The sequence below is a fragment of the Sturnus vulgaris genome, chromosome 25 (assembly GCF_052056855.1).
Source record: "Sturnus vulgaris isolate bStuVul1 chromosome 25, bStuVul1.hap1, whole genome shotgun sequence".
Taxonomy (NCBI): Eukaryota; Metazoa; Chordata; class Aves; order Passeriformes; family Sturnidae; genus Sturnus; species Sturnus vulgaris.
In genome coordinates, this window is record NC_142267.1 from 2,718,391 (window position 1) to 3,001,268 (window position 282,878).

General features: G+C 45.6%; 7 protein-coding genes and 2 long non-coding RNA genes across 16 annotated transcripts; 4 read left to right on the forward strand and 5 right to left on the reverse strand.

Moving 5' to 3' along the window:
- The first annotated feature begins 4,463 nt into the window (after nt 1-4,463).
- Nucleotides 4,464-69,326, forward strand: PLCH2 (phospholipase C eta 2). The gene is made up of 22 exons (XM_088178734.1): nt 4,464-4,904; nt 39,989-40,135; nt 40,482-40,725; nt 41,237-41,366; nt 42,378-42,548; nt 44,371-44,464; nt 47,997-48,200; nt 49,242-49,362; nt 50,588-50,759; nt 51,022-51,129; nt 52,298-52,456; nt 53,196-53,288; nt 53,753-53,853; nt 54,180-54,277; nt 54,603-54,785; nt 55,137-55,244; nt 55,386-55,510; nt 55,907-55,991; nt 56,458-56,604; nt 57,498-57,577; nt 61,729-62,782; nt 66,333-69,326. Exons 1-22 carry the CDS (start codon nt 4,793-4,795, stop codon nt 68,063-68,065), a joined length of 5,469 nt encoding a protein of 1,822 aa, XP_088034860.1. The 5' UTR covers nt 4,464-4,792; the 3' UTR covers nt 68,066-69,326.
- Nucleotides 69,327-71,167: 1,841 nt separating this feature from the next.
- On the forward strand, nt 71,168-82,408 carry LOC106857701 (putative glutamate receptor). 2 transcript variants are annotated; one of them, XM_088178733.1, is made up of 11 exons: nt 71,168-71,304; nt 72,480-72,588; nt 74,187-74,218; nt 75,264-75,323; nt 76,033-76,212; nt 76,999-77,225; nt 77,488-77,585; nt 78,080-78,297; nt 78,779-79,004; nt 79,464-79,711; nt 80,699-82,408. In XM_088178733.1, exons 2-11 carry the CDS (start codon nt 72,516-72,518, stop codon nt 80,798-80,800), a joined length of 1,464 nt encoding a protein of 487 aa, XP_088034859.1. In that variant the 5' UTR covers nt 71,168-71,304; nt 72,480-72,515; the 3' UTR covers nt 80,801-82,408. The 2 variants fall into 2 exon arrangements, with proteins under 2 accessions (XP_088034859.1, XP_088034858.1); XM_088178732.1 differs by having other exon boundaries at nt 71,169-71,304; nt 72,477-72,588.
- Nucleotides 82,280-100,070, reverse strand: PANK4 (pantothenate kinase 4 (inactive)). 4 transcript variants are annotated; one of them, XM_088178731.1, is made up of 20 exons: nt 99,842-99,981; nt 97,937-98,044; nt 97,167-97,249; nt 96,505-96,713; nt 94,862-95,045; nt 94,259-94,351; nt 92,948-93,101; nt 92,066-92,247; nt 90,602-90,683; nt 89,390-89,490; nt 88,595-88,750; nt 87,665-87,777; nt 87,071-87,158; nt 86,645-86,796; nt 86,133-86,188; nt 85,576-85,625; nt 84,309-84,416; nt 84,051-84,151; nt 83,518-83,586; nt 82,280-82,791 (listed from the first exon to the last, which is right to left on the reverse strand). In XM_088178731.1, the coding sequence occupies exons 5-20, from the start codon at nt 95,024-95,026 to the stop codon at nt 82,578-82,580; spliced, it is 1,884 nt and encodes a 627-aa protein (XP_088034857.1). In that variant the 5' UTR covers nt 95,027-95,045; nt 96,505-96,713; nt 97,167-97,249; nt 97,937-98,044; nt 99,842-99,981; the 3' UTR covers nt 82,280-82,577. The 4 variants fall into 4 exon arrangements, with proteins under 4 accessions (XP_088034857.1, XP_014739439.2, XP_014739438.2 ...); XM_014883953.2 differs by lacking the exon at nt 97,937-98,044 and having other exon boundaries at nt 99,842-100,070; XM_088178729.1 differs by lacking the exon at nt 82,280-82,791 and having other exon boundaries at nt 82,823-83,586.
- On the forward strand, nt 99,881-100,956 carry LOC148221242 (uncharacterized). The gene is made up of 2 exons (XR_015808415.1): nt 99,881-100,010; nt 100,875-100,956. It is a non-coding gene; the product is annotated as an uncharacterized LOC148221242 (long non-coding RNA).
- A 353-nt stretch (nt 100,957-101,309) lies between these two features.
- LOC148221243 (uncharacterized) lies at nt 101,310-102,870 on the reverse strand. Its single transcript, XR_015808414.1, has 3 exons — nt 102,798-102,870; nt 102,555-102,686; nt 101,310-102,445 (listed from the first exon to the last, which is right to left on the reverse strand). It is a non-coding gene; the product is annotated as an uncharacterized LOC148221243 (long non-coding RNA).
- A 5,669-nt stretch (nt 102,871-108,539) lies between these two features.
- HES5 (hes family bHLH transcription factor 5) lies at nt 108,540-110,408 on the reverse strand. The gene is made up of 3 exons (XM_014883948.2): nt 110,255-110,408; nt 109,792-109,975; nt 108,540-109,596 (listed from the first exon to the last, which is right to left on the reverse strand). Exons 1-3 carry the CDS (start codon nt 110,318-110,320, stop codon nt 109,331-109,333), a joined length of 516 nt encoding a protein of 171 aa, XP_014739434.2. The 5' UTR covers nt 110,321-110,408; the 3' UTR covers nt 108,540-109,330.
- A 5,180-nt stretch (nt 110,409-115,588) lies between these two features.
- On the forward strand, nt 115,589-122,346 carry LOC106857668 (transcription factor HES-5-like). 2 transcript variants are annotated; one of them, XM_014883900.2, is made up of 5 exons: nt 115,589-115,671; nt 120,062-120,210; nt 120,468-120,798; nt 120,942-121,122; nt 121,251-122,346. In XM_014883900.2, the coding sequence occupies exons 3-5, from the start codon at nt 120,736-120,738 to the stop codon at nt 121,490-121,492; spliced, it is 486 nt and encodes a 161-aa protein (XP_014739386.1). In that variant the 5' UTR covers nt 115,589-115,671; nt 120,062-120,210; nt 120,468-120,735; the 3' UTR covers nt 121,493-122,346. The 2 variants fall into 2 exon arrangements, with proteins under 2 accessions (XP_014739386.1, XP_088034741.1); XM_088178615.1 differs by having other exon boundaries at nt 120,062-120,798.
- Nucleotides 122,347-127,369: 5,023 nt separating this feature from the next.
- MMEL1 (membrane metalloendopeptidase like 1) lies at nt 127,370-154,098 on the reverse strand. Of its 3 annotated transcripts, none has more exons than XM_088178641.1 (23): nt 153,958-154,098; nt 148,806-148,969; nt 142,331-142,390; nt 141,569-141,730; nt 141,093-141,173; nt 140,517-140,612; nt 140,157-140,275; nt 139,453-139,518; nt 137,129-137,263; nt 136,432-136,521; nt 136,059-136,195; nt 135,505-135,598; nt 135,092-135,220; nt 134,722-134,820; nt 134,266-134,349; nt 133,904-134,007; nt 133,163-133,221; nt 131,144-131,263; nt 130,019-130,152; nt 129,588-129,653; nt 128,512-128,607; nt 128,165-128,241; nt 127,370-127,810 (listed from the first exon to the last, which is right to left on the reverse strand). In XM_088178641.1, exons 2-23 carry the CDS (start codon nt 148,957-148,959, stop codon nt 127,711-127,713), a joined length of 2,262 nt encoding a protein of 753 aa, XP_088034767.1. In that variant the 5' UTR covers nt 148,960-148,969; nt 153,958-154,098; the 3' UTR covers nt 127,370-127,710. The 3 variants fall into 3 exon arrangements, with proteins under 3 accessions (XP_088034767.1, XP_014739463.1, XP_088034766.1); XM_014883977.2 differs by lacking the exon at nt 153,958-154,098 and adding an exon at nt 149,105-149,336; XM_088178640.1 differs by lacking the exon at nt 153,958-154,098 and adding an exon at nt 149,143-149,275.
- A 4,498-nt stretch (nt 154,099-158,596) lies between these two features.
- On the reverse strand, nt 158,597-174,165 carry TTC34 (tetratricopeptide repeat domain 34). The gene is made up of 7 exons (XM_014883896.2): nt 172,637-174,165; nt 172,302-172,527; nt 170,516-170,708; nt 168,941-169,107; nt 168,199-168,466; nt 167,551-167,765; nt 158,597-162,706 (listed from the first exon to the last, which is right to left on the reverse strand). Exons 1-7 carry the CDS (start codon nt 174,163-174,165, stop codon nt 162,188-162,190), a joined length of 3,117 nt encoding a protein of 1,038 aa, XP_014739382.2. The 3' UTR covers nt 158,597-162,187.
- Between the last annotated feature and the right edge of the window lie 108,713 nt (nt 174,166-282,878).

Genomic DNA, 282,878 nt, shown 5'->3' on the forward strand with positions numbered 1-282,878 from the left:
AAGTTGCCACCTTTTCTCTAATTCCCCCAGTATAAATTATTCCTTAATATCCGGGAGATTCATCAGTGCAGCAATAAGCTGCTGTACAGAATTAGAACAGTTTGATTAAAGACGTTGTTCTTAAAAGAAATTCCAGCTCATTTACATGGAATTGAAGAAAAAAAAATTAAAAACCCCCAGACTTCTGGGGAGTGACCAAGACTGCCAGCACAATTGACAGCATGAACATTATTAGAATTATAGATCTGATTACAAGTGGCATTGGAGCCCATAGTCTATCTCTCCTCAGTATGACTCACAAATTCCCAAGTGCAGCAGAACCTTTTCCACCAGTCCTCACTTTTCATCTGTCTCCTAACAAGGAGATCTTCCTCCCCTCATTTCTTCTCTGAGGCTTTTTGTTTTTTGTGGTCTAGAGTATGAAACTTTTATTTTCAAAGTTCTTTTGAGCCAAGCTATTGGATGAGATTTAGGGCTTTGCTTAATTAGTTCCTTTCGCCTCCTAATAGAAATTGCCAGTTCTCCCTTGCTAATACAAAATGCAAATGTTCTTCAGAAGCAAGAGGCTGTTGTGTTTCCATTGTCACTTCAGACAGGTCTGGGAACTGGCTGGTGACAAGGAATGATGGTGAAACCGAGAGGGGTTTTGGCAATTCAGGATAAATAGGGCAGGAGATTACAAACAAGTCTATTCCTATAGATAGAAATTGTTACAAATTTCACATTTTGTTTCATAAAGTGAATGTTAAAGTCGTATGACGTGGTCCATACAAACCTGAAAGAAATAATTTGGATTAATAAGAAGTCTGCTTACTTGCATAAGGAATATTCAGTTACATCATTCAACAAAAATGCAGGGCTCCTGCATGTGCAGCTCCAGCTCAGGCTGTAAGGGGCGGGTGAGGAAAAGCTGACAAATGTTAAGTGTTCCTTTTACGTGGGATGACTCCGTTCTGGGTGAAGGTGAACACAGCAGCCTGCCAGAATGGTGTTCTGATGTCTCTTGACTGCCTTTTCTTCACTTTCTCCTTTTTAACCGAGTTGTTTGCCGTGGGACTCTATGGCACGCCGGAGTGTTGAGAGTGTTCTCCGTCCCTTGGGAAGAAGAATGCGGGATCACACCCTAAGGTGTGGGCTCACCCCTTGTTCCACGGGGCTGGAGCAGCCTCCTCTCCTCCGGAGCAGCCCTGGCTGTGCACCGGCGTGCCTGGGCGTGCAGGTTATCTCCGTGCAATTCCCCGCTGAATGGAGCTGCATTCCTTCAGATGAGCAGCGTGTCAGAGGCAACCACACTGCAGCTTAAAAGCAAATCCCAGTTCTCACATTTAAATGCTTTAAAGTATTATTTTTTTCCTCTCATTTGATGGCACTTTGATCTTTTATCCATTGATCTGCTTCCTGATCAAACTCTTCAGGTTTAAGTGATGACTTGGTTTTTCTGTGTTTCATCCATGGTATCAGTGTATCTGTCCTGGGAGGATATCAGAGCTTGTCTGAGTTCTGTGGATGCCACACAAAACCTCCCTGAACAAAAGCAGGTCTTGTGGAATTAAGCTTTAAATGCTACAGTGATATAAAAATGGCTAGAGAATTGTTAATGGTGTACACAGCTTTTATTGTCTGTAAGTGATACGGATCCTGCCTCTAGGGTTTTAAGTCCTTTTGTCCAAGGGAATACAGAACCTCACACAATAATCTTAGGTAGGGCTCTTAGCCTGAGCAGACAGTTTAAATCTTGTTCTCGTGGTCTGAACAGATACAGTTGCTCTCTTTTGGCTGTTTGATGTCTTCTGTCAATGAGCAGTGCTGTTCTCAGAGCTGCCGTGGTTCCTGCTGTAACAGAGGTGAGGTATTTCCAGCCAGTGCAACTGATATTTTCCATCACACAACCTTCACAACAAATTTTCCAGGAAAGCCAACTGAGCTTCTTTCACTTACTTTAATAGGAAATCTGGCCCCTGAATGTTGTTCTGAGATACCAATCTGTATTTTTAGAGATTCATTGTGTACTTTTCTATTGGCTGCTTAGGATTTATGAGGATTGGTTTGGGAAGAGGGGCTCAGCTTCTATTCTTTACCAACACAGGTATGCTGAAGAGAGGGAGGGGAGGAAGGGAACTTTGAGGATCTGTAGGAAGCTGAAAAAGGTGGGACTGAGTGCAGGAAGAAATCTTTTGCATGGAAAGTGAAGACATTCAGAGATCAGCTGCCTCAAAGTAGCTTCACTTTCAGATCATAACAAAGCATAAAGAACATGAATTTGACATAACTCGAGACAATAAAATATTTAACGAGCCACATCAATGTAAAGCTCATCTGCTTTCACTGGAATGATGCTGCTCTGGCACCAGCAGGAACACCCGTGCCCATTCAGTCTTCCTTGCCCTCATGGATATGTTCTTTGGTGTCTAATGAGTCACAGTGATTGAACTTCCTACAAAGGAAATGGCCTTTCAAAAAAGCCCTGAGGCAAAGAGGTGAGAGAGTCTGCAGAGTAACTACCCACCAGTTCATCTTTCTGCAAAGGAAATGGGCTGATCTTGTCTTGATGTTAAAACAGTTTCATCTGTCCTGTGAGCCTATGATTCCCGGATTAATCCCAAGGTTAAACATTAAGTGCACAGGTACCAGAAATGGCACTTTGTGGATAGTGGCTATAAAATTGTGGTCAGGAGTTGCCCAGATGACCCAAACAGATGATAACTGAGGCAGTGCCTGTCATCTGCAGAAGTACCTGCCCAGAGCAGCTCCAGAAATGCTGTTGGGTGCAGTTTTGGCTTTTTCTCTGAACAAGTTGGTTTAAATCCTGACACGCCTTCTAACATCTACTTTGGGTTCCATTCTAAATAAAACAAGTCAGCTCTGTGTCTGTAAGTGTATTTTCGGTATCAGTTCAAGGATTAACCTAAAGAAAAAGCCATTTATTTTGGGATGTACAAAATGAATACATAAAATGTATTAAATTAATAAATGGAAAGATATTAATTGATTTTTCTCAGTCTCAAGCAGAATGTTTGCTCTGTATTCTTTTACCTGATTATGTATATGTCAGGAAATGATGAAGGGATACAATTACAGGGACAGATGACAGCATGTATGACAATGAATATTTAGGGGACACAGGATGTATCTTTGATAATCTATTATCTTCCCCTCCTCTCAATCCAGTCAGCTTTTGAAATCTGCCCTAAGTTTATACTTTGGGTTTTGATTACACCAGTTGTGCTCTGTAATAAAGATATTCTTTACCAAATGAATGTCACTCTCTGAGATGCCCATAACTATTGCAGAGCCACAGGGTGCCCTGTGAGATATTTCCCATTTAAATGTGGAAACAAATGATTGTAATGATGCTGATTTTTTACAGGATAAATATTGCCAAGCACTGCTGTCCCTTGGATGAAGCTGCCATGCATTTGGCTCCACATAAGGGTGTTACTTCACTGCCTGATGCTCCCTCTGAACAGAGGAGTTTTTAACAGCGCGAGAATGGAGAAGGTGGGGCTTGGTGAAAAGATAATGGCAGGGAGGAAGTGACTTCCCAAAGGAGCTGAATGAGGGACCAAAGACAAGGACAGAGGTACAGCTTCACACAGGCAGATGCTCTAGCAGGGAATTATTTTACTCATCTTTTGCTACAAATGTCTCAACCCCCCTCCTCTATTTCTAATCACTTTAATTAATAGTGAGCTTCATTGCCCTCTCTCTTTAATATAATGTCAAACTGGATCTGTGCTTTCACAACAAAACATGTTAGGGCAATGTTTCAGAGCTCAACTTGTAATTAGAAACTGAAGGAGACTCCCAGAGATTCAAACAGTTACCAGCACTTAGTAGGATCCCAGGTTTCTGTCTGGTGTGATTGCTGTTTTGGAGGGAGCCTTCTTTGACCTTCTTTCTCTGAGGAAGGTATTATCCACTGAAAGTTTTGGAAAGGTGAGTCCTCTGTATCCAGTGAGCAGAAAATGGGTAAGAAAAGGGAAAGGGAATGCCAGACAGTGACAGAGATACAGGATGGAGACAGCTGACAGCAGGTAAGAGGAGCAAAGAGCTTTAAAGGTTAAAGATGGAAGTGAATGAAAAAGCCATCATCAGGCAAAGTCCTTTGGGAATGTACCCAATACAATCACTTGTTGTGCACAATGACTGAGTTAAGTGTATGTGTACATATTATATCTGTGTGTTTGTGTGTATAAAATAATTGAACCCCAGCATGAGCACTTTGGCTCCTGGAGAAGTTGCTGCTGGCAAAAGTGGAGCTTTGGCTGTCTGTGGAAAATCCTGGGGTGAGTGAAGGAAGCGTTGGTGCCTGGTGTCTGCTGAGGTCAGTCCATTGTACATCACCTAAGTATGTTCCTGTAGTAAATATCTCACAGTTAAAGTGACTTCCACTATTTAAAAAAACTGTCTTCTCCAGGGTAGCCACATGCAAGAAACGCTGGGAAGATACCTGGAATGTTTGTAACTCCTGTGCTCCTGGGAAGGGCCCTCACATCCATCCTGTCAAGACTGAGCTCCATGGTTCTTTCTCCACACTGATACTGCAAATTCTGTTCTTCAATGAGTGGAATATGTGTCAAAAGAATTAAACCAGGACAGTCTCCTGAATGTGGAATTCCAGAGAAGGCACTCACTGGTTCTTCCAAAGCAAGCAAAGCAGCAACATCCTGAAATTGCTGCTTTTTCTCAGATATTTTCATTGCTTGACTGAAACTTTCTACAGATATCTGCACTGAAGTGCTTTGTTTGACTTGGAGCAAGCACTGTTGCTAGGCTGCTCTGAAAGTTTGAGATGGCTCTGACTTCTCCAAAATCTGTAGCAGGGGATTTGACACAAAGAGAAGAATCCATTCTCCAGGAGGGAAACTGCTGCCATTTCCTCTCTGCAAACATCCTCACAGTAGGTGAGTGGAAGGGGCCATCCTTACATCTCATAGTTTGGTATTGAAAATGCACTCTCTTATTTTTCTCCAAATTTATTGTATTGATATTTCATATGAGACTGCTAGTTTTCCTTAAATTTGAGGGAACTGTGCTTGTAGATTTCTCAGTCCCTTTTTCCTGTGTAGTTGGTATTGTGACTAGAGTTTGGGTAAAATGTACTAAAACAATCCCCAAAAAACCACTGCCCTGTGCACTGAGGATAACTTTAAATCGATCTTTCTTCTGTCCTTGCTTGTACAGTCTGTGAGTTTTCAGTCATGTGAAGGGAACTTCATGTGTAGAATTCGTAAAACTTGTGAAAAATGTAAATTAGTATCCTGGGATGAGACTGACAAGAGATTGCAACTTTTTTCCTTGATTCTTTCCAGTGCTTCTGGAAAATCTTTCTTGAAGTTGATGAGACTGGGATTTATAGTGCCTCAGGTTGTGGCTCTGTGCCATGCAGTTGTCTGAACTGAGCTGGGAGATGCAGAGCTCAAAGAATAACTCTTGTTGGTTGTTGCTCTTTTTTTTTCAGTGTTGACAGCTCGCACAGGGAAAATGAGCTCTTCTCTTAGGAAGCTCTGGAGATTACAGATGTGATTGTGCACATCAAGTGTAGACTGGAGATTGGGTAGGAGGGAGGGAATTGTGCAACTGATGTCTGTGGCAGATGAGTTTGTGCTATGGGAGACATCTGAGGGAGGAGGGGCTGGGTTTTTTGCATTTAAAATAAATAAAAAAAGAGAAAAGATTATTTAACTTATTATTTAAATCAAAACTTCATTTATTCAACACAGGACTCATTTGCTTGAAATGCATTTAATTTACTGCCTACAATCATGAAGTAGAGAGCAGTGAAAGTTTTGACTGGGTTTTCACAAGACCTAATTTTGTAATTTTGGATAAATACCAGCAATTGTGAGATCAATTTTGCTTTCTGTTGGCTTACAATTTGTACTGATAAGTATATTTTTTATTAGCTGAATATATTTATGTTGTAGGTGTATTAAAAATAGCCTGTCAATGAAATAATCAATCCATGTTTGATTTTCATTATCCTAGTTCTTCTCTTTCTCACACATTTACTGATGTTACTTTTCCAAGTGGAGCCATCAAGCTGTTTCCATTGTTTAAGTGTGCTTCTTTCCTTATACCGGTTTGCAAGGAGTTTGGAAAAGTAAAGTGCAGAAATTTAGATGTGAAATGGGTGTATTGCATCATTTGTGTGTTCTGGCACTACAGAAGTGAGGTGATCTATTCCAGTTATTGCTATATCACACGAACTGACTGTTAGGGAACTTGTTTTTTATTTGGAGGGTGATGATTCCTGGATGTGCATCACATATTCCTTTCATTTGTACATGAAGCTCTGTCAGTGTGCAAACCTAGGACAGAGTGCAAAGAAAAGGCAGAAATAGCTGGAGGGAGAGAAAGTCTGCATTGTGCCCGGGCAGCACTTCCAGCATTCCAATGCAAGTGGGTCTGGACCGAAACAAAAGCTGGTCTGGGCTCAGGAATCCCTTTGCAGGCTGGTTCAGAGCACCCACTTGAGCCTGGCCTTGACTCCCTCATTAACTCTTTCCATGGCTCTGATCTGGTTTTGCCCCTGCACTGTGACAGACTGAGGCACCTGCACAGATGTGACAGAGACACTGCTGAGCTGCTGCCTGGAGCAGCCTGTGCCTTCAGAAATAACATTTCAGCTTTGGCAGGCCCAGGCTGCCAAATGCAACACTTCTCTTTTTGTATTTGGCAGAAAACTTAGGGAAGGACAGAGCTGGAGAATTGAACCAATAACTCCCATGAAGTTAATTAAGTGCCCCTCAACTGATCATTTGGCCCCACAGTGTCATAGTTACCTGCAATCTCCTTCTGTGCTTGCTCATCTTCAGAGGCTTGGAACTCTTGGCACTCTTGTGCAGCTTTCTGATGTTTCATCAACTGAGACACTTTTCAAAACCTGTTGCTTTTTTGCAGAAAAAATCTCCACTTTTCTGTATAGGCTGTACATAGATGAGGAAGCAGATTGCTATGTAAAAAGGAAATCTGAGTGGACTGAAATTAACTTTTACATAATTTGATTATATATAATGTCATTAGTCCTTATTACAGCAGCATTGGGAGAGTCCAAAATCAAGAAGGTATATGGCAAATTCAGTAATCCTCTATTTTTCAAATATGCTCTGGCATGTCTAGACTCACTTTTCTCTTGTAATCTGATGAAAGAGTGTTGTGCATAGACATGCAAAATCCTGTTTGCTGAGATATGTGGTACATCAGATTAGCCTGGAGAAGCACTTAAGCTGGCCTTCAGCTGGGGCTCCAACCTCTGCCTGGCTGTGAGCAGCTGCTGTCATGACAGGGCTTGGGCTGGGGCATCTCCAGAGGTCCCTTCCAACCCAAAGCACTCCGTGGCACAAGCTGAGCTGAAGAACAGACACTCAGGTGATATTTTGTGAATTGGCACCAGCTGTCTGACAGGAACTCCAGTTAAAGTTAGATTTCTGTGAAACTGCCCATCAGCTAAAAATAAAATGTGACCTGATGCTGCCGTTCTGCTTGTTCTGCATGTACAAGGGAATGAAGGAAGAATGAGACCTGGTTTAGGTTTGGGTTTTGTTGGTGCAGTTTGAATCCAGCCTGAACAGACACATTGTTATCCCTTTAATGACTGAACTCAAACATGTCATTCTCTTCAATTTGGTATGACACAGACGGTGCTACAAAATCGTGACACCAAATTTTGAAGGTTTTGCACAGTCTCAGCTGACAGTTATGTTTTCAACACCTTTTTTCCTTCCTGAATGGAGGACAAGGCTGTAGTGTAATGAGCACTGAGAGCTGCTGTTTTGCTGCAGAGGCAGAAATGCACAAGTGAGGTTTGCAGAATGCACAATTGTTTCCTTTGTTGGCAGCATCAGCTTATACACATTTATGTTAATGAGTCCACACAGACTGTTGTAATGAAGATATGAATCTAAGGACACAATACCGGACTGCTCAGCAGATCCAGATTTTAGTTCTGATTCTGTCTTCTTGTTTGGCTCTTTTTGTAACTTCACTTCATCCTTATGTTATCTCTTATTCTTATTATAAATGGGAACTGCTGCTCCTGTACAACAGACACTTGTCACTCATGTTTGGGTCTTTTTTATATGTTCTGGAATACAAATAATAATAATGTCCAACCTCAGCAATTCAGAACTGAAGTAACTCTGGTAAGATCTAGAGAGTGATAATAGTGGGTGCTGATATCAGCTGCTTGGGAACTGTTCTGCAACATGCAATCTGTAGATCACAGAGGAGTCTGAACCCTGCAGGTTTTTAATCTTGGGTGATGGTGGCCTGGAGTAGATCTGAGGACTGACAGAACAGTGAAACTGAATCAATTTTCAGTTTGTGAAAAAGGCTGATTTTGGATGTCCAGGCTCGTGTAGAATTCTTTAATACTGTTCAAGTCTTAGAAGGAAAATTGTTTGAAAGCATTCAGTCTTTGAGCATTTTTATATCACATTAAGAGATGACAAAATGATAAGAAATTGTCCCATTCTGTGAAGCAGAGTGCATTGTAAAGGATAAGGAAGTGTCTTGAGGTCACTGCAGGCAGAAGTGACCTTGGCTGGGGCTCAGCACCCAAGGGCAGCTCTCAGCTCTGTCCATTCATTCACACTCCATAAATGATCTCCTGCACATGATGGAGGGCAGCGATTTGGGAATCATGTAAGGCACAACATACCTGGAGGATGTCTGGCTCCTTGCTGCCAGCAAAGGGCTGAGCAGGAGGCTCAGGCTTAGGAGTCCAGAATGAACCACTGGAGCCCAGGACCTTGAACTTCATTATGACTGTGCTTAAGTATCTTATCTTTCAGCTGATGTGACTCAGATTTCTTTTTCCTATCTTTGAGGAATGTATATTTGTTGCCTCAATGATTTTAATTTGAATCAAGTGATCTTTTCAAGCCTTGCCATTTAGCCCAAATAGATTCAACAGGTAATAAAAATGTCTAAGGCTTTCTAGATCAACTTTTTTCTTAGGTGTTTTTTGTTTTTGTTTTGGGTTTGGTTTTTTTTTGGTGGGATTTTTGTTTGCCTGTTTTTTTGGTAAAGTGCATTCTAATGTAGTTTTTGGAGGCTCTGTGCCAAGATGCCTAAAGATGTTTAGTCTTCTAACTCCTATTCAGGTTCAGACATTCCTGCTGCAATCTCTTGGAAGGAACCTAAATGCCAATGAATTGACACCTACTATGGAGCAGGGAGTTATCTGCTTTGTCTCCAGCTCACAGCCTCTGCCCTTGGTAGTGATTTTTGTTTTAGAATCAGGAAATACTAATAACCACCTGTCTTTGTTAAGATAAATGTTGAGAAGGTTGTAAATCTGACACGAAAAGCAGCCGGTGCCACAAAGGTGCTTCTGACAGAGCTCTGCTTTGTTGGTCCTTCTCCATGGTCTGTAGGAATATTGCAGTGTGGCCTCACCTTTCTTTGCTCTGTGCTAGTGAATCATGAGGCTGTAATAAAAAGGGGAGCGTTACCTGGATACTCAATTTATGGCAGCTCTGCTTCTCCTGTAAAAGTTAACTGAGGAAAACGAGATAAAAGGCGCTGACTGAACTCTGTTACAGAATCAGTGTTTTTTTTTTTCTGGATTAGAAACTGAATCACCTGAATGTTGCCATCTGTTTCTTCTTTCTTCTCCTCTGCCCCCTCAAGTGTTCCTTCCCTATCTCATGTATCTGCTGCTGCCTGCAAAGACTTTGGCCGTGTGTAGTGGAAAATGGGACCAATCCAGCAGAATAAACAGCACCGTGCGCCCCCCGTTCCCGGCTCATGCAATAATGGGCTGTATCGCTATTGCCATCTACTGGGTGAGCGTGTGCTCGTGGTCACACAGCCTCCATCCTGCCAGAACCCGGGGCTGGGAAGTTTCAGCTGCCTCAGAACCAGCTCAGTGCCGCTGTTCCTGGAGTTTTTGTACCTGGCATCCCTTGAGGGTTATTAACCAGGGTAACTACGGCTTGTAAGCACTGCTCTTTGCAAGGCAGGATAAAAGTTCTTGATAGATGTGCCTGGTAGCAGGGAAGTTACCCTGGTTTGATCCTAATAACAGTGAAATAGGTAAAAATCATGCTCAGTAAGATGTTTAGAATAAGTACAGTATGTTTAGAGGTAGTAAAGCAACTTTGGACTGATTGAACCAGTGCTGGAGCAATTTTAAAAAAGGTCTTTATAATGCTGCGAGAGGAAAAACATGTTCCTTTCGTTCATTCATATGAGTGCTCAGCCTGTGTGTTGTCAGAGATGGGAGGGGAGGAAATGCAGTATTCCTTAACAAAGTGCAACGATATTGGCATTATCTGTGGGAAGTTCTGGAGATGCTGCCATTAGCTGTGAATAAGCCTGTCAATCAAAGCAACTCAGGAGGATGCTGCTCTGGGAGGCTCTGTAAACAAGAGCTGAATATCTCTCTCTTACACTTTCTCAAATTATTTGTATCTGCTGATAGCTCTGGTAAACTTAATCTCCCTGAAAGCCACTGAATGCAGGCACAGCCAAGTGACTACTAGCCTGTGTGTCTTAACAGCATGACTGGCTTTGGTTTGCATTTGGAGTTTGGCAAATCATTTTTTTAAAATCCAAGCAGTCCCTGACTGTGATACTGTGAACCTCCCTGGCTTTTGGTATTCCTCACTTCCCCAAACATTTCAATGCCCTTCATCTCCAAGCAGTGTTCTATTTATCTTCACATCAGAATCTTATCTGTCAGTTTGATCTGAGGTTAAATGCTTCATCAGAGAGAGGAATGCTTTGTTTCTAGAGAGAACAAATGACTCCAGTTGTCTTCTGAAGCAAACCATAGTGGTTTTCTACAGTTATCAAACTATGAGGAACCACTTGATGCGTGGCTGCTGCCATCTCCCAGGCAAATCCAGGATCCTTCAGCTGCATTGCTGGCTCTGTAGAGAAGAAAAGAGAATATTCTTGAACTCATGATCTCAGAAGTACAAACAATGAGTTAAACCTGTGTAGCCACTGTGAAGACAAGCTGTTCTATTATGGCTCTTTTATGCTGAAAATTCTCTGCACAAAACAGAATAACTGAATAGTTTAGAGAAGAGTGAGTGAGATTATTTTTGACAATATCAGAACTACTGATATTTCCCTGAAGTAATATTTTCCCTGCTGAAATGCTGAAGTTTCAGGCAATTGCCTCAGTGAAGAAGACAAAAGATTTTAAACCTGTTTAGAGACTATTCTAATCCCCTTAACTGGTGTCTCTCTTACCGAACTGAGAGGGGGGATGGTGATTCCCAGTAGGCCAGCAGGATTTGTGATTGGATCCAGGGAAGAAAAAGCTTGAGTTTGTGTCACAATGAATGAACTGTGTGTTGACATATGCAGGTACTTAGAATGTGTGGGACCATCAGTGAAAGTCAGAGGAAAGTCATTCCAGGAAAGTGTGCTCCAGTACCAGGCAAGTCTTTGGAACAGTGACAGATGCAGGAGCTGGCCTGCTGTCAAGATAAAGCTCAAAAATCAAGAAATGAAGCTTAATGAAGGTTCAAAATGCTCATTTGCTAGAATTAAATATGAAAATAGAAATATGTTAGAAGCATTAGCATTCAGATCCATGATTACAGAACAGGTTTTGTCCTCATTTACCAGCAGAAAAAGGAATAGATGGACTACAAAGTGCTGTTTGAAGTAGGGGGGAAAAAGGGTTTGTGCTTAATCCTGCATGCTGTTCTCTGGAGGAAAATTGTTAGTGAGGAAAATCTAGTTAATTTGATTCGTTTTTCTCATAGACCTCTAAGTAAAAATTTGCATCAGAGAGGTTTTACTGTGGGCAGGGATTAAAAAGTTAAAACTCTCTCAAGAGATGCAAATATCTACAAGGTTTTATACATACATACATACATACATTCATATGTTTTATGTATATCATAGTTCTCCCAGGAAAACACTAAACTTGGGGAAACCTTTGCAGACCTGTTTGAGTGTGGATGTTACTAAATTGTGTTTCTTTTTTAGAACAGGTGGTTGAGAAAGTGAAGCAAGATCATTTGTTCTTACCTGACTGAGAATCCACTGCAGAGAATGAACAGGATTCTGCTCTGTTACCTTGAAAGTGTTTGGAGATGAATGTGGTACACACAGGTGCATCCACATTTCATTCTTCTAGCAGCAGTGGGTTTGGTTTTGCTGCAAATAATTCTGTTCAGTTTTGGATGTTCAGGGTTAGAGGTGTTAAATGCTCTGCCTGAAGAATCAGCATTAGTCGGTGGAGAATAAATCCCTATTAGAGACTTCTGTAAGTTTTAGAAGCCGTAGGAACTGGGAAACAAAACTTTAAAAAGTTCTGAGAATTTGTGCCTCTTAGTCCCTCTGGCGTAATTGAACAGGGGCAGCTCTTGTAGTTGTAGGAAATCATGGTTGTGGTGGTGTCTGACTGCAGTTCCCAGTTAACCAGTGGAGAAGACAAGCAGAGGAAATCTTCAAAGAAGGAACATGAGCATTAAACAGCTGTCAGAGAGAATCCCCTGTTGCCTTAGAGGAGCAGATATTTCAGTGTCAACTGACACGAGATACACCAGGAAGGAGCTGTCAGTCAGCGAAGAGTTAATTGCTCCAGCAAAAAGTAGTTTAGATAAAATCCTACCACTCCTCTCTCCCCCAATTCTTCGGTGTTGTGTGGAGGAAAGGAGCTTGTGCATCACAAAACGAGCAGAGATTCCTCAGTGCCTGAGCTAATAAACGAGATGAAATTCAAACTGCGGTCTCACACGGACACAGAGAGAGACTTGCAGAAGAGGGAGCAAGACGGAGGGAAAATGCAGAGTATTTTTACTTCCTAACATAGGCAATTGAGAAAAACACTCTTATCTCTACAAGATGATGGATTTAGGAAGCCCATCGCAGAAACACAGTAGGTGGATTTATTCTTTTTACTACATCCACTCGAATTTTTGCTAGAAGATAAATTGTTGTTGTGCTCGTGGGCTCAGTTGTTGTTCAGCAATACTTTCATAACATCCCATTACTCTTCCTTTTCCTCACTTGCTCAGGGATATTCAGCCATTTGACCCTGTTCGTTAGAGGATAATATTTTTTAGTTGTTATCAGCTCACTATCATTTCAAAAGATCTTTTATCTTTAAGAAGGCATGTTTTATTAATTACGGCCATAGTATCTAGATAAATACAAAGACTGCTAAGTAATTGAAAATCCATTCCACTTACAGCAAATAAAACATGTATTGCTTCGGAGAAATGATAACGCTTAGGACAGAGCAATTCCCAATTCTCTGAATGAATTGTTTACTCCAGAGCAGTTTCAGTAGCTGTAGACACTGCATTTGAGTGTGCCTTGCAAAGTTTACTGATGGAGGAAGGGAAGGTTGGCTTTTAAACAACAGAAACTCCACCACCATGCACTGTGCTAAACTCTGCCCATCATTTCTTAATGTCATTACTCACTGCCGTGTGTATGGAATGATTTCTGCTGCTGCACAGTGCTGATGTTCCTGTGTTCTCTCAGTGGTTATACAGGAGTTCTGCTGGTGTAGATTATGCTGACCAGGTTTGATTGTGCAGTCATCTCCTCTTCACCTGTGGTACACAGTTCATTAAAGCCATTCCCTTGTGGAGTTCTCAGATGGTTCTGCAGTGCTGTGTGTTCCTGGGGCTCTGTACACGCATTTGTCAGCTGCATGTCTCATGGCAAAGTGTGTTTGTGCAGAGGGGGCTGTTCTCAGATCTGTATCTGCATCTCTAATGATAGTTGTAACACTTCAGGTACCCTGGGTGATGAGCCATTTGGAGGAGATAATTAATCATGTAAATGACTGACAAGTAAATTACAGCCAGCCCTGAATGCATCTTACTGTTAGAAGCACCTGCAGGCATTCAGGTGCTGCACAAGCCAGGTCCTCAGTTCTATTCTGCATTTTCCTCTCTCTGCGGGCTTTATATAACCTTCCCCACTCATCTCACATGCATTTGCACAGTCCTACTGAGATGATTAATCCTCAGCTGGAAGAGCTTTTTTTAATAGTACAAGTACCAGATATTAGATTCAAGCTTCTTACAGACAGTGTAGGGATAAAGTCTGGATTCTGTGCACAGCTTATTGTGGTTGTGACGTCCTGTAAACGTGGCTGCGATATCAGAGAGGCTTTGCCAATAACTATCACCAGAAAATCTCGGAATTCTTCGCTGTCTGGTTCAGAGCCTGATTGGTTTTCCTCCCTGAATCCAGGTAACTGGACAGGCTGTGCTCTGAGCAGTTTGCTGTTTGCTTCTCAAAGTTGTGAACTGACTGCAAGTACCACACAGGATGTGCAGATTTCCTACCTTGGCCAGAATAATGTTTAAAGTAATAATAAAAGTTAAAATTGTGAGGGAGTTGTGAAGATTCCCTGCTTCCTTTTTGTTGTGAAAGGTGCAGCACAAGTAGGTAATGTAAGGACAAGAGACAATGCAGTGACAGACTGTGCCATTCATTTTTATAGCAGAGAAATTGCTGTTCTATCAGTCTCCAGCACCTGAACAGATGATACTTATCTCGATGGATGAGAAGCACTTGCTTGTGAGAAGTGAGGCTCGGTCAAGTCTCTGGAAGGCACCACCTGGATTGGCACAGCTTTTTGTGTCTTGTAGCTCATGCAGTGCACTGTGCGCTGAATTCTCACGCCCTTCTAGCGGGTGGGGATATTTGCAGGTCTGTTTACATGTCGGTGAGGATGGAACACCGGTGGTTGTGCTGCTCTCAGTCTCCCCTCCTGCCCTGGGCAGTGGCCCGGATCGCAGTGTGCGGATGCCAGCGCGGGGGGCCGAGCTCTGGGTGCGGCGGAGCGCGCTCCGTGCGCCCGCAGCGCAGCCCGGCGGCGGCGAGCGACAACCGCGGCCGGGGAGAGGCGGCTGTCCCCTCCCGAGAGCCCCTTCCGAGGCCACACCGAGCGCTCCTCCCAGCTGGGGCTTCTCAACACATGGTGATGTTTCCAGCTTGAGGTCCAGCAGCGCTTGGTGCTAAATTGCAGCTCTGGAGCATGTGATGCGCAAGATTATGATAAACTTAGAAACTTCTTCAGCAGCTCTTCTTCACTTTTTTATTATTTGCAGGCTTTGTATTTTCAAATGGCATCAGTTCCCCTGACTGAGAACTCTGCTAGTGAGAATTAAAAACTTATTTCTGGTGAGAATTATCAATTCACTTGTGACCTTCACTCCCAGTTCAGACTGACACAAGATAGTGAAGACCTTTGATACCCATGTGCTTCTGGCAAGTTTTTCATTTGGTATTTCGTTCTTTCCTCGTGTTTCTGGGCCAGCTTTCATGCCATGCCCCTGCTGTTCAGCTATTCATGTTCATAAGAGGCTAGTCCTAGCCCTCTTAAAAAATAAAACCCAGCTGAGGTCAAGCCTGGCAGTACAGCTTTGATGCTTGCTGCTGTAGCAGAGAATTCAAAGTTTAGACCCCCACAGTTCTCTCCCCTCAGAGCAGTCTCTTCATTTATTCATACATTATTAACTGGTGATTTGAGTACCAGATGCGTATGGGGGGGCATCCATAATTTATTACAAGGATGAACAAACTGTGGCCTGTGGACAGTGAGGACAGGCTGAGTTCCCTGTGCTGGTGGGGGCAGGGGTTTTCCTTAAAGAGAGACAGGAGGGTTTCATGCACTGTGGCCTTTGGGCACCTGGGAGTAAAATCAGCTTTGAGTGAAAATTCTGATCCTGGAAATTTCCCGGGGCTGTGCCTGAGAGGGCAGAGCAAACATAAAGTGGGCACAGGGTATCACTAAGAACAGAGAAGCTGCTTCTTGCAGGTTAATTTTTTTGCTGCTCAGACTGGCTAATCAGATAAACTGACTTCTGTGCTTTCATTTAATCAGTGGCAAATAGCTAAAAGGGGTGACTGTAATTGTAATTTAGTGGTGACAGGCAGAGATATGTGCAGAGAATTGACTTGCAGCAAGTTCCTGTGCTAAGGCAGGACCTGCAGAACCTCTGTGCTGTTTGGAGGACAGCCCTGGGGTGTGACAAGGCCTAGACTTGTGTCTCTTGAACCCTCTAATTTGGGCTGCTGGATTTTGGGTCAGGTTTATGTGATTTTTCAGTCTCCAGTCAGGAAATACTTAAAAAGGTCATCTTTTAACTGCAAGGCTTAGGTCCAGAAAAATTTTATACTAAGCATCTTAACTAGAAGTGGCTTGAGCAACTTGAATGAAATCACTTTGGCTCTGTGGAGTTTCCCAAATGGGAAATGCTTTGTGGAATAGAATTTTTTAGATTTGTTTCTCATGTTAGATTAAAAAGAAAAGAGTATTTCACTGAAGGTTCAAATAAACCTATTTTTTCAGTTTTAGAACAAAATGTGCAGATTTTTGCATTGTTTTAAACCATCTCATCTCAATTTATGTATATCTAATCTATACTACATACTACCAGGTACATCTAATCTATAATATATATATAAGTAACATATACTATATACTATCTCATGTGCTTTTTAAGCCAGTAACTATTTTGATGAACCAAAACCTGTTGATTCAAAATACATGACTTATTTTGGAACTTTCCTTTGTAGAAATCCTGAAAGAAAACCTTTCCATTTCCTTTCACAATTCTCTGCTGCAACACTGCCCACTGATGCTTGCAATACCTGAAAGAAATCTAAGCAAATATAGTTGTCATAAGACATGAACTGTGACTTGTAATAGGAGTAGAATAAATATAATTGCTAAAAGAAGAAAAGGGACTTTTGGAACAAACACTTCCAGTCCCATATGTTTTAATTCCTCCTGTGCCAGTCTGCATTTGTGTCATGGCTGAGTTTTTGCTTCCTTCACGAGGTGATCCAAAGGAAGACTTTGGCACCCTTAGTGGTTCTTGGAAAGAAACTTGAGTTTTATTCTTCAGTTTCTTCCATTTCTAACTTAAAGCCCATCTGTGAGAGCCCAATATCCTGCGTTAGGATTTTTCAGCACAGGTCTGTTATAATATTCTGATATTTTTGTGCAAACAAATGGCAATGGTGGCACTGAAGGAACTGAGGCACAGTTCTTTCACTCTTGGGTTTTATCAATAAACAGCAAAGATCAAAATGCCACTTTTAGTGGTGTTCTCATGGCAGTGTGTGTGTTAAAACCAACACGTCTGTCCAATTCAGCTCTGGAACTGGAGCAATGCTGGCTCTATCCACACACAATATGTGGCACAGCAGCTCCCTGCAGCAGGCTCTGCGAGCAATGATTACACCCCACACCGGAGAAGGACACAACACATTCCCTGAGCAGGGCATTACCCCGTACCTGAGCACCAAAAAAAACCCAAAAAAACCTCGGCTGAGGGGAGAAAATGGGGGAGCAGGAATTGCAGCCCCCCAGAGGCTTTGTGAGAGCCCAGCAGGAGTGACCTGGAACAGGGAACGAGGCTGTGACTGCACGGAGCGGCTCGGGCAGGAGATGCCGTGGAGCTGCCTGGGGATGGCAGGGCACATGAATGCAATTACTTTTCACTAGAAAATGGACTAGGTATTTTGTAATAGTGTCTGACTGACAGCTGGGAGAAGGGGGATGAAAGGCAAGGTACCTGAACTAGCTTGCAGGTATGAAACAGAGCTCAGGATTTTAGCTGTGTAACGCAGTTTAAATTCCACATCTCTCTGCATCTTGCAGAGAAACCTAATTTTTTTAAATCTCCACAGGCTTCTCGGAGACAGAAGATGCTAATTTTAGAAATGTGGCAGCTCGTCTTCTTCCCCACCCCCTTCCATTTGCTGCCAGAATGCTTAACAATCCAGTAAACAAGCTGTAGGAAAAAGGGGAATAACCTCAAGAGCCGAGGTTGGTGTTGGCCTCTTGTCCGTGGCATTTTTGGGGAAGGATTTGCCCCCTGCCCGTGGGTCTTGAGTTTGAAACCGATTTAAAAATAGAAGAGTAACAGTTGAACTGACGGTTTGAAAGAAGTATTTAAAGGTGCAGTAATCGTGGCTGGCAGCCCCTTTGCTGACCTGATTAATTCTGCACCAGTACTCAGGATAGTCTAAATTAAAGCATTGCATAAGGAGAGTGCTGGGAAGAAAAGGAACAAGTCCGAAAATTTCACTTAGAACTTGGATATCTCATTTTTGGTTTCTCTACACACCGAATACCTGACACAGAAACCTCACGTATCTGCTATGGGAGTTTGTTCTAATTACCAAATACAAAGTACACTACAAAAAGATCTGACTTGAGATACCTTTTTACTGTGCAAAAAGGTGAGTCAGTTCCTCTTAATGAGTGCCCAGAGTCCTAATTAGTGCAGATAGTGAACAATAATTTCCACACTCTATACAGATCTTCTTGTATTAATGCATCTTCATCTTCTGCTTCAATCTTGTGTGGGCAAACAAAGTTTGGACAATGTTTATCCAAACCCAAATGTATTACAGTTGCAACCATCTAATTATCAGGCCTTAGAGTGCAAATTGTTTTGTCCTAATTTTGGCAACAGGTGGAGTGATCTGAGTGTGTTAGGTAGAATTTTCATGATGAAACTTTTTAAATTAAGAACTTCTGATGCAAAGTACCCCAAATTCCTATTATGCAAGTCTTTTATTGTACCTGCTCTTCTGAGCACTTGAAGATGTGTGTAGATAAATATATAGGAAAATGTTTAAAATTAGGCATTAACTGCTGCTTCACAGCATCTGTATGACTAAAAGTTTTGTGTTAGACCTACATAAGACACATGTGTGTGTCCAGTCTAGAAAATCTGCTATTTTTAAAGTAGGAAATGTGAGGCACTGAAGTGTTCATTACATTCGGAACACGTGGATAATAAATCTGCTTAAATTTAACATGCATCATAATTTCAAACACCCTCGAGTGTCTGGAAAGTTTAACAAAGCATGAATGCCTCATCTACTTTGTGCCTGCACAGAGCAATGCATTTATCTTTTCCAATTTATTTGGGACAATGGAGCAGAGTGCAGCACAGCTGTTTTCTATGGATGCAAGCATATGTGTCTTCTATTACTAATTAGTAATCAATTCCACCCCACTGTGCGTTTTTCATGGCTCAACTGTCTGAGAACTGTGTCTGTGCTCAGAAATCCATGTCACAGTTGTGACTGAATGAATTGCAAGTTTTGATTTTGGGAGAGAATTAGCTCAGGAGATTTTGTCATATGTGTCAGAGTGCTGTCTGCTGAAAAATGAAATGATTAATTTATTTCTTTGCTCCATTCCTGTCTTGGTTATCTCATATCTTGTCCCCAGCACACACCGAAGATGTGATTTACCCTGAAGCAGGTTATTATCTGTTAATAGGGACAATCCATGTAGTTTAGGCAGCCATGATTCTCTTCTGGTTTGTGCTTGTTTTTGCCTTTTCCACAGCTCTCCCACAGTGCTGACATTGGATTCTCAGAGGCAGCAGAGCTTTGCAGACAATGGGCTGCAGGGTGGAAATGTGTCAGAAGCAGTAACAGGACCAGGAGCAGGGAGCTGTGAGCAGCTCCCTCCACTACTAACAGCAGAAAAATGGAATAAAGCAACTGTGCTGGGCTGCTCTCAAGCAAGAATATTAATGCATTTCTATTTTTAAGGGGAGAAAAAAAGATTGCATGGAGAAACAAAGGGATCTGAGGTAATTTAACATTGATCTTTGTGAGCTGTGTCTCTGTTGCTTGGATGCCTCTGGGGTAACCAGACTCACTGGAGTAACTGAGGTTTAGCACCTCACTGGAGGAGTTGACAAAACTAACTCGAAAAGACAGGGAAAGTATTGTAAGGGAGGAACTACAGTCCCAGGGAAGGGAAATGATCTGCAGGATTATACTTCAAACACAACTCCTTCCTAGGACACCGGGAAGATCTGCCTGCCCTAAGGTGTCCAGTTCCCAAGGGCAGGAGGGTGTTTGCCTGACAGCTCTGGCTGTGCAGAATTCCTACATTTGGGAAGCAGCTCTGGCTGCAGGAGAGGCACTGCCAGAGCCACGCACCCACTCTGCAAGGCAGCTTCCACTGGAGCCTGTGGGCTGCTTGTAGTTTGTCAGATATTTAATGATACCACAATGAGAGCAATTGTGCAGCAAGATATAACACAAAGTTTGACTTTTCAGTTATAAAGCTTGGAGGGACAAAGAGGAGCAGCAAGCCAAGGGATCTTTATATTTTCGTTTTAGTGATCTGCAGAGAAGTAGCAGGAATTCCAGCAGCAAAAACATCTGTCTGTGTGCAGCTGTCACTGCAGCACCTCCAGATTTTATCACTTGCACACAGTACAAACTACTTACTGAAGTGTTTTTGTTTAAACAAAGCTGGCCAGCCAATTATCATTCCCTCATTCTCAGATTGTTAGTCAGAAGTTTGAAAACATGTTGAAAACTTGTTTATAAAGCACCGCAGGAAATAGAAGTGCTGCAGAGAGGATTATGGTGTGTGTGAGGCTGGGGTTGTGCTGCTGTGGACTGTTCTTGTCACTGAAGTGGTTGAGAACTCAGCATTAGTTCAGTCTGGTTGGTAACTGAGCTTTACTTCTAAAGGCTTTCTAAGACCCTAAGATCTATTTGAAACTGTTTTTGCTTTCTTTCATTACTGCTTTTCCCCCTTCTCTGCTAGACATGAGCATCTTCCCATCTTATGTAACACAGAGTTTCTTGGAAGAATGTGTGTTCCCTGAAAACCTCAAACAGCCAAGATGATTTATGGGTCTATAAGAAAATAGGCCACCTAAACACTTCAGCTCTTCTAATCTCCAAATCAGAAAAAGATCTAAGGCTGAAATAATAAAGATTGTAAATGTTGTTTATTCCGAAACGGAGTGGTGAAAAAGTCAGGTTAAACCAGCTTGGTTCAAACAACTTTCTCAGTGTTCTCTTTCCTTCTGGTGTTCAACAGAAATTTTGGAGAAGGGGGCTGAAAGGGAGAGCCAAAGGAATGGTTGTTCTCTCTGTGTTATAAACAGGCTGGTGAGCCCAGGGAGGTGAGCTGGTCAGGAGCAGAGGTTTCAGGAGCAGGTACAATTTAGCTGTGAAGTTTTGGTTGCTGTCCTGCTGTTGGACACATGTGACAGGGTGTGAGCCTGAAGGACATTACCTTCGTTCCTGTGCCTGAGGAGAAGCAGAAGGCAATGGACAGCACACAGTACCACAGTGTCTGATTTTATTATAGAAAGAGTCACAAAATTTATTTATACAAAGCATCTTCTTGGTATTTACAGCACATTCCATGCCAGTCATTTTGCCCTCTATTTGAGTTGACAATAGAGAAGTTATTACTTGCAAGCTGTGAGAGTTTTGATAGCAGCCTTCAAGTCAATTGTTGTTTAAGTTGAACAGACTGTTGGTGGTTGTTTTTATTGTTTCTATCCCACAAAGATAATTTTATTTGGAGAAATCTATCTTGTACACAGTATGCTGGGCCTCTTCACCTTTTCTCTGCAGAAAGTACATGGGAAGATATCCAGGGGACCCAGGGAGAATTTCCAATTACAAAGACAGAACTATTGCTGCACTAGATTGTGCAATCCCATGGCATCATCTGATGCAGGGCTGGAAATTGATCATCCTACTGGATGTTGAATTTATTGTTGACTCAGGATTAAATGTATGGAAGGATCTTACAGTTTTCTAATCTGATAGTGTTCATCTTGGTTACTGTCCTAAACATTTTGCAATAAAACCTTAATTTGAAACTTCCCAACTCTTCTTATGTTAAAAGAATGGTGATTTTGTTCTATGTCTTGCCACCTGCTGTTCTCTTCTGTGGTAAAGTACATTGGTAACTATGGGAACAAAAACTTAAGAACAGACACCCACATGTGTTGAAGTTGATTTATAGAAGGTCTTGAAGTGATGCCACGGATTGTGAGAGATGGAGCTCTCTGGATGGAGTTTGATGGCTTTCAACGAGGGCTCAGTGTTCAACTTTCAGAAGTTATTTAGAATGTCCCTGGCGTTGTGGATGTTCCATTCTCCATTTAACCATGGTGTAATGTGGTGGTGCTGCATTTCCCAGCTGGCTCATTCTGTCCCCAGCAGTGCTAACACTCCTCCCCTGTGCTGGGCAACAAGATCTCTGTTATTTCTGTCAGGAAATAGATCTTAGAATGTGATAAAATGTGGCAGCTGGAGCCTTGGGATGAAGGATGTATGTGTAGGTGAATGTGTAGTCAAATTATAATATAGCCTTATAATGTGTGCCACTGTGACCTGACAAAGCTGTGCTATCAGTTGAAGCTTGGGTGGTTTGTGCTGTTTCTGTGGAACTGCCCTGTTGCTTTCCCAGGCAGCCAGGATGGTGCTGTGGCTGTGGCAGAGGTCTGGGATAGCTCAGGATCCTGTATGGACGGTGCAGCCACACAGCAAGGGCAGATCTTTGTCAGGTCAGGGCTCAGCTCTTCTAAGCAGGCTCAGCTGCTGGGTGGCATCACTCTGGGCTTCTTCTGCCTGTCTTGGAAAGTCCTGGCCCCTTTTAGTCCCTTCTTAGGACTTAAATCTTTGTGATGTGACAGCACCACACTACAAGTCACTCTTCTGCTCTGGTTGGTAGAGCTGGAGAGCTGGGGATGGAGGCTGAAGGAATTAGGGCATGCTATGCTTTGTGTAATATGGAACTGACAATGGTGTAGGTTTGCTCCATGCCAGCACTGTGCTCTCCAAACTGGAGTGCTGGTGACCTTTCCCAGTCACAGATGAACTTCGGGTGTGAATCAGAGTCCACAAAAGCCAGATAAAAGTTCGTCACTGATTTCAAGAGTCAGCAGATTGTCTTTGCACAGAAGAATTTCCTGGTTTAGACCAGACGTTACTTGGAATAAGACAATCTTTTAATGTAAAATGCTTTGGTCTCGGTGATAGCACAGTCTGTGTTCTCTTTATTTCAAAAATTTTGCATGTGTTGTGAAGGCATTCAAATGTTTCTCTGACGTTTGTTCTGTGACCCTGTTCTAACTGCACAGCAAGAAACTCCCAGAGAAACAAAACATTTCATTTTGTGAAATTGATATCATACAGTAATTAGGTACTGGTTCTGAATCTCTAATGGTCTCGGGAGTGTATTTTTCTTCTAAAGAAAGCATAACCTGGTGAAGCAACAAGCTTTGCTCAATTTGATGGGGTAATTAGTGAATTAGTTGATCATCCTTAGCTGATATCTTTAAATTTGCTCTGTCTGTTGATCAGGTTGTGAGGAATAGGTGGTGGTGAATGGGAGGTTTGTCTCTAGGCACTGAATTGAGCCTACCCTGCAGTGTGAAGATTTCCTGCCCTGTGATTCCCCAGAGAAGTTGTCTGACAGGCATTTTCTGGGCCTCAGCACTTGCCCATCTTCTCCCTTCTGATATGAGACAGAGATTTCTTGATAACCTGCACTTGCCAACAGGAAATAAGAACAGAAAAGAGAGTCGCTTTTAGGATAAACCTGGCACATTCTCCGCAGTGTTTGCCCTGATAAGCCTGTGTTAAAGCACAGTGGCTGCAAGAGGAATTTCCCAAATGTAATGTGGTGTAAATACATGAGGCCCCAGAGGCTCCTGCAGTAAGTGCTCCTCAAGTGCTCCTGGACGGGTTGCTCAGGAGATGAGACCTCAGGGGACACAGCTAGTGCTGAAAACCACTAAGCAAATAGGATAATGTTTTATTGAAAGTCAACTTGAGCCAAATCCCAGAGTCATTCCTTAGATGGCAAGGACCATGGGATTCATGCCCTAAATGAAAACTGTAGAGGGTTGTGTCGGATCTTACAAAGATCTTGATCTTTCTGCAACACTGACTGGTACCTAAAATGCAAAGATGATGTAGGGTGGAAACAGCAGGACAATCGAGCTGAGCATATGAACAAGAGCCAACATTCCCAGTGTGGAGAGCCTGAGTGGGGTGGGAGAAAGGACTCTGTGAGCATCACACAGCACCTCGTGTGCTGGAGTGGGTCAGGGTGGGGAGGTACAAGGCAAGAGGGCAACATCAAACAGCACAAACAGATTGACTTCAGTTCCTGCAGTCAGGTGGGGAGAGGATCCAGAGCAGCACAGCCTGATGAACCTGTGTGAGGTCTCTGCCTGCAGGGCTCCATGGCAGATCACGCTGGGATCCTGCTTATCCTGCCCCCCAGCATCAGTTTCCTTTCCTAAAGGGGAGACTAACTTTTTTCTAATCCGTTATCACTCCTGTTTAATTAGATTTCAAGTCCTCAAAGGAACAAATTGTTTTATCCTGTGTATTTCAGTGGCATGTAGGAGGGGCAGGAACTATTCCTGGTTGGAATTTTTAGGCATCACCCTCATACAAAGATGCTGAAATTTTTCTCCAGGATTTAGACAGAATTCAAAGGTCTGTGTCTGTCTTCTCCTGTGTTATGCTTTGGGACACAGACTACAATAATGTGCATTGTTTCCTAGCCATATTCCATTAATTCTTCATTAATATTTCCTTGCAAGTTAAGAAGGTGGGAAAATATCATCTTTGCTAAGAAAAGGAATTAGAAAGAAATCCAAAGAGAACAGCTTGCCTATTTTTATCAGTAGCTGTAGACTTGCTTTCTAAACTTAAGCAAGTCTGGGAGGATCCCATAACAATGTGTAGGATGCTGAATGGACACCGGGGAGGCATTAACATAAAAAAGAGGCTGAGTTTTTTCCCTTCTTAAATGAAGTAGCACCTCAGTGACGTTTGCTGCCTACTGCAACACATCCCAGAGGAAATAAAAGTGAATTATCCTCTGTGCTTCTTTGCTGACATCCACAAGTTTTTCCTTCAGCTCTTTTCTGAAGGAGTAAAGCAGAATTCATCCCCTGCTGGAGAGCAGGGAGGCAAGGAGTTAACAAACAGTTATCCCAGGTGGCTGAACACTTGAGTTGCAGGGAAAGGCTGGGAACATTCATTGAGCTCCTGCGCTGGTTTCTACCTGGCAGCAGCTCCTGATGCTCTCCTGCACAGGGAACAGAGGATGAGGCTGCTCTGAGCACAGGCAGCACACATCCCTGCGAGCCCGCGGATGCTGCAGTGAAAGCAGCGGGCAATGCTCGTTCCCTCGTTCTTTAGAAGAGTCTTTTGAAAGATCAGGGATGTGCATATGGTCCTTGCTGCTTCCTCTGGTGTTTTTACTTGAATCTCTCACTGGAATATGGATGATGCAAGCACAATTAAATGCCTCAGCCCAGAAAAAGGTAAGGGGAAAATGTTTATTTTAACCACCTTTCTGAGGGAAATTAGTTTTACTGTAAAGTGTAGTTTACACAGCTTCCTTGGACACTTCTTTTCTGTTATTCAAACTTAAATGCTTTAAACAAATACAGCAGGTTCTTAAGGGAGCTTTTGCTGTACCTTTGCCTCCTACTATCACTAAAGCTTAAATAATAAATGTATCTCTAATGGCTGTTTCCTCTTGTATAAAGTGTGCAACGAAGGAGTGAACCAGGTATGTTCATGTTCCTTTTCTGCTTGCTTAACTAGCTGCTGTCACCATAAGAAAGGCTTTCTATTTTTAACCAGAGACCTTCTGCTACCCACATTAGAAGAGAGAAAAGAGACTCCAGTACTGTTGTGAGTCAGCTGTATTGTTTTAATTTTTTAAAACAGGTGATTTGCTACTCATTAGATGTAGTTTCTTTACACCCATCCAACAGGAAGAGTGCACAGAATCAGTTTGGGTTGAAGTTGTCCCTGATGGGATTAAACCAGGGGTAAAGTCAGGGAAGTGCCTTGAGCTGGGAAAACTGTGCTGCAGTGTCCTGCATGCTGAACTTGGAGCTCATCCCTCCTGTACTGATGGCTGCTGGAGGAATCTATGAACTCAACACCAATTCTCAAAAGCCCAGTTTTTATTTTTAAAAGCTTTATTTCCTCGTGGATTTACTCAGGAAAAGCCCGGAGAGAGGAACCCTTCCCTGAGCTGTATTTTAATTGACTCCAGTGCCCAGTTGCTTGTCTCTGTGCATTCTGTATTTTATGCCTGTTAGGCATGTGGTTTTACAGGAGTTATGCAACAAGTACAGAAGGATGTCTTGGGTTCTGTGTGCTCAGAAAAGCTGCTCTGGACACTGTTCTCACACCTTGGTGTCTTTGGGAAGGCAGAGCAGTATCCCTCACTCCCTGTGTTTAGTGCCACGTTCCTCAATTCCTTTTGAAGGAAGTACTCCTTAAACTTCTCTCTTCTTTCCTAAAAAAATTTTCAGATGAAAACTCTACCAAAGTGTAAAAATGCTTGGCTCTAACTTGGTGTTTGTGTGTCAGAACCAAACCTCGTACCCGTGAGCTCTGGTTTGGCTTTGCCATGTCTTTGTTATTAAAATAGCAAAAATAAGCTCCAGCATTGCCATTCACTGAGAAAAGGACAACAGGTAACTCAGGTGTGGCTGTACCTGTGCAGTCACTCATCACTGCAGCAAATAATGCTCCAGTAACTGAAGAAGGATGTGCATGTAAAAATTACAACGAATTGACTTTAAAAGGTCCCACTCTAGAGCAGAACTGTAATTAAAAAAAGAAGAGGGTGACCATAGAAAATCACACAGGAAAAGCTTCTAATGTACCTAAAAATGACCATTGTTTTTTCCATAGTTTTATGACCATTTTGGAAATAGTTTTATTTATTGATGAATTTAATATCAAATCCAAGAATACTTCCAGTCTGTGACAGATTTAATGAATCTGAGGTGTATGCAAACAATTCAGGTAAATAATGAGAGAGTGTCCATGTGCATCACAACAACAGACAAATGTTAACCAGTATTTCCTTGGAGATTTGTTAAGAATGAAGCAGAGATGAAGAAATGCATTTGGGCATTGTCAATATTTATTAAAAAGCAAAAGAGCAGATTTAAAAACTTGGCATAAAAATTTATTTACCTGTACCATATTGCTGGCATAGAGGCTGGGGATTTGGGAGCATGGAAGCTTTAACTGAGCAATGTGCTCAATAGCAAGAAACTATTTCCTATATGCAAGGAAAGAAAGTGGTTCCTTGTGCCAAGGAAAGAAAGTGGTTTTCTTAAATCTTCAGAACCTGTAAATCCTCAAGTTTTGGATTGAGTTGGCTGGAGTGGTACATTTCTCATATAATCATGGAATGGTTTGGGTTGGAAGGACCTAAAATATTGTCTTGTTTCATCCTCCTGCCATGGCAGGGACACCTTCCACTGTCCCAGGTTGCTCCTGGCCTTGGACACTTCCAGGGATCCAGGGGCAGCCACAGCTGCTCTGGGCACCCTGTGCCAGGGCCTGCCCACCCTCACAGGGAACAATTCCTTCCCAATATCCCATCTCACCCTGCCCACTGGCATTGGAGAACCTTAACATACTTTTAATGATTGCATGTTCTAACAGAAGCGTTTCAGGACTGAAAACCAGAATAGTTTGGTTCTGCAAATGTCATGATGGGACATCCTAAGTATTCCTGATCCAGTTATTGTTCTCTGAAACCTGATATACCAGTGTGCATTTGTACTTTAAACAGACAAGGTCCTCAGGGAAGGTGTGATGGAACAGGAATTGTGTCACCCAAAGTCCTTTTGGCTTCTTCCTACTGGGTTCAGCTTCTGAAAACAGGAATGAGAGAGGGGGGCTCTCACCTGAGGATCTCCCTGCAGATCATCCAGGTAGCAGTTACCAGGTTTGTTCCTTGCTTGCACTGGGAAACTGCTGAGGCTGAGATTGAATCTGTGTTTGTGATGAAACCACCTCGGTGTTTCTGCCAGGTGGTGTCGTTCTAAACCAGCGAGTGGAAACACCTGGAGAACAAATGGGGTACCTGAAAAGAGCAGAGGTTCCACGGGCAGGGGGGTGCATGAAGGCTTTTTAAAGGGTTCCACTTTCTTGCTGTCATCTGTAGCATTAAAAAGAAATGAGATTCTCCTCCCACTTAGGTATAAAACCAGTTATGATGCAACTGAAGCCAGTAATTCCCAAGTCTATAGAAGCCTCCAGAAGCCTTCATATGATGGTCTATTCAAATATTCATAGAGGCACCAACATCCAGGCTCTCAAGGCTTTGGTGTTCCAGTGACCTGCCACTCTCCTTTTTTAAGGGGTTCTAGCTGATTAGTGGCTGAGGAGTTATTGATTGTGATCCAAATTATTCTTTGCTCCCAGTAATTCTGAAATGTTCAGCTATCACTAAAATAACAACTGATATTGTCAGTGCTATTGGGAGAAGAATGGGCCATGTCCTGAGAGAAGCATCTTGTCTGGGAAAATCCTTCAAAAATGTGGCAGCTGACAAACATCTTCCAGTGGAACAGCTCATGAGATGTGACTGCAGAATTTCATCCTCCAGACTGCTACAGGCTCCCAGGAGCAGCATTTGCACAATGTCTCTCACTGGGGAAGATCAATACTCAGGTGTTCTCTGGTTCTCCAGCATCATGGCTCCTGATTTTCCTCATACTGAAGTTGTTGTTTCTGCTGGTCTAATCCTCAATTAGAGATGGTTTCCAGATGTCTCATCTTCAACTTGATTAAAAAAAAAAAAAAAAGAGGTAGAGAAACATTGCAAAGAAAATGTCACATTAATGCTAAGTGGACAACTTCAAATTAACTGGTACCATACGTGCAGTTTGCTGTGATTCATATCCCTTCTGTCCCTGACAGTTATTTGTGGGGAATGTGAATCGAGTCCAGCTAAATGGGAAAACTTCCCCACTTCAGGGAATTACAGAGGGATAATCAATATTGGCCTCTGCAGGATAATCAATACTGGCCTCTGCAGGTTTAAAGACATTAAGTGGCAGAGAGCAACTAAATTTTCTGGCGTGATGTGATCTGACATGGAGTGAATGTGGACCTGCCAGTACTAAACAAAGTCCAGAACCGCTGTTAAATGTGGATCTCTGTAAAATACTTTTCTGAAAGCCCATTTTTCCAGCTCAGCCAGCGAGCTGACACTTTCATCAGCCTTCAAATGCCTGCTTATCTTCTGGCTCTACGCCCTGGGGAGAAATGAATCTGTCAGGATGCTTTGTTTCAAACCGAGCTGGATATTGGAGGCCATAGCAAAAGATAGAAATACATTTCCTGTAAGAGCCCAGGAGCAATTACTTTACTTCCTGTACATTTACCTGAGCCCTACTGAATCCAGGACCAAATGAAATTGGGCAATCAGCTATGAAACTGCAGCCACTGTGCTGTGGGCTCCAGCTCAGTACCCTGCACTCTCTGGGCTGCTTTCTGCTGCTAGTCTTCCCCTCAGGGATTACAGCAGGTGGTTCCTGCTCAAAGGAAACCACAATTATGGTCATCTTTCAAGCTTCCAGAAAGACCTGCCATTGGTTTCTCAGATTTACAGATGCTGGGTTCTGTCGAGTGATAAGTTTTTGATAAGTTAAGGAAAATTTAAAGAACAGTCTCAGAAGGCTGTCTCTTGGATGTCACAGAAGCTGAGAAAAGCACTGAATGAAGACAGACTGAGTTATTCCTAGAGCCACTGCAGCTCCTTTTTTCTCCATCTTTCATGAAACTGGTCTATATTTGAAGAAATAGGGAGTCTGTCACATATTTCAAAATGTACATGGCACAAAAGGAAGTTCTAGAAGAGTTCTGAATTTATACAGATAGAATACATTAAAATTCATCCCAAATACAGAAGTAAAATTTGTGAGTTAAAATCACTTTGTGGTGATGCATTTCAGTATCAGGTGTCTTTTCTGAACATCTTTCAACCTGTCTTGCATTCCTGTGCCCATTTTGCCTTGGATTCTTGAATTCTTAGAGGGGTTTTCCTAGAAGGAGTAATCATATTGATGAATTGCTTTCCTCTCAACTTGCCTTAATCTCCCTCTCTGTGTTTATGGCCCACGGCCCTGAACAGATGGTCAAGCACTGAAAGACCTTTAAAAGTAAAGGGTTTATGATCTTACTTCAATTAAGTGTGTAGGGACATTTTCTTATAGGAGTTGGTGGTTGGAGACAAGGTGACCTTAGAGCACCATTTGTAGTCTTAAAAATCTTCATTTTATGCTGACATTTTTTCTGCAACTGACAAAATTTGTTTATAACAGCTTTGCAATAAAAAGACTTCAACAGCTCAAATCACAAAGCCTGTTCTCAATTAAAATAATTGCATCATTTTTTTCCAGATGAGGCTGAGAGAACTAAACATCATGGCATGAGGCAGAGTAATTGTCATTAAATTAGTGCTGTTGTTGCTAATGGGTCCCCATTCCAGAAACACTCCTTCAAGTGAATGAAACAATTTAAGGGATTTCACAACTGGTTCATTTTAATAATGGGGCTTTCTAAACAGTTTTGGGGAGCCCTGGGAACGTTCATGGTTGTGGTTGCCTAAAGCAGCTGTCCCAGGGCTCGCCCACTGTGAATTCCAGCATGGAAAGGAGCACCAGGGAAATGTGATGTTCCAGCCTTGTCAATGGATGGATACTGAAGACAGGTGTGTTTCAGACAAGCTAAATAACCTGCTGAACATGCTCTGAGCCTGTGCACAAATGTTCTTCTTGGAGGTTTGGTTGGTGGGTGAGGCACAGAGGCCATGGAATAACCTGAATTCCACTCGGTCCAGGCAAGATGTGCAGTGTTAATCTGGAGGGGGGATTACTGTGCTTAGAGGTGCTGTCCAGATGGTCGGGCAGGCTCTGCCTGTGCCCATGACAGAGGTCGGCAGGGTGGAGCTGGGCTAGAATTAGGGAAAAGGCAGCTTAGGCACAGTTGGGATGAGGCTGTGGCCCAGCAGGTGCTCTGGCCTCTCTGAGCCAAAACCATCTGAAAGCGATTGGTTTAGTCAATTCTTAATAGAACTGATACAGAAGTTTTTAGTTGAAAGACAAAAATATAAAATGTAACAGTGAATGTCTTCTCCATCAGCATCTGCTGCCCAAATCCCTCTTCTTGGTAAGTGCCCACACTAAAAACGTGGGCAGCTGTTGCATACAGACACAGCTGTGAAAAAGCAGAGGTAACACAAAGGCAAATGACTCCAGCAGAGAGAAGAGAAACTGCAGCTGAGCTGACTGGTCTGGCTGTCCAGTTCATGCTGCTTTAGACTTCTTGGAAGCAGCATTTCTGGGGAAAAGGGAAGAAACATAAATCCCATGTTTAGAAGTAGTGAATGAGCATCATTCACCTTTGGTTCATCAAGTCCAGTCATCTCCTGCTGCTTGTGTTTGTGCCCATGTATGTGGGGTTTTGAACTTTAACCATAACTGAGAGTATTCCTGACTTGTATTTAGTGATGTGCACTTCACTGAGATGTATTTGCTTTTGGTATTTCAGAAACATCTTTGCATTTAGTGCTTCAGAAGGTGTTAGCAGACTGATTAACTCCTATGAAGATCTTGGGCTGGGGTAGCTAAGATGTAGCTGTAAATGGAGTTTCTGCAGTTTTTACAGGGCTTTTTGACTGTGGTCAAAAAGAGAGCTGAAAGTGCAAAGGGGAGGGTAAAAGTAGGTGAGAGAGAGGTGTGCCAGAAGGCACTGATCTCTCCTGTTTCCTTCTTGTATTTTAGGACTGTGTTGTTGATTGGCAATTACTTTCTTGTGATTCTACAGCCATTAGGAGCAAGATTTCCCTGGGTGGGAAGTGGGAATTGGGAATATCTGTATCAAAGATCTTCTGTGTATCACTGAGCTGCCCACGAGTGGCTCAGTGTTTTAGAATCAGCCTCTTGTGATGAGGTCAGTTTGTTAATCTGGTAAACTGGGTCTGTAGAGTGTCCATGCAAAGGTAAAGAGAGTGCATGGCTGGGAAGTCACAGGTCTAATCCTGGTGGATTTGCAGGTCAAATACACTGCCAGCTCTGTAACATTTAATGTCTTTGGCAGTCAGAATATTGAAATTTCTAGTTTTGGCTTTTCTACTTTGAGGGCTGCAGCTGTTTCCCTATGTATTACATAACTGTTCACACTTTTTCCATCCCTCAGCAGTCAAGTGAATCCCTCCATCCTGAAGGATTGCATTAATGATAAACCCATTTGTCTCAGGAGCATCTCCATCCTGTTCCCTTTTCTCCATCTTCCAAGCCATATGTGTGTTGAGCTCCTGTGTCTTCCTCAAGATGTTTCTGTGGGTTGGAGTCTGGCTCCTCTGGCACTCTCAAAGTGAATTTCTTCCTCTGCAAGACTTTGACATTACAGCATTGTTCAAGTGTTCCGAGTTCCATTTTTAGCTAAGCCACAGGCCAGCCTGGAGACTCATTGTTGGTTTTAAAATCTATTTCATGGCATGAAAAGCCTTTGTTACACTCAGACAATAATAAGTTCCTGAAGTGCTGTGGAAAGAAGTCTTTAATCTCTGTGTTGTGTCAGGTGAGCAAGATTTCTCTGAGGATGTCAAGTGAGGCAAGAATAGAAACCCATTTCAGTAGGCTTAGATCCTAAGTCCTCAGCTCAGTGTGCTTAAGAGTTGGGAGAGGGATTGTGTCCAGTTTAACCCTTCATTATTCCCTGTTACTTTTCCATGCTGTTGTCCAGTATCCAGCATAATAAATGGAGGAGCCTTCTGAAAGATGTTATTTTTCTGTTTCCATGATGATTTTCTTAGGAGGCTGAAGGGGTGTATGGATAGTGTCGACTGAAATAATTTAAATTAACCTCTATGTGCTCTTAGGACTAAAAATCTAACTTTAACGTGAATATTGTAAAAGTTCTTTGCCAGTGCTATAAATCATTGGCATTTCTCTCTACTCAAACAAAACGAAATCCACATTTGAAGTCCTGCTTATGCAGAATTCTGATTCTGAACCAGTATCTTGAGCAATGCAGCACTGGGAATTACATTTCACCCTTCTCCTCCCTTCCCCTTGTCCCCAGGTTGATCACACTTAAATGAATGCAGACTCTAGGATGTCCTGGCAGAACTGATATTTGAATTTTGTAGGAAGTACCTTCAGCATTTTGTTCCAGCCACTGATTTTGTTGCATGTACAGCCTGGAAAACTGCAAGAGGGGAAAAAAGGAGCTAAACAGCTGCAATGCTTTGGGTTTATGCAGAAGTTTGCCTTAACTCTGTCTTCTCGTAATTGAGAACCTCAGAGTTTAGTTCTCTCTCCTTCCCTGTGAGGTACAGCACCGACATTCTCACCATTTAAGGTGTTCTTTCTAAAGCATGGACATTACACAAAGATGTCATGGGTTTATTTGAGGAATTCAGAGAAACAGGTGATAGAGAAGGCAACAAAACTCACAGATCTCAGATCTCAGCTCTCATCCTGGCCCAGGCATCATGTGAAGAAAGGATTAGGATCTTTAGAACAAAGTTTCCATTGTTCTTCCCTTCAGGGCAGAGTTTTCTGTGGGATGCATATATCCTTCTGAGAATTTTGCAGGAGAAGCTGCTCTTTCCCTGATGACAGTTTGCAGTCATCTCACTAAATTGCTCTTGAAAGATGCCTTAGGAGGGTGGAAGGCTGTGGTTGAAATGTTTGAATAAATAGTGGCAAGAGTGTACATAGCATCACTGCCTCCCATGGTGCAGACCCAGTTTGGTTCTAGTTTGGAATTAATCTGTGGTTAAACTCTGAGTCAAGCCCAATATAAGAACTCTGGGCATAGGTGGTGAAATAAACAACTTGTAATTGAGAGTGAATCATCTCCAGAATTAACTACTCCAAAGCTTTTTTCAAACTGTGAAAGGAAGAGTAGGAAGCACTTAATAAATGTGTTTTTAAACGGGCAATTTGTGTTTAGCTCATCAGGGTAGAAGCATATGAGGCTCCTTGTACAGATCACAGATGGCAAGCGAGGTTGTCTATAGTACTTAAAACTTAATGTAGCTTAAGTGGTTGTGATAACCTAAGTGACAGATTTCTGTATTTGGAGTTCAATGGGTGCATTTCAAATGGAATGAGGTAGTGACTTAGTGCTTTTTAAAAATTAATCCTCACCTGCTTTTACCTGTCAGTCTTGGAGCCCCCTCAGTGCTCCTGGTTCTGTTTCAGCAGTTCTGGGCACAGGAGCTGCCTGGTTGTGCCCTAAGCAAGATCTTCTATGGCTGTGTCAGCTTGCAAAGACATCCCTAAATAGATTGTGAGATGGAAAGATACTGGGGAAGAAGGAGAAGAAGGAAGAGGAGGAGGAGGAGAAGAAGATGAAAAAGAAAAGCAGAAGGAGGAGAAGAAGATGAAGAAGAAAAGCAGAAGAAGGAGGAGAAGAATGCACTTTGTTGAAACCTTTTTTTTTTTTTTTCCAGCTGTAACATGTCACCTAAATCCCTTGACTGGATAGGGCAGGGGCACGGCTTTAGGATTAGTGTGCATGATGGATTTAGGATTTGAAGCAAACATGTGTTGCTGTGTTTCCATCGTATCGAGTTTTTGCTGCCTAGAGAGAAATGTTCTTTCTTTTATCAGAAATGTCCATTAAAATAGTGAGGAGAACCTTCAGAGAAGAGAAGAAGACTGCCACTATGACATTTTGAAGAGCTGTATGAGAAGAAAATGTGATTATTCTCTTTTTTTCCAGCCCTGGGAAGAGACTGAAGAGCTTATGCACCTGAACAGATCCACAGTGAAAGGCAAGGGTGGCTCAGGAGGGCAGAGAGGGGAATGGATTGTGCTGTTAACTGTGCATTATTTACTGCAGGGGATGGTGTTGGTTGGTTTTGAAGAGCAGGTGGAGGCCTGGAAAGAGTGGGACCTGCAAATCTGTTTGTAACCAAAGAAAGGAAAGGGTTTTCTCTTTGTGGGAATCGCTGTCAGGAGGAGGAAGCAGTGGAGGAGCCAACAACTATAAATTGCTGTAATGTCTTGATGATGCTGAACAGTTGGGAAAATAGCAAAGGAAAAAGAGAATCAGCAGGTGGGAAAGAATATCATCAGGAGGCCTTGCTGTCCAGAAATGGCTTCATCTACATGCCAAATTGCCTCATGGTCCATCATGTGTCTTCTTTAAAATCTTGAACTGAAGCCCACCCAATCCTCCAACGTAGTCACAGGTACATCACAATAAAAAGGATTTTATTGGGATTTTAATCTGGGCTGTGAAAGAGGCCTAAATTAGCTGAGAAACTGTTCTGAAACAACCTGAAAAATACTTGAAAAATACCACTGGATCTTGGAAATCAATGGCTCTTTTCTATTTTTCTGGTAGCATTTTTATTCTATTACATGGAAAATGTGTACTACAGAATTTTGATACCTCCTAAGGCCATCAGTGCTTGTTTTCAGTCCAGCTCAGATATGGATATCTCAAAATCTCCCTTGCTTCAAAACAAGTTCTCAGTGGCCCGTCTGGCTGAAGATTTTTTCTGGGTTGGTGGCAGCATCGTCGCTTCTCCGAGATGGAAAATCGGCCACTTTGGTAAGACCCTGAATCCCTGCATTGGATGAAATGGTGACATCTTTAAATCTTTCATGTTGAAATCTTAGTTAATGGCAGCATCTCTGCCAAATCTTTGTGTGGCAGCAGTGTGGGGAGCAGAAAAGAAGGAAGGATTTGAGGCAGCCCTGGTCGGATGTTATGTTGCTTGGTTGGTAATGCAAGCCCCCACTTATAATTTCATGATTGGTTTATGTTCTTCAGGATAAACTAGAGCAAAATTGTACATTTTCACACGTGCTGACCTTTTAAATATTTTGTTGCATAGACTCTGTCTCCTTCTCTTTACCCATGGCAAGACAGGTTTGCCATCTGCCAGTATCGTACACCTTAAATTTAATCTCTTACATTTTATTGGTAGTTTAGAGTTTTAAAAATGAGCATTTGGAAGTATCTCTGCTGTCTTCATTCACACCAGGTCACTGGACTGTTTAGAGGTTGTTTTCTGAATACTGATACACAAAACTCTCAAGGTTCACTGTCTCTATGAGGAGGATCCCCTTTGGGTGCTCACAGCAGCCTTTCATTTAAATAGCTAATAAACCCAGAAAACCTAATTAGAGATGGCCAAAGAAAACAGATGTTCTAGTAAAAGCACTTTAATAACCATCATCTTGAGCCACTTCTGCATGTCCAGTGAGGAAATCTGCAGCCTTGACCAGAACCACCTGTTCCCTTGGAGAACTTTTTTGTCCTATTGTCTGTCAGTCTCATTGACTAAAGACTATTTTTTAGCAAGGAAGTTGGACACAGAAAGCTGTGCTAGGAATAAGATGGTTGGTTTAAAAGGTGAGAGGGACCTGTTCATTAGGCTGGAGGGATGCAAAATGAAAGATTAATGAGTTTGGATATGATGTGGTTTTTAACTGGATCCAGTGCAGTGATGTGAGTGAGCCTGGTGTACCTGGGCCAGGAGCACCACAGACAGTTCTAGGCAGGATTGGCAAAATATCTTCTGGACTGTTCAGCTGGACAGAATTCCCAACACACTCTGCTGGATACATTATGTATTTGGGTATATTACATATTTTATATAATTATATTGATATATTGATTTTAAAAAGGATTTTATGCCGCCTGTCTAGAAAGAAAGTGTAACTCCTGGCAGGAATAGCTGGAGCCAGTCAGCTCTTTGGTTTACATATTGATGAGCCACTTATAGCTGTGAAACCATTTCCAGTGAGACTTTAAAAAAATGGGGCAGTCATTATGTCTTCAATGGATTGGCAGTGCTGAATGTGTGACAAGTGTGGGAGTCCTCTGTTTGTGTGTGGGAAAGCTGTTTTGGTTTGGTGATATTTTAAGGGAACAACTTGCCCTTCTGGTGCACGTGTACTGGGGGGTTTCTCTGGGCTCACAAACATCTTCTGGAGGCCCTCGAGAGAAATAAGCTGCTGAAATCTGTTTTCCTCTCCTGATGTTGTTTAGGAGGGTGGTTGTTGTGAGGCACACGATTAGGATTCATCCCTCCAGGATCTGCTCATGGGGCAGAACTCAGCAGAGGGGTTTGATGCTCCCTGCTCACTGTCCCCAAGCCTGGCTGGGGCAAAGGTGTGTGACACAACCTGGGGCTGCCTTGAACCCAGGGACATGAATCTTTTGTCAAAGCTGCTCCATGTACAAAAATACTCAATGACTCAATCTCCTGACTTCTTTTCATCCCCACATGCTAAAATACTCCCACTCCTTCACACATTTATATCAAACTCAGAGACTCCTAAAAGACAATAATGCCACCGAACCATAAATAATTAATTCGCAGACACTAGAACATCTTTCTAACAATAGGCATGAAATTGGTCTCCTTTTCCCCCCTTGTTTCAGGACAAATTGTGAGGTTTATGGTTTGTGTAGTTTTGCTATTTACTGTTACTTTAACACTTTGTATAGTAAATGTAAATGTTATTAAGAAGCATGAAAAATCACTGTGAGTCTTTTTGCTGCATCAGCCCGGTGTGGAACTGGGTGTTCCATGTTTCCATTCCCTGCTCTGCTCTGACAGTGCTCTGTGCCTCAGTACAGAGATCCATCTTCTCTCCACAATTTTTTTTTGTCCAGATGCAAATTGAGGCAACTCATTAGATCAGAAGAGAGCTGAACATAAGCTGACTTCTGTAAAAAAGGAACTAATGAAGTGCAAAACAGAAAATCTGTAATTCAGCCTTAATTGAAGATAGTTAAGAGTAATTTCTTCAAAAACCTGATTCATTGCAAGACTGGGAGATTTTGATGTGAAGTATAGAAATGAATCCTTAAAGAAGGAATGTGAACAATGGCAAGGAGAAGCAGTTCTACTTCTCAGCAGTGTGCCCTTTTCACTTGCATGCTGTGAAAGACTTCAGAAAAAATCTGTATCATTTTCTGTTTGATATAAGTACCGCTAGGATTTATTTTTTTCCTTCCAGTCTCCGTAGTGCTCTAAACTTTCAGTCCCACAGGGGAGGGGTGTGTGTGAGTGCCACACACAGGGACAGGTGTGGAGGTGTCCCTGCTCCATCTCCTGGCCCTCCTGGTGTCCCCAGACCCCACCTCTGTGTTCCCTTTGGGGTTTTCCTTCCCACTGCATTGCCAGGATCCAGAAAAGCTGCTGCTCTGACACAGGATGGAAGAGATTTCTTGTGCCCTCCTTTGCCTGTGTCACCAGCCCCAAAAAGATGGCAACACTGAAATACTGGGGCTGGTCATGGATCAGCCAAGCTCAGTCCAGGTGAGCTGCAACTGCAGCAGGCAGATATGAGGTGATCAGGGTGACTTTGGGTGAGAAATCCTGCAACAAAATAAACAGCAGCATTAAAAAGCAATCCAAGGATGCATATTAAAATTTTAACAGCAGGGAACATATTCCTACTTCATGTAAAAGTGTTTTGCAAAGAGTGTGTGCTTTTATTTTGGTGCTTCTTCTTATGTTCTGCTTTGTAACAGGTGTGATCTTTGATAGTTTTCCCATTTCTACTCTTCTTTTTTCTTCCAATAAGACTATTTACTGCTATAATTCCTAAAGAGGAAGTTGGAAATTTAATATGATTTGAAGTGTGTGTGATTAGTGATCAGAGAAATTCTTTTATTAGCTATTTTGACTGATTTTTTTTCAAAAACCCGATAAAACTTATGAAATTAAAATAAGTTCAAGCTTCCCATAATTCTTTTCTCAGTAAATCTGAGAAATACTTATCTTCTTCTGAATTGGAATGAAAGCAGATATTGAGAAGATTGAGTGTCTGGGACAGGGTTGGGCTGAGTTTGGATCTGGTGTTGCAGTGGATTCCAGTGATGTTTCTGGCTCAGCATTTGCCTTGGGGGCTGATACCTGCTGAATATTAATATTGATTTTCTCTAGAGGCATCTGTGACTGAAGCCAAGGGACCAGCTTTAAGTAAAATGTTGCACAAGGGATTATCTTGTTCTCAATTCCACACCTTCTCTCCATGAATATTTTATGAACATGGACAATGAACTCTACACAATTGTGCCTTTAAATTAAAATTTCCTTTTACTATACAGGTCTGCTTTCAAGTGAATCTATTTTGATGAACCTTTTTCAGAGTAAATTAATTGACTTTTTCTGAACATGAGCTCTAAGGCACAGGGACATCAAAGCTTTTTCCTATTTCTTTTTACTTACCTTGCTTTTGCTTTTGCCTGAGAGGTGGACTTGAATCACCCCAAAGAGCTATGTTGGTGTTGATGAATTTTGGAAGACATGAAATGAGTGTTCTCATTTGGACACTATTTCATCTTTAATCCTGACTGATAAAGGACACCTGACCTCAGTATCTCCTTGCATTTATTTATGAGCTAGAATGTGTATTGCATGTATTAATTTTCATTCTTCAATCAAGAATCTCAATAGTAATTTTCAGTTCTCATCTCTAGCTCTGAAAAAAATGTGCTGAACACGGTATTAGTTTTAATTTTACTTAAACAGATCAGGCAGAAAGAGGAAAATCAGGTCACAGGCTCTGCTCTGTCATCAGGGGAAATAAATGGGAGACTTGGCAGAAAATGTGAGTCTGCATTTATTCCTGGGACAGAGCCAGCTGCTCACAGTTGGACTGAAGTTGTTGAGCTTGGTCCTTGCAGCAGCTGGGTTTCAGAACAAGGCCCTAACCTGGCTCCCAGGGCCTTCCAGGGCCAGAGCCTGCTTTGGCAGCAGCTCCTCAGGAAGGGCAGGATCCCTGCAGAGGCAGAGCAGACCTTGGAAGGAGCTTCTCCCAACACTCGTGGCTTTTAAGGACACTGCCTGCACTGTCTGGGATGATGCCAAACCCACAGGAATGGAACAGGTCCTGAGACCCAGAGGCAAAGTATGACACAGGTGAGAGGCCTCCTGCTAGGAAAATGTGGGTTTAGGGGATTTGGAAGATGAAAAATCTGTGAGATTCTTGCTAAGCAAATCTATAGGATCAGTGCTTAATCCATAGAAGCAGTGGGAGCTTCCTGGCCAAGGATTTCAGTTTCCAGGTGAAATTTCATCTTGTGTCCAGCACAAGGTTTACATCTTGCAGGAGCTCAGATTTGAGATGGTCATGAGAAAGGTACATACCTTGCAGTGGTTCCAACATATGAACATTTCATATAAACTAATAAGGGAATGAAAACTTTCACATTTACAGGTAAGTCCACAGACACCAACAATCTTTCTACCTTTTTGATCTCAATACCTGACCTCTTATACCAGACACTACAGGAAACCTTGTCCTTTGACTCGAACTGTTCATTTGGCAGCTGCTTGATGTGTTTCCTTGCTGTAAAGGCAATTCCAAAGGGAGCAGGGTCTGACTCACTGCTCTCCCTTCATTCCTCTCCTCAGTGGAAAGATGTATGAGCTCCATGCAGGCAGGCACCCAGATGATCAAACTCCGTGGTGGCTCCAAGGGACTCGTCCGCTTTTACTACTTGGATGACCACAGGTCGTGCATTCGCTGGAGACCCTCTCGGAAGAATGAGAAAGCCAAAAGTGAGTGTCAGCCACAGACCCTCCCCTCTGACCCCTCCCGGGGCCTTGTTCTCTTGTAAGCAAACAAGAATGAAGGGTCTGGCTCAATGAGAGGTGTTGTACTTGGCTTTAAAGGGCAGTAAATGATTTATGATGGGTAATTAATGAAGTTGAAGTTGCTGCAGGTGGCTGTGCAGGTTGCAGGGGCGTGGTGTGCTGTAAATGAGCTGGAGGCAACCCCTGCGTGAGCTGGGGCTTTGCAGTGTGAGATTTGGGCTCTCCCTGTCTGGGATTTCTCCGTGGGATGAATGCACCTGCCCAGCCCAGGGCACTCTCCCATTAAGGAGCTGCACTTGTGTCCCTGCAGTTTCCATCGACTCCATCCAGGAGGTGTGTGAGGGGAAGCAGTCAGAGATCTTCCAGCGCTACGCCGACGGCAGCTTCGATCCCAACTGCTGCTTCAGCATCTACTATGGGGACCACATGGAATCCCTGGACCTGGTGTCCTCCAGTGCTGAGGAAGCACGGACCTGGATCACAGGGCTGAAGTACCTGATGGCAGGGATCAGTGACGAGGACAGCCTCTCCAGACGCCAAAGGACCAGAGACCAATATCCTTCCTGTGCTGCCTGGGAGCTTTCCCAGCAGTGGAGAGCCATGGATAAGCTCAGGATTCCTTGCAGTATTTGCTTTGCTGCAAGTAAGCACTAGGTTCAAAGCAGTTCCCGTTGTATTCCCTGTTTCCAGAGCCAGAGTTCCTGAAGAGGATTGTTCTGGGCAAGATTTGGAGATGAGTGACTGCAGTGGACTGCAAAACACACAAGCATATTCTTCAATCTCACTCCCAGTGTAAAACCATCCATTTAATTTGGTGATGTAACACTGAGATTCGCTCAGAAATTTTTCTTCTGTGCTGTCAAATAGGCACAGAGCACCTGTGGCATGTTGAGCACAGCAAGTTAGGAAGCTGTTACTGAACTAATATGAGGAGGGTTAGATATTAGCTTGACCTTTCATTCCCAGTCTCATTTGCAGCGTTTCCTAATGTGAAAAAAATAATATATCCATGATGTTCAGTAATATCCTTCAATATTCCCTGCAGTTCCTTAACTCCTGTTCAATGTGGTTGAAGCAGACATTTGATGAGGCAGATAAAAATGGGGATGGCAGTCTGAGTATTAGTGAAGTGCTCCAGCTCATGCACAAACTGAATGTGAACCTACCCCGACAGAAAGTCAAGCAAATGTTTAAGGTAAGAAAAAAAACCGTTTTCCTGAAAAAGCAAGGATTTAACACAAAACCCAGTAGGAGAGATTGCAAATACTTCAGCAGCTGCTTTGTTTCCACTCTGCCGAGAGATACTACACAGTCCATTTGGTAAATTGGAAAGAGCTCCAGAAACACGTCACAGATAAATTGTTATGCACAGAAAAAGGCAACACACCAGGTACCTTCTGGTGTTACATAACATAAAACACACAGTACCAAGACTGCTCTTTTGCTATACCTTTTTGATCAGAAACTCAGTCATGTTTCCTCCTCCGATTATGTTCCCTCTAACAAATTTTATCTAATAAAGTATCCAATATCCTATGATAGCTGGTACTAATAAAATACCCAGCATGCAAACTTCTGTATCTGTCAGATTTTTGCACTGCTAAGAGCTGTTTGTTTGACATTGTTTTCTGTTGACCTTGGCCCAGTTTAGTGAGCAACAATGGAGATGTGTAGCTTTTGTTATCACAAAGTCCCTGCAGGGACCAGCAAGCCTTTATGTGAAATCTCTGATGATTTTTTTCTTTACTTGCAAAAATAGTATTCTTTCATATCTTACTAGTTTATGGCCATGGATTTAACAGATATCCTCTCAAATCCTGGATATAAAATTAATTTTGAGATGACTTGGGCTCCAATGATCTTCTGAAGATGTGAGTGGGTAATTCTGCCAGACACACACTTGTTGTTGGAGGGTACCTTGTCTTTACTTGATTGCCATAGACAGAAGAAATCCTTCAGCAGGATTCCCCGTGGAACAATTAAAACCTTCAAAATTGCTTTTTGGCTCCTGCACTGCTGTATCCATGGGAGAGGTTCAAAGCTGTGCAGAGGATTCCTGTGACAAGGCTGATAGATCAGCCCGTTCTAGCAGCCACCTCAGGCAGCTCCAACCTGCATTTAATTCCAGTGCTTCACTCTCATGCAGGGGTTTGCTAATTTAAAATGGGTGCAGGCAGTTGGGTTCCTGACTGTCTCGTTGCTGCAGGAGGCTGACACAGATGACAACCAGGGCACGCTGGACTTTGAGGAGTTCTGTGCCTTCTACAAGATGATGTCGACGCGGCGCGATCTGTACCTGCTGATGCTCACCTACAGCAACCACAAGGACTACCTGGACACAGACGACCTGAAACGCTTCTTGGAGACTGAGCAGAAGGTAGGCCCAAGCCAGGAGCAGAATTCCAGCTGCATGCATTCCTGCTTGCCATGAGGGAATTAATTTCCTTTCATAAGGAATGAGGACTTTGATGCTGTGCATGCTAGAAATGGACAGAAGTCTCTTGATTTTCATCTCTAGGCTGGCAGGACTATTTCTTGAATCTTCTTGCTCTCACTACTTTTTTTTTTTTCCTGTAGGTTCTTTTGGTGTGTCTCTAAATATAATCTCTAGAATTGCTTTCTTTTTTTCATGTGTTCCCCTTGAGCAATCCCATCAGCATCTGTCTGTTCCCAGTATTCAGTACCTTGGGGCAAAGCTGGTGCTCCTGGCTCTGCTTGTGACCTAGTGCACAGCCCATGATGAAACTCTGAATTACTTTGTCACACTATCTCAGTGTGTAAACTGGAAGGTTATCTTGCAAAGAGCAGTTGAGAGGATGATTAATGTATAGGAGAATTTTTAAAACACACTGTAGTACCTAAGAAATTTTCTCTGAGTGATTTAACTCCAGTCCTGCAGGAACAAATGCATTGTCTTATCTCTGCCCTTTTCCTCTCGTGGCCTCCTCTGAAGCTTCATGCTTGTAATTCATAAATGTCCAGAGTTTCAGTCATTGTCCATGAAAGGAATGAATAAAAAAGCCACCTCTCTGACAGTTATCTTCTTAGATAAGTGGGGTGTGTTTCCATTTCATTGGTCAATTGATCTTCCAGATGGTGAGGGGAAAATGAACACTCAGCACAGGACTCAAATCAACTCAGCTAATTACTGACATGGGCAAATCCTGCCTGGGGAGCTTCTTTCCCTTGCCACACTTTCTCATACAACATGGACAGGGAAAACATCTTTACTCCATTCCAGGAAAACCTGGTGTTCCAGAGCTTTATGTTTTGCACCCAGTATCATCAATGTTCAAATCCAGAGTTAGAGGTTTTTGTCTTCTTCTTTTACTTTTATTTATTAGGTTTTAAATTAACCCCCAGAAAAGGCATTGATCTGATGTGCTGGTGGTTTCATTTTCCCCCAGGCAAAGATTCTGTGTTGCCAAATTGATTGTCACTTTATTGCACTCTGATGACAAGGGCTGTGTTTTCATGCCATGTACAGTACCTAATAGAAAGGATTTGCTGGACCACTCAGGACAGGAATGTTAAATAATATCAGGATAATAGAGAATACATCAAGAGTTAATAGCAGGAGTATTAGTTGTGTTAAAATTAAGTAAAACATTGTATTATGTAAAAAAAGTTACAGCTCAACATTAGTGGCCCTGGTTTCATAAATGACATTTACAGATATATATTTCCCTTTGTACCCTTTTCTTTTTCAGCTGAGAATGCAAAGCAACCTTGAAGTTAGCAGATTTCCTGAGAACATTATGTCCAGATTCTCTGTTTCCCTGTTACTAACAGATTTTTCTGTCTGCTGCATAAAGATGAGCCATTTTCTTGTTTTATTTTAAAGGGAAAAACCCTTTGATAATGCAAACTAATCCTCTAATCCTACAAGAGAAGAAATCCCATTGGTTTGTGACAAAGCTCGTTCTATTTGGATGCTCTGTGGTGCCTAACAACAGATCTGACCTACAAAGCAGAACTCTGTCATCAGGCAGCTGCCAATAGCACAGAAACTTTTCACAGAGCACTTCCCTTCTGATCTGACCTGACACTGATTGGCAGGAGTGAGAATCCCACTGCAGAACTGGAAATCCTGACTCCCACTATGGATAATCTGCCCAGTTGTTGGACTGGAGACAGAGGAGGGAGCTCAGAGAAGCTGTGATTAACTATTAAACACTGCATTTTTGCTGCTTTTACAGATGACAAATGTGACTAAAGAACATTGCCTGGAAATCATCAGCAAGTTTGAGCCATGCCCAGAGAACAAGAAGGAGGGAGCCCTGGGAATTGATGGTAAGCTGGCTGGTGCAGCTTTTGTGGGGAAAAGGGAAGTGTCTCAATGCTCAGGAGAGTATTGCTGCTGCTTGCAGAATATATAGCTGGAGAATTTAGTCATGGTGTATAGAGCATGTTTCCAGTCTTTTTGATTTTTTTTTTTTTTTAATATCTACCATTTACTGAGGAACCTAAAGGGAAATCAGATCTCTTTGGAGGGGTTTTGAAAGGTGCATATCACAATGAAGCATCAGTCATTGAAAGTCAGCTGGAACTGAAGGTGTCTCTATTTGTGCTTTTGGAAAATACAGTTGAATTTAGTTGCATCATTCCTGCAGGTATTTTTGGAAATCATTTAAGTCTTAATATAAGAAGAGTGATGTGATCCAGAGTAAATGTCTGAGTGGGATGACAGATGAAGTTGGTCCTGCCTTCCTGACCTTTGCTGCTGAAACCTTCTCTCTAAATATATCAGTGCTGTACCACCAGGCTGGTAGCTGTTATTTTGGGGGCTGACTGTAAGTCCTTTCCCCTAAATAGTAAATCTTCAGCCAGATCTTATCTTGTTGACTCCAAGAAGGGAGTACATTCCTCAGGAATTATGTTCTGTGCAAAAGTTCTTGGACCTTTAGAAAATCAGTCTTGTCCATTTCTGTGGGTGTGTTGTCATCCTGAAAAGTGGCAGAACAGAAGTTGTTTTGTTTCCTGCAGGAAGAAGTGGGTAGTTTCTGGTACAGTGTGTAAGGTGGTTGCTTAGGATGGGTCAAGGTCTGTTCTACTTCCAGACTAAATTTTCAATTTATTTTAAAGCTTATGCTAATGCCAGTGAGAGAGCAGATGATACTATTTTCATTTTCTGGTTTATAGAGACAGTTGCAGTCACATAAATAATGGATAAGCAAGTTCATTATCTTGCCTTCCTCATACCTGCAAAAGTAAGAGTAGGCCTTTCAAACTGTTCTAAGTCTCCATAGAGAAAAACAATAAGGAAAAAGAATCTATACAATTGCTTTACCTCAGAATAGATGATAAAACATTAGAGACTTTATAGGTTAGGATAAGAGAGAGTCCAGCATGCTGACATTCTGCTGGTGTCTGCTACAGAGCTCCTGATCAGGGGGAAGCAGAAGGTGAGGTCCTTTGGAGACAATTGGAAAATGCTTTGTGACCTTAACCCCTCCAGTAACTGGCTGGAGGTGGAGCAGAACAGAACTGACCTAATCTAGAGCTTAATTAATGCAGGAGATTCCTGCTAACATCCAACCAGAGGTGACTGAGGAGCTGACAGGGGCACATTGCTGGGCTGGTGCTGACAAAGGAGGAAGAGCTGCTTAAAAATCATAAATCTGTGTCTGCATGGACATCATGTATGAGCACGTGTGTGCACACACACAGGAGTTATTCCTCTCTTGTCTTTGTGTGGAGTTGAGACTTTAGATGTCTCCTGTCTCCCAGAAAACAAGTCCAGTGTTGCCCTGGGGGCTGAAATGCACCAGCCATGGAAGCTGAAGCTGCCTGTGTATTCCTCAAATTGGTACAGCCCAGCCAGGAGCATCCTGCCCACACTTGGCTGCACTTCAATAGTAGTGAAATCACAGTACAGTGTTCTTTGTCCTTTCCTACTCATTCATGTGCCTGTACTGCCTCGTGTCCTCAGCTGTGCTGGCTTTTGTCATGGAGCACCTTGGACTGGCCTGTGACAATGGGCTCATTCACATCTTGCAAAGAAACCCTTTACCTTTGCTGACCAAAGTGACACCAGAGCACGTGGGACACACTGCTGACAGGACCCTTCCTTCATTCCTGCTTCTTCCTTGTAGCACTGATAAATCCAATTAGTGTGAACTCATTACTACCATCATGACATCACATTTTAACAAGAGCTTAAAGCAAACAATGGTGGTGTTGCAGCAGCTGCCCTCCCAGTGCTGGGTGGAATTAATCTTGCAGCAGCTGATTGGTTTGCTGGAAGAACTGATTACCTGCCACGAGTGGTTGGCTGTGTGTTTGCTGACACACTCTGTGCTCTATCCATTTTCCACAGTGGCTGCTCTGCCTTGGTTCATCTTTTGTTTTCAGCCTGGCTCTATCACTGATTTGCTCATTGATCATGGTATGTGCTCCAAGAGACTTCAATATTCAGCTGGGCTGAGTTGAATTCCCTGGCACTGTGTCCCAGTGTATTGTTCCAAAGGTTTTGGCTGCTATTTGTGTTTATCAGCTCTTTTCCTTTAATAAAACTTACAGCACAAAATGTATAGCCTACAAGGACCATCATAAAGGTGGAATTTTATCTTGTCACAGTCAAAGTGTGTTAAGATCTTTGGAAGTTTGGCTTTTTGGATTTTTACACGAGCACTGATTCATTTATGGAATGAATGAAATGTCAGGAGAATTAGAAATCTTGAAGCAGAAACCTATTGACCAAAGGCATCATCACTGTCAGCAAAGCCAAGATCTGAATGGGAATCTGAGTCTTTCCTTGGTGGTGAAAGAAAAACCTTTGGGAGAGATTTGAAGTGGAAGTTACAGTGTTTCAGAGAGTGTCTGTGACGTGCACAAATTTCTGCTGGAGGTCTGAGAGCAGCAATTGCACACAAAGATAAAATCATAACTTGCTAAAACTTTGCTTCTGAGGAAGAGTAGTGATTGCAATACACACAGGGCCCAGGTGATGATGTCTGCAGGATTTACAAACATCTCACTGCTCCTGAAAAAAAAATTCTTCTGGTAGCCTCACTGAAAGCCCCACAGAAAACTGGTATTTCAGTGTCAATTCTGGAGTGAAATTTAGTCTCTGAAGTGACATTAGTGCAGTACTGCAGAGCTCCCCACTCCACAGGCAGGTTTGTGTGTCATATCCAAATTACAGAGTGTAGCCTGTACAAACCAATGTGTGCTGTCATTATTCTGGTATTTTTGGGAAAATACTGAGAGGAGAGGAGAGGAGAGGAGAGGAGAGGAGAGGAGAGGAGAGGAGAGGAGAGGAGAGGAGAGGAGAGGAGAGGAGAGGAGAGGAGAGGAGAGGAGAGGAGAGGAGAGGAGAGGAGAGGAGAGGAGAGGAGAGGAGAGGAGAGGAGAGGAGAGGAGAGGAGAGGAGAGGAGAGGAGAGGAGAGGAGAGGAGAGGAGAGGAGAGGAGAGGAGAGGAGAGAGGATCTCCTGTTGGGCCATCAAAACCTGTCTCTATGCAGCTCAATACTGCAGATCTTACAAGATTTCACTGAGGAGCAGCTCCAGGATATGACTGCAGATCTCTGGAGGCTTTTATATGCCATGTGACCCAATGTCCTAGCAGAATCTTTTGACACAAGTTATAAGCCTAAGAGGTTTGGATTAAGTAGACATATTTTTCTCAGGAAAGGCAGAGCAGGAAAATGTACAAAGCAATGAGAAAAGCACTTGGTCATGGTGACAATTTGGGTGTAGTGGTGTTATTTGTTTATCTTAAATGTGCTGGTGAATATAGGGATGCATTTTAGGCTGGTTTTAGGAGGATTACAGCAACAAAAAGGATGGAACTGTGTCATTTACAGTGTTGTTTGTTGACAGGTTTCACCAATTACATGCGGAGTCCATCGGGGGACATATTCAACCCAGAACATTACCAAGTGAACCAGGACATGAGCTACCCTCTGAGTCACTATTTCATTACCTCTTCACACAACACCTACCTCATGGGAGATCAGCTGATGTCCCAGTCCAGGGTGGACATGTATGCATGGGTGCTGCAGTCTGGCTGTCGCTGTGTGGAAGGTAAAGAGCAAAAAGGAGCTGCCAGTGGGCTCTGTAGTCTTGTTTCTCCTCTCTGAAGAAAGATTTCTGACTTCTGCAGGAGACATGGTAATTGGGGAGAGGAAAAAGCCTGGGAAAATGGTGTCTTCCTTTCATAAAATACAACAAAATATTGTTGTGATAGAATGGACAAATTTTCTTGAGCGTGGAAATAAGACAGACCTTTGAGGCGTGGTGTTGCTGGTAGTGAGGAAATGAAATTGTAGAACTCCTGTTGCAGAGAGGATGCTGATGTTGGGCAGAATGCACTGGTGCTTGTCCTGCCTAGCCAAGTGTGTGACAACCAGACTGGCAAATATGGCAGAGTTCCTGCCACACTTAAGAGGAAAGTGGATATTTCTGCTCAGGGAAGTATTCTGTGAAATGGTGACAGTCTCTGCAGTGACCAGGAAGCCTTTTTATGCAATCCCTTTTGATCCCTGCAGCCTTTCTGAGACATTGCCTGTTTCATAATCATCTTTAATGTTCTGACCAGCAAAGTGTTTTCACAGTTTTTCAGAAGGCAAATATGGTTTGCTCAGGTTGGATTGTGGATGTGCCATTGGCTTCAGAGGAGTAAAACATTTCATGGAAATATGATAATAGACAAGTATAAAGTCAGGCAAAATGGAGGATGACCAGGTCTTGGCCTGGCCTATGGTGTGAGCAGCTTGGCTGAGTCTCTGCTTTCCTTTTCAGCTTCAGCAGGAGCACAACGACAGCAATGCTCTGCTCTGTCATCCCTCTCCCTGTCATAAACTCCTCTGCACTTGTTCAAAGAGTTTCTTTGCTTGGGGCTTTCTCAAACAGTGGGAACAGTCACCTGGTCCCAGCACAAGTCAAGGCCAGGAAGTTCCTTCCCAGGAAGGATGTTCAGCACAGTTTGGGTGGGAAGGAACCTGTGCCCTGCTCTGGGACACGGCTGCCTGGGCTGCTGAAGGGAATTTCAGGGTGTTATGGTCTCCCCCAGATGTTGGCCCAGGTGTTCTGCTCATTGTTCCTGTCATTGTTTCTGTCCTGCAGTTGACTGCTGGGATGGGCCGGATGGGGAACCAATTGTCCACCATGGATACACCTTGACTTCCAAAATCCTCTTCAAAGATGTGATTGAAACTATCAACAAATATGCCTTTATCAAGAATGAGTATGTATCCAGCCTGCCAACCTTTGAGTCTCAGGGCTATGAATGAGAGTGTTCCCTGACATCCTTGTACAGGGAGTGAAAATCTGACCTGTTCCAGAATTCCAGACAGAATTTGGAGTTGTTTTCTGGGGGGAAATCCTTCAGATCCTTCAGAAAGAAACACCAAGGTGAAGCTGAGTAGGGACATTCTGCACAGAGGTGTGGAGCTGGCTTTTTTGAGCTTGCACAACACCTGAGGAACAAAAGGTTTTGCCAGTGAATGTTTTTAGTGAAGGGCTGACAGTTGAACCACTTTGTCTCTCTGGATGTGCACTCTGCCAAGGCTACACCTGTGTGCTCCAGGGATAAGAAACGAGGCAGAGAATAAAGAATCCAAAGAGACAGTAGCCTGATTGTGGACAAAGCAGAGTGTTCATCAGAAAGAGCTTCTTTTCCCTAGAGGTACATTGCTCAGAAAATCAATATTATTCATGGGAAGTTTCATATACCTTGGCAGGTACTGTTCTCCTCCTCCACAAACAGTCAAAATGTGTGTGCCAACCTTTGTTTTATTTAAATAGAAATTACTTTATGGCTGTAAAAATTTTCCAGTAGCTCCCCCAAAGCAGCACATCTGCCTTTACAAATAGAGCTGAACTTGTACTAAATTTTCAGACCAGGTAAACTTCTTGTGAGCCTGAGATTTTTTGCGGTTTGCCTGAAGTCATGGTAAACAAATCAAAGGCAATGCTTCTGAAACTGTTCAGTTTTTTTAAACCTTTGCAAAAATGGCAACTGGGACCACATCATCAACTGATGTTGGTCCTGGTGTGGCTGAAAGCCTTATTTCTCCTGATGAGGAGATAATGAAGGCCAGATGTCAGGATAGAAATAATTGATTTTTGATTAATGACTCCCTGATAGTTCAGTCCTGCAAAACTCCTTTATAGACTGGCTGTTGTGCTGATCTTAAAAAAGCAACATCTCTAAAGAGAAATCCATCTTCAGTGTGGTTTTACATGGCACTGACCACACTGGAGTAGATGTTCCACAAGTCTTCTTGTTCCTTGGCCTGGATAATCAATAATAGATGAGAACAGTAAAACCAAAACTAGAAACAACATTTGCTGTCTTTGCAGAAGAGGCTTTGTCCTCAGGTTTATCTGTGTGACACTGCTCTGTTAGTGGGAGAAGTCTTCAGGCTATAAAAGCCAAATTTGCAGGTGATACCTCCCTGTGTCTGCAGGTACCCTGTGATCCTGTCCATTGAGAACCACTGCAGCATCGTGCAGCAGAAGAAGATGGCTCAGTACCTTACAGAAATCCTGGGGGACAAACTGGATCTGTCTTCTGTGCACAACGATGACTCCACAAAGCTCCCTTCACCAGCCAGTCTTAAAGGGAAGATCCTGGTTAAGGTAAACTCCTGCTTCACGTGTCCTTTCCCTCCTCCTGTTCGTGGTGGTGATGATTTCTGCCTGGTTATCACTGCACCCTAACTTAAATCATTCCACAAAAAGCAGACCTTAGGAAACTGCTACTTAAGGTTCAGAACAAACGTCTTCTCAGGCTGTAAGAACCTGGAAAAAACATGCTTTGAATAATTTGGTTTTTTTTTTTTAGAATATGTCATAGCAAGACCTGCAGCTCCCCTGCCTCTGTAATAAATTTATCTTCTAGGGCAAGAAACTTCCAGCCAACATCAGCGATGATGCAGAGGAAGGAGAAGTTTCTGATGAGGACAGTGCTGATGAGATTGATGATGACTGTAAATTAATGAATGGAGATGTAAGTCAAGTGCTCATTTGAATGTAAAGGTCTGTCAAGGCTTCCCATCCCAGTGGGAGGAAACCTTGTAGGAGTTCTCTGGACTGTGGCTGTGGTCTGATCTTTGGGATTCATCACAAGTGGTTCAGGTTTTAAACCTCCATGGGGGCAGATTGACATCTAGGGGTTATGTTTCAAGTTTAGATTAGAATTTTAAGGAGTAATATCTCATGATTCTTCAGTGCATCACTGGGTGCTTCCCCTAAAATGCAAAAAAAGAAAAGAAAATATTCGACTTACATCAAATTGAGGTCATTTTTCCAGAGCATCCTTTGCTTTGCTGAATGATGGGCTTGGTTGATTTTTACTGTAAAGAAAATCTCTGCTGGCTTCAATCTGAAAATCCATTATTTCTTCACTCTTTTTTAAAGTTCTATTTTTTTGTCACTTTAATCTTCTGGCAAGTTCCACTGCACCTTGCAGAAACAATACAAAACACAGCAAAACCATTTAATGACACAAACCAGATTGCCTTGGAGAGAGTTTGCATTCTCAGTCCTCTCTCCCTCAGGCTATTTCCTCATTTTGTATTATGGATCTGATCCTTTTCATCTAAAAGAGAAACTTCTTGGTGAATAGGCTAGCAAAGGAGAAAAATAATTTGTTTGCTTTTTGGAAGTTATTACATATTAGCATATCACTTATTGATATTTTATAGCACCATCTCTCTTATTAACAGTTCACTTTGCTGAGGTTTACTGATGCTTTAAATCTTAGATTTTCTACACCTGGTTTGCTTTCCAAAATTATTTTTTGAAGAGTTCAGAAAATCAGAACTTGTTTCATGATAAATGTAACTGGGAATTCTTGAGGCCTACTGAGAGAGCACAATCTGTCACCCCTTAAAAGACCTGAGTGAAAAAGAAAACTCTTGATTTTTATTTTTAGGTTTATTTCCCCACTTCCCCACATGGGCCATGGTGCACACAGAGCAGGGAACAGGAGTTCTCTTGCATTTTCTTTGGCCTTTGATCTGCTGAAAAGAGGATTCTAAAGCATCTTCCATCCATTCCTCCCAATAGATCTTGCACCCATTGCAGCTGCAGGGTCAGCCTGGACATGGCATGGGACTCATGTGATGCTTTTTCCATCACTGCCCTTGTTTAATGATTTAATGTTTTGTTTGCAGGCATCTGCTAACAGGAAAAGAGTGGAGAATATAGCGAAGAAAAAGCTTGACTCACTGATAAAAGAATCCAAAATCCGTGACTGTGAAGATCCAAACAATTTTACAGTTTCCACTCTGCCATCCTCAGGAAAGGCTGGGCTGAAGTCTGATAGTAAGAAGGTGAATTTATGTTGAATTGTACTTGTGTTTCATTAGTTTACTAAATATATCTTATATTATTGACTTTTGCTTCATAGCTGAATTCATGCAGTTAATGATGGTGCCAGGTGAACATCACTGTCAGATTCACAAACTATTTATCTTGCTCACACAGCAATTGGAGCATGAAATGTACTCTGAAATGACTTTTTAACAGGAAGAATTTGATTTTCCATTATAAAAACTGCTTATGAAAGTTGGGCTCTTTTTGTTCCTCAGTTCGCTATGTTCTATGCATTTTCAATATATTTTAATTTTATATTAATTCTAATTTGTAAAAATGTACTCAGCCCACAGACTACACTTCATGAAGTTGAGGCATTTTCATTATAGACTTTGTAATAAGCCACAAAAAGTTTGGGAAGATCGTTCCACACAGATGAAAAACAGTGGAGATCTGCTAATAATAAACAAGTGTCATAACCAGGGATTAAAACGAAAGTAGGGATGAGAAGTAAAAATCAGCTTCCCAAAACATTCTGTAGGGTGAGTTTTGGATGTTCTTTAAAGCCAAAGCTTTACACAAGGTATCAGAGAGTTCTTGTGAGAGCCACCACAAGGCCAAGGCTTGACAAACCCTTTGGCAGAGGTGTTACCCAGAACAGTCAGAGCTAAAACCCCTCCAGTTTGTGCTGATATGCAGAGACTGTCCGAGCACTCTGTCTGAGCTCCTGTGTTCTTCTCCCTTTGGTTGCTTCAGAGTAAACTTGAGGATGATGCAGAATCCGGGGAAGATTTCAGTGCCAGCAAAAGGCACAGCCGGTCACTCATGGGCAGCTTTTCCAAACGCAAGGTGAGCCCCTGGCAAGGTGAGCTCTGCACCACACCTTGGATTCCTGGAGGGTTTTTTAGTTTTGCACGCAGTGGAGAGGAATTTCATAACTGCAACATCTGCAGCACCTCGCTCTGAGCTGTTCACTGAACAGACAGGCTGGGGAGCTGCTTATCTTTGTGCATAACAACACAGATTCAATTTGCATGAAGGCCTGAGAGAGTCCAAGATCTAACTGAGAACCACAAAAATTAATTTACACCTTTTATCTGAGGATCTGTGCTTCCTTTATAACAAGGCTCAGACCTTGGGCTGAGTTTTCCCTATGTGCAAATTTTGCTGCAGAGCCGAGTGTTACGAAAGCTGTCATTTTCCATTTTCTCTAAGTAACATACTCATTGGCATAACAAAGCAGAATTGTAGCCAGATGCTCAAACTTTGATTACACTGTTATGATATTATGGTTTTATTTCCCTCTGGCACAGAAAAAAGGAAGCAAATTGAAAAAGGCATCAAGTCTGGAAGAGGGTGAAGACGATTCAGATTCTCAAGGGAATTTAGCCAGGAGCTCTGTACATTACAGCAGGTTTGTTAACAAGTGATTGGACAACTTTGTTGCTAAAATATGCCTGCATAAATGCACCCACTAAATAGCTTTGCTTCTGGTCTAAATGTCGGTTTGTTGGTGGCTGCAGGCATGTGACAGGAATGTGGGGAGATGCAATGTCTGCCACAAAATCACCACAATGATCTCTTGGTGCTGTTCAGGCTAATTAGCAAAGCACAGTGGACTTTTTATGCATTTTGAGCTCTTACTGTCTCATATATTTCTTTACCCTGATTTATTTTTAAATATGAAGGATAACATTTACCCCTTAATTGGTGGGAAGTTAATTTGTTTTGTCTTTCTAGGGTAAACCGACAGAAGAAGACAATGAAGCTGTCCAGGGCCCTGTCTGACCTGGTAAAATACACGAAGTCTGTTGGCATCCATGATGTTGAAACTGAAAGTAAGTTGAACTAAAAGTTTGGTGAAAATAATTTTGTGATACACAGAGAAATGGAAAGGTTTACGTTCTTATATATGTATTTTTTCGTTAAAAAAAGACTTCTTAATGAAGATTCAGGTCATCATCATATTCAGCTTCACTTTCCCAGCATAACTGCACAACAAGCACAGTATCTGCTGTAATTTAAGGAAAACAGAGTTCCCTCTGAGTGGCATGGACTGAAATGATGCTTGATAGTTAAAAGGAACTAATGCTATGTACTTTTGAAAGCTTTATCTCGATAATAAATAATGAATAAGGAGATTACCTCTAATCTCCTCTGCAGTCTCTTCCAGCTGGCAGGTTTCGTCTTTCAGTGAAACCAAAGCCCACCAGATCCTGCAGCAGAAGCCAGCACAGTACCTGCGCTTCAACCAGCACCAGCTGTCCCGCATCTACCCCTCCTCCTACCGGGTGGACTCCAGCAACTACAACCCCCAGCCTTTCTGGAATGCTGGCTGCCAACTCGGTGAGCAGAAAGGAAACTTTTTTATTTTTTTTGTTCTGTTTTGGGAGGGATGTTTTAATAGGAGCGCTGGAATCACCCCTTAGGATGCTCTGAGTTCTCTGCTGGTCCAGCTTTGCTGACCATTGAGTCCTCCTTGTTACTGTCCCTGGATTGATTACCCTGAACATGTGTCTGCTAAATGGAAATAAATGAACTTCTCAAATGCAAGAGGGCTTTGGAGTTCAGCTCTTTTGGAGAGCTTCTCTCCCTGAAGCTGTAATATATGTCATATAAGAGAATTATTTTCCATAAGATATCTGATTGTTTTCATCTAAGAAGTCAAATTTGAACCTGATTTATTTTTTTTAATAGTTGCACTAAACTACCAGTCAGAGGGGAGAATGCTGCAACTGAACAGGGCCAAATTTAGTGCCAATGGGAACTGTGGCTATGTCCTCAAACCAAACTGCATGTGTCAAGGTAAGGAAAACCAGCAGAACCAGTGGATCACTGATTGAGTTGTTACAGTTTATTTGAAGATGCATTTCTGATGCCAGAAGGCATCTGTAATTAAAGTCATGCTGCACTTCTTTCACATGGCAGGACTCTTCATTCTTACAGGTGTCTTTAATCCAAATTCTGAAGACCCACTGCCTGGTCAGTTGAAGAAACAGCTGGTTCTAAGAATTATCAGTGGTCAACAACTTCCCAAACCACGTGATTCCATGCTGGGGGACAGAGGAGAGGTATGGGACAGCTGTGATGGTTATTTTGTGATGCACAAGGTTTATTTCCACACTGGCTGGGCTAAGGATGAGGATTTCACATCCTGCAGTCTGTGTCAGGAGATACAGACATGAATAAATTAGGTCCTGAACATCCCACATCTTCAGGTGGTTTTCTTCACTATTTAGCATCACAGCAGTGGTTTGATGGTTTTCCTCCAATTGCCAACACAGTACTTCCAGGAGAAGCAAAAAAAAGGGAGAGAGATCTTATTAATTTAATAATTCACTCCATATGGCTCAGGACCAATAATTACCCAGCCATTCATGTACAGTGCCCATATTGTAAAAGTAATTTTCTTGGGTTTCATCTTTGTCACTCTTTCTTTTTAATATTTGTTGCTTTTTGTTTTTCAGATCATAGATCCATTTGTTGAAGTAGAAGTTATAGGCTTACCTGTTGATTGCTTCAAAGAACAAACCAGAGTAGTTGATGATAATGGTAAGATTATCTGGGATTTAGGGTTTTTAGGGCTGAAACATCCTCTTTGAGGCAAGGTTTTTTTCATAAGAATAGGAGTAGATAAGATTTGGTGTCTATTATGACAAAGCACTGAAAATTGGATTTCAGCATTTTTAGTGTTGATTAAACTTGGATTTTGACTCGATTGAGTTGGCATAAATATGCTGAAGGTCTTGGTGTGAAACAAGACATTTGTTTTCTCATCATGTGTGAGAAAAGGGTATTTTGAGCTTGCTGTGGTCCAAAGGCAGGTTGGCCAAATTTAGGTAAGACCCAACTCTGTTCCTTTCAAATCCTTGCGCTGCTCCTTGTGAGAGCTCTGGATTTTCCAAGAACAGCGATGAGGAGAAGCAGAATGACACTGCAGCTCAGGCATCCCCTGTGTAGGCAGACTTCTTGTTCCCTGTGAATGAGATCCCTGAAGGCTGATTCCCTCCCTTGCAAGGTTTTAACCCCATGTGGGAGGAGACGCTGGTGTTCACAGTGCACATGCCAGAGATCGCCCTGATCCGATTCCTCGTGTGGGATCACGACCCCATCGGGAGGGATTTCATCGGCCAGAGGACAATCGCCTTCAGCAGCATGATGCCAGGTGAGAGAAAGGGGGCGTCCCTAATTAGTGGGCTGGGATTTTTCCTGTGAAAAATGAAAATTCGTGTATCTGCTGCAGAAATTTCTAGTCAGAGTAAGAGGCTGGAGGTTGGGCCCTGAAGCTCTCTGCCTTAGTCAGATACTGACTGGTACATTAATGAAGAATAAATCAATTAACTCCAGACGTTTTTGGGACTAGATTTTGCAAAAATGAGTAATATTGTTAAGCATGGTGGGTAAATACTGTGGGCTTGGCAGGCTGCTATACAGAATCTTTACTCTTTTAGTGCTTTTTCCTCTCTTTCTTCACAGCAGTTTTTGAAAAAACTCTAGAGTTTTCTTGGTTTTAAGACTATGAGTAGTTGTTTAACACAGAACAGAAAGTTACCTATTCTAATGATGGGATCCAGGTTATTAAATGCCATTTGCTGTCAGTTTTCTCTTTCTGTTTTCAGTTCAGTCTTTCACATTAAATCTTATATATGTATTTTTCTTTCCTTTCAAAGGAAAGAAAAAAAGACTGTGTTTAGAATAAAAAAAACAAAACATCCAGTCGCAATAAATTGACCTTGGATGAAAGGTTTGCAGTCTTAATAATGGACTGAAAGTCCAGAGGAGAGAATGTGGTCAAGTTTAAATCATGGATTGACAGCAGCAATAAGGGACCCTGGATGAAACAGGACATGGCTGTTCTATGAAATCATGACAAAAAATGGGGGTGAAGTTTGCAGGTGTTGTGGCTCAGTGTGGCAAAGTGATGCTCCAGCCTGGATCCTCACTGAGAGGAGGAGCTGGGAGAAACCTGCTTGATCTGCTGCTCACAAAAGGGAAGTGTCCACTGCTCCTCCTGTGACCTGTCCCAGCCCTGTGCCAGCTCTGCTCCCTGTGTTTCAGGTTACAGACACGTGTACCTGGAAGGCATAGAAGAGGCTTCCATCTTTGTGCATGTGGCTATAAATGACATCTGTGGTAAGGTGAGTGTGCAACACCCCCACAGGAGCTGCCAGCATCTTGTATCACACCAGGGAAGCTCAGTGGGTGAAGGTCCAGGCTGACATTTTTGTCCACTTAGAGGAAAATTTATCTCTGTGCTTGTCATGGTAACCTGAGAATCTTTCTGAATATCCGTGGAGATGAAGGCAAATCGTAGGGAAAGTTGTAAAAGAGATTTTTGCAGTGCCTTTTTGAGGAAGCCATAGGGGATGGTTATTTCATTGCAGCACACACATTTATAGAAATAACGTGATTGTGTCCAGTCCTGTGAGTGCACCTTGCTGAGACAAAGGTTACACACATTAACCCTGAGCACTTGTTTCCTGCAAAGCTGATGCTATAAAGGTTCTGCCTGATGTTTTGGCATTTTAAATTTAATTAAATTCTTCAAGCTTATTTGCTTTGGATTTATTTTTTTTTCCATAATAACTCTCAAAATGCAGAGGAAAGGTAATGCTAATGAAAGTTGGATATATTTACACTCCTTGCCTGTTATTAAGGGTGTGTTTGCTTCACATGCAGGAAACAAACAACTCTCAGGGTGCCACATCCCAATTCCCACAAAAGCAAAGCCCTAATTTCAGACTTTACCTAAGCCAGATAAAAATTAGACGGCTCCTGTCCCCTCAGTGCAGTGTTGTGTGCTGCCAGTGTCAATGAAATTCAGGCTCAAAGCACTTTGTGGCGCTTGAGGATCTCGGTTTGTCCCGCAGGAGCGAGGTGCAATATCAGCATCGCGACAGCAGGAGGAGGCTGGGAATGCCCGGGTCCTCCTGCAAAGGGCAATTCCTGCAATTCCTGCAATTCCCCAACGGGAAATCAGCATTTTGAACTGCTCGACTTTATAATCACCGCTTAGTTACTTAACTCCATCAGCTTCCAAGTCGCTGCCCTTGCCAGCAGTGTTTAATGGAAGGGACAATGCTCATCCTCTGAATGTTTGAAATATTTTATATTCAAACCTCTTTTGGCAAGTTCTCTATGTTTAGCCTTAATTTCCTAGCCTTTCAAAATTATTTGCTCTTCCTAACTTCTTCACAAGTGACTGCCTGGTGATAGTTTGCAGGAGTTTGTTCATTTAAACTTTGGCATTTTTTTGGGACATAGATTTTGTCACTGCAGTCTCTCTGGGTTTGCTGGTGTTAAGAAATTATTCTGTGCACTGACAATATATAAGGATTTGGAAGGAAGGCCTGTATGTGTTGTGGTTTTGTTTTGTTACTTTTTAATTTCTAATTTTTAATAAAATCTACTGAAAATGTGGAACAAATATTGCACATCCCTTTCTGGTTTGGTCTGTCTGAATCAGTTTTTGCTTTGATTTTCGATTAATAGAGTGCTGTCCAAATTAGAATTTTTTATTTTCTCCTCCCTTAATTATGGGCAGAAAAATCACCCTGATTATCAGCCTGGCTTTACCCGTTCTTTATTAATCCAGAGATTCTAATATAAACATTTTCATTTCGGGACTTTTATAAATGGAGATATTGCACCAGCTCAGTAGCTTGGTATTACTAAGAATCTTAGAATTTTTAATTTTTTTTCCACCTTAACTTGTGTGTGGAATCTCTTTCAGATTGCTCTGTTTCCTGGAAAGGCTTTTCTTTGTTTCTGTCTCTTCTGTGGTCTGCTCATGTACTGCAGAATTTCTTGTGGTTTTTCTAGATGTGCCTATCTCTGAGATCCTCCCTCACTGTTACTCTGCCTTTACTCTGTCTGTTTGTGATTTCAGTGGGCTTCTCTATGTCAAAAAAGTCTCCTTTTAGAAGCAGAGCGTTTTTAGACGCCTTGAAGGTACCCCTCCTGTCCCAGGGAGGTGCAGACACCACCACACACCTGCATGCCTTGAGCTGGTGGCTTCATTAGCATCAACGTTTCCTCGTTAGCATTTTCGAGCTCTCCAACTCATGGAACATGAATGGTGACATTTGACTGGGCAGCCAGAGAGCCCTCCCCGTGTGAAGCAGATCCAGGATAAAAGTTCTGCCATCCTCCCCCTGCCCTGAGCCTCTCCCTCTCCTGCCTTTTCTCTTGAGGGTTATAATTCAAACCCCTTCTTTCACATGGAAAATAACATTGACAGTGAATCATTTGCTAAATTGTGGGAAAGCCTCTCGTGCTGTTTTTCAAGCTTTAGAGAGTGAAAGAGCCCTGTAAAAGCTGGGCTGGAAGCTGAAAGCACAATGTCCTGGATCTCCCTCAAAACTGCTCTTTTTATTTTTTTCCTTATTTTAAAACTTCCCCCCCCCCCCCCTCCCCCCCCCCCCAAGTTAAGCAAATCTGCCTTTGGGTTCTTGAATCACTCCACTGATTCAAGCAACAGTGTCCAGCTTAACAAAGCTGCACCAAACAAGCCAGAATGACACCTGGGGCCCTGCACTGCGTGTCACCCATTCCATCAGTGCTTCCCTTTTCTTTTTGGTGGATATTATTTGTCTGTGCTGTTTGTATGACAATTTTTTCTGGGTTTTGCAAATATTGTCTGATTTTTATAGCGATAAATTCATGTACTTGCCAACTTATCTCTCAGTAATCCAAGCAGACTGTTCAATAGCCTGGCTCTCACAGAAGATTTTTTTCCAATATTTAATATTTGCCTTGCATGGGAAGAATCAAACCCCACCATCTTTATCTTATCTTAAAGGGAATTTTTGATAATGGCCTACTCACACTGGAAATTGGCACGTGATAAATAAACTTTAGTCAATAATAATGAACTAAAAATTAGATTAAAAAATAATATTATGAATACTTTCATTGGTCCTTGTGTCAGCCTTGGTCCCACATGGCAGCTTGGGCAGAACACTTGGGGTAGAAGCAGCTCTTAGCCCAGGCTCAGTGCACAGGGCACCCAATATCTGTCCATGAAGTCCTGCACAGCAGAATTGGAAATGCACAAGCATTCACTCAAATATTTATTTGGGGGGTGAAAGACCATTGTAAGTTAAACGAGACACTTCTGTGCCATTGTTTGGCACTGCAGAAATGTGGCCTCATGTGACATCAGAGGGCAAAACTGGAGCTGACAGCAAGTGTGGCTGCTGGTCAGGTTCTGTCATGGGCTTCTGAAAATGCACTTCAATCATGATGTGCCCTGGGCTTATTCATTCTTGATGCTACATCTGCTCAAAAGTCTGATCTAACAGGGAAATAAAGAGAAAAGGGGAGAAGTAGATTAAAAGAGAAATACCTTTCTGTGCCTCAAGTGATCTCTGTGCACAGAGCAAACCAACGCTGTCTCAGGCATCAGCCTGCTGCTTGGAAAGTTGGCAAGTACACCTGGAATGTTTGCAGGAATGCTGGAACTCTGTTTCATTGAAATGTAAATCAGTTGTATGGTGGTGGGAGATTCATGATGGTGAATTTATGTGTTTAATGCTTAAATAACTACTGAAGACTATGGAGAACTGTATTATGACACTGACTAACTTCCCTTGTTTATAGTGTGTTTCCTCAGTGCTGAAAACATACACCTTGGGATAAGTGTTGTATGGTAGGAAAAATTACCAAATGTAATCACAAGGTAGAAATTGAAACACTCAATCATCTTTTGTGTGTGTACAGTTAACTGCTATTCATGACAATGCTCAATTCAATTCAAGTGTAGATCTCCTTTATACTGAAAAATTATTCTATTTTACGGTCAGTGTTTATTTCCCAGCAGTTCCTAGAAAATGCATTTACAGCAAGAACTTTAAATACATCTGCTTTGGGTGAAACTGAGAAACTCTTCTGCTTTCAGAATGAAATCCTTGTAGACAGAAGTATTTCCTTTTTTTGTCTTTTTCAGCAGCTCTAATGTTTATGTAGATGTTGTAAGTAGTTACGTGCTAAAAAGAAAATGATGACAAATACAGAGATAAGTGTGGCTGGAAAATGTTATTTAAAAACATAGCTGAGAAAAAAAAAAAAAAGAGATGTGTTATTTTGCAAGGCTGCTGTTAGTGATTTTTTTCATTTTTAATGCCTGTCCTATTTCTGGGTTAGTTCTCATGCTGATGGTAGGAATGTGGCAGGAGACTCTGTATGTGAATGATCATTTGTTCATGAGTCCCTATGCCCAGAGGAAGAGCTTTACATTTTTCATAGGGGACTTTTTTATATTTTTACCCTTTTCTTGTTTCTTTTGCAGGCCAAACAAGCTCTAGGTCTAAAAGGGCTGTTTCTCAGAAATCCAAAGCAGGCCTCTCTGGACAGTCATGCTGCTGGGCAGCTCCATCGCAAACATTCCTTTAGCAGCCACATCCTGAGACGGACGGCCAGCGCACCCACCAAGAGCCAGAAGAAGAACAAGAAGGGCTTTCCTGAAATTGCTTTTGACACAAAGGACAGCAGCTCTGCAGAGGCTGCAGAAGGCAGGGAAGTGGAAGCTGCCTCCCAGCCTCGCTTTGTGCGAGAGCCAGAAAGTGCTTCCCCGTCCCCAGCTCCCCGGGACGGTGCCGGTGGGGAGGCACCTGGCAAGGGCTTGAAAGGTAAGGCCCAGGGCTCTCCCAGAGGGCCAGGGCAGAGCTGTGCCCCCCCCGGGGCTCCTTTCAGCGAGCCCTTGCCCAGGGCACACAGGGTGAGGCTGCAGGAGCCCCAGGGCGAGAAGCAAAGCGTCTTCGCCCGCTGTGCCATCAACAGCTCGGGCAGGATCGGAGTGGCCACCAACTGCATGAAATGCATGATTGGCTCCAAAGAGAGCCCTGACCCAGAGGGGCCGTGGAGTGACCACCCTGGCAGGCCCATTGCTAGAGACCCCCTGCACCCTGGGCAGGGCAGCAGTGCAGAGGAGAGGGTAGAGCTCAGGACCTGGGTTGTCAGAGGGCAGCCCAGGCCACACTCAGATTTGCAGCCTTGCAGCAGCCCTGGAACTGCAGGTGACCTGACGAGGGACACTCAGTCTTTTGTGACCCCGGGGAAGACAAGTGGTGACTCTAAGTGTCACGGAATAAAGGCTCATTCCCGGCAGAGGTGGCAGTGCCAATCAGGTGGCAAGTATGGAAGCACTGTCAACTTGGTTGCAGCCAGCAATGGCTCTATATCCTCCAACTCCAGCAGTCTAGAAAGCCTTGGAAGCCCAGAATTCCCCAAGCACTGGTCTGAACCTTCTCGAAGGCAAGTGGGCACCCTACAGAGGGAAATGAATGCCTTGTTCGTTCAAAAATTGGAGGAAATTCGAAGTAAATCCCCTATATTCTTTACTGGTAAGACCAGATTTTCTTCACCCTTCTCCAATGTAGATCACATCATTGTCTCAGCTTCTGCATAGCATCCTTAGAAGCTCCTCTATGTTGTTTGGCTGTCAAGAGGTTGTTGGTTTTTTTTAATTTTGGCAATGACAGAAAAAAAAATCTGCATAAATATTTTTATTTTCTTTTTTGTAGACGTGTCTGGTTTAGATTAGTCCCTGCCATGCCTAGTTACCCATCTGCAGTAGCAGCAATGTCAGTAGTCCATCAATGTTGAGGTTGTTTGTTCAGGGCTTTTTGTTTCCTTGTTTTTCTTAGTGAATGTGGTATGATGCTAAGTAAATTTTAAGATCCAAACCAGAGCATTAAGTGAGATTGAATATGGCAAACCCACATCAACAAACAATATTTCCATTATCAGCTTTTGTGTTCCATTGAGGGATAACCACATCAGGAGTGATGTCTAACGTGCTCTCTGATAAACCTGTTCCATCCTCAAAGATCTTGCAAAGTCACTGCAGTCAGCCCAGGAATTACTGGATGGAATTCTCTGCTCTGGGGTGTTCAGGAGATAATATTTTATAAACACAGCAGCCCATTCTGGTCCTAAACGTGTATGCAAACATTTCTAGTGTGCTGTGATGTTCCACACACAGCCTGAGGGCAGAGCTGCACAGCACAGAGCAGCAGAGTGTGTGATCTGCTGCTCTCTGACATCAGCCAGGCTGGGGCACTCCTGGCATTCCCCACTGCAAACCAAAATGTGCCCAACTTAGAGGAAAGTTCCTAAAGCTGCAGCACTCTATGGTTGTTTTCACACCAGAAACAGGAGTGTGGTCACTGGGACTGCACCTGTACCATGAACTGGGGCTTGTAAAGATGGGAAATCAAAGCAGAGGCAATCAAAGGAAATCTTCCAGTAAGAAAAATGGCATTTTTCCTCCTGATTTGGCAGGCATGGGAGAGAAGGAAAGAGAGTTTGAGAAGAATTTTCTGCTTCACAGAATTGTAAGGAGAAAGTAGGAAATACAGCTTTTGGCTGTGACTGCAAGAGCTCCTTTTCAAATTCCTCACCCTCCTTTTTAATTGTCCTAGAAATTTGGACACTGATGACTACATTTTCAGAAAAAGTGAAGTGACTTTGATGCTTTTTCTTATATGTAATCCCTTTTTTAGTAACAGATTCTGACTGCCCACCTATAGTGGGTGTCTTTGAAAGCCTCATATAGAAATTTGAGATATTTTATTTATTTGACCAATTTCATCGGATTGGGTGTCTACAATTTACCTTATTTTTTTCATACTTTTTTTTTTTTTAAATGTATTTTTCCAGTATCTGCTTCGGGCTTTTAGGAAAATACCAGGACAATGGTAGGGGAGAAGTTTGCTGGTTCCCGTGACTTGCAGTTAATCCAAAGCAGCAGAACTCTTTCTATGCCTAAATTATTGGCATTGGGCTTTTCACAAACTCTGAGTACTGTGACATATGAAACCATTTCCCATTATCAGTGCCAGCTCCCCTGCCAGCCCCCCAAGTCACTAAACAAATATTGTGATATGCTTGAAATTTGATTAAATCCATCTGACTTCCCAAGCATGGAATCGGCAAACCCTTAAAATGGTGCAATGATGCCTTGGACTGGCTGCTGCTGGTCCAGTGACAGCTCCTCTGTTTGCACAAACAGCTCCCTTTCCCATCCTCCTGCAAGGCCGTGCCTCGGGCCAGGAAACCAGGGAAACCAGCTCCATGGCTGCACTTGGGAATTGGCATTCTGCTGGGGAAAGTGCCCCCAGGATAAGGCAGGAAACTGTAGCTGGCCCTTTATGGCACCAGCGTTACATTTTCTAGTGATTTCCCTTCCAAGCGTGCCCCAATCTGTGCTGGTGGATGGGGAGAAGAAGAGTTCATTAATCTGATCAGTTCTGGGCTCTTCCTGACACTCCTCCAGACACTGAGAGTCTGGAATGTTGGATTTGGATTATGGGCACCCGTGCCTGATTCCCCTCCAACACTCCCAGCTAATGCAGGACAGGCCAGGGAAGAGCTGCTCCCACCCTTGGGTTCCTGCACTGGAAATCCTGGTGCCAAAGGAAAGGCCTGCCATTCCCTGGGAGTGCAGATGATGGTTTCCATTAGGAAAGGGCTTTGGAGGAGTCCAACTTCCTCTGAGCAACCTGGAAGTTGTCCTTGCATCCTGTCAGGGTACTTGAAACTTAATGATTTTTAGGGTCCTTTCCATCACAAACCACTCTGTGTTTCCATGATTCTGTGATTCCATTTTCCCATCCAGTGGAGTGTTTCTTCAACGCTAACAAATATTTTCATTCTTCTGTGATTAAAAAAATGAACTTAATATCTGTCCGTGTGTGGATTCCATTGAGTGCTCTGGTTGGTCAGAAATTCTTAGGATCCTACAACCATGTGTCAATATTCCTGTATGTCTCCTTTCCCTCCCTCAGCACTAATTTATCCTGTTATCTGCACCTGCCTTCCCTACATTAACTGGCTTTTTCCTCTGTTCTGTCCTATTATTCTACATGCACACTCTCTCTCTCTAGTTAAGAACTGAAAGGACAAGCAAGTCAAAGGTAATGTCTGCTGAGTGTCCCTGATTCGAGCACCTTGTTGCCTGTAGTCCTGGTTTTTGCTTGTTTGCTGCCCTATAATTACCTGCTCCTGTATCCTTAAGGTCATGGTGTAGCTCAGTGGTGCTTTGTTAGTTCTGGGATGCATGTCTGCACTGTGCTTTGGAGATATGGGACATAATCTTTTTGGCATGATTGCTTTGGCTCCCAGGGTGCAGGTTATAAACATTGCAGAGAATGGAGCATTTTCTCCAGGTAATTGGTGCTGTAGTGATTCTCCAGGGTTGCACTCTCAGCCTGCTGTTCATGACCCATCTGTCTGTAGAGCTTTTTTGAAATAGAAATTACCAAGTTTTTTTAAGAAGAACAAAGTCTGTTTAAAGCTTTTGTTTTGTTTATAAAAGTCCCATTGCCAACATTCCACTGTCTGCAGATCATTTGTAATCTGCTCCACAAGTCCTGTGCTGCTTCTCTTCTGAGTGGCTGGTCATAGGGATCACATCTGCTGGTCAAACTGGTGTTTTGATTATTGTACATGCTCTGGTTGTGCTCTGATACCCTGACCTGTTTGAGTGCTGGAAGGAAGGAAAACTGCAAATCAAGTGGTGCTGGATGGTGGAGGAAGCAAAGTTGGTTTACAAAAGGGGACACAAAGGGCAAAAATTGCTGGGCACTGTTGTTGTTTGATAAGAAAACCAGAACAGTCACATGGTGCTGCTGTGCATGGACTGAGATTTCTTGAAGCAACAGGGCTTTGTGAAGCTAAAACTGAATGTGCAAAATGTTTTGCTGCCTTTGGCCAGGCATTTGAAATCACATTTTTAAAATCATGATTAACATAGGCAACTAGTACCTTGAAAACAAAATGATAACACATAAGGAATTAATCTTAGTCTAAACTGTAATTTGTAAGAGGTAACTAACCCTGTATCTCTGTTTTTCTTGTTTCTTTCTTTTTCTTTTCATGCCTCCCAAGCAGATGTCTGCCACTTCTCAATCCAGAGGTCAGTCTCTTCTTTATGCAGCCTAGAAACGATCACAGAAGAGTCTGTCCTTGCCAATGAGAACCATCACTGCAGCCTTTCCTTCCCTCTGCCCGTTACCCCTTACAGTGATGCTGAGGAAGAATCTGGGTCTGACCATTCCACCGAAGTTCCATCAGAGGGAAGCAGCACACCCAACCAGCCTCAAGAGCCCCCACCCTCCAGAGAACAAGGAACAAATCTGGCTGCAGAAGACCAAAGGCAGGATGTCCCAAGAGCAGCTGACACAAGTTTAGTAACCCCAGAGGATGAGAGGACCAGCGTGGCAGGATGTCCCACAGAAGGAAATGGTTGGACACGGTGCAGTGAGGCTGAAGATGAGGGTGGGTCAGCAGCACATCCCCCAAAAGCCAGGCTGGTAGAGGCAGCAGATCACGGTGCTGGCCAACCTGTAGGAAACTGCCAGAAGCAAAACGACCAAGCAGGTCAGGTATTAACACACATGAAAAGCACTTCTGAATCCAAAGGGCAGAACCCGGGTGCAGCAGCAGTTCCACCCCAGCAAAGCAATGTCATTAACAGCTCACAGACAAATTCTCCCCAGACAGCCCAGGCTGCACAGGCTCTCCCTGTCTCTGTTTCTCAGACGAGCTCTTACATGTTGGCAAGAAGGGCAAAGAATGAAGGACTGAAGACGTCAGACTCCTCAGCCTTAATAAAAATTCCGAGCAGCGTGTCTCCAGCAGCAGAAGTGTACTTTGATGCCACTGTCAATGACCGGATCTGGAGCAAGCTGGACTGCAGCAGCCACCGTGACAGCATGTCCTCCTCGTCCAGCATGTCCTCCAACGACACCGTCATCGACCTCTCTCTGCCCAGCCTGGCTCGCAAAAGCCTCCCGGACCTGGGCATCCGCCAGGACAGCCTGGAGCCCCTGGCCATCAGGAAGGGGATGCGCCCACGCTCCGCCACCACCTGCAGCAACGAGATGCCAATGGTCAGCAAGAGCAAGTCCAACCCCAACCTGAGGAGTGGCCAGCTGCCGGCCGATGAGCTGTGCCCCCGGCCCCTGGCCAGGAGCCCTCAGGACGCCTTCTCGTCCATTCCTAGAAGGCACACCTGGAGCAGGCTCTACATGGAGAGCCTCAGGCAGTCCTCTAACAAATCCAAAGCGCACGACACGGTTGGGAATAACCAGGCAAAGTCCAAAAGCCTCGGGGACCTTACCTCTGACGACATCGTGTGCACTTTTGAGAGCAAGTACCGCAGCATCAGCAGGAGCTTCGTCACCCGCTCCATGCGGGAGCAGCGCCGCTCCTCGGGCCTGCGGCCCCCGGCCAAATCCCGGGACGAGCTGACTGAGCAGCTGAAGAGGCTGACGGCCTTTCAGCAGGAAAACGACATCACCTCCCCCATCAGCCTTGAGCCCAGCGAGTCGGAGGAGGAGGGCGAGAGCGTGGGGCTGCTGCGCCGCTCGTCGTCGCGCAGCCAGAGCCGCGTGCGCTACATCGCCAACAGGGCCCGGCAGGCCCAGGAGAGGCAGCGCCTGCAGGGCCGGGCACAGCTCGGGGGGAGCCCCATCGAGGAGAGGGGCAACCCCGAGGGCGCCTGCAGCGTGGCCAGGGCCGGCTGCACCGACCCCGCTGCCCACACGGCCCTGCCACCCTCGCCCAAAGCCCAGCCCGACTGCGGCGCGGACACCGAGGTGTTCTTCATGCTCAAACTGTGACCCTGGCAGTGCTGGGCGCTGTTTACACTCCTGTCACAGCAAAGCACGGCGACATGAGAGGCCCAAAACCATCCTGCCACGGCTCGGTGCTTCCTGGCCTTCCCTTGAGCCCAAGGGTGCTCAACATCACGACTCCAAAAGGATAGATGAGATTAATTTTTAATCGCGCTTTGCCCAGCCTCCAATTTGGCCTCCTTTGTGTGTGACCACTTCTTGAGTTTGCAGTTTGCTCTTGGTCTTTACTAATTTCAATAATTCTTCTGACAATAGGTAACCTTGATGTTTAATAGCTAAATGTGATGCTAACGACAGCTAAGGTAAATTTTGCTCTTACAAATCATGGATCCATGTAAGGAGGCTAGACTTAGAATCACATTTTGTTTTCTGGAAGAGTTTGAGGCCTCTGAGGGTGTGAATTAATAATGTAGTAGATACAGTCCATCTTCCATCGTGGACCTGCTTATTTCAGTGGAAATCCATATTTTCTCTTTGAAGAAGAGCTCTCTTGTTCAAAGCAATGCTTTTATAAACTCAGCCTGTTTATATATCTATATCAATATATATCTATATATATACACCTGTGTGTATGCAAAGATCTGTCTGCACATGTATGTACACATGCACACCCTGAAACTGAACTGTGACTGTTCCTGGTCTCAAGGCATTGTCTGAGGGAATTGAGACAGGAGAGAGAGAAGGGAATGGCTAAAAATAGACAGGAAATATCTTCTGACTTTACTTCAGAAATGGCTACGCATGTCAGTCTTTTCTTGAAACAGCACTGTCCCTTCTTATGGTATTTTAACAATGCTGCTGTACATAGCACTTTTTGGATGAATTTTACTATTTCTGTATTGCACTGCCATGCAAAATTTTCAATGATATGTTTAAAAAAGAGAGATATTTAATTTTTTAGATGGACATATTTAGAATTAAATAACAACCTAAACAGAGTAATAATTTTTCCACCCCTTTTGTTTTTTTACTTTTTATTTTTAGGGATGTTGTCATGTGTCCCCCCAGTCCCCAATTATGATGTCATTTATTATAGATGTACATTTTATCAGTGATGGAGAAGAATGTTTACTAAGATGCATTTTAAAGAGAAACAGAGGTTTAATTTTATTTCAGGCTGCATAGAGTCCCTATTATTGAGAGGATATTTTGCATTTGTAATGATTCTTTTGTGTATATTGCAAAATTTAAGAATTTGTTTGTAAAACCACCTTACTCTACTAAAATAAACATATTTAACCTTCCAGCTGGTGACTCTAGCTGTAACACAACACTGGGCTTTGGGATACACAAACATAATTCATTCTACCTGCTTTGTTTTTCAACTTCCTTTGTGGATAACATTTAATTTTACTCTTTTTCAGAGGGGTAGCCAGCACGGATGCAGCTGAGATTTTTCTCAGGTCCTCCAGAACGTGTGCAAGGATTGGCAGAGACTGACATTCTGTGGTGTGAGACACAGCACAGGGGCTGGGGCAGAGCCCTGGCTGCAAGGATGAAAACTCTGCTGGAATTAGTAGCCAAACAGACAGAAGGAGCTGATCCATCCTGGAGCAGCTGTACAAGTAACACAGATGGCCCTGTTTCATCACTGAGGGGTTTAAAGTCTGGCTGAAAATGCTGCAGCACAATTTTGCTCTTCACCTGTCACTTGACTGAAAAATCACTTCTATTCCTGTCCCAGCAAAGTGCACAGTGAAAGTGCATTTTACTTCCTTCACACTCCTCCTGGAAGGGTTGTCACTTGTGGAGCTGGAAAGGAGCTCTTGGTTCTAATTTTAGCATCACTTGGCCACAAGAATTTAAATTCTGAGATACCAAAACAGCAACAAAATTTAAACCCTGAGATATCAAAATATAAGGCGGGGGGGGGGGTGTGTGTTAAATTTTCTGATTGAATCTTTTCAAATGCTCTTCATCATGTTTTGTCTGAAAATACTCCCTCAGTTTTGCAGCCTGGCTCAGATCTGCATAGCTTGTCTGCAGGACTCGGATCCTGCAGGTCCCAGGAGAGCTTTGTGCAGCAAAGGTTTGGAATGTGCACTGAGGTGACCCCTCAGTGTCACTGCAGGCTCTGAAGGAAAGGAGGTGAAGCTGCAGCAGAACGTGTGATCTGCCAAGAGGAGCCTCCCATTGTGTCCCAGCACAAAGCAAATTTCATTAACATTCTCTGGACGAAAAATCATTCTTGTAATACTTTAATTTCGGGCTGAAAAGCTGCAGGGAGTCGTTGCTTTTGTAACTTTAATGCTTTTGCAGCTTTAATGTCAAGTACATGCAACTTGACAGCTTTGGAAAGTGAATGTTTAAAAGGCCTATTTGTGTCTTCTCAAAGAAGTCTCACAATCAGCTGATTTTTCATCTTTAATTGATTAAGCAATACTTGTTAAATTAATGCACCTCACAGGAGGCAGCATCATGTAGCACTTCAAAACATTTACCTCTGTTCAGAATTTTAACCAAGAGGGTCTGGATTTAACTCATTGGGGTACAAGTGAAATTTGCCATCTTGCTTCCAAATTAGTAGCAACCAGTTTAACAGCTTGTTTTGTGATGCTACCTAAGACCCACCATTGATCATGCATTTATTTATTCCTACAAGTGGAATTCATTCCAGCATTTAAGAATTATTTGGAATTTAAGTCAGCAGAAGGTCGCAGTTTTGCTCTTCATTCTTCTGCTCTTCCTGAGACTCCTGGATGTGGATTTCAGTTCATTAAACTGTAAGATCTAAAATCCAGAGTCTCCAGATCACAAGCAGTGTATTGGGAATGGCTGGACATGGGATTTATGGTCTGTATTCCTCCAGCCTGGCCTTCAAGAGCACTGATAATGAACTTTAATTGTCTTTCAAAGCTGATTCTGTCTGTGTGATCAACAGGCAGGAAAATGGGCACAGCTGCTGCTCTGCTGGGACAGTTCCAAAGGCAGGAATTTTACAGGAACACCACAGCCCAGTAACAGAATTTTGTGAGTGTTGGTGCAGCACCCAGCTGCTGGACTGAGCTGTCCTTTGGTGTGGTCGCCTCTTTCCCCAAAGCCCCAGGTGTCCCCCGTTTGGCTGGCACGTTTGGAGGCCACTCCTCCTCCTCCTCCTCCTCCTCTCCCGGGTATTTAAACCAGCACGGGATCCCCACTGCTCCTGTGCCGGGCATCCCGAGCATCCTGCACGGACCCACGGGCAGACAGACAGACAGACAGACAGACGGGCCGAGGGAGTCTCTGTAAGTGAGAAACTGCCTTCAGTTCGTGCTCTGCTTCTGGCAAGGGGCAAAGCCTGGTGCTACCGGCTCCTTCCTGGCTTTTTAACCCACATTTACACCCTATTTGTGCTCTCAAATATTAACAACTCCCTTTTCAAGGTGATGCCCTCAATATGTTACCTGCTCTGATTAGTTTGGGTGTTTTTCAGAGGAGGCCACTTGAAACAAAGATGGTTTTGTTGCATTTACCAAATTGTAAAGGAAAAAGAACAGGAATTTAGAGGTTAAGCCTACCAGGAAAAGCACAGCTCCTCCCTGGCTCAGCCTGGAGGTTGCTGCTTCTTTTGCTTTTTTCTCCTCATGGTTGATGCAGCTGCTCAGTTTTTGTGCTGCTCTGGCAACAGCCAAGAGCAGCAACTACTTTGTCTAAAAAGTAGTCACAGAATAAAGTCAGTGTTGGCTGATGTACAGCTCAGATCTCAGCCCTCTCCTTTGGTCCTTTCACAAGGATCAACATATTCTCATTTGGCAGCATGTTTTAACAGCAGCAACAACAAAATCAACATTGAAATTTAACCTGGAAAGAACCTTCTGTGGAGGTTTTAGTTATTTCTCTCATTAGGTGAAAAATACAGGGAAAGTACTGAGCTGTAATGCTAAGAGTTTTCATAGGATGCAAGATTGGGGAAATTTCTTAAAGGCTGATGAGGTAAGATCACTAAATCCAGTGTTTTCTGAGCATCAGTCAGCAGCAAGTAATGCCACATGTAGTATATTTTGCCTGCACGCTCTCTTAAATTGTAAATTTTCTTGGGCATTTTAAATTTATGTATTATAATTTCAAGTGTAATGGTGTCCTATATCTTGTTGGACAAGAAATACCATTAAAAATATTGCTGCTGCTTCCTCTCCTGCCCTTTCCCTGGTGGGGAACCTACAGGGAGAGAACCACCAGTGGGTAATTCCTCTTGTTTTTGGTTTGTCACATCCTTTTTGCTGCAGTGGGGACTTCACCAGAGCCTCTCTTTAGTTCTGGCTGAGCTCAGCAGTGACTGAGCTCCAGTTTTCAGCTGGAGACTTTGTTTGGAATTGTGGCTCTACAGAACAAGGAACAGAAAATCCAGGACAAGCTGATCTCACCCAGGGATGAGGAGCTGTAGAATGAGGTTTAACTGCTTGCCTTTCACCTCCAGCAGGAAGGTTCCTTTAGAGCAGCAGGAATTTCTGCTCCAATGGATAAACGCCTTCACTTCACAATCTGTGTGGTTACAACCGTGCTGCTCCTGAGGGAATCGAGCCAGGCAGGTGAGGAGAAGGATCCGGAATTGTTGGCTGAACAAACCTGGTTTTGTTCTTTTTCAGAGCATTAATTCCTTCAGTTTTTACCTGCCAGTACTTGCAGGACTTTGTCTTAATCCCAGAATTTGCTTTCAAATGGGTTATTAAGAGATTCCCCAGGGCTCACCTTGTGGCTGTGACTTTGTGAGTGCTGCCACCAAGTGTTTTTGATGCCACCAAGTGTCTTTGATGTCCCCAAGTCTCTTTGCTGCTACAGTTGAAACCCAGATGACAGAGACGGGGGAAGATGAAAAGAGCCAAGAAAAAGGATGGGTTTAGGTGTGGTTATTGTGGTTAAAGCTGCACCTCTGTGAGTTTATGCTCCTTGAGCTGCAGCAAGATGTGCTGAGGATGGGGAGAAAACTGAGCTGAGGTGGCCAGTCCTGACCAGTGCCAGGAGCCTTTTCCCCAGGATTCCAGCAGGAGCATCCCTCTGGAGGGCTGGACAAGCTCAGAGTAGCAGGAGCAAAGAAAAAGCTGATTTTTTTGCAGCCACAGATGCTTCCTGCAGCCACCAACCTGCGAAGGGAGGGATGAGCCCTTCCCTTTGTCCTGTGCTGCTGCTGAGGATCCCCAGGAGGAAGCCTCGGTGCTGGGACTGTCCCTGCCATGACCTGGGGTTGGTGCTGCAGCCCCATCACCCCTGGGCCTTTCAGGAGGGCTCACAAAGGGGCTTTGAGCCGGGAGCTGCAGCCCTGAGAACGCTCTGCTGGCTTCCAAGGAACCCCACAGGCCCTGAGAAAGGGGCCTCCAAAAGCTGCTGCTGCCTTTAAAGGGTTGCTGAAGGGAGACAAGAGAACTCCTTTGTGAAGATTTCCAGCCCCCATGGAGAACTGTAGTGGAGAGGGAAAAAACAAGTTTTGTTTTACAATAATGTGGAGTTCAGCACAAGGCCAGAAAATGCAACACCAAAGAAGGAAAAATAAATACATAATGAATGAATATGCTGTTGCATTTAGAGAGAAACTCACAGTTTTTGCTTGAAAGAGTGAAAACACCCTGCGTTTTTTGGTTTATTTTGAGGGACTTTTGGCTTCTGTGCAGTGAATTCTGAGTCCAAGGAGTAATACTAAGCAGATTCTAGACAAATCATCACAGGCAATTAATAAGCAATATATTGACAAAATTGTGATTTTTAATTCTGCATCTCAGATGCAGAACCTGCCAGCAGTAGGGGAAAGGAAGAGTAAGAAAAAAAACAGTGCCTGGAAGTGGGTGGTGAGGAACTTTTGGCTCCTGCTCAGGGGGAAATGGGGTTGGCAGGAATGGGGGCAAATCTGGGCTGTGTGAGGAAGCAGAAAAGCTGGTGCTGCCCCTCCTCAGGGATGGGCTGGCTGTGCAGGATCCATCCCTCGGGGTGAGGGACATGAAGTGACATCATGAAGTGACATTAGAACCTCCTGCAGCCCCACTCCTGCCTGTCTCTGCCTTCTTTGTGCCCTGGGGGAGGAAACAAAGGGAGGTGGGGAGTTGAGGGCCATGGTTCTGATTATTTCAGTGCAGTGTGAAATGAGGAGCTGTAAATACAAGCCCCACACAAATCTGATTTTGTTGTATTTTTCCAGGAGCTGGGAGGAATGATGATGCTGTGAGTAAGGTATGTTGGAGTTCATTAGTGCAGAGCTGCTAACGAAGGCATAGGGCAGATGATCTTAAGTATTTAATTCAGAAATAGTGGTCGGAGTGTACAAGGATTTTAATCTGTGAAGAGTTATTATTTTAAGTACACTGTTCATGGCTGGCTGTGTCTCTGTGCTGTTTTTGTGGGGTTTTTTTGACTCAATTTTTTGTCCAGAGCTCAATATTCAGTCGTGTCCCTGTGAAGAACCTGCCAGTAGCCCTGTCATCATGGCTGGTAAAGTCGGGGAATTTGTGATCAGAGCATCCAAGACAAAGCTCATCCCTCAAACCCTTCTAATTGCACAGAAATAATTTAAACAAGATCATTTTGCTCCTGGAAGACTGAGGTTTCTTTTGCACATTGTGTACTGCATGTTTATATATATATATATTTATACATATATATTTATAATATATTTATATATATTAATATTTATATATTCACACACACATATACATGTCCTTTCTCTTTCTGTCTAGAAAAATCACCCTGTAATTTTACAATAAACAAATACATTTAAGGCAAATAAACCTCATAGAATCTGACACTTCACCAGAAAAAGCTTAAATTGCCCTGAAGTGGCTTTGATGAGGAATCCTCTGGAGCTGGGTGACTGGAAAATCTGAAGATGTATCTTTAACTCACAGAAGTGAATCCCCGTGTTCTTCTCCTCCTCCTCTCAGGTTTCCAACTGTTCTGTGTCTCCTGGAATTGCTCTCTAATGAGACCTTAATTGGCTGCTAATTCTTTTGTCTGCAGCACGAATTGGTCTCTTGGGAAGGCTGCACACACCATCTGAAGATGTGCGGCAGCGTTTGCAGTGATTTTTGTTTGCACCAGGCGATGAAGTGAAACGCTGTGATCTATTAATTAGTTAATTAGGAAACAGCATCAGTCACTGCAGCTCTCGGGGCAGGTTTAGGGCTGGTTTAACTCAGGCACACCCCAAGGTAAGGCCCAGCCTGGTGGGGCCATGCCTGGGACTTTGCAATCCAACTTTTCCTCAATTTCTGGTTTGCAGGGCACAGACTCACGGGGAGCAGGCGAGGGTCTCCCAACCCTGACAGTCACAACGATCCTGGTAAGGCTGAGACAGTGGCAGGGAACAGCTGGAACAGCTGGAACTGCACTTGGCCTTTCACATTCCACCTGTCTATGTGCAGGGGTGTTTTGGACTGGCTTTGGCAGTGATGTCCCTGCTCCTGGCAGTGTTTTGGGGGCTGGCTCAGGGGTGCAGAGGTGCCAGCTCTCTGCAGTGGGCACAGGGAGGGTTTGGAGGCTGTCACTGGGGCACAGGGCTGTGTCAGTGCTCTGGGGAGGCAGCCAGTCCTCTCTACTGAGCTACACCTGAGATGTTCAGTCCCCAGTGTTGTGTCTGCCCTGAGGTAGGAGCAATGTAAAAATCAGGAGGTAAAATCCCCCAAATGCATCACCAGGTGCTCCAGACAAGCAGGATTTCAGGAGAAGCTGCAGCAGTGAATTTTCTGATCCTGATGTCAGGCCCTGCTCAGCCTTTGCCCTTCACCTGAGGCTTTGATGGGGCCAAAATGAAAATATTTAGCTTTTAGGCCGAGGAGAGATTTTAATTTATCCCTGTGGTACCTGTGACCTCCAGCATGCAGCTGCCCTGGTGGTGATTTATATCTCTAGGGAATATCTTCCCAGTCTGGAGCTGTCCGTGCATTAATGGGAGAGGAATAACGGGGAGGGTTTTCCAAGGCTGGGTTTAACTGCCCTGGCTGTCCCTGCCGTGTGGGAGGTGCAGCTGTGTGTGTGTCCCTCCCTGGCAGGAGGATCCGTACGTGATGGTGCGGGGAGCAGAGCTGGAGGGATACTGCATGGAGCTGCTGGCAGCCCTGGCGGGGATGCTGCGCTTCCAGTACCGGGTCAAGGTGGTGGGGGACGGCCAGTACGGAGCCGTGGCTGCTGGTGGCAACTGGACTGGCATGATCGGGGAGATCCTCAGGAGGGTAAGGCCAGCTCGGGCTCCTCACCCGCCCTGCAGGGACAGCACAGCTCTTGGGCTGCCTTAGGATCTGCTCAGGGACTGAGGAACTCGGAGTTCTCCTGCCTGGAGTGTAGAAATGATGCAAGGCTTGGAGCTGGGTTTGGCTTACAGTGGTGGAAATAAGGCACAAGGAGACAGCGGCCACAGCAGGAAACCCCTGTTAGAGCCAGGGCAGCACTTGTCTCTCTCAGTGTTTCTCTGTAGCCTGTGAGACTGTGCAGATACCTTGGCAAATCTTACCCTGAGCTTAACCCCTGGGTGAGACTCATTTCATTCAGAATGGCAATGCCCAGACTCTTCAAGAGATGCTTGAATGCACATTTCACCCCATCAGGTGCATTTCCTGTGGCTGTCCTGTCATCTGTGGGGAACTCTTCAATGAATGCTCTTTGCCCCTCTGAGCTCAGTCTGTGCCCAGCTCTCAGCCAGAGTCAGGAGCAGCCTTTTGTTTTGGGTCAGCAAACCCAGAATAGCTCCTGCTGCAGAAGGAAACCAGAAGCCCCAGTGACCAAACAGCATCTCACTGTGGATGATTCCACTGGTGGAATTCCATTCCAAATGATTTCCATGGGAAACCTGTCCTGTTCCTTGGGGCTCACATCCCAAGGCTGTTGACTTGGAGAAGTGATGCCATTTCAACACCTGCCCACCCAGCCAGGGAAGCACCTGCTTGAGGGACAGAAAGGTTTGAGGGACAGAAACGTCCCCTGGGCTGGGTGGCTGATTTTGTTTTTTATCTCCTTGGCAGGAAGCTGACATTGCAGTGGCTCCCCTGACCGTCACCTCAGCCAGGGAAGAGGTGGTGTCCTTCACCACGCCCTTCCTGCAGACTGGGATTGGGATCCTGCTCCGTAAGGACACAACCTCCCAGGACATGTCTTTCTTCCATTTCCTGTCTCCTTTCAGCAAGGAGACCTGGACTGCCCTTCTGTTCGCTTACCTGCTCACCTGCTTCTGCCTCTTTCTTGTGGCCAGGTGCAAATGCATTTCTTTCACAGATTGTGTTTAAGCCAGTGGCTCTGTCACCTATGAAGTGACTAGCAAGTCCCAGGCAGCCTTTTGCTTTGAGGAACCTCCTGTACAGCTCCAGTACAATGGCTAAGAAAGCTTAAATCTTGTCAGATTAAGCCAGCATTATGAGTGGGATCTCCCCATGAGGAATACCAGATCTCTTGATGAGGATTATTTTTATTTTTTCTCTCTGAATGTCTGGTTTTATCCTCTTATTTTCTGACAGACTGAGCCCTTGTGAATGGAATGAACCAAAGAATGAAGAGAACCACTTCACCTTCCTGAACAGCCTCTGGTTTGGAGCAGGAGCACTGGCCCTGCAAGGTGAGCTGGGAGGATGCACCAGAGCAGCTCTGGGAGCAGCAGGGTTTTTAACATGATGGTGCACCCAGCTCCTTCTGGGGTGAAGAGGTGTCTTAGTAGGGACATTTGGAGCACTAAAGCACTTTGGGGAGGTGTGATTACAGACCTGCTGGGCTTGGCCAGGTGATTGCCTCTGGCTGGGGAACATTTTCTGCTCTGGGCAATGCCCAGCTGAGCATGGCATGGCTGCTTTGTACAGAGGAGTTGTTTGTGCAGCTTTGGGCCACTGCTGCTGCTGCAGCCCTGCACTGCAGCATTGCTGCTGCTCAGACCAGCACAGTGGGGCCCACCAGGCTTGGGCTCTGTGTAGCTGCAGGGCAGGGGCTGCAGTTTGCCTTTACTTAAAGGGAAGTCTCTGTAACTCAAGCTGGTGGATCTGCAGTTCTTGGTGTGTCTCTGGCCCCATGTCCCCTCCTGTGTGATTTATGGTGATTTCTTGGTTCCCTGTGGTGCAGGTGCCACCCCCAGGCCCCAGGCACTCTCAGTGAGGGTCATTGCTGTGGTCTGGTGGCTCTTCACCCTGGCCCTGCTGGCTGCCTACATCGCCAACTTCACGGCCCTGCTGAGCTCCGGCAGTGAGCAGCTCCCCATCCAGACCTTTGAGGACCTGGTCAAGCAAAGGAATCTGGAGTTTGGGACATTGGAGGGCTCCTCGACTTTCTACTACTTCAAGGTGCAGAGAATCTTGTCATGCCCATACACAGGGGCTGTAGGATGCTGAGCTGGGGCTGGGTCACACAGCTCAGGCCTTAGAACCCCTACAGCACCCTCATCACTGTTGACTCTCTGTTTTCCTGTAATACTTCAAATAATATGATTATTGTTGTGTTCAGCTCTTCCTCCACCTCTTCTCACAGGAAAGCAGGCACGAAACTCTTATTTTTGTTCTGTATTATCCTTTTAAAATCTCTCTACTCTTCTTGTGTACCTCAAGAGCAGGTGCCATCTATGACACCTGTACCCCTGTGTGATGCTTTTTCCTGGTGCTTGAGACAATCTGTGCTTGCAGGATGTTGCATAAACATATGGTTTAAGTGCTCTTCTTCTCCAAATTGTTTTACAACCCCTGCACCTACAGGCACGTTTTTATTTTATTTTTTTTTTTTGGTGGTTGTCTCACACTTGAGTTTGACACTTGGATTTTTGGGCTGCAGAACTCCAAGAACCCCATCCACCAGATGATCTATGAGTACATGGAGAAGAGGCGGGAGCACGTCCTGGTCAAGACGTACCAGGAGGCCGTGCAGCGCGTGATGGACTCCAACTACGCCTTCATCGGCGAGTCCATCTCGCAGGACCTGGCGGCCGCCCGCCACTGCAACCTCATCAGGGCCCCCGAGGTCATCGGGGCCCGCGGCTTCGGCATCGCCACGGCCCAGGGTGAGTCCCTGTCCCCCCTGCTCCTCCCTGGATGGCACAACTGCAGGAGCAGGGACAGACGTGGGCCAGAGCCAGCACTGCTGTCGAGGGGGAGCGGACTGAAAATGCTGCAGGGCAGGGTCACTGCTCTGTGGGGAATTAACACTGGCACTCGTTGGCTTTCACTGTGAACTCTGATCCACAAATATTCCATCTCTCAGGGTGTCCTTGTCCCAGGAATGCAGATCCCCTAATGAAATGAACAGGGGACAGTCTGTTCATGTTCTTCCCAAAGCACCTTTGCCCTGCCCTTATCCCACAGGTGTTACCACCCTCTGTGGCCAGGGCAGGGTGGTTGTTAGCAAGGAAAAGCCTGGTTGTGTTCAGTGACACCTCTAACCCCTCACCCATTAACAATGTTTAACTAAACCGTGGCTGGGAGCTCTCCCATCCTCCTCTCTCTCCTCTCCCTCTGCCCAGCATCCCCCTGGACCAAGCCTCTGTCCATCGCCGTGCTCAAGCTGCGCGAGGCGGGCGACCTGGATTACCTGCGCAACAAATGGTGGGAGAGCAGCTGCCTGCGCCAGAGCCGGGACCGCTGGGGGCCCCTGGAGCCGCCGGCGCTGGGAGGGCTCTTCCTCACCCTGGGCATCGGCCTCGCCCTCGGCGTCCTCGCTGCCCTGGCCGAGCTCTCCAGCAGCAGCCGCCGAGCGGCCGCGCACGCCAAGGTGGGCCCTGCTTCCTGCACCGACCCCATCCCGCCTCCCTGTGTCCCCCCTTTGGCCAAGGTGGGCCCTGGTTCCTGCTCTGGGTCCTGTCCTGCCTCCCTGTGTCCCCCCTTTGGCCAAGGTGGGCCCTGGTTCCTGCACCGACCCCATCCCACCTCCCTGTGTCCCTCCTTTGGCCAAGGTGGGCCCTGGTTCCTGCGCCGACCCCATCCCACCTCCCTGTGTCCCTCCTTTGGCCAAGGTGGGCCCTGGTTCCTGCGCCGACCCCATCCCACCTCCCTGTGTCCCTCCTTTGGCCAAGGTGGGCCCTGGTTCCTGCACCGACCCCATCCCACCTCCCTGTGTCCCTCCTTTGGCCAAGGTGGGCCCTGGTTCCTGCATTTAATCCTGTCCTGTCTCTGTGTGTCTCTCATTCCACCAATGTGGGCCCTGCACCTTGTCCTGCCTCTGTCTGTCCCTCCTTTCTCCAAGGTGGCCCCCAGTTCCTGTCCTGCCTCCCCGTGTCTCTCCTGCACCAGCAATTCCACCCTGACCTTGGTTTTCTAAGGAAAGCTGTGCATTGGGCAGGGGTGAGGGGAGGCTGTGCTTAAAGACACCTTAAAGTGACAACATTTCACAGCTTGGGCTGTGGGATGGGTTTGTAGCCTGAACAGCATAAATATAAAAAAATAAAAGAACTCCCTAGCACCCCTTCCCCCCTCTCAAACAAAATAAAAAAAAAATTAAGAAACATTCCCTGAAGTCCCAAGGCAGCCAAATTGCAGTCTACTACCCTGGGTGTTAGAGAGGACAGTAAATGATCCATAACAAGTTTATTCTCAGTGCTGGCTGTTCTTTAGTCATTAAACAAGGAAAACACACACAGAAACTGCACCAGTATCTGAGTGTGCCCCTTGGTGCTCCTCTCCAGCCCTGCCAATGTGCACATGGAAAAGATGGATCCACAGAACCACCCACCCACGGCCTTCTCTCCCATTTCTCTTTCAGAAATCCTGTTGCTCTGTTTTCACAGAAGAAATCTGCACTCGTCTACGCATAAAAGGAGCTGCCAGACAAAGCCAGGAGACGTCAGGGAAGGCAAATGCTTAAAGGAGTTTCTGCTGGAGGAATAGGGCCTGTGTTAGGGCTGTACCACATCCTAGGAGCTGTATCAGTGTAGGAAGATGTTTTTCTGCTAGTCTAGAGTGTTAGTTTGCTAATTACACACACACACAGAGCATTTCTGGAGTGGTGGTAGTGCTGCAGACACAAGGAAATGAAGTGGCTTGGAAGAATTTAAATTGATAAGGAGTGGAACTGTAACAAATTGATAAACTGGAGCTGGCCAGGATGGTGGATCCATGTTTAGGTTTGAAGTTAACCCTGTAAGTCCATGAAGGCCTGTAGGAGGAAGTGACTGGGGACAGGTTAATGTGAAGCCTCTGTTACTAATTGCTGTGTGAGGAAGAGTTGTGGAACATTAAAGCTCTTGTCTGTCTGCTGTAATCAGGAACAGCAGCTTAAGCATTGCAGCTATAAATAGCCTCACCCTGCCCTGCCTGAGCAGGAGGTGCTGGTCCCTGGGAAGGTAAATCCTGAATCAGAACTGACAGTACTGCTGTGTAACCCCAAAAGGCCCTCCCTGCACCCCAAACCCCACAAAGAGTGCCCCTGCCACCAAGGAACCACTGGAGCTGAGAAATGCCAGGCAGGGCTTGTCCTTTGTCCCTTCCCAGCACAGCGTAAGGGCCACTGTTGGGGGACAGAGAATGTTTTGCTCTCCCTGCCCAAGAATTGAAGAATTGAAATCCCTCAGCACCAGAGCAGGGAAGGAGTGTGGGGATGAGTCAAACACAGCAGAGCCCCAGCTCCTCTGCAAGGGGAGATATGAGGGTGTTTTGCATCACACTCCTGCTCTCAAAGAATGCTGAAGTTCAGGGGAACAGTTTTCTCAGCTGCATGTTAAACACTTTCCTCATTAAGCTGTTTTCCCTTTCAGAGCTGGGATGACTGAGGCATGTAAGTGTTAGGGCAAATTGGTGGTGAAATCATTCCATTTATAAACTGCACAGCTGAAGAGGGAAAAAGCAAATTGGGCTCCTTGGGAATGGCTGTAATTGCACTGCAGGAACAAAGACACCAATCCTTGTCAGTCCTAGCAGGGAGAACTGAAGGCAATAGAAACCAAGGGGCTCAGGCTGGGAAGTTGTGGGTGATCCTGAATCCAGCACTGCACCTTCCCTGGGAGGGGAACTTAGTGAGACTCAGCTTCCAGCTGCTGTGAGGAGTTCAGTGTAGCTGCAGGACTCCCTCCCATGGCCCTCCTGCTAATGGGAACAAACAAGGAGTTAGGAATTCCAGGTGCTGGGAAACCAGGGCGTGTCCTTAACTCATACTGCACCAGCCCTGGCTCACTCACAGCCTGAGCAACGTTTGTGGGAGCAGCCCTTCCCAGCAGCTGTGGGAGCAGGAGAGATTTGGGTAAGTCTAAAAGCTGAAAATGCAACGTCAGGTTCACTTAGCAGTTAAAAACAATTTGGTACGTGCTGTGTCACTGCTGGCAGAGTAGGCAGAGATGTATAAAAAAGGTTTCATTGACATTTAAATATATTTCTATATGAATGTCTCACAGAACAAAAAAATAAAGTCTTTTCATCACAAATACTGCAGCATTAAAATAAACACTTACCAAAATAAACAATGAGTGATATACATATATATATTTGAGTGTATAGACTATAGAGTGAATCATATTGTCGCTTTTTAAGTCACAAAAGCACAATATAAATACGGAATTTCCTGTGAACTCTTGTCCCTGTTGTAATAAAAATACATTCTTTACAGTTAAAGTAAAACTAGTGCAAGTCCATCGGCCGTGCCAGCTCCATCATTTACAGGGCACTTCGTACTTGAAGATGACGCTGAAGATTTTGCCCCCGAGGCGGTCGGCGAGCCACGAGTTCTTGATGACGGCCAGCTTGAGGCTCTCACACCTGAGCACGGCGTAGTAGTTGGTGTGGATGGCCCTGCCCATGCCCTCGATGACCACCAGGTCCGTCTGTCGCTCCCGCACCAGCACGGCCAGGCCCTGGTCCAGGCGGCTGCAACACAGCGAGGTCAGAGCGGCCACACCTCGGCTACATCTCGGCCACAGCTCAGCCACCACTGCGGCCACACCACAGCCACACCTCGGCAACACTGCAGCCACCTTTCAGTCACACCAGAGCCACACCTTAGCTCCACCCACAGCCACAACTTGGCCACCACTGCAGCCACATTTCAGTCACACCAGAGCCACACCTTAGCTCCACCCACAGCCACACTGCAACCACAGAACAGCCACAGCTGCAGTCACACCCCAGGGCTGCCCCGAGCTGCCCGCTGGGACTCTGGAGCTACTGGTGCCCACAAACAGTGGCACCTGAAAGCCAAGAGGATCAACTGAAATGTTGTTTAAATGTACCCAGCTTGGGATTTTGACACAGGTTCTGTCTCCAGCAGAGGAGCTGATCAGAAGGAAATAGGTTAAACAAGGTGAAATGATGCTTCTGTCCCAGGGGGTTTTGGCCACCTGCAGGATCTGACATCAGCCATAACCTGACCTGCTCCTGACCCAGCTGTGTCCTGAACACAGACAACTCACCAAGGGCCAAAAGCTGTAAGGCCTGAGCAGTGTCACAGGTCTGTAAATCCACACTAAGCACCTCCTAATGGGTATGCAGAAGTGATTCCCAGCAGGAAGGGTGGCTGGGATGCTCCACAGCCAAACCTTTGACCATCCTGCAGCTGGGGGACACAAACCACACAGTGGCACTTTGCCCACATACCTCAGATCCAGGCACGGAGAACTGGAGCCCGTCTGAACCAACAGCAGCTTCTCATCCCTCAGTGCAGAGCTGTTTAAAAAGACAAAAATATTAAACAGCTGCTTCAAGCAGGGCCTTGCACATCTGGGAATAAGCCAGAGAAGCAGGAATATCGAAGCCTCTTTTGCAAAGGCTTCCTTTGCTGCAGGGACTTCACCAGGAACACAATGTTTCCTTGAGCACAAGGATTGCTCAGTCAGCCCTGCATCCTCTCCTGGGGACCCTCTAAGTTACATACATGGCTTTGCCTCTATTAACATAGAAAATTCCTGGTAGAGCAGCTGGAGTGCTTGTCAGGGAAGACATCACACGAAATATAACTATGGGTGTGCCAGAAAGACCCAATTTCTAAATTTTTCTCTTTAATGAAAGCAAACGCTCTGCCTTGGGCTGAGGCTGCAGGTTACAGGTGCTACTAAGCACTGAAATGCAAGCCCAGGCTATGCCCAGGACTTTGTTTCTCCCCAGGGAGGTGTGACAGACGTGGTGCTTACTGGATCACGGGGTCCATGGCCGCGATGCGCTCGGTCACGATCAGGGACTCGCTGTAGGTGACGTCGTTGAGGGCAGGGCCAGAGTTACAGGCCAAAATCACCTGGGGGGAAGGGGCCAGGAGAGGTCACACAGTCAGGCTCTGGCATGCCAGGTGCTTGGATTATTCCCAGTTTGGCAGAGAAGTGTCCTGCTGGTGGGCAGTGACACCTTCCAGCAGTTACCAAAACTCCAAAGAATTGGCAAGGGAAAGCACTCACCTCTGTCCCTCTAGAAAGGAGCTCTCGGACAAAAGGAAAGACTCCTAAAATTATGTCTATCCCACTGTTATCTGCGAAAATTAAGGCACATTTATGAGGGGGACCCTCCTGCAAGAGAAAACCAATGCATTCAGGATGGAGCACCACTCACCTCAGGGAAGTTTGTTATTCACAGCTACTACTCCAAACCCCCACATTTTACACCCTCAAACACTTGAGCCTTTGAGTTTGGATTGAAGCAAACTCCCAGCACACAGCAGTGACAAATAGGAGGAATGGGGCTCCCTGATGGTGTCTTTGCACAGGGGTTTAAAACAGCCTCGAGTTCCTGTGCTGTGTTTGAGACAGGGCTCTCAAACTCCAGCAATAAAACCTCCACTGCCAACTCAAGCCAGGCCTAACTCCAGTCAGGCTGATCCTGAATGTGTTGGGTGCCAGCTGGACCTACCTTGGAGGGTGTTTTAAGCCAGCCTGGTGCTGGCTGAACAGGATTTCCTTCTGCCAGGAAAGGGCAGGATGGACTGTGGGGGCAGTGACATCCTAAAATGAAAAGATAGTGCCTATTCTCCATTAACCTCTTCATTTGTTCTCAACCTGGGGTTATGAAACTTAGTTCACTCCAGTTCATACCAGCAGAAGAACTGAAAAATGCTTAATTCCTAATAAAAACTGACAGGACAGTGCCTGTAGTTCCCTAATTATCCCTGTTACACAAGATTAGCTGATGCTTTGTTTTAGGATGGAGCATGTAATGATTTGCCATAGTCTGCTCATCCCCAACCTTTAGGCTGCCATTTCCAACAGAGAGATTTAGACAAAGACACAAAAGCTTTTTAATTAATCTTAATTAAATGGTAAAAGAGATCACATGGGGAAAAAAAAATAAGAAGCTTTGCTAATTGATAAGTTCATTACTTCCAGTAAGCTCCTACATTAATGCCAGTTTTAGGTTGGCTATTCAGAGGGAGGAACAACTCAAACATTACATTTGGCCCCAGGGGTCTGGGTGTATGGAAATAAGAGCCCTGACAAGGAAGGGAGGCTCTGGAGCATCTCTGAGAGCAGCTGGGCTCCAGTGGGAATTCAGGGAAGCAGTTTGGGAACTAACCACGTTTCAGACTAATTCCTTTAGTCCTTTCTTTATGGTGAATAATTGGGATTTGTTTTGGGCTGTCTGAACAGAGTTCTGTTCAAACCCCACAATTACTGAGGTGGTTTGATGATTAAGGTGTTTAATTAGTGGGTTTAGGGCCACCCAGGGTCGTACCTTCAGTCGCTCCAGCCACTGGCTGTAGGAATCTTCCAACCAGGGACGTTCTGTGTAGACAGAGCAGTGTCAGCATTTTTTATCAGCAGCCACTAACCCTTATCAGCAGTCATTGTGCACATGGTACAAGCAGGAGGTTCATACTGCACTCACTGAAGCATTTGAGCTCAGGTTTGGAATGTTAAATGTGAAGGTTCACAGATTTCCTGAGTTCTCTGTTACAGGAATGACTCCATGAGAATAAGTGGAATAAGTGGAATTTTCTCACTAAAGCTCTGGAGTGGTGTGAGCTGGGTGCTGGCCTGGGGGTGCTGGATGGACCCCCCAGGACACTGTTCCCTGGCAGGGACACAACAGTGAGTGACCATGTCTGTGTTTGGAGAGAGTCTGCAGCTTTAATTCCTTTGGAGCATTACCCAGACTCTGGGTCTGCATTTAGAAACCCTCACAAATCCTAATGACTCCCTGTCATCTGGGCAGCAGAACCCCCACAAACATTCCCACTCCATTCCCTCACTAACATCCAGCTCCAACCACCAGCATGGATCTCCCCTTACCTTGGAGCTTTGACTTGGCTTCTTCAAACCCAAACTGTGGCTCAGACTCCAGAACACTGGAAGAGGAGACAAACAAAGGGCACACTGTTCAATTCCTCCATCTCACACCAGTGGAATTCAAACATTTCTCTAGCTGGTGCCCAGCAATTTTACTGTACTCTTACACTGGGGGTGTCTGTGGGTCCCAGGACTGGGAAATGTATTTTGTGATCATGTTAAAAACAAAAGGCTCGTCAGGACATTAAATCAGAGTTGCTAAAAGATGAGCAGAGATGCTAAAAGAAAACAACCTCAGCAACGTAGAGATGTTTGCAGGCAGAAGGCCACAAGCACAAAAGACATCTTTGGGTCTGCAAACCACCATGAAATGTAACGACTTAAACCAGCTGCAGGATGTAACAGTGCTGAACAAAGACTGATGGGGAGATTGAGGAAGTTTCTTTTTTAGAAAAAAAACCCACAACTGCACATTTTGTAGCTTAAAGGGTGCTGGTAAAGGATGTAACACCTACTCTGAGACTGCCTTTGCTCCCCAGTCAAAGACATTCCCTGCCAGAAGTCCTTTCACCAGTGCAAACTGCCTCTCCTCCCAGCCCAGGGAATCCAGGGACTCGATCACACTCTGGAAACACTTTAAGGCTATTCCATTTTCTTTCTGCTTTACCTGTAAGACAGACAGGAAACACTGGATTTACAGACCAACATTTCTTACCTGGCTTCTCAGGGCTGTCAGGCAGCTGAAGCTGGTGATGTTTTTGGTTACCATTATCCTCTCCAGGAGCCTGTGCAGGTGAAGGGGTTTATGTCCCATTCCCCAGTGCTGTTTCTCCTCCCACAGCTGCTCAAAACCAGTGCAAGAACTTGGTTCTGATCCCTCCCCTCTGAGCCATCCATCACTTGTACAGTTTCAGAGTACTGGAAAAGTGCCTTGAACTCACCTTGGAATAAGGATCTGGAAAATTGAACTCGTTCAAACAGTGTTCCCTTGTATCCAAGAGACTTCTGACTGTTAAGGTACCATATGCACTTTAAAAAGGAAGAGGGAGAAAAAAACCAAATCAATTACTTCAAACAGAAAAAGCTATTTTTCCCTTTGTTTCCTCTGTAAGTCACAGCCCCTCACATGAGAACTAAAGTTGAAAGTTACAGGTGCTAAACCCTGCCTCTACAGTAAGATTATTAAATCCACAACAAGATTATTTATTGTGGATTCAATAATCTTAAATTTACAGTAAGATTATTTAAACACAGGGAGGGAGAATGTTCAGAATTAACTCACTGCTATTTTTAATCACCCTGTACAAATTTTTAATAACAAATTTTCTGCCAAGATAGAATTTCTCTGCTCAACTCCAACACCTGAAATCCAAAATCTCTGTGCAGAGTATCTCATGTTTGGCACAGAAACTTGCCTGAGCCTTCAGCCTACTTGGCATTGTTTGCTCTGCTTCACAACCTGGTTAGCTTTTGGTGAGCTTTCACTGCTCAACAGAAGCAGCAAGTGATGCAAAAGGGAAAATAAAAGCACTTACAAGGGCTGCTGCCTGAGTGTCTGCAGTTTATTCCAGTATTTCTGGCGGAATTTCTCAGCTCTCTCCTGTGCATCCACAGAGTCTGGCTGACTGGCTGCAGCTCGCTTTGCCACCTGCCAGAGAAATCAGGCAAGAGTGGAGTTACCAAATTAACTCTTCCTCCTTGTAACTGATGGGAAGTTCAGTCTGAGCAATAACCCCTCCATCTGCCTCCCTGTTCTGTGCCTGCAGCCTGGCTGCTCCCTCCCACACAGCACCTCCCAGCCTCCCTCCATTCCAAACAGTAAACAACAATTTTAATGTCTCTTTTCATCCCAAAAGATTTAAAGTTTGTTTTCCAGACTGCACTGTCAGAAATTAACTACAAGTTCTAACTACTTAGAAGAGGGGAAAAAAATAACAATGCACATACACTAAAGGAGAAACAGGCAGAAGTGTAATGGTACATGTCAACCCCTTGTGTTCTTTTTGTTTACTCCAGTGAACTGCCTGAATCAGCTTCAGTACAGAAAAAAATAACTTGTGTCTGGTTTAATTGTGTTCTTCCCATGGAAAAGTGGCTGTGAGGCAGCAGGACTGCTCCCAGAGGAGGAACAACCCAAGGATCTCTGGCCTTTGGTTGTGTAACTGTCCTGTTTGCAGCTCTGTACAGGGAGGTCCGAGTGCCAATAAAGGGAGAAAATGCTTTGAAAACACCTTTCAAAAGCTAAAAAAAAAGCACCAGAAAAGAACATTTCTACCTTTGAAGGGGCCAAGCCCTTTCTTAAGAGACTGGAACAATGTCAGGTGCCTCTGTTACAGGGAAAGAGGGGCTGCACTTCCAGAGGGATGACACAGAAGGAATATTTTACAGGACAAACATACTGCTTCACAGATTTGTTTCCTAAATACCTGTGTCACTCACACAGGACTGTGTTCTGTGACACTTACCCCATCCAGTGCCTCCTCAAAGCAGGTGAGCCAGTATTTTCTAGCCATGGCATCATCTGTGAGGTCAACAGTGTCTGGGATATAGGTGGAGGGGTCTTTCAGCAGTGGCAGGTTAACAAGTGGTCTTTCCAATCTGTCCATTTCCAGCATGTCAAACTAGGGGAGAAAGGAAAGAGATGGGTTAGAACTCACTCAGAAATTAATTCACAATGAATTAAATTAGCACAAGGGCTGCACAAGTCCAGCCACAGTTAAGACTGACAGATTTGCAGACAATTATAGGTCATCATAAATAATCCAGTCCCCTCTGTGGATTATTCTATCCATGCCCACCCTATAGACAGAAATTGTCCAGTGTGAAAATAATCCACTGTGAAATCAGAATTGCTGTACTGTCAGTGACTTTAAGAGATGACTGGGCTTGTGCTCTTCTGTCCAATCTTGTATTTGTCTTCTCATAGGAAGCAAATTAACACTGCTTAATGATGGTGGAACATGAAACTCCAAATTCTGAGGTATTTCAGCTGCAGCAAAACCCAGCTGCTCCAGAGAAAGGGTAAGAGCCAAACATTCCCCCCACTCTGGTGACGGAGAGTAAAACAAAGTAGCAGCCAGTCTGTTTCATGAAACATTCCATCCAACACCACACAGGACACGAGACAACACCACACCAGACTGGTCCCTTCTCTGGAGAGCAGGAGCCTCAAGGGCAAGGAACAACCAGAGAATAATCACCTATGTCCAGGTCAGCACTGCTAAGAGAACACACACAGGTCTAGAAAAGACAGCACATACTGTACCACTCCGTGTTCTCTGCATGGGGTAAACATCAGGGGATGTGCTCATAAGCCCAGAACTCCCAGCATAGTTCTCTCCCCAGCTGTACTGGTTTGGATCTAGAACAGAGAAAGACACAGACACACATAATCTGAAAATAAAACTGAGAACACTCCTGTGAGTCTAGAGCCAGCATCCCTCTGAGCAGCTGCTGCACTACACAAGCCAGCTCCCCTTGTCTTTAAAAGCAAACAGAATTTTTCCCTTTAACTCCCAAAAGAGATGTGTCAACCACTCAGTGAATTACCTGCTCCAAAGAGCTTCAACCTGAATGAGACAAGAGACAATTTAAATTCTAAAATCATACTTTTTAACCCCATTTCCCTGTCATTAATCAGCATGCCTCCAAAGCACTATCACTGAGCATTTCTTATTTCTAAATCTAGATCCATTATTAACAAAATAGTATTACAGAACTCTCAAAGCACAATGTAAGCTTCAGAGAAACACTGGAGTTATTTCTTGATTTGCTTTATTTGAGAAAAGTTTAATGAGCTCAGATGTACAGTACATGCTGCAGAAGCAATCTCTTTAATTCCTCAGTAGTTGGTTCCTTGCCCATCTCTATCAAATGGGCAGGAAAAGAATTCCACATCCATTTTCTGGAGGTGTATTTGATACTTACTGAGCTAAATACCATTAGCAGCCTGTGGCTGTGCCACTGTAACCAATGTACTGCCTGGCTTGCCAGTACATCAATGGGGAAAAGGAAAACTAAATAGGCAGAATTCCACCAAAGCACCCTGGATCCAAGGGATCTGGACAGAAGGGTCTGCTCTGTGAGGCTTTTCACTCTCAAACAAACACAGTTTGGAGATGCTGGTCTTCCTCAGTACATTAAAGGAATTCAGAAGTGGCCTCTTAAAGAGGGGGATGTTCTCCAAGCTCACATTTCCCCAGCTGGATTTAGAGCTGTGACTGCTCTTTGCAGAAGTACAGAGAAGAGAAGACCCCAATCCTGCTGCCTTCTCAAAGGTGAGCAGGAAATCCAGTGAGAAATTAAGATGTCCCTGCCAGAATGTATAAAACCAAAGCCCAGCATCTGTGTTTATTAGTGCCAAATGGATTTATTTAGGCAACAGCTTACATGCAGCCTCTTAAGAGAAACTTGGACAGTACACTGACATTTCAGAACACAGCATATACAGAACAGAGCAGTGCTGTACTTACTGTCTTGTTCAGCTCCTTTTAAAAATGCCCCAATGGCTCCCAGGTAGCCTTCATGTCTCAGGAACAATGCCTGAACCTCTCCCTGCCACAATATGAAACATTGCAATTGGATGGTCCCTGAGGGCTAACAGGCACTTCTTTGTCACTAGTTTCACACTTTAATTTAATAGAAACAACTAGAAGATGGTAATAGTCATTTGTGCTACATTCTCACACATTCAGCAACTTTAATGGTGCTTCTGGAACAGCTCGGGGAGGAACTGCTCACACACATCATTCCCCAGTTACCACACAGCTGGAAACACCCATGCACCAGTGGTGTGTGCTCTATGGCCTTCCCTGGAAAACACCACTGCATCATTCCATGAATATTCAACTCCTCTTGCTTCAACAGGCTGGAAATGCAAGGTCATGTGATTGCCAAGGTAAGTGTGTGCCACTGCAGCCAACACCTTTGGGACACTGCTCATTGTCTTTATTTCATTGCACTGCTCTTCAACACCACGCAGACACTGTGCATTACTCACAGGCAAGCATTCCCCCCTCCAAAGAATTCAATTATTAATGCAAAATACAGGAATGCTGGGGAGGAGAGCCCTCCACCCTCACAGCAGAGCCCCTCAGATTTCCCAGGCTGGGTGAGACATGGCCTTTTCCAAGGAGTTCAGCAGTGGGAACAGCTCACCCTGAGGGGGGCTACAGGGAAACAGCAGCTCCAGCTCACAGGGAGATTTGGATTTGAATCCCTGGCAAAGTGTCTCTTACAATAACCTAAAGCTGCAGTTTTGCAATAGCTTTCTTGGAACTCAGCAGAAAGGGACAACAATGGTGAAATAAAGAGGGGGAAAAAATCAGCACACAGGAGTCTCTTGCATGAAGCACTGAGATGAGAAAAAAAATGGTGTCATCTACTCTATAAAATTCCCAAAGTGCAGGACTAATCTACCTGTTACAACCATTAAGGAGCTTGTGGATTGGACCTTTTTCCTAGTCAAAAATCTTCAGTATTTTCCACAGCTTCAAAACCTGCAAAGAACTTCAGCTTAGTTGATTTGGGGTTTGATTTTTTCTCTTTAATAACAAAACCCCACTGATGCCAACTGTCTCAGCAGAACAACCCCACACTGCATGACCTGGGGGTGGAAAGATGCAAATCAGCAAGAGGAATTGAATAATGATGGTGACTATCTAAGAACACAGTGGAAACTCATTACTTGGAGCTACAAGACAGACTGTCAATCAAAAAATAATAATCAAAAGACAGAGAGGGAGTTAGGGAGAGAGAAAAAGGGCCAGACACAACTCCCAGGCATTTCACATTGATTTCACCCTCCCACAACACATCCCTAAGGAGCAGCCTTCTAAGCTTACTTCATGTGCAAATTCATTTATTAGAGTATCCCAGCAGTCTAGAAAAATACCTAAAATGTGACTTTGCTGTAGGGAACGTTGTGTTTTCCTTACCTTGGAGAAGAAGTTGATGCTGTAGGTTATTGTGCGCATGGTGACAGGGTGGCCCCGGATAAAAAACCCTCCAAAATAGATTTTATCCAGGTTGTGCAGTTTGGCATAGAGGCAGGCCAGCTGGCCAATGTCATTGCTGATCATGTGGAGCAAACTTTTGGCCATATCTTCTTTGGAAAACTCTGGAAGGGAAGGAAAAGTAAAGCAAATTACACACAAACTGAGGAAGCTCCAGTGGACTGTGCTTTGCTAACTGAACCTGCAGCTGGGGAAAGAAAAATCCAGGGCTGTAGGTTTTCCTTATATGTGAAGAAGAAAAGTGTTACCCCCTAGAAAAACCTCACATATAAAATGTACTTCTAACAAGGAGGGGTGTGATTTGATTGAAGATATCAGGAAAAAAAGCCCTCACTAAACCTATGTGAAACATTTCTTGAAAAAAAAAACTTCCTGGATGGCAGGAATCCATTTGTTCTCTCTAGGAACCACGGGTGAGGGTTCATCCATCCCTCTTGGCCTGAGATGCACTGCAAGTACTTCATTAAGATACTGCAAATAAACTGCAAATTGTAGTAAATCACTGCCAAAGGGCCCTTCTGGAGCCCAGAATGCCATCTCTATTTCCCACAGGAATGAATTAACCCTGGGCTAACCAGACAGCTATTTTTAAATTTTCCCTTGGCTTAGGCAATCTCAAACTGAAAAATTAAATGTCTGCTTATAAAGCAGTACTGCATAATATTTTAAATCAATATTGTGCAGGCAAAACACAAGATCATGAAAGAAGCTGGTGATTATTTTCAGCTCTACCCTTTAGATCAGTATAAAGTTGAATCCCAAGAGTCAGAGGAGGCATTTAGGTAGATTTTTTTTTCCCAGTACCTTTGTCTGCTGTGGTGGACTTCCCAAAGCTGCTGGCAATGAGATTCCCACTGAGCCCCAGGGTCTGGTAGGCACCTCCATACACGTCCTTCACCAGCATGTCCACGTTGGTGTGCTGGCCCTTCGAGGCCAGCTGCAGCAATTCATCAAATTTCTGAGGGTGAGAAGCACAGTTACTACAGCTGACCTGAGCCAAACCAGTCTTAGAATTGACCCTGCCAGCCAAAGACAGGTTATTTCTAATTACAAGGATGGATCCAGACTCCCTGTCTGGTCAAACACACAGATCCTAAGTGGAGCTCCTTTAAAGATGAACATCACAATCAACTTTTTTCTTATCTGCAGATATTTTGTTGAATTTCCCCTGAAAACTAGGGTGGGTCAGCACATATAAAACAGTCAAAAGCCTCATGGCATCCCTCATCTTAGAAGTCAGAAATACAGGAACTAAGAGGAAACAGAATTTTGTCTTCCTGAAGCACAATAAAAGAGAAGTTTGAGAAAAAAATCTCAGTGTGCCTTTACTGTTGAAGGATGGGTCACTGTCCCTGAAATTAAACTTGCAGGCAAGCTGAATTATCCCAATACTTAATTTATAACCCTGCTAACTTGAATTTCTTCTACAAAACCAAGAGAGAATTAAGAGCAGGCACTGTCATGTTCTAAGATTTCTTCTTTAGGAGCATCAAACAAAAAGCACAGCCCAGGCTGTGCCCTCCCTTTGACATTTTCTTATCTGGTGCATATGTCACTGTAGCTTTTCCTACACTGCTGACATTTAGGACACTCATTTAAGCCACATGGCTCTTTGGGAAGCCCAGCATGATGTCAGAGCTGGGCTGGGCTGAGCAGGACTAAGTCAGCCTTTGTCCATCAGCCCAGGAGTTAAACTCACTTTGGCAGCCAAGGAACCAACCATGAGGCAAAATTTCTCCTCTCAGCTCCCAGACATTTTGCTGCAGTTTTGTGCTCCCTGCTTTCCTCTGCAGACAGCATTGCAGGAACTGGGCTGGCATTTTAAGTTGAAAAGAGAATAAAAAATTACCAGGCCACTTTGAGGATGTTCTTGTCCATCACTTGTCCTTGAGCTCCAAGCAGGATTGCTTTTGGTCACAACAAGAATCTTCTAATTCTTGTCCCTATATTCCACCAGTATTTTTTTCCATGTAAAGCTTCCTTTTATGCATCAGAAGTGTCAAAAATATGAACACAAGTCCAGGACTCAGCCTTGTTACCTAACATTCCAACAATCCAGGCTTCCTCCCAGCATTTAATTTAATCCCACCCCCCTTAAAACAGACACTTGGATACCTTTGTTTTGGTGAGCAGAGCTCCAAGACCCCAGAAGGTTCCACCTCCAATTGAACTGCCCCCAATCCATTCAAATTTGTCTTCTGTTTCTACCTGTGAATCAAACAAGGCAGATTTATTTAGAAAGTCCTGTTATAATGTTTAACACAGATTTAAATGTCAGAGTGTGCAGGGTTTTGGAACAGTGGAATCAGTGGAGATGGAATCCTTCCATTGTGGAAGTGGCAGGTGAGAAGGGCACGTTGCACATACACCACAAGCACTTTTGGAAATCTTTGTATTTAATTGTTGGCAAACAATGCTAAATATAAGCATTAAACTTGGTCTCTTCAACAGTGTGACCAAACAAACATCAAAAATCACTTCGATCTGACAGCCTTTGTCCTCATCAGGTAATGTAACCACTTCTCTAAACATCATATTAAATGAAATTTTTAAAAAAAATTAGCAAATGGAAAAGCATTCATAACTCTGCAATTAATAGAAATAAACTTTTTAAAAGGCACAATTTTCTTTTTAAACCTTGCATCACCCAAGAAGAAACAAGTACAAATCTGAACCAGTGAGAGGTTTCAGATGTCCTTTATTTTGGCCACCACTCACCTTCACTATGGAGACCCCTGAGCCAATGTTCACCAGCAAATAAGGGAAAATGTTGGGGTGGTTTGTCTGGAACCGGAATTCTGTGTCTGAATCCTTCTGGTAAGCAAACACCTCGTGGGGGATGTTCCTCAGCACAAAGTTGCACCCCTTAATTAGGCAGGTCATTACATCTTCCTTATCAACCCTGAGGGGGAGGAAAAAAGCCTTAAATAAATGTCCCAACTCTCCTGATAAGGCAGTTTGCTTTGGGAGCAGTTTGCACAGACTTTGCAGACTGGAATTTTCACACCACGTGGCACAAGCCCAGCTCCCTGGAAACATGAAACCTCCATCTGCACATGGTCTGGTGCTCCCCTCCCGTGCCAGAACTCCAGGCTGGGGTTCTGTTACACAGTAACTTTAATCATGTTGTCATTACAAATAATCTTGTTTGCTTGTTTACACAGCTCTTTCCTGCCCTGCTCCTGTCATGGTCTGTGCACCCCTGCCATAAAGTAGGTCAGAAAGCTTAGCTGGAAATTAACCTCCGAAAACAATTTCCCAACATGGAATAAATAATTGTCTGTTGTTCTTCCCCTGCCTCCTAATAAAGCACAAAAGGCCCCCCTCAACATTTCAGCACTTGTTTATGACAGATTCAAGGGACTGGGAGGAGCAACACAGATAAACAACTGGGATTAGCAAACACAGAAAAAGAGACTTCTCACAAGAGCAGCAGGATTCACAGCAGGACATATCCAGTGTGAAGTCTGGGAATGTGATATAAAACTTAGAGATGATTGATAAGTCAGCTAACACACACTGACTCCTGTGAACTTCTGTGCCTCTGTATTGTTATTGATTTATGGAAATTCTTACAGGAAATATCCTGAGGCTTGTTGGAAACACATAAACAAGGCACAAACTCATCTCAACTACTACAGAATGATTTGTGTGTTCCACGATGGAGAAGCTGCTCTGGTTTGGACCTGGGGACCAACTGAGTATGTCAGAACCAAATAAAAACCAAAATCAGGTGCAGCACATGAGATAAGAGGGAACTGCCTCCTTATCTTGATCAATTGATCACTGGTAACAGCCAATAAGGTACTAAAGGGGGCTAGTGTGAAATAAACAGATAACAGAGTCCCTCTTATCAGGAGAAAAAAGTAATTTGCAAAGACAGTGTAAAAGATGAGCATAGGCCCTCAGGGGTTGAGGAGTGTTCTACACAGATCACAGCAGGAAAGGTGCCTTGAAGGTCTCCCCAGTGATGTTTAGTATTGGGGTAAATTAATGTTCTTCTACACTTACAGCATAGAAGGTGAATTTATAGGCATGAATTTATAGGCATCACCATCTGTGGCTTTGATGGCTTTTGTCTCTGTATTGATAAGATGACCTTTGATGAAATCTAGGCAGGTTTCAGTGTAAGCTTTTTATTATTTGGTGTTTGATAACAATGTTTGAACAGTAAATTTATGAAGCTGTAAATTCACGGGCAGCCCTTTGTTCTCCTGCAAGCCTTTGCATGAAGTTTAGGTAGGAGCTGTACAATAAATGACTGTCACATGAATTACTTCTGAGCATGCCCAGGAAAATGATAAAGGCTTTTGGAGTAGGTGTAAGTTAATTCTTTACAGAATAAAAGCAATTCCACTTACTTCAACCCTAGTTTCTTCTCAATAAGGTCTTTGAATTTATAGGCACCACCACCAGTGGCTTTGATGACTTTTGTCTCTGTATTGACAAGATGGTCTTTGATGAAATCTAGGCAGGTTTCAATGTAAGTGTTTTCAAATTTAATGAAGTGAAGTCGAGCTGTAATCTCCTCCTGAACAGATATTTCATACAAAGGTTCATTGTCTATGTCCTTTAAGAGAGAAAAGGATTTCTTAGAGAACATTCTTGCAAAAACAAGGTCAAATGCTGAACTACTGAACATCAATAGTTGTGCTTTCTTTGCCCTTGAAACTGTGTTAATGCCATTAAATATAACACCTCAAGCTATGTCAAAGAAGAATAGAGTTTCACAGGTCTTAATTCTCCTTAAGCTGAGATAATCAATTCTTCCACGCAGCTGACATGCAGGAAATCCCTCTGCATGAGGAAAGTTATATCTGCACAGGAGCAGGATTGTTTTACAAAAGTACCACACTGACTGTCTGGAAAAGAAATATTTCAAACAGTACCTGGCAATACAAACGCTTCCCAAAAAGTTTTATATAGAACAAGTTATTAGATGGGTTTGGATACAATTTCTATTCTACCCAGTCCAGAACATGTCAGTCAGTCACATGCAGCTGATCCCTGGTGGAATTCTCACCTTTCCAGAATGATCAAAGGATCTCACTCTTGCCACTTTGTGCTGTACAGTTGAGTAATAAGCCAACTTGGTTAATGAACCGCCTGTTCATAAAGAGATGACAAGTTATGATTAATGCCTCACCCGGGAGCAAACAATAGAACTTATGTTGATGTCAGCTCTTGGTTCTCCAGGTCCCCTCAGAGAGAATTAATGGAAATGCAGAAAGAACCTTTCTTGAGGAACTGCTCGGCCTGGTTAACCCCCAGAGAATCATGGGAGGGAAAAGCTCCATAAATTCAGTTTGTGCACAACTGATGTGGCATGAGGACAAGCAGTGGAAATTCTTCTTTAGCCAGGCCAGTACATGTACTGCTGTTATGTACCTTGTTTGGAAAATTCATGAAACCTCCCCCAAATGTGTACCAGGATTTTCTCAGCTGGTTTGCCACCACTGAGCAATGCCCCTCATGTGCACAGAGTGTTTCAGCAGCAACACCTAAATAATATTCTTACCCTGCTTTTAGGGACAAGTCTGCAAACTCATGGCTGGTTAGAAAATGACCCTCTGCACTGAGCAATTATTTTGCAAGATTGGTCTTGGCTTTGGGGTAAAGAATGCTCAGAGCAATGTTTCTCAAGCACACAGCAGTTGGAGATATTAGCAATGTGCAAGCCTGAGCAGAGCAGCCACATCATCCCCTTCAGGCCTCCAGTCTGCTCATGGTAATAAAACTTTCAACTCTCCCCTTGAGAAACAATTCAACCCTTTGCCCTGTCTTGCATCTGACCTGCAAAAGTGGATTTCTGGGGTTACACTGAATAACTTCAATGCTTTCCACCACAGTGCTCCAGGTCTGAGGGTAACTGTGATCCACTACTGGGTTAACATTAAATTCCTGAAAGCAAATAAAAACCTGGCAATGTTAGATCCTAAATAATGGCTAAATGCAGTGGCATTTCACTCTGCTGCCTAATAATAACCAAGAAATGAAGCAGCAGAGGTGAAAGATAATCTCTAGAGCGTGTAGCTTTGCCTTCATAACAGCACTGTCAGCTCTTCCACAGTGCTCAAATATTTTCATTAGGAAAATATTTGCAACCTGTAGGAGAAAAACAGGCAGTTTACTCCAGGAGAATTTAAGTGAGGTGAACATAGAGTGACCATGGACAGACATAGTAACAAAAGCAATAAAGCTTCCCTGACCTTGGATCTGATTTCAGTGTCCCAGTCAGTGCTTTAAAGTTTCTGGTAAACAAAACTCACTCTGTTCTGCTAAAAGGTGAATGCTTGGTGCTTAAAGGTGAGGGATTGCACAGATTTTATGGAAAAGCTTCCCTCCACACCTCCAAACTGAGGATCACACAGCCAGTGTTGGAATGTCATATGCTTTACACCAACAATGACACAGGTACTGCAGGAATTCATCACCAGATCCACGGTATGCAGAGCCATGCTTTGTGCATTATCCCCTTCCTCTCGCAGTTTTTAAAGACTTAAATCCACTCAGAACACCAGCTGAGACATGTAACTGGGTTTTATAACTAATCCCACGACTCTAATTCCGTGCTGACCCGCACAAAGGGCCAGTTCCGGCTGTCACTGTAACCAGCTGCTCCTGAAGGGCTGAAGTAACTGGTGACACGACAAGATTTTCTATTATGGTGCAGGTTTTCTTCCCACTGTCTCCCTGAGTCTCCACGACACAGAGCAGGGTTCACCTGAGGAGCAATAGCTTGGTTTTCTTTTCTCTGGTGCCTCTCCTAAAAAGTTCCACTGATCTCGAGACCGTAAAACGGAAGAAAAAGGCGTGAAATGGCATTTTTGGCTTAGTGGGTGTTCACAGAACGACTGCTGATCCCTGCACGGGAGGAACTGGGAACAGGCTCAGCCTGTCCCTGCACAATTCCCGGCTGTGGCGCGCAGGTGTCACCCTGACGTGTGTCACCCTGTCCCTCGGCTCAGGATGTGGGAAATCGGGAATGTCGGGTGCTGGGGTGTATGCACAGGGCAGCGGCTGTTTTTGGGGGTGACTAAGGCAGCAGTGACAGACCTCAACCCACGCCGAGCCCCGCAGCCGCCTTGCCCTGCCCGGGCAGTGCCACAGCGGCCGTCCCGGCCCTTTTTGCTTCTTCCCGGCCGCTTTCGGGAGCCGGAGGAGCGAACGCAGCATGCCGCGGGCCGCGGCCTGGGGAGGGGGGCGGCTGAGGGGCTCCGTACTCGGGCCTGGCGCACTGGGGCAGGGTCCCGGGCGCTCTGAAGGGGTGCAGCCGATCTTCCTCAGTCCGCCTGCCCCCGGCCGGTCCGGCCGAGCCCTCCGGGCTCTCCCCCGTCCCCCCTTGGCCGCCAAGGGCAGCCCCAGCCGGGCCGCCCCGCCCGGACCCCCGCAGCCCGTTACCCGCGCACGGCCCGCCGGGACCTGTAGTGCCGCTCCTCGCCCGCGCCGCGCCGGCACTCGGCGGAGGGACTACAACTCCCGTAGTGCCCCGCGTCGCCCCCCGCACCGCGCAGCCCCCCGGGAACTGTAGTGAGCTCGCGCCCACCCGCGCTGGCCCGCGCATCGCGGGGGACTACACTTCCCAGCGCGCCCCGCGCGCGCCCGGCCCGGCCCCCCGCGAGTCCCCTCAACGGGGCCGAAGCCGCCGCCCGTTCCCCACCGCCGCCCCCTCCCCGCAGGCCCCCACTGCCCGGTTACCGATGTCTATGGCGAAGCGCTTGGCGTTCTCTAGGTTGCGGAAGATCTCGTCAGGCGGGAGGGTGATGCTCTTGTCCAGGCTGCCGTGACCGCTGCCGCGCCCGCCCCGCTCCGCCATTTTGAACGCGACCCGCTCCCTCCCTCACCCCGGCCTCATCGACATGCAAATGTATGCGCATAAAATCTGCATGGGAACGAGGCGGAGGCGCGGGGATTGGGCGGGGAGAGCGCGCGGGCTCCGCCCACCTCCGGGGGCGGGGCCTGAGGGACTCCGGGGTGGGGGGGGCGGAGAGACCCCGAGAGGAGCGGGGGGGGGAACAGGGGGGACACCCCGGGAAGGGGAATGGGGAGAGAAACCCCCGGGGAAAGGGAATGAGGAGATGGAATGGGGAGAGAAACCCCCGGGGAAAGGGAATGAGGAGATGGAATGGGGAGAGAAACCCCCGGGGAGGGGAATGGGGAGATGGAATGGGGAGAGAAACCCCCGGGGAAAGGGAATGGGGAGATGGAATGGGGAGAGAAACCCACCCCCGGGGAAAGGGAATGGGGAGATGGAATGGGGAGAGAAACCCCCGGGGAAAGGGAATGGGGAGATGGAATGGGGAGAGAAACCCCCGGGGAAAGGGAATGGGGAGATGGAATGGGAAGAGAAACCCCCGGGGAAAGGGAATGAGGAGATGGAATGGGGAGAGAAACCCCCGGGGAAAGGGAATGGGGAGATGGAATGGGGAGAGAAACCCCCGGGGAGGGGAATGGGGAGATGGAATGGGGAGAGAAACCCCCGGGGAGGGGAATGGGGAGATGGAATGGGGAGAGAAACCCCCGGGGAGGGGAGAGACCCCAGGGCAGAGACGTCGGGAGGGGGCCGGGGTGGGGGACAAGGACAGACCCCTGGTGGGGTCATGGGGGAGGAATTTGGGGAGAACGACCCCCAATACACCCACACAGCCACAGAGCAGCCCCACGCGTGTCCCCTGTAGCCAAACCCCTGAATTTTAACCCTCTATGTGTTTCCTTGTGTTTTGTGACCCAGACACATCCCCAGGAATGTGAATTGTGCTGTGAGGTGAGGTGCCTTGGAAAACTTCATCTCTTAATTAAAAGTACTTTCTGTGTTTGGTGTCCCTGCCTGTGACAAGGGGTTGGAGTTAGATGATATTTAAGATCCCTCCCGACCGAACCATTCCATGATTTTTTTTCACCCTTGCGGTGACCTTTCTTGGCTCTGAATTCCCAGAGAATTGGCTGCTGGGACGTGCTGTTATTTTTGTCTCACATTGAGAGAGCTGGGGTTTGATATTCCTGAGCTATGGAAAACAGCATTGCAGGAGGTCCCGATGGACACAGAGCTGGTGGGGAAATTCGGTGTCAAAAATGAACATCTCTGCTTTCACTGAAATCTGTCTCATATCCGTTGACCACAGGGAAACCAGCTGTAAAAACTACTTAAAAAAATAATAACTTTGGATTGATGAAGCAGATTTTTATTTATTTTTGACCGTTAAAAGTTTCTGCAACTTCTGACGTTCAAGAAAACTCTGGCACAGGTCATACATTGGTGCAGCTTGCACAGAACACATTGTAACATCCTCCAAGGACGGTAACAAATTCCCATTTCCCCCTGGCAAAAGGGTACCAAAAAGTAAATATAATTTATACACATGCCTTTCATGAAAGACTTAAACAAATATTTCTTTGATAATCGACAGCACAGCCGTAACTTTCAGTCCTATAAGGACATAAAAACGAGCTCCTGCCTTTACAAAAGGCACACACGCATCCTGAACCTCACAAACAGCCCTGGCTCGTGAGCAAGACATCCCGAGGAATTTCCTCTACATAGTTTGGGATACGGTTTAACCATTCTCAGAGCGTGCTCAGTACAGACTATAAATATTATAGAACCCCTCATGGCACCGCGGGAAGGCCAGATTCCCAAATGTGTCCAGTGAGACTCGGGGGCATTCCAGGTGTGGATGCCCTGGGAGCCCGAGGAGCCAGAGGAAAAGGCTCCTCCTGCAGGGGACACTTTTGGGAATTGTGACCGTTCCAGGGGTTACAGCTTTCCCAGCAGAACTACATGGACAACCTCGCGGAGGTTAAGAACAGCCATCGTTCAGCTCCGAACGACCCCTCCAGCCCTCCCAGCAGGAGGATACAGCTCACATTCCCTCGGAACAACTTTGTCTCCACTCGGTGGGATTCTTGCAGTCCTTCTGGCAGAAGGGGAGCTCACATCCAAGCAGAGCAATGACCTGCAAAGGGGAAATATTCTTCCCTACTCGTGAGAGGAGTGGAGGCGACTTGTATAGCAAGTCATGGTCTCCTCTGGAATACGGGAAAAGTCCAAAAATCACGAAATCCTGAAGTGCCAGTGCCTCCGAAGGCTTTGGAATCGCTTCGGCGCTGCTGGTTTTGCAGGAGGCTGGTGGCTGGAGGAAGAACCAGAGTCCCCAGGTGCCACCTGTGACCTCCGGGAGTGGCAGCTCAGCTTCCCCCGCGTTCCTGCTCCCGTGGAACGGAGGGACGGGAATTGCAGAGCCACTCTGGGCCACTGCCCGTCAGGATCATCCTGCTGCCGGCTCTTAGCAGGGGCTGCAAAACCTGAAAGGGCAGGAGAAGAGAAAAGTGTTACAGGGGGAGGAGCCGGCTGCAGTTTTTCCCAAAGGAAAAGGCAATGAAAGGGATGGGGGATGTGATGGGGAGCACTCACCTCGCCCGGATCCCGGCTCACACACAGCCATCCCCCCAGGATTTCGCCTTCCCCCAGCTCGGAGTTGGGCTGGTACTTCTGAAATCCCTTCTCCAGGAGCAGTTCCAGCTGCTGTAAATCCGACCCGGGGAGCTGTAACACAGAAGGGGAAGAAGGGGAGGTGAGCAGCGAGGCTTCCCCTCCGCAGCTCTCAGCTGCCCAAAGAGTGCGGCCGAACTTCCCGGCTCTCCAGCAGATACTCACTGTGTGCTTCCCTGCGGGCCATGGCGTGTCCAGGGAGAGAGCACCGCTATCCCAAGGGCTGCTTTCAGCTCCGAGTGGAGAAGGGAGCCGGGATCTGCCCTATTTATACACAGGGGCCGCATTACAAAAGTCTGGGTCCGGAGCGACTCGGAGTTTCCCACAGTCGCCAGCCAATCCATGCGTGCCCGGGACAATGGGAAAGCATCCATTACAGCATGGCAAATTGACTGTGAATTGCCTGGGGATAATACCCCGCTCCCAAAGGAGCAGGTGGGCTGGGGAGTGTGGGACACAATAGGGTTTGGCATCGCGGCGCTGGGCAGGGAACGTGGGAAAGCGTTCGCCGTCATTATCATCCAGCTTCTGCCTGATGTTGGGAACGTCAACATCTCAATGTGCTGCCTTTTCCCAGGCTGTGTTGAAATTAAGCACAGAAGACTGATCCCAGGAAGAGATAATGCTCTGCGCCCCAAAGAGAGGTTGAAAAGGGAAAGATGCAGAATTAGAGGGACTAAACCCTTTCATTGACATTAAACCGTGCTTAGATGAATACAGTACCAGATAATTTTCAGGCAACGAGAGACTAAAATCGAGGGAAGAGCCCTTCAAATAGTTAGCTTGAAATATTTTCCTCTCCATTGTTTAAAATCTCACTGTAAGTTATACCCAGAGCTCTTCCTTGCTTTTGTTCAGGTAATCTGGGCTTTCCTACGGCAGCCCGTGACATGTAATGATTGTGATGTCTTTCCCAAACATGTCCTGTTTAATTTCATGCCATTTTGTAAATGCATCACTGTTCCTGAGTCTCTATCTAAATATATTTCCTATTTACAGACAACTGAGAGGGAGTGAAAAGTCAATTCTTGCCTATTATTTTGCTATATTATCCCCTTTGCAGGAGGTACTACAGGTATGAGGCCCTCCTGTGACTTTGCTCAGTCTTGGGACTTCTCACCTCTGTGCCACAGGTAATGAAGGGGAAAGGACCAGACAAGATGCTGGATTGGAGCTGCCTTATAGCAATATTTATTTTTTTTTCCCAGGCTGTTTTATGCTGCCATCTCAAGTCTGCTGCCCCCTCCCAGCACAACCCAGTACAAACCCAGTCATGTTTAGGATCTGTCAGTCAGGCATGGGAGGCTTCATGCATTTTTTGAATACCTGTTTCTTACAACTACAGCATTGATGAAAACTCTGCTTATTTCTCGTGTTTGCCCTTCAAAATCTGACAGGAAACCTCTAATTTCCCTGTTAGTTGTAGGCATCCAGTTCCACCTGCCCTCAGCATCCCTCTCAGGGCCAAACCTGTGTCCATGGATACCTGGATAGCAAAGTGTCCCAGCACAGAGAGGACTGGTGAATAAAAGGATATAATTCTGCCAAAGATGATCCTGTAACCCGTTATTAACCCGAAGATTTAAAAACCTTTTTCACTGCCTGGATCCTCGTGGATTTCCATAAGCCAGGTGAATTCCCTTCCCAGCCCAAAGACACTTTATGTTTAGATGGATCACAATTTTAATTCTTGATGGTCGTCAAAAATTATAACTGAACACGGACCATGAGTCCTATTCAAAATCAGCTGGCTGAATTATTTTGCTAGTTTGTAATCTGCAGTATTCCTTGGAGTTGGGGCTGTCCCTGGCTGCATGAGCTCGTGCTGTTACTGCAGAGGGAAGCGGAGCTCGGGATTTTTTGGATTCCTCCCGGCATCACGTGGGATGAAGGGACAGCAGGTCCTGCCACGCACCGTATGGGAAGGAGGATGCTGGCGGCAGCCGCGGCCACGGCGAGAGGGGAGGGAAGCTCTGACCCAATTTTCAGCCCTGGAAATATGAAATGAGCGGTTTTAAATAATGCCACGCTGTCCGCAGCACAATGCCCCGGCCTCCAAAGGGCTAAACCAGCTCCCACTGATTAAAGCCTGATCCCTTCCTTGAAGGGCCGGGCAGATGGTGCCGCTGGCGTGGGCTCTCCCCGGGACCCTCCCAGGCACACTTCTATTGTCGGCAGTTTAACACCGTGAATGGGAAATCCTGGGAGCTGCGGGCTCGAACCATCTGATGGGAATGGTGAACCAGGCACCCTGCCCCGCTGCCAGCACACACAGCAGCTCTCTGCTCCCAGTCCCTTGGAAAGGGGTCACAAATCTTCCATTCCCCCGTGCCTGCCTCATCCGCCCTCTGTGTGCTGCTGCGGGGTGAGAGAAGCAAATATTCCCCCTGGTTGGTTTGGTTATTAAGACATGAAAACTTAATGGCAGCAGCATTTCCCATCTGATGGTCGTGAATAATAAATTGTCTAGACTTAGGCTGTCCTTACAGTATATTCCTTATGGAATAGAGAATGCACTTCCTGCAAGGATTTCAGTGAGGAAAAATCACCCTCTGCTGTAGGAAGTCCATATAGTCTTTGTTAAAAATCTGTAATTAGTTAGCTCAGTTTGGTCTTTTTTTAAAATCCCACTGTTAGTGCAGCAATTCTGTCCCCCTGAAATGAGTTTATGATCCAAATCCTTGTCCCTGTGCTCCATGTCCTTGGGAGGAGTTGCTGCAGAGCCAAAAATTAGGCTGTCTGAGGCTCAGAGAAACAATTTTCCCTGGTTTGGGAATGAAGAAACAAAAGAGATCAATCCCCAAAATTGCCAAACATGGAGTTGACTCAACAACGGGACACAATCATTCCCTTTCTTGGAGGGAAATGTGAGATCTGGAGTTGTTGTGGGCAGAGGCTGCTCCTCTGTTAATCCCATGCACCATGAAGATGCTGTTTCCAAAAATCACAACCTGCCAGGGGCTGTCCCTGCCTGTCCTTACAGCCCTGCAATGCCAGGAAGGAGCCCTGGCTTTCCCCGTGTTCATCATCTCCACTGGAGCTGCTCCTTGGTGACCCTGAGCTGTGGTGGGACCCTGTGGGATTGCTCTGAGTTGAGGAACAACCACAGGGGATCCAGGGAAGTATCCAGCCACCCCAAGCCTGTTATTATAGCTTGGTGTCCATGACAATCCATAAATCAGAACAGCTGGAGGTTCTCGACCCTGAGGAATTGCTGCTGGGACTTTCTGCTCCTGGTTTAGGGGTGGTGGTTTCAGCCCAAGTGTAGATTTACTCCACACACAGTTTGCACAAAAACTGCTACTGCTTGTAATCCCAACTGGCAGCTTTCTTAGCCCACCTGATCCATAATTCTCCGTGGAGGGGAACTCCGTGTGCTGCAATGGAGCAACAGGTCTGGAGGAGGGTGGACTACCAGCAAAGAGCGTGGAAACCCAGAATTTCCTTGTCTGTGTGATGCAGATTTAAAAGCAGTGCCCTGTGCCTCTGTGGCTGTGCTTCCAGCACACAACTCGATGGCATGCACCAATTTTAGAGCATTTTTATTTTAGACCATTTCCTACATTCATGCCAGCCTGTCTCCCAGATGCCATTGACGGCGTTTTTAAAGAAATAATTACGTTTTTAAATGTTTTTTCTTCCCCGTGCCTTCCTTAAATGGTTTAAAATCTTTCTGACAACTCCTCTTGAGACACCTATTTAGTGTCAAAGAGCATAACGTTCCCAAGTTTTAAAAGGACCTTCGCATAATACTGATCGATCAATGTGCTCCTTGGGAAAATAGCTCTCCAGATGGTCCATCGGGACAGGAATTGCTGGTCGTCACAATGAGGAGCCAAAAAGCGTCACTAATGTGGGCTGTTGTGAGGCACGCTTCCTTTGTGGGGCTCTGAATGCCCTAAATAGGGAAGAAAGTGTGGGAAACTCCGAGAAACTCAGGCCCACACTCTGAGGTTAATAGGGGCTTTGTCAGGAGAGTATTCCTGAGCTGTGGGATCAGCATAATAAACAACATCTTCCCTAAGGGTGGGAATGTGTTGGGAGCAGGGGAGACTCACCCCAAGGGCCGGACGAGCCCTAAGAAGCTTTGCGTTCAATTATGAGAAGTGATAATAATTAATAAATTGTAAACATAACCTTTGCTGTGCGGGGGCCGGGCAGGCTGGAGGTCTGGCTTTTAGCTCTGGGTAATTGGTAAATTAAAGCCCAGAGGGCCAAGGCTGTGCTTGATGAAAAGCAGAAGGGGAGCACTTGCACCACTGTGGATCTGACTCCTTGGAGCACAAAAAGCAGCGTTTCCTGTGGGGTTTGGTCCCTTCCCACTGCCCAGGGAGGAGGCATTCATTGTTTCTCTCCCTTGCACTATTTTTTTTTTTTTTTTTACACAGTATGCAGAGGTGCTGCCAGCTGTGACCCTCAAACACATTCCGTGGGTGGAATCCCTTCCCTAGAAGAGCAGCAGCCTCAGTGCCACGTGTGCCTCTGTTCCCAGCGGTGCACATCAGGCTGGGCTGGGCTTTGGGGCACATGGCACTCCAGCTGAGCCTGAACTCCCCCAAACCGCCCTAATTAGGCTTGATTTAAAACCCCACAGGCATGGACAACAGCTGGAGTTTTGCTGGGATTCAGAACCCTGTGCTAATTGACAAGGACAAGTTGAGCGCAGCGAGGTTGAAGTGACTTCTTCAAGCTCGCTAAGCAACCATAAAACCTAAAAATATCTCTTGTGAATTATTTAGCAGTTCATTAGGAAGAACAAATCGGGAGCACTGGTAGAGACCTGACCTGTACCAAGCCCCTCCTTGCACTGCACTGGCAGAGAGGTGAAGAGCACTCACCCAGCATGTGCACAAATAAGAACCAAAATAATCCATGGGCCAAAATGGGACAGAGCAGCACATCCCTGACACAGCTCTTTGGCTTTTGGGACATTTCTGTGTGGTTAACAGAGGATTTCACCACAAACCAAACGAGGACTGGGCAGGTTCAGTGTTGGACGCAGTTTGATCTGTCAGCTGAGCAGATCTCAGGTTGCTCCATGCTTTTGACAAGATCAGGTATTCAGTGTTTCCTTTTGTTTGGGAGCAAACCCCGAGTGCATTAACTGCAGCTTTTCAAGGGCACCTTTCCCAGGGAATCTGAGCAAAGTTGGATTGTTGACCAAATGTGTTTTGTGCTGTTCCTGTATCACTGGGAGAAGGAGAGAGTTCCCTGTCATAAACCCAAATCAGTGAATTACTGTGGTTAGAGAATAGTTTTGTGAAATGATTATTTGTGCAGATTTAGTTTGAAGAGAAGGTAAAATAAAAGGAAATCATTAAGGGGAGGAAATGCTTCCTCAGTCTCTTCTATCTAATTATGCTTTTAGCCATATGCAGGCTAATTTCACTTCAGTAAAGGGAGCCTAACAGAATTTGCATCATAAAATTAAGACAGCAAAAATTAATTCACCTCATTGCAGGGAGTTTCAAAGATCCCCAGGCTGAGGCAGGTGCCAAACTCCTTGGAAGTTTTTGGGAAATTTGTGCAATGCTCCCTCCCAAACAGACAGAAAGCACAAAGTTGATCTCAGCTTGGTGGAAAAATTAGTGGGGGAAATGAAGTGGCTGTGGAATGAGTGATTTGTTGGAGGCTGAATGGGTTACTGTTAAATCTGAAAGGTTGACACTTCTCAGCACCTCACTTCAATTTCACTTCCATTTTGATTTTTGATAACTTTTCCAGAGGTTGCTTCCTTACTGGATCTGAGATCCTGTTTTGCCAAAGGGATATTTCAGATATAATTCATGTATTGGAGAGAAGGGCTCAGAACTGACACCTCCTGATGGCTTCCCCACTGCAGGAGAGTCTGCATGCACCCAGTCCAGCCGTGTCAGCCCTTTTAATCATTCCACAGCAAAGCATTAATGACTGAAACCATTTTTATTGTATTGTACAGTGAAGACACACAAGTTGAACATCACACAGGATGAATACATCACAACTTTATAAAAGCTTTTTAAGCTCCTTGGCATGCTCAAAGAATGATTATAAAGTACTTATTGCCTCCCTTCCTCCCCCTTTTCCTTAAGGTATAGCAGAGGTATTTCCTTTACAAAAGGCACCAATTATCCCTCAAATGAGAGCTGCACAAAGTGACATGAAGAGAATTGTCCCTGGAGCTCTCTGTGATCATCACAACTTTCTGTAAGAAGGATACTAAAAATAGCAGAGGAGCTTTAGAAGAAGAATCAGCATTTCTTAATAACATCTTTCACTCAAAAGGGAAAGGCTCAATCCTCTCTTTATGATACAAAATACATTATCTTCTTGAGGAAGGTCAATACATTATCTAGAGACAATGGAGCACTTGAACCTGTGACCCAGGCAGTCAGCAGAAAGATTTCCACTGACAGCCACCGGCTCAGCAGCCTGTGATGGAAACCAAAGGACGTTTGCTCTCTAAATCACCACAGAACTTGGTCCTGTCTTTGGCCAGGAGCCACCAATAAAAGCAACAAATTTGCTGCAAGATACACCCACAGTCCTTCACTATGAAGGGAAACCACCCAGCGACCCTCATTTCTGGTGACAGAAAAACAATAACCACCCCCTCCTCCCACCTTTGGAAAGCAATGTTTCCTACTTCAAAGAGGAACTAACAAACCACAGGTCCCTCTAGTTTTTGTAGCAAAACGTGGGAATAAAGTTCAGCACGTCTACCAGGGTCTCCAGATGGCTGGAGCAGCAGCCACGCTTTTCTGGGCAGGCTGTTTTCTGGGAAACACACAGGGAGACAGGCTGGAGCCACGCAGAGCTGCAGAGTACGAAACATCTGCACCCAGCTGAGCCTTGCAGAAGTGCTTGATGAGCTGGACCTGGGTCTCCTTCTTGGGCTCGTAGTAGGACAGAAAGTGCATGGCTTCCCTGAGGCACCGCAGGTACCCGCTGTTAAAGTCCTGCTCTGGGTTCTTGTGGATGAATGCTGAAAGAAAGAAAAGCAAATGCAGCAGGTTAAAATCGTGACCAAAACATGGGGCAGTGATGATTTGGGCAGTGATGATTTGTGCAGTGACTTTCATGTGCCTGGGGCTGGGGAGCTCCAGCCCCTGCTCGCCTCAGGGTGTTTGGGAGGGGCACACACCTGGGTCCAGGTGTGCAATACCTGCCCTGCACTCACTTTTTTGGTCCTGCAGCTGGCTCTGCTGCTTCAGGTAGCTGACAGCCACTTCCAGGATGTCGGCTTTCTCCAGCTTGGAGTTGGGCTGGTGCCTCTGGAACTCCTTCTCCAGGAGCAGTTTCAGCTGCTCGATGCTGCTATTAATCCGGTCCCGGCGCATTTTCTCCACCACCGGCTTCCTCAGCTGGGAGAGATAGAACAGATCGTCAGGGATTCTGTGAGACCTGACCCAATTTCCCCTCTGATGCCCTGATACACCCATGCTTTTTTTTTTGGCAGGAGAGCCGTGTGATGCTGCCTACCCATTCCCCACTCATTTTAATTTTTAAAAATCTATATAATCCTCCTTATCGCTCTTTAACATATTTCCTTCTCCCCAGACCACTTCCCCTTTTTCTCCCATGTTATATTTATTTGCTAGGGGCAGGCCAACCTTTCCAATACCCTCCGGGGCTCTACTTACCTTATTCTTTTCCTTTGGCAGCAGCTTCTCCTCCATGTGGATCATGAGAGCATTGCTGGGAGCCATTCCGAGCGCTCAGCCCTGGGCACAGACCCCAGGCAGCTGCTGTGCCGAGCGTCAGGCGATGCTTTGGCAGCTCCCAAGTGCTTCTATTTATACCCGGGGAGCCGGGGCAGATACGTGAGTGTCGGGATCGCCCGTGTTTCCCACAGCCCCGCAGCCAATCCAGCCCCGCAGCGGGACAATAGAGGAAGCATCCATTAGTGCATGGTACATTGATTGCCAATGTCCCGGGGAGAATAACCTTCTGCCCACGCTGCTGGTGGAGTGTGCGGCGTGGGGAGCTGGGAAAGCACCGATCCCAGCTGGTTGGGCTGGGATCAGTGGCGTTCCCGAAGCCCCGCATGTGCCAGGCACAGTGGCGGCGTGGAGGAGGCACGCTTTTGGGGGAAGGTGGGAAAGGGAGGGCAGCCCTGCTAGGGTTCAAATCAACAGCTCCAGGGACATCTCTGTCCTTCCCAGAGCCTGGGGAAGCTCTGTGTGTGTGTGTGTTTGTGTGTGTGTGTCCATCCAGTCATTGCACTTTAATGGGTGACCCGAAGTGTGACCACAGATTTCTTTGCAGGACATCTCTAAATGGTTGCTGGATCACCAGCGAGAATGACTAGAGAATTGTAACCCCACTTTCTCTCTTGCCCTTAACACACCAGGGTTTGTGAGCCTGTTGCACCACTGTCCCCACTAAGGACAGCCCACACCTCCCAGCAGAGCTGGGCTATGCACGCTCACCCCTGCAGCTCCTGCTTTTCCTTTTTCTCAGCTATCTCTTCCATACAGACTTTTCCAGCACCGATGGTTAAGATGGGCTAAAGGATAGCATGAGGCTCAACCCAGAATCCTGGGAAGCCTTGGGAAACCAGAGGTGGGCCATTAATGGGATTTAGAAGCTGAGGCCCTCAGCAAGGAGGTCAGTTCTGCTTCTTGCTGAGGTTTCAGGTATGCTGGGTTCTGACCTGGCCTCGCTGCAGCCTGGTCCTGGTGAGTGTTCTGAATGTCAGATCTCAGACACCATGTACCTGTCTCGCTGTGTAACCCTCAGCATGTCATCCCCCTTCCATTTTTTAATCTGGAAAATGTGCTGCTTGCTTGTATCTGCATGGAAACGCCAGGATGAATTAAGCAACCATTTCTTTTGTGATAAAGGCAAGAAAAAGAACAAAGCTGTGAGGGCACTGGAGGTCAGCTCTGGTTTTGTGTTGCAAGTAAAATATCTGCTTGGGTACAACCCTTGAGGCAGTAACCCAGAAGCTACCTGGGGAAATCAGTGCTGCATCCTACCTTGTATGGGTCCAGCTTGGGGTGCCCCAGGCAGAGGTGTGCTCCTCCTCCGAGCATCTGGGCATGGCTAGGGAGGAGGGAAGTGTGTAGTGAGGTAAGAAAGCCAAAGAATTTCTTGCTTGGAAATGCTGCAGTGAAGCCCGAGGGTAATGGGCAGTTGACAGGAAGGAGGGAGGTGTCACTGCAATAGGCAGCGACTGGGACTCTTTGTAGCAGCCTGAATGGACTCAGCTCTTTGTGAAGGGCAGATGTTGTCCTCGGAGCCCTTTATTCCCTGCCTTGTGGGAAAGCCAGGAGACAAGACATCTCATGAACACTTTGAAGCAGTCAAAGGATTATGACACAAAATAAGACACAGCTCAGAGACCATGCCTCAGCTTCTGCCAGCTTTAATGAGGTGTTGCCTGTTCTCCTGTGCTCTCTGGCTGGCCTTCCTCCAGGAGCTGCTATCCCAGGTTATCCCTCTCCTACCAGGGGAGCCATGCTGGTAGACAGGTAGGCATGGACCAAGCTTGTTGAAGACTCTTCAGTGTCAAAAACCATCTTTTTCCCAACTCCTGAGAAGCCCTGACCTTTATTGCTGTATTAGAACTGATAGCCAGATGGTCTTTTGGGAGTTGGATTCTTTCCCTTTAAATCATTCAGGCTCAAGCACCGTCACTAATGTCGGGAGTAGTTGCAAGGCACACTTCTATTGTCCCAGCAAGAAATGTTATCAATGGGGGAAGAGTATGGGAAAGGCAGAGAAATCCAAACCCACACAGCCTGGCGCTAATAACCCCTTTGTGGAGCTGGGCTTCTGTTGGGGCACCATGAACTCTGTGGCTTTTTCACCCAGGAAGGCTGAAACGGGCACATTTCACCATCCAGGGGCTTCTCCTGGATCTGTGTGCACAGGGAGAAAGGGGTGACAGGGGGCAGGGACATCAGTTCCTGCAGGGGTGGCTGCAGGAATGCTGAGCTGAGCTGCAGCTCAGGCTGACCTGGGGCTCTGGTTTGTCCTACCGTGCCTCAGTTTGCTCTTTTGGGAAATGGGAGAGTGGTGCTGAGCGCTTCCACAGAACCCTCTTGGAACTGGGAGCTGACCTGTGCCTGTGGTGGGAGCAGGGATGGCCTCACGTGGCGCTTGTGCTTTTCTGGCATTGCCTGGGGGCATCTCAGGGAGCAGAGTGGAGGAGCAGCAGTCCTGGGGTGCTGAGAAGGTCTCTCTGTCTTGCAGAGGGGTTTCTTTATGCCCTGTCTGTTGGGAGCAGTGCTGGGAAAGGTTTTTTAACCCAGAGAAATGAAGGGAGGTCAGGGTCAAGCCAGCTCTGATCTCAGTTTAAATGGGGAATGTGCTGGTGGCAGCACCACTGAGGGACACAGCATTGATAACACTGCCAGTGTCCCAGGAAGACACACCTGAGTGGGAAATATCACGTTTGAGTGCAATTCAAAATGATGAACCCTGGTAAATTACTGGGTCTGTATGTCACTGCTGGGTGGTCCTGATCTAGGGGTTAAGATTCACAGATTTCAGCACCACAAATATCTGCAGTGGTAGCACATGCCTTCATCGCCCTCATGTTCTCACAACTTCTTCCCTGGATATTCTTGGCCAAGGTGTGAAATGACAGGGAACTACCAGCTTGAGGTGAGCCCTAATGATCCTGTGACAGTTGTTAAATGAGGAGCCACTGCTTCCTTTGGTGTCTCAGATGGAGGTCCATTCTCCCAACCCTAACCTGCCCTAACGCCAAACCTAAGGCTAACCCTAGTCCTAAGCCTAACACTAACCCTAGCCCTAACCCTAACCCTAACCCGAACCCTAGCCCTAACCCTAACCCTAACCCTAGGCCTAACCCTAGCCCTAGTCCTAACCCTAACACTAAGCCTAACCCTAGCCCTAACCCTAACCCTAACCCTAACCCTAACCCTAACCCTAACCCTAACCCTAGCCCTAACCCTAACCCTAACCCTAACCCTAAGCCTAACCCTAGCCCTAGCCCTAACCCTAACCCTAACCCTAACCCTAACCCTAGCCCTAACCCTAACCCTAACCCTAACCCTAAGCCTAACCCTAACCCTAACCCTAACCCTGCCTATCCTGCTCTGCTCAGGGTCTTGACATGTGACATGTGTCTTGTCAGTGACATGACATTCTATACAGAAAATAGTATAAAAATCGTTTGCCTGGAAGGCAATATATAAAGAAATAAGCATGTAAAACTTGTTATTCAGGACTGGCTTCTGTTCCCACAGGGGAATCATAACTCTGCATGTGAACCAGTGGAGTGGGAGTCGAGGGAAATCTGCCTCTTCCAGGGGAAAAGGTTATGTTGTTATTAGACCTATTGTATGAAATATTCCATTAAATGTCATTAACATGGCATTATCTTGCCTCCTTGAGACATCGGAACCCACTCAAAAAGGAGTTTTAATACTGTAAAGTACATTCTTCACAGATTTAACCTTTTTTAATTAGTTTTTCTTCAAGACCAGAATGTTTAATATGCTGCCATTCCCAGGTGCATGAGTGAAGGAAAGTGGACTTTGATCATTAAGAAACATCTGAGACAACTTGATCTGCGTTTTTAGAGTTGTTAGAGGCAAAAGCAATTTCTATAGCTGCTTGTGTGGTGACCCCCAAGTAGTCATGCCCCAATGACATAGTCCTTCTACAGTGTGTATCACAAATAATTAAAAATTAAGGAGAATTTATTATTTTTCTGCCCAGCTGAAATTCCCACAAGTCACCTCTCGGCATATTCAAGAGTGCACAAGAGGGATTTATTATTTCCTGGTATATTGACTCTGAAAGGTCTGGGGATTACAGCTGCTTTGCACATGAATAGCTGGAGTGTGTTGTACAAAAGGCATGGTCTGTGGGATAATGGGGTTGGATGTGGGAAAGCGCTGACCCTGGGGGAGAGCAGGCTGGTGCCTGATGGCAGGAATCAATTATGTCTCAAAGGAACACATTGCCCTGGGAGCAGGCTTGGCGGGAGCCACCATGTTCTGTGTTTACCACCCTCCTCCTTCCAAACCCGGCTAAAACAACCGCGGGATGTGTCCTGTCCTTCTGCTCCTTCCCGGCGCTCAGTGCTGAGTTACCGGGGATTTTGGAAATGCTGCTGCTTCTCCATGTCTGGGATGGGACTCAGGGATCTCCCACGTGCTGCCAGCTGGGCTTGAGGTTTCTCCCAAGCATCCCGGATGGTGCTGAGCTCACTGGGAGCTCCCTGAAAATCCTCAGGAATTCCCCATCAGTCACCTCCCCTGCCCTGGCCAAGGACTGCTGTCACTGACAATGCAGTGGGGGCAGCAAACAGAAGCTGCTGGGTTCATGCACTTTCTTCATTGTTTGGTTTTGGTTGGTTTTTTGGGAGACAGTGGCATTCAGCTCTGACAATGGGCTCTGCACCTCTGTGGGTCTGGCAGTGCTGCCAGCCTTTCAAATGTCAGAATTTGGGCTTTGAGGAATGAAGAAATAGGCTGAACATCACAGAGGTTTGACAAAAACAATTTAATATTTCTAATAAAAATAAAAGCATTTTGAAGGATTTTTTTTTTTAACCGAGCATTTGGACTTTGGATGGACACAATTAATTTTCTCTCTTTATAGAATTATGAGGCTTGAATGTGAAGTCCTGCTGAAGGCCCTAAGTATTATGAGTATCTTGATAAAAGTCACAGGACTCAGCAGTGCTGCCAAGCTTTTGGCAGGGAGCAGGTATCCTGCAGAGAGGATATTTCAGCAGAGCAGGATGGGAATAGGGAATGTAGCTCCTGAGCTCTGAGCCCAGCAACCATTTACCGTCATTAATGAGAGGGGAATGGTGTGTCAGTGCCAGACAGGAGGGCAGGCACCTCTCCCCTGACAGGAGCAGCAATTAATCCCATCTGCATGGGGCAGATACTTAATCACTCAGAGGCCAGCGAGGGCAGCGGTGAGAGATAAGAGCCTGAGGTTTCCTGGGTGTCCCCTGAGCCTTGTTTGGTTGTCCCTGCCTTGGGAACAAGTCTATAACCTGAAGCTGACTCTCCCTTATGCCCCAGTGGATTGCTCCCCTTCCCTTGAGCTCAGACTGAGTTTTGAGGTGAGTTTTGGGGTGTAAGCTCCCACTGGAACCTGTTTTCTTGTGCTTGGCAGTCACCAGTCACCAGCTGCAGAGCACAATGGACGTGTGTCTGGGGAAAGTGTCCCAGGGCTCCTGTGAGGTCCTGCCCTGCCAGGCAGGTGGGTTTTGGAGACATCTTTGCCACACTCAGCTGGCAGCAGAATGTAGAGATGGTGTCTGATAAAAGCAAGAAGGGTTTTTCAGGAGGTGGATAGCCTGGTCCTGAGCTAGGCAAAGGACTGGCAGAGGGGCACACACAAGAGGTGCCAGGCTATGGGCAGGGTTGGCTGCCCTCATCTCTATCCACAGGGCAAGACATGTTGTCAAATTCCCTCATATTCACTCAGGGTCCATGGAATTCAGGGCACACTGCATCCTCTCCCTGAGGAGCTCCAATCCCAGGATAACTACACCTGCTGGGAAGCAGCTGAGCAGAATTCCATGGTGCTGACAGACAGACTTGCTCAGGGATTAAGCACAGCTCCAGGTCTGCAGGAGTAGGAATAAGCAAATGAAAACTTAGTTTACTTTCTGGGGAGATGGAGTTATTTTCTGTTATTTTCTGTTGAACACATCATTAAGTATTTCCTGATGGGGGAATTTGATTGAGGCATCTTCTTTTTCCAGCCATTTCATGGGCTTAGAAGAATTATACTTAATAACATTCTCAAACCCCACTGCTGAACTGGAGGGCAAAGGAGAACTTTGGTATCTGCTTGTCTGGGTGGTGCATGGCTGTGAGTGTGGTCCAGCCTGGAAATCCAAGTCCTCCCACCAGCAAAGGAGCTGGCCCCATTCAGAGATGCCAAAGCTAATTAAAACAAAAGTGAGTGCTGAGCATTTTTGCAAACCAGATGTCTCAAAGAGTCTCTTGGTCATAGAAGCCTGCGACCTGTAGGCTGTTTGAAATCTTGAAATCTTGGTTTTCTCCTCTCAGCCTCATTTTCCCGCCTTTGTAAAACACTGCTAATAATACATCCTCACCCACGGAGGAGGTCGCTGAGAATTCATTAGCTGGTATTTGTAAAGCACTTTGAAAATGCAAAGCCAGTGCATTATTCCTACTCTTCTGGATGCTTTCCATGTTATTAAAATCAGGATTTCAGAAAGGCTTATCTGGGATCAAAACAGCATCCCAAACTTGAAAGGAAGCAAGACTGTTAAACCATCAACTGTCGCCTCCCCCTCCAGCCAGATGTTAAGCCCTAAAGAACTGAAGTGGCACAAGGAATTACTTTCCCAAGTTCCCCCAGCTGGGCTGACAGGCCTTGATCAATGGTTTTCTCCACGGTGAGGGCTATGCAGATGGTCTGCCCAGAGCAAGGTTTCTGTGGAGTACAAAAGGAAGTCAAACACCATTTCTAATTCAGCTTGTAGCATGGCACACTTCCTTTATCCTGTGCCTGAATGCCCTGAATGGGAGAGCGGTGTGGGAAACTGGAGGGAACTCCACACTCACCATGGCTGCAGGGCTCTGAGACACCCCTGTCCTCAAACCACATCTGCCTGTGACAGGCAGGGGGGAAAGGAGTGACAGATCGAAAAATCAGATTATAAAACCTGCATGGAGGGAAAGTAAACCACGAGGAAAAAGGGGAAAAAAACAGGAAGGAAGCTGTGCAGGGAGACAGAAATTGCACCAGCCAGGCAGCAGGACAGGAGGAAATGCAGGGAAGGGCTGGGAGGAAATGACAAGGAAAGGAGCTGCTGAGCAGAACCTTGCTCATCCACCAGTCAGGGCAAAGCCAATTGTCCCACTGGAGGCGGCAGAGGTGGCTTAGATTGCACTGAGAATTCTGAGCCACATCCTCTTTGCCTCTTTAACTCCCCAGTCTGTTCAGTATGTCCCAGGAAACGCAGCCACTTCTGTGGACCACGAGGATATTGTGAGAGTTCTGTATGACCCATGTGGAGCTACAGGAGCTGAGCCTGGCTTTTAAGAAAATTCAGTCAGGTTTTCTACCAGCAATACCAGGTGGATGAAATAAACGGGAAACAATAGACCCGATTCTCGTTTTGGAATTTGGTGGGAGAAAATTCAAATTTCAATTAGGTTTTGATATATTCTGAGGTAGGTGTGGAGGTAATTTGTATTTACAAGTTTACAGAGATCAGGAAATAGCTTCAGAGGTAGGAAATCTGCAGAGCAAATCTTGGAGTCCAAATTCTCTGTTGACCTCAGTGCAGATCCCAGCAAGGCCCTTGGAATTGGACCCATTTTATTTATCCCACATTTTGCTGTCTTTCCTGTTCCCAGTTCATCTCTGCCCCTGCTCCCCTTTCAATGACTTACTAACATAAGGCTGTGGAAGTTTGTGTACTCTGGAGTTTCCCACACCATTCCTTAACCATATTCCCTCCTGTCACAAAGGAAGTGTGCCCGACTACAAACCACATTAGCAACGGTGCTTGGCTCTGCTTTGTGTTCAGTGGGAAACCCCTGCTCCCAAAAGGCCATCTGGGCAGCATGGGTTGGGAGGGAAGCAGTGGGAGCAGGGAGCATCTCCCCAGACTTGGGAAAGCAGCAGCATCCTTAAGGCTTTCTAAAGGGCTAACATCTGGCAGGGATTCTCGGACAAAGCTGTTGTTGATGTCCTGTTTCAAACATCCAGATCCAGTATTTTGGGATCTTAATGAGCTTTCTGTCCAGTAGTGTGTGTGTGTTTGGAGTAGGAGATTAATTCCAAATTAATTCTTCTTAGTGTAAAGTCTACAGACTCTGCAAAGTTCATAATAGGGAGGAATTTTTGTTACCACTTTCTTTGGGATTTCCAGCCAAAGAAGAGCATCTATTTTGGGTAATTGAGAATCTATTTTGAGTTACTCTTCCAACTCGGTCAGTAATTGGCTGATTTTCCCCCCCAGAGCTTGTGCAACCAAAGAGAAAATAAAATCTGTTTTAAAAACATGTTTTTATTTCCAATTATTTAAGATTTGTGTGTGACACAGAGCAAGGATGTAGGAACCTCAATGGATTTCCCATCCAGGGAGATTTTGCTACATTCACATCCCAATAATACATTGAATATTGTAATTCTTACTATCAAACCCAGTTTAAGTATTTAGGGCTTCCAGCCTAATGGCACAGAAGATTATTTTGCATTCAGCCTCCTCAGGTACAGGCTCTGGGTCAGTTTAGATGCTGGTGGAGAGGAAATTCTGAGCACTGATCCCTTGACTGTGCCAGTGCACAACCACACCCAAGAGCAAGGAAGGTGAGGTTGGCATGACTGTTCCCATGGAATTAATGTAGTTTTTATCTGAGTGTTGAGTGGAGAATCAGAGGAAAGCAGCAAGAGGGGAAACAGCAATTGTCTCTAGCAAAACTGCCCTGCCCATCACAGGACAGGAACTCTTTTTTCTTCCCGTGCTCAATTAACGAGCTGGAGAAACGAGTCCCAGCTCTGGAGTTTCTGTTTCAGGGAATCTCCCCGAGAGGGATGCACAGAGGGCAAGATTGGTTTCAGAGGTGGCATTACATGGGCTCAGAGATAATCCACAGGCTTTGAGGAGAACATGTGAAACAGTGTCACAAAAGCTTTCCCACAACTTGACATAAAAGACCCGGAGCTCAACAGCTGCTGCTCTGTGCCGAGAGAAGGGAGCCCATTCAGGGCAGCACAAAAGGGATGGAAAAGCAGAGCCTGGAAGAGGTCATTGAAGCCTTACCTGGTGCACCAATAATGAGCTGCAGAGTGAGAGAGAAATGTGCCCCTGTGCTCTGGGTGTGTGTGTTCACATTAAAGGCTGTGTGTGACCACACACACACATTAATGCAAAAGTGAACATTCACATATATATTAATGTGAATACAACTGGTATTTACTCTCTGCAGTAAGAGCTCCACGAACATAAGCCCTGACATTACTTGATGGATAAATTGCTGGCAGATCTGGTTCAAGTTTTCCAGCAGGAATCCCTGGCTGTGTTTTTATCAGAGACTGTCAGCTCTCCCAGCTGCAGGCACCTCCTGAGCACAGGCTGTGCATCAAATACAGCAACTGGCCCAGGGGAGAATAATGAGGAATCAGGAATTTGATTTCTAATAAGTTTATGAGGATATAAATCTCTTCTGCACCCTATTTTCCTTTGGTTATAGACTAAATGAAAACAATTAGAGTAAAATGTGTTTTGGGGAGGAAGTAAGAGGCAGCATGTGATACTGAACTGAACCTGAAACAATCCCAGGACGTTTCTCCACAAGTATTCGTCTTGCAGGTATTTGGAAACAGAAACATAAAGCGCTTAGGACTTGGCTTGAGAGTATTCTAAAGGGCTGCACAAGGTACTGAGGGAAGGGAACAAGGATCAAGCCAGAGAATGTTTTCAATAATTGTGTGTACTTAAAATTAAATGTTTTTATTTGTAGTGAGTCAAAGTGGGAAAGCCGTTTTCTGCTTCCCCTGGGCAAAGCTGGTGCCAGAGCTTTGTGGGATGAGCGATCCAGATGAGCTCTGTGGGATGAGATGATGCCAGAGCCATGTGGGCGACCCACAGGTGGCTCAGTGTGGGAAGCAGGTTAGTGGGTTTGAGGAATTGCTGGCGTGTGCGTGTGCTTTGTGCCTGCTGCAGCGTGTGCCTGGGCGCGCTCCCGGGAGCGGCATTCCCGCCGTGGGCAGCTGACCTCCTCATCCTCCTTCTTCCTCCTCCTTCCTCCTCCTGCATGTGAACCCCGGGCTGCCCCTGGAATGCTATTGATCCGCGGCATTAGTCAGCAGCCTTTCCCGTTGAAGGGCAGCGCTTTCCCAGCTCCTGACACGTAACTCTGATCCCAGCCTTTCAGGGAGTGCACACTCCCCACCTGCTCATGTGGGAGAAGGTCATTATCCGCGGGCTATTCACCGCCACTGGAGCATGCAAGAATAGCTGCTTCTCCCATTGTGCTGCCCATGGCCCGGATTGGCTGGCGAGTGTGGGAAACGCCACCGAGCCGCAGACCCACACACTCGCCCCGAGCTCGGGCAGTATAAATATCGGCACAGGCAGCTTCCAGCAGCACGTTTCTCCTGGATTCCATTCCAAGACCTCTCAGCTCAGGACAGAATGGCTCCCAGCACCGTTTTCTTGGAGCCCGACAACCTGCTGACACCAAAGGAGAAAAACAAAGTAAGTGCAGGCGCAGCAGAGCAGTTTACACCAGTGAGACTTTGCCTCACTCTGTTTAGGAGCAGTGGGGCAGCAAACAACCTTGCAGAGTGTCAGGGAGAGGATCCTTTAATAACAGCTCTCTTTTCCTTTGCTTTTTACAGCTGAGGAAGCCGGTGGTGGAGAAAATGCGCCGGGACCGGATTAACAGCAGCATCGAGCAGCTGAAACTGCTCCTGGAGAAGGAGTTCCAGAGGCACCAGCCCAATTCCAAGCTGGAAAAAGCCGACATCCTGGAGATGACTGTCAGCTACCTGAAACAGCAGAGCCAGCTGCAGATGAAAAGTAAGTATTGAGTTTTCTTTCAGTCTTCATTTTACCGCAAATCTGTGACTGTTGTATGAATCTTGAGCCATGAACAACTGTTCTAAACTATTCTTTCTTCCTTCTCCCTCTTTTCTTCCCTTCTCTAGCTGCAGGATCCTTCCATAAAAGCTCCCAGTTTGACTACAGAGAGGGCTACTCCAGGTGTTTGCAAGAAGCTTTTTATTTTCTCTCTCTCCACAAAGTCCGAACTGAAACACAGACCAAACTTTTAAGCCACTTCCAGAAGAGCCACTCAGCTGCTCCAGAGGTGTCCTTCTCCCCTGGGAACGCCGGTGCCCTGAAACAAGTGTCTCCAAAGGACAGCAGCCCTCTCTGGAGGCCCTGGTAATCAGGGGAGCCCTCACTGCACGGACCCGTGACAGTCCAGAGGAGGGATCTGACTGCATCTGATAGTCCAGCTCTGATCCTCTCTCCTGTAGGGAATTTTATTTCCCCCCGTGTTTTATTTATGTATGAGAGAATGCCATGCTTTTGACTTTTTTGGGATGCTCTGGCAAAAGTTGAGGTGTTCTGTTTAGCGTTGAAGCTGTGTAGGCACTGGTGCAGTGCTGCCCGGGCAGGGGCAACGTCTTCAGAATGAAGGAGGGTGTTTGTAAATATTACAATTTTGATGGACACGAATTGCTGTAGGAGATTTTCTCTAATATTCCCAGTAAGAGCCATCAGCTTTGCTCTGGCTTGACTGACAACTCTGGTTGGCTCAGTCAGTCTGGAGGATAAATTTATTCCTTTTGGTTTATGCACACTTGGTCAAAATATTACGCTCTGTTTGCTTATCAGTTGTGCAACATCAAAAATAGGTTTGGTTTTGGTTTGGATTTCTCCCCCATGGCCCTTTCATAGTCCTGTATATACAGTGTGAGGGATGACCAGGAGTTAGGAAACTATGTGGAATATTTCTACTATTTGATGCTTTTTTCAATTTAGAAAAAGAGTATGTTATTGCTTTATGTTAAAGAAAAGTAGTATGTAACAGGCTTGATTTGTCAATGTTATACATTTTGGGTGTAAGCTATGCTTTTTTAGCATTTTCATTATAATAATGATTTTTATCTGTTATTGAGTGGTTGAATTCCTGGTGGATGGTGTTTCTCCCAGTGCTGGGACTGCCCTATGGCTCACCTGCATACTGTGTATGCGTCTGTGTGTGTGTAGAGAGCAATAAAATGCATTTGTGTGCAACTTCTGTGTGGGTCTCTCCATCTGACGGATGTGCAGCTGCTTGCACCCCTGAGAAAGGTTAAGTCATTCTGAAGAAATGGTTTTTTTGTAAGGCTCAAGGAACTCCCACTCATGTTAACTCTGTATATTCTTGTGAATCCCACCACGTGAGTCACCCAGAACCTCAAGGAGTGCTCCTGTTACACAGATTCCTGCAGAATCCTACTGAGCATTTCCTCAGACACTGCCCCTCCTGTCCCCAAACCCCTCACCTGAGCAGCAGTGTCCTGCACTTGCCCAGAACAGGAGTCCTCCTTCCACACCATTTGCTCACAAAGTTAGCTCCCTAAATGAGTTTTGAGGGGTCAGTTTGTGCCAGGTTTAGAGTGATTTGTACCAGGATTTGAGGGCTTGGTTTGCCAGGTTTTGAGGGGTGGGTTTGTGCCAGGTTTAGAGGGGTTGGCTTGCCAGGATTCAAGAGGTTTGTCAGGCTTTGAGGGGGTTGCCACAATTTAAGGGGTTTGTCAGGCTTTGAAGAGTTTGTCAGGTTTTGAGGGGTTTGACGTGATTTGTGGGGTTTGTCAGGCTTTGAAGAGTTTGTCAGGTTTTGAGGGGTTTGACACGATTTGAAGGACTTGTCAGGCTTTGAGGGGTTGTTTCCCAGGATCTCGAGGGTACCTCAGGCTTTGAGGGGCTGCTTTGGCACAATTTGAAGTATTTTACTGACTTTGGGCTTAGCTCTCTCCCTGCCAAAGCCTTCCCCACTGAGCCCAGCTGGGAGGGTGGGAAGTGCTGAGGGAATCTGAGCTGCACAGACCAGTGACTTGCCCTTTCCCTTCCCATTATTGGTACATGCGCTCCTTTCTTTTTTCTTATTTTTAAAATTTCTTCTAGTCAAAGAGTGCAAAGAACCAGTCCCCTTCCTCCATGTCTGCTTTCGCTTTGGGGTCCTGTGGGGACCCCTGCCGGGGCACCGTGAGGATGGCGAGTGGGGAGAGCAGGGGCCGTGAGGGAACCACCTCTATGGCTGTAAAGGAACCACTTTGGTGGCTGTAAAGGACCCACCTCGGTGGCCGTGAGGGAACCAATTCGGTGGCTGTGAGGGCCCTGCCTCCATGGCTGGGAGGGAACCAATTCGGTGACATGAAGGACCTGCCTTGGTGGCTGTGAAGGCCTTGCCTCGATGGCGTGAGGGAGCCACCTCGGTGGCCATGAAGGACCCGTCTCAGTGGCCATGAAGGCCCTGCCTCGATGGCTGTGAGGGAACCACTTTGGTGGCTGTGAAGGACCCACCCCGGTGGCAGTGATGGAACCATCTTGGTGGCCATGAGGGAATGACCTCAGTGGTGTGAGGGCCTCACCTCAGTGGCCATGAGGGCCTCGCCTCGATGGCTGTGAGGGAAGCACTTTGGTGGCTGTGAGTAACCTGCCTCAGTGGCCATGAGGGAATGACCTTGGTGGTGTGAGGGCCCCACCTCGGTGGCCATGAGGTGAGGGGAAACCTTGATTCCCATGAGGGGAAACTGCCTCAGGGACCCGGTTCTTATGGTGTAACCCCGTTCTTGTGTCTTCTCTGTGGTGTCAGTCATGCTGTTGCAGCACTGGCTCTGCCCCATGGGCACAGAGTGTGATGTGGCCAAGAACACTTGATGCTTTTTCCCTTCATGAAGGCAGAAGTGTGTGAGCTGCTGCTGTGGTGAAGGGTCTCTCCAGGAATCACTGGGTCACAAATGCTGAACTCCTCTTACCCAGAGAGAAATCCTATGGGTTTCTTCCTTCTAGGCACAAAACCCAAGGACAATGTGTGTGAAGTTTGCCCTCTTGGCATCTCCACTACAGCCTGCGTGTCTGAGACCTGAACCCCACTGCCCAGGGAAGCAGCTCTGATTCCTTTTGGGTGAGTGAGGCTGTTGGGTCTGCATTTTAGATCCCTTCCAAACAGCAGCATCCTCCTTCCAGTAAGGCTGTGAGTGTGGAATCCTGTTTCTACTCTTGGGAACGGCTGAACTCCTCTCTTTATAAACTCATTGACATGACAGATTCAGCCTTCATCCTGTCATCCAAACTTGAGAGCATGGGAGGCTTTCGGGGTGGCTCCAGCAGAGCTGGATCTGGAGCCATGGAGAGCAGCACACTCCTGGTACCTGGGTTTCAGGTGACATATCCCTTATCTAGAGTAGAACAGCTGACAGTTTGCTTCTGAGGAGAATAATTTTGCACTTATAAGCATTAAAACAAAGAGGTAAGAGCCAGCTCCCACTTGGATTACACACCAAGGAAGACCTTTGGGGAGGTGAGATGTGGAAAACAGGGCAGCAGTTCCACTGGCAGGTTCTAACACCACAATTCCTTCTTTTCTCACATCACACCTGAGGAACAGAACACTTCCCCAGCTCTACCTCTGACAGCAGTCACGGCAATCCTTGTCTCTGTGGTTCTGCTGGCTGCTGCAGCTGCCCTCACAGATATCTGGCAAAGGAGGAGAAGTTATGTGCCCTGTAAATATGAAGAACATGACTATAAAGGGGTAGTTTTGTAATAATATCCTGAAGAATGGTCTTAGCTCTTCAGATGAAAATTCCTCTCACTGCTTGTTGGTGGGACTGATTCCTTCCCTTTGCAGCAGTGCAGGAGTCAGAGGTATCTCTCTTTTTGGGTAATACATTAAAATCTGATTTGAGACTGACCCAACAGTGGTTCTTGCTCTCAAGAGAGAAGTAGAAGCTTGGCTGTTAGGTGGAAAGAGTAGGATTTGCTGATAAAAGCTGGCTGTTCATACTCTGTTTTCCTTTGAGGTGTCATGAACAGCACGGGCAGGTTTTGATGTTAATGAGGAGAAAAGGGGATCAAACAACTGCTCCTGTGCAGGAAATTGATGTGAACCCAAAGAAACCAGGCCTGAATTGGACATTGTTTGAACTGTGACAGACAATGGGGATGGTTAAAAAACCCAAGCACAACCCCTCCTTTTTTTTTTTTCTCTAAATTGTCATGAAGAGAAAGGCAACTTGAAAATGAAAAGGAGGGTTTGCAAAGGAGTTAATGAAATAGCCCAGTGGCATCTTGTGAAGCATCAAAGTCTGCAATAGCTGAGTGATCAAGGCACTGGGAGTGTCATCAGGGGCTGGAAAGCTCTTCCCTTTTACATCCCCTTCAGGAGCACTGGGCTGTGTGGAATGCCTGGATTTTTCTTCTTTCCCCATGGACAACTGACACTTGGTATGCATTAATTATTCCACTCTTGCTTGTTGGTGGGAAAAAAAAGTTGGTTTGCTTTTTTTTTCCATTTTAAACTTTCTGCATAATACATAATGCAGTTTTCCAAATGCATATTTGTACAGATTTTTCAGGTTTTAGGAGAAAAGAAGACATTGCTGGGAAAAGAAATCGTGCACAGCAAGAACCATGCAGTTTTTAGTAAAGAAAGTTAAAATCCTCTGTGTCCACTGTGTCTAAAAATAAAGTTTTTACTAAAGAAAACACATTGTGAAAGAACTTTCCTGGTACCTGCAGAAGGGAAAACTCTGACTTATGTGGCTGCTGGCTTTACCTTAAGGAAAAGGATTAGTCTGGAAGAGCATCCCTGTAGATGTGCAGCATCAACCAGGATCACAATCTACCAACTAAAAACGATTTTCTTTTGCAGGGTTTGATGTCTGCATCAACTGTGGTTCGATGGAGTCTGAAAGTTGCTCCTGTTGGATGTGAATTTTGGTCTTTTAGGAGCTGGAGCGGGATTTGTCACCAGGTGGCAGCATGGGAGAGGGAAAGGCTGCGGATTCATCCCGGGAAACATCAGGATATTCCTTCTTTTCCTAAGTATGTAATAAAGTTTCCCTGAGGCTTCATTTAGACTACGAGTCTAAAGTGCAGCAGAACACCTCTGGGCACAGAACTTCTCACAGGGAAGAAGCATTTTGTCACTGTGGAAAGGTAACGCAGTGGTCAGTAGGAATTCAGGGCCATTTCCTGGGGATTTGGAGCCTCTCTCTTATCTCCAATTATGGGCACAGCACCAGGATCAGTGGGGCTGTAAGGTGAGGTTGGGGCTCCTGCACTTGGCACTGACACAAACTGGCAGCTGGGAAGTGTTCTGCAGGTGGGAGATGGGATGAACTTACATGAAAAAATAGAGTAACTTCCATGGGCTGTGATAGTCACTTGGAACTAACCTTCCCAGGCACATTTTAATTATCCCTTTAACAGTTGCATGTGCCAGAACCTTTAATGGCTCATCTCCAGGGCTCAATGATTTTGCAGGGTCACACAGGCAGTTACTGCCTTGCTGTCAAGTGATTCCTGTGCTAGAAAGAAAAGCATTTGCTGGAATAATATTCAAAACTCACGATCAAATGTTGGAAGTTGTAAATATTCTCGTTATAGTAGGATGCTTACCAAGGAAAGCCCCCCATAAATCATCGTAGGGAAATCCTTCCTGAATTGGCCACCATGTTTTTTTCTTTTAAATTTTATTAAAAATTAATACATGTTACATTTTCAAGTGTAAATACTGAAAAATAGCCTATGGCAAAATAAAAAGGCACAGGATTAAAACCAGCTTAATTGTTTCCATGGATACATGTCTGCTATTTGGCAAAAGGTATTTTATACACTTTCTACAAGAATAAGCATCATTTTAAATATATCTCTGAAGGGTGGGACCCTGTAATTTAACCATAAAGACAGAATTTGTACTCCTAAAAGGTGATAATTGTAGTGATGCTTTACTTGAAGGGGTTCTTTGGAGCAGAGGAACTCAAGTGCAGGAGGAGAGTGCGACAGACGTCTTTACATAGAGCTCACTGTGTGACATGTCACGACAAATAGCAATCCATGACAACAAAGCAGTGATCAAAGTGCAGGGGCAGACAGCACGAGAGTTTACACCAGCTCTAACCTGATCTGGGGAAAAATGCACCAGAAACGGAGCCAGAACACTGGAAACAGAGCAGTGGAGCATCTCAGACAGCATTGCTGAGCCCCAGAAAGTGGGGCTGATATATTAAAATTATTATTCCTTTCTGAAAAATAGATTTGTGGCGGCTTGTTTTTTTTTTTTTTTTTTTTTTTTTCGTGTAAGAATTAGTCCTTGTAACCCTGATGCAGTGTCCTAGTAACAGTCAGGATGTCATTGGAAACAGTCGTTGTGCCCGGGAACACAGCGTGGCCTCTGGCACAGCCCGCAGTCCCGGGATCCATCCCTGGGATCCATCCCCGGGATCCCCGGGATCCCTGTGTGCTCCCCAGTGGCACTGGGAGAGCTCAGTGCTTCCTTGGCTCACTGCAGCAGCTGCCCCGGCAGCCCTGGCTGTGCTGAGCAGCAGGACACCGGGCACATCCCTGCCACCAGCTGTTTGTGGTGTCACCAAAGTGTCCCATCCTTGGTTACCACACCCGGCACTTCCCTGCGGGGTGCATGGCCGTGCCCTTCTTACAGTGGAACACCTCGGAGAAGGCTTCAAAGTTCTGCAACGAGCCCATCACCCTAAACAAAGAGAAGGGACTCATTTACATGGAAATTGCTGTTCTGGGGAACAGAAAGTGGTTTGGAGCCTCAGAACTTGATTGCAGTTCAGAATATGGGATGCTTTAGGAAATATTGGTAATATGAGCAATGAAATGGCAGAACAGAGTGGGTTTGGTCCTCCTCCATTCCCTAGGGATTGGCAGATTCACCAGACCAGGTACATGCTCTCCAGCAGTGTCATACAAGCCATGGGAGAAAATCTGGAAATCTCTCAGGAGTTATCTTGTGTGTTATCAGAGCCTCCTTCTGTGCTGCCGTGGTGCAAGGGGTTGAATGAGGTGAGTTGTGAGTTAGTAAATGAGTAAAACCCACCTGTACTTCAGAGGGCTGTGAACGTCTGTCTTTATGGACTGACTGGCATATTCTGGTCTGTAGGAGCCACACCAAACCTGGACAGGGAGATTCATCATTAGTGGGTCAGCGTTAAAGGGAATTCACCCTCTCAGTGGCTTTTCTAAGAACCATCCCAGTTTGCTATGATATCATTAGGGTATGTTTTATGGAGAGGCAGAATAGATGCAATTATTTACTAATAACATTTTGTTTTATCTTAGATCAAGATCTGGTGCTCTGGCACAGATTTATCTGCCCTTGATTTCCCCCAAGTGTTTCCTCCAGCAAAGTCCAATGGCCTGAGGTACAACCCTGTGTGTTCTCACCTGGGCAAAGTTGAGGAAGAAAAGCTGTTTGTGGGACAGGTTCAGTCCAGGCAGCTTTGGCTCCTTCCCTTCCCGTTCCAGCCACTTCAAGTAGGCCTGGAAATGATCACAGATCAACTCAGAGGAGCAGCAGGAGGTGGATTTTGAATCTTGCTTTGGGAGGAGGGATTTTAGACACCACATGCATTAACCAGCGTGTTTCCCTTCTGAATTTGTATAAATTTTTTCTCTCTAATACAAACAGTGCAAGGAATTTTATGAAAAAGCAGTCAGCATAAGCACTATTGACTTTATGGACTCTTTCTACAGGAATTTGTATGTGGAAATAAAGTGTTAAATCTCCTCTGCTTCTCTATAGTGATGATATTTCTCTCTTCAGGTAACTGCTCATTAAATAGCAGATAACAACCTTGCTCAATGTTAAATCTATTACCTGTTACTGTTACACATTAATTGGCCAATTTGCTTTTTTTAGGTATATTGACATGATGGAGACAAGTTAATGTGCCCTCACACTGGTTAATTCCCAACATTCCATTTCTGCAGCCTCTCAGGTGCTGAGACAGTCCCAAAGCACGGAACAAAAGGGAGAGCTGAGAGTAGAAAGAGATCCAGCACCACAGACCATCCATGGATTCTGTGTGCAGGAAGTTTGTGTCACCCCACACAGCTCCTCCACGTCTGTGATGACTTTTAGAACAATCCTAATGCAGTAATTAATTGCAATGGTGTCCCTTAGGGATGGAATTTAGACGTCTGAAAATTCAGGGTGTTCTGTAAACACCCGTAACGCCATACTCAAAACACCAAAGAGAAAAGGTTTTACTGTGACATCTGTCAGGGTTCTTTGTAGGGAAGAACATTCCCTGCTCACACCTGAGCTCCACCTTTGGGCTGCTCCTGGCTGCAAGAATGGCATCAAGCCATGGGTACCATGAGCTTCCAGATGTACAACTGAGGCTTTAGCTTTTGGAATATGCTAATAACATGTTAATTGTCAATTTTTTTAGCACAGAATAGGTCCCCCCATTGCTGGATTCCCGGTAAAGTTAACTCACAGGCTGTTTGAGGATTACCTTATAAGCCTGTCGGACTCCTCCGTTATCTGCGATATTTTCTCCTAATGTGCTTATGCCACTGACCTGTAAAAATAATCATTTATTTACTCGATTGTCAGTAAAATCAGCAACTCTAAGAACCACGGGTCAGTTATACCACAGCCTGACATGCCTGGAGCAAAGGGAAGCTGTGACTTTGTGCTGGGACAAGAAAGGAGAGAATGAAATTAAACAAATCACAGGGTAGGAGCTCTAGACTGGAACAGAGCACACACAAATACAATAAGGACAGAGCTTGGGCTGCTGCTGCACAGAACATCACTGCACACAGACCCTGGACTTTCTGGGCCACACCAGTGTCCCCAGTTTTGTGCTGATCCCCCATAGGGATCTCCTGTTAAAGTCATTATTTGTACAAACCCAGAGCTGTGGCCATGGTTGTTACTCACATTCTGTCCCCCAGCCAGCTCCCAGGTGTAGTTCCCATACTGGTGCACCATGCACAGGGACTGCTCCTTGAAATGCAGCGCTGAGAAATTGCTCCACCAGTCCAGCATATTCCCATCTTTGTCAAAATTCCTACCTGCAGGAAAACCCAGAGATAAAAAGAAAGTTTTAAGCAAGATTTTAAAGCTGCCATTCTTCCAGTGTAGCACCTGGGATGCTGGAGCTGCACTCCCTTCCTTTTCCTCCTTAAATTTAGATGCGCATAAATATTTTGGGCACAGTTTATTCTCTTTGTCACAAGGCAATGGAATTGTGGTCTCTGTTATTCCTTGATTTCCTGTTCAGTCAACAGCCCTGACTTCGGGTATAGCCCCAAGGCTTGGTTTTATTTCCAAGTGGATTTTGCAGATATCGTGTAACAAAACCTTCCCTCACCTCTGAGGTGTCTGAGGTGCTGGTTCTGTGTGGCCACAAGACAGAACTGAGGTTTCTAGAGAATTAAAAGCTGGAATTGCAGTCCTGGAGTTTGTGTTCTTGGGTCTCTGGCTAGAACAAGGGTTTTCTTTGCCCTAGAACTCAGTCTCTGAGGCTGTGTTGTGTGTTTATGTGACATCAGCACAAACTTAATGAGCATGAAAAAAAAACAGCCTGAAGAAAACCCATGTGGAAGAAACTCCTGACTTATAGAGTCAGAAGTGAGCTTTTCCCCCAAATTCTTTTATATAGCATTTGAGAAAGTTAAAAAAGTCAATTTATTTAAGCATTTGTGTTGAAAAACAAAGTTTCCTGGGATTTCAAGACACTACTAACATTTGTTCTATGCCAAAACTGTTATTCACAGATTTCACTGTATTCAGGAGCTCTTGGATCTGTTTGCTTTGTGTTTCTGAAATGATGATGCTGTAAAAGCAACATTTTTTTCCTGAGAATTGTCATTGCTTCAATTTGTTTTTAACATTTGCAGGAAACATTCCCTGCAAAATCTTCCACAGGGTGTTCCCAGTGTGCTCCTTTTGCTGCTGAGCTGGATGTGACTGTGCAGGGATCTTCAGTCTCAGTGCACTTCAATTCCTGCCTTGCCACGAGTTTTAGCTGAAATAATAAAGTTTTTTCAGTCATCTCCTCACCGTTGTCATCGAATCCATGAGTGATCTCATGGCCAATAACCATCCCAATCCCTCCAAAGTTCAGGGCCTGGGGCTGGTGTTTGCTGAAGAAGGGGGGCTGGAGAATCCCAGCAGGAAAAACTGCAAAGACAGAGAGAAAGAGGGAAATGCTGTAAGGTGGTTTTGTTTTTGCATCTTTGGCAGACAGATTTTGTGCTTGGGTCAGGAAGGAACAGCAAATATAAAATGATTAGAAACAAGCTCATGCCTGATTTGAAATCGTTTCTCTCTCGATAAATGGAAAATGACAAGTTAATAAAGGTTTAATTTAGCACATCTGCAGCTACAATATCTCCCTATTTGAGACCCAAGCAACATTTACATTAAGCTTAGCCTAATTTGGTCCATAATGTTTGCTGCAGTGAGTCAAGAACAGAATGTTTAGGAGCTATCCTTTGGAGACAGCACAGTTTGTGTGCCAGAGCCATTTTATTGGGGAACTAATGGAGGTTTTATTGCTTTATTTGGGTTAAGGAGAAGTTAGAAATCATCTGCTGTAGATGTCATTCCTAGAGACCACCAAGGGCACTTGATGCCACTTGAGGGGGGCAACATGAGATCTGTTCTGCCTCAGACTGCTGGCAAAAACCTTTTCCCAAACCATGGGATTTGCTTTTCACCCCTTCTACACAAGCTGAAAAGCATAAATGCTTCTAGAGGAATTCAGACTGGCAGTAATTCACTCTAATGAGATATTTCCCATGAAGGGAGATATTGAAATTATATTGCAAGTAGTTAATTCAGAGACAAAACCCTTTTGGCTACACAGGTTTTATCCATACAATTTTGTGGAGAAATGCATAAGCCAGACTGGACTTAGACAGAGCAGTGTGGAAAATTGTTTTCTCAAGCTAGAGACATGAAGAAATAGAATTTAACTGCCATACACACTATTGTGGGTGGTTGTGCTTGGATTTTTACACAGGCATATTAATCTCCAAGTTGCTGAAATGAGTTACTTTTGTATGATTTATAAGGACAAAGCTGGAGAGGAGCTAGGTGGCTTCAAGACTCGAGTTCCCTGCCTGGAAAGCTGATTCCAATCTGTATAAAACCACTGGGGATAAACTGGCAGCTGAGTTTGGCCACCAGTGAAGCCCCCAGGAGGGCCCTGCTGTGGCTGAAAGTCCTGATGATGTTGTACCTGCAGGATGGGGGTGAGTGGAAGCTGCACAAAGGAAAACAGATTTTGGGTGAGGTCAGAGGGCTAAATTATCAGCAATTTGGATGTTTCTGCATTTAGCAGTTATAGAAGTTTTCTGTTGTGACTGTTGGTAGATGGGGCTGTTTCCACTCCTGGCCTTTGCCCTGGGAGCAGGATGCAGTTACTCCCTGGCCTAAAAACCCCAGACATTTGTCCTTCTGTGGTATCAGTAGTTGAGTAGCAGATCTTCCTGGCAGTCTGAGAATTTGAATAAGCATTTCTGGATGGAATTATCTATCATCCATCCTGCTTGGGGTGCTCAGAATTCAGCAGAGACTCAGTAGTTCTAACCTGAGCTCCTGCATGAGGTCTGAGCTCAGGGAGCACAGGGAGCCAGGCAGGCTCTGAAGTTCTCCTGTGCTAAGAATGAGGAAGGGCAGCCCAGCAGCTCTGCAGAGCTCACCCTGCTGATGCTCAGGGAGCAGAGGCAGTTTCTGCAGCCTGGGGTGGCTCTTAGCAGTGTAATTCCAGTGCCACATGCACAGGGCTGCCCCATGTGCTATCAGAATGTAGGAACAGAAGCAGGAGCAGCCCTGGGGCATTCTCTGGGGGCTGGCACTGGTGCTGTCCAAGGCTTTCAAACCCAAGGCTGGCTATAAACCAGTGGCAGGGTATAAACTACACCTGCCAAGGAGGGAGAGCTGAATATTCATCAACAAAGTGCTTGAGCTGAGCAGCCTGGCAGCCCTGCCCAGAATTCCTGGATGGGCACAGGCAGCTTTGCCTCTGCACTATTGTGTGGATAAAATGAGCTGGTTAAAAGTGTTTAAACCTACCTATCTGGTTCCTGTTAGGGGAATAGAATGCATTGACCACTGCAGCTCCAATTATCCATCTAAAAATAAATGTTGCACACAGTTAGTCATGATGGTTTTTCCCCTCCCAGACATTTTTGAAATTTAATTCTGGTTTAAAAAATGCAAGGTATATAGGAAAGGATTGTAAGGATAGAATCCTTTCAGGGATTATTTATTCATATATGTCTATACATATATACATATATATGTTTATATTTATATATACACACGTATATGTAACATATATATATTAGATATGTATCTATTAGATATATGTTACATATATATTTTATATATATAGCTAATATATGTAATATATGTATGCTAGATATACATAATATATATATTACCAGGAATGTATATTTGGATATATAAAGGAATATAATTTCCTTGTTAGGAGAAGGAAGAACCTGGTAACAAGAAGGAAAATCCTTATAAGGAGATTGGATCAAGAAAGAATTAATGTAGGAAAAAGGATGTATTGATCCCAGCTGTAAAGAATTCCTGATACCAGGAAATACCTGGTGGCTTCTTTATGGGCAGCTTTCATCCCAAGCATACAACATTCAAGGGGAAAAGCATTTTTCACTTTACGTTAGAGTTGTTAATTCCTTGACTATGTCAGCCACGGGCATTCCCAGGTAACCACAGCATGAATTAAACACCCCCACCATTAACCCAGAATTTAGGTTGTGTCTGTGACTCTGTCTGGAAACTCACATATCTTGGTCAACTCTCTCCCGAAGCTTTTTCAGGCTCTTTTGGGCTCCAGCTTGCAGGTTTTCCAAGATGTTTTCAAAGTAGTTGTGTTCACTGAAGTTTAACTACACAAACAGGGATCCAAGTACATTGGTCAGCTGAGCAGGAAGAGGAACTGCTTGTCCCACTGAATGTCCTCTAAAAAATGTTTTGGTTGCATTGTTTCACTAAATAGTTGGTTCTTTGCACCAGTTATTTATTAATATGTTCATTTTAATATCCTTGGAAAGGGCAGTTGCACAGGTACAAACATTGCAGTGACAAGAAAGCAAATGCAGGTGTTTATTTTGAGGTATTTAGTGAGATATGCATAAACCACTTACATTGGCATATTCCAGGTCCAGTTTCTCGTTCTGATCTTCTAAAATATAATCTGGGTAGCCAATCTGTTCTTTGATTGCCATTGCCTGGAAGAAAACAGTTGAATGTTTCTCTTAATTGTGGTTTTTGTTGGCATGTTGTTGTTGGGTTGTTTTTACCAAAGTTTAGATACAAAGAATAGTTGAATGTTTGGGGTTTTTTCTTGCCTTTGGAATGGTGCTGATGGTCCTGAGGTCAATTAAAAGTTGGAAGTGTTTTTTGGGGGGGAATTGCATTGTATCCAGCTGGCATTTTTATTGATGTGGGCTAACAAAAGGATTGAAAGGAAAGGACAATGTAACAGGATAATAATGTCCTCTTTTCCTCTTGTTTGTGGAGAAACTGGAAATGGTGATACTACAAAATTCCAAATATTCAATGTTCAAAAGGGGATACTGAAGTCTCTTGTTATCTCTGACCTTCTCACGAGCTTTCTCCTTGGATGCCTCATCCATCCACTGTAACTCATCCAAAGTCTCCACAAACACTTCACGGATCTTCTCTATTAAATCTCGGACCTGAAAGAGAGCCAGGGAGACACTCATCATTCACATGCCCTATTCCCAGGCACAGCTGAGGAGGGATGAAAAGCTTCCTGCTGGAAGGTGATGTCTCCAAATTCTGTGCTCTAAACCATAGTACTGAGCTTCTAAAAGAGCATCACAAATGAATCCTTGCACCTTGACTGGTGGATAACTCTCCCAGGCAAAAACCAGGGAGCTGACACCAGAGGGAACAGGCACTGTGGGCATTGTGGATGTACAGTAGTATGAAGGGTAAACTACATACCATCCTCTTGCTCTCACCAGCAAAAGTCTCCCGGACATACATGGCTCCCACCGCGTTCTCCATGTTGTTGTTGACGTAACTCACGCACTCCCTCCAGCGCGCCTCCTCCAGCGTGGTCCCGTACAGGGCCTGCAGCAGAGCCCAGCATTAACCCTGCCCCTGCAGCTCATTGCCCAAATTAACCCAAAGCTTAACCCAAAGCTTAACCCAAAGCTTAACCCAAAGCTCAACCCAAAGCAAACCCAAGCTGGGACTGGGCTTGTCTGAGGATTCCGTGATATAATCACACAATCTAGAATAGTTTGGGCTGGGAGGGAACTTAAAGTTTGTCTCTTTCCAAGCCCCTGACAGGGTTATTGTGCTGTTGGATTTGGTGGGAGTTGTGCTCTCCTCTTTATGGACAGAGGAAATACCTTCCTGTAGCTGGCCCGAGCGTCCTTGAAGCGCCGGCTCAAGCTGCTGACCCGGTCGATCACCAGCCGCCAGATGAGATAGTTCTGGATGGTGCTGTGTGGGAAAGCAAAGCTGAGCTTAATCCCCTGTAAAAACCAGCACTAGTGCAGGAAGTCAGAGGGGAGTCTCAGTTTTGGATGCAGACAAGGGAGGAAATCATTGCTGCCAGTCCTGGGTTTTGCAGCATCTCATTTAACTGCAGAGTCATCCAGCCTGAGGACTGGGCTGTCATATCTGTTCTGGGATTAATTTCTTTTTTTTTCTTCTCTCTAGAATGTAACAAGAGCTAAGCCTGTCATGTACTTTTTCTTCCCATTTAACCTTTTCTAAACAAGCAGCAAATGAGACACCTTGTACTGCAATATTTGGACTTTGAAACCTCCAGAGGCATTTCCTGTATTTTACAGGGGTGTCATTTTTCCTCAGAAGCTCAGAACTAGCAAGGGCTTGCCATAATTGACATTTCAGCAATCCTTCTGTGACTTTTGTCCTACCTTTGCTGCAGTTTCTTTACCTGGCTGAGTACTTGGAGATAATTGCTTTCAGCTCTTGCAGATATGGCATCCCATACACAACCACCTCTTCCTCCGGCTCCACCTGAACACTTACTGAAGACATGACACGTTGGATGAAGAAGGTCCAGTTAAATTCCTAGGCAGACAGAGAGACATTCCAATGTTGGATGATTAAATGGACTTTTGACAGTCTTATGACCTTGAATGCAGCTGTTCAATAGGACAAAGCTATTAAAGAGATTCTGAAGACAAAATTAGGAATGGGAATAATTTTATACCTCTTTGTTGAAGCACTGATAAATTCACAAAGCCATTTCCAACTGGCATGGAATTAAGAGAGCTGAAGTATGAGACTGCTCATGAAACACTTACATTGAATGCAAACTTTTCCTGCAGCTCTGCTAAGGTCATTTTGTTGTACAACAAGGTCACATCGTGCCTTTCCTCTGCTGGGGTCGTGGCCTGAAGACATTCACAAGGTTATTACTGCAATCAACTGACAGAAATATCAATGGCTGAAATCACATGCAGGTGCACACATACACACTCCAATAATATTCAGATTAATCAGTTTGTTTGGGAAAAGGAAAATGATTTGGTTGTCCCCAGTGCTGCTTCCAAAAATTCAGTACAGGAACCTGAGTCTCCCCTATTCAAAAACGTTTCAGGGATATATTGAGCCAAGGGTTTCTTTCTGTCCTTTTTAGAATGGAAGCCTCCTCTGGGGGATTTTTAGGGAGCTGCAGGTTATTAAGGATGCAAGGGGGCCTGCCCTGATGTTGTCCCAGTGCATGGCTAGCAGAAGGTGAATTATCCTGCTTTAGAAGAGTTCCAAATAGAAATAAGGCTGGAGCAGCACAGCAGCAGTGTACACAGCAGGCAGAATTAGAGACACAGAGGCTCTGATTTTTGGGCTGGCTCATGACATAAAAACTCTTCTTCCCCCACTTTTTCTGTGCTGTGGATTTTCTGCTGCGTTGAGAATTGCAGCACAAACCAGCAAGCGACTCTTCCCCCTCACCCCTTGCCCCCCACAGCTTCCTGAGGAGTTCTTGATCTCTCTACTCACATTTGCAATCTCTGTTTCAAACTCCATGACCTTTGTCATTTCCTCTTGGACAAAGGAATCGTCTTTGGACACGTTCTTGTCCTCCCGGATCATTTTGGCGATGGTGATCATGAACTGCAGATAAGCTTCTCTCACCTGCACTCAGACACAGAACGTGTAGGAAAGGTTTGCTGTCCATCATTTCATAGAATCCCAGAATGGTTGGGCTTGGAAGGACCTTAAACCCCATCCAGTGCCACCCCCTGCCATGGCAGGGACACCTTCCACTATCCCAGGTGGCTCCAAGCCCTGTCCAACCTGGCCCTGGACACTTCCCAGGGATCCAGGGGCAGCCACAGCTGCTCTGGGTACCCTGTGCCAGGGCCTGCCCACCCTCACAGGGAAGAATTTCTTCCCAATATCCCCTCTAACCCTGCCCTCTGTCAGTTTGAACCCATTCCCTCTTGCACTGTCACTCCAGGCCCTTGTAACCAGTCTCTCTTCACTGTTTCTATAGTTCATCTTCATATTTCTCATTCAGCAAAGCATTCTCTTTGTCATGAATACCTTACAGGGTACTTGCCAGCCTCAAAACACACTTTCTGCTTCTCTGTGCCATCCAATCCTGGCATTCTGAGTTAGAATTACTGCTTGGGCAAAGAGGAGGCACTGTGCTTTGAGTTACACTATGGGAACAGTGATCCAAAATTCCAGGGTGAACAGGGAAGGTTTGAGTTCTCTGAAAGTAATACCATAAATCTTCTCAGGTCTGGTTTTAGTGTCTGAAAGAAAAGCTCTGTTTTCAGACAGTTCCCAGTGACACCTTTCCTTTATTCCTGATGGGAGGCTCTGACTGATTTATGCCTCAGAATGGGCCTTGAAAAGGCATTTGACTGCTGAGAGAGTGCTGGTCCCTGATACAGGAAAACTTGATGCTACCTGTTCTTCTCACATACTTTTCTTCCTCTGTAGACCCTGGAAGCCAGATAAACACAGTGACTGTGGTGAAATTGAGTCTGGGCACTTACAGATGATGATTTGTGGTTTTAGGCTGAATGCTGAGCCTTAATCAGGCCAGACTCCCCCAGGCCTCAGAAGGAGTTTTGCCAAAAGATGCTGGACTAAGCACAGGGGGAGTTTGGGTCATCAGAGTTGGGCTCATTGTCTGGGGGCAGCGAGCTGGTAAATACAAATAAAAAGGGGTTGTGTCTCCTCCTTGGTCATTAGGATTAAAAGCACAGCCTCAGCCCCCCTGCTTTGTGCCTTCAAATTAAAGCTGTATTGAGCAAAACTGGTTTACTTTCACTAATTTAGGATTGTCTCTGCACTGTACCTGATTTCCTACTTCCTCCAAGTCAATCTATATCTGACCTTCATGCCCCAATGCATAAATATCCCTCTCTTCTGCTGTGAGTGCTGTTGTGGAGGTGACACTTGCAGGGGAGATTCCTGGGTCAGCAGCTCTCCACATTTCCCAGTTTCCAGGAGATTCTTTGTCCCAGGAGCTGGCAGCTCCTAAAGGTGCCCAGAAGGTGTGGGGACAATTCCCTATAAACCTGCCAAGGCTGTATTTTAGATATTCTATATAAAGTGTAGTCAAATACACTGAAGTGAGAAGAAAACTCTTCCCACTGATGTTTTCATCTGCCTTTACAACCACGAGACAAAAGAGTCTCAAATGCTGATTGTCATCCCTCTGTATTCCCTTCCATTCTTGTTAGGAAAATTGGTTTGATGTTGGGCTGCAAATACCCTTTGTTAGCAAGGCATAATTGAGGAAAATAAAATGTACTAAAGCAGTATTTTCATCTTGGAAACAGACAAATTGTCTGGCTCTGTTTGCAACAGCTTTGTGTGTATTTACAGAAACAGTGTTTTTGCAGAATCAGTGTTTTTGCCCTGAGCATTGGCAGAGGAAAGCAGCTAGAAAATAATCTCTCACATTTTCATGTAATTTTGGGGGAAGGGGAGAGTAAATGGCAGCAGATTCTTACTTGCTGAGCATCAGGGATTCAGAATAAGATACAAGCTCTGCACTGAAAATGTGAAGCTGTCCTTCAAAATGAGAGACTGTCTAAGCTATAAAACATGATTTTATTTTCCCATAACCTTCTTCATGAGTTGGCCAGTTCTGAGGAGGCTTGATATTTATACAGTTGTTCAGTCCTTTTGTAAACTTTACAAAATGTTGGTTTAATTAGGAAAAAATGTAGTAATGAATGTCACAGTCTAATTCTGATTGTTGCATAGAGTGAAGATTCACGTTTTGGGGTTTTTGGAAGCACAGGGATAAGGAATAAATTTGTTTTAGTGGCACAGAGTAAATCAATAGAAGGGATACTTACTCTTTGATAGTTACCCCCATTAAAGTAGTAGTCCCTGGATGGCATTCCCAAACTTGGCTGGTCAATCTGAAGGAAAATGCATTTCTGTGGTTAGTGGTGAGCAGGAACTGGGGTTGTCCCAAGGAATCCTTGAAGGGCAGCAGGAAATGCTGTGTGTGCCACACTACTGCCAAACACCCAGAGAATTTGGGCTCTCCTGGATCTGGGGTGAGGTGGAAGATGCAACTCTGGGTTTCCAGGTAAGGACAGGGTGGATTTAGTGTGGGTTATAAAGTAAAATATTTCAGTAATCATGGAGATCCAAGAAAAAGTGTAACTTTTCTCTGTTGCTTGACTTTAGGGCTGGACTTCTTGCACAACCATTCATGAACAAAGTCTGAAATACTCTTTATGTATTTTAAACCCATGGTTTCCACTATATATTAAACCTCATCATCATTTTTGTATGTCACAAGAGTTTGCAGTCCTTAAATGCTGTAAATCAACAAAATTCCATTGATTCTTTTTTCTTTAACTGAAACAAAAATTATGCTGCCATAAAACATTTCCCAATATGTCTTTGAGACAGATCTGACACTCGGGGTACAGAACTGTTGCCTACATTTTACCACTATTGTTCTGTGGGAAGCTTATCTGTCTGCACTGTAAATAATTATCCATTATGATTCTGGCATATAAATAATTCCCTGTCATTTTTTTCTTACATAAATGATGTGTCTGCTGGAATCCCGGTCATCATTCCACACGAACATGTCAATGAGGACACGTTTGTTAAACCTGGAGTTCATTATGGAAAGGTTTTCCTCCATGCTCCAGCTTGGCTCTGGGAGATAAAAGGGAAAATATTTTGTCAATCTGTGGCAGATTGATTGAAGTTGTACAGTTCATAAGCTGGCTGCTGGAATTCTGGAGATCTCTTTAAATAGATCAATGAATGTTAAATGTGTGATACCCCTGACTTCTGTTTGGGAAGAGAAACTGAAAATGGAGGATTTAATTTGGTGACAGTGGCCTCCCTGAGTCAGTAAATAATTCTGAGTGAACCCTTCCAGCCCCAGCATTACCTCTGGTCTTACTCCAGTCTGCAGAAGCCACTGGCCAATCTCCAACCATCCTCAAGGCCTCCAGCAGAGGCAGGGAATCTCGTTGCTCTATAAGACCTGAGGGAGGAAAGACAAATTCTGCATTGTTTTCATACAAAAATAAAATTAGGAAAAATAAGTAATGGACCTACCAGCTTAAATTTGCAACTGAATGTGGCATAGCAAAAAAATAAGAGATATCATGATTCCATTCTATATTAGTCTTCAGAAAAGGAATGAAAATACTTCTGTGGCTCCAGTGCTGATTTGGACTGGATTGGTTTGGGAAAAATGAGCTGGGCCAGGTTTGTGCCTCCTGAAGGAAAGGCTTTGCATCCACACCAGTGTGGGTACCCAACATCCATCCTTTCCACATCCCAAATGGTTATATTGATGTTTCATGTACTACCAAGGCATTTTCATCCATCTGAAGATTCAATTTCCAGGCACAGCCACATGGATTAGACAGATATTGGCTGGATTTTGCTTAGCAGGACTTTGGATTTTCTGTACATCTTGTTTTGAACAGGGGAATCGATGGAACAAGAGGACACTCACTCTCATTCATGCAGGACTTGTAAAGGATTTTAGCTTTCTGAAATGCTTCTCTGTCCCCTTGATCTGAAGTCTCCAGCACACCTGGGGAAGAAACCATTGCCATGAGGTTTTTGCCCTGGAGAGCTTTGATCATTTTACAGAAATCCCTGAGGATTCAGGGCTGTGAGAAGCACTCGTAGGCTGCAATTACTGTCAAACTAGAGAGCTCTTCATGCTATTAATGAAAAAAGTGTCAAGAGGAAGGACCTGCAAACAGCTTGTCCTGCTCCTTTTGGAGTTAGTACCCAATCACCTCTGGCTAATTTTTAGTGGGAACAGGATGTTCCCACAGAATGGGTGTAGTAAGAGATGTAGAGATTAAAGGACAGGAGAGAAAACAAATCCCAATCAACACTTCTCTGCAAGTTTATTTCTCCGTGTGATGTGCAGTCTGGAATGAGCAGAGGTGCCTGGGGATGGAGCAGCCTCAGCCCTACCTTTGAGGATGATCTCCAGCTCGTCTCTGAGGATGTCAAAGATGCTGTATCTGGAGCTGGTCTCTGGGATGACGTGCCGGCTCAGCCAGCCCCCGCAGGCGTACTGGTAGAAATCCTTGCACGGGTCAGCTGTGGGGTCCATGTTCTGGATTATCCTGGCAGCTGGGCAGCAAAAGTGGAGAGATGAATTCTGCACACTGCCCAGGAATCTCTGGGACTAGTGAAGGCTCTCAAGGAGCTGCTTGTTAAGGCTCACTCCCACATATCATGACTTGAGGAATCCTGTTTTCTGCTTAAAAATGGATCTGAATGGCAGAAGTGTTGGCCCAGAGCACGAAGCCTTGCAGGGAACAGTGCCCAGTGCTCCCCTGGGCTCCAGTTTAGGCACTGCCCATGAAACCAGTGCTTCCAGGGGGCTACTGGGAACATTTGTGCTGGAGTCTCAGCTCTCTCGAGGTGTAGATACCAAAAAAAAGAAGGTAAATACCCCATGAGAGAGAAAACTCAGTCTAAAGGGAATTTTATTACGCTTATAGATACAGATTGTGTTGGTCAGTCCATGGCCTTGTGGCTCAGAGCCAGAGCTCTTGGCCACACTGGCAATTTTCCTCTGCTACTTATGAATGATATTCTTTACCCAAGGGGAAATGTCATTAATTTTCTTCTACTGCAGCCTTAAACCCTGAATTATCTCTTATTCAGGTTCAATAACATCACATAAAGCCTTCCCTCTGCAGCAGTAATTGACAATAACCCCTTTACCTGCTGTCACACACCCAGGGGTGGTACAGATGTTGCCCGAGTTGGTGCCATAGTGGGAGCCTGCAGGGAGAGGAGAGGAGAGGAAAGCAGATGGAATTACTTGTTTTTGGAAGGAAATTGCTCCCAAAGTCATTCACCAGAGCCCAATCTCAGTGACAGATCTGCTTGGTTTGAGAGCAGGCAAGTGAATGTTGGTGTCAGTCAAAGACATCAGATGACAACTGTGAAGAAATCTGGGGATTTTTTGAGGAAAATTTATTGGCAGCAGCATTACAAGTCTTGACAGTGAGTTTTATCTCTCCTGGAAGGAGAATAAGACCATCTTTTCTACCTGCTAACTGCCTCCACAGTCTGAAAGTATGGGATCCTTTTTTAGACAATCTGTTAAGATGCTCTGAGCATCTTCAAAGTCACTGAGACTGAGAGGTTTAAACAGGGGGCAAAAAGCCCAGAGCTGGGTTCCTGCTGCCACACTGCTTTGAGTCACCAGGATCACATCTAGGAAAAGAAAAGACTTTTATTTCTCAGGTGTTTGTGTGCTGGGGAGGGGCAGCCTGTCACAGACCTGTTTGGCCACAGTTTCATGTGGCCTTTAGGGTTGGTCCTTGCTGCTCATCTGAGAGGTTGTCCCTAATCTGGAATTTTCAGGGCTGATGGAATAGTGTAGGAGTAAGGAGATTGTGGAGCTGTGTTCAGATTTGTTCTGCCTTGAGTTAAGCATGGACAAGGCCACTGAAGTCCTGTTCTTGGCCATTCATTTTCTATTTTTGAGTGCTTAGTCTTGGTTTGTGAGGTTCTCCCAGTGTAGAAGATCCCCCAAAATCCAGTGCACACATTATTTTTGATGCTGAGTGTTTAAGTGAATGCTCTTGTGATGCTGGGCAGGTGTCAGGACCCTCCCATGTGCTGTTCCCTGCAGAGCTGCAGTGGGAGGGATCTGAGCCCCCAGCCTGATATTGGCCCTGGGAGAAGGAAATTCATTCTGCTGGTTTAATTTCCCATTTGAGAAACTGCATGTCTTGGTTTACTACCCACTTATATCAAATAAGTGATGCCTGTTATATCAAATAGGCAACTATATGGTTCCACTCTGAAAAACAAAATCTTGGTACTTTCCAGCAGATTTAGCCATTTTTAAGCTTTGTTTTTATCCTTGTTTGCAGAAAAGAGTTACTAGAAAAAAATGCTTTCAATGCAAGTAAGTGCTTTACATGAGAGCAAACAAGATTACAGTAATTCTGAGAGAAATAAAACAGTGGGGGAGAAAAGAGGGCTTTGAAGTTCATCAGTAGAAGCAACATAAAAAGCCCCCACTGTGCTGGGGAATGTTCAGGGTTCAGCTGAGCGTGGTCTGCTGGGTGGGAGCACATCTGCATGAGAAAAAACTGTGTCCTACCCTGGCTGGTGTCTGGCAACCTGAACAGGGGAGGAGCAAAATATGTGGAACAATGGGGAGCTGCACAGAGATAGTCCTTTTTATTTATTTTTTTTTTAATGTTTGTTTCAGCATTTGTTGGGATTTTTTTGTGTGCTAGATGAAGCTAAGCCCAGTTTTTGAAGTTTATTAAACTCTCTCATTATTAAACAATGGGCAAAATCAAACCTAAAAGCCCAGGGTATCTCCAAGGGGAAAAATAAAATACTTGGAGGAAAATAAATGAGTAGTTTAAGGGCAAAAGGAAAGGAGCAATAGCAAAGAGCAATGTGAGGAATAATTGTACTACAAGAATTTTGTGTGTCTCTCATTGTTTCCCAGGGACCAGGCAGGACTGAAACGGATCCTTTTTTGTTTCATTTATTTATTTAATTTATTTTAAAATCAAAGCTTCTCTCTTCATTATAACCTGACAATGTGAGACTTCAAATTCTGGAATCAACTGCTTTGAACGAGGCTTGAACTCCCCTCCCTTGGCCAGACTGTGATGCTGTAACTGAGCAGGATGGGCAGGGGAGCCAGAGCTGGTTTGGAATTCGAGGGCACTCTCAGGGCTCTGAAACTCTGCCCCAAAACCAGATCACGGGAAATGGCTGGGGAAGGGATCTCAGTTTACCTCGAAAAGTGTCTCCTTTGTTTCTCAATCAATTCTGCTCTTTTATTCCTCAGTACTTTCCTGCCACAGGCTCTGGGTATGACCAACTCTGCCCTCTTTGGCTTTACAGCCTCAGATCTTTGCTCACTCAACTGGAGCTTTGTCATCTGCACCTTCCAAAAACTAGAAATGAACTTAAACTACACCTTCTCAATTCTCAACAACTCTGCCTTTTGTTTCCTTGATTACTTTTCTAGAACAACAGCCCGAGTTTTCAGTAGGAACACAGGTATTTATTTATTTTCCTCCCTGGTTAAGCATTGCTGACAGGTTGAGTTTCAGTGACAGAGAGGCTCCTGCTTCGACATCCATTTCAGTCTGGTACAGCAGCAGCTATCAGAGAATTGATCAGGCAACAGAAGCTTTAATGGAGATAAATGAAATGACCTGAGCTGTGGGACTGCTCCAAATGGAAGAAAATGAGGGAAATTAAGCACTCCAGATGCTGCCTCAGAGGTGAACTGCTCACCTGAGAGATGGCAGAGCTGGGACATGCTTCAGACCCCCTGAGGTCACTGCAGAGAATTTTATTGTCTCAATTTGGCCTCACAAGGAGCCACTGAGCCCTGTCACATTTCGTGGCCAGTGCAGGAGCCAGGAAGGACCTGAGGGATCTCTGGATGGCTGCAGTTCCCTTCAGCAGCTCACCTTGGGAAGGATGGTGCTTTTCAAACCCAAGTTGCTTTTCCAGGGCTTTATTGCAGCTTCTTTTCAGAGAACAAAAGCCCAGCCAAGCCTTCTGCAGGGCTCTGGAGGACACAGCTTGTGTTTAGTGTCTCCCCACTGTGCGTTTGGAGGAGCACAGATGGCTGGGGATGGCACACATGGAGACAATTAGAGCCACAGTTGTCACCAGGCACTCATGTGGGAGCTTTTACCTCTCAGCACCTTCCCCGTTCTCAGATCTCCTCTGCAGAAGTGCTGTTGGCACTGCAAGCTGCCCTTGTGGCTGTTAAAACAGAAATTTGCTCACAACAAACAACGGAATTGCCAAATTCAGGTTTTCTTTGTCTGCCTGTGCCAGGTGTCAGCACCATCAGAAGGAGTGCAGAGTACAAGTGTTTGGTTTTCTTCCACCTTTCCTAGGATTTCCTACCTATGATCATGGCTGAGCCAGAATTCTGTGTGAGAGTCAGTAAATTGGGTGTTTATTTGCCCCTTTTGCAGCCCTGCATGGCCTGTCACTCCCCATTACTGCTCTGCATTCATGTAGCTCCATCTGACTATGACTGAGGAGAGTCTTGCCACCCAAATGTCATCATGACTTGTGTGTTAGCTGCCACTTCTTGAAATTCTGCATCTTCCCTGAATAGCTGGCTCGTTAATGAAGGTTCCTGACGTCAAAGGACATTTGGGCACCAGTGAAGGAGAGGAGCCAGAGCTCAGCCACAACCTTGTCTCAGTTTTTAGTTTAGACATTGCTCCTGCTCAGCAGGCTCGTGTAAATCTGTTTTTTTTAAGTGCACAACAATCACATTCAGCACAGGAAATGCAGGAGAAAAAGGTGGGTTTTAAAAAAAATTTACCCCCAAAACAAAGTGCTGCTTGGTTTGTGTTTCTGTTTGTTTGGAGCCTGCCTAAGAAGAGAGCAGAGGGCTTGGGCTTCCTAATGTTGGGGATGCAGACACAAAAATATCAGTGAATCTTCCTCCTGAGAAGGCAATTTGGGAGCCAGAAAGTCAATGAAATAATCAGAATTACAGGAGCAGCCATTAGGTGAGGCTGGAAGTTGTTTGGAGCTAAGTTGCTGGAGGAGCTGCTGAGTGATTTGATGTTACAAATACAGAGATTTTTGATTTGATGTTACAGCTACAGAGAGGTAGAGATGTTCCTCAGGCTGTGGGATGAGGTTTGGAGTTCAGTAAATCCTGAGAGGGAGCTGAGATGGGGCTGTGGGTGTGAGGGGAGGATTGAGAGCGTGGTGTGCTCAGACCCAAACCCAGCCCTGCTTCCCTTGCTAGCATCACCCAAATATTGCTTTATTCTTCCCATGTTTGCTTTCAGCTTATTTAGATGAGGGTGATTTTTAGATCTGAAAACTTCTTTGGATGTCAAAAATCCTCAAATTGTGTCCAGAACTCTGCTAACTGCACTGCTGTGAGAGCTTGACTGTTTTTGTTGGCTGGGAATAGAGATAGAAATCCCAGTCAGCATTAACAGAACTCCAGGAATTATTGCTGTGCCCACAGGCCTATTTCATGCACCACAGTGCTCTTCTACAAGATATATACAAGCAGAAAAATATTCTCCCTGAACCACAAAGCCTAAACATGCCTTTAGAAATTAAAAAAAAAAAAAGTGAATGCAATGCAGGACAAGCAATGCTTTCATTTTCTAATTTAATTCCTAATTACAAGCTAAACAAATTTATTTTTAGAAGCTTGGGTAGTATAATTCTGTTCAAGGATGTATCAAGGTGAAGTGAGAAATCTGAATCTGCTTTTAATGAACAATCTAGTATCCCATACACATCCCAAAATTAACATTTCAGTGAAATCAGCAATAAAAGAATCCCAGGATATCATTGTTGGTTGTGTCACATGAATGGTGCTCAGCCAAATTGCTTTTTTCCTGTTGTTCTGTGGGATTTATGTGGCACAACTTTGAGCTTTTCCCTTGGGGAACCTGAGACTTGAAGCTTTTGGCTGAGCACTGGGAATGGGCTGAAGTGTGACAGCAAAACAGAGCTGAGGGGGACTTTGGGACAAAACTTTTCAAGACCAAAAAAAAGATGTTTCTGCTGCAGGAACGTCTGAAGTGCTCTTATTGTCTCAGCTCTTGAGCCAGGCAGTGCATGCTGACACTGCTCTGTGAGGATGAAATTTTTGCTGCTCATTTCCCACCTGGAATCTCATTTCCCACCTGGAATTACCTAAAGCTCGTGGCTGCTCCAGCTGTGAGGAGCTGTCAGATGGGGACAGAGGCACAAAGTGGCTCCAGGGCAGAGCTGAACACACCTGGTGGGGTGTGAGGAGCACAGGGCAGGCACAACATCAGCCCTGCACTGGGGGCTCAGCCTGGAGAACACTTCCAGGCAAAGTTTAATTGCAGATGTGAGCCTGTGAAAATATTTAGGTTTTAGATCTGTTTTCTCACAGATAAGCCTTCCAGGTAGTGAGCACAGACTCTGCCTCTGGATTTGGATGGGACCAACACTTGGGCAAATGTTATCAATACCTGAATTCTGGATTGTCTGGACCCAGCAAATGATGTAGGGCAGATTTCTCAAATACTTTATGCAGGCAGGCAGCAAAACCCAGCCTAGCTCAATGTTTGATACAAAAACTCCTCCAGGACCTGGCTCTGGGGAATTTCTTTCCCCTCATCTCCTGAGTTAATTGAATAAACTTTCTGATGAACTTTATGAATACCAAATACTCAAGATTTTGCCTGGTATTGAACTGCTGGTGGCAAAAGGAGTGACCAATAACAAGGCTTTTAAAAAATGAATTATTGCTCAGGATTGTGCAGTGTTTCACTCACAAGTGCTGAAAATGCAGCAGGGGAGGCAGAGAGTGTGAGCAGACAGCAAAGCCTTGCTCCAGTTTTGCTGTTCCCACTTTAATTTTGTTCTCCAGTGTTTTAACAAAGCTCCCAATCCAAGAGAATTTAATGGAAGTGACAAACATGAGGCAGAGCTGCTCCCGAGCATTTGATGCTTCACAGGGTTTTGAAGTGGGACTTTGCACTTGCTGTGCCAGTGGGAAAACTTTGGTTTTACCAAGTGTGCTCTGCAGTTAAAATATTTAGGCAAAACACTTCAAAATAACGTGGCTCAATGTCAGGTTTCTGGCAAGATATTTGCATTCAAGTCACTGAAGCAAATCACACTTAGAGATCCAACTGCCTGATGGAATATTTAAAAATTCTCCTTTTCCTCGGCAGCAAGTGTTTTTTTTTCTTTTTTTCTTTCTTACTTTTTTTTTTTTTAAGTTTTCAAATTATAATAAGCAATTTCTCCTTCAGGGATATTGTTTTTAGAAGTGTTTTAAAGCAGCTGTTGCTTTAAAAACCCTGACAATAATGATTCTTGGCTTGTGCTTGGATAAAATAAGGAAATGTCAGTTCTCACACACAGACACACACCTTTCCTCTAAAACAGCACATCAGCTTTGTCGAAACAGCTCTGAATTCAACAAATCGCATGGAATGAAATGAAAGCATTGAATCTTACAGAGCATAACTCAAAATTAAAGTAAAAGCCAACATAATCTCTGTGCACAAGCTGGGAGCGAGGCAGAGAGAGCCCAGTCCCTCACAGAGGTGACCTCATGGTCTCTCTGTATTTTTGTTTTCATTTAGCTCTGAGAAAAAAAAAAAAAAAAAAAAAAGGACTTTTTCTGCTGTTTGCAGAGGGAAGGGGAGAATTATTTCCAGGTTCTTACCTCTGCTGCTGGCATAGAGGATCACCAGGGCGACGGCAGCACAAGTCATGAGGAGCAGCAGGACAGCCAGCCCGATGGCCACAAAGCTCCAGGGCTTCTTCCCAGATTTGGTCGATTTTTCCACAATATCCATTTGACTTTCTGATTTCCCCATTATTGTAACTCTAAATCGGGGAGGGCGAGAAAGGATTAACAGCACGGCTACATCAGCATAGGGAGAAGAAATGCATGAGAGGGGGGAAAAAAAAAAAGGAAGCGGAATAAAAGCAAAGAAGGAAAGAAAACTTCCAAATTATTACATGTATTTGTCCATTTGATTGTCCACAGATTTGCCAACCTCATTCTCCATCTCCCGTGCCTGCGTGTGTGCTCTCGGGGGGGCTGTGCTGCCCCAGGCTCTCCGTGGTGCAGTGTCAGAACTTCAGGAGCCTCTTTGGGAAGTATGGAAAAGTCTCATGACCAGGTTGGGCAACTCCTTTCTCCCAGGCAGAGAAGGAGGGGGGCAAAACTGCCGCCTTCCACTGCCCTCTCCCAAAGTATTCACTCTGCCGTGAAGAATTCCCGTCCGTGGGGCTGGGCAGGGCTGTGCTAACAGCCAGGGAATCCAGGCTGGGATCCTTCCAGGTGCGAGCGCCCTGGAGCGGCTCCGGGGGCAGCGGCGACGCGGGACGGGGACAGCGGGCGGCTCCGGGGACACGGGGCAGCTCCGGGAGGCTCTGCCAGGCTTCTCCGAGCCATGCTCAGCCTCGGGAGCTCAGCCCCGAGCCCTTCCCGGCTCCAGGGAGATGCTCCGGGGGAGGAGGGGGTGGGATGGGCTGGAGGAGCTCCGCGCCGCTGCGGCTTCTCCCGAGCTTCCCGGGATTGTTATCCCTGGAATGTCACCCGCTTATTCCGCCGTGCTGCTACAGCTTCTCCCAGGGTTTCTAGGACTCTGTGATCCCTGGAATCCCTCTCGGTTATTCAGCCGTGCTGCTCCAGCTTCTCCTGAGCTTCCCGGGATTGTTGTCCCTGGAATCCCACCCGGTTATTCGGCTGTGCCGCTGTGGCTTCTCCCGAGCTCTCCGGGATTCTGCGATCCCTGGAAAGCCGCCCGGTTATTCTGCCGTGCTGCTACAGCTTCTCCCGGGGTTCCTGGGATTCTGTGATCCCTGGAATGCCCCCGGTTATTCGGCTGTGCCGCTGTGGCTTCTCCCGATCTCCCTCCGGTTCCCCGGGATTCTGTTTTCCCTGGAATGCCCCCCGGTTTTGGCCGCTGGCGAGGTGGGAACCTGCTGGAGCTCTCCGGCTTCCCAGAGCGGCCGCAGCTTTGGGGTGGGATGAATGGGAGAAGCGAACAGGCTGATTTATGGGTTGTTGCAGGCAATGCGCACAATCCCTTCATGGATTTCTGCCTGGGAACAACTGGGAAAGGCACTAAAAGCAAGGGCAGGGTAGGCGTGAGGCTTCCCTGGGGTTTTGTGTCACCCTGCCCCAGGACGGGCTCCGGGAGGAGGCAGAAGCAGCTGCTGGGGCTGGGCGTGTGTTCCCCTGAGCTGGGGGATCTCAGCTGCAAGAATTCACCCCGGAGAAATGTTCGGGTTGTGCCTCTGCACTCCAAGTTTTGTGTGAGTTCAGGAGGAGGTGCTGGGGGCAGAGCAGCGATTGCTTTGTGGCTGTTTGCTGGGAATGGACACACAGTGTTCCGAGAGTGGGGAACAATGAACACCAGTTCCTTCTGCCAGGAGCCCAAGTCTCCTCTCCCATTTTGCCTCAAACCCTGGGAGAATTTCCCTTTCATTTTTTTTTTTTTTTTTTTTTTTCCGGAGTCATGTTAACTCAGGCTCCTGGCAAGTGTGAAGGCAGCAATTCTCATCCCACAGCTGAGGAGGAGTAGGAGAACACAGGGATGTGAAATGCACACGTGCTTTAGCAGATCCTTGGTGTCCATATGGGAAACAGAGCTGCAGAAGGCAGGGTCACTTCCAAGGACAAAGCTATACATTTAATTAGGATTTAAGTGATCTCTCATTTCTGTTTGCAGAAATTTCTGCAGCTAAGATTAGTTTCCTCTGTTTATAGGAATCTTCCTTGTTGCTGGGCAGTTTTACTCTGACTTTACAACGTAGCTGACTCTGAGTAGGATCTACCTGGTTGACATCCATAAAACTGCAATAAGTAGGTGCCTCACAGGACTTAATGTGGCAATTTTTGTAGACTTAATGTAGTTATTTTTGTAGAGTTTTTGTGGTTATTCTCATAGATTTAATGTATTTATTCTTACACCGTGGCTACAAGACACTGCTGGGTATTATTTTGCCCATTTTGGAGGTGGAGAATCAAGATGCCAAAAATCTAAGAGCTTTATTCCTTCTGCTGTGCTAAGTGAAAAAAAAAAACAAAACCCAACCCAACTCAAACAAACAACCCAACAAAACACAAGAAACCTCTTATTTTCTGTGTGAGGAACACCAGCAACTGTAAAGGACATATTTGCAGAATCATTAATTTTGATTGTCTTGAGCAACTTGGAGTGGTCACTGGAATGGAGCAATCCATCATCCTGACAGTGCAGCAAGGTCCCTGTTCTGGTCACTGCTCCGAAGGGGACAGACCTGCTTTGATTTCTCACTCTCACCTTGGAGCCTCTGTGGCAAAGACAACTCGATGCTGTGAAGTGGAATGGGGTTGCTTCGTTATTTCTTTTCCCTTAAATCTCACATTCAATTAAATTATTCATAATTTAATCGCTGCCTGCAGAAATTCTCATCTGCTGGTCCACTCCACCGTCCATTAGCCCCTTATTTTACACAAGAGCTTTAAAAGTTTAATTCCTCTTTGCAGTCCTGGGAAGGTGAACACTGCTCTGGGGATTTCTTCTTCCAGAGACTGAGGAACAGTGGGGGTTTTCGGTTCTTGGAAAACATCCTCTCTCCCCAAAGCAATGCAGACTCAAAACATATGAAGCAATGAGGCATTTGCTGTTTGGGTTGGGCCACTTTGAAAGGATTTTTCCCTTTTTGCTTACTTTGTAACTTTGCAGAGGCGGTTCTCCTGTTACTGGAATTTGAAAGTGTAAAGAGTTCGTAGTGGCAGAGTTACAGCTTGGAAAAAAACCCTCAAATCAGGGATTTTTACCCTTGGATCCTACAGGGATGGGGCTTGAGCAGCCAAGCTGGATGACTGCCTCTTTGTGGGATGTGTTTACTGGGAACTCAGAGACCCCAAATGTGAATATTTATTCAAAAGGTGCTTCCTCAGGCACAAGGCATCCCAAACTGCACAGAGCTACTGAACACAGAGAGGGAGCAGCTCTGGGGTTTTATGCAGTGCTTTCCTTCTTGGGAAAAATTCTCAAGTCTGGGGGGAATTTAGGTCAGAGGTTCCAGCTCTGGACAGCAAATATTTGAGCTGCTGTCTCACTTGTCTGGGAGACAGCACTCGAATATTTTTGTCTTCATATTTTCCCTGGAGAGTCTGGAATAACCACGGCTATACCTGGGACACTGAGCTGGGATGAGACTATTCAAGGGTATTTTTACCTTGCTCAGAAGTTTGATTACTGTGTCATAGTTGCCACAATGTCAAATTGACCTTCAACTCCTCCTTTAGAAGGAATTGATTCTGCAGACAGAAATTGTCAGGGATTGTGCATTTTTTTTGTTTTGCCACTGGTGATGTGAACCTCAAAAACTTTGTGCTTATGAGAATACATGAGAATATAGAACCTAAAATTGTATCTATATGCACCTGATACTATTATATGAGAATATACTACCTACTTTAGTTGCCTGCCCGATTTCTGCACAGTTTTTAGTCTCAATATTGCTGTGATTGAATTCTTTGGGTCACCTGAATAGATGATCCCATGGTTGCTGCTCCCAGAAATCCAGGGAGTGGATGTGCAGTAGGGCAGTGATTTCCCAGCTGGAGCTCTGGGGTTCTCCTGCAGGAATTAAACAGCTCCACCAAATGTAAAAACAGCTCCATGTCCTACAGCAATCTGAGCCAAGCAGGACGTGGCAGCATCTTTAGTGTGATTTGTCTTAAGAGTTGTTGCCATGGAAACAAGGTCTCCATCTCTATCTGGTACATCCTTATAGATATCCATAGTGAGATGTGAGGGAAATTCTCTTAAATTCTCTTACCTCTGAGGGTCAGGGCTTGTAGTTTGCCCTGAATCCTTTGCCTATGCAAAAAAAAAAAAAAAAAAAATTATTTGAGGCAGTCCTGTGTGTCAGTGGAAGTGCAATTCCAGATCTGGAATCACTTGTGTGTGAACTGCAGGTTAGAAATGATCAGCTGCTCTGTGTGAGGGGCAGAGGGGTGGGAAGCAGCTCCAAAACTTCTCCAAGACTGCAAAAAGTCTCTTCTATTATTTACCTTTTTGGTTTTAGTATAATAAAGAACCACGAGTCTGGAAAGAGAGCTGTTACCTGTTGTCATCTGAGTTTCAATGTTCAGGTTCCACAGATACAAAGACCTATTTCTTCTGTGTATATAAATTAATCTAAACAGGAAAACTGACCTGAACCAAGATTTATAATGCATGTGTGAAATGGTAAGTTTAGTAAACCTGAATAATGTCCATTATTCCACTCAAAATGTCAGCAAATGAGATTAGCACACACTTTTAACTTAAATAAGGAAGAAAATCTGAAGCTATAGGGTGACATTAAAACAAAAAAGCCCAACCCAGCAGCCTCTCCCCAGTGAATCAGCAGATGCCTGGCTCCAGGACAATGGCTGGATGTAGCCTGTGATTTATTGTGGCAGGGATGCTGCCCACAGAGGAGAACTCATTGTGCTCAGAAATAATGGGTTTGTCTCTGAGAGCCAGCAGAACCCTGTCATCTGTCAGCCAGCAGAAAAGAAATAAAGCTCAGCATTGAAATATCTTCTTGGAGCAGGTTGGCTGCCAGCTGTGTGTGGTGGAATAAATCCTGGTAGAGGCACAGCTCAAACAGTTTAGAATTGGGAAAACCTCGAAGTTTAGGTGGTTTCAAAACTCTCCTCTTGCTCTCACTTTAGAGATGAGCATCTTTGGAGCACCCTCAGAATTAAAAACTACCAGACATCAGAGTTATTATGCAGGAAAAGTACAGCAGCTCCTGCCCTGAGTTTCTGGGTGCATTCACTGCAGACACAAGCAGGTAAAAAGGTGAAGGTGTCTTACCTGGCTCTTGTGGAGGAGGTTTTTCAGCTGCAGAGATGCCTCGAGCGGTTTCTGGGGTGGAACTGGACTGTTTGTGTTTTCTGGCAGTCAGAAATAAATGTTTATTCATGTTCCCAGCACTGATCCCCTTCCAGGCTCTCCCCAGGAATGGCTTTTGCAAAGTGCTCTGCCCAAATCTCCCTCTCTCCCCCTCACTCACACGCAGGTGGCTCCCAATGCCCAATGAATTAAATGCTCTGCTCGGAGACTTCTCAGGGATTTAACCCCTTCCAACGTGGCTGAAATCACTTGGTTTGATGTCTAGATGGAAAATAGGATGTGTGACAAGGCTGCCTTTAAGAGGACAAGGTGATTTCCTGGCTTCGTAGCACTTGGAGAATTCTCTTCTATTACAGTAATTAATTCTTAGGAAAGTTCTCATTTTCCATGAGGTGCTCTACCTTTTTCCCCCAAGAGGTTTTTCAAGATTTCTGGAATGCAGTGTCTCATTTTCACACCCAATTTCAGTATTGTAATTATTTCAGTATTGCAATTATATTCTTAATGAAAAAAACACTTCAAAATTACGTGCACATGACTTGAAAGGTTTATTTTTGCCTTGCTTTGCTCTATAGGAAGACAGATTCCAAACAAAATAAATCTCAGGCATTTTACCTGAAATGATTTTCAGTTACAGAGCACATGCATTTTCAGCTGCTTCATTAAATGTACTGCTTTTAAAAATGACGAGGAGATAATTACTGTTTCCAAGGAAAGGTGTTCAGACCAGTTTAAAAATTAGAGTATATAACCCTAGCCCTGTGTTTAAACACCAGGCACATGTTATTTAATGAAACACAGAAGTCTAAGCCATAAAATCCTCTTTAATAAATCATTACACTCGGTTTCAGCAAGACTGTGAAGTCCTGGATTCTCAAAATGTTTGTAAATATGCTTAACTTTCAGCAAAGTTCCCATTTTCACCCAGCCCTTAACGTTTTCTTGCATTCCCACGGGCAATCAGGATGCTATGGGGGAAATCAGGGGTTTGGCATCCCTGATCCCAAGGGCTGAACTTGTCCCCGAATGGACAATTGGAATGTGAGGGGTGGCAGGACAGGAGGAGGCAGAGTCTGGTCAGCTCTTGCATGTAACAGCTGCTGAAGGTGCCTCAAATCCCAGAATCCCAGGATTGTTTGGGTGGGAAGGGCCCTCTGGACATCACCAACCCCCTGCCTGGAGCAGGTGACACAGGAGAGCATCCAGGTGGGTTTGGAATGTCCCCAGAGAGGGAGATTCCACACCCTCCCTGGAAGGTGTTCCAGAGCTCTGCCGTCTGCACAGAAAAAAAAATTCTTCTTCACGCTGAAGTGGAACTTCTTGTGTTTTAGTTTATGGCCATCACTCCCTGGATTTAGGATTAGGAATGGCTCTGGGGGTGCAGAGAGGTGCCTGGGTGCCCTCAGGGGAGGGTTTGGGTTCCAGGTGCACCTCTGGTTGGAATTTCCCATCAGGGACAGTCAGTTCCCTTTGGAATGGCCAGCTCTGGGTAGCTCCTCTTGCAGCAAAACCTCTGGGGCTCAGACAGGCAGGGTCAGGCCTGCACAGGGGATCTGAATGTCTTCATTATTTCTCAAGCCTTGCCATTGTCACAGGCAAACACAGAGTCTGCACTGGGGCTGGGTCCCACGGGGTGCACAGGAGATTTCCAGGTCCCTGCTGAGGGTCTGTGCTGGGGCCAGAGCAGGGGGTGACCTCCAGCAGCAGCAGTGGCTGGGGACAGGGGCTGGGGACAGGGACAGGGGCTGGGGACAGGGACAAGGACAGGGGCTGGGAACAACGTGCAGCTCTTTTCCAATAATGGAAAATGTACAAATAATGTCATCTTCAAAGCGCTGTGTACCCGGAACTAAGAGGTACTGACAAGCATCTGAAAGAGAGAATTATCCCCATTTTACAGATGAAAGGGAGTCACACAGAGAATCAAAGTCAAGATTAGATTAATAGACATTGATGCCAGAGGAGCTATTATGTCTTGTCTGGCATCTGGCAGAACAGAGTGGAGAATTTCACACAGATTGCTCCATTAAATCCCTAATCTCTGTTTGGGCTGAGGAAAAGACCTCCAGAGCTGACACAAAGACACTGCACCATCTTCAAGTAGTTGCTTGTAGGGCACTACTGGAAGTTCACATCCTATCCCAGTAGGAGTTTATTTAACTTCCTGATGCCTCAGCTAATTTTGTTTGAATAATATTTTAAAGAACCCCTCCCTACCCCATATCACCTGAAATCTCCTTTGCATTTTTGCTCCCTCAAGGTGATTATTCAGTTGATACTTTTCATGTGGGAGATGAGGGCCAAAAGGATGTTGGAGTGGAAAAAGTTTAATCTTGATAAAACATTTTTTTTTTTATTCCAGTGAGAATAATCAATCACTGGAAGAGCCTCCCCAGGGACATGATAAGGTCCCCCTCACTGGAAGTTTACAAGATTTCCCAGGCTGGGCAGGGTGCTGGATAATTTTATCTAGGACTCCTTTCCCATGGGAGCTTGGCTCACATGGCCTTTCAATGTCCCTTCCACCCTATTCTACAATTCTGTGTAAAAGGTTTGTGTATAGGAACTGATATAAGTGTGTGTTTAAAAGTTGTTGAATCAGGTCTTGGGGAACAAATCCAGCACCAGTTAAAGTTCCCAGTTTTCCTGCTGAGAATGATTTGGATCTTTCCAAATGACACAGCCAATTCTGAACTGTCAGTTCCGTGGCATTTTCCTCTACATCTGTGCTTGATGTGTGATTATCCTGCAGTTCATCAGGCAGGTTTATTAGGAGACTTTAATTGGATTGCATTAGTTGGCATTTAAGCCATCCAAGCCATTTGAGAATGCAATCAATTAAAACATCCAAGCACATTAATGATGTGGACACAGGGCAATTTATGTAGATGGCTAATTACCTGTTTACTTCAGGAAGCAGATCAAGAATGGCCAAGTGATGCATGAGAAGAAAAGAAACAACATTGTAAAAATCCTGTTGGCAAGGCTGCAAAAATGAGCACATGGCAAGGTATAATTGTTTCCATTGTTAAAGTCTACAGTAAGAGAACAAACCCTGCACCGTGACAGGCACTCAGAGGTGTTCCCAATCATTTCAGATTTGAATGTGGCTTCCAGAGAACAGACTGAGCACATCAACAGTCCTGGAATATCTTATAATGGCACATCTGAGCTTTCTAAGCAATCAAGAAGCTCTCTGAGATGGTCATTTCAAGTGGGGAAATGCTAATCCCTGTCAGTTTTCCATTTCATCCACTACTGATCTGGATCTGAGACTGGGGCTCCGTGGGGACTCCAGGTCCCTCACTCTGGGTGACCCCCAAGGAAATGTTTTTGGTGTGGCAGCACTCACTTGGAGATGAAAGCACATCTGAGGGGGATAACAAAATACAAACCAGGGTGGAATGGAATCATTAACATCCTCCTGTGCTTCCTGCTCCCTCCTACAATCCCCCCCCTGGCTCTACAGCTAAATTTTCTCATTTACTGATGCAGTTCAAGAATAAGGCATGCAAACTGATTATGAGCTACTGCTCTTAATTTCCTTTACAGTCCAGGGGGAAATTCTTATTCTCCTTCATTCTCTGCAACTCCTGACTTTTTGGGGTCGTGTAGGGAGCATACAAACACAAAAATGATCACTTTGGGAGGTGACACACCTAAAGCCACAGCTGCTCTGGCACAGAACAAGTCCCCAGTGGCTCTCAGGGACACAAGGGAGGCTCGACAAAGTTTCCAGGAGGTCTTGGCCGTGCATCTTGTGCCCAGGATAGACTTAGGAAATAAATTAATTGAAAATTGCCTAGTGCACATGTCTTATAGGGGAAGGTTCCACACCTGTATTGAGGTGTGGGACCCAGAGGGTCAGAGGCACCAGGCTGTGACTTCAGGGAGGTCAGAACAGAAGCTGCTTTCTCACTTTCTCACTTTTCTCAATTGCTGGTTCATTAGTGAGGAACTAAAAACAGCATCACTGTGCTCATGAGTGGTTTCCACTCTCTGCTGACATCTTTTGGGACTGGTTCATGTTCTCCAGCCTCCCATTTGGGGTGGAAATTTGTTCCCCACTCATCCTCAAACATCCCCAGCTGCTGAGAGCTACAGCCAGCAATATCAGCTGTGCTTGTTTTCTGTCTTCCAGACACTTCTGGAAGCCAATAAACCACTGCTCCTGTGCTCAGGGTTGTCTGTGCACACCTATGGGCAGGTGCAGTCTCTGCAGCATTGACAGAACAAATGGATATGGAAAAGTCGTTCCTGAAATCCACAGCAGGAGCAGGAGGGGAAAGAGCCTCCTGAATCCCACAGCTTTGGAATGCTGTGCCTCCTAAATAATGAACTGCTTTTCTAAAGGTGCCACTGAGCACTGGCTGAGGGCAGCAGCAGACCCCAGCACAGACCAGTGTGGCTGAAATCCAACTGAAGCAGCCAAGGCTCCAAAGGCAGGCTCCAATGCCAGTGACAATTTCATGTTACACATTAAATTTCTGGTGACAGCGACTCCTCGGAGCCCTGGCAAATTGGAAACTGCAGGATGCAGCAGCAGCACAATGATAACAGTTAATCTTCTGCAGGGGCATCATGGTAAAAGAAATGGCTTTTAGATTAGCTGTCATTAGAGTGAAACATCTGCCCCTGCAAGCCAAGGGGACTGTCCTCACTTGGGCACAAGGAAGCTCATTAAATTCCTGGCTTTGCATGGCTCTCATCCAGAGGCACACTTCCACCACGCTCTGAAGCTGGGAAGCACAGTGACTTGGGCTGAAAGGCAGGAAGATGAATTCCCTGGAGATGTGTCAGCTTCCAAAGCAGCTGCAGAAGTTGGTTCGTGTGTTTAGATTGCCTTAGTACCTGGGAGCACACAGAGAAGTGAAATAGGAAAAACTAATGGGAGTGATGGAGTTTAAAAGGAAATTAAACCTTCTGAGATCACAAAAGCTCAAAGTTTAGCTCTGCTTGAATTCTGAGGAAAAGCTTCCAGTGGAATATTTAATTCCAAACACTTTGCCATCATTTCTAAGCTGTTCTTTGCTTGCTGGACTGCAGAGCATGAGGTCAGGAAACTTCCCTTGTCTAACTCTATTTGTGATGCAAATAGTGCAAATATTCTCACATCTGATTTTCCTTTCACACACTTACAAGGAATGTTGAATACTTCAGAGGGGCAAGCCTGGCAGGGCACTGTTAGTGCAGGAACATTCTCAACCATGATCCCACAGTTTTCTTTCACTGTTCATTACCTGGTGATGATGTGCAACAAGGTTATTAAGGTTGCAGAATACTTTAAAGGAACAAAATTTATGGAGAGAAAAGAAATAGTTAGTAGTGTCTGTATAGAGCTCAGAGCTGAATAAACTACAGATATTTAAGCTGTAATTAATTAATGACTGCAGCTTCAAGCTGGATTACAAACAAGTATTCAGTTTCATCTTTATTAGGCTGCATTTTCTTCTTGATTACATTAATCTTGATGAATATAAATATATTTGAATTCTTCACAGTTGTGTGACATTTACAGCAGAATTCCATGAGGGTATGTCCTACAGCACATTGTACAAGGAGCAATAAAGTTCCTTTATGAAATATTCAGCCTTGGGCTGCTTGCACAGAGTGAGGGAAAGGTCTCAAAGGAGTGGGAAGGAGCTCCACAATCCCCATGAACTGCAGCTTAACATTAAAGAAAGGCACAAAAATGATCACTGCAGGCTTTTCTGCCAGATTCTTCAAGCCAGAAGTAGAATCAGTTTTTTATTGTTGGTAGTGGTTTTGGGTGTTTTTTTTTTGTTTGTTTGTTTTTGTTTGTTTGTTTGTTTTTGTTTTTTTTTTAAATTTTTGTTGTTGTTGTTGTTGTTGTTTTTTATTATTTTTTTATTTTTTTTAGAAAATGATTTTTATCTAATCATAGAATTATGGACTGGTTTGGGTTGAGTTGGGACTTTAAAGCTCATCTGCTTCCATACCTCCCACTATCCCAGGTTGGTCCAAGCCCTCTCCTAGAAATTTGTTGGAAGAGTAAGAACACAAGAGAGAATTAAAGAATAAATCAGAAGCTTGAGCACAGGCAAAGGACTTTAGTGGGCACAGAGAGAGGACAAGGAAAACAAAAGAAACCAATGCAAATATTGATGGGAATAGTCAGGAGCTGCTGGGAGAAGCAGCCATTCCTCAATGGCCTTTCAGTCACCTGAAAAGGAACTTTTTCCCTCGGGATAACTTTTTAGCAGTCTTGCAGGGATGCCTGAGGTTCTTATTTTTAAATTATTTTTAAAGAAAATTTTCTTTAGGAGCAATAAATGCATTCTGTCTAGGAGAATATATTGCTTAACAAAAAGAGCAGGCCAAACTTCCAGACTAATGGGGGGAATATTACACTGGAAGACAGGACAACTGGATTGTCCCAGTGCTTTCCATGGTCTGAAAAAAGTAGGATATCCTGTTTTGACATAATGGAAAGACTTCCAGAAAAAATTCCAAAGCCTTAAACAACCACTTCTCAAAAATTTCTTGAGAAAAGGAGAATTTCCTGTCTGTTGGTTACTACTTGAAGGAAAACACGATCAAATCTTTTTTTCAGCTTTCAAATAGAGCCAACAGTTGTTTAAGGATGTAATTTCATGCTTGGGAAGAAGCTCTCCCACAGCATCTTGATGCCCATTAGGGGGAAAAATCCTCATCAGTGTCACTAGGATTAAAATCAAATTTGAAGGGCAGGAAGCCCAGTCCTACCTGTGCTCTTAGAGCAGGAAAAGGAGCATGCAGAGAAAAGGTGGAAGGTTCCAGGTGGTGTCATTGCTAGGGGTGATCCCATGGCTGCTGAATGAAGTTCCACCCTGGAATGTTGACTTTGAGACAACAGCACAACAAAAAAGAGAATGCTTCCTTTTCCCTTTCATCCTAATCAAAGCAGCAGGGCAGTCCTCAGCATTGCTTTAATCTTTGTTTTCAGCAGTAGTTTCTGTTTTTCTCCACGGTGATATCACCACTCCAAAATCATTGGGACAACTCCTTTGGAGCAGCCCAAACAAAGGAAGGAGCAGCTGCTCTGGGCCCCACCTCAGGTCCTTTCTGCTTCTGGACTGAGCTGAGGGCTCCCATCACACAGGTGATGTCCCAGCACTGCCTTTGGGGTGCCCCAAGTCCACCTGAAGCTGGACAACAGGGACATGACAGCAGGACAGGCCCTCCTGGACCTGCCAGGGGCTGATTCTGTGCTGTCCAGCAGGGAGGAGGAGGAGGAAGGGATGCTGCAGCACATTGGAGCAATCCCATCTTGGATGCTGCCTCCAGCCTCCTGCTTGTGCAGCACCACTTGTGGATGAGCTGCAGGGCTGGCTCTGGGGCTGGAACACCCAGGAGTGGGAGGGATGGGATTCAGCAGCTCTGGCAGACACCCCTATGGAGAGATGATCCCTTTATCTGCCCTGGCAGAGGGACACACGGGATCTGGGAATCTGGAGTGGAGCTGCCCCTGTGCCCTGGATATCAGGGCAGAGTCCCTGGAGTGGGTGTTTGATCTCTGTTGAGTCTCAGCCTTCACTTTATCTGTTATTTCACTGTTCCCTGGACCAGCAGAACAGTTTATTTGGGGTTTGTGCTGCCCCATTCCCCATATTGGTGCTGATCTTGACAAATCCACTGCATTCCCAGCAGGGCAGATCCTTCATCCAGGAGAGGGGCAGGAGAGGGGTGAAACACAAATGGGCCTTCACAATCATCTTACAGGAGTTACTGTGGACTGATCCTTTTGGCTGGCCCATAAAAATAAGGCCAATTGATTGAACAGTATGTGTTAAAGCTCATCAAATACTAGCTAGGAAATGCATGATTATTATTCATAAGCTGTAAGTGATTTGAATGTTTTCCTTCAGTAGGACTGGAACCCCTGTGTTAGAATTTGTTGTTTTGCCAGAAAAAAAAGCTTTATTCACAATGGGGAGTTCACATAATGCACAATAATTTTAAGGAATCCTGAATGCTGCAATTTGATTTTTTTCCTCATTGCTCTCTTGGTCAGTTTTGTTTGCTGCCTCAAACTTCCTATTCCTAATTCTGCTGTCCCATGTTCAGTTTAATGTCTGTTGCATTTTTATCACGGGCTTCTCACCTTTCTCATCTTTCTCTCATTCTTGCAGGATGAGGGAAAAAAACAAACCAGAAAGCAATCAGATTGGAAAATCCCCAAACGCAGAAATCAATGTATGCTACAGCTCGATGCCTCTCTTTTGAGTCTTGCTTTCAGCTTCTGCAGCTCAGAACTTTTATCAATTTTAAGCCCGTAGTCTGTGATTTTCCAGGCCTCTTCGTAGCGCTGCTTTTCAAAGTTATATTGTGCAATTTTGTGAAAAATTCTGGTTAAAGATTCCCTGCCAGGGCAGTTGGTGATGGTGCCCAGGGCCAGGGGCTGGTCCAGCTGCAGAGCCTCCATGTAGTGCTGCACTGCTGCCTCCTCCCGAGCCAGGGCCAGCAGCAGGAAGCCCTGGCAGCAGTGGTCCCCAGCCTGTGTTTTTGGGCTGTTACAGCCGTGCCCCTGGATCACTTTTTCCATGTCTTTCAGAGCTTTTTCGTATTTTTTCAGGTGCATCAGGCAGGCAGCTCTGTGCCTCAGGTACCTGGGGCTGTCCCTGCTGGCCAGCACGGCCAGGCTGTGGTAGCCCAGAGCCTGCTCGTGGTGGTGGCTTTTCATCAGCACCTTCCCTTCCTGGGCTGCTGCCTGTGGGGACAGAGGGAATCCATGTTAGTTAATAAAGGGGGAAAAATAGGGGAATGTCTACTCTGGACTGCTCATAGACACAGACAATAAGAAATCTTATTTATTCTATCAAATGGTGGAAGTACATCTAGCTGGAGAACTGATAATTGGTGTATTTTTGCATACAGATAAGATATAAAACTCTTGGCTCACTGGGCACTTGTTGTTATCTCAGGAGTTTTTGAAGTCCTTTGTTTCTGCATGTCTGCAAGATTTCTGAATTTGTTTACATTCCTTAGGAATGATGAACAAAAAACTGCCTGGACCAACGACTCCAGGTGCAGCCCCACAAATGCAAGTGCTACAAATGTTTGGTTTTTTTTTTGTCTCTACTGGAGCTTACCTAAACTGTAGAAAAAAAAAAAGGCCAACTGGTGGCTTTTCTAATTGTTAATCTTGAGTGCAAATTTGAGCTCTCTGCCCTCATCTGAAGGGAAAAACAACAAGAAAATAGAAAAGGCCAAAAGAGCAACATAATTTTTAGGTTCATGGAGGTCAATAAAGAAAACTCCATTAGAACTATTTGCCTCAAATGGATTTCTCATTATTTCCCTTTATTGGTAATAAATAAAGCTTTTAATGTGCTGCAACAGAGTGAATATTCAATTTATAAACAAGGCTGCCATCAGCAGCTGAGGGCTTACAAAGGCTGGGCCAAACAAAGCTTCAAGTAAAGGATAAATGTTTCCACCCTCCTCATTTCATGGGGTCACTCCTGCTTGTGGATGCAGAAATCCAGGTAGCCCAGCCACTGTCTCAGTAGCCACACTTGACAGCCAGGTCAGGTCCTCCAGCCTCTTTGTGTGCCCCTTTTATTTTGGCTGGCTGAGGTTAGAATTGATTGCTGTCTGCCAGGACTGAGGAAAACAGGAAAGGGATCAATACTGCAGGGCAAGTCCCAGCACCTCATCTGAGAGCAGTGGCATGAAATAATCTAGCCTCTCCTCATGGTTTATGAGGAATTCTGCCCCAGTTATTTCATTATAATGCACATAATAGATGTATTTTTTTTTGTTATTTTGCTTGACATAGTCATATTTATTAAGGAATCTCTCAGCTTCCACACAGAGAAATAGCAGTAGGACCTCAACCCCTGGCTTTAACAATTCTGGCCATAAATTTTCAGGCAGCCTGTCCAAACCCATCTCAGGTGTCTGATGTACATTTAAAGAGCAGCACATTTACTTTATCCTTTAAAATGTTTTTATGACAAGTCTCCAATGCAAGTGTCCCCTCTGTGGCAGGAATTTAACAAGGGATCAAGGTGGAATTGCAGCTGTGTGAGGAGCATCCTGGCAAGGGAAGGTGTTTTTTTCCCCCTAGAAATTCCAGACTTCTGGATCACATTGTTCCAAGGAACACAGTGCAGTTCCTCAAGATAGCTTGTGTTTGTGTAGTTAAATTGCCATTTTCAGCCTCTAAGGTGCATTTGTTGTCTCAGAGGCAGAAGAAAACACAATTGTTTTTGTGCTGAATGCTGAATCTGATGCTGGAAGTTTCAGTGCTTTAACCTGGGGCATTTGGGGTTATTGCACCACAGGCAATATTGCATTTATTCACTGAACCACTGCTTTGACTCCTTCACATTTCCCTGAGAGTCCCCAAATCAAGCCATGAGATTCTGCCTTTCCTGCCACACTTGGAGGAAAAATCCCATTTGAAAATAAAGGATTCCCTTTCACCCTTGCTGATGGAGCAAGGTTGGGCAGCTGGATTCTGGATTCTCTTTTGGCTCTGCCAGACTTTAGGGATCTGAGCTGGGACATTTTTGGAGTGTAACAGGGAAAGATCAATCAGCAACTTGCACATTATCTCCTAACAGAGATAAAGATGAAAACCAGGCTCAGGGAAAGAAGGCAAAGGAAGCCAGGACATGGCACAGCTGAGTTCAGCTGCTCCCTGCACGTGGCCTTGGAGAAGCATTTTTGTCATCAGCCTCATTGCAGGTGACCTGGAAGGGCAGGAAAATCTGTGGAGTGCATTCCAGAGGAACTCGAGTCCAGCTTGTCACTAAAAGTTTGATTTTGGCTTCCAGACTGAAATAATTCAGGTGCCAACCTGGAAGGGGCCATGGGTGGGTTCCTGGATTAGGTTTCTGTGCCCCTTTTTTGCATCTATTCACCTCTCTGAGTGTAAAGGACTGAACATACATGTATTTTTGTGGTGTTTTTGGTTCCAGTCCCTAGGGACCAATCTTCTGATATGACCAAGGCTTAATTCCTTAGAAAGAAAAAGAGTGAGGAGTTTACTGGACATGGAATTATGGCCAAGGGTTAGTCCCTGAGCAGTAAATCCCAGCAGATGGAATGACAAACTCTGAGCTTCGGGAGAGGGTTGGGTGTTTCCAGAAGAGTTTGGAGCAGATCTTTTCTCCTCCACCTGCACGTGCCATGAAGGGAATTTGGAATGGCAACTTCACCTAATTCTGGCACAGAGCATGTAGTTTTGGAGACCTTTTTTGTAGGAATCTGGATATCCACAGAAGTTGCAGCCCCGAGGATCTGTGTGAGGGGCTGGGAATCAGTCGTGCATTTACCCCTGACTTAGGAAAGCCAAGGGTTGAAGTTGCACGAGCAGCAAGCAAACTCCCTTCCTCTGACCTTTTGCAGCTTAATAAATCTTTCAGATTCCTATTCCCATGGGGCTCTCCCAGTTGTTTACAAATTTCTCAGCATGGGACCCCTTCAACTATAAATAATGGGAGCATTTTATTGCTTTGTTTTCCATGAATAAAAAAGAGTACATCAAGGAGCTCTCTCCTTCCTCCACCCTTTCCTACTCAGCTTATGGAGAACTATTTTTATCTCTTCAGACCTGGCTCCAGGATAATGATGACACGTTTTTAAAATGCCTCTAATTCCAAATACTCAAAAAACAATGTGGCAGAAACGCTTTTGTGCTGGAGTGCTGAGACTGGGTGTGAACTCTGAACTCTCCTTTTCCTACCTGGGAAATTCAGGAACAGAGCAAACTCCCTCTCCCAGGGTAGGAAACCTGGAAAAGTCAAGGCATCATTGGGAATTTTAGCACTAATCTTGCCTGTAAGCTTTTGAAACTTTGCTTTTACTGAGATCTTCCTTTCACAAACCAGAATAACCTTGCAGGCAAAAGGAAATGCTGCTGGGAAATCCTTTGAGACACTGGGCAGGTGGATGAAACAATTGCTTCCCCACCCCAGAGAGCACACACTCCTCCCCTGGTCACAAAATACATCTAAAAGCCCCCAGGTGCTGGAGTTCAAACATTTACTACTTGAACAAAAGCATGAGATGAAAGAGAGCAATGTTTTTTTTTAACTTCTAGCACTGGTATTGGGCTCCAGTTTTGAAATCAGCCTGGTCACACCTCTTGTCTCAAGCAGAGGAATCTCTCATGATAAACAAGCCACAGTGAAGGGTTTTATTTCAGACACAGCTGCCAAAAAGAGACAGAAATAAGTTTCTCTCCCATTTTAAAGGCTTCACTCGCCTGTGGCACCAGTGGGTTCTCACACATCAGTGCAGTATGAGCAACACAGGTGTTAATTTGTTTTTTTCTTCTCATTTTTCTTTTCTTATTGACAGCAAAGAACATCCCTCCTGTGTTGCCTGGGGAAGCAGCATGGATGGACTGGGCTGTGAGACCCCCACAGAAGGAGTGATGTGGCAGCAGGGGAAATTCAGCTGTAAAATGTGTCTTCATTTACAGACACCTCCTTAGGGCCTCCCTAGTCACAGTCTCAATTGTTCCTTTATCAACTTTCTGAAGTGGAAGATTACAAATTGCCTCTGAAATCTTCCAACTCTTCCCCCTAAGACTGAACTTTTTACATTATTTAGGAGAGAGGGGCTCTTTTCTCTGTAATGGGGCATGTCTGGGGACTGGTAAATTAATACTTGTTTACTTATATCCTCCTGCTGTTCTGTTCAAATACATTCCAAGGGCTCCTCTTGCTGCATTAAGGATATCAGCATGTTGTTTGTTTTATAACCTGGGAGAGAGCATAACAATATAGCTTCTCACCAGGGTGCACACCAGCAACAAATTGAATAAAAGGAAGCAAACTGATTCTCAGAACACAGAGCTTCTGGGTAATCAGAATTGCAGATGCTTGGTTGAGTGTTAAAACTCTTCACCATCAATCTGACCTTCTCCTGTCTTATTATTGGAGATTCTGGGTGTACTTTGGGGGAGAAACGAAAAAAAAAATCTGAATAATAAATATTTGGGGGGGAACCAGAGGTATGTGACATTGTTGTGTTAGTGTTAGCTAAGAAAACCAGCCTCAAAGCTTTTCATTTTATAAAAATATGAACATATTAAAAATCCAAAATGTTGCACAAAAGAGCAAGAAGGATGGAAGCACTTAATGTCACTGAATTGAAATATTCAGTATAATTTTACCAAGAAAATTAAGAAAAGATGAATCTCCCTTCCCCAGGAGCTATCTATGAGCCCTATGTATCCCCAGACTACAACAATTAGCAATGAGCTGTTAATTCCTACCAGCTGCCCCTCACACCCCCTGAATTTCAGTGTGGGCATCACCAGGTCTTGTGCCAGGGAGACCAAAAAGGAATGCCAAGAGCTCACATGTGGCAATGATGATTATTGATTAATGATTATTAGAGACTGATCAAGGTCACTGTTGTGGAAGAAGTTTGCCTCCAAACCCCTGACCTGGCAGGAGGAAAAGCCAATTTGTGCCCTGTCCATCTGATGAAACTCTTCTCAAGGCAGGGAGAAATCCCTGCAATCCCAGTTCTGCTTCCCAATTCTTTCCCCCACTGAATCCACGGGTGTGGGATCAATGAAAAGGGCTGTACCTGAGCGAGATGCTGCTGTTGCTTGGTGTCTACAAAGTTGAGGAGAAAGGCCAAGTCCTTTTCATCTCTCCTGGCCAGGACACTGAGGGGGGCAGCTGCCCCTGCCACGTTCCTGCTCTGCAGCTGCAGCACAGCCAAGCGAGCCCTGGCAAAGTCCTCAGCAGGAGAGTGGCCAAAGGCTTCCTGCAGGTGCTTCAGGGCCTCTTGCTGCCTTCCTGTTGGGGAACACCAGCACAAAGTCCATAATCCATCCCATGGGGAGAAAGACACTGAGAAACCTCAGCAAGGCAGGGTTCAGGCAGCCAGTCCACATCTAAAGGTGTTAATTAGGTCATACCCTGCCCCAAAATGTTTTCAAACTTCTATTGAAAAGCACCATCCCGACCATCCAGCATTATCCAACACCATCCAGCATTGTCCAGCATCATCCAGCATTGTCCAGCATCATCCAGCATTGTCCAGCATCATCCAGCATTATCCAACACCATCCAGCATTGCCAGCATCATCCAGCACCATCCAGCACCATCCAGCACCATCCAACACCATCCAGCACCATCCAGCACCACTCTTGACATTAAATATTCACTTCTATCCATTTTCTGCTTGCTCACCAGGCCTGACCAGCTGTGCTGAAGGACTCAACTCACCATTTGCCATCAAAACATCAGTGTAGAAGATGTGATGTTGTGCAGCCCTGCAGATTTTGATCAGTGCTTTTGCCATCATGAGAAGGTCCCCGAGGGTTTCTTTTCCTGGGAGGTCTTTGGTGGCCATGAGCTCGGTAAGAGTGGCCCTGCCATGCTGGAGGAGCCACCCAGTGACCAACCCTTGGGCTTCAGGCTTCAAGGACAGGATTGCTGGGATCACTGCTCCTGCCTCCACCTTCAGGGCTGAGATCAGATCTTGCACTGCCTCCTGTGGAAAAACAAAACCAAGGAAAGAAATGGAAGCAATAATTAAGTATTGATCATTTGTTCTTTCAGCTGCTTTCTGTTCTCTGCTGAACCATGGGAAAACTTCACTCTTCCCTTCCTTGTGCTGCAATTTTTCCATTTTCAAAGCTGATAGGAGATTATAAAGGCAGATTTGAATGAGTGTTTGCAAAGTGTTTTAAACTCCTTGGGTTATCATAGAAAATAATGGCCAAGGTTTAGTCTTCCAACACCTAGAGCCATGAACAGGCTAAACTGACTATTCTAGGCTTGGGAAAGAAAACCAGTAACCTCATGTGGGCTGTTCATGCACCCAGCCAAACCCAGAGCCTTTCACTGCCCAAATTCTATGAGAAACTCCTGATTCCAGCGATTCCATGACAAATTCTGTGATACTTTACACTCACATTGTTCAATTCCCTCAAAAAAAATCAACAAAGCCCCACGTGGACAGTACCTTCTGCTGCCTCAGAGCGAGGTGAACAAACCCTCGGCCACTCAGAGCTTGCACATTGCTGGGGTCCTCCTTCAGGACAGCATTAAAATCAAAAATCGCTGTTTTCATCTGCCCCAGGCGCCCGTAGCATCGAGCCCTGGTGAGGAGGCAATCCTCAGCATAACCACCTGGAGGACAGGGATGCAGCCATGGTTACTGCAGGGACACCCACAGGAAGCTACAAAAAAAGCTCCACTTGGCCTGAGGATACTTCAGGATGAAGTACAATGAGAGTTTGCTGAAGTGGAAGTTTCCTTTATTTTTGTTGCAAGTGGAATTCCTACCATGTGTTATCAGCTGTGAGTTGAAAGGAAAAAAGAATCTGTGTCAGGTTGGAGTGGGAGCAGCATGAATGAGAGGAGAAAGCCCTGAGAGGGAGATCTGTGACTATGTGAGAGTGGAGGCACGAAGCCATTTGGCTGTTTTAATAAAGTGAGGTCAGAATCACAGAATAGTTTGGGTTGGAAGGGACCTTAAAGAGTCCCCAGTCCCCTGCCACAGGCAGGGAAGGTACACATTGTTTTGGATAAATGAGTTATCCAGATGGGACTGACTAATTCCCTGCCAGAATTAATATGCACTGGGATTTGTGATACTGAGCTGCCTTTTTTTTTTTTTTTTCCTTTGCTTTCACACAAGTGCTGCCCAAATAAACACATAGAGTTGTCAGTGAAAATCCTGGTCCCTCCACTCCCTGCCTGCAGAGCATTTCTTTCCCTGTCATCCACATATCCCTTCCTTCCAAGGCAATTTTGATAAGGATCTTAACATGCCCAGGGTTGCAATCAATAACTGTGGCATCCAATATGGGATGATAAATCATCAGTGCCACTGGAAATATGTTTTCATAGAGAGGTCAGCAAATGCAGCTGCCTGCAGAGATCAGCAAGCAGACAGGCTCCAAGCAATTCCTCTGCAGTAATGAGGCTTTTCCTCCCTCCTGATTTGCTCCAAAACTTCTGTACCAAAGGCTATTATCACTCTGGAGCTCTACCAGTTGGCTCCTCTAAAGACAATATCTATTTCTTAACAAGCATCTGTTCTAGCAGGTGGGGAGCTGATAAGCTGGAATGCACGGGCTGTGAAATGGAACCATCTCCAAGCAATTAACAGGGTTTTTATTCCATTTCCATGAGCCAGTCTCTCTTCTTCTCAGTGCTGCTGTCATAACATTTGCTCAGAGTGAAAGGCAGATTTCCATACAAACATGGTTTTACTTGGAACACGCCAGAAGTATTTCCATGTCAGCCTGGTCTCTCTCCTGAGGGAAAGCTGGAATAGTGAAATGTGTGAGAGGCTGTGCTCACTTTGCACTGGGTGAAGAAAAGGGGCTGATGTCCCTGTACAACAGAGCCGAACCCATTACAAGGAGTTTAAAATTTATTTCCTTATTGTTTAATTACACCACTTCATGGCCCAGCTGACCCTGCTGTGTCAGCCCTCACCGGGGAGGTGACAGAGGAGATCTGGACATCCTGTGCCACCCACATGATTTCCCTTAGGACCAAATCCCCCACGGGCATCCCTGTGTCCTACCTGCAGCAAGGATGGCAAAGGACAGGTGGGCAATGGCCTCTTTGATGGCAGCACCCTCCTGTTTGCCCTTCAGGATGGCCAGCGCTCGCCAGCGGCAGTGGCTCTGCAGCAGCTTGCGGTCCTCGTCCTGGAAAATGTCCAGGATTGGCAGGAGGCAGGAGGAGTCTCCAATTCTGATCAGCCTCTTCAGCAGCTTTAAGGATGGGAGAGGAAAAGGCAACAGAGAAAGCTGAGTGAGATGTGAGGTTGTGTGGGAGATCACTGTGCCCTTCCCCAGCTTCCCCAGCTCTCCCTGGAGCTTCAGCCAGCCCAGGAGCACAAACCTCCCTGGTTTATCTCCTCAGCTGGCCCTGGTGTCAATGCAGGCTGGAGAAAACAGGAATTCTTATCTTTCCTCACCACCACTGCAGCTATGGAAATAATTCTGGGCAAATAACTGGCGCTGCCTGCTTTGTTTTGGGCAGCATCTGCTCCACATTGGCAGTGGAGTGTTTTTATAAATACAGGATGATTGCCCGAAAAAAGAGAATGTTCCCGTGGAACACAAGGATTCCGGTGATCTTTTTGACTGCAAAATCAAAATCAGTGAATTAATGGCAAATTAGGGAAGTGCTGTAATTTATTTTTAGTATTGTTATCGGGAATCTGGGAAAAGCATGAATTCAAACCACAAAGTACTGTCCTCCTGGAAAAGAATCCTGTCTGAGCTTTGGTATCTTTGCCTCAATAAACACTTTTTTACTGCATTTCCAATTAAAATGAACCAAAAGATGGTTTTTACAGTGCTCAGCAGGGACTGGATATTAAAATCTGAGCCAGAGAAGCCTGGACAAGAACAAATTATCCTGATGTACCAGACACATCCCTTGAACTCATAACTTTCTGTATTTTATTAATAGATAAAAGTGAATGGCTTCTGACAGGCAGGTGGGGTAAAAATATTTTGAAGAGAAATTTTCAGATGTTCTATGAAGAACTTGCAGCAGAAGCTGCAGATGCAAATCCAACTTCCAAGGGCAGCACTAATAAAGCCACACCCCTCATTAACAGCCATCCCAAAGGCATCAAGTTAAAACAAACTTTTATTTTTCATAGGCACTAGTGAAGTGCTGACAATAAAAGCTTTCTCCTTATCGGTTAGCAGAATTTATATGGCATTTAAAAAAAAATACAATAGTTCCCTCTGATGGCAGAGGCTGGGAATTCAGCTTTGTGATCCTGGGTGAGAGAACCAACTTGCTGGAATGTCTTTCAGGATTTCAAGCACAATTTATCAGCATTGGAGAAAGAAAACTGCAGACTGTTGGAGTTTCTGTGTTTGTGTTTTTCTTCTCCAGCGCTTCATTAGGATAATTGAGGAGGTGGCTCTTGTGCCTTCTTTTCTCCAAGGGAACATTCCCAATCCCATAATATTGTCCCCAGGGACAGGATGCTCTGCCTGGTTAAAATGCTGAGAAATGCCAATAAAAAACAGGTGGGGAATGAACTGGATTTAGCTGGGAGTCCCTGTATGGCCTTTTTGGACACAAATTCCTGTGATTCTATGACTTTATGGAAATATCAGCCCTGTATTTACACCTTTAAAGTTCTGCTAGAAATTTCACTGTGTCACAGCTCTCCCTGTCACTATTCGGGGAGCTCCTAACAGCAAAGTTTATTTATAAAGGGGAAATGCACCCCAACCACTGAACACAGGGATCAATCTGTAATTTCACTGTGGTCTGGGACAAATTAGCTGTTGAGGAGGGAATGATCCTGAGGATGAGGCTTTCCAGGTGCTCCTTACCTGGTTGCCATCATACACAAAGCCTCTCTTGAGCTGCAGCAGGGCCAGCCTGGCCAGCACAGGAGCCCTCTGGGGGTTTCTGGAGAGGGCCAGTGACAGCATCTTGTGGGCTTCTTCCCCACGGCCCATCTGGTACAGGGCATCAGCACACAGGATCTGCGATGCCTCATCAGAGCTGTCCAGCTCCACCAAGAGAGAAGCCAGCTGGAAAACCCCTGGGGCATCTCTGGAGGGGGAAAAAAGCCAACAAAACAAAACAAAACACCTTCAAGGTTAGGAATGTGCACAGCTCTGTTTGTTTTTTCTGAAAGGAAACGGAGCTGCCTCCTGGGTACCTCTTCTTCTGGAGCATCATCTGTCCTTCCTCCTGGAGGACCTTCAGCAGCAATCCCCTCTGGTTCCATGGCACGTAGGACTTGATGGTGAAGATGGTTTCATCCAGCTTTAACTGGCAAGCTGTGATATAATCCAGGGCTGTCAAGTAATTGCTGCCCCCAGAAATACGGATCAGCCCACGCCCACACAGAGCTTTGATGCAGCTGTTGGGATGTGGGGAGTCGTGCTCAATGACCCTCTGGAAGTCCTGCAGGGCTCCCTGGTGGTCCTGGGCATGGAGGGAGCAGAAGCCCCGCAGTGCCAGCAGGGTGTTGTGGTATGTGTTCTGCTCTGCTGCCAGCAGCTGCTCACACATGTCCAGGGCGGCCCCGGGGTGTCCCTGCAGGAGGTGACAGTCTGCCAGCCGGACACTGAGCTCCCGGCTGGACCCTGGGCAGATGTGCAGGAGCAGTTGGATTGTCTGGATGACAGGAGGGAGCAGCTCAGTGCCATGACTGCCCCTGAGATCAGCCCGAGCACGCACAGCCTCCCTGTACGCTGCAAACCTCCCCTCCAGGGCAGCTCTGGCCTGCTCCTCGATCTTCTCAGCATCACTGGGTGAGAAAAGCTCTTCAAAGCATTTCATTGCCTGAGCAGGGTCTGCTGCAAAGGCTGCTGCTAAATCCTGCATCATTTCCTGCGTCCATCCACCCAAGAAGAAATACCCAGCAGCTCGTTCCAGCAGCAGAGCCAGAACATCCTCACCTCTGAGGTTCTCAGCAGAGAAGCCCTCAAGGGCCTTGGTGCAGACAGCCACACACTCCTGAAATTCTCCTGTTTTCAGGAGGTGAGCTGCCCGTGCCCTGCTCACCCAGGCGTGCCCTGGTGCCACGGCAGCCAGGAAGGTGTAGCAGTCACCCAGCCACTGCTCCGAGGCTCTGCAGCCTGGCCTTTCCTCCTGGCACCTGGAGAGGTGATCAGAGAAAGCCTGGACGACCTGGGCCAGGTGCTCCCTTTGCCTGCTGCACACATAGGCCACTGCCTCGTTTCGATGCAGCACAAAGGCTTGGACATAATCCACGATTCCTTTCCCAACCTGTGTCCCTGACAGCACCCGTGCCAGCGCCCTCAGCAGCAGCAGCTCCATGGAATCCCTGGCATTATCCTCCAGCAGCAGATTGCATTTGCTCACCACCTCCTGCGAGCAGCCTCGGCGGAGCAGAGCCTCCAGCTCGTACACTGAGGCCACCACGTTGTTGGGGATGAGGGTGGAGAGGAAAACTGCGGCGATCCCCACGCTGAGGGACACCATGGCCAGGTTCCTGCTCTGGATCTCTGGGATCTGGGCCTTGCCTTGGCACCAGGCCTCCAAGGTGGCCACCACTCGCTGGCAGGGCCCAGGGCCCATGGCACTCACTCTCTGCACTGCTGTGGGGGCACAGCAGCTGAAGGCAGCCAGGTAAAAAGCAGTGGCTGCTGGAAATTCCTGCAGGGAGAGCTGCTCGTCCCCTTCCCCACAGAGCAGGGCGGCGAGGTCCTCGGGTGCCATTGCCTGGGCCTGGGCCTTCACCGGGCGGCATCACAGGGGCAACATGGCTGGGGCCTGGGAAACACAAAGGAGGGAGCAGGGTTGGAGCAGAAAATCTGCACTGAGGGGCTGTGGAGAAGAGTTTGAGTAGAAAATCTGCACTGAGGGGCTATGGAGAAGGGTTTGAGCAGAAAATCTGCACTGAGGGGCTGTGGAGCAGGATTTGAGCAGAAAATCTTCACTGAGGGGCTGTGGAGCAGGGTTTTATCAGAAAATCAGTAATGGTGGGCTGTGGAGCAGGGTTTTATCAGAAAATCAGTAGTGAGGGGCTGTGGAGCTGAGGTTTAATAAGGAATAATCATGATGGGATGTGGAGCAGGGTTTGACAGAAAATAAGCAGTAAGGGGCTCTGGAACAGAGTTTGAGCAGAAAATTAGCAGTGAGGGGTTGTGGAGCTGAGTTTTAATAGGAAATAATCAATGAGGGGCTATAGAGCATAGATTTGACAGAAAATCAGCAGTGAGAGGCTGTGGAGCAGGGTTTGAGCAGAAAATCAGCCATGAAGAGCTGTGGAGCTCAGTTTTAGCAGAAAATCAGCAGTGAGGGTCTGTGGAGCTGAATTTGAGCAGAAAAACAGCAGTGAGGGGCTATGGAGCTGGGTTTTAATAGAAAATAATCATGAGAGGCTGTGGAGCAGGGTTTTAGCAGAAAAACAGCAGTGATGGGCAGCGGAGCACAAGTTTGACAGAAAATCAGCATTGAGGGGCTGTGGACCAGAGTTTTAATATAAAATAATCAATGAGGGCTGTGGAGCACAGGTTTGAGAGAAAATCAGCAATGGGGGACCATGGAGCAGAATTTTAGCAGAAAATCAGCCATGAGGGGCTCTGGAGCACAAGTTTTTCTGCTTGGAGGGAGCAGCTTTTCAAATGCCAAATATTGGCAAGCCCAGGTGCTGAAAAGTCAGGGTTCGGTCACTGCCAGGTTTCTGGGGAAGTAAAAGCATGAGGAGAACTATCAGAGAGGTTGACAGTGCTCAGACAGGTTGGAAAGCACCCATACCCCCTGGTCAGCCCATGGAAGGATAAATCTTTAATCAACCAATTGATAAATCTTTAATCACCGATGTCGCCACTGGTGGGGGACACGGAGGAGACAGAGCCACACCTTGATACCTCACCCACCCCTTACCTTTTTCCTTGGCCTGGAGAAAGGACAAAATCCACTCTTTTCCACCCCGCGGAAAGGACGAGGCTCCTGCCCCTCACCCCGCACACCTGGCACGGCCCTGCAGGTGCGGGGGGAGCGCGGATACCTGAGAGGGGACCAGCCCAGGGCTGGGGAGGACGGGACGGGAGGGATGGAGGAAAGGAAGGAGGAAAGGAGGGAGGGAGAGCAGGGCAGGAGCGGGCGCTGTGTTGCCTGGAGACCGCAAACACTGCCCGGTCCGGCTGTCCCGCGGGGCGGGACCCGCCTGCGCTTCTCCCTCCTTATCCCGAGGCACCGGGCGGGATGCTCAGGGCATGGCCAGGGCAAGGATCCCCCTCATGTGACAGAAATGATCCCTCACCTTGGGGGAAGGATCCCCACCGCTTTGGGGAAAGGATTCCACTCACCTTGGGGAAAGGATTCCATTCACCTCGGGAACAGGATTCCACTCACCTAGGGGAAATGATTCCCCTAATCTCGGGGAAAAGATCCACCTCATCTTGGGGAAAGGATCCCCATGGCCCTGGGGAAAGGTTCCCCATCACTTTGGGGAAAGGATCTCTCTCACCTTGAGAAAAGGATTCCACTCACCTTGGGGAAAGGATCCTCCTCACTTTGGGGAAGGGATCCCCATCACCCTGGGGAAAGGATTCCACTCACTATGGGGAAAAGATTCCCCCACACCTTGGGGAAAGGATCCCCCTCACTTTGGAGAAGGGATCCCCATCACCTTCAGGAAACTAACCCAGATCATGACCCTCAGCAGGACAAGATACAGGGAATTACTTACACATACCAGCAAACTTTGTGATGCAGCCTAAACTTTCAATCTTATTTTTTATTAATAAGCCTTGTTTTTAATTATAAATGCCATTTTAAATAGTAATCCTCATTTTAAAATAACTTTTAATACTCTTACTTTTTAAATAATAATCCTTATATTTTAAATAATAGCCCTTATTTTTAAATCATAGCCCTTCTTTTTTAACAATTAGAATGTTTTCAGCAGTAGATCAACTCTGTTTTTAGGAGTATTAAGCCTGATGATGTCCCTTTAAGCCAGGGCTACTCTGAAGTCCAACTCTTTCTTTCTCCACATTCTTTGACATTCAAAAGAGTAAAAAAAACCCTCTATGATGGATAGAGATTTTTTGACATTTTATTAAGAGTTTGCCCATTACGTTGATTTGATTACTTTCACTTTAATTACCCTAATTAGCCATCAAGATATAATTTAGCATTGCTGTCACATCAGGCCACAGGTGATATTGCCAGGAAAGGACTCAAGGGCACGACAGAAGCAGTTCTGAAATAGAAATCACATTAAGGGGAGCTGGGTTGATCAAACGCCTCTGCCCCTCCTTGGAGGCTCAGGCAGAGCTTGTGGGAATAAAATTGGGACTGGAGCCTCTGATGGAGCCTGGTCCAGGCTGCAAAAATCATTAACCATCATCTGACTTTGCTGCATGACTGAGTGGGCTGGAAGTTGCTTCCAGCCACGTTTTGCCCTGCAGATACAGAGAACGTGAGGGTGGCATTGTCCTCCATCCATCATTTCCAGCTGAAAAAGGCTGGTTTGGGTAAGGATGCCGTGTGCTCCCTGCTGTGCATGGATGGTTTAGGGGATGCTATGCTTGGCCAGAAAGGCAGCAGCATCACGAAATTTATTTGTTGACTTCAGGTGAGAAAAACACAACCGATTTTATGTTGTGTATCAAATTTAAATCAATTTAGGTTTCTAAGTTTGGATCTTGAAGGAATAAGAGAAGCAACATCTAAGGAGCTCAGTGGAAAAAGAATATTTCTCTGAGCCCTGGTGTGATCCCTGAGAGTGTGAGGGTTTAAACCTGTTGCTGTAAGAGGTGAAACCAGCACCAACAGTGTTTTTAAAAGAATTAAAGGTTCTTCTCCAGCCCCCAGACAATTTGTCCTGTGGGATAGATAAGACCAGCTCCTTTCCTAAAAGGATCATAAAAACACAGGGGAGGGGGTAAAATTCTGGGGATGTCTATCTAAACATTAAATATTAAGTCTGCTACACACTCATTAAATAGTAACTCTATTACAACAGCTCCTCAGGATGTCTCTGATTACTGATGAATTTTTAAAGGGAGGTGAGTGGGGAGGGAGTAAATATAGAATAAGTTTTCAAACTTTGTTTTTCCTGCTTTGCAGAGCAGGAGGTGCACAAACACATCTGCAACAGCCCTTCTCAGAGACAGGGCTGAGAAATTTTGCACTTCTTTCTTTTAAAGGATCTCAGTTCCTGCAGTGGAACCAGTCCCTTCTTTTATCTCTCTTATGGCTGTTAAATGCCACAAATAGCCAGGGCTGAGGCTGAGAAACCAGCATTTTGGGGTTGAAAATTTGGATTAAAAGGAGGATGACCTTTCTTTGACAGAAAGAAGCATAATGGGGTGGGGTATTAATAATGTAAAAAAAAAAAAATAAAAATCTTTGATTCATTTGGTGACTGTTTTTCACCCTGAGCTGTATCTGGGCTGGAGAGCAGGCACCAAATTCTGCTGTCTTTAGGCTGGTGTGAACATTCAGGCTGGGGAATGAAGATGTTTGTCCTAAATGATCCAGCCTGGGTGCCTGGGTGCCCTCCCCACTGAAGCCCAGGAGCTGTGCTGGTGTGTGAAGCCTCACGATGAAATTTCATCCCGAGGCATCTTCAGTCCCACGCCCTCAGTCTGTTGGGAGAGCTGGGCTGCCAGGAACTCTGTTGTCAGCCTGAGGCAGGATCTCCTTCTCCTGCAGAGGGAATTTGCAGCCCTGGCACCGTGTCCCCATGTCCCCACAGCTGCTGCTGTTCCTTTGGGTCCCAGCAGAGTTCAAATGGAGACCTCTAAAGGCTGTCGGTGGCAGATCTGCTTCCTAATGCAGTCTGGTGGGAAATACTCCTTTTCAGGATGTTTTCAGCCTTTTAAATGCTGTTTTTATCCCAGAATCATTGAGGTTGGAGAAGAACTCCAGGATCAGAGTCCATCCTGTGCTCGATCCCCACCTTGTCCCCAGCCCAGAGCCCTGAGTGCCACGTCCAGGCTTTCCTTGGACATCTCCAGGGATGGGCACTCCAAACCTCCCTGCCTTTCCATGGAGAAATTCCTGCTTATTTCCATCCTGAGCCTCCCCCGGCACAGTTTGGAGTCCCTTACCCTCATCCTATCCCTGTTCCCTGGGAGCAGAGCCTGACACCCCCCAGCTCCAGCCTCCTGTCAGCGAGTTGTGCAGAACCAGGAGGTCCTCCCTGAGCCTCCTTTTCTCCAGGACTTAAAATCCTATTATAGAATATGTTAGACAGCTCTTTTCTGCCTTCCAGACAATCACAACCTCCTGGGTGCGTGAAGGTGGCACAGAAAGCCAAGGTGATCTCTCCATGCACTGGACTATTTTCATCTCTGCTCACCCAATAAGAATGACACCACGAGGGATCGCAGGGATCCTTGATAAGGGGCAGGATTAAGATGCACTTGAGTGAGATTACAAGAAAAGAGTGGTTGTTCCATTAGAAAAAGGAATAATCTCTTTGTTTATGTTCTGGAGATTAAAGCAGTGACAGGAGGTCACCACACACAGACTGTGCTGTCTCAGTGGCTGTCTGGGCTGTGACTCTGGGATTCTGTGCAATTGCAGAATTTAATCCCTTCTCCTTGTGCTGGGAGTTCTGCAGTGGCTCCATGTGAGGCAGGGAAGTGGCTCTGCCTATTCCACAGGGTATGCTTGACTTGGAGTAAAAATCAGTGGGGTGAATGAGGGAGGCTCCCCTATGATGTTCATGGGGTTCCCTTAGGATGTTCACTCACCTTCCCTTCTGATGCTGCATCCTCTGATACAAAGGCTCGAGGGCAGAAATTTCCATCTGAAATCACAGAATTATGAGGTTGGAAAAGGCTTCCAGGATCATCAAATCCAACCTGTGACCAATCACCAAGACCTTGTCACCCAGACCAGAGCTCTGAATGCCACGTCCAGTCATTAAATTGGTATTTAAGAGAGCTCTCAGATGTGTGGCTGGAAGGTGACACAGGCTGGAGAAGTTTTAGCCTGGTCATTTTATAATCTGATCCAGTCAGTCAGGATCTGGCTGAGTATTACAAAGCTCATCCCTGTAATCTTGTCTTTTCCTGCTCTGTGTTATTCCACTGGTTTTTCCCAGCCTGGAAGTCCAGAATTTTCTGGATGGAAAGTGCTGAAATGAGGAGCAGTTGGGCCATGTGTGATTGGGGACCAAGACCAACCTCTGGATATCCAAACACTCCAACAATTCCAGACTTCTCACCCTCATAATTAGGCTGATGCAAGGGGCATTAGAAAAAAAAAAAGAAAAAAAAAGAAAAAAAAAAAAAGCCATGCCCTCTGCTTCTGTTCTTCACAGTGCAAAGTGACAAAGTCATCACATTTGTGTGGTGTGGTGTGATATGTTATTTGCCATATTTATTTAGGATAGAAGCATTTGAGGCTGAGGATAGTGATGAGTTCAATGGGCTGAGCCTCAGGAGGGTCTCCCAGCATGGCTGAAATTTGGAATAACAGACCATGAGGGATAAAAAAGGGAAGCTGTTAATGTTGCCAGCTGAAATGGAACACTGTTAACCAGCCCACTTTATCCCTCCTCTGTTCATATTGAAGCTTTCTGCTCTTATTTCCCTCCATTCCTTCCCTGCTTCCCAAAAAAACAGGGATAAGGGGATGTTGTTAAGGGATAACTTGTTGGGTTCTGCTCTTTCCAAATCATCTTGGCCTGCAGTAAGTTTATCAACCAGCCATGGCAACATCAATCACCCAGAAAAATAGCACAGAGTGAAATGACTTTTCAAAATGTCGTTGGTATAATTATCATCTTGGCCATTACATTAAATGCCACCATTTATAACTGTTATGTTTAAGTATGCAAACAGTAATTAACTTGGTAATGAACTGAGGACCCCTGTGCCTCTCTTCCCTCAGCTAATTTGCATGTTAATTATCATTAGCAACCAGGGAAACAAGTTATAAACAGCTTAATTAGCAGCTTAATCATTTTTACAAGAAAGCGTGCTGCACTTTGATACACGAGCAAGAGTTGGATTAATGAAGTCAGACAAGGGAGTTCTCCCTGTGCCGGTCCTGCTGCAGTGCTGGGCTTCTTTTGGGTTTATTTTGGGTTTCTTTTGGGCAATTTGGGGCCCCCCAGATGTGCTCTTGTACACTCAAGCTCTGGGCACCCTTGCACAAGGCTCTCTCAGCCTTCCTGATTGGTATCTACTTAAGAAATTCTGAATTTCCTAATAAAAACTAATTTACTTTAGTTTTACCCCCATTTTGTTTTCTTTTTGGAGAAATTTTCTGTTGACTTAATGGAAAATTTAGGTATAGTTTGATTATTTGGTTGTATTTTGTTGGGGTTTTTTGTTTGTTTGTTTGGGGTGGTTTTTTGCAGGTGGTTATACTTCCATCTCCCAACTACACTATAAATAATAATTGTATCATTCATATTCTAATATAAATAATAGCCAGCTCACATGCATTTTGAAGAATTTTTTCCCCTTCTTTTTAAGGTTTTAAAATTACACTCAGAAGTTAAACAGAGACCTGGAATTGGGTCTTAAGAACATAATAATTAAAGGAAGGCAAATCCAAATAAGAAGGAGAATTGCAAGCTGTGGTTTGCAGGTGGTGCTGCCCACTCTGTCTGATGGCAGGTGCAGTCACCTGTGTGGATTTGCATTTAGGAAATTTTTCCACGATCTTGGATGAGTAAAATCTTCAGATAAGGCTCACTCTGTTCTTATCCCACGGATAAAATGTCATTCTGGGAATTATCCCACATTACCCTGCCAAGAGCACTTCTCACTGGATCAGGAGTCAATCATTTGATGGAAGGCAGCAGGAATTTTGTCCTAAGATGGGAACACATTATCCGAGGAGATTGAGGGATCTGTCACCAGGGATTTTGGGAATGGGTCAGATAAACATCTGTAAGAGAGGGTTTGGGCATTCTTGATGCTGGGCGGACCGAGAGCCTGGAACCAGCCAGGTCCTGGGATGTGGCTGCAGAACATCCCTGGTGCTCCATTGCGACATTTGGGATCCGACAAAACCGCAGCTTTGACCCCAAATCAGGGCTGAATTCCCCGTTCCAGGGGAATGCAGGGATTCTCTCCAGCAAGATGCAGATTCCCGTGGTTATGCCGCGTAAAGAAACGGGGGTTTGTACCCAAATCGGGCTGAAGAGGTGGCGCAGCCTGGATTGTCACCCCGCACTGCCACCCCTGCCATGCCGGGCCCCCGCCAGCAGGGGGGGCCAGCGCACCGCCGGAAAGGGCCCCAACCGGCCCGTTTGGGAATAGTCCCTTAAATTATTATTTATTTTTATTTTTTATTAACACAGAAGCAGGAAGCTGCCCCTGCCTTGTGGGCTCAGCGCATGGAACTTGCCCCCACAAGGCTGCTTGCAAAATCCTGACTTTTTTTAATCCAGAATAAATGAGTTAATGTTGGGGAATCAAATGCCTTAAATACCTTTGCTTCTTCCCCCCCCCTCTTTTATTTTCTTCCCTACAGACAGAAAGATTTTGATTTTTGACATCTGAATTTACCTGCTGGCACATCACTGGCCCTTATTAATTCAAGGGAGTCAGTAAGGATGGGTGAAAATCGGAAAGTTCCCAGCTCAGGCAGGCAGAGAGTGGCTATGGAGGGTACAGTGAAAAACTGCTGTCCTTGGAGGTTAATGTGTAATTTTTAGCAAAGAAAAGACAGCGAATGCTGAAAGGGGAAGGAATTGTTGCATGAGACAAGGGTGGGGTGCTCCAGCCAGCTTCAGATCCCTGCATGGCTTGGAGGGGGTGAAGGGAGTGATTTACAGCAGCTGAGGGGCAGCTCTGTGTGTTTTATCTGCTCTGCCACTGCCCCCATCATTTCCTAGCGAGGGGCACTGCCCCTGGAATGGCAGCCAGCAAAGACAGAGCTTCCTGTGCTATGTTCCATAAATTCTTTATCAGCTCTGTAATCAGAGAGCGTGGCTGGATGTTGATTTTGTTACGGTACCTGGAGCGAATCTCTATATGTTAATTTAAAGCCATAAAACTACAGCTTAGGGTTTCGGCGTCCTAATTGAAACTTCCTCTTCTTGGAGGCATTCATTCCTCTGCAGAGGAATAATAATCGTCAGGAAAGAAAGGGAGATGCAGAGAAAATGAGAGGGGATTGCTCCCAGGAACCCACAAATTCCAGGGAAACTCCAGCACCCAGCGCCCAGCACATCCTTGGCTGTGCTCAAAGATCCCCACTGGACTTTCTGTTGGATTTTCCCAGCAGTGCAGTAGAATCTCCATGAGATTTGTTGTCAGAAATGTGGGGTTTGGTCTTTTTCTCCTGGTGAATGCCCTCCTTGGCACTGTCACTGCCTGGGGAGCACCAGAGCTGGGCACAGCCAGCCCAAGTTGTGGTTGTGCCATTTCGTTGTCCTGTTGATATTTGGCTCTTCTGCTGTGGAAATGCTCACTAAAAGCAGAATATTTGTTCTCAAGGTGTTGAAACCAGTCCAGGCAGTCACTGACACCTGCAGATCACGTCCTGGAAGTCTCCCACCCCTCAGCCAAGAGTGGCATGGGAGCATCACCCCAAGGGAAAGGGACAGAGGGTGGGTGGTTGGTCCAGGGTGGGCACTGGGCTCCCTCCTGTTGTTCTGTTATTCCCTCAAGTTCAAGGTGTAAATTCTGCTCTTCTGCACCCTCCAATCTCAGGGTTCTGTGCCCGAAAATCCCATTAAAGCCCAGGCAGGGTGTGGGACCTTGTGCTTGGAAGCGAAGCAGGAAGGATAAGACAGCAGCAGCTGCCAGACTGGGAGCCAAGGGTTGGAGCAGATCAAAGGCAAAACTAAATTATAGATTGATAGATGCCTTTAGTTTATAAGTTATTAAGCACCAGGTAACAGGTTAGATTAATATTGTGCCTGGAGGTTTCTTTTTTGCTTCTTTTTTTCCCCCCCTCTCTTTCTCCTTTTTTAAAAATTGGAGAAAACAAAATATTTTTCTAATTAAGTAAATCTACAGTGCTTGCTAATGGGGCCCGTCTGTGTGCTTGTCAGGGCACAGGGAGAGCTGGAATAATGATTTTATTTTTTCATTAAATAGAATTATAGGCAGTTACTCAAAGCAACTGTGAGTCTAATTGAAAGAAAACCATTTCTTCTTAATTTACTTTCACGGTTCTGGATGATAAAAGAGTGCGTTCGCTGGAAAATTAAATAAAAAACACAACATGAGGAAGCTTGAAATAATGCTGCTGAGGCACAGGTGGGAAGAGGGAGCAGAGCCCTTTTCCTGCTTGTTATTAGTGCAGATACCAGAGCTTCCTCTTACACCCAAAAAGTGCATTTTTGCTTCCTAAGTTTCCTTTCAACTTCCCATTTCCATTTCCAGGACATCCCTTTGTTTTCCAGTTTTCCATCAACCACATTGACCATGTAACCCAGCCCTTTCACAGGGCTAAATTTCCTCTCTCCCCCCCATGGATGGCAGCAGTTTCTGCCTGTATCCCAGAGACTCCTGCCCAGTTCAGGCACTGGGATCACTGGGATCACTGGGATCACTGGGATCACTGGGATCAGCAGGCACGGGTGGGATGTGAGCAGGGGTTGTGGGGAACAGCCCAGGACAGGGCAGGGCTGTGCTGCCCAAGCCCTGAAAGCAGAGTGTGTGAGTCTGGGAGAAGGCAGGTAGGGAATTCAGCTTGGAGAGGGAATTAGAGCCACTCCAGGAGTTGTTCCAGGGGCAGAGCACGAGGTGGGTCTGTGTAAGGATGAGTTCCAGGGTGTGAAATCACATCTAAGAGGGGTCCTGGGGCTGGGAACTGCAACAGCGCTCTGCAAACACTGCCCAGGGGATGGCACAGCCCAGGATTCCTTCTCCTTCTCCTTCTCCTTCTCCTTCTCCTTCTCCTTCTCCTTCTCCTTCTCCTTCTCCTTCTCCTTCTCCTTCTCCTTCTCCTTCTCCTTCTCCTTCTCCTTCTCCTTCTCCTTCTCCTTCTCCTTCTCCTTCTCCTTCTCCTTCTCCTTCTCCTTCTCCTTCTTCTCCTTCTCCTTCTCCTTCTCCTTCTCCTTCTCCTTCTTCTCCTTCTTCTCCTTCTCCTTCTCCTTCTCCTTCTCCTTCTCCTTCTCCTTCTCCTTCTCCTTCTCCTTCTCCTTCTCCTTCTCCTTCTCCTTCTCCTTCTCCTTCTCCTTCTCCTTCTCCTTCTCCTTCTCCTTCTCCTTCTCCTTCTCCTTCTCCTTCTCCTTCTCCTTTCCTCAGCTCCAAGCACCAGCCCGGGGCTCCAAGGTCACTGGGGATTTCTCAGTGTCTCCTGGGTTGCTTGGATTTCTGTTCTCTCAGTGGCCAGAAAAGGTTTGTCTTTGCCTTTTTCTCAGCCTTGAGTGGCTGCAGAAAGCTGCAGGCTCGTGCAGAGTGGCCCAGCACGGGCACGGGAGGGGTTAAATAAATGGGAACTGATTAATTCCATGGCGAGGGTCCCTCCCTGGCCCTGGTGCCACATCTGGCAGGGTCACAGCAGCAGGGCCCGGCTGCAGCAGGAGGAGAGGGTCTGTTTCCACTAACCAGTTCTGCTACTTCTTACACTAAGTACTTCCTAAAAAAGCCCTGGGATAAGGTTTCACCGGGGCTGCCGTTAGATTTACGGGGATCCCATTTGCTCCAGCTCTTGGATTCACTCAGGCCAGGACAAGATTAAAACCAACCCTTCAATTTCCTTTTTTTTTTTTCTTTAGGAAATGAACTGTGGCTTTTCTGCTAATGAAAGTGCAGGGACACTGAACTCATTCAGGCTCTCTGCTGGCTCTGGGTGTGTTTGATGTGTCTTCAAGGTGCACCTGAAGGAAACAAGAAGTTAATGCTACTCTTGGCAATTAGCACTGAACATTATTTTCTGCCTTTTATCAATGCTGTGCAAATAAGGAAGCCAGAGCAGTGCTTGGAGTTGCCACTTTGGGAAATGTTTAGTCTTTTCTGTTTGAAAATAGGATGAAAAAAATGTAGTGAAACTTTCCATGAAACAAAGCTCAGTATCCAGATGCCTCCTGTATCTTCCTGTGATCCTGTGAGGCTGAAAAATCTGTTTCATTCCAGTTTCATCTTCCTGCTGGTAATACAAAACTCAAGAAATAATTTCAAAAGAAAATTGGAATCTGCTCTTCTTCTTCTCCTGAAATATTTCTAAGGAATAGTGTTTGTAATTGAGAAGAGCTTTTCCTTACAAACTATTCTGCTGCTGATGCCATGAGGCTTTCCAAGGGGAAGAACTTCCCTGTGATACCCCCTGATCAGCTGTGTCTTGGATCAGGATGATTCAGAGCAATGGGACAAGATATTTATATTTTTCCCACCAGCAGACTTAGTTGGGAATTTTCTGACAAAAAGGGTTTTCATTGCTAAGTGCTGGTTCAGCCAAAATTATTTTTCTTCCATCTCGTTCCCAGAAAACACTGCCTCCTTTGTTTCCTTCTGCTGCTGGAGGATCTGGGCCTCTGGGATCAATGGTTCCAGTGCTGTCCCAGCACAAGCATTCTCCTCCCTTTGGAAAATATGAAGCCTTCCAGGTAGTCTGGAGGAGAACTGGACACCATAAAAATCCCCATGGAGGCAAAGGAGCTGGGATTTTGGGATCCAGCTGAACTCTGCCTTGAGTCTGATTTGCAGAGGACTGGCCAAAAGAAGGCTGTTGGGTTTTTTTGTTTGTTTGTTTGTTTATTTTTCCTCAGTATCTGAAGCGGTGGGGTCAGGTAAGGAAAACCCCCAGTCAATGGGCTCACTGTGCTGTACTGATAATTAAAACTGGGAGGAACCATCACCAGGCCCTTGGAATTAGGTTTGGGAGCACACTTCCAGTCCATGTTAGATGAATTAAAATGAAGACATGCTGCTCAATCTCCCATTTTTATTAATGTGGAGGCTCCCCTGGGTTCTGAACATCCCAGTGGAAGTGCTCTGAGGAATAACCAATGTCCTGGGAACTGCCTGATAAATGTTTCTTTCAAAAGAAAGATTTTTTTGTCCCCAAACTCTTTAATACCTTCCTAATCTGAAGGACAATTTTTCTCCTCTATAATCACCATATTAAAATTTAATACAGAGTATTAATATAACATACTTAATGGCAACCTGAATATTATTCTGGATATATCAGCACTCCAAAAGCTCCAGGAGCTTGAACAGGAGAGGATTTAACTCTTCCCAGGCTCGTGGGAGTAGCAAAGGTGTTTTTGTTGCTGTCATACAGAGCAGTGCTGGGAATTTTGTTGGCAGGTGGCAAACAGGGAATGTCTCCTCTTATTTTGTCTGCTGGGATTGTTCCTGTTCTGGAAAATTCTGAGCCCATTGTTGTAGGGAATTTAGATGACAAGAGAGGGTGCAGCTGTTGTGGAGGCTGTTACTGAGGTGTCTGTGCTAAGCCATGGCAGGGTGGAGGATGGAGAAGTTTGGACATCCCTAAAAAGAAATATTTGAGGAATAGGAAAGGAAATTTTACTGTCCCACACAGCAGCATGGCTGTTACCTGTCCCCACAAGCCCCTGGGCTGTGCCTGGGAGAGTGGGGGCTCCATGCAGGATTCTGAATTGTGAAAAAGCCCTTTGCCACCTTTCTCCTTGTGTCCTTCTCCCTGTGCTTCTCCAGGGAGCAGATTCTCAAAATCTTGTGCTTTGCTCTTCCTGGAGATGGCCCAGCCTCACCAAGGAGCCTAAAAAGGGAATCAGCCCTCAAATGATGAGGTTGGTTTCAACCCACAAGATTACTGTTGAAAGATTGTTTTAAATTTTGGGGTTTTGAAGGTTTATATTTCTTTATGTTCAACCTGTGGTCCACACCTTGCTATAAAGGAAAATTCAATTAACTTGTAAACACAGCCAGGGAAAAGCTCTGGTTTGATGCAAAGTGCTGGAACTCAGGACAAAAATCTGTGTGGCTGACAAAGCCATAAAACCTCAGATCTACTTAGAGGAAAGAACAGAGGAAACAAATATTTCTGTGCAGGTTTGGTTCTGCGGACCCTTTTTGCATGATTGGCTTTGTGCGAGTGCGTTCTGAGGGGCTGAAAATGGTGAGAGCCAGGGCTTTTTATAGAGCCTGTTTTTACAGAGTCACTAGGTAAAACATTCTCACCTGGAAAGAAGTCTGTGCTGAGGTGGAGGGAGGGGAAAGAAACTGGGAAAAGAAAATAAAGCAGCAGGCAGTGGGTGGCAAAAGGGAGCGGGGGACACAGCGGTGAGTGTGAGGGATGACTTGGAAAGGAGAGGGATGCTATTGAGGAACAGCAGTAGGAAGGAAAAGGGGGGGGGGGCTGAGGGGAAAAGCAGGAGACATGGTAAGTTAAGTAAATTCACATTTATTTCTGCAAGAATTTGCTTCAAACGCTCTTCCTGCCCTCGCTGAAGGCTCGGTGTTTGGACGCCCTCCACGCCGGGGGAACAAAACGGCTCTGTTGGAGCGCCGGGGGTGAAGCCCCGGTCACGGGCATGGCCAGGCTCCTGTGCCCCACCTGAGCAGCACATGGAGCTCCTCCAGAGCTCCCCCAGACCCTGCTGAGCCCCTGGGCCGGGCTGCAAAACCCAACCCTGCTGCTGGTTATCTCCAAGAGCTCCATGGAGGAGCTGGTTCTGAGCCCTGGTCGCCTCCCAGTCGTCCTGGTGGTGTTTAAATTCAGATTTCATGAATTCATGAAGCTGAAACCCCATCCCACCCTGCCAGGGACATGTGCTCAGAGATGGTTCCTGGTTAATTGAGGGCCCTGATATCAGAATAAATGCAAGGCTTTTCAGCACCAAGGAGGACAGCAGGGTTTCCCCAGCTCCCCTCCCTGCTCACAGACAGCAGATATGTCCCAGCTCCTTGGGACTACAACCACGCCATTGTTGTGGTCCAGGGGAGCCTCAGGGAACAATGGGGGACATTGTGGGGCTCTGCTGCTGGAGGGTTTGGAAGGTGAGTTGTGCTGTGAGGGTCAGAGCATCTGCAGGGTGACCGTGGAGATGTCACTGAGGAGCCTGAGGAGGCTCCTTCACACAAATCCCTCTGTTTAAACCAGGACTTCCCATTCCCTACAGAATCCTGCCTGTTCTCAGCTCTAGTGGCTTCTCTAGACAAAAGCTGCTACCCTTTAATGATCATAATTTGCAATATTTTACCTGCTATGGACCCCTGTTGTAGGTATGTTGCATGGCAGTTGTGGAGGGCATATTCCACAGGCCAGCAGTATTAGCATTATATTTATATATACATTTTTTATTAAAACTGGTTGTTCTGGGCCACTCTTATTAATCTGTTGTTTTTAAGTGTAAGATCTTCTTTCCTTTAAAAGACACTATTTAATGGTATTTAAGAAAAGAGCTGATCCACTTTCTGTGTCCATTAAAAATCTCATTTTACTGCTACAGACCCATTAATCTTTTATGCAGGGGAGCTGTAATTTTAATGAAATTTTTGAGATTTCATTTGAAGTCCTCTGCAGAATTTATTTGGCTTTATCACTTGCAGTGATAGGCTTTGACAGATAAATCCTGAGTTGCTTTCTGAGGTGGGAGCAACATCCCCTCCACATGAGCTGGAGGAGAATCTTTCAGGAACACCAGCATGTCTGGCCAGTGGTCTGACAATTAAATCTAATATTTCATCCAGTGCAAATCTTGGTTCCTCCTTCCAATGGGTAAATTTTCCCTTTGGGATGTAGGATCTGCTGGAATTTTGAACCAGGGGCTCCCGCTGGCACTGGCAGTGATGCCAAGCCTGGAGCACCACGGTTTTCTAGGAGAGGTCATTCCCTCTGTGAGAGCACCAGAACCAGGGAAAAAATTTAGGATATGAAGGGGGTGTTTTTAGGATTTTTTTTTGGTGTGTGTTGATGTTTTTTATTGCTTAGGTTTTTAGTTTATTTGTTTTTGGAAAGACTGCTTATTTATCCAAGTTCACCACTGCCAGAGACCCCTCTAGCCAGGGATGCTCTGAATGACCTGGAAGAAATCAGTGGTTTATACCTAAATTTCAGATTAATTATCAGAATAACTGATAAGTAACTTATCAGTTAACTGATAACTTTAATAACTAAATAACTGATTAATTATCAGTTACTAAAGTTGGAGGAGGGTGAAGCAAGGGATGCTCTTCATGCCATGTATCTGTAAAGTTCCTGGTGGGCCCTGCTAACCCAGAGGGCTCCCAGGCAGCCTCCAGCTGGCTGACATTTCCCACACGTTCAGGGTGTCCTCCCAAGATGTTCTCCAATTAGTCACCATCACTCACGATCTGTTTTCCATATTCACCCACAGTTTACAGTCAGGCAGAGGAGCACAATGGCAGCACAGCTGCTCCCAGCCAGACACAAAGGTTATGGCTCTGTGTACATAAGCAAGCTGTGAAAGTTCCAGTCCCAGCCACCCAGCTCCTTCACCCTCCTGTGCTTTTAAAAGCCAACAGAAGCAGAAACAAACAGTGAGTGCGCCTCTCGTCTCAGCCCTGGAAAAACATTTGGAAGCATGGAGTGAAAGGAGGGATTTTTGTTTTTCTAATTTGATTCCCATTGCTGCAGCTGCAGCCAAAACCTTTGGGTTCTGGAAAAAATTCAGAAAGTGCTGCTTTTTGGAAGAGGTCGTGTTTATTGGAAAATTACATCTTGCCCAGTAAAAACTGACAGTGTAAGTACTCCAGTCTATTAAAAGCTACAGAAGACACAGTTAAGAGTTTATTTAATGATTGCTGCAGATGGGGTTTGGGAACTCGGAGCCCTGGCATTGGTGACTTGTGCTGGATGTTGTGTTCTGGGAACACAGAAACCATCATTGTCATATTAGTGATCCCTCTCAGCCACCCTCGTGCCTAAACCAGAACCAAGTGCCACGAGCAGGCTCTGCCTGGTGACTTGTAACTCGTTTTTCCTGCAGGAAAAGGTGTCAGGGATCAACACAGCAGCTCAGTGAGAGCAGGGGACACACCACAGCTGAGGGAGCCCAAAGCTGGCAGACCTGGGATCCTATTCTGGGAGCAGACTCTGGCTCAGACTGGGGCATGACCCTGTGAAGTTTCCTGGAACTCTTTGGTCTATGGAACAAAAATACGTTGTGGAAAGAGAGGAACTGCTGCCCCAGAGATGCTAGGCCTGACCTAAACCCTATAGAATGTCGTGAGCTGCAGGCAGTGTTTGAACCGAGCCCTTAAAACACAACTGCTCCATAGCAGAGCTCTCCATGGAGGGAGGAAGTTCCCAGCAAAACCTGGATCTCCAGGGAAGGTCTATTTCTCACAGTTCTGCCCATGAGGAAGGGAACAGCCTTCTCCTTTGCTCAGGGAATCCTCCCATTCCTTCCCCCCAGCTGTCAGGGCTCTGCAGAGCAGAAACTCAGAATATCTCAGGTGGTTTGCATGGCTCTCACACACATCCCACACCTGCCTCCTGCCATTCTGCTCAGCCACACCCCAGGTGTGTGAGCCTTGAGGCCGTGGATGCCTCTGCAGCTGTGCCAGATGTTTGAGTCCAGCCCAGCCCTGCTGATTTCCTCTTTCAATTCCAGCCTCTGCATTTGCTGCAGTGGTGCCCACTTCTTTGGGCTTTGCTCCCTCTGACAAACTTCTCACCTTGAATTTACCTGGTGTCCTCAGTGCTTGTTCCAGGGGAGTGGAAGAGCTGTGAAATTCTGTGTTTTGGTTCTGGAGACTGACTGACATTCCAGGTCCCCATGGAGGTTCTGCTCCCTGAGACCAACCTGCTGCTGGATCACCTACAACTGTCCAGGAATTCTCTCTTCTCACTTCACTGGCTCCTGAGACCTGCAGAGAGTGGATACAGATTTCCTGTGCTGCCTTTGCCCTGAGCATCAGCTGCAGTTTCACTCCAGCCAGCAGAAAGTCTGTGTGTGTGTGTGTGTGTGTGTGTGTGTGTGTGTGTGTGTGTGTGTGTGTAAAGATCTTCGTGTCGCAGCCTCTTAGAACAAATTCAGTATAATTCAGTTTTACAAGCAGTGCTAGGCTAAATCCAAATCAACATTGCTTTCAGCAAAATACAGTTAGAATTCTTTTTGGCCTGCTAGCAGAGCATATGTTGCCATATTTGTCTTTCAGAAGCGAAATAAAATATGACATTTACTGACAGCCTGCTTCCAAAGTGGAACGGGCTGATCTCAGTTACACACGGAGGCTCTGGAGCCAATCCATGATTGCTCCTGATTCCCTGGCTTGGAGCTGCCATCAGGATGGAACCTCTGCAAAGAGGAAAACTCATCTAGCAGCAGTCTCTTGTAAGGAGATGAGGATGCTTCTTTCAGGAGGGATATTTTCAGCTCAAATGATGGAGTTAATTGTGAAACTCGTCGTGCCCTGGGCTCAAGCCTCGTTCTCAACCTGAAAAGTCTCAAAGGTGGCTGTAATTCAGACAGTTCCACTGCTGGAAACTGGAGAAAACCCAGTCAGCAGTGTGTGGAATATTGTATGGCTCCTAGGACATCCTTGTGGAGCCCCCCTCAGATCCAGGGCACTCACTGCTCACTCAGCATCCCTGTTCATTTTCTTAGAGCTCCTTCTGCTGTGGGCAACATGGGATCATGGAATGATTTGGGTTGGGAGGGACCTTAAAGCTCATCCCCTTCCACCCCCCTGCCATGGGCAGGGACACCTTCCACTATCCCAGATTGCTGCAAGCCCTGTCCAGCCTGGCCTGGGACACTTCCAGGGATCCAGGGGCATCTCCAGGGTCTGGCTTAGTTACACTTGATAACCATTGTAGGGATTTGTTCTCCATGATGATTTGTTCTCAATGACTAATGAGGGAATAACCTCATTAACCCACCTAAATACCCTCTTGCAAATCTATTTCCCCCCCCCGCCCCACACCAAGCCTGGGGAAAAAGAGGGAAAACGAGAGTTGCAAGTTCACACAGATATGTTCTCTGTCCCTCTTTCACTGGGAGCTGTTCCCTTCCTGTGCTCACCTTTGGCCTTTCTCCCACCCAGCCACTCTCCTGGGACACTTTTCCCTTGGAGCAGGTGCCACCCCCACTTCAGCTCTGCAATATTTGGGCAAGTGAGCAGCTGGGACAATGTTGGCTGCTCTCCTCCCATTATTCCAAACCTCCTCAAGCCTTGTGTCGTTACTTTGGTGATAGATAGTCATCATAAATTCTTTAATAGGACAAAGATAGGCTATCCCTCATCCCAGCCAGGCTGTGGGAAGGTTGTAAATCTGGAACAAGAGCCATTCGTTTGGTTGGAGAATCCAAAGCTTTGCTGTTTAGAAGGATTCATTTCCACCCTCCCCCTCAGTTAATCATTCTCCAAGTCCTCATAAATATCCCGGGCAAAGGAAAAGAATGACCTATTCTTGCTGTGCCATAAATGGGTGGTGTTGTGCTATGAGTTTTTACTCCTCAGCTCACAGGTGAGAAATTCAACAGCAAGCTAGAGGTTGAAGTTTGGGAGTTTCTTGCTGACTCTGCTTCCTAGGCCAAAAGGAGATGGAATAAATGTGTCCAGAAACCACATAATCTCCCAGGAGGGAGAATAGAGACATCCAGGATCACGTGTAGGTGTGGATCAATGTGTTTTCTCTTTTTAAAATCGATATTGGAGGTGTAAACTTAAGAAAACACTGCACCAAAATCCTGCAGCACCTCTACTGGTTAGACTTCAAAAGCTCAATCATTTCATTATTTTATCATTTTTTTTCATTCAAAATGTGGAGGTGGGAGGGGCTTTCAAAGCTGACTCTCAACTGCAGAAGGCAAAACCACTTTTGTTATTGAAGGGAGACATTTTCAGGCATTTATTGAAAACGTCTTCTAAAAGAGAGGGAAATAAGGAGTCATGAGGATTTCCATACTGAAAAAAGCCATGGAGAAAAGCCCATGTTGTATTTCCATTTTAAGGGAAGGTTAGGAGGACTAACAGCCAAGGTGTGAGCAGACTTCACCCAGGAGTAGCTGAAATAGCCACAGTTCTACTCATGGCTGATTCCTTGAGGATCCAGCTATGACTCTGTTACAGGTGGAGCTGCTGCTCACTTGTCCCCAGACCATGAGTTAGCCTTGGCCAAAAATTCATTATCCAGATGTGCAAGTTATTGTTTTTCCTCAAAATGCCATTTTTCCTCTTGAGAATAGTTTCTTACTAACTCTTGACTTGAACTGTGTTTTGCAAAAACGCTTTGAGTTTGTCAAGATGTGTTGTTTTGAAATTTTAAAGGGTGCAGTTGTCATCTTCCTGGTTTAAATGACTTATTGCTTTTGAACTTTATTGAACTGAAGTAAAGACACTTAAAAATGTTCAAAAAGGAATATTTCTCCAAAGTGAAAGGAAACAATATGAGAAAACACTACTTTCTTTAGTCAACTAAACATCCTTGGTGGTTGTTGCCAGAGAAAGTTGAGACTTCAACTGAATCATAAATGGGCAGGTTGGTGGTTCCAGAGTTGAGCTGTGTTTGTTTTGGTGATGGGAACATCTGTCCCTGGCAGTAACATCTGGTTCCTGGCAGTGATTTGGTGGTTTTGGTTGCTTGCAGCCCAAATTGTAGAACCACTGGTGATTATGAAGACCACACCTACCATTTAATGTGACCACACATGTCCTCCCTTCATTTTCCTGTCACCAGTTGGCTCAGCCCTGATTCATCTGCTGTGGTGGAAAATTTTCTTCTCTTGTTCTTGGAAAGGAACATGAGGTTGGGAGGGTCATTCTTGGAAAGCTGCAAGAAATCCAGAGTGGCCTTTGGGGATGGGAAGGAGGGAGGTCTCTCTGGTGCTGCTGAGAAGTTCAAATGCATTCAGTGGGGCAACCACCACCGTGGATTCATGACTTTGAAGCTGTGCAAGAAATCCTGGAACACAGGAGCTATTCCCTGGGAGTCTGCAAGTTATGAGAAGGAAGTGTAGAGGGAAAAAAAAAAAAAAAGGAAGAGAAAGAAAATAGTCTATTTTTAATAAATTACTTGAGCTTCGGTATTAGCGGACCAGGCTTTGCCTTGGGATTAGGAGCCAGCTTGGGAACCAGCGAGGGCTATCTTTGCTTTCCTCTAACCTCATTAACTCTGTAATGTTAAACACATTCTCAAGCCAGGCTCCTCTCCACGTCCTGCCTTCCTCCCAGGGCAGGAGCACCCATCTCAAAAGCATCTCTGTGAGCCCCTCGCGGGGAGCGCCGGCGCTCCCTTCTTAGCTCTCATTGTCCTCTCCCGCAGATAACTGAGCAGGTATACACTTAAATCCAAGATAAACACTGCCCTGGCCTCCCGTTTATTGCGGCCCTGGGCTGCTCTGAAGCTCGCCACTGTGCTGGGCTATCGTGGCGTCTATCGCCTCCTCGCTGAATGTAATCCATAAAATGCTTTCATGGTAACCTTAGACAGCGGCGAGCGGTGATAACATCTCGAGGCCCCCGTGACAGGCAGGAACTCGCAAGCATGGAGTTAATAATGCAAACTTTCAAAAAATGAAACTGGCAGAAGGAGCCGAGGAGGGGAATAAAAGGGGCCGGTGTGGCTGTAATTGGGACCATGTGAGCTTCCTTAGAGAGGGATTAAGGGAAAGAGACAGGCCTCGCCCGCGAAGATTAGTTTCAATTAGACGGGCTGGAGGCGAAAGTCAGGACTTGGTGAAAGATTAAAACAAGAAGGGAGAAAGTTTCCATTGCTTTTGCTCCAGGCCTGCACAAGAGGGTTCAGTGAGATCATGCTAATTGAAGGCAAAGCTTGCATGGAAGTTCGGAAGAACTCGCATTAATTGATTCGATGCTGCGATTTTTTTGCCCCTTATCCGCAGTGTTCTTTTGGGTTGTTCTTTTTTTCTGTGGGTTTTTTTTTTTTTTTTTGTTTTTTTTCCTTTTCCCTTTCAAAACCATCCCCAACTTTTGCTGTGGTTGAAATGAAGGGAAGTTGTGGACACCCCACCCCTAGAACTGAAGGGAGAGTAGGGGACAGTCCCTGGTGCCATCCAGTCAGTGCTGTTTCCATCTCCCTGAACCCCTCCCAGTTTAGCATCAACTACCAGAACCAAATTGATGCTGTCACTGTTGCTGCTGCACAGCTGAGCTCCTGGTTTCACAAATTAAGAAGCCTCTTCTCTTGACAGATTTGTTTTTCCCACACGAAGATCCAATTTAGGGCATTATTTAAAAGTCCCTGCTGAAATTTACAGTGTGAGAATCACCCAGGCTTGTATTTTTTTCCAGTTCTGAGGTTGAGTTGGGCAAACACGTGGTTTCCTCGTGGCTCCCATGAAAAGGAACTCCTCAGGAAATGGCAAATGGTGTTTGAGTCCATCTCTGCCTGGCTCAATCCAGTGCTGGTGTAACTGTGATCCCAGGGAGGAAATTCTGTTGCTTTCCTCCTCCTGCCTCCCTCCCCACCACTCTTCCAGTTTCAGTGAAAAAGGAAATAATGGAATCACAGAAATTGGAACTGGGGAAGATGGGCTGGAGTCAGCTGGTGCAGAGCCTCTCTCTGGCACAGCCCTCGGTGCTTTGTCTGGTTTGCAGTGCTGAAATTACAATTACACCATTTCCTTGAAGAGGAAACTATTCCAAATATGAAAAGGTTTCCATGTTAAGAATTTTCTCCCGTAGCCCCTTGACAATACTGAAAGTTATAGGAAAATGTATATCCAATCTTTCTATATTAGATCAATATTTTTATTCCATTAAACTTGTCTCTGAGGAGCAGGAGACATCATCTTTTGCCAGATTTCTGTATCAGATTGTCACTCGGTGGGTTTTTGTTGCAGAAAGCTTTGGAATTACAATGCCCAGTCAATTAGAGTTAAATGCATTTTCACAGCCAGCCAGAAAAACATTAGCACTAATCAAAACCATCGCGCCGACAGGGATTCCCAACGAGATTTTTCTGTTTTGTTGTGCTTTATGAAAATGTTCTCTCAGCTAGAAACATCAAAAGGCAACCACGAGCATGTTCAGCTAAAATATGAGGACAAGAATGGGAGCTGGAGCTGCAGGGGGATCTTTCCCAGTTGCTGCAGGATTTTTGCCTCTGAGCTGCTCTGGGGGCTCACAGGGGAGGTCCCTCCTGTCTGCTCACACCTCGCTCCATCCCTGCTCTCAGCTCCACACATCGCTGCATTTCCCTGTCCTCTTCCTGCTGCATTCTTCAGATTCACAGCAAAATCAGATCCTGGGGCTGATTGCTTGGTACCTTTTTATTTTTCATCTTGGAAAAGGCCAACTCTCCGTGTAGGATCCCACCTGGCCATGGGGTGGCTGTGGGATGTTTCAGTCAGGGAAAAGGACAAACTGCAGGGCTGACCCTTGCAGTGGAGCCCCGTGGGTGCAGTGGGGATGTTGCCTTCTATAATTATCCCTTTTCAATGCACACATCACCTCAAGGTGATGCCCTAGGATTTAACTTTTATATTTTTCAGATCCTGTATTGTTTTAGTGTATAACTCCACGGTCTGTCAGCTGCTGTCCTCCCATTTTATTCAGACAAAACAATTCCTCTCTAGGCCTGAAACTCAAGGACACCTTATTGTCTCAGGCCCTGAGAGATGTAAACAACAGTGAATTGGGGGGGACAAACTTGGAGTAAATGACTTCATCACCTGAAACTTTAATTGAAGGTTTAACCCCTGATATGTAAATGGACCAAACTGTATGAAAACCCATGACCATTGTTCATCTTGGGTGTAGCCCATTGGAGGCTTTTGACTGTACCCAAGGTCCACCTATTGAAGGCCTTTAATAATATCCACTTTAATTCTCTGAATTTTGTCTGGCCTCTGTTTTAGGAAGCCACTCCAAGGCATCAAAGGTGTCACAGAATCCTTTTCTTAGCACAGAACCCAGAATGCTCCAGCTGCAGCTCATGGGGGTCTCTGAGACTCCAGGTTTTTCCAGCCATGGAAATGACACCATGGATATTCCTGGAGTGGATTTGGACTCATCTGGGGTGTGAGAGGCTGCAGTTGGCTGAGTGGTGTAAAAATCTGAGAAGTTCTAAGAGTGGTCTATTGTTCAGATGTGAGAGCACTGAGCAGAACCAATTGACATCATCTGCTACCTCGAGTGGCACCTGGACACAAACAGCACTTTGTAATTACAGGATTTCTTTTACATGGAAACATTGACAACATTCCAATGTTTCCCTGTTAAAACCCACTATCCTTGTTTCCCTCTCCCCCACCTACCTCCCTCCAGCCTCTTTTTTTGCCTTTTTTTTTTTTTTTTTTTTTTGGCCTGGAGTTATTACATGGAAGCCTGATAAATGGATGCTGTGAATGAATGTTTTCCAAACATTGTAGGAACTATTAAGAAAGTGGTTTTCCTTCTTCCCCTTTCTCCTTCCCACACTCCTCCCCGCTCCCACCCCACAACTAATAGCACACAAATAGCACTTCATGCAATTTTGGCTACTCTCCACTGTTCCAGGCAGACTTCAGGAAATCTCTTGATTTATAGTTGGGGCATCCAAAGGCAGCATGCTGCCTGCTTCCTTCAGGGATGCCTGTTGGTGACATTTGGTGGGGTTGAGGTGCAGTATTTCAAGTGGGCAATATCCATATTTTAGTCAGATAACGCCATGTTTATACTCATAAATTGATTTAGTAATGAAATAAGCTCCTTTCATGATGCTTGCTGGCTTTAGGGGCTTTGTTATGGTATACTCAGACTTCCTGAAGTTTAGTTTACCAGAGCAGAGCCAAACTTTTTTATCCATATTCCCACAAGCAGTCCAAGTGAATTCAATAGGGCCATTCACATTAATAGGGAAAGCAGGATTTGGGACTGGGTTCAGAAAACCCCTGGAGCATGTGCTGGGGGCTCAGTGGCCTTTGGGCTCCCCACTGCTGCTCTTGGCTGGCCCAGGAACATCAGTCCTGAGATGCTTTATGAGGCTGGAGCTTCCTGGAGCCCTGCATCTGCTCTCCTGCAGATGGGAAGCTGGAAAGGGGCTCCAGGCCAAACCCAAGGCAGCAGCTCAGTGCTTGGCCCCTGGTTTGGTTTTTGTCCCCATGATCAGTGACCCACAGCTGGGAACAGTCCCCAGGAGAATTCCCTGCTGGCTGGAAGGGTCACAGAGTCCTGGGGGTTTCCTGCTCTCTCAGAACTGGTCCTTCAGGAGGATGAGCTGGTCCCTGGACACTGGGGACTGGCTGTGCCCTGTGCCATGGGAAAACATGGAAAAACTACTTGGGATTGCTATTATTTGACTTGCTTGCTCTTAGTGTAGGTTATATAAATAACTTTTCAGTGAGGGGCACAATTTTCCTTGTTGCTCCCTTCTCTTTCTTAGATAGTGGGAATTTGAGACTCTCAATGCACCACCAAGAGAAATTCAGCCTAACTGGGTAACACTTACAGAACCTAATCCTTGGATAAATCTGTGTCTCTGACACAGGAGTTATTTGGAGAGAGAAAATGCCTGCAGCTTAATTGTGTGCTCTGCAGAAAGGATTCCTCCTGCTCAGAGCACAAAGGTCACTCTGGACCATGGAGGGCCAGAATAAATCGTGTTCCACTGCAGTTATTGGGGTGCCTGTCTTTAAAAACTTTGCATTTGTGGATGGGCCTTGCTGATCTGACCTTGCTGATAGACCATGGCAGAGTTTCCTCGTTTACACTGGGCTTAATTCAAGCTCCCTTGCAGTGGGGACCTGCACAATCTTTCCATAGGAAAAGTGGGAATAAGTGAGGCTTGGCTTTGACTTTCCTTCATGGGAGACAGGACTGCCACTGTTGTGCTTGGAAGGAGTTTCTCCTGACATCTCCTCCTCAGCTGGGCTGGTCCTGGCTGCAGGGGGAAGGTGTTTGCAGAAGGCAGAGAACTTCTTTATGGCACAGAAAGATGGGTGTTGGTAAAAGTAAAAAAACCACTGAGTTTTAGGCTGTCCAACATCTGTCAGGGAATGAAATGTTAATTGAAAGATGCACCTAAATTCCTGCACTCCTGAGCTCAGACAATGGCTTTGTCCCAGGATCAGGCTGTTCTAGTCCCATTTGGAGCACATTTGTTTTTCCTACAGTCTTGTTCCAGAGTTTTTTGTCCTTTTTTTTTACAGATGGGTGACCTGTGACATTCCTTTCTTCTAGAGATATTCTGGCTTTTTCCTCTATAAACAGAGGAAACACCCATTTCTATGAAGTGCTGAAGACAAGCCCCACACAGCCTTGGCTCTGCTGGGAGCTCTTTAGAAAGGTCTCAAAGCTTTATCTTATCAAATATTATTATTATTATTATTATTATTATTACTACTACTATTTCCAAATAATGTTATCATGCCACACTGTGGCATCCTTGGACAGCTCTGGGACATCATCTCCCACTGGCAGCAGAGGGGATTTATCTGCTTCAAAACATATTTAGAATTCTGCCCAGAGTTAAGAACTTTTTTATTGGTTTAGTCTTGTTTTGAAGGGAAATGGTGTAACAGCACTGACAGGTATAGCAAAGTTTTTTGGGGGATGTAGCTTCAGGTTTATCATCAATCTCAAAACTATGTTTATGAGTAGGTAATGTTTGTTTCTCCAATTTTAATATCTTTTACTTAATGTTGTTTTCTCCTTTATCATTCATTCGTTATCTTAAATGGAAAAAAAAAAATCCCACATGATCTGTGAAACAAAGGTGTTAATCTTATCCCCAAGAACATTCTGATATTTTGTATATCTGCTTTTCTCTCTGGATTATGGCAACAGGTAAAGGTTTTCTCAAGAACAAAATAAGCCACGCTCACAGAGAAAGCAGAAAGTTTTTAAATCTCAGTCCTGAAGTGGACAAAACTCTGACAATTGCACTCCCAAAACCACACGGTGAAGGCACCACATTAAAACATTTTTTAGAGGAGTTTGAAGAGGAAAATTTAACAGAGGAATAGAAAGCAGGACAAGCTCCAGAGCTGTGTGGGACTGGGGCCTTTGTCTATTGAAAAAAAAAAAATGGCCCCAAAAGCCCCTTCTGGTCTCCCACTCCTCCCACGGCTTCAGCTAAATTCTCGGATCGTGAGGGCATGTAGGGAACAGCTGCTTATGATCTCTTCACAAGTGCTGGGTCATTGGTAAACAACCATCCCTCCACCCTCTCGGAGCGAAGAGGGGAAAAAAAAAAAAAAAAATTATACAAAAAATGCATTCATTTTAGTGATGATGAAGAGTAATGAAGAGCACGTGCACGCTGCGCGCGGAGAGAGGGGAGAGAAAAATGACAAATTAAATCATGTCTGGTTTGACAAGCCTTTAAGTGTAACAGATCTGCACTTGTGCTGGCTGACAGGAGTGATTGATACCACGGAGCACTCGTCAATTTTTAAACACACAGCCCGAACAAAGAGCCACTTCATGCCGGGCCTCGCCGCGCCGAGGCAGCGCGCTGCTGCCCGGGGTAAGCGCCCTCCACGCCGCGTGTTTTCCTTGGCAAAAAAAAAAATCCCCCTGCTCCTCGCTGTTTGGACAACTATATTTATTTTTATGGTCCTTAAAATATTGTAACCCAGTCAACTCAACAGTCATTTAAGGTAATTTCTGGTCTGAACAGCATCTATTTTCTAGGCGACGCTACGATAATATATGTTTGCTGTGGGCCAAATTCTTTGTGTAGGTAGCTCTGTGTTTGGAGTTGTTAAAGGGGGGAGAGTTGCAGGATCCAGGAATTTCTAATAACTTGAAATCTAAACCTCCTGGATGTTTCAGGCTGTGCCATTTATAGAAGATATTTAGCGTGGCAAAACAATATGCTTTTCTTTATGTTTTGTTTGTGTACAAACCAACCAACCCAGACTTGGGTTTTGGGGGGAAAAGCTTGGTCTGAGACAGACTTTGAAAGTTTCAGTCTGAAGAGGTCAAGGTGTTAAATGTAAAAAAGGGCAATAGTGTAAAAAGAGCCAGTCTTTAATTATCAGTGTTTTGCTATTGCACCACATGAACAGTTTCTATGGGGCTTTTAAATGTATTAAATAGGAACTGGAGGATAATGGATTGTTTGATATCAAAGATGGCTCAGCGGTTCAGAGCAGCCAGAAGGATTTGTGATGGCACAGAAACAAGCACAAAAACCCTGTAAGCATCCTAGAACGTGGGTAACCCTGTGGAAGGAGACATCAGTGCAATAACTTTGATTTTTAAAGACTTAAATCATTCAAAGCAGAGCTCGTGGAAGAACATCCCACCTCACCCTGCAGGCAGTGTCAGTCTCTGTCACCTCCAGGTGCCCTTGACTCATGTTTTTATGTTGCTGTGAAATTATTTATCAGCAGGGAAGAAGAATCAGCACAGCTTTTAACTAAATCCGAGGTGTCTGTAAATCCAGGACCCTCCTCAGCCTGGGCTTTAGGAGATGCTTCCCTTCCTATCAGCTGTGTCTGTGCAGGGATAATTCTGTGATCCAGCCTTTCATTTTCTCTATCTTTACTACTTGTCCTGGGCCCTTGGCTCCATTAAGGGTGGATGCCCAACTCTGTTTATTTAGGCCTTTTTTAATCTGACATTTCCAATCAAGCTAATTCATCCGAGAGAGACCAACCATCCTTTTATTTATTTTAGCCTATTTTAGCAAGGTAACCCAATCCAGACCATCTCCATATCTTGTTTACAAAAACAGCTGTGGTGACAACATCTGTCCTGTGTAAAATGTCAAAAAAAAAAAAAAAGAAAAAAAGAAGGGGAAAAAAAGAAAACTTGTTGAAAATCATAGAGATATCAGAGTTATTATTCAGCCACACTTTGCAAGATGAGTCTCCAAAATTATTTTCTGCATTATTCAGAGAAGAAAAATGGTCAGAAGGAGGTGTCAGGTCTGTGGGTGAGGGTCTGTGTCCCTGTGTCAGGCCATGGAGTGTTCCATGGAATTTGTTCAGTTAAGGGAGTAGTGGCAGTTCCAGAAATGTTTGGGCAATGCTCTCAGACACAGGGTGGGATTTTGGGGTGTCTGTGCAGGGCCAGGGGTTGGACTTTGATTATCCAGGTGGGTCCCTCCCACTCAGGATATTCCATGATCCCATGAATTCTGTGCCCAGGTAGAGGAACCTGTGGAGAAAATGGTTGTTACATGCTTATAAAAGGGGTTTGTTTATGAGAAAATAAAGACAGGTTTTTTCCTGATGTAACTGATCAGACACATCAGCAAGAGAAGGTTAAAAGGAAGGAAAAATACTGTAAAAAAGTCAAGTTTTGGGCCCAGTGATATCTGAAAGGCAGAAAAGGGGTTGTGATTATTGTGATTATTTGCTTATTAAGCTCTTGTAGATTCTGAATGGCACTAAAGGGATTTTACACCTTGCTGGTGAAAACTGCTGATTTTAAATGATGCTGGGAAGTCGCTTTTACCATCCAATAAACGAGGGGAAGTCTGAGAGAATTCCACTCTGGGAGGTGAACTCACACCAAAATGCCATTTCAAACAGGTCAGGGAGTGCAAGGGAGGGAAGTGCCAGGGTGACACCACTTTGTGTCCCCAGGAGGGAGGGAAAGCTGAGATTGCTGGGATGCCTGGGCAGCACTCGGTGCCTTGTCCTGATCCCTGCTGAGCCCTGAGAGCTCTTGGATTTCAGGAAGAGGTGGAAGCCTGAGGAATTTATTTGTCACTTGAGCTGGGGATGACCACCAGGAATGAAACCTGCAGAGTCCATTATTCCTTGCTGTTGTGTGGTGGGCTCCTGTTTAAGTTCTCTGCTGCTGTGTGGTTTGACATGAATTTCATGAATTCTCCTTATCTACAGTTTGTGGAATAATATTGGAATAATATTTATTTATTTATATAAGGGATGTACATCAGCAGCCCTTCCTTGGCTCAGGTCTGACCTACATATAAGAACAAACCCCATAGGCAGAGCTGGCAGAAATTTGGTGTTCCCACATTTTGAGGAATTCAATGCATCCCCACTCCAAGAAATAATGAAATTATTATTTTGTGAATTAAAATATCTGTGTTTTATCCAAAACCCATTTCTTAACAGCAAAAAAAAAAAAAAAAAAAAGTGAATGTTGTATATCTGACAGGCACCTCTTTGCTACTAAATCTGAAAAAGAATGATGCTAAATTAGAGAGAGGAAGAATTGCCCCACTGATCTTTCACATTTCAACCAAATGAGAAATAGATCTGATGAAAAGCACTGTGCATGGTATAGGAGCCAGACACACCTGAGAGAACTCTTCGAGTGCATTTTGGCCCAGCCTTGTGACACACAAAACTGAGCCCCATCTGCTCCTGCTGCATCCACGTGGCAGAGAAGATTAAAACAAGATACCAACATAAAAATCGACTGATAGGGGAGGAGCGAGTGGGAACTCCTGGGAGGAGATTGTGAGATAGTGACAGCTTGGAATAAATCCAAACCCAGTTGCAGCCTGGAGAAATTGGCTTTTCTGTTGTTCCATGTTTTCTGTAATGCAAACCAGTGTGTGTGAGGGGCTGGGGGGATGTGATTGTCATTAGGAAAAGCTTTTGCCAGCACAGTAGCTCAGACACCAGGGGATAATGCATTACACACTGATGCTTTCCAGGACGTGGATTCCACTGATTCCACAGCGGCTGTGCTGCTGATTCCATCGGGGGGACGAGTTCCCCATCCACAGCTTCCCCTCGTGGCAGTGCAGGTTTAGGATCCATCCTTGGTGCACAGAAATTCCCCCACCTCCCTGCCACGCTCAGGTTTCACCGCTGCCCTTTGAGGTTCCAGGAGGAGCTTGGATTTCAGACAATGGGGCAGAACAATGGGGAAAAAGCGACCCCCTGGTCCTGTTACAGCTTAATCCCACCCGGGGAAAGGCTGCCTTGGCACTTCAAAGCCGGGGCACACCAGAACACCTGCGGAGATGAAAGCATCTCCCAGGGATGTGCCTCTCCTGGCCCTGCCCAGCTCCTGCTCTGCACACAGGTCTGGCTCAGGGACCACTGCAGGAGCTCAGGAGGATGGAGCTGATGGTGCTGACAGCACCAGAGCCGTGTTCCAACACTTTGGTCACCCAGGGAAACAGAGCAGCTCCGAGCACTCGTGGCCGTAAAGGAGATCCCAGAGCCTGGCGCTGTGCTGGGCAGTGGTGACACCCAAACTGGGTGACACCCAAACTGGGTGACAACGAGTGGCCCTGTGCTGCCCAGCCCTTCCCTGCTGTAATTTCAGATTAATGCCAAATAAATTTGGCTTCCTGTCCTCGCTGCTCTGCTGCTGGACACGGCCGGGTTCCACTTCAGAGGGAGCAGGTGCTGATGGCTGCGAAACTCGAGCCAGGCATCGATTGTAAAGCATCTTAAAAACTCCCACTTGCCAAGATGGAAAAGGGAGCCTGCAGAACGAGATTTTCTTCCCTTAGACCTGGAAAACCTGGTGGTGTCTGTGGTTTTGTAAAACCTCTCATACTTTATTTATTTTTATTCCTCTGCTAGCCCTTGGGTACAGATTACTTTCAAACAAGCTGGTTTACTGTTTGCATAACACAGGCTTAAATTCAGTTAGAAATGGATCGTTTTTCAAGTAAAATTCCCCAGAAAATAATTACAAGTATTTGGGGGTGTTGGGGAAAACATCAGGAATCTTTCTTGCTAAGGTCTGGTGACACCTGGCAATTAAAAATAAAAATCCGTTTTGTGATCCAGACCTTCCTCCTTGTCCTTGGGGACAAATTAAACTGAATTGCAGAAGTTTCAAACATACTTCTAAATCCAGCATCGTTTGCTTCTGGGTAGATTCTACATTCTACAAATTATTTCTTCCTGGGAAAGTGTCTTGGATTCATATTAATGAGGATTCCATGTTTGTGGTTAGGGGAAATTCAGTCTTGTGGCTTAAGCAGCCTCAGGACTCTCATTAAGTGCAAGAGGTTAATAATCTAAACTAGCAGTTAACTAGCTCTGGTCAGCAGAGCATTATTGCTTTTGGCTCAGGCGAGCTGAGCTGGTCCCTTGTCCTTTGCAGTGCCAGAAATGCAGGTGGAGACCAAACCAGGTGAGCTGCAGGTGAGCCAGTTCTGATTTTGGTGCTGGGGGAGATGCTGGGAAATGTTTGGAGTGGAGATAAGATGGAAAAACGATGTGAGAGGAGGGAGGTGGGAGCTCTGGGGTGAACTCTTCACTCAGAGGTGGTTTGTGCTCAGCTGGTTTGAGATCCTGGTCCAGCCAAGAGTTCTGCACAGGCAGCTCAGGCAAAACCCCCTTTTTTTTTTTTTTTTTTTTTTTTTTTTTTTTTTTTTTTTTTTTTTTTTTTTAATGGGACTAAGAAGTTGCTTTGCTGCAGCCCAGTTCAAATATGCAGAACTCCCAGTGGTGCTTGGCTCTGTGTGGGGAGGCATTTCATGTGTCCAGCGTGTCAGGGACAGCCACTGAAAGAAATCATGGAACTCCAGAGCCCTGGTTGGAATGGAGCTGGTCAAGCAGCTCCACTCAGGCCAGGTTGCTCAGGGCTGTGGCTTGAAGATCCCCAAGGGCAGAGCCTCAGAACCTCCCTGGGCAGCCTGTTGTGGTGTTTGATTGCTGTCCTGAGGTGTGTTTGGAAATTCCACCTTCCAGCTGGTGCCCAGTGCCCCCACACTACTGCTCCTGTCCTCCAGGGACAGCCTGGTGCCATCTCTGCATCCCCTGCTCAGAACCAGTGCTGGGCTCTGCCCTGAGCCTTCTGTGTGTGCCAGAGTCACTCTGTCCAGTGCTCCCTCTAAGTCACACTCCAGCCCCTCCTTTGCTCCTGCAGTCCCTTGGTGAAGCCCCAGCTGGACACAGTGCTCCAAACCCAATGGGAAAAGAGGGAAAGGCTCCTTTTCCTGCCTCTGCTGGCTCATCCTCACCAGCCCGGGATGTGCTTCCCCTTCCCACCTGCCAGCAGGATTCAGTTGCTCTGTGGGTCAAGAGCCTGAAAGAATCAGCTCAGGTGTTCCTGACGTTGAAGAATTGCTGCAGAAAGGGGAGGGCAGTCACAGATTGGCTCTGTCCTTTTACAGCCTATGGAAACTTTACTTTTAATTGCACAGACTCCAAACAAATTCAAAAGAGGCAGCCAAATCTGTTATCAGGCTGGCTTCCTGCAGTGTCCTGACAGGTCCCAGAGGCCTCTGCAGGGACAAGGTTTGGCTGGTTTCTGCCACATCCTCTCTGCCTAAACTTAGAATGGTAAAGAGATTCTAATCTGTAGGACATCTTTTTATGGAGTAGACTCTGTTCCCAGTGGAAAACTTAGGACATGATCAGATACTTTAGAGTGATGCCCCCCTGCCTTTCTAATGTGTTTGTTTCAAGGATTCAGTTTATTTTAGCAGATGTCTCCTGTTGGAGCATCCACAGATTTATATTCTGGCATTTTTGGAGAAGAGATCCCCAAAAATCCAGAAAACCACATTTCATTTAGTCTTGCTAACATCAATCTGAGAACAAGCATCCAAATGTTGTCTGGAAATCCGAAACATTATTGTGGAGAATCAAACAGAGCCTGGGCTGAGCTGTCTGAAAGAAGAAGAGCTCCTTTTCCCCAGGGCACCCCCATGTGCTGTCCAGCCCCTGCTGACACAGCTGACACCACCCTGAGCTGCTTTTCCACCTGCTGTAAAAGGGGAAAGAAGCTCATTATGGATGATTTTGGGAAGGGATAGAGATGCTTTTGCTGTCTGGAGCTGCTGTGGCCTGTGATGTCTGTGCTGCATCAACAGGCAGCTGAGGTTTGGTGGGAGCAGGGGGAGCAGCAGGGGCTGCTCACAGCGAGTGCAATGCTCAGAACGCTTGGGAGCCCCTGGCTGATGTGGTTTGGGGCTGTTCTGAAGCCTCTCTCTCCTTCTGTCAGGCTCTGCACAAGCAAGTTCCCCTTGGGAAGAAGTGCCTGGGACTCCAGCCTAGCCATACATCTCTGTCAGAATCCCTATGAATAAATTAACCTTTCTAAAGATTAGTGCACCCTAATACCTCAGGGTTTTTTTCTTGTTTTTTAACAGAACAAATGCTAAAAACGCCTTGACAGACCTGGCTGGGGTTTGTGCTGTGGAGCACCTACAAGGGATTATGCTGTGAGTGGTGTTAAAGGCACAGCCATGTGATTGTGGTCCCCTCCTCTGGAGAAGGGAAAAACACACATTTATGAGTAGGAAATCCTCATTTGGGCAAATCCTGAAAAAGCTGAAGAAAGCTCTCATGCTTTTACTTCTAAAACAAATCCTCATTTGGGCAAATCATGAAAAAGCTGAATAAATCTCTCAAGCTTTTCCTTCTCAAACACCTCAAATTCAGCCACCCCCCAGTGCTTCACCCCTGGTATTTCCCCAGACAAGGATGAGGTGGGATTTGAGCAGCTCTGAAGGTTTTGGAAGCTGCACCAGCCCTGGGAGAGTGGAAGCACTGGTGGCCAAGTGGGAACAATGGGCTCAGTGTCAACATCCCCTTGTCCTCCAGACTTTTCCCTGTTTCCCTGCTCGACTCCAGCCCTTATTTTGGTAGGACAGACCACAGGGAGGTCAGGTATCCGTGGCTCCATTCTCCTGCCACTGAATTGCTGGAATTGATCTGATCCTTTCCAGGCAGCCAGGGCGGAGGGGGCCATTCCAAAGATGGCAGGGAGTGTTTTGATTTTTGATCCTTTTGAGATGAATTATGGGGAGGAAGCTGTCTGCTATCAGAGGAATTAGTCAAATTCCTTGTCAGATGTGCAATCCCATTAAAAATGCATTATCTGTTTTCAAAGCTTAAGTGTGGGTGTTGGTTGAGAGTCTTTAAAATATTATTGTAAACTTTCACTGAGAAAAAGTATTCCTGAGTCTTTCATGAGGGCTAATCCCACTTCAACTACCATAAACCACCAACTTCTGGGGTGGCCTTCACGAGCAGAGCAAGGCCAAAGAATGCCATTATTCTGGGAAAATCCCCCTGGAAGATGCTCACATTTGTTTTACAATGTTAGTGGCAGCTCAGCCCTGAGCTGATTTATTCTGATAATGATTCTGCTCCTCAAATTCTCCCTTTGCTTTCCTGCCTGGCGTTTAGAGTTCAAACAACTCCCTGAATCCAGGGCTGAACTCATCCCAAATGAGATCCCCAACTCTGCTGCCAGCAAAGGGTAAATTTGTCACCTTTAAATGTGGCTGCTCCTAACCTGAATGTGTCAAAGGTAGGTGGAAGGAATCTCAGTCAAAGCTTTGAAGAATGTGCTCATGGAGGGAAGCCACAGGTTCTTCTGTGAGGGATTAATGGGATTTCCTGGAGCAGTCAGTGTCACTCATTCTTTGGAACACATTCCAAGGAATTATTTTAATAACCAGATAAAAATGCCATGTAAACTTCTCTTTTTAAAGTGTCTATTTGTTGCAGAATCACACACGCTTCCAAATTTTTTTTTTTGGTTAATTTTTGACATGTAAATAGGATTTCCAGGAAAATCTCACAGATTTCAGATGCCTTTCACTGACACTCACATCCACAGCATGGCTCCCGTTGGATTTACAGTAGCCATGGCACATCATAAATGATATTCTGGGGCCAGCTGAGCTCTGCTCCACAGGTTATTTCCCTAGACCTTTGCTCATTGGAATTATTGTTAGAGAAAAGGGGTAACTCCATCATTTTAATTTGCTTTTATTTATCTCTGAGCAGAACCGAGGTGGCCACAAACCTGCAAATCAGTCTGTACAACAAAGGCACGTATTTTCATGATCAAAAAATAGGGTGGTCACCTTTTTTAGAGGAAGGAAACAGCCTTGGCTGGCAAGAGCTCCTTTCTAAGCCCGTGCCAGCACCGAGGGCCATGTTTCACATTACTTTGTTTTTCTGTTCCATGCGAGGAGTTGGCAGAAAAAATAGGCAAATTCCTCAGGTCTGGCTGGGTGCTCTGGCTCTTACAGTGACCATGTTTCCTGCCTGCATCTCTGGCAAGTGACTCAGTTTCTATAACAACTCCAGCCCTCTGTGTCACTGCAGGGTAATGGAGCCCAGCTTGGTGCTTATCTCCTGAAATACCTAAAAAAAAAAATCTGGATTCAAATCACTTTCAGCACTGTTGCCAGTCCACCTGTTAAAATATTTTGCAGACAATGAAGTATGGAAGGAGTACAAGCACATCAGGAGTGTTTGGGATATTGTGTTGTCTTTGAGGGCTTCTAAGTGCTTTGGTTTTATTTTGATGGTGGCTGAACTCCCCAGAAATCATAATTGAGACCTGTAAATGAATTCTGGAGAATGGAATAATCACTCTTTCTTTAGCCAATCCATATAAAAATTCAGCCCAAAATTACAGTTTAAAGAGATAAATGCTAAATAAATGCAAGGGCACCAGAAATATTCCCCTCCACCTTCCCAGGCTCAGCAAGCAGTGAATCCTCACAACCTAAGCTGGTTTACCTTGCAAGATTTCCACCACTCTTTGCAGTCTTGGTCTCACAGAGTTCACACTGTCCCAAACACCAGAGGCAGAACCCTGCCTGACACTGCCCAGACAACCCCATAGCCCAGTAAAGCCAGAAAATAAAGAAATTCCCTTGGATTCCGAATGCTAAGCAGAGAACATGTGGTGCTCAGGTCTTCCCCAGCCCCACGAGGCAGCTGCAAACACAAGTTATTGCAAAGCTGCAAAGCACAGACGGTGGCACTTTAACGTTTCCTTGTCTAGAATGGGTTTATCTCAGAATTTTATGTTATTTCAACAAAGTGGAGTGTTTACCATAAATAGCAGGGCCTGCAGAAAGCCTGTTGGAACACTCTTCCTACTGTGAAGCAGCAGTACCTCAAGCCTGAACCAATTTAAGGGATGCATTGGCCATATGATTTTAATATTAACAAGTGGAGCAAATTTGTGAGTGGGTTGTTGGCCAGTTTCATAGCGAGGGGCACCTGCAAGCCATCAACACGGCTCAGGCAACAAGGTGTCAATGCACAGGCAGAATAAAAACACGAATTTGGTGCGTGCAGGGATCACTCAGCTCGTGGGGAGGTGTTAACATGAGAGAGGAAAGGAAACCTGGCTGGTATTTGGTGGTTTTTTTTAGCAGTGGCACAAATCTCAGAGGGGACAGGGGTGGAAGGTGGCACAGGGCACACCCCAGGCTCAGGTGTGTGGGGTGGGAGCAGGGCTTGAAGTTGGAGGTGGCAGAAATTGGCCCTGCCTTTGTTTTAGGAGGCAGGAGAGTGGCACAGGGGTTGTGCAGGTCTGGGAAAAGTTTGGAACGTGCAAGAGGGGCAAGTGGATCCCTCAGCACAGAGCAGTCTCCTGAAGTCACCCTAAAACTTGTGTTCCTTGAAGGACCTTGGAAGGATCCTTCCCAGCTGTGTCCAGAGCTATTGCTTACATATTTTGCAGAGATGTAATTTCTTGCCCTATTTCATAGATTTCTCCCTTCTTGCAACATCCCAGAGGGTGATCTCAGCACGTTGTTATGTTCCTTCCATTGTGTGCCAGCTCAGGGATGTATTTCCATTTATCTGAACGAGCACAGACCCACAGTGACAGGATCCAGGGACACACAAATATGGGCTGTCACAAAGACACAGGGCTGTGTTTGAGGGAACACAGGTCCTGATCCCACCTTCCCCTCTGACAAACATCTGGAGCTGCTGTGTCCTGCTGGGGTTTCTCTTTGCCTTTCCCTCTGCTGCTTTAGTTCTTTATCCAGGCTGGGAATGTTGGGGCTGCTGGAGAAGAGGAGGTTGTGTGGAGACCTCTCTGAACCTTCCAGGACCTGAAGGGATTACAGGGAAGATGGGGAGGAGCTGCTCACCAGGAATTGGAGTGAGAGGACACCTGGAACCCTAACCCTAACCCTGTGGCTGCCCCTGGATCCCTGGCAGTGCCCCAGGCCAGGCTGGACAGGGCTTGGAGCAGCCTGGGACAGTGGAACTTGTCCCTGCTCATGGCAGGGACTGGCTGAGATTTGAGGTTCCATCCAGCCCAACCCATTCTGTGATTCTCTTGCTTAGCCAGCCTTGACTTAGCAGAATATTCACCCTCCACTCCAGGGGGTTCACACACCCCCTTGGCACGTGGGGACTTCCCTGTGTCCATGGTCACTGTCCTGCACATCTGGAGTAACACCAACCTTCTTTCTCCATCCAGCTGAAACCCCCTGAGCCCACACTCTGCTTTGCCAGTCACTGTTTCCTGTCACTTGCCATGGCCTCTTCCCTGGAGGTAAGAAAATAACCTGGCTCACTCCTTCCCAGTGGTAATCTGTTGTTTTGGCATCCTGTGAATGACTGGTTTCAGGCGAGTCTGTCAGTGTCCCTTGCCAGCAACCAGGTTTTGGATGTTTGCTTTGGGAACATTTTGTGGTTGAGTGGCTGTGTTCCATTCCACATGTAAACATGGGCAAAACTCACATTTAACAGTTCTAAACACTTGGACACTGGTCAAAGGGGCTACTCCACTTCTCTTTATTTAATACACTGAGATTTTGCATAAAGTACAGAACAATTTAGTAGCAGGAATGCCCAGGACCTGCCAAATGTATGATTTTGTTTGATTTTATTTTTAAAAATGCCTAGCACACAAGCTGAGCCTTTATTTGGAAGGAGATATCGAGAAAGCAAAGCCTAATTGACTCTCAGACTGTACAACTGGAGTCATGTCTAAAAGCAAAGCTGCCTTTTCCCTCAGTGTGTGCTCGTATGGAGGCCACTTTCCACTCCTATTTTCATGAGTTGAAACCACAGTTACTCCCCACACGACTGTGCCAGTATGGCTTGAGATTGTCACTGGGTCTCAGCTCTTTCAAGCTTTGTTTTTGCTCCCAGTGATGCCAATCTGGTTCCTTGCAGTGGCTGCAGCACCAGGGCCTCGTGTCTGCTCAGCCCTTTCCCAAATCCAGACCTTTCCCTGCTTTTTCATGTGGCAGAAGGTGAATGTGTTTGGCCCTGTGCGTTTGGGCCACCTCATTTTATACCCTGGCTTGTTTGTTGAGGACCAAGCATTGAGCTCACACTCATTTTCCACACTCATGAGAAATCCAAGGGTGCTGCTGATGTCCTTGCACGTATTTATGGTGAGCTGACACACACTGTGTAATGAAACCACCACTTCCAGACCTATTTTAGCTCTAAATATGTCCTTTAGGCCTCCAAAAGTAGGGCCTTTTCTAGTGAGGGACCTGGGAACAGCAAATCTCAGCCTTTCAGGCATTTGAGTTTAAGGGCACTTCTGGCTCATTGAACTCTCGTGGGTTTTTCATGCCCAGCCTGGAGAGGGCTGAGGATCTCTGGTAGCACTTGTTGGTGCTCCACAGCTTGTCTGCTCACATGATGCTGGCAAAGTGCCTCATTTCCAGCTGCTAAATTGCATTCAAAGGCCATTTAAAATACTTTCCTAATAAAACTTGCCTATAAAAATAGTTACTATAGCTGCTGCAAGGATGTTCTAGGAGCTGGTCCAAAAGACAGTCCCTACTGAGATGAGATCCACCCTACTAAAAAAAGCTGAGAAATTGCAGCCTTAGCAGGATTCCAGCAGGAATGAGCAGCAGCAAAGTGGCAGAGGAAGTGTTAATCAAACCTTGGGCTTTCTTAGTTAATGCACAGTCACTGCTGCAGCTGATGGATCAGATACGGAGCAGGGCTGGCTGGGTAGGGTTTCTGAGCTGTTTAAATATGTTACAGCTTGGCTTTTAAACTAGAAGAGCTTGGATTAATTGAGTAAGTGGCACTTAAGAGATTGCAGTTTAGGAGGACGTGGAGTGTGGCTAAACACAGCCTGGGTGTTCGCTGGCTTTTCCCTCTCCCAGTCTGTGGCTGCTCTTTCCCCAGGCTGGGGACACAGCAGATCTGCTGCAGCTTTTCTTGCCAGGGAGCTGAGACATGCAGCTGTTTCCATTCTTTGATCACAGGAGATAGCAGCACAAGCAGACCCAGTGCTGATGCAAACTCCTTTTTTATTCGGAACAAGCTCTGTTAAGCTCAGCCCAGCTGCTTGGGCTCCCAGGAGGTTGGTACAGTGTCCCCATGGCACATGGTACCTGCTGTGTCCTCTCTCTGGCCAGGTATCACTATTCCCTGTTTGCCATTCCATTCCAAGTGTGCTGGAAATGCAACTTTTAAAAGGATTATTTTCTCCAAATGCAGCAGAAACTCTCAGGGGCTGACATTTCCCTCTGAGCTTGAACATCTCCTTTCCCTTCTCATGGAGGGGAAGGGTGGCTCGACCCCAGCCCCATCCAAAGAGCTGATGCTTTAATTTCTCTTTTTTGTTCTCAATTCAGCAAGGAAAAATCTTTCCAGGTCTTTCTGATTTGTGGAAACCTCTTCTCCTTCTCAGCACTTTGTCCCAGGACAGAGACTTGTTTTTCTTCTTATTTGGACATGCCTGGTTCATATTCCAGCTGCCACAGATAGCCCAATTTCTCTTCTTTCATCAGGGCTTTTTCCTTCTGTGCCATTCCAGGGCAGACAGATCTGGATTGTCTCTACAGAAGGGACGACAGTAACAGAAGGAGCTGTCAGGGAGCTGCTCCCACTCCATCATTTGCTCAGAACTGGGCACCTTTGTGTGTTTTCAGTGAGGATTTAGGGGCAAACCTTACAGGAACTCCTCTTTTACCCACTTAAGCCCATACCAAGGATAAAAGTGCACATCTCCAAGCACACCTGTAACTCTTATAAGCTTTTTACTGTTCTGCTCCCTCCCAAAAATTGGAATAGTTTCATTATGCCCTGGTTTTTCTATGAGTTCTTTTGGAAATTAATGATTTTTTTTTTTTTTTTCTGTTTCACCCTCTCCTTGCTCTCTCCTCAGTCTTTTGATTTCTAGAGAGAAATTGTTGCAACACTTTGTGGTGTGGTGAAATCAAGCCTGGGGCATTCGGGATTGATGCAAATAAAACTGCAGCCATGGAGCAACACGAGGTGCAGACTCTCTGCCTTTGGAATGGGCTCTGCTGCTCTGGCTGCAAGTAGGAATTGTCCCATTTGGGAATGCTAAAACAATTGGTTTCTGGCGCTAGAAAATTGCTTTCTGCGAATTTCTTCTTTTCTTTAAACTTACCTGGCTTTGAAATGTGTTAAAATGTAAATTTTTAGGCTGCTAATTGAGCTGTTCTAACGGGACCTAAGGTTGCAGAAACGGTCCCAGGAATGGGTTTGTTAATTTTTGTTTTTATGGAAAGTTGTAGCACAGGAAGTGATGGGGTGTTTTTTAGTTAATTCTAAGTGAAATATAAGAACTTTTCCTTTCTAAGAGCTCTGATTCAGGAGTGGGCACTTAGAATTAAATTTTTCCATCCATCTTAATTTTTGATCTGCTATGAGAGGCATAACATAGAGGGATATCCCTTATTTCATCCTTCTGCCTTCCTAGAGTACAAAACTAGAACATAAAACTACATAACTACACCACAAAAAAAGAATCTAAAACTACAGATTTTTGGGATCATTAGCTAAACAAGATCTGTGTAAAGCTGATTTGACCCACATTATCCAAATTAAAACCAAGATAATTTACTAACACTGAATTTTTCTGAAGTACCATAAGTGCTGACAACACCTATCAGCTTTAAAGTGATATTTGTGTTTTTCCTTGTGTCTGTCACTGCAGCTGAATTTCGGACATCCTTAAGATATCATTTTTATAAGTTACAAGCATGTGCCCATATTGACTTGAGCGATGCTCAGCCTGTATGGAAATCAAGAAATATTTAGGACCTCACTGCAGGAGCGTAGTTTTTAGTGTGAGTTCTTGCCTTGCCATCACAATAACCCTCTCTGCCAGTAGGTGGGGTTCCAATCCTGTTAAAAAAACCTGGGAAACCCTGTCCACGACTGCTGGCTTCTCTCGCACTTCCATCCACAAGCTGGCCACATCTGGAAATGTTTGATTTGATATAGTGTCGTTTTACATTGCAGAAATGAGCGTAAGCGGTTTTTTAACCCACCAAGTGAGAAATGTGATCTGGGTTTTACTACCGACCCTTTAAATAAAAAACAGATCGCTTATTAAACCATTATCTATCAGGGATATGGAGAGGGTTGGAAATATCCCAGGATCAGGATGGGAATTGGAAAGGACACATTTCTGTCTACTGTCCAGCCCTGATGGGCAGAGCTGAAATACCTCACAGGATGGGAAACAAATGCAGGGAGACAGGAAAAAGGAACAAATTCATCTCCTCTCCCTGTATCAGCCTTGGCTTTGACCATTCCCACTCAGGCCCGGGGCAGTGCTGATAGGGAAGTGCTGAAATGTCTTATCAGGTGCTGCTTGTTATCAGGGGTGGGGTAAAATCTTCTCTCATGAGCTTGTTGAGCAGGAATAGATCAGGGAAAGGCAGCACATCCCAAATCCCTCCTCAGGGCAGGCAAAGGACAGCGAGAGGAGCAAACTCCTGCCTTTAAAACAGAGCTCAGGAGTGCAGCATCCCAAACTCCTGCCTTTAAAACAGAGCTCAGGAGTGCAGCATCCCAAACTCCTGCCTTTAAAACAGAGCTCAGGAGTGCAGCATCCCAAACTCCTGCCTTTAAAACAGAGCTCAGGAGTGCAGCATCCCAAACTCCTGCCTTCAAAACAGAGCTCAGGAGTGCAGCATCCCAAACTCCTGCCTTCAAAACAGAGCTCAGGAGTGCAGCATCCCAAACTCCTGCCTTCAAAACAGAGCTCAGGAGTGCAGCATCCCAAACTCCTGCCTTTAAAAAACAGAGCTCAGGAGTGCAGCATCCTTCGTGCCAGCTCTGCACGGGGCACTTTGCAAGCCCCTGTGAACTGCAGCTCGATTCTTTGTGTCCCAGAGGATGCACCCTGGTTATTGCAACGAATTCAGCCCCTTGTTTTCACCCCTCTTTGAGTGATGTTTCCTCCTTGATAAGGGCACATCCCGCTGGCTTTGACAGAGCTGCTCACGTGAGCAGAGCCAGCAGGGCTTGGCTCCCTGTGAATTATGACAGTTGGCATCTGAAATGAAACAAAGATCAGATCCGAGATGGATTTTTTTCTTTTTTTTTTTTTTTTTTTTTTTTTTTTTTTTTTTTTTTTTGCCATCATGTTGCATTTAAAAGCTCGTATTACTTTGGTTGTATTACATTGCATCACACTGGGCCGAGTCAATGTGTCATAAAGCTGCCTCGTGTAATTGTACCCTGCATAAATGCACCAGAATGCCCCCAAAAAGTGATATTTCATGCTTGCCAGCTAACGCCTCGGCAAAGATTAAATCCACCAAAAGTAGGTATGTCCAATTGTTCGTTTGGATCAGCAAATAATTCATTACCCACATTATCTTTTTTTTCTGAAATGTCACTCCGTGTTGTAAATCACTACAGGGCCTGCTTAAAATGCCAGCACAGGGATTTGTTTTAAAGGGAAAATGAAATTTTAGGGCCAATTCACACAGTAGCTTTCCCCCTGAAGCAGGGCTGCCCATCTCCAAAGGCAAAGTGCCTGCTTAGAGGATTTTTCTCCCTTTAAATTGTGATTCTCCCTGGGCTCAGTTTATTCTTGTGGAGGCTCCCACCCAGGCACAGCCCTGGAAATCCCGAGAGGAACAAACTGGGTATTGTGAATGGAGCTCTTGGGATGCCCCTCTCTGCTCCCTTTGTGTGAATTATCTCAGGGAAAAGGATCATTCTGTTCTCTTTGCCCATCTGCAGAACTCAGGGGATTGCTGTGTTAGCCTGGCTTTCAGAATTAATTCCTTCAAGCTGGGATGAAGGGACAATGTTGGGATGATAATGAGAGACTTCAGAATCTCCTGAGTGGGAAGGGAGCACAGGAATCATCAACCCAACCCCTGTCCCTGCACAGAGATCCCCAAAATCCCACCCTGAGAACGCTGTCCAAATGTCCTGGAGCTCTTGGGGCTGTGCCCATTCCCTGGGGAGCCTGGGCAGTGCCCAGCACCCTCTGGGGGAAGAAACTTTTCCTGAAATTCAACCAAAGCCTCCCCTGGCCCAGCTCCAGGTGGTCTGAGAGGTCAGCACCTCCTGGAGCTCAGGAATTCCCTGGTCCAAGGAAAGGCTCAGGTGGGAGCTGCAGGCTCCATGAGGGAAAGGCAGATCCCTCCACCCTGTGCAAACACAGGCTCCAAAAGGCACAGAACGGGAAGGGACAGCCCAGGATTTTGTGAGGAAGCTCAAATTGCTGCCAGGACCTGGGGAATGGGGGCCAGCTGTGGCCAGGCTGTGGCTTCTCCCTGGGCAGAGCTCGCCAAGGGGAGAGAACCAGAGAGTGGAGCAGAAGTGGGGTTTGGCTGGTCCCAGTGTCACTGCAGCATGGGCAGTGACCCTTTTGGGGTACAACAGAAATTTTCAGCCAGTCACTGGCACAGGGAGAACCTGAGGCTCTGCAGGGGTGTTGGCTTTCAGCACAGGACACTCCCAGGCTCAGGTTATGCTGTGAATTTTGACTAAGAATTTCCTCAAGAAATGAGTTTCTGAAACACTGATGGATCCGGGCAAAAATAGAATAGCACCTCTGGAAGCACAAATTGATCCTTTTCAGCAGTGATAATTGAAATATTTCAGCATGATTTCAAATTAGGGACACTGCAACAGCTACAAGTGTTGGGAGTGTTTTCCTCTTATCAGAGTGGTGACATTCAAGATCATCTCAATTCCATCCCCTGCCATGGGCAGGGACATCCCAGGCTGCTCCAACCTGGCCTTGGACACTTCCAGGGATGGGGCAGCCACAGCTTCTCTGTGCCAGGGCCTGACCTGTGTGTCAGACACATTAATTAGCCATGTAATTAACCTCAGGATGTGCTTTTCAAAAGCCTCTAGATTAATTCAGGAAGGAAGATGTATCCAGGTAGTTATTACCATTTAATTGCTGCATTTTGCCTGTAGAAAGTTTCATGGAATATCCCAAATATCCTGAGTTGGGAGGGACTCACAAGGATCATTGAGTGCAATGTCTCTGTGCTGGCTTTGTTGTTATGGCATCATTCAAACTGATGGTTTGTTGTTGTTGGGAATGTCCAGGAGTCACATTTGTTGGGAATAAAGCAGGATTTATTTTCTGCATTAGTTAATGGCACTTCCTCTCCTCAGCCACCATTCCCACTGGAGGGGATGAATCTCAAGCAGAGCAGCAAAACTCTTGGTAACACTTTAACAGGATTTATTAAGTTTGTTTGCTTGAATAAACAGCTGAATCCTCAAGCACTTTCTCTTCTGAGGATTAACAAGGAGCCTGGTTTCCTGACACTGTGATATCAGGATTTTATGGGTGTCTTTATCCTCAAATACATTCACAGATCCCAGATTTTATCTTTTTGTAGGTGGCAGGAGGGACATTGACCCTGAAGTGAGCACCTGCATTGGTGAGTTCCTCAGCTCGTGGGTTTCACAATGTTTCTCCAGCTGGTTTAAAGCCTTTGCAGTCAAGTAGGCTCAAAAGATTCATAAATCTGTGTCCCAAATTTGCACCAGCACAAATGTGCAGGATATTTACTCAACACAAACCCTGTTCCATGCTAATTTTAGGAGCCATTTTTACGTCATCGAGAGTGGAAAACATCACACGCCTCTACTGTGAGCATCAACTGGAAAGAAATAATATTGTGATTCATGTCCAGGCATTAAAGTTTATAGCTATTATTTAATGCCTGTTACACCTCAGTCCCTATCTGTGTGTGGAACTTGTTTGCTGTTCATGTTTCTCCACCTCCTTTACATTCAGTTTCTGCCATCTCTCCCTTGTTGCTTAGCCCAGGTAATTAGCTGCTCCACATTTGGGGCTAATTAGGAGAAATTCCAGGCTACTGATACAGTCACACCCTTTGATTTTGAGAACTGCAAGGAATGGGTGGTTCTGATCTGTTCCTTCCCAAGGAGAGCAGCACCAGTGACTTCAGCTGAGCCACTCCTGATTTATGGAGCTGATTTACCCACAATAAAGAGCCTGGCCCTGCTGGTTCCCCTGTTCTGTTTGCACTGGGGATGAATTATCCTGCTGGCTGTGAGCTCCTGAACCAAATGCACGTTTGAATATACTCAAATAATTATGGAAAAATCCCCTTTGGATTGGGTTTGGAGCTTGGGATCTATAAGTTACAGTTCATCTTCTGCTAAAGCTCTTCTCTAAGCTGATATATTCTATTTATACTGCACATATCTTTGGGTTTTGTACATAACCCTTAGGTGCTACTCAAGAATTCTAGTTTTTGAAACACTCTGAATGCCTCCTATTGAAACTCTTTCACTCTCAACCATCTTTTCATGCCTATATTGAAAATTTTAACAGCCTGTTTGTGAAAGAAAAAAAAACAAACAAGTTTCCATGTCCATATGGAAAATGACTGAAGGGTATGGACGAAATTAGGGCTTGCCTGTTGGAACATTAACAGATTTGTCACACTGTTAGTCCCAGCTAATCCATGCAAAGTTGGGAAGAAAGCAATTCAAGGTGGATTTGGGAGCTCCTGGCTGTGGGAAGGGCTGTTCAGAGGGCAGGGCAGGGATGTTCCTAAAGCCTCCTAAACACCAAAATCCTGATTTACACCTGGAAACCACTTGGCAGGGGAATTTCTGTATCTTATATAACAAAACTGTTGTGGAGCACGTTAACTTGGATGTGTAAATCCATTTCTCTTCATCACAGATCTATGGAGAACCTGGATGTAGGCCAGGAAAAGGTGTGGGAAGAGATTTTAATGGATCTGGAAGAGCCTAGGAAAGGGGAACATTGAAACAAGGCAGGTGCACGTGGGTGTGTGCTCCCTGTGCCTTTCCATTCCTGAGGGATCCTGAACCAGCCAGTCTGGGTGACAGAACTGGGCTGAAATTCTGAATTCTGCTGTGTCTTTGGCACACCTGAAAACCCCCAGAGTTTGAGGTGCTGTGGGTAAATGTGCAAGAGACCCAATCCTTGTTCAGCAGTGATCAGCTGGGAAAACAGTGATCAGGGAAGGGCACTTCTGTCCTTAGACTGGCCCTGTTATTTTATCCACACAGGCTCTTTTTGAATAAGAGAAGATGCCAAAAACTCCTGCAATTTCGCTATCCATATTCATTCAGAGAAAACTTAGGAAATCAGTGCATCTGCATTTCCCACTGCATATCCAGGATGAAGGATGAACTGTACTCCACTCTGAAGCCTCTGCTTTGATCTCAGGGTATTCCTGTTTAATTTCTGCTGTTTTAGCTTTTATCCCCAAATCTTTCAGCCTGGGAAATGGGGTTTATGCACACACCTGAAACTCAGGCCAAAAGAGACAAAGGCTGAAATGCAGAGGCTGAAGGAGGCTGGCACTTTTCTTTTGTAGTGTAAGGAGTTGTTTTTGTTTTTTTGGGTTTTTTTTGTTGTTGCTGCATTCCAGTTCTGATCCTATCTGGTAATATCCTAGCTTGGCTTCACTCCCTCCGAGTTTGATGTCCCAACTTTTCCTTGTTAGCACGAGGAAATCATAAGCTTATAGAGAGTGATAGCCAGTGGGTCTGGGATTGATTACAAACAAAAATCCTAGATAAGATCATAAATTTAACCCATCCCTGTGATGTGATGGTATCAGGATTCAGGAACGTCTCAAAGTTGTTTCCGATTTTCAGCCACTTCATCTGGTTTCCATCCACCCCAGCTGGGAGCAAAGTCCTCTTGCGGTGGACTCTAATCCATGCCAGCCTGGGCTGGGAGAACCCCTCGTTTCTGTTATTATTGTATTATAAAAATGGATAGAAATGCTTTAGACAGGATGGACGTTTCAGGGAAGATCAGCTCAGGCACTGCTGGGATAAAACTGCCTCATGAATGAGAGCACAGGGCTGATTTCCTGCCCTCCCATCCCCTTATCTGGACTTTGGCTGCGTCTAAACAACTTCCAAATGGTATTTTCACACCCTGAAAGTCAGGAGAGGAATACTGGAAATAAAACCTGTACTTGAGAATTCCCTGAGAAGAGCAGCTGAACCAAACCAGCCGCGGTCGGTCCCTGCAAACCCAAAGGCTGCGACGTTTAATCCCCATTTCTGCATCCCAGGAAAAGATATTTGTGCTCCTTCTGCAATCACTCGTCTGTTTTTATATGCATCCTCCATCCCAGCTGCCAGCTTCCCCTGCTGGAAATGAGTGCTGGGATGCAGCCCCTGTGCCTGGGAGCAGATTGAACTCTCCACCTTGGGCTCAGTGCCGGAGCCGATGCGCTCCCATCCATCCCCGGCCCCCTGGAACCAGGTGATTTAATGTTACTGTGGCTTTAACGGCCTCATCGCTGCTCTGGCTGCACAGTAGTTGTCTCCTGTGTGACTGTGCCTGGGAAAATCTATTACTGGAGTGCCATTAATCTGAGGCTGCCGCCTCTGGCACTTTCTGACTCTTCTATTTAATGGGCCTCTGCTTCCGGAGCTCTGGAGACATGCTGTTTTCCTCTCTTGATCAGCTTTGTTTAATTATCAAAATATTTGATGCAGAAAATTGACATGAGTTGTGAAGGTTCCTGCCTTCCTCCTCCTCCTCCTCCTCCTCCCTGCAGCCCTCCCTCCCAGCTCTGCAGTGGCATTGAGATCTTCCGTGTGATCCACCTTCACCTGAAAATAGAAAATCCCTGGGACTGCTGCATTGGTGAGCCACAGGTACCTGCTGTGAGCCCTCTAGAGCTGCACTTTTGTCTCCTTTCTGCACAGGTGACAGTGCAGCCACTGGGATTGCTGCAAACCTGGGAAGAGGGAGCCCTGTGGGTTGCTGTGCCTGGCTCCAGGCTGAGCTAACCCCTAAGTGAAGGCTCAGTGAGGTTCAAACTCATTCAAGTCCCTTAGAGCTGTGATTTCCACTCTGGCTTCCTTCTCCTGTAGCCAAAGCTGGAAGCTTTAGAGCCTGCAGGTGTTTCAATTGAATTTTGCTTACCCAGTGAGCACATTCCTCATTCCAGAGCTTTGGGATGGGCCCTTATGGACCAATATTTATGGCTAAAACAAAGATCATGGGGTAATACTGGTACCATATATACCAGGATCTTCATGAGCAGGGAAATCCTGCACAAGTCCTCACATTAGCAAAAAACCCCATGGGTGGTGAGAAGGCAAATTCAGCTAAAGGTAAATGATGGTTCTCACTGGATGTCCTGAGCTGCTGGAGCAGCTCTCACATGGAAGTGGTTTCCTGTGCCATGGAGATTGGATGACACTATGGAAAATAACCTTTGTCCAAGCAGAAGTCAGCAGGTCCAGTGCAGGGTGAGAGGGGAAATGTCTGGGCCCTGCTGTTTCAGCCAGGCCACAGGAGCTGGTGCCTCCTCCTGGGTTTGGAGTCTCTGCTCTTGTCAGCATTTCCTGGGGCCAGAGGCAGAGCAGCTTAGAGAGGGTCCCAAAGCAGTGCCAAAGTCTCTGTCTGTTCTTTCTGCTGCCTCTCCACAAATTGGAACAAATCATGGGAATTCCTGAGATTTGGGGCTGCAGGGAGGCAGAGCAGGGAGCTCTTTATTGATGATGAAACACAAACATCACTGTTGTATCGTTCCTGTTTGCTCCACTGGACTTGGCTCCTTACTGCCAGCATCCAACCACCATTTCTCCTTTCCACATGCTCTGCTTTCTTCACAGGACACACACAGGCTGTGAGGAAGGTGAGGAAAGGCCTATAAACATTGCCCAGTTCACTATCAACAAGCAAATCACATCCCAGCAATAATTATCCACTTTTACCAGCAAAGCCTTACATGCTGCTGTCACCCTCAAACTGGGATTAGTTGCTGTTTGATGTTTGGGTCGTTTATTTGGGTCTCTCTCTACATAAATATTTCCATTTCCTCTTATTAATTAAAATTAAAGGCATTACATTTACGAATTAATTCCTATTAGAAGGCTGTCAGAGAAGCTGGGGTGTTCGAACAAAGCATTTTGCAACGAAAAATAAATAATATTTCACTGGAGCCAGAGTATTTTGCAGAAGGACACAGATTTTGATGAGAAAGCTTCCAGGCATCAGAGTGTTTCCTCCAGCCAAAGGCAAAGGGACACTGAAGGAAGAGGTGCCCGGACACCAGGGAGCTTTGCCACTGCACAGATGATTTTATTTTCACCCCATGCAAATGGAAACCAGTCCAAGGTCTCCAAACCTTGCAGTGCTGGGTCAGAGCTTTGCTTTCAGCTGAGCCCTGCTGAAGGAAGGGAAGGGCTGCATTGGCACCTCCCTCCCAGCTGGAGCAGGGAATGTGCCTGATACTGCCTAAGAGACAACCAAAATGGTATTTTTTGGGCTCAGGTTTTGAGCAGGTTTTTCAGCAGAGCTCCCACTCTGCCTTGAATAAAGGCCAAATGGATGATTCACAAAAACCTGACCTGTTAGTTACTGATCCTTTGCTGTGTAATGAAAAAAAAAAGATGAGATTTATGGGTTTTTTACACCTCCTCTCCCTTTTTTCAATGTTTAATCTTGTGTGGTTTAAATTCTTCAACCCCTCTCTCCCACTGCTTTTATCCTTGGAATATTTTTGTGGAAGTCAGTGGAGTTACCTGTGTGTAATTTGGGAATGATCCATGCCAGGCAGATCTGGACCACTCAGATAAATGGGGAGTGCAAGAGAGATCAAATTCAGGCTCTCCTTGTGAATAACCACGGCTAAAAGATCCCTGCTAAACCTCAGTGCTGTCTGGGGCTCAGAAATGCAAAGCTGCTCAGGCAATAGACATTCACTGCATCACGAATTTGGGCACCAGCAGAAGGAGCACCCCGAGCTTCATTTACACTGCGAATGAAAACAATCCTAAAGATACAAACCACCAAGGTGCAAAATGGGCTTTCCAATTCATAAGCACAAGCCACCACGAGTTAAAAACCTCTTGGTTTCTTTGCTGAGTGCCCCAGGCAATAGTTTTCATCTATATTTCTCCATGGTCAGAAGTCAGAGCAGACCACTGCTATCTAAGACCTTGACTTTTTTTCCCTGACAGTTACAATTATTACAGCCCGGGGGACTCATTTTCTCAGTCTGGCCACCCGCTGACCTAGCCTGCAACCAGAATACACTTTAAAACAAACAAACACCAGCTCAGCTCCCCTCTCCTCCTCCTCCTCCTCCTCCTCCTCCCCAGCCCTGGAATATTTTCACACCGCGCCCCTTGCAGAAGGATATTAGCCACTATTGCTGAAGGCACAATCACATTATCAGCACCATTCTCTCTCCCTTTCTCCCTCTCCTCCCCCCAAAGATAAATTTTTTATGTTGCTATTTTCTTCTCTTTTGTATTTGGCACTCGATATTTACGTGATAAACTGCAGAGCTGCTGCTAAATGGGCCCTGATACAACTTAATAAATACATAACAACATCCAGGCTGCACGGCACTGCCGTGTCCTGGGCTCCTCGGGATCCTTGGAGATAATGGCTGCTAAATGAAAGTTAAGCCTTCCTGGAAGGAAAACAGATATTTATCCTGCAATAATTAATGGCATGGAATGAGCTGGCTGATAATCCTGCTCTGTTTCCTTCTCCCTGAGCGTGGCTGTGCTGGAGCACCAAACTCCCCGGGATGAAGATGTAAGGAATACACGAGTGATATGTAAGGAATACACAAGTGATATGTAAGGAATACAGGACCAACAATTTCTTCACTTGTCTGCTGTTGTCTGCTGCTGCAGCCAGGAAATGGTCACATTTAGGCTAGTTTTATTAGGCCAGGCTTTAGAGAGAAGTCAGTGTGAGGTGCCCACTGAACTGAGGGGATTCAGTGAACACAGAGAGAGCAAATCCAGGGGTTGGGCCTGACCAAGGAGAGTCATGAAAGCAGAGAGAGCAAAAAAAAAAAAAAAAAGGTACAGATGGAGGAGAGATCCCAGGTTCAGTCAGATCCTCCTGCCATGGAGGCATCTCACATTCACCTGAAGTGCACAAACCTTTCTCTGTTCTCATACTTTAACATTTCTAAAGTATTTTCCAAATTTTAGCCGCTTTAGTTTGTTGGGTTTTTTTTATGTGTACAAAAAGAAATTTAATCTGGGTAATTTCTTGCCACACAATGGATGAAATGTTCCCCCTGAACACACCAAGCAAACATCCAGTGAGGTTTTCTGGCTGAATCATCACTCTGTGTCCTGGAGACATGGAATCATAGAATCCCAGAATGTTTTGGGTTGGAAGGGACCTTAAAGATCAGCTCATTCCAGAACTCTGTCCTGGGCAGAGAACCCCCCTCAGATCCCATTTGTACCCAGTGAAGGTGCTCACAAAATGCTGTTTCTTCAGGTGTAGCTGCCCAGACATTCCTTTAGCCAGTGCTGGGATATTTTCCTGTGGAAGTAGCATTTCCTTGTTTAATCCCTGATAAGAAGACTGCTCAGAGAGTCAGAGTGTAAAAAATTTGGATGGAGGGAACCTGTGAGTGTTGTACAGCTGTGACTCACATGAGGTGACTTTAGTTCCTTCAATGCACACAAAGGTTTTGTTATCTTTCCAGGAAGAAAGGAGAAATTAGAATTTGAATCAGCCACAGAAGAACATTAAACAAAATGCTTCAGCAATCTCTAAAATCCCCGTATTTTTGAGATGAGCTGTTTTCCCTGTGATAACACGGATGGAAGGATGAATTCATGCATAAACTCACACAGGGGACACATGTGGAGGTACATTCAGGAATCATTGCTCTAATTCCCCCCTACTTTCCCTTTCCAAAATTCCTCTCTTTTCTTCACCACAGCCTTTCCCGGCCGTGTCCTAATTGCTGAAACCCTCGGCACAAAATGCCATCAGCCACAAAACCAAGCGAGGCGGACTCACACAAGCCTCAAAACTTTGCAACACAAAGCCACGGGCACAAAGCGTTTGGGCTCTATAGAAAACCCCAGTGAATGCCAGGAGGAATCCCAGAAAACTTCGCACGACGCTTCCAGGCGCACCCCGGGGATGCTGAGCTCGTTTTACATCCCGACACGGAGCTCGGGGAAGGGAAAGCACCCAGGGCTCGCCCCGCGGTCCTGGGCATCCAGAACACCGCAGAGCGGGAGTTTCACACCCCACAAAGACCACATCAGGAGCCTCTACAGCCCCTGGGAGCAGGGCTGTGGAGGTATTTCCATGCCTTGACAGGTGATGCTCCTCGGACGGGGCTGTCAGCGCTGCTGGAGTTATGTGGATTTAGCTCCGGGCAGGAACTGAACCACAATGAGCATTCAGAGAGCTCGCTGCTCCCTGTTTGTTTAGAGACAAGCCATCTTAAACTTGTTTGAAGCCCTTTTTTTTTTTAATTGAATTCACACTCTTGTGCCAAGCCCTGGAAGATTTACTTTGGCTCTTGCGGGAGGATGGAAAGCACATGAATGCGTGGCTGGCTGCCAGCTGTGGGTGAGCTCCGAAAGCCCCGGGACAACGCGGGCTCCCAGGGAATAACGGGAACGGCTCAGACGTGACTAAAGAGGGGCTTTGGCACTCCGAGAGCTGCTGGAGGTTCAGTGCAGAGGGGTCGGGAGATAACTCAGCAGGGCTCGGCATCCCGAGCAGGGCTGAGCTCCCTCCGTCCCCTCCTGCCCTTCCCCAGGCTCCATCCAGCTGCACCGGCCGAGCCCCGCTTGGACTCATCCAAGCCCAGCCACCCCGATGGCTGCTGTGGATTTCTTGCAGATGTTGCCGTAATTTTGTTGTGGTACAATTTGACATACGGCTCCCCGCTGCATCCGAAAGGGGCACATTATCTCAATTAATGTTTCACGGCAAACATGGCACTGATAGTATTCATGGGACTAAAGACTATTACCATTTGCATGGTGACTAGCACAAGAATTATGACTATGTGTGTTTTCCGCAGCAAAATTTACCCTCGGGCACCTTTTTTTTTTTTTTTTTTTCTTTTTCTTTTTTTTTTTTTTTTTTTTCCTTTTTGGCTTGTGACAATGTTCCCTTTTTCTTCCTCCTTCTGTTTTGATTTCTACTTAAAGTTTTATGGCTCTGTCCCCTCCAGGGTGCTATTATCTTGTATGCTAATAGGGCTATGCATATTCTATTAGCGTTGTCAGTGTGAGATAAGAGGCACATTCTGTAAGGAGCACTCAGGGGGTAATAATCCCAGCAAGGGGTCTCAATGTTAGTACATTATCAGTCATCTTCACATTTCAGTGGAGCCTGTTTATGCACCTCTTCAGCTGCGCAGCCCAGACACCGAAAATTGCTGAATGTTTACGGAAACTGTTGTAGGGGAACATAATGGGGCTGGGAGATTGACTTGATAAAGGAGCCTTCTCCTTTTTGTGCCTCGCAGATCCAAGATGTTTGGAGCTGGGTGCAATAAGGAGGATAATACGTTAGGATAATATGTTAGGATAATATATGAGGATAATATATTAGGATAATATGTTAGGTGGCGTTTAGCAGCTGAAAGGAGGGGCAGATCCACGCTTTAAGAAAAGGATGAGAACAATCCGGGTTCCTTCAGAGATTCCTCTTTTTTTTTTAATTTTTTTTTTTTCCTCTCCTGGTTCGCATCACCAGCGAGGCCGAGACTTTTTACACCCTTTAGGCTCGAACTTGAGGGGCCACGGAAAGAAAAATCGGTGTGAAGGGCAAATGAGTAACTATTTGTGACTCTTTGGGACTTAAATGGCATTCCTGGCTGGCAGCAGCGGGCACTGGGCTGTGAAATCAGTGTCGTGCCAGGGTTTGCCCCAGCTGGTTGGATGTAACTCCTGTTTCTCCCACTCCACTCGTGTTCCCAGTAAAACTCCCAGTGTTTCAGAGCCAAGAGTCTTCCTAGGGATGAGTCTGTTCTGTTGCCACCTTCCACTGTGGCATGTCTTGAGCAAGTCTATTATTTACCAAAAAAAAAAAAAAAAAAAAAAAGACATTTCATCTCTTTTTCAGCTTTTCTGAGAGCACAGTTTTGAGGGAACCTTTTAGGTTTTCATCGTGGAAGTTGTAGGAGAAAAAAAAGAAAAGCCCAGTGTCAGTTCTTTGTATGTGAAGTTAGGAATAAATGTGCCTAAGTGGCATTTTAATGGGGTTTTCTGTGTGTTTCTCAGTAATGTAGTTACTTCTGAGCCAGCACAGCACTGGATTTATGTGGTGACACCTGGAATATGATGGGACTCAAAGTTATCATTTAATTGGGCTAAGGATAAGAAGAAAAGGAGATTTTGTGCATTTCTCAGGTGGGTTATGTCATTAGGTCTAAAATAACAAATTCAGTGCCTGATTTGGCACAACTGGGGGAAATTATGGCAAAATAGCCTAATGGGGAATGAAAAAATAAATGAGAGGTGAGGAACCAACCTCCTATTTAGAATGGACAAACAATTTCTGGAGATAGGGAACTTTTGCTGCTCCTACAGAGAAACTTTTCTCTGAGTGGAACAGTGAACAGTGCCATGGGCAGAGCCTTTAGGAGAGGCTGAAAATGTCACTCGGTATAAAAATGCAAATTTTAAAATGCAGAGGCGCCCAATTAGGGCATCTAAACTCAATTCCTGGCTTCAGGAGGGAGAAAAAGGCAGGTTTGGATCACTTGTGTAGGACTTCAGACTGCACATGAACACTCACTCCTTACTTTAAAAATATTTGTCCTTGACATTTCCCGACACATGGCTCACACCAAATGTATGCAGCTCCATCTCCTGAGGGTCCTGAGATTAAAACCCCTGCTTTCTCACCTTGTGATCTGGCATTAATAGCTGATAGAAAAATCACAGACATGACTGACATCTTCCTAGAAATGTGAGCCTGTGGAATTAATGAATGCCATGCAGGAAAGCAGGGGTCAGTTTGGAAATAGGATTTCTGTTGCCAGCCATCCAGTCGTGGACTGGACAATCTGCTGTGCTTTTTTTTTTTTTTTTTTCTTTTTATTATTTTTTTTTTTCACTTTAGCATGGAGGAAAATTGGTCTGGAGAATAAAGCAGCTGGAAAATAAGCAGCTCTGTTTCTGTGGCCACTGGAAATCAGGCTGGCTTCTGTTTGTGAGCCCTCAGCACGTTCCTTGGCTGCTAAATTCTGTATCCTGGTGTTTATCTGCAGGTAAATCTGCAAATCTGCAGGTCCAGGGGCTGCTGGGGCTCCCAGGGCTGGTCAGGCCCTGTGCTGAGGTTGGTGCTGGCAGAAGCTGAGCCCTGGATGCTCCATGGACAGGCAGGGGGAGAATTCCAGCCCCAAATCCATCAGGGGATTGAGGCATGGAGAACCCAGCTCTGGAGGATTTTCCATCCCTTTGATCAGGGATGTACCTGACCTTGCCTTGAGGTTTGGGGATCTCCCATCAGCAGCAGTGACAATAATTTTGTCACCTCTTTTCTACTTTTTTCTTCTGCATCTGTCTCCAGATTTGTCAGCACTGCTCATGTCAGCATGAATTTACTCTTACATGTTGAAATAATGTTATTCATAAATGAAACTGTTCAACCTCTGTACAAACATTGTCACCAGCATGGATTCAAATTGCTAAAAGTTCTCTGCAACCAGTGGTGATGTCCATGGACAAACTTTTCAGTAAACTCAAATATTTCATCAAAGAAGCAACAACATCTTTCTGGGTGTTTGTAGTGTGAGGCACAAACTTGGAAGCATTTTCTTTGGAGAAGATGGATGGATTTCCTTTTCCCTTTTATATCTTTCCATTTGTCTGTTTTCAAGGGAAAGAAAAAAAAAAAACGGGATGGGGGGGAAGATGCAAAGGAAACTGGAAGAGAAAGAATTGAAAGTGTTTTAGTTACACTTTTTTCCTTGGTGAGGAACAGGAATATTCGAACAGCAATCCAGAAATGCTGCCAACCTTTCATTTGAGAGTGACATGCCATTTGTCACTGCCCTGTCACAGCAGCTCCCACCCCTCTGCAATCACTTTTGTTGCTTCTGGGTGCACACCGGTTGTTTTGGCTTCCAGAGTGAAAAAGCAGAACTCCTGAGCCTGCCACTAAGCCAGGAACAAATGCAAAAAGGAAGGAATGGCATCAGAAAACCCCTGTGCCCTGGTCCCTGTGTGCTCCCACGTTATCCACAGGCACTGGGGGGCATTAAGGGCTCACTCGAACTGGATTCCTCACTCGAGGTGTGTTTGAAGGGAGATTTATTTAATTTAATCGAAATTATTAAATTAATTCAGCTGAAGCAACCACTATAAACCGAATCTCTCTTTGCAGGACCAAGCCAGCTGAGTTTGTAGGAGCTACAAGGATAAAATGAATGAAATGCCCAGGATGGAGCTATGTGATAATTTCTGGGGGTTTGTTATTGTTTCAGAGCAACTTCTGGGAAAAGGAACCCCCAAAACGTCCCATTTGTGAGAGCTAAAGGGATAAAATGAGTGAAATCCCCAGGATGGAGCTATCTGATGTTTTCTGGGGGTGTCTTGTTGTTTCAGAGCAACTTCTGGAGAAAAGAATCCCCAAAACATCCCATTTGTGGGAGCTAAAGGGATAAAATGAATGAAATCCCCAGGATGGAGCTATCTGCTGTTTCCTAGGGGGTTGTTATTGTTCTGGAGAAAGGAATCCCCCAAACATCCCACTTGTGGGAGCTCTGGGTGAGGGATGTGCCCCCAGCCTGCTGCAGGCAGGAATTGTCCCCAAACCCCTCCCGGAGCAGGGCACAGCAGGGTCCCAAAGCCACCAGGAGCCCCCGGGGTGGGGGACAGGGTGGGGACCCAGCCCCTGGCACTGCTGAGAGCCCTCGGTGCCATCACTGAGCAGAGCACAGGCAGAAATGTGGAAGCAATTACTTTAAGAGCCGTCTTTTGGGCAATTCCCAGAGAGACATCAGAGCCTGTATTTATGAAGCCTATTGCATCGGGCCCTAATGAAGCAATTAAGCAAAGGGTCCTCTGTGTTTGATCTAAATGTGGTAATTTTTACAAAAACATCGCCGAGTGATAGATACCCATAACTCAGGGTCCTTAATTGTACTTAATTTGTTTGGAATACGAATGTGCATTTAATTAAGCCGGGGCTTTGCCCACATGTTTAAAGAAGGGCTGTCAAGGAAAATTAAGGCCCAGTTTGTTTTCAAAGTTACTGGTTTTTATCAGGCCAGGACAGAGATCTTCGAACAGAAGGTTACAGATAATTAGGCAGAGACCTCAAGCCAGAAAAAAATAAAAAAAATAAAAAAATCCAGAGACACTGTACAGCTGAGAAAGCAGGAAGAAAAACTCCTTGATGAAGAAACATAAGATTCAGCTGCTCACACAGGGAAGTCATGCATGGCTGGGATTTGGGAAATGGGACCTGTTGGTTAAAATGTGGTTTGTGTTCCTAAAACTGGGGGTGTAGGATGGCAGGAGCAGCTGGTTCCAGCAGCACTGGATGCAGGGATGGCATCACCGTGGAGCAGCAGGGACATGGAAAGGGCAGGAAGCAATTTTTTTTTTTTTTTCCTGTCCTTGGGATTCCTAAATCTGGGAAAGTTGAGTTTTAACTACTTCTGTCCCAAACCCAGAAATATTGTAGGTGGCAAAATTCATCCTGTTGGGAAGAATATGAATCTTAGAAAGATAGTTTATTCCTGGAGAAGCAGAGGTTTTGGCTTGCTGGTACTATTCTGAAGCATCACTTTTAAATGCAAAAAGTTATTTTCAAGAGTGGCAAAGAGGGAGGAAAGCACACAGAAAAAAAATCTTGAATGATTGCGGATTTAAATCTTCAGTGAAAAAAATTAAAGAAGGCAGTTAGAAATTAATAACGCTTCAGCACATGAAGGAAAGAGGGATTTTTTGATATTGAAAAATTGGTTTCTCAGCACAACAGCAAACAAAGTCCATGTGTGGACGCTCTGTGACTCCTCAAGGATCACATGCTGGTTATCAGCTTCTCAACACTGTCATTTTTAATGTCCTGGAGAGACATTTCTGTCAAGGGATTCTTAGGGTGGAAAATCCTTCCTGTGGTGTTACCTTGATGCCTAAATGGGGTACGTGGGCAGCAAGGAGCTGTGCACTCATCACCAGAGCCACAAAAAAGGTGGCTTTTCTTCAGAGAGGAGCTGCAGCTGGAACAGAGCTGGAAATTGAGCCCAGATCCCCCACTCTGAGGGTCTGAAGTGGGAAAATCCTGTTTTCTGGAGGGTTTTGTTGGGATACAGTGCTGATGGCAGCTGCGGTGGCATGAATTATGGATCACGAAATGGGGAAAATCGGTGGATTTTGAAACAAAAATTCTAACTCTGGTGTTATCTCCTGATTCTGGAGCTGCCTTCATCCACTCACAGCTCAGAGGAGCTCACTGTGGGATGGCACCTGCCCTTCTCTCCTTGGGTGGCTCAATTTAAATTTGGCAGAACACCCAGAACGGCCCTGATTTAGAATAAAATGAGTCGACTTAAAACAAACAGAATGAAATAAAATAAATCCTATGGCATTAAAGCTCTTTTGGCTGGATCAGCCCATGCCTCACCAAGATTTATGGCACGGGTGTCAGAAGGAATGCCCAGCCCAGTCAGAGCAGGATTCTCCCATGCTGTGTGAGAGTTTGGAGACCCCCAAAAATAAGATGTTGAGGGGGAAAAAATGCAAGAGAGGCAGCAGGAGGGCAGAACAAAGGCAGGGGGATGCTGAATTGTGGCGATCCTGGGTGCGAGGAAGAGGAGGAGGAGGAGGAGGAGGAGGAGGAGGGGGAGGGGGAGGAAGAAGAGGAGGAGGAGGTCGCTGGTTTTTGATGCATCTCCCCGCACACTGAACCAGTCTGCAAAGGCAGGCTCACAGCACAATTCCTCTCCCAGTTAATGAGTGCGGCAGCTGCTTCACCCCCTTACTGGTGTTTAAAATTTTTGCAGCAATAACAGAGAATTCGAAAGGACATCAGCGGTGGATTTACGGGGCTCCTGGGAAATCAACTGTTTCCTGTTTCAACAGCTTCTTCATCATAACTCGCTTTCTCAGACACTGAATGATGTTCTATTAATCTCGGTGTGCAGTGATTCCTGCAAAGCACAGAGCTGGGCTGAGCCTCAATTTGTGAACCTCAATTCTTTTTTTTTTTTTTTTTTTGGTCTCTTCAGCGGAGTAAACTTTGGGCAGAGGTCTACTGGCCAAGTGGGTAATTGTGTTCCGGCGCATCGTGTGAATAATGCAGATAAAAAACCTCCAGTGAATAATTCATTTTGCCCGCACTCGTTTTGAATTAGCCCATTCACGGGTGTATCCTCGCCAGCCCGGCTCCCTCCGTGCGTGGATTTTACATTGCAGCGCTGTAATTCGCAGGTACTTAAATATCAAAGCTGCTGCTCCCTGCCTGTGCTCCTGACCATTCTGGGGGATTGCACGTGGATAACCCAGCGTTGTGTGCTGTCCCATAAAACCCAGGCTTCGATTCGCAGGTTAAACGCGACACATTATTTGTGCCTGTGATGGCAATTTAGGATTAATATCAAAAAACTTGCAGATGAGGGCAGATATTTTGGCCTGGTTATAAATGAAAGGAAGAATTATTTGTGGTTTATTCCATGCTCAGGTGCCAGTTTTCTGCAGCGATGTATATCACCAAAAATCAGATTACACCCTCACAGCCTGGCAGAGAGTTCTGGATTTTTGGGCAGGCAAAGCTTGTGAGCAGGAGGAAGGATCTGCCTGTAGGGATGGCATTCCTGAGAACAGCCACAAGATTGGTTCCTCTTTAGGAATATAACTTACTGAAATTCAAATAATAACCTGAGGGGTGTGGGCAGCACTGGCAGTGCCTGGGCATCACTGAGAACCTGCCTGCAGCTCCAGAGAGCTTCGTGGAGAGTGTGGAGTGTCCCTCCCCAGAGATATTCCAGAGCCCTCTGGACACAATCCTGTGCTCTGGGGTGACCCTGCTTGGGCAGGGAGCTGGGAACAGGTGACCCATTCTGGGACTCTGTGAAAATTTTGTTCATCTGAATAGAAGGAGCCTGATAAGGTCAGGTTTGCCAGAGGGGTTCTGGAAGTCTCTGAAGTTTCAGTGAGTGTTCAAAGTGCTCTGCTCTGGCTCTGGAATTGCTGCCACCCACATTTAAAGCTGCTCCTGGGTGTTGGGTTCATTGGTCAGGCTGCTCAGTTCGTGGCTCTGTAAGCCAGGGTACTGTGCCAGCCAGTGGAAGTGGCTGAATGGGCGAGGTTTTATGGAAATTCCAGTGGGAATCTGCTCTCAGAGCATTCTCCCGCCTCTGACGGCCAACAAGTTGTGAGGCTGCAGCTGCTAATGAGGGCTGGCAGGGCTGGGGGTTATCTCTGCCTGCCTGGGAGTTCCTGCTCTGCACAGAGAGGCTGATGCTCCTTTGGGCTCCTTCTCAGGGGCTTTTCCCTTTCCAGCCCATTAGAGGTGACAGAGCCGATGAGGAGCCTGTCTGTCACCACCGTCCCCAGGGGGAGAATCTTCACCCCTCCCTGTGCTCACACACAGCCTCTGCTCACACTTCTCAGGTTGTTCTCCAGGACAGGGGGAGCTCCCCTGGGAGCGGGATCACAGCTGGATCACAGCTGGATGACAGCTGGACCACGGCTTCCCAGCGCTGCCAATCCCTGCCCCACACCCCCCTCCTGGCACTGCTCTGGGACAAACCTTTCCCCGAGTCCTCGGTGCTCCAAATAAATCCCTGGCCATCATTTTCTGAGCTGCTCCAAAGAAGATTTGTGTTGTGAACAGCTCTGCCCCACTGCTGGGGGAAAGGTCCCCAACATCCCAGAGAACCTTTCCCTGGATCCATCACCCAGGGAGGAGAAATGGAAACAAGCCCTCAACAGCTGGGCCAGCGGGGTTGTTCTGTGCAGCCACATGTGGGGCATGTGCAGCTCTTCCATGTACAGAAATGCACATTTATAACCCAGCCAAGGTCAGGCTGCACTGCTGGGGAACTGCTGCTCCCACCCCGGGAGCTGTGCCCAGGATCTGCCTGCAGCAGAGGGGACCTGCCAGGATAATCCCAGGGGATCTGGGTGCCAAAGTGACCTGGCTGTGGCCACGGGGATTCTGCAGGGACTGGGGAGGGTTTGCATCCCAAGGCATCGATCTGAACAACTCCAGCAGCAATAACATGTTGGGATTTCACTGCTGAATACCGTGCTGTTCACACCCCCACCTTTTCACTTCCCCTTCTGTACCTTTGTCAGAGTCCCAGTGTTGCTTCCCAATGCCCAATTATGAGGCATAAAAGGCAAGGCAAACAAAAATATCCATATGTGTGTGTGTGTATCTCTATTTGTTTAAGTATTCTCCCATATCCCACTGGCATGAGCTTCCCTGTCTCTGGCTCCATAATTCCCCCTTCTTCCCTTCCTATATCAATTCCAACTCAGTTTATTACAGTTTTCTGTCTGATATTCCAAAAATTATTTTTCTAGGGTTAATCCCTAACCCCCAGCAATACCACTGGGAGAGCTGTATGGCAGGCTTGAAATAGTTACTACTTGGAGCAAGCAGCCTTTTCAAGTCTTTATTTATAATTCACGGATTGGAGAAGCTGGAGCAACAATTTTTGGGTATAATGCATGACTGTGCTGTAGTTGTGTGTGACAGACCTGTGCTAATTACCCTGTGTGGGTTTGATGGAGAGCCAAGAACAAGTTGTAGAAAAATGTGAATCACTAAAACTCAGGTCCCTGAAGTCAAAAGTAAAACAAATAGGGAGAGATCATTATCTGAGGCAGAGCCTTGCTTGCTGTGTACAGGAAAAAAAAAGCCATTCCCATGTTTTGTGCTTCTTTTTTTCCCCTCCTTTAGATCCAAGTGGTATTTCTGTCTGTATTTGGAAAATCCTAATTTTGTACAGTTGGGGCAGCCAGTGCATTTATCCTGCTCTAGCCCGTGTTCCTGCTCTTTGGAAGGCTCTAGCTGGACTTTGTGTGGCCTTCAAAGAGTCACTTAACCTTCCTGTGCATCAGCTCAGTCATTTGTAAAAGGAATATTATAATAACAGACACCCCTCGGGGCTCTCCCAGATGTCAATAATTAATGGGGCTAAAGCAGTTGGTGAGCCTCAGATTAAAGGTGCTAAATAAAAGCATTAAATTAATAATTTTTTACTCCAGGAAAAGCAAAACATCAGCGTGGGAAGTGTTGCTTTAGAGCTGGGAGTTGCTGTGAGCCTCGTAGTATATTTTAATTTCCATGCTCCCGATTCAGCAGAGCTCTGAAATCCATTTTTAATTTTTCAATGCCCATTTTTTTCCCCCCCAGCTGAGGGCTCCCAGTCTGAGGAGCTGTTGGAGCCAGGCCCTGGAAGAGCAGAGGTAGAAGAGGAGGATCTGTGCCTGTCTGTGTGTCCATCCCTCTGCACGTGTGACCTCAGCCACAGCATCCTTGCCACAGGAAAAGCCACGGGAATATGGGAACCAGGGCGAAATGCAAATCAATAAATGGAGCAGGAGAGAAACCACAAGCTGTGCATTTCCAGGGAGGTTCTGTGGGATGGATGGAGGCTGCTGAGCATGACCTAATGCCGCAGGAAAAATCAGCAACCACCGACCTCAGCATCCAGGCAGCCCGAATATTGAACCAGAGGTCCTTGAGTAATTGTCCTTTCTTCACTCCGGGGGTGAAAAGGGTACATTAGACATTCACCAGCAGCAAATGGCACCTGACATCTCTTTAAGTGAAAGTCAGCTCGGAATTTTTTTTAATGGCCGAGCATAAATCTTTTAAATTATAAATCAATAAATAGTTAATTCAATAATAGGAATCTTTTAAATATTTAATGAGTCATATGCAGAATGGCTCTATAACTGGATGTTGATGGAACTGTGTCAAAGGAATTTGAATCAAACTTTTCTAAACTCCCCGTATTAAAATAGTTATTGATTCAAACATAAACTATGAAGACTCTGGCAAAAGTCAGGGGGGGCTGGAGGGGCTTGGCATACATTTCCTCATCCAGGAAAATGTGAAGCCAGCAGCTTATTTTTAATGATGGATTCTGGGGCTTTTCAGGTTGTATTAATGCTCCCACTACAAAAATGAGAAAGACCCTACCCAGATAAGATTTCACATGTGCATATTCATTAAAATTCTGGTTTAATGACAGCTGTGCTCTGAAATAACAGCTGGGGCAGCCTGGCTCTGCTTACAGGGTTCTGTAACCAGCACTGGCAGGGGCACCATGAACCATCTCCACTGGAAACTGCCCCAGGTTTGTATTTATTTATTTATTTACAGCAGTTTTCAGGTGGAAGGCAGTGGGAGGTTTACCTATGGACACCAGACCTGAGTTTGTTCCTTCAGGAGCTGTAGTCAGTGTTCACTTATCAAATACGTGCTGCTGTAACTCAGCACTGCCCTTAATTACCCTTAATTGAGTGTTCTGTGCTTAATCCTCACACCACATCCAGTGCTCTGCTAATCCACAGCAGAGGTGGCATCTTCACATCTCCTACAGCCCCACCTTGGCTTCCCAAATAACAAAGGAGCTCGATATCCATCTCCTTCCAGCCAAATGGGGAGAGGATGGTGCTGAGAACAGCGAGAAGGAGCTGCTCCAGTGGGGAAATGAAAAATGAGAACAGGGAGGGAGGGAGGGAGGGAGGGAAGGAAGGAAGGAAGGAAGGAAGGAAGGAAGGAAGGAAGGAAGGAAGGAAGGAAGGAAGGAAGGAAGGAAGGAAGGAAGGAAGGAAGGAAGGAAGGAAGGAAGGAAGGAAGGAAGGAAGGAAGGAAGGAAGGAAGGAAGGAAGGAAGGAAGGAAGGAAGGAAGGAAGGAAGGAAGGAAGGAAGGAAAATTCACTCTGGGATGCTCCATGGGCATTCAGTGCTCTGGATTCCAGAAACAGGTCCTGATGTTTGAGGAACAAAAATGGCTTTGGTCATAGAATCATGGAATTGTTAAGACTGGAAAAGACCTCTAAGATCATCAAGCCCAACCATTGGCTTTGTCCCTCCACCCAAGGCTTATTCAGTATTTCAGGAACTTCTTGCCTTGAAACCACTCAGCAATGATAACAGGGGAGTCTCCACTCCTGTACCAAAACCAGCAATGAAGACATTTGATGTTACCTCTCGAAATAATGAGATGTGGTGTCAGGAACTCCTCATCCCCACACCCTGCACCCATTACAAGCTGGTTTGTGTCCCGAGGAGCCCCAGCCTGGCTGCTCAGGATTGGTGTCACTGCCCTGCAGGGGGGTCAGGACCAGCCCAGAGCCAGGCTCAGCATCACTGAAGCAGGATCTGCTGTTTGCTCTGCCCGTGCATCTCTAATCAATTGCAGTAGGTTCAATATTTGTAGCAGATTAGAGTTTCATTTGTATTCTGCACACCTCTGCTTTCTCCTCTCTCCCTGGGTGTATAAATATACCTCCAGAAAAGCTGCCTGCGTATCCTTGTTGGGTTTTTTCCTCCCTGAGATGACAGATACTGTAACAATGGCAGTAGATTAATATCTCCTTAATCAGCCAAATGAACATGACATACAAGGGTGACAGCTCAATTTGCTGCTAACAGATTGTGCCTATCACAGCCCCTTCCATTCCAAGTGATGGTTATTTCTGGAAGAGATCACATGGTGAGGGGAGGACCTCACAGCTCAGAGGCTCCCATTAAATACATCAAGCACCTCATAGGTGTTACTCAGCCTCCTGTCAGGACACTGCCTGTGTGGGGAATGAAATGAGCCTTGACACAGACACTGGGCCTGCTCCTGGCTCCCTCTCTTGATTGCCAGCTATTTTTTGTTTGCTCGTGGACTTTTTTTCCCCTGTTGGAGTAGATTCCTGAGGAGATGCACAAAGAGCTGTCGTGGGGTGGAAGGAGTCTGGGGGGAAGCCACATTAAATCTGAGCCCCACAGCTCAGGGCTGGTTCACAGGTGGGATTTCGGGAGGATCTGCTTGCTAACTCTGAAATTCAGCCTGCAGGGTTTCATCCAGACCTTTCTTTTCCTGCTTCTTGCAGCGTTTGAAGTGAAAGGACCACGGGACCTGTGCAGGTTCTCCCCAGGGGTGTCCCCAGGCTCAGCCAGGTCCCTTTGTGCAGGACAACACCTGAGCCCAGGTGGGGACTGGCACCAGGACATGGAAATGAGGCTCAGGCTGTGCTTGGGGAGCTCAGTTTGGGGCTGTGACAGGACAGCACAGGTGGCATTTGAAACCCCAAGGGCTGAATTTCCCAGCTCCTGCTTTTGTTGAGACACCCTCACAGTGCCCTCCCCACCCTGATTTTGCACCCAAATTTATAAATCACAATTTGCAGGTGTCTGCCAGCCCCATCCACAGGCAGGGATCTCCCCAGACCTCCCAGCAAATGCCATCACTCTCCAGTTTTCTCAGGGAATGTTCTTGCACAGCTCCCAGCAGTTTGCTTCAAGACAAGAAATGTGTTTACTTTTGAAAGATAAAATCGAGTGGTTTGAGTGGAAAAGGTTTCCAAGACAAAATTGACAATATTTGACTGAAATAATGGCATGAGGATAATATCCATATGATTGCAATTATGGAGCTAAACCCTACCCAAGGAGGCTTCTGTCATTCCCTACACTTGCCACAATTTCTGTCATACAAATGTGTTCATTATTTTTATCTTTTTTTTTTTTCTTCTTCTTATTAGAGGTTTTGCCATGAGAATAACTCATCAAGGTTTTATGACTAATAAATTCTCTAAATTACAGTCCAAGGATGCATTACTTTAATTTTTCCCTCCATATTCTGTTTTTAATTGCCAGGCAATTTCCCACTTGCCTTTTTTAATGACTCATTAGGCTTAAGGGGAAAGAACAGAATTTAGTCCAAGAAAGATCTTGCATCGAGTTTTGGACACTTCAGAAGGGAAGTGATACATTAAGAGAGGAAAAATCTGAGAGGAGACTTCAGATTTCAAAGGCTGAGGATATTTAAAGCAAAACAAACCCAAATTTATAAGAAAGCTGCAGGCCAGGTATTGTTTATTAATTATTTGAACAATTATCTCTAATGAGAAATGCAGTCAAGATATCTTTTTGGGTTTTGTAGGATGTAGATGCATGCATGACCTTTAATGTGTAAATGGACCTCCTGGGATCATCTCAGAGTTCTGAAGATTAAATGTAGACATGTCCTTAAAAACCTTGTGAAATCACGACTGGAGGGAATAAAAGGTGACACTTTTGGCTACAAATTCTTCTCGTGGGCTGTGTGCTTTGCTGTCTGGTGGTGACTGGGGGTGTGTGAGGGCACCTGCTGGTCTCTGCTCTGGAGTAAAAGGGAATGCTGCTTGTTTGGGGTTTCCTGAACCCACTGTTCATTTTGGGGTTTCCTGAACTCACTGTCCACTTGGGATTTGCTGAACCCACTCTCCATTTGGGGTTGCTGAACCCTTTGTCCATTTGGGGTTTGCCCATTTTGGGGATTTGGGGTTTGCTGAACCCACTGCCCATTTTAAGTTTACTGAACCCACTGTCCACTTGGGGCTTCCTCAACCCACTGCCTATTTGGGGTTTGCTAAACTTACTGCCTAATTTGGGTTTCCTCAACCCACTGCCCATTTTGGGGATTTGGGGCTTCCTGAACCCACTGCCCATTTTAACTTTCCTGAACCCACTGACCACTTGGGGTTTACTCAACCCAGTGCCAATTTGGGGTTTGCTGAACCCAGTGCCCATTCCAGCACTGCACAGAAATGCCTTCCAAGGGTGCTGCCATGGGATCTCTGACAGCAAATTCCATCTGTGAAAATGCCTTTGTGCCACGGAGGGGTTTTCCACTCTGGATGAAAAAATGCCCAAATCTCACACAGGGATATGAGCCTTGGCCTTGGGTTTAGGTATTGGAGAGATGTGAACCCCAAGTAAAATTTTAGCCTCAATTTTAGATGTATAAAGCAGTTTTTTAGGTGCTCAGGTCCCCAGTGGTGCTCTCCCTGCCTTGCAGCCTGTGCCCATTTCACACTCCTGCACAAACCCCCATGTATCAAATAATTCCACAGGTTCTGCTTAAATCTGGTCAGGATCTCATTCTAGGGAAGTCCCTTTATTCCCTTTCTTCACCTTGATGTAATTCTTCAACAGGTCACGGATTTTGAGGTCACTCATTGTCATGGGTTCTGCTTTTCTGGATCATTTCAGTGGTTAACAGGCAGATCCCAGCAGCCTCTTCCCTGGATTTGGCACTGGAGAAGCCAGGAGAGGTTTTAGGGGCTGGGGAGATTCCCTTTCCCAACTCATCATCCTGCTCAGCTTGTTCCTGGCCAGCCTCAGCCCAGCCTGTGGAGTTCCCTGTGGAATTCCCTGTGGAATTCCTCCTGTCCCTGTTTCCCTTGGAGGCTTCCAGGGGACACCATCAGGCTCCCACATTTCCCAGGGCTGCCCTGGCTTTCCCAGCTCAAGCTTTCCCAGTGCTGCAGGAGGCCTTGCAGGCAGCTGGGCTCTTTATTCAAATAAAGCTGTTCAAATCAGAAATTTTGCTTCCATTTTACACAGATTTTGAAGCTATTCCCAGGTTTCTACTGCAGTGGGGAGTGACAATGAATCCCGGGGTGCTGCTGTCCCAGGAGTGACAGATAATCCCAGGAGTGACAGATAATCCCAGGGTGCTGCTATCCCAGGGAGTGACAGATAATTCAGGATACCACGAGTGAATGGGGCAGGAGGAGCAGATTTCAAGTGGAAAACTGTGGACAACAAAAACTGATAAAAACCACGAATATAGTGCAGAATAAATTTCATAATATTTAAGAAATTACGTGATCTGCTGGTGATAGTTAAATCTCTTAATATTTATAGACATTAATTTTTTGGGGACAGGAATTTGGCTGGGCTGGGCCCTCTCTGAGCACACCAAGTGGGGACACATCCCCACATGAGCTTAAAGATTTTCAGGAAGCCCTAGAGAGGAGTAAAACTCCACTGAGTGCAGGGTGGAGAGGCAGAAAAAAAGGAGTTTACAGTGCGAGTACCATCCCAGCCGCTCTAGAGGGAGGCAGAGCGCCGCTGCTCCAGGAATCATTCCTGGCTTGTGTGAGCAGCACAATCAGCAGCAACGAGGCGAAAAAAAAAAAAAAAAAAAAAAAAAGCTCTTTGTCAAGTGTGTTTCATCTGGCAGCACAGGTTATGCCAGTGGCAAAGTCCTTAAATATTCACCTCCATCAGTGGCTCAGCAGGATTTTGCTGGCCAGCACTTTGCCTGCGATTGCAGCTCCCCGATTGCAGCCCTCGCAGGGGCAGGAGCAGGGGGTGCTTTGGGAAGCTGAATTTTGGGCTAATCAGGACTGGAAATGGTAACAGAGTGGTCCCAGTGCTCACATGTGGGCTCTCAGGATGGGGGGTGATTATATCACACGTGTGGAGATTATTTCAATGCACTCTGCCATATTTCTCCTTCCTCTGCTGAGCAGGAGCAGTTTGCTGGGAGTGTCTTCCAACAGGGATTCCACCAGGTGCTTTCTTGGGCTTCACTCACAAAATCACAAATTTTGGGAGTTTCACCCCATGTTCGATGTGAGAGAAAATCCAGCCTCGCTGGAGCTGATGAGCTTCAGCCCAAGCTTGCAGGAAATCATCTCTTCTGCAACATTTTTGGTTGTGTTATTCTTCAACTGGCACAACAAATGAGTTAGTAAACTAATTTTACTAAAAGTAAACCAGTTAGTAAATAGATTTTAATGAATATCCAATTTTATAGATGTATTTGCATGCCTGTTGAGGCCTTGTGCATTATCAAAAATAATTTATTGAAAATTAGACTCGTCCAGGACACTGCTCACTGCTGTGTGGCCATTCCATACATCCTGTGCCCTGGGAATGGGTGGAAGTGGCCTGGCTCTCCTGCTCCTCAGGATGATTTTAGACCTGTGTGAGAAAACCTGAAATGCAGTTCACCCCAGCACACACAGCCTGGAAATCTGCAACTTTTTAGCCACGAAAAATCCACGCCAGGGAATTGTGTGTCACACAAAGAGTTTGCAGAACAAAGTGATCCCACTGCAGACCCTGTCAAACTCCTGAAACTTTTGCCTGTGTGTTTGCAGGCCATGGTTTCCCTCTGGTAACTCAAGTCCTAACATGCATTAACTGTTTAAACCCAATTTCGTTGCAGTTAAAATTGAATATGACTGTTAGTCTAGAAAATATGGCCTATTTCCTTTTACTAGTTAGCTTTTAAAGGTGTTTTACAATTCAAATGAGCCATGCAATTAAAGGTGACATTGCCAAAACTGGACAGACTAAAATTAGACATTCCTGCTGTGTGTTAGAGCTTGGCCCACATTTAGATCATGCTGTCTTTGGGCTGTACCTGTCTGCTCCAATCTTGTGAGTCAACAGGACACTGAAATGTTCCAGAATCCTGGTGGGTTGTTCTATTCTTTCTGTCTTCCAGGATTACCTGATCCTTTAGGGCTCCAAGCACGCTCACTCACACTCGTGCACACACACAACAATATTTTAGCCTTTTTAAAAAATTTATTTTTATGGTTTTTGCACTGCCTTGACCACCACAAGCCCATAATTAGGAACAAACTCTGCCTCAAATCTCTGAATTCTGCATCCCAGAGCGGGCAGCAGGGTCTGTGTGTGCTTCTGACCTGATAACCAAGGGCTGAGGGGAGCTGCCAGGCTCAGGGACAGTCACTTACTCCTGCTTTGATCTGTAGTAGCCTCAGTGTAACCCCTGAGTTACAAGGGTGTTGAAAGAAGGGTCTCTTTCCACCCATGGGTGGGAGCTGGAGGAGTGTCTGGCAGCAACAGAGCCCAGAATCCCTGACATCCCAACTTCTAAAAACCCCAGAGCATTAATTAATATGTAATTACACCATCCCTGGGTAATCAGGGATTACCATTAACAATTAGCACTGTGCAGGATTCTGTCCCCACAGCTTGGGCACACCAGTGTGGGGATTCTGCAACTCCCCAGTAAATTCCCAAGTCAGAGGTGAAGGATATCCCCCAGAAAATGCCTGTTGCTCTCTGAGCAGGGGGAAACTCTCCCTCGTTGCAGGCTCAGCTCCCTGGGTTTCATAATGGCATTCCTTGGAGTCACTGGAGTTGGTGATTTCCTCTTCCAGCCTGGGGAGCTGCAGGGAATTCTCTCCTATCAGTCCATCTGACATGATGCTGTTCCCTCGGAGCAAGAAGGTGAGGAAAATTCACTCACTCCTTTCTGGGACAGGGGGCAAGGATTGAATATTTACAGTTCCAGGGGGATGTGTGCCCACCTCAAAGCCAGAAATAGAAAGGATATTCAAAATCTTCGGAAGAAAAACTCAGAAAAAAACAACATAAAGTGTATTTTAAGCTCCCCAGTGTAGCTCCCTGGCAAGACAAGATTATATCCCACCATACACAATAATGTAGTGTTTGTTTAGCATGTTGAAGGGGTTTTACAATGTGCTGTTGAACTTCTGTGTTATAAAATAGCACATAAATATGCTAAAAACTTCTTGTATTGCCTGTCTGCCTTTCTCCATGCCTCACTGCAGGGCTGAAGCGTGGTCCTGGGAACAGGCACCTGATCCAGGACCAAGGAATCTCTAAAATTCCCTAAAAAATGAGTCCGTTTTTACAGCACCAGCGACAAGATCCAGCCCCTTCCAGAGAAGTTTGAGACACTTGGAAAAGCTCCATCCACTCCCTGATGGCAGAGCCAGGCCCAGCCACACAGGGATTTTCTGCACGAGTGATTCCTGCACTGAATGAGGGATTTGTGGAGTTCAGAGCAGTTGCAAAAATAAAAGAAACTGGAGTGCAGGTGCCTAAGGATGGAGATAGTTTAAAAGTGGGATTGTGTCCTGAGGGATGGGGTGAATTCTCCACTTCCAGCAGCTGGGATTTGAGCTTCCCTGATACCTTCTGGACTCTGAGATGATGAACCAAAAGCTCCTTGAGCATCTCCCCCCATCCCTGCCAGCAGGTACAAATGTATTCCCTGACTCTGTAAGTCCCCACTGTCAGGAAACAAAGTAGTTTTTAAACTTTAACGAGCAGAGTAATGGAAATGAAATACAAAGGAAATGAGAAAAAAAAAATTGAGTAAAATGTATTTTTATTTTGGTATTCTGCAGCAAAAAGTGTGTGCACTAAATAATAAATAAGCCATGCAATGTTTTTACAGCTTCTTTCGTATGCGTGAATATTTAAAACATGCAAAAATGTGGAATAGGCATTTACTGGGGACAAAAGCAGAGAACTGATTTTATGTACAGAGAGCAAGATGGGAAAACCAGAGAAATGCATGTTTAATGGCTTGCTGCTCACAGAAGGGAGATATTTCCAAGTGTGAACATATTTGTAGACAAACCAATCTGACAAGTCTGCTGGGGGATGATGGATTACAGCAGAATTGGCCTGGGAAGCAGAATTTTGTCGTGTGGGTGCTCGTGGTGTAAACAGTGCCTGGGGCTGGCAGCAGGGCTGGGAGCTGGGGCTGGGGTGGTACCTGAGAGCTCCTGGGTTTGCTGGGAGGATTCACGGCTGCTTTTCACCCCTTTGTTGGATTTCTTCTGTGTTATTCGTGTTCAGGAGGTTGGGGATCCAGGAGGAGACTGAGGGGAGCTCCGGGGCTGCAGCTCCTCCTGAGGGACAGATCCCATCTCTGCTCTGGGACAGGAGCAGGGGTGAGGAGCTGTGCCAGGGGGGTTTAGGTTGGATTTTGGGAATGGTTCATCCCCAGAGGGTGCTGGGCACTCCCCAGGGAATGGCTGGAGCTGTGCCAGGGGGGTTTAGGTTGGATTTTGGGAAAGGTTCATCCCCCAGAGCGTGCTGGGCACTGCCCAGGCTCCCCAGGGAATGGGCACAGCCCCAAGAGCTCCAGGAGCTGTCAGGGGTGCACAGGGTGGGATTTTGGGGTGTCTGGGCAGGACCAGGAGCTGGATCAATGATCCTGTGGTCCCTTCCTGCTCAGGACATTCTGTAATCCTCAATTTGAAGCCAGTGACCGTGACCCCTTAAACTGGTGTTTGAAGAGAGGCTGGGGGAGCTGGAGAGGCCCTGGTGCAGTGCCAGGCTCAGGGCCATAAAATCAGAGTATCCCCCCAGGGATAACAGGAATCACAGCAGGTCCTGTGTGAGGAGCAGAGACCTGGCCCCAGCCCCAGGCCCTGAGCCAGGGGAGTGCAAAGGGCAGCCCTGGGGCTCTGGGTACAGCTCCATCCTCATCCTCATCCTCCTCCCCTGCCCGAGCCTCCCCTGGATCCCTGAAGTGTCCCAGGCCAGGCTGGACAGGGCTTGGAGCAGCCTGGGACAGTGGGAGGTGTCCCTGTCCACGGCAGGGACATTGGATGATCTTTAGGGTCCCTTCCAACCCAAACCATTCTGGGTTCTGGGATGCCTGTGCTGATCCCAGGGGGAGCAGTGACAGGCTGGGGAAGTGAGTGTGAGTTTATCAGGGACTTTCTCCAGGGCCACTTGGCTCTCTCCTTTGTGCTGGGAAGCAGCTGAAACCAGAGAAGGAGCAGCCTGTTGCCCTGACTGGCAGGGGCTCCCTGCTCTCCCTGGCTTATGGTTTAATGCTTCTTTAACTGGATTTTTTTTTTTTTTTCCTCCTGACTTTTGATTTCTTTCTGCCAACTTTATATTTTAATGCATGTTTTTATGGAAATATTTATGGTGCACATGTTGCATATAAAACACTATCATAAAGCTTTTTTGCTTCAGTCCTGTTGAAATAAATGATGTTATTATTATAATAATTTCATAGAGTTATATCTGTTCTGTAATGAAAAAGACCTGTGGCTGCTTGAGCCATCAACCCAGGCAATTTTTACAGCTTTCTGTAGCTGCAGTGACCTCATGGAGCTGCTGAAGCTTTTAAAATACTCCATTTCCCAGCAGAAGTGGGCACACAAAGCAGAAGGAGCAGATAGAAGCAGAAGGTTTGAGCACGAAGTCAGGATGGGCTTCACGTTGCACACAATGTTGTATTTGATGGGTTTTGTTATTGCACCACCAAAAATGGGGTTAATTCCTTCAGAAATGAGGTGCCAGGATGCTGCCCTGGTGAGATATGGACTTGGGGCTTGTAAAGGACTTTTTCCTCCTTTGAACATTTGTCCAGCACTTAAATTATTGAGTTCTTATCCACCTTCTGCTCAGCAGATTTTGGGATTCTCAACAAGGACAGACCCAAACCTGGGTTGCAAAGGAGCCAGAGTAGAAAAAAAAAAAAAAAACCACATTAAATTTGTGACCATCTGCTTGTATAAGTTTATCTGTGTGTGCCTGTGCGTGCACACTCACAGGCCTTAATGACAAATTTGGAAAGGGCTAAAGCAAACAACTGCAAAGTACTGTGGGTTTGCAGGAGATTTTAAAAATTAATACTCAAACATGAAAATGCTTTATACAAGAAAGGAACCTTTTAGTAACTTCTGCATCCTAGGAAGAAAAAGTATAATGAATAATTCAGCCCTGCACCGAGGAAACTGATTTGCTGAACACGTGGAATAAATCTGGGGGTGAACTGGTCCAGATCACCTGAATTAAGAGTTTGGAGCAGGAATGATGAGAGTAAAGCATGAGGGTCTGTGTAGGATTGTTGTGAGTGGTGCTCTTTGTTGTCATTAATGTTATTTAGGATGGTGGTGCCACAGGATCCTGAGGATGCTGCTCATTGTGAGTCCTTTGGGAAGCCACCAGAGGAAAGTTTTTAACATTTCCAGCCTGGTTACTCAGGAGATGGGGCAGGAGGGAGCATCACCCATGGGCTGGCAGCTCTGAGGTGATGGGACATGGCCAGACAGGGAGGGTCCTGCAGCAGATTCACATCAACTTTCAGTTAAAAAAATAAACACTGAGTGAAAATCACCAGAACAGCCTCAGAATTCAGCAGCTTTTGGGACTCTGTGTCCCTGTTAGTCTAAAGAATTTTCCAGAAGATTATTTTATCTTTGTAGAGAGCACAGTCAGGTGACCCTGGAGAAGATGCTGGTGTTCTTTTATTTCTATCAAAGTTCAGAGTTAGAAATTCTTCCCCCAGTGCCTGCTGCAGCTTTCCTCAGCAAAACCAGGTGTGAGCTGCAGCCCCATGAAAAGTGGAGAGATTAAATCCTGTGCCAGGAGAGCTTTGCTGCTGCTTTGCTGTAGGACAGGACCCAAACTTGTTCTCTGCAGAAAGAAATGCCTCAGTTATCCCAGAATAACCCCAACACATGAGCCAGTTGTGAGTCTCTGTTACACTGTGCAGATAATACTGTGAATGAAATAAAATTTAATTAAATAGATTATTTCAGAATCAACCAGTGGCACTTTGGAAGCAGCTGCACCTGCAGAAACAGCTCCTTGTTAGATCTTCAAACCAGGAGTGGAGTTCAATGGCTGAGACAAAAACTTGAAAGCAGGGAGGGCAGAAGGGTCTCTCCAGCAGGTCAAGGTCATCCTTAGACAGGATCAAAGGGCAGGAGCTGGGGGAGTTTCAGGGAGAACAAAGAGTAGGGCAGGAGATGGAACTCCAGTTAAAGTGTTCAGGGGATGGGTGGACTGAAAACTATTTTGAGTTCCACATAAAGTGTTTTATATGTTCACAGCACTGACCCTGATTTACACTCTAATTTTTATAAATGTTATATTTTGGATATTTATTATTGCCCTCACTGTGCTCAGGTACAGGAACTGCCAGCAGTCAAATTCCCATTTTTAGGAGATCAGTCCATGTGTTCCTCACAATCCTCTGCAGGTTCTTTCCCTCCTCTGAGTGACCCAAGCTGACTGAAGCCACTTTTGACTTTTGTCCGTGGCAAAAGCAGCTCCAGGTTGGTTTTTCTGGGATTTCTGTGCCTCTGTGGTGCCAGCTGCAGCCCCACACTCGATTCCATCACCTCCTTTTTGACTTTTCTTGTGGAGCTCCTCATGGGTGGGGCGAGGGGGAATTTCCAGCAGAAAGAACCAGTGTTCCCTCACTTGTCAATTAACCCCAGGCACAAATTCATTTGCTGCCCTCAGAGCAACCCAGGCAAGGCTGTGTGGTCCATTTGGAAGGCCAATCCCATCTCTGAATGCTGGGAGGGCACAGACTGAGCCCCTTTTCTGCCATGCCATAAAAGAACTGGCTTTTGCATAGTGTGCTTTGGAATGAGCCCCTCGGAGGAACAGGCTCCATAAACTTTTTATAACCCATATTTTATAAGGTAGAATGAGTTGGTCAAAAGGAGTTTTTTTCATGTGTGTGTGTGTGCACATGAATCAGATCCGTGCACAGGTCAGTCAGCCTGGCCCAGTGGATGTGGAAATCTCATCCAGAGGTGTGGATGAGAGGAAAAACTCTTGGGAGGATCAAGAGTGTCCAAAACCACACTGGACAGGGCTTGGAGCAACCTGGGCTAGTGGAAGGTGTCAGGGGATGGATTGAGTTGGTCTCTAAGGTGACCCCAAACATTCCATGGTTCTATGGAATGCCAGCACCTGGCTCCTGCTGACCCCCTCAGGTGAACACCAGGTGAGGTAAGCTCGAGCCAGGCTCTGTAAAACCCTGGCATTTCAGACGTGGCCATTTCAAACAGGTTTAGAATCTGAATTTTAAGGAGTCAAAGCCTCCCAGGCTGGGAACATCTCCATCCTCCTCCATCCAGAGGTGACCACAAGCCTGCTGTTCCCCCAGGCACAAACCCTTGGCCCACCATGGTGCACTTTGATGTGTGCTAAAGGTGTGAAAACCCCTCCTGACTCCACAGAGAGGAGTGGAAGAATTCCATAAAGTTGTTCCCAGTGCCACAAGTGCAAGACAAGAGAGAATTTGCTCCCAATATTCGGCAGCTAAAAAAAAAAAAAAAAAAATTAAAAAAATCCCCCAAACATCACTCTGCAACAATAATTTAGACATGGGCAGGATTTGAGGAGTTGTAAGGAATATTACCTGCCATAAAGTTCGAATGGTGTTGAATTTACAAAAAATGCCTGATGTAAAATCATACTGTCAGGAACAATTAGCCATGGTGCATAAAAAACCTCTTACAGAGATTACACTTCCCAGATTGTTTTACAGGAAAACTTTGTGTTAATGTTACGCTTTGAATGCCTTTTGCCATGAAACATTTAAGGAACAACAGTTTATAGTCTCTGATCTTTATGGTTTGGAAGAATGAACACTCTCCTCATGTTAGGCCAAATTGATGTTTTAAATTCAGGAGAAACCCCATCATGGCATAAAAAAGGAGAGAATGTCCTGAGAAGAAAGTGGTCAAATCATTCCAAGATGTTATGGGTTTAAGGGTTTTTTTCAGCTTTTTTTCCTACGGAAAAATTTTCATGGTCCTGGGCATATGGTCAAAAAACACAGAAGTGAGATATTTTTAGACAGGCACATTTGGGATAAAATTACCCACTCTGGAGTGCTCAGGGACAACCTGGTGTGTCTGTGGCACTGGGGATGGCAGGGGAGCATCCCTCCCTGCACAGACTGCTGGCTCAGGAGCACTGAGCAGAGGGTGGAAGCCTCCTCCTCCTCCTCCTCCTGCTTTATTTCCTGCTTTGTCTCCTCCTCCTGCACTGTCTCCTCTGTGTCCACGTGCATTCCCAGAGCCAGGCTCAGGGGAGAACCTCTGCCCACCCCAGCACTGAGCACAGCAGGGTTTGTCCTAGCAGGACCGAGCACAAACACACCCTGACATAACCCCGGCAGGGAAAGGGGCTGGCAAAGGGGTGTCCAAGGCAGGTGAGGGACCCTGCTGGCCCCTCACACCGGGGGAAGCTGCAGGAAAAGCCCCTCCAGTGACTGACACGGCCAGGACATGGCTGGTGCATCCCCTGTGCTCCCAGCACCTCCTGTGCAGTGCTGGTGCTGACATGGGGCTGATCCATCTCTGGTCCTGCCCTGGGGCTGATCCTGACCTGGGCCTGGTCCTGTTCCATCTCTGGTCCTGCCCCATCCCTGTTCCTGCTCCATCTCTGATCCTGCTCCATCTCTGGTCCTGCTCCATCTCTGTTCCTGCCCCATCTCTGTTCCTGTTCCATCTCTGTTCCTGTTCCATCTCTGGTCCTGCCCCATCTTTGATCCTGCCCCATCTCTGGTCCTGCTACGTCTCTGTTCCTGCTCCTTCTCTGGTCCTGTTCCATCTCTGGTTCTGTTCTATCTCTATTTCTGCCCCATCTCTGTTCCTGCCCCATCTCTGGTCCTGCCCCATCTCTGATCCTGTCCCATCTCTGATCCTGTTCCATCTCTATTCCTGCTCCATTTCTGGTCCTGCCCCATCTCTGCCCCAGGTCTGCTCCTGCAGCTCATGTTGACTGCAGGGACTCAGCATCCAGCTCTCCCAGCCTGGCCTGCAGTTCAGTTTTTTTCCAGCCCTGTCAGCACCTGCAGCCAAGGCATCCCTGGCAGCTCGGGCTGGATTCTGTTTGGCCTCACGCATCATCACCAGCCTTGCCAGTTCATTCAGGCCCGGGGTGATGATGTGTGAGGCAGAAAAAGCCCAGCCTGGCCTTCAGGTGCTGGGCACAGTGACCACAGGGGCAGGGGAATGCTCTTGCCATGGGTCCCTGAGAGCCAGCATGACCTGGGAATCCTTGAGGCTGGAGCAGGCCCTGGGCTCAGCAGGGTGAAGGTCCCTGTGTGGGGATTTTGCTTTGGTTTTCTTCTCTTTAAGGGGTGCTTTGATGGGCACATGAGTATTTTTAGGAGTGGCCTGGCATCAGATTAATAAATACATCTTGAGCTGGACTGTTCTGTGTGGGATTTTCTGTTCCCACCGCCCCATATTAGGAGATGCAGTTCCAAAATAACTGCAAGTGCCCATAGCCCTGCAAATAACCCACTGGAAACTGCAGAGCAGGAAGCAGAGCCAGGCAGAAGCATCCAGAATGCTCAAAAAATCATATTCCATACATTTTCTGGCAGGAATGGAAAAGCAAACCATGGAAGGTCCTGGAATATGTGCAGGTAAACACTGAGCTTGCAGAATTCCACATGTCTGGAATCATGTGCTGTTTGCTTAAATTGGCATGGGAAAGGTTTTTTAGGATGGTGACCAAACAATCTCAGACTGGGTTTGGAGATGACTGAGCTGGATTTTGGTCCCTAAATGTTTCCAAGGGTTGATGGCACCACATGGAATCACAATCTGACAAATCCAGGTGTGTGATGAGCAGAGTGAATAAAACCAGGGAGGTGCCCCTGGGAATTCAGGCATTTCCCTGTCTGCAGGTTCAGGTTTGCACCCAGCAGGGAGAAAAGGCTGGGAAGGAAGGTGTGGATCCTGAGGAGGGTGAAAGTTTAGGGGGAATTCTCATTTATTCTCATTTCATGTGGGATTTAGAGGGGCTCATACTGCCCAGGAATGCCAGGACCGGATCCTGAGCTGATGGATACCAACAGTTTCCAGCACCTTCAAGGAAAGGTGGATTTTTTGATTGACCCTGATGGTGTGGGATGAGCTGCAGAGCTGCACACCTGCAAAATCAACCCTGAGCCTGCCTGGAAGTGCTCCTGTTTGTTCCTTTTTCATCAGTTTGTTTATAGAACCTCAAAAATCTCATCCCAAGAGGCTCCAGCAGGCAGCTCTGGAAGCCAAGGCACCTCAGCTGGCCCTGAGTGTTGGGCTCTGTGCCTTTAAGGTGAGATTGCTCCAGAGGAAACCGGGAGTGCTCCTTTCAACTTCAGATGATGTGATAAATTGGTCAGGCCTCAGAAGCCACAGTGCTTCCTTATTCCTGCAGCTTTGATCTAAAAAGCTGTTTATTTATGTTTTATGGAACTATAAAACCTCCAGTAAACATGCCTTGTGCTTGCTTTATGTTCTACATGAATTCTGTCATGAAAAAGTCAGGGAGAAATAATGAAGATCTTTATTGTGCTGCTTCTGCTGGTGTCTTCCTTTGGAAGTTGGGATGTTTTGTGTGGGATTCACGAGGGCTGCAGATGTCCTGAGCAGCTGGGGGACAAGGAGGCTTTTCCTTGTGGGATCCCAGTGGATCCAGCACCAAGGGCACTGGAGGAAACAAGGATTTGATATTTCTCTTCATCTCTCATGTCTGGGAATGTTGATTGCAGTGGTGGGATTTGCCTCCCGTGCCTGGCTGCTGGTGACACCTCCCTGCTAAAGGTTTTCATCCTGGTTTGCAACATCTCCCAGCAGCCACGAAATCTCCTGGGAAAACCTGCTCAAAACCTGGAGCTCAGACTCACATTGAACCCCCAAGACATTTCAGAGCATCAATAATATCCCAAATTACACAGCAGTGCTCCCCTCCACTTATATAAAACAATTCCCACTTACCATAACAGAGAATTATCGCTGTTGTTTTAGCAGAGCTGAGAAATAAATCTGTAAATTCAGCATGTGCCAAACTGCTCCTCACTGCTGGGATCTTGCTGGTTTCTCTCTCCCTGGTGCATCCAGGCCTTTCCTCTGGGATTTGAAGAGCTCCCTTGGCTCCCTTAACTCCTGCCCCTCTAAGGAGAGAGGTTTTGGGGGTTTGCTCTGTGTCCAGTGGTTCTTGTGGAAAGGAATTTTCCTTCTCTGGAGCTGCTTGGGCTGGGAATTGTGGTTTTTGGGAGATTTGGGAAGGTGGGAAAATGAGAGGAAACATTTTAGGTGTTCTTCCCAAGCCTCTGACCCAGCTCCTGCAAGAAGAAAACCTAAAAATGAAAGAATTCTACTGGAAATTGGGCACTTCAGGGGCTCCCCTCCAGGAACAGGCAGCAGCTAAACCCTCCTGGCAAAGGGATGTGCATTCCCACAAGGGTTTGGGTCCAAAAAACCACCCCAGATTCCGCAGGAATTACTTTGTTGTGCTCATCAAGTCCCTTTTTATGAATTCATGAGGTCATGGTAGAGATGTAAGAGCTGGAACACGGGCTCAGAGAATGAGTTTTAGAAAATGGGGTGGGTGAAAAGAGAGATTCTCCATCCCGGGCTGTGTTTGGGGAGAAAACAGAGCTGGCAGAGTGGCCAAGAAGGGCAGAGAGTTGAGGTTTTTTTTTTTCTGACCACCTCTGCTTATTATGGTTGATTTTCAGATTTAAAGAATTTCTCTTTTTCCACCCAGAAGAGCAGAGAGCTGTCAGCAGGGCTGGTACCCCCAGCAGTCAAACAGCTCAGTCTGGCTGTGTGAGAGGGAGGGATTCCAGCTGGGGGTCAGCAGTGAAAACCAGGGACAATCTGGGCTAATTCAGCCCCAAATCCTCGTGGGTCAGCATTTCAGCAGTGTCCCTGCTGCCAGGCAGGCTCTGGTTGGTTCTTCCTCTGCCAAATGTGCTCCTCAAGCTGCTCTGAGTGCCACAAGTCCTTTTTGGGGTGCTGGAGCAGGGCTGGTTGAGGGCTGGGGGAGTTGCCTTGCTCTCCATTGGAAGGCAGAGCCAAGGAATAATCCCATTTTCCAGCCATCTTCGTCCCAACAGAGTTTGTGTGTCGTGCCTGACCTCCTGTAACGAGGTTAAACCACAGGGATCCCCTGGAGAAGTTGCCATTCATCTTTTATATGTGAAGATTTTCAAGTATAGAGAGGGGATAAACCTAATACGGTGTTTAATGGAAAAAAATTATGACACCAATAACACATCTGTGTCTGTAATTTCACAGGTTTTCTCTCTGTATATTTATATATGTATATATGTATAATTTAATATCAGCCTCAGGGTTGTGGTCTCACATGTCATCAGCTTGCAGGAAACTGGATCCTTGGCCTAAGTATCAGATGAGTTGCTAATGTTTGGAAAAAAAGCAAAAAACATGCTTTAGGTCTCTGTTTTATGGCTGTTATTGAAGTAAGAATTTGTGATTGTAACCCGAGCGCTCGCCTGGCCAACATGTTTTCATTATTGTCTGGATAATTGAAAGTCCAGGCAAATTTGGATGCTGGGAGACACTGCACAAGAAGGTCTTGGAGCTCACAAGTGTTGAGGTGGCTCAAATTAAGGATGAATATATAAATATATTTCAGCATTTAATGCAAGGCCTGAAGATTTGTTTTATTCCCCAGACGTGGCTGATTAACCTGTGCTTAATTCATTTCCAGTTCTGGTTCTCCAGCACTCCCAAGCTGTCACCCACAGCTCTGCTCTCCTGAGCTGCAGTTTGGCTTCTCAGGGCTTAATTTTGCTGCAGTTCAGGGTGAACAATCCATGGAAATGTTATTCCATTGTCGTGGAAAGGACTGTGCCAAGGGAAGGGAGCTTCCCTCTTGTGGGAAGGGCTGGGAGCAGAACCTTTCAGATCTATGGAGATGCAGCTGTGGGAAGGAGCTGCTGGATCCTCACCAGAATGTAAAACCAAGTTTGGACCTTTCTGTCCACATCCCAGCAGCTCTTGAGGAATTTCTGTTTGGTTTTGTTTGTTATTGCAAAAAATGAGTGATCCTGGTTCAGTTTGTGGCTAAAAGAGCCCCAGAACCTCGGTCTGTGGGCAGGGATTGATATTTATTGAAAATTCCCAGAGCTGGCAGGGCAGGGGATGGGGATTTAACCCAAAAGGTGGCCCTGTGTGTCACTGAGACACGATGACAGGGGCACCTCTCTGCCACAGTCCAGGCCTATTCCTGTTCCCTGGGTAAACACAGGATTCAAATCCTCAGGATTTATGGACCCAGCGCTTTCCCCACCACCTTCACTCCAGAGCTGACACACACACACACAAAAAAAAGGCAAATGAGTTTTGCACGGTAATCCCTATTAACTGGGCAGAACTGGGAAATTAAACCCAGCAAAAAATCTTTGGGTGGCTTTGGAAAACACCTTGGGACTCGTGTGCCAGGTTTCTGGATGCTTTAATTGGATGCACGTGTCTGTGCTGACAGAAAAGGGGGCTTGGGCTCTCATTAATCTTCACACACCAGAGGCAAAGGGTGGGGAGCAGCCCTGCCTCGTGCTGCCCCATGGCTTGGGGGGAAAAGCCTTTGAACAACTGGGAAAAGCCAACTCCACCCTGAGCCCTGCAAGGAACTCATTACTCACCTGGGCTCTCCCCCATCCCAGCTTCTACCCCATAAATCCCCCGAGCAGCAGAATCCTCTGAATCAGGGCCTTTATGTACATCTCAACTTGCTGGGGGAAGATTCATGGCCTGAGCTGCCTTTAAGTATTTTTGTTATGAATAGGAACCCTTAAACATTTCCTTCTCATTTAATTTATCATTTTTTTTTCGGGCTTTCAACACCATGTACGAGCTAGAAATAATGGGAGGCAAAGTCTGTCCTTGAGAAAAGGGGACTTAAAATAATAAAGTGTGCCCTGGGAAGGAGAGGGGTGAGGGGAATAAATTGCCCATTAGCAGCAGGACAATACCAGTAGGGACTGGTGTCCCCAAATATTGAATTTATTCCATGCTGGAGCAAGTTGAGCACGAGGTTTCTAGTTGATTTTGGAATGTCCTGTAGGATGATGATACCCAGAATCACACAGCTCAGCCATTCCTCTTCTTCAAGGCCCTTCTTAATAATTAATAATCGAGATCTGGTGATTTATTTACACTTGCACCAGTGGGGTTGGGTTTTTTTTGGTGTAGGTTCGAGGTTTTGGGATTTTTTTCACCTTGTATGTTTTTTCCCCATGTTTTACTTGTTACTTTGGGTTATTTTTGTTTTGGTTTTGTTGTTTGTTTTTTTGGGTTTTTTTGCCACATGGACTGAGAAAATTCAAGCTATGGTTTGAATTAGGGGTTCAAACAAATCAAAAGGAAACAGTGACTTCCTCCCACTCAGGTATCCCAACAATAAACCTGAGGAGATTTCACTTGGAAATGGATTGTGGATTTGCTAATACTTCTACTGAGTCCCATTTTACAGCTTGCCATGTCCTTTAACATCACAGCAGAGCACAAAACCTAATGCTAATAATTTATTTAGAGTTTAAAACTGTTTGCACTGAATGCTTTGTTTATGGCATCCTGGAAGAGCTAAAAAATGGCAAAATCTGAGAAAATGCAGAAGATGGATAAAATCTCTGTGCAGAAATGCCTCGGATTGTTCAGTGGAGAAGATCTGAGTCTGAAATGCAAACCCTGCCCTGTGGCTTCACGTGCACTTGGGCCCATGAGTGAAATAACAGCTTGCTTTTCCCAGCTGCTGAAAGCCTCTTTTTAGGGGCAATTTGGTTCCCTGCCTTTTCAAAGGGAAATTTCATCCACCTGATTTTTCCTGGGTTCTGTTTACAGGTGACAGATGGACTTACAAATATGCAACTCATCACCAGGGCCAGAGTGACCCTGCCCATCAGCACTGCTGTGTGCAAGGTGTGTTTTGGGGACTTTCAGGAGAAAAGGGGCATTTTCAAGAATTTCAGGAGAAAAAAATGGGCATTTTTTGTGAATTTCAGGAGAAAAAGGGGCAACTTTGGGGACTTTCGGGATGAAAATGGGCATTTTGGGGGGAGTTTCAGGAAAAAAAAAAAGTGTATTTTTCTCATTTAACCCAATTGTGCTTTTTATAAAGTCAGTGCCAACCCTCCAAGTGTGTTTGGGGGAAGCAGCTCTCACCTTGCTGCTGAGTCCTTCCTACCTGGTACCTGGATGTTCTGGCATCTCTTCCAAGGAAAATTTTGGGAATAAAATACCTGGAGGAAATGAGAACTCCAAACTCATCACCTCCAGGGCTTCTCTGCTTCCCACTGATTGAGGAGAAGATTTTTTTTTTCTCTGCCTGTTCCAAGCCAGGCAGGGAGGTTGAAGACAGCCTGTGTGGTTTCATCTAATCTGCTCCTGGAACTGCCACCACCACGTTGGATAGCTGGGATCTGGAATGTTAACCACAGAATCAGCCCAAGGAATTTCTAATTCACCTCAGCTATGGCAGGATTGGATACAATAAGATCATTATTGCCTCGAGATAGCCTTCAGGTCATTAATTTAAATTAGAAATGCCTTCAAACAGGATATTGTGCACAGCTCCTTCCATAGGCTTTAAAGCTTAAATAAGCTCCAGAAATCCTTGCTGCCAGATATTCTGTTGGCAAATGTGGATCACCACTTCCTAGCAGTGCAATACCTGCCTGTGGTTGTTGAAAGTGGCATTAGAGACACTCTTAATTGTGTTAATTGTTATTGTTGTGTCTAAAGGACTGAAGCCTCACACAAGATAATCACTTGTCACTGTTCTTTGGGGGTTTGGCACTGGAGAGGAGGTGGTTCCCTGCATAACTGGATTCAGGCTAAAATAACTGTGACCTTGTAAATGAGGTGGATGTTTCCTAGGGAAGACAACTCTTGGAGCAGTGGAGGCTGTGGGAGGGAGCTGCAGCTGGAAAGGGAATTTTAAGAACAGGAGACAGCAGTGTGAGGTGGGAAAGGCTGAAGGAAGGACTGGGAGGGACCTGGATGAGATGGACGAATGGAGATCCAAAAACGACTTAAATACCTGAGGGTGCACTGATGCTCCAGTGCAAAGAGAAGGTTGGAGGGAAGGCAGCCTGGAGAGGCAGGGCTTTGGCTCACCCTGGGGATGGAAATATTGGAAATCATCTGCCGAACTAAACTGATACAGCACCAGCCACCTCCGAGGGCAGAGCCTGCAATTTCTGCTCCTTGGCTGGTGTGGATGTGCCACAAGCAGAGCTCAGTGCCTTGGCCTCTGCTCCGTCCTCAATGCCACAGCAATCTGATTTTAAAAAAGCTCCTCCTAAAACTTAGCACTAAACTGTGCTGCCAGCAGGAAAGGCTCAGCAACATTTAAATTAACATTTCTGTCAGCTACAAATTTTGCTCTCTTAGTGGTTTCAGTCAACTCTTCCAGCCTTTGGTTACGATTTCTTTCCCCAGTCTGAATTTCCCCGTTCAGAGCAGGGATTTCCTCACATCCAGGGTTTCTGTCTGGCCTGGCTCTGGAGCGAGGGGCTGAGCTGTCAGTGCTGCAGGCATCTGGAGAGACCCAGCGCTCGAGCATCCAACCTGCTGATTGCAAACGTACCTGTGGAGGTGTTTGCAGTGAGTGTTGGGAGATCACAGCACACACAGAGCCCGGGCAGCTCCCAAATCCTCCCAGGGCTGGGGCAGGAGCCTTCACTCCTGGGGAGTGATTGCTGCAGCGTTTGTGCCTTTATTTTAGTGAGGTTTTTGAGGTTTCCTGGACAAGTTGCTGCTCAAGATGAAGAAAGGCATCTGTTGTCTTGTCCAGCTTGTTTCTTGGAAGGCTCAGAGCGGAGCTCATGGCTGGTTATGGATAATATGAATTTTTTCTTTTTTTTTCCCCCTCTCTAACCACCCAGAGCTGTCCCAGTCCTCGCTGCTGTCTTCCCATTTCTTGGCTAACTGGGGGAAGGAAAGCTCCCTGGCAGCTTGCCACACCAAAACCCCCCAGCCCTGATTTATTATCACCAAAACCAGCTGCAGATGTTGGCCGGGCCAGGGCTCTGCTGCCAATTAGGGCGTCTCATGCAGAGATTCCTGCTCTGTTTGCCTGGCACTGAGGAGAGCAGGGATGAGGGGAGTGGGGCCACGCCATAAAAATGGAGTTTAAAAAGATGGGAAATGGGTTTCACCTGGGCAGGTAGGGACTGCAGCAGTGTGGGAGGAGTTTGAGCCAGATTTCAGGGATTTTCAGGGATTTCAGTCTCTTTCTTGGGTCTTTTGCTGTGCTAATGAACCCTAAAATTCCACACTGAAACTCACCCAGCCTGTGCGGTTTGGGGGGGCTTGAAATTTGTCTGGGGTTCACTGGAAGTCTGTCTGAACTTTCCTGTATTGGAAAGAAACTTGGAGTTTTCAGCAGCCCCCAGACCTCAGCTCAGCCCCTCTGCCTGGGGGGGTTTGGTTTCTGAAACCATTTGGGGAATGGTGAGAGAAAATTATTTTCGGGGAATTCTTGGACGAAACCAGCCCCACTTCCAACTATGGAAAGGGGAGAGGAAGAGATACAAACATTTCCAGTGCTGTAAAGCACAGCCAGCCTCAAGTTAGATATTTCCTCCTGCTGTTAATACATTATTTAAATCAAATTGGTCACAAATCTAGATAATCTCATTCAAAATTAGGGTGATATAAAACCTGATTCCTTGAATCCCTTTATTCTACTTCTATTACATTTTTGGTCTATGATCTTTGTGGCAAATTTCAGCAATAATTTCCCAACACTGCATTTCCAGTGTTCCACGTGACCTGCTACATCCAAAAGGCTGCTCTAAGTATTGTAAACATGATGAATATCACCAACTTCGATTTTCAACACTCTGTGCAGCATTGCAACTGCAATTTGAAAAAGTTAAATACAGCTGAGAACTGTGGGAATTAAACTGGAGGGAATTATCTCAGTGAAGAGTGAAATAAATGTGTGAAATTCTGTGAGAGGAAAATCTGAGACAGACTCAATTCATTGGTCTCATTTGAACTTGTGATCGGAGGATGTTCCTATGGATAAAAGCAGTTGTGGCCCTTAGTAAGGAACCTAAATAATTTTTTATTTTTCCTTAAGTCAGTGTTTTTTAGTGTTGTCTAAAACTCTTGAAATTCAACAAAAAAATCTGGAAGCTGTTCTGCTTCTTACTAATTCTCACAGACCTTCTTAACACAGGATTTCTATTTATGCTGGGTCCTGAGACCTTCTAAAAATAAACAAATAGAAAATCCAGGAGAACTTAAAGATGATTTCCCTAAACATTTGCCCCTACTATGATGCGTCCGTGCCCATCTATTTATGCTTCCTAGAAGGTCAAGAGGAAATAAGTAAAATCTCAGACTGTTGGTTTATAACCTGTGCATTTCCAGCTCTGGATATTTGATTTAAAAGCAGTTCTCAGTGACCTCCTCGGGTATCAAGTGCTGAGTGCTCCAAATGAAATGCACAAGCCGAGCTCACCGCCGGCCCGGTTGGAAGGAATTCCTTGCGTACACACACGAGATCAGAGCCCATTAGCCACCAATATTAGATTAAATGAGACTAAACACTGCAGAGGGTGATTTTCCCTTCTCCCAGTGGTTTATTATTGGCCTAATGCAAAGCACTGCTTTGCTGGAGAGCCTTTGCAGTGTTTAGTCTCTCCCCGGGAGCTGCGCTCGGGATGCTCCGAGGGGATCCCGGAATTTTGGGGCTTATCTCCAGAGCAATCTGATGCACGGCCCCAGCAGAACTGAGGGGTGAAACCTGATAACTGGGCTTTGCTCAGACTTAATAGCGACATAAAAGACTTGATTTTCCCCTTTAAGGGCTGAGATGGATTTCCCGATGAAGATGCGGTGTTGTGTTACCGGAATGCACCAAAAGGATTTTGCAAGCAAAGCCCCCAATAAAGTTCCACAGCTCCTGTTGGGGTTGGGGATTCTTGAGAAGGGCCAGAAACACCCACCTAAAAAACAGGAAAAGATGTTTGGGTGCTGCTAAAGCTTCCCTGGCAATGACACTTGGCTGAGCTCTCCGGGCATCCCCGGCTGTGTGTGCTCAGTGTGTGGGATGAGGCTCTGCAAGGAGGAGCTTTTGTTTTGTCTCTGCTTTTGTCTGTTTGGGAAACTGAAAATTGGTTCCTTCCAGCAGGAATTGCTGCTTGCCAACGGGACACATTCCCTGGGATCTCAGTGTTGTTCTGCTGGTGGCAGAGCTGCTGGATGCTGGGTGTCTTTCTTAATTTTCACTTTCTCTGAAGAAAAAATGCCATGAAATTTTTCTGTTGGGTCTCCTGAGGGAATTGAGTGATGCTTGGCCAGGTGAGTTCTACCTGAACCTCAGGGATCCACAGGGAAACAACAAAATTGACACAAACTGTGTCCTGTTCTCTTCTGCCTTGGGAGGAAAAAAAAAACCCAATCACCCCATTCCTTCAGGCTCTGGAGGTTTCTGCACTGCCAGGATTCCAGGGAGCCAGTGGATCCTAAATTCCCCCCAGTGGGGGAATCTGAGCAAAACAAATCCCACATTCTGCTCAGAATTTTTTTTGCCACCCAAATGTGATGCTCTGGTGTGACACAGAAATGTTGCCAAAACCACACTGAATCCAAATGCTTCCCAGAGCTCAGTCAGATTTTCCTGAATTTTCATCTCAGAAAGGAAAAAAAAAAGCTGTCACTGAATAAAGTAAATCCTGGTCATGCTGTTATCAAGTGTCACTCTGGATTTTCAGGGATTTCTTCTAAATTTTTTTTTCTGTAGAATGAACATAACACCGTTAGAAATTTGAAACTGGAGTAAAGTTTGGATGTAATAGAATATTTCCATCCATTCACGTTTTAAATTACCAAATTGATTTTGGAATTTTGCTCTTGCCTGGAAACCCACGAATTTAAAAATCCTAGAATTCTTTATGAATTGGAACCCCCTTTTCTGCACATACCTGATTTTCCCTTCGTGTGAGGTGGTGCAAAAGCCTTTAAGTAGTTCAGTGAGTATTTTACACAGGTACCTGCTCACCTGGGTGCTCACCTGTGGTGGGGATGAATTCCCACCAAATATTTTTTGTCATCTGCAAAGGAAGGAATGATCCTGAATCGCCCAAATCCTAATTAAGTGTTTCAACCACAACGGTGTTATTCATTTTTGTGGTGTTTGGAAGCGTTTTATTGTAATTAATAATGAACTGAGCAGAGCAGCAGCAGCTGCACTTGTGGTTGGTGGAACCAAAGACAATATTTTTTGATTTAAGGAGCCTTCACAGGTGATTTCAACCTCCAGCCTTAAATAAAAAGTAACCTGCAGTTGGAGCAAGGTACGTGGCAATGTGTTGGATTTTTTTGTGTGGGTGTGGAGATTCCTGGTGTGAGGGGCAGAAAAGGAGCTCTAGGGATGAAGGTGCAGGTGCAGGTTCCACATCAGATCTGACCAATAAACCCCACCCTGCAACCTCCAGAAACAGAGGCTGGGGGGTTCATGGGCAAAGTCTCACCTGCTTTGTCCAGGAACCCTTTATTTCCACCCTGTAAATTCCCTGTGGGATTAGAGATGGGCAGGATTTGGGTTAATATTTGCAAAGCTGGGATGATTCTCTGCAGTATTTGTGCTCCTCAGCCAAACCAGGAATAATTTTGCAGCCTACAGATCCACAGCAGGATAAGATTGTTTGGGTGCAAGAGGTGCAGCTCCTCCAGGTTGTTAACCTATGTGTTATTCTGCTACTGACATTCATTTGGTGTAGAACATCAGAGTCTGAGTACAAAAAGCATATTTTAGATTAACATGGAGCAAACCTCGTCCCCTGATGAAGTGGGGAGTGAAATCCCTTGGGGAAAGGGGGCTTAGCACCACTGTCCCTGACAAAAGAGGAGCCAGCAAAGGTTGGTGGGCCTGGAGTGGCTGGCACATCTCATCAATGCTCTGGCTTTAATTGAGTTCTTTCACTGCTCATACACTTTTAATAACATCTGGAGACAGGGAACCCAAGGCCGTGGCTTCTGTTTCTGATAGATTCCTTTGCACTGAGATTTAATGGATTAGCCAAAATGATGTGAAAAAATGGATCTCTGATTTATGACCTGCAATTTTTCGCTTACTGCAGCATTTTTTTCCCCCCTCAATCAGTGTTTTCCACCCTGTTAAAGTCTTGTGTGAATAAGTGCTATGTTGTGTTTCTGGATTTGCCCGCAGGGCTCATCAGACGACCCTTTGCCTACAGTCCCCACCAGGCCATTTAAACAGGAAGTTTAATTTTATAGTATTAAAAAAGAGAAAACGGTACTTAATTATCTGGCTGTGAAACAGCAGTACTCTTTCTTAATTTTAGTAGCTAATAAAATGCTGTTCCTGCAGTTAACTACTTCTGGTCCAAATGCACTACAATTTTGGCTATTTGAATAGAATATTTTATGAACTGTTATATATTGCACTACAGTTTTTAAACTCTGCTATGACATATTTCTCTCAAGATTTATTAGCATTTTTTATTTAAAACAATATATTAAAGAGAGGAGAAAGAGTAATCTTAGCTAAAATTCAAATATTAGAAAAACATAACATAGACCAAATCTTTTCATTTAACTTCTCCCCCCCTCCTCCTCCACCTTCTCCTCTCCCACCGTTGCTATAAAAAAGTTTTTTGGAACAACAACCCACACCTGCATCATTAATTCAATATGTCTTCCAACATGACTCAAATCAGAGTATCAGTTTCAGGGGCCATTTGCTACTTAAATGACTTTATGAAAACAGAACAATGAGCTGCCCCTATGCAGCCCTGACTCCAACTCTGGCTAAAATAAACCTCGACATCTTTTATATCCTCGTGCATTTCTTTCTTTCCCAAAGGTTGCCTCTCTGCTGTTCCCCCACCCCCCAGAGCAGACAGGCTCATTAAGTGCCAGGTCTGTTGTGTGCAACTGTCTTTAGAAACTCATTAATGCCTCGAGCTGGGGCAGGGTGTCTGTGCCCAGGCACAAGCCCATCTGGACGTCTGCTAAATTAAAAATTATTTGAGATAAAAGCCTTTTTGTCGCAGCCCAGGCTCTGAGGGAAGAGACTCCCTGCTCATATTGACAATATTGGGATTTTTTTTCCCCCCATTTTAAGGTGCTGAGGAAGGAATGGTGCAGATGGCAGGAGCTGTGCTGCTCCTGACTGAGGGTGAGCACTGGGAGGGTTTTGGTGACAGAGGAGCCTCTTACAAAGCTGGGGCTGATCAACCACCTCAGGTTGTGATGGGGAGGTTTTGATGAGATATTAGGAAAAAAGTCATCACAGAAAGGCTTGTCAAGCACTGGAATGAGCTTGCCAGGGAAATGGGGGAGTCCCTATCCCTGGACAATGGTCCCAGGCACAGGGTGGGATGCAGGGCCAGGAGCTGGGCTGGGTTGATGCCTTTTGGGACTGCCTGAAAGCAGAGGCCACACAAAATTAGGAGAATACAAAGCAGTTCTATTTATTGAAGGGCCTTCAGGTACATTTAGGGCAGAGGAAGCTCCCCAGGGCTACATCCAAAATGGACCTCAGGTCACAGGTTTTCACATTTTTATAAGTTTGGTCCATTTGGAGATTGGGGGTTAATCTTCCAATTACAGCTTCAGGTAAGGAAGTCATTTACCCCAAGTTTGCTCCTCTCAATTCACTTTTGTTTCCATTTCTCGGGGCCTGAGGCAGTGAGATGTCCTTGATTCCCAGCCTAGAGAGGAATTGTTGTGTGTGACCAAAATGGGAAAGCTGCAGCTCACACTGTGCATGGAATTAAGAGTTATGCACTAAAGAATTGCACGATAGCAAATATATGAAAAATAAAAAAGCTAAAACCCTAAGGCATCAGGATGATCCTTGTGGGTCCCTAACCCCAGCCCTAACCCTAACCCTAACCCTAGCCCTAACCCTAGCCCTAACCCCAGCCCTAACCCTAGCCCTAACCCCAGCCCTAACCCTAACCCTAACCCTAGCCCTAACCCTAGCCCTAACCCCAGCCCTAACCCTAACCCTAACCCTAACCCTAACCCTAGCCCTAACCCTAACCCTAACCCTAGCCCTAACCCTAGCCCTAACCCTAACCCTAACCCTAACCCTAACCCTAACCCTAACCCTAACCCTAACCCTAACCCTAGCCCTAACCCTAACCCTAACCCTAACCCTAACCCTAACCCTAGCCCTAACCCTAACCCTAACCCTAACCCTAACCCTAACCCTAACCCTAACCCTAACCCTAACCCTAGCCCTAACCCTAACCCTAACCCTAATCCTAACCCTAACCCTAGCCCTAACCCTAACCCTAACTTTCCAAAAAAACATGTGGATGTGACAGGGCTGACACTCACTCAGACCTGATGATCTGGGAGTTTTTTCCAACCTTGATGATTCTTTGAGCTCCAACCACAAACTGCTCTTCCTCTGGTGCTCTACTACAGGGTGTATCCCAGTTGTAGCAGCTGATTTAACAGAGCTACCTCTCATTTCAAAGGTGTCCCTACTCCACACAGGCCAGAGCGTCACCTTGACTTCCACTCTGGGTGTCCTGGGTGGGGAAAGAAACTCGGAATGGATGGCCCACACAATTCCTTCTGAGTCAGGTCACCTCTGAAGGAAATGATCCTTTGTTTGCACAAGGGATCAAACCCCAGCGAGCATCTGCTGAGTCTTGGCTGTCACTTAGCGATGGAGGACACGCAATTCCTGCTGCTCCCACTCCACGGAGCAGCAACCAGGTGAAAAGGGAAACTCTTGCCACCAATTACTGAGTCAATGCTTCGGAGGAAACATCCTTCAGAGCTGGGCTGCTGAGGTTTGGTGTGCAGTCACTTCATCTGCAGCCTTTAAGGGACTCAATGATCAATATCAGCCTTGCAAGCACCTTGGATGGCAGCAGAAAGAAATGAGGTTATCATGGATACACAGTGGAGTCTGTTGGAAAGCTCTCCACGCTGGAGATTGTCCTCACACTGAGGAAATGCATCTCCAGCACTGGAAAAGTCTTTATTTTTATCAGGGATGTGGCTGCTCATCCCATATCCAAATCCAGCTCTGAATTGCTTGAAGGGGGAAAAAAAAAAGCTGCCTATTCACTTGTAAAAAGCTGCTGCTTATTATATCCCTTCTGGTTTGGTGCCCCCTAATATAGACATAGCTAAAAAATCTTCCCAGATCTATTTCGAGGGCTGTCTGAGCATAAATATTTCTTTGATGACAAAAAAGTGGCTTGTTGGTATATTTGAGAGTCTTCAAGGGCTAAATTGGGATTGGATGGGAGCCAGGATTCTGCAGAGCAAAGGCATTGGGGAAGACAGTTTGTACAATGTGTAGTAGAGAGGGCAACGAGGAAATATGTCAGGCTAGAAAAAAAAACGAAAAATCAAACAACAAAAAAACAAGGATGGAAACAAGGAAAACGCTACTGAAGATGGTAATTGAAATCAGAGTAATGGGAATAAAAATCAAGTTTAACATCTGAAGCATAGGAAGATACTAAAAAATGGGTCACTTTTAGCAGCAGAGTTGCTTATCTGTGTCATAGTTGCCTTGAATTCTGGGTGTAGAATTGGGAGTTGAGAGGAAATCGAGAGAGGCTCCACAAAGATGTTTCTGTGGGAGAAGGTAACAGGAGGCAACTCTGCAGAAAATCCAGTGCAGCCCAATATTGGCAGTTCTGGATTAATCAACGGATGAAACAAAGCCAAAGAAATCAGTCCTTGAGGGCTCCAAGGCTCTCCTGGTTTCTAGAGGAGCTGATTTATCAAAGGGAATTGGAGCTCATGGCCTTGCCAGGGGGCACTGGGGGATCATCACCAACCCCTGCAAAGTGTCTCTGCTCTGCAAACCCCCAGTAAACCCAGATAAAAACCTGGAAGCTGTACAGCCAGGATCAGCTGTCCTGGGACAGCAGAGGAAATCACTCCTGGGCCAGGGGAGACTCTAAACACTGGGGGAACACTGCTGGATTGAAAAGGAGTAAAAAAGCACAACTGGTGATGGCTGGACTTCATTAATTTTAGCCCAAGTGCCTGAGACACCATGGAAATGTCACTGTTAATTGTTGCAGGGGTGGCTGAAGGTCAGGGCTGAGGATGAGGAGGTCTGAGGAGTGACCCAGTAGCAGCTGCTGGGTGGTAAATCCCTGCACACCCTGCCTGGGTGGGGGTCTGCTCCTTCCAGCTTGGCTGGGTGAACATTTCAGGCACATCCCTGCACCCCCGGGGAGGAGGGCAGAGGAATTCCCAGCTGTTACCTGGATAGTGTGGGAAGGAAGATGTTTGATTGATGTGCAGTTCATTAAGGTCCCCAAAATTGGCTGTACACGAGCAGGTAATGAGCCCCTCTTGGAGGGGCTGAGTCTGCTCGAGCATGAAACCTGATAGGAACTTTAACAGAAAAGATTTCACTTCTACTTCTCAAATCAGGCCTTGACTTTCTGGTGAGATGAGGGAGAGATGATCCATGCTGAGACATCAAGAACTTTCTGATTGCCAGATTATATTTTATTCATAACTGATTAGAATGAACACAGTCTCTATATCTGAAGGCCTGTAGTCAGAGAATTAAACTCATCTCTGGAGCTCCAGCCTTGGCTTTCCCTCTTCTCTGTCTCCTGTCCCATTCTAGACCTAAAGCTGTACCACCAGAGAGGTGAAAAGAGAGATAATTCTCTGCTTGTTCCATTCAATGTTCTCAAATCCTCCCAGCACTTGAAAGAAAAGGCTCGAAAGAACTCCTGTGGGTCAGATTGTGGCATTTTTGTGCCACAGCAGTGTCACATTAATGTGAGGTGAGCCCCTGGTCCACAAAACAAACTTTTCAGGAGTTGGGTTGTGATGCTGAGATTCAGGCATTGATGCATCCAGAGGGAATGGTGTTGGCAGGAAGCATTAGGAGAGTTCAGAACATGGTGAAATATTAAATTACACAATTCTACTAAACTTTTCAGTGTTCATATCTGTGTCTGGCTGAGGAAGAGGTCCCAGATTCCCTTTGTCCTGCAGAGAGCAGCTCCCTTTGGGGAACACCAGGCTCTGTGGAAGGAAGAGCTTGACTGCAGTGACTCCTTTGGCTTTGACTCCTTGCAATTCTGATCTGAGGCTAATGCCCCATTATTCCAGCAGTGGCTGGCTGGCTGCTTGCTGTCATTTCGGGCACCCCTCAGTGCCAAGCAGCCCTCAGTATTTACCCACCTGAGCCTTATCAGAGCCTGCTCTCGGTAACCCGGATCTGTTTGCCATTATGGAGATTTGCTGGCTGCTGTCAGTTGACACACTCATTCTCTAAAGACAACAACCCAAATGAGTCTATTAGGGCTGGGAGCTGCTGGGCCAGCCCTGCTAAGCAGGCTGAGATCAGAGTGTTTGCACTTCGAATTTGCTCAATTGGGCCCTTTCCATTATTGAGGCTGGGTGGCTCCTGCTCCCCGCCCTTGCTCCCTGCATTAACTCTCTATTACCTTGTTTACCGTGGCCCTGTTCAATGCCAGCTTATGAATGTCAATTTGTTCTCCAATTAGCTCTGCCTTATTGACTGCCCTCAGACTCCCCAGCTAAGCTTTCTGAAGTGCCTATCGCTATCAAAGTGATTTGTTTAATTTTTTAAAGGGATATAACTTTAATGCGTCCTTTTATTCTGCTGTTATCTTGGTTGCCCCTATCTGGAGTCCGTTTATGGAGTGGGGTTTGTTCTAATAGCTTCATATCTGTGTTAATATTTCGTGACAGTTTATGTACTTAACTCGTGTGGGAGACACATTAATTCTCCTCTCCTGGCTGTGACGGACTGGCAGGAACCTGTGAGAGGAAGACGAATTTCCCAGAGGTCTGGAGGGTAAATGCAGGTGGGGTTTGTGGGAGGAAAATTAAGAAATGCATTTACTTGAGCATCTCATTCCCTCTGCCACGTACAGGGAATATTTCCCCCTGTGGAACTCAGCAATATCTTGATTTTCCCAGTACTTTGGTAGCTGGAGGGACATGAGGAGTTGGTGGAGAAGGAATTATGGAATATCCTGAGCTGGAAGGGACCCACAAAGATCCTCCAGACCAAATCCTGGCCCTGGACAGACACCCCAACAATCCCACCTTGGGGTAAACTGCTTGTGCTTTAGGTAAAAGAAACATCTCAGGCATTGTTTATTTTGGAGTTTCTCATTCTTTCCTCCCACATATCTTAAAATTGAAGTGCCAGAGCCCTTCCTCTTATTCCTGAGTTCTTTTTTTTTAGCACATCTCGGTGGGAAGCAGGATGCAGGCAATTCCTGACTCTTCTCCAGTCTTGTCTGCTCTGGACATCTCTGGGAATTCTCTGTTCCTAGGGGCACTGCTGGGTTTAGATTCCCTCTGTCGGTGTTTATTGGGAATTATCTGTCACGGCAGACACAATAACACACGGCACAGATGGTTTATTTTTCTTTCTTCCCTCTGAACTTGAAGCACCCTCAACATTTCTGCCTGCCTTGGGTCTCCTGCTTCCAACCAGGAAAGGTTCCCTTTGGTTGAGAGAAAAACTCCAGGAGACATGACACTGGGAACGTTTTATGCTGAGCTCTCGTGGCTGTCCAGACTTTTTAGTTGTCAGTTTTAAAGTCTGGAGGAGAAAAAAAAGAAAAAAAAAAAAGGAAAAAGAGGAGAAAATATAGGAGAAAAAAGAAAAATAGGAGAAAAAAGGGTTTTTTTTTCTAGAGCTCTTGGGAGAGGGAGGAAGTTCAGTTTTTCCATCTTTTTTAGACTTGATTCATGGCACTCAAAGGAACTGGACTCAGATCTTGTAGGGACACCCTCTGTGGGGTGACACTGCAGGTGCTGAAGCTCTTTGGGAGACTTCCCTGACCTCCTCCCTTCCCTCAGCAGTGCTAAATGATCCCAAGGGAATGTGGAGTTCTGAGGGATCCCCAACTGCTGCCCACAGCTGCTGAGAGTCCACCCTGGTGAAATACAGAAATTAAATCAAACTTATTTTTCCTGCTTCTTTCATTCTCTCTTTTCTACACCAGCTTCTCTTCGTGTTTTCCCACCAATTTTTTTCAACACTGCTCCCCAAATCCATGGGTAATTGGGTTCATTGGTTCCCCAAACAGCCCAAATATTGCTGGCACTTTTTGGTTTGGATATTCCAGGTGTGTTCTGATGGATTGGATCAGTGCTGCTGCTGAGCGAGGAAGCACAAATCCAGCTTTGATTTTGGTCAAATATTTCCCATGCTATGGCAATTGAATCCACTGTCTGAAAATAACATTTCTCAGTCATCCTCCGAGCTTTGCTTTTCTTTCTTAAGCAACCTACCCCAAAAAAGCTTTTTGGATTTGCTGAAGAAAAACTGGGGAAAAAGCACAGAGAACTCTTATGAAGGGAGAGGAGGAATGGTTGTGAGAGGGGTTTGCTGCTTTTTTCTGTCCGAGACAGGTGGGTTTGGGCATCAGAGCAGTGTCAGTAAATGGCTTTTGCAGTTATCTAAATGCTTTGGCTCTGCTTGGGCGTTTAATCTCTTGTAAAAGCTGTTTATTGCCCTCGGTGCTGCTCTGCGAGGCGTGATCCCCAAAGTGTACGAATGCCACAATTAGGCCTCTCAGAGGCTTCCCAAAACACGGCTGACTAAAAATCAAGCAGAAAAATTTAGATGCTGCTCTCCTTAACGAAGAGAACCCGGGCCTCCTGCATAAAGATGATTATCAGTCCCAAATCCGGGCTGGGGGGATGGAGGGGATGTGGGTCCCTGGGGAGGGGGAAGCCCTCGTGGCTGTGTTTGGTTTCCAGGTAACAAATTGCCATCACCAAAGGTGTTCCTAAAAGTCCATTTGAGTTCTCTTAGCGATCTTCCCCAGGCAGATTGTTAACCCCAACGTGCTGTAAAATGTAAGTGGCATTTAGAGGTGGCATCACAAAGAAGGGGCAATCAAACCTCATTAACACTGGAGTTTATAATTGCAGATTACTGTAATTTGTGGTGGATTCAGGATTTAGCAAGGGTGTTATTTCTGCTGTTGGGGGCTAATGAGTGGTGGGAGAAATTTATGTAAGTTTAGTCGTTTCTTCTTCTTTAGCAACCGATTGACACCAAACGAAGACTTCAGCCTTTGGTTTGTGATCAGAAAAAGCACCCTAAAAAATATGACAGTAAATGTGGCTTGGGGGGAACCCAGACCTTTCTAGGTCCTGTTTTTAGTCCCTGCTCTTGCAAGGAAAGGAATCATGGAACCATTAAGGTTGGGAAAGATCTGTAATATCATCAAGCCCAATTGTCAAACCAGTGCCAGCACCACGTTCCTCACAGAGCCACGTCCCCAAGTGCCACATCCCCACGTTTTATGAACATTTCAGGGATGGTGACTGCCCCACTGCCCTGGGCAGCTTTACAACCCTTTCCATGAGAAAATCTGTCCTAATATCCACCCTGAGCCCGCCCTGGTCCAGACTGAGGCTGTTCCCTCTCCTCCTGTCCCTGTTCCCTGGAGAGAGCCCGACCTGGGGCTGTCCCCTCCTGTCAGGGAGTTGTGCAGAGCCACAAGGGCCCCCCTGAGCCCCCTTTTCTCCAGCCTGAGCCCCTTCCCAGCTCCCTCAGCTGCTCCTCAAAGATTTGTACTCCAAACCCTTCCCGAGGATTTGCTTGTTTTAATTAAAAGTATGTGGAGGAGAAGAATGAGGCATCTTCCTTCAGGTAATGCCAAAGGCAGTGATGTGATGGCCAGAGGAGGACAGGTCTGTCCTTTGGATCAGAACTTCCTGCTCATCTCTGGCAATTTAGTGAAAGGAGCTCATTCAGTTCCTTGATTTTCCATTATTTTACATAATAAATAATTTCTCAATAAATAATTTCTTATAACCATTCTTTGATGTTGCCAAACCTGGGCAGTGCAGAGGGCTCTGGAATCAGTGTTCAGCTTCTGGAGATGCATCCAAACCCAGGAATGTCCGAGATCAGCCCTGAGCTCGTTTGCTTTCAAGCAGCATTTGGTTGGGAGGATAAAAGGCAGGGCACAGGTTCTTACCCTAAAGCAGGGAAGTGCCCTGACCTTCCACAGGCATTACAGCTGAGCTAGTCCAAGTTTTAAGGAAGTTCATCATTAAGAATTTGAACTTACTTCATAGGATATTTGAGAGGAGTGAATTTAGGTAAAGAATTAGGGGGTGTGCTCTTAGGCCTTGCTGCTGGTGGAAAACAAAGGGGAAAAACAATGGAAAACAAAGGGGAAAAACAATGGAAAACCAGCTTCGATTTTTGACTGTTGTTCCATTCTTTAGCTCCAAGAGTTGCTTTAATGTAGCCTGATTGCTGAGGTAAATTAAACTCATAATCACATTGACCCAATTATCATTGAGAACACTCTGCTTCCCTCCTCTGACGTTTGGAACTGTTCAGTGACTTCACAGCTCCCTCCAGTTGTGACAGTTTTGTCACAGTCATTGATGTGATTTGATCTGCCCTGGCCTGGTTCTTCCTCCCTGTTCCCTCATCCCTGAGAACTCCTGGCTGGAGAGTTTGACTCTCCCACAAACCTTCTCCTGAAGTTAAAAACAAGAGTTAGTTTTTCACAGTGATGCTCATGGGGAACGAAGGGATCTCTCCAAGCCACGGGAGAAGAGGGGAGGGAAAAGAGACTCTAGCAGTGCACAAATACTGGGATTGTGACCACCAGCCACGTGTTCAGGGCACACAACAACTATTTAAAACATAAAGACAAGTTTCAGGCTTGGAAGAAGTCAGAGGGACGTGCTGGGGCTACCTGAGCATCCTGGAGGCTTTCAGAGCACCAGAGATTCTGCCTTCAGTGTCTGCACCAATATTTGCTGTAGCAAAAGTGTAGCAAAACCTAAAAATCCCAGCCCAGCAGCATCTGTGCACTCCCAGCCAAGATGCCTGAGGAGAGCCTGCAATTGCTTGATTTTTTTTTTTTTCTGCACAGCAATGACATTAAAAGATGTGCAAGTTTTATTTTTTGACTGCGTTCATCGTTCACATACAGAAATAAAAATGCAAACCCTCCAATTTAAGTCCTTCAGCCAAAAATATGTCAATTTGCAAAGCAAAAAATAGCAGCCCCTGCTATCCTTGACAGCTGTAGTTCGGCTGATTTTAGGAGATATCCCGAAAGGTGAGCTTGGAAGGATGTCATATCTGACTCTTATCTTTGAATCCCATATACTTATGTTTATTAAAATCAATATAATCCATTAGCCTACTTTGTTTCCATTTTTAATAATCTATTGATATATTGCCTGGGCTTTTATGGGACTAAACAAATTTCCTCTTTATGTGCCCTGTAATAGCCGGAGGTCAGGCTGCTTGAGAGCAGTTGCTGTATATAAATGTTTATTTACTGCCTGACTACTGATTGAGAACATATCTGGTCCACAGGCTTCAGATGGCTTTTAAACTAGAGATTTATGGCTTACTTCCTGTTTTCCAGACACAGTACACCATTTTTAAATAAAGTAATGAATGCAAGGTATTGTGAAAATAATAGCCAGGGATTGCCCCAAACTCCACGTTTGGGAGCAGGGCCTGTCGGGCCCTCTGTTATTTCATCATTCATTTGTTTTCTATTGGGGTGGGTTTAGGGACATTAAACACTCTTCTGGTGCAGTTTCCTTTGTGCCCAGGGTGTCTTTGTAGTCTGGAGCTGCCCTCCTGGAGCAGCTCAAGTGCCCCCTTCAGTCTCTCCATGGCCAAACTGGGAATCTGAAGGGAAGAACCTTGTTAAAGTTTGCCCATTCTATTTTTTTTTTTTTTTTTTTTGGATGGTCACCTTCTAGCAGCTTCTCTTCTGCTAACCCCCAGTTTAGCAAAGCATTTACAGTTAGGATGGGTTTTACACGAGCCCAGGTCTCTCCTTTGTGTGGTTTCTCGACTTTTTTTGCTTCTAGCTGACAGCACTTCACAGAAAATGCTCATTTTTAAGTCTCTAAAAGTAACTTTTGACATTGGCTTGCTCTGTTTCTGTGCTTCTTAGACACCACATTTCATGACATGTCAATTAACCATGTTTGAGAGGCTTTTGTTCTCCAAAAGTGTGATCATCTACCCAGAAAAATCCTTTGTCCCTGCTGTGACAAGACAAGGAAATCACATTTTTCATCGTGTTATTGTGATAAAAGCGCTCACTCATAAAATATCTCAAAGTGGTGATGGCAGACAAGTGGCTCAATTCACACTTGTGACAATGGGATCCCTGTCAGCAGAAGTTTGCATAAGTTCCTGGTCCCAGGGTGAGAATTTCAGCTCCAAATCATTTCATACAATTAAATTGGGCATTATTTGGGACATCTCTTCCTTACAGGGATTATTCCACTCCTTATTCCTGGTATCCCCAATTCCTTGGCAGAGAATGGGGTGTGAGTACAAGAGCAAGAAACTGGAATTTCCCCCCGGAGATGGGCTCGTTCATTGATTTGTTTTTGCAATTTTCATCGACCATCACTCCCCTCTGGCCACAATGTGGTTCACAATCACCATTTCTATTGGTATTTTGCTTTTTTACAGAAACCTGTTGGTTTGAGAGTCCAACTCCAGCTTGCAGGAGAATTTCAAAGGGCCACTGAGTCGTGGCTGTGGCGCTGAGAGCTGGTGGCCACAGCCTGCTCTGTGAGCCACCTTGGGCCCTGCTGAGCCCAGGAGGGGAATTTCTGTACTGATTTCAGTGCCTGATATTTATATTTATATAAATTATATTTATGTCACATTTATGTCTGTGGATGCCTTTAGGCCCAGACTGGGCCTTGCTTGGTGATTTCAGTGTCCCTTTGAGGGACAAAGTTGGTGGCACAGGCACAGGATGTGCCAACCCCAATTTGGGTGTCTTATCCTCCCCCTGGCCCCATCTCTAGAGGTTTTTTTCAGCGAGTTCAGTGATGTTATTGTGATTCTGCACCCTGAAAAAGGTGTTGTGCATCCCTCCAGCTCTGAGGGCAGAGCTCTGGGCTCCTTCCTTTGCTCCAGGGTGATTTCACTCTGCTGGAAACCCCCCAAAATAAAGATGATTTGTAACACTAAGCCAGCTCAGCTGCACTTTTGCTTTTGTGCCGTTGTTTTAAATAGGAATAAAGCCGTGGCCTCTCGGTGGTGGAGAGCTGAGCAGCAGACCCCCAGGTTTCCTGGCTGTGTGTGTGATTCCCAGTGCTGATCTCTGGCCCCTAGATGATGCTGTTCATCTGTCAGGGAGCCTTCTCCCAGCACAGCATCCCAGTGAGCCTCTGACAACAGCTGCAGGGCTCTGGGGATGCTGCAGCGTGGCAGGAGTTCTGTCAGAACTGACAATTGCGTTTTGTCTCGCAAGAAAATGAGAGTGGAGAGAGGTGGCTGTGAAAGTGTCACGCTGGAGTGGCCCTGACACGCAAATATAGGCCCTCTGAGGGGTTTTATGTGGGTTTTTAACCTTTTATCCCATTAAAGTGAGTCCTAATGAAGAGCACGGTGTGGGCTGGGCCTGCCTGGGGAACGCAGAGCTCCTGCTCTTTAAAATGTGTCCCAGCAGACTGAACTCCCTGGAGCTTTGATTGCCAACATCACCATTGTCTACATATGAATATGTGGCCGTCTCTAGGGATTTATCTGGCACCAATAAAGAGGCATCAGGGAGGGGCTGGGTGACTCTCACCAAGCTCCAGGAGCATTCCCAGCCTGTCCCTGCATGGAGCACCCCAAGTTTCCCCATGGTCCTCGTTCCCTTTGGGCTCTGAAGTGTGATCCTGTTTGTGGGGGTGTTCGTGAGATGCTTTGGGACTTTTCCCTCACTTCTCACCTGCACAGCTCAATTCCACACCCCCTTGACTCAAGTGGAGAGTGATAGATTATAAAGGGAACCTACTGATGCCACAGCTACTTAACAGGATTTTCCAAAGCACTTGTGTGTCTAATTCCCATTGATTTTACATGAGTGAATTGGCCTCCACTTCCAGGACATGATTCTCAATCATTCCCTTGTTTTTACAACCCCCACAACATCAGCAAACTCAATTTTACTGAAGGGATGGTCCAAGGGAGAGCTCAGCTTTGAAAAATTCTTGCATTATTTTTTACTGGAGAGCTTAAAAAATTTGAGAATCCTCTCCTTGCCTTCTGGAACAATATTGAGAAATTTAGGGCTTGACTCAAGTACTCATCTTCTCCCACTGAGAGAGGCTTGTTCTGCCCATGGTCAAGCTGATCTGCAGTGGAACTGAAGGAATTTTAAGGGTTTTTCACCCCAGGAGGACTGGGCTGAGAGCATTTCCTGACTCTTTGCTCTCTCCCCTTGCATGTGCACCAAGCTGTCAAACTTCTCTCCTTTGTTTGGATGTCAATGATTTCCTTGATGACAAGATAATCCAAATTACCTCTTTATTGCCCTGTAAAATCAAGGTAGGGGAGGAGCACACTCAGGGATTTTGGGCTGTTCCAGAGCTCTGGCAGCAGGTTTTGAAATATTTCTCCTCCCACTCCTCATTTTTGGGAAAGCTCTGGGGCTGTGGGTGCTGGAATAAAAACTCTTCAGCAAGTGCAATGTGCAAATTTTGAAAAAAAAAAAAAAAAAAGAAAGAAAGAGAGAAAATATTAAACATGTGGTTTGTGTTTCAAAACCCGGGAAATATTATGAAAGCAATAAACTATCCGTGCTGCAGGGGCTGTGCCTCTGTGAGTACACACACTCGGATTTGGTTACGTGTCACTCTCCAGCCTCATTCCAGGAGAGCCAGACCTGGGCTCAGCGAGGAAGGTGAGGAGCAGCAGGGCTGGGAGGTGACAAACACCTCCCTCCCTCCATGGGGCTTGTCCTGGGCTTCTAAAGCTGTTCCTGCACTGGGAACCCTCACGCCAGGGTGGTGAATAAATAAATGTTCAGGGAGCAGAGGTGTCCTCTGAGCTCTGTGATGCTCATCATTAGCCATGGGCATGTGGCTCACCTTGTCTCCTCCTGGGAATTAGATATTTTGGGCCATTTATCCACCCAGACAGACACTCAGTGGCCTGAGGGATGGAAAACAGCCTGGGATCCTGGAATCCTGGGGTGGTTTGGGTTGGAAGTGGCCTTAAAGCTCATCTGCCATGGGCAGGGACACCTTCCACTACCCCAGGTTGCTCCAAGCCCAGCCTGGCCTTGGAGAAGGAATTGTGGAGCATCAGGGAATGGTTCAGGAAGAAATAATTCCCTGCTAAGGTTCCCAGCAGCTATTGGAACAGGCTGAGGACATTGGCAATGGGATTCCTGTGCTGTTGTGGCTTTAGGTTCAATCCAAGCTCCAGTTAAACAAATCATTGTTTGGGGAGCATGGACACTTCATTTTTTTAATAGCCTGTGACCTGCAATAGAATTTAGGTTGGGTGTTAATGACCAAAGGTTTTGCAAGTAATTAAATTTGTGGAAAGAGCTGTCCCTGAGAGGCTGGGAGTGTTCCTGAGAACAGGCTGGTGCCTGTGTGGTGCTGGAGTCTTAAACTTGAGCAAGAGAACTGTGAGGAATGGGGATGGGGCTGAGACTCATCAGTCCAGGTGGCTTTTTTAATCTACATCACGAGTTACACACACTGCTGTGGTTGTTTCATAAATTTGGTAACAAAATGCTATAAAATTATAAATACAACTCTCTAGGGTTTTTTTTTCTTTGGGCAAAATAAATGACATGAGTACAAAAGAGAGGAGATGTAACTCACATCACAGGAAATGTTTTTTTTTTTTATTTTCAGGTTGGGAATTTCAGGTTTAAATTTCAGGTTGAGAATCTCATGTGCAAATTATCCATCAAGTTACACACACTTTACAAACAGAAGGCATGGGCCACGTGTATGTTGTAGGCTACTCCTAAAATGTGAATATGTGCATCGTTTTAGGGTCTGTGCCCAAATCATAGAGATTCTTCTTGTTATCTTGCAACCATTCTGGTTTTTTTGTGAAATTTTTCTCCTCTCTATCTAAGCTTTTGTGCCATCCTTCAGGAACCTGAGAGGCCCCAGCATTTCTCTCCCATTATTGTGGCCACGGTTCAAAAGGAGACATCACAGATAAAATAAAATCGACTGTAAGTTCTGCCCAACATCTCAGCTCCTGGCAGAGTCCTACAAGGGATCTTTGCTGGCTGAGGCACTGCTGAATTATCTGAGAAGTGCTTTGAGTAGGAGTTCTTCATTGTTGGATCTTCTTAGCAGGCTTTCCTCCAACAATGAGCATTCACCTTTGAGAAGGAGGAAGGTTTGCATCTGTTCTTGAGCCCGGGCAGGTGGCTGTGCCCTGCCACCCCTCCCAGTGGGCAGGAGGGAGACTGGGACTTACACTGGGCTGCTTCTTGTCTCTGCCTGTGAGGAGTTCCCAGCAAGAACAGACACATTAAGGTTGCAAAGTAAGTAGAAAATATTGTATATTTAATTTTTTTTTTTTAGCCAGAAGAAGGGATGGGGAAAGGCTGTAAATGCACAAACTCTGTATTTACAATGCTTTGTGTTGCAGCTTTGCATGGGAGGTTACCTACTGTGCACTGTGTCTTTAAAACACTAATGGGCCCTCTGAAAAAAGAAAAAAACACCAAAAAAAACCCCAGCAAACCCATGACAGTCCACCAGCAACTAGCACACTAACAGGTTCTCATCTGACACCAGTAGGGAACCGAAGATATTTTATTATTTGGAAACTCCATATAGGGAAAGCCAGCCTTGAATCTGTCATTACTCCAAGAACCACACCTCCCCTGGGAGTTAATTATTTTCTTAAAATGCAACTTGTACTGTTAGTTTAAAACATTCCAACTGTGTTCGCACTCTTTAAATCTTCTGTAAACCTTAGAGTTTAAATCACTTGCAGATAAGAGTAATTCTATTAGAAAAAAAAGGTTTGGTGGAAGGGGAAAGAGAGGGAAATAAAAGGGCATTGATAGAAGCGTCCTTTGGGTGCCCATTGCCCTGTCACCTTTAGAACTTGGCAGGAGCTGCAGCCCACAGTAACTTTATAGGTCCTGGCACAGAATGAAACAAAATAGGTGCATGCCACATTTTCCTTCCAAAAGAACGCCAGGCAGAGACTTACCCCCTTTGTGAGGGGCTGAGTATCAGAGAGCTCGGTTAGATTGAAAAAAAAAAATAAACTAATGGTTAGTGGGGCTGACAGGTCAGAGCCTTTGCTGGGCTTCTATTTTGAAGGAAGGCATTGGGCAAAGGGCTGCCTGGGATCACGTTTGGGAAGGCAGGGGTGGGAGAGGGGTTTAAATACAGGGCGCTGCTGCGATGTTTGGGCACCTCAGCTCCTCTGGCTTTGGCTCCTTTCTCTGCTTTCATGGCAATTCTGGGGCATTACAAGGAGAAAAAAAAAAAAAAAAAGAAAGAAAAGAAAAGAGCTCGTTGCTGTGGGTTTGCCACGAGTGAGGCAGGAAGAGGGTGATGTGTCATTTTTGGAACTGCCTGGGCAATCCTTCGTATGCTGTGTTGGCCGGGCTCCGAGGATTGAGGGTAATTCAGTGGTTCCAGAGCTTGGCTTCTTCTTCTCCTCCGTGCCCTCCCCAGCCCCTTTCTCCCTGTAATTTGTTTGGGCTGAAAATCAGCTTCCCAAATTCTTTAAGGGCCGTTTGTCTTTTCTTAACCAGTTTGCTTTTGCAGGAGTGTCTTGGCTGAGCTGGGGTTTCGCTCGGGGTTGTGCCAAGCACCCCACAGCTGTGGGAGCTGTTCGGGAAGGAAGAGGAGTGGGGAAGGGCAAAGAACCCTCACTGGTGATGCTGTGTGACACTGGCTGTGACTTTGGGGACACCTCTGCTCTGTGGGGATGCTCAGAGACATCACTGGCCCTGCTGGGGGACAGACACCAGTGCTGAAAATCCTGTGCCTTCTGAGAGTGTCTGAATGTTGCTGTCACCCATTAAATAATAAAAGCTGTTGTTTTGTAAAGCAAATCCCACCCTCCCCTCCAAAGACATTCTGTATTTAAGGGGTTGTTAAACTTGGAAATACCCTAAAATCGGAATTGTCCCCCAGCCTTTCACTCAGTCCAAGGGCCTTGATAAATGGAACCCCAATTCTCACTAAATAGGATTTCTGCAGCTGAGAGCACTGCAGAGGAATCTTCTCCTCTCAAGCCCTCAAACCCTCAGCTTCACAGGAGTTCACTGATTATTTGGTACCTGCTGGTGCACATCTGGCTCAGAGACCCCAAATGTGAGGCCTTACCCCAACAAAACCCTGATTTGAGTGTCTTCAGTAGCAAACTAAACCCCAGAGTGCTGGGGTTTGTCCCAGTGAGCTGAACAACAAACAGGCTCTGAATTTTAGTTCAGGAACTTCTGAAAAGAACCACCCATGATGCAGGACAGGAATTTGCCAGATGCTTCCACTTTGCTTTAGTGGGGGTCTTTAGGGGTATCCCTAACCCAGAGCAGAGGATGTGACAGAATTCTGGACAGTTCTGTGCACTGTGAGGTCACCAGGGTGCAGAGGATGGGGATGAAGGATGAAGGTTCCTCCCCATGAATGGATCCTCTCTCCCATCCCTGTGTAGGTCAGTGCTGGCCTCACCCCGGGGCTGCTCCTCACTGATGTCTCATCCCAATTATTTATGAAGGAATCTGAGGTTTGATGCCCCATTCCCTGGGCTCTGCTGGCAGCTCTGGGACAGATTTTTTTTTGTTTTAATTGTGCACCAGGGCTCTGTTCTTGGCTGGGGGATGTGCTGGGAGCTGAGCTGCTCTCAGGGTGACACATTTGGAGGGGCTGTGCAGGTGGGACACCCATCTTTGGGCACCTGGAAGAAAGCAGAGCACCAGGCAGAAGCCACGATCCCCTCTCCCAGCTTTGTTTGCATCCTCTCCCTTCTTTCCTGATTTTTTGAAGGGCCCAAGGTGCTCCACGTCACCCAAATCCCCTGCCTGCCCCACCACCTGCAGGCAGGGAGCTGATGGAATCACATCCCTTCATCTGAGTTCTTCTATCCTGTAGAAGTAACAGCAGTAATATAAGAAAGGAAAGAATTATTCTTCCCCAAAAAAGCCAGCCTTGAATGAAAATTCTTGCCCATAGGTTCAATCAGAACAGATCAAGGATGTCTTCTGGAGGGTTTTGTGACTTTCTCTGGTCCTCTTCAGGCAAGTAAAACACTTCCTACAAAAGGAATCCAAAATAAGGCACCGAAGAGTCTTTACAGAGATGACTATCAGAGGAGGAAGCACTTCTGATTATGTTTTTAGGCAGAATAAACCTATATAAAAGACACATTTCCCCTTAAAGCTGAACTGTGTGTAATGAGACACAGGAGCCCAGTGAAAATAATGAGCTGTTAAAGAAATAAACAGTTAAAATAATAACAAAAGGCTAAACAGCTTTGGAAAGACCAAAAAAAAAAAAAAAGGCCAAATGTGATATAAAGACAGAGTTCCTTGCTTACAGAGAGAAAGGTGATCTGCTTGAAGTGCACAAACATGAGAAGCCCTGGGTAATGTCGCTGCTGTTTGCAGTTTACCCAGACTGGCTAAAATATCCTATTAATAATAATAATTTGCATTCAGACCTTGGAAATACTTGGCAAAGCCAAAATCTCTCTTTCAGGGCTCCCTAGGAATGAAAGTGATTCCCTCTGGCTGATGCTCAGCCTTGTCTGTGCTCCCCAAGGTACTGATGGGACAAGGAAAAAACAGCTTTGAGTTTGGCCAGGGGAGGTTCAGGTTGGATTTTAGGATAAAATTCTTCACTTTAAGAGTGGTTAAACACTGGAACAGCTTCCCCAGGGAAGTGCTGGAGTCACTATCCCTGAGATTGTTCAAAAAGTGTGTGGAGAGAGCTCTCCACTGGATGCTGCCTGCTCCTTCCTTTTCATACAGTAAAAATTTGCCCACTGACATTAATTCCCATCCCAGCTTCAAGGGAATTTCTCATCCTACTGGAGCATAAAACAAGGAGTAATTAGTTTTAATGTATCTAAAGCCTCTTCAACAGAGAAGAAAAATCTCATACCCTTGGTTCTCCTTGGTCGGACTAAGCCTCATTAAGGTCCTTGAAGTTGAAAAAAAAAAAAAAAAAACAGAGAAAAAGAAATGTGCTTTGTATAAGGGTGAGAATTCCCTTTCTGCTTTATTCTACCTTTCTCATTTTTCTCTTTTTGGGGGGCATTTTGGTCTCTCTGAGTGTTCTCCCTTCAGAACACCAATGATGCAGAGAAAAGCTGGGGGTGATTTGAAGAGCAGAGACATCACAGCAGTGACTGAGTGCCAGGGATTTGTCCTGGGAGATGGGGAGGAAAGGTTTGTGGAGTTGAGGGGGGAAAGATGGATAAAAAAGGTTTGTGGAGTTGGGGGAAAAGAAAGGTGAAAGCTTGTGGAGTTAGGGGGCAAGAGAGGAAAAAAGGCTTATGGAGCTTGGGGGGAAAATATGGGGGAAAAAGGCTTGTGAGGTTAGGGGGAAAAAGATGGGAATAAAAGCTTGTGGAGGTGGGAGGAAGAGATGGAAAAAGAGATTTGTGGAACTGGAGGAAAGAGAGGTTGTTGAGCTGGAAGGGAAGAGATGGAAAAAAAGAGGTGTGGAATTGGGGGAAAGAGGTGGAAAAAAGGCTTTTGGATTTGAGTGGAAGAGATAGAAAAAAGGTTTGTGGAGCTGGGGGAAAATAATGGGGGAAAAGCCTTGTGGACCTGCAGAGAAAGATGGGGGAAAAAAGGTTTGTGAAGCTGAGAGGAAGAGATGAAGAAAAGGCTTGTGGAATTTGAGGAGAGAAAAAGAGGCTTTTGGGGCTGGAGGGAAAAATATGGAGAAAAAAAAAACTTGTGGAGCTGAGGGGACGGAGATGGAATAAAAGGCT

Bases quoted from the DNA above. Each gene is read 5' to 3' on its own strand.
- PLCH2 (XM_088178734.1), top strand. From the start codon at position 4,793: ATGGCTCTGACTTCTCCAAAATCTGTAGCAGGGGATTTGACACAAAGA. The intron at 49,363-50,587 runs GTATGTATCCAG...CTGTGTCTGCAG, and splicing joins TATGCCTTTATCAAGAATGA to GTACCCTGTGATCCTGTCCA. The intron at 55,245-55,385 runs GTAAGGAAAACC...TCATTCTTACAG, and splicing joins ACCAAACTGCATGTGTCAAG to GTGTCTTTAATCCAAATTCT.
- LOC106857701 (XM_088178733.1), top strand. From the start codon at position 72,516: ATGGATAAACGCCTTCACTTCACAATCTGTGTGGTTACAACCGTGCTG. The intron at 78,298-78,778 runs GTGCAGAGAATC...TTTGGGCTGCAG, and splicing joins CGACTTTCTACTACTTCAAG to AACTCCAAGAACCCCATCCA. The intron at 79,712-80,698 runs GTGGGCCCTGCT...TTTCTCTTTCAG, and splicing joins GAGCGGCCGCGCACGCCAAG to AAATCCTGTTGCTCTGTTTT.
- PANK4 (XM_014883952.2), bottom strand. From the start codon at position 99,959: ATGGCGGAGCGGGGCGGGCGCGGCAGCGGTCACGGCAGCCTGGACAAG. The intron at 90,684-92,065 runs GTAAGGAAAACA...ATATTGTGGCAG, and splicing joins GCATCAACTTCTTCTCCAAG to GGAGAGGTTCAGGCATTGTT. The intron at 84,152-84,308 runs GTGAGTGCTTTC...CCTTCCCCCCAG, and splicing joins TCCTTTCTAGAGGGACAGAG to GTGATTTTGGCCTGTAACTC.
- HES5 (XM_014883948.2), bottom strand. From the start codon at position 110,320: ATGGCTCCCAGCAATGCTCTCATGATCCACATGGAGGAGAAGCTGCTG. The intron at 109,976-110,254 runs GTAAGTAGAGCC...TATCTCTCCCAG, and splicing joins TGCCAAAGGAAAAGAATAAG to CTGAGGAAGCCGGTGGTGGA. The intron at 109,597-109,791 runs GTGAGTGCAGGG...TCTTTCTTTCAG, and splicing joins CCAGCTGCAGGACCAAAAAA to CATTCATCCACAAGAACCCA.
- LOC106857668 (XM_088178615.1), top strand. From the start codon at position 120,736: ATGGCTCCCAGCACCGTTTTCTTGGAGCCCGACAACCTGCTGACACCA. The intron at 120,799-120,941 runs GTAAGTGCAGGC...TGCTTTTTACAG, and splicing joins CACCAAAGGAGAAAAACAAA to CTGAGGAAGCCGGTGGTGGA. The intron at 121,123-121,250 runs GTAAGTATTGAG...TCCCTTCTCTAG, and splicing joins GAGCCAGCTGCAGATGAAAA to CTGCAGGATCCTTCCATAAA.
- MMEL1 (XM_014883977.2), bottom strand. From the start codon at position 149,154: ATGGAGAATGAGGTTGGCAAATCTGTGGACAATCAAATGGACAAATAC. The intron at 136,522-137,128 runs GTGAGTAGAGAG...GAATGTCTTCAG, and splicing joins TTGAAACAGAGATTGCAAAT to GCCACGACCCCAGCAGAGGA. The intron at 128,608-129,587 runs GTAATCCTCAAA...GATCATTTCCAG, and splicing joins GAGTCCGACAGGCTTATAAG to GCCTACTTGAAGTGGCTGGA.
- TTC34 (XM_014883896.2), bottom strand. From the start codon at position 174,165: ATGGCACCCGAGGACCTCGCCGCCCTGCTCTGTGGGGAAGGGGACGAG. The intron at 172,528-172,636 runs GTACCCAGGAGG...TTCCCCCTCCAG, and splicing joins ATGATGCTCCAGAAGAAGAG to AGATGCCCCAGGGGTTTTCC. The intron at 169,108-170,515 runs GTAGGACACAGG...CCTGTCCTCCAG, and splicing joins CTTTGCCATCCTTGCTGCAG to GTGGTTATGCTGAGGATTGC.